Source organism: Lampetra fluviatilis, chromosome 25 (assembly GCF_964198595.1).
Source record: "Lampetra fluviatilis chromosome 25, kcLamFluv1.1, whole genome shotgun sequence".
NCBI lineage: Eukaryota > Metazoa > Chordata > Hyperoartia > Petromyzontiformes > Petromyzontidae > Lampetra > Lampetra fluviatilis.
The window spans coordinates 1-288,358 of record NC_136299.1 but is presented as its reverse complement, the minus strand read 5'-3'; the positions used below and the strand labels follow the sequence as shown (position 1 = coordinate 288,358).

Below are 288,358 nucleotides of genomic sequence, written 5' to 3'. Positions count from 1 at the left end.
GTAACCAACACCCACTTAGCTACTCGGCGACTAACGCCCACTGAGCTACTCGGGTGACCAACACCCACTTAGCTACTCGGCGACTAATGCCCCTGAGCTACTCGGGTGACCAACACCCACTTAGCTACCCTGGCGACTAACGCCCACTGAGCTACTCGGGACACTCCCTGCCCGGGGTGTCCGTCTTGACTGTGGGTCCCCAGCCCGACCCACGGGGGCATCGGACCCCGGGTCCCACAGTCTCGCCTCCGAGCCACACAGGGCCCCGGTCCCTACAAGGACGGCGGGACTAGGGGTCTCGGGGCACTAGGTCTTCAGCTCCGTCTTCTGGTCTTCAACTGGGTAACTCTCTCCGAGTGCTCTCGCGCGTCCCCCTTTATACCCCACCTGCGGACGTCGCTGCGAGCACCCATCCTATTCGACCAATCACTGGGCGCTGGCTACGATCCTGTTTTCCCACATCTCAGCGTGCCTCACCACCCACGCCGCGCTGCCCCGTCATCTGTCACTCCCGGCGCGCGCGTCCACACCACGCCCACAACGCGTGCCCAACCCCGCACCCCGCGCCGCCCCGTGATCCATCACTGTCACAGTCGGCGCACGTCAACACCACCACTACATCACCCCCTACCACATAGCTCGCAGCCGACCCGGCTGCTATAAAAATATACAAACCCCCCTGTGTGCCCCGTAACACAACACAACAACAAGAACAACAACTAATGTAACAACACAACACGACGCGAACACTACCATCCGCAACCATCAACCAATGCCACCGCGACAATAGAACAATATATACAATCCGGCGAGTGACAATAGCAATGTGTATGCAGAAAGAAAAATAAATGGAAATTTTTTTTTTTTTTTTTTTTTTTTTCTCTCGACTCGTGCAGCGTCCCATTCTTTCCGAGCGTCCCTACAACGGGACATTACCCCGGCAGAGGGGAACACCGGGCGAGCTCGGTGTCGAAAAAAAAATGTCTTCATGAAAATTGTTGTGCCCTAGCCCGAGTCCGCCTTGCCGGTCCGTCGTACGGCACCAGACGCGGTTGAACGTCCGGTGGTGCCGGCAGTTCAGGAAGACATTGGCCAGGCATCGAGGACCCGTGCGTGCCGCGGGGTTCAGGTTCCCGACGGTCAGCAGCCGTCAAGCCCGAGGCACCTGGGGGTGGGTCAGGTGGAGACACGTGAGGATCAGCCTGCGACACCTCCCTCCCCGAGTCGACGGTCACATCACACGCCCGGTCGTTACGGCACAGAACGGGGTCACACGGTGCCGCATAGGGCTTCAGTCGGGAGGGGTGCACGTACCAACGGCGTTTTTCCCATTTAATCTGTATACTCTGGGGTCGTGCAACCCGCACAATTTCCACCGGTCCCCTCCAAGGTCTCAACAACTTGGGGGACGTAGCCAACGGTGCATGTGGACAATGCAGCCAGGCCTTATCGCCTGGTTTCCAATCATGCGTATGCACCCTCCGCCCATGCAATCTCTCGTTCGCGATTTGCCGAGACCGCGAATTCAACCTCGCCACCTCCCGCGCTTCAGTCAATTTGGCGATATTAAATTTGATGTGGTCTGCCAATTTTGATTTTGCACGTGGCTGGGAAATCCCCAGTTGGACGTCCATGGCCGGATCGGCCTCCCGCCCATACATAAGAAAAAATGGGGAAAACCCCGTCGCCGCATGAGGGGCCATTCGATAGGCCGCGAGTACCCCCGGCACCTGTAAGTCCCAATCAACCTGATCGTCGCAGACCTGTTGGCACAACATAGACGTAATCGTCCTGTTCAGACGCTCAACCATCCCGTCAGTCTGCGGGTGGTAGGGGGAAGTACGCACTTTCTTTGTACCCAACAGGTCGCACACCTCGCGCAACAAAACGCTCGAAAAATTCTTTCCTTGATCCGTCAGCAAGCGTTCGGGGGCGCCCTTGTCCAAAACATAACCCTGGACGAAGGCGTCCGCCACCGCTGCAGCCGACTGGTTGGCGAGTGGCCATGCCATGGGCCATCGGGTGAAGTATTCTACGCCAACCAGCAGGAACCTATTTCCCCTTGGTGTAGCAGGAAAGGGCCCCAAGATGTCCAACGCAACCAATTCGTTTATGCGCGAAACTTGAATGGATTGCAGCGGTGGATTAGCTGCCAATGGTGGCGGTTTTCTTTTGGCGCACCCTACGCATCCCTTAAGAATATTCGCCACGTCATTACCCATCCCCGGCCAATAATAGTCTCGCTGGATTAGGGCGAGCGTTTTGTGAAAACCCAGATGCATGAGCCGTTCATGAGCTGCCAGAACGACCCTACCCCGCATAGCAACAGGCACAACGAGCACGTGACGCCGGGACATGTTGTCCCACTTCATCAAAAGGCCCTGTCTGCACACCCAGGAACCGACCCGCGCATCCCCTACCTCGGGAGCGCCAACTTTTCGACGTAGCGTAAGTAGGAAGCTGTCGGACATTTGGAGACGGCCCCACTCAATGAGGGGCAACGACAACAGCGAATCCCTCCCCGTGGGGGCGTCGACTCCCGGGGTGTCAGTGGCGGCGAGCGCAACTCCCGGGGTGTCGGCGACCGGGGGTTTGCACCGCGCCGATCCCAACAAACATGTGCAGTCCGTGCACGGTGGCAACCGCGACAAGGCGTCCGCATTTGAGTGTCGCAATCCCTTGCGGTAAATCGTCGTGAATTGGTAGTCCTGAAGGACCTCCAACCATCGGGACAATTGGCCTGATGGCTGTGCCACGCGCATAGCGTATTGTAGAGCCGCATGGTCCGTACGGACCGTAAAATGACGGCCGTAAAGATACGGCCTGAATTGCTGTGTAAAAAACACAATCGCTAACAATTCACGACGAGTCACGCAATAGCGTTGTTCGGCGGGGGAAAGAACTCTACTACCGTAGGCGACCACCCGTTCAACCCCCCCGACCACCTGTGAGAGCACCCCCCCGATACCCGTGTTGCTGGCATCTGTGTCAAGCAAAAACGGTTGTGTGAAATCGGGGTAACACAAGGGGGGAGCCTGCACCAAGGCGTCACGAAGGGAGCAGAATGCAGCCTCCTCTTCCGCCCCCCAGTGAAACCGCACACCCTTAGCCGTCAAAGCGTGCAGGGGCCTGGCTATGGTGGCAAACTGCTTGACAAAACGACGGTAATAGGAGGCGAAACCAATAAAACTGCGAACCTCCGTGACCGAGGTTGGCGTTGGCCATGAGCTGACGCAGTGCGTCTTAGCAGGGTCCGTCGAGATCCCTGAACGACTCACGATATGGCCCAAATACCTGACCGATTCCCGAAGCAGAAAACATTTAGCCGGTTTAAATTTAAGCTTAGCGGAACGCATCCTGAGGAACACCGCTCTCAGTCGCTGGAGGTGCTCCTCAAAAGTCCGACTGAAGACGATGATATCGTCGAGATAAATCAAACAGGTATCCCATTGGAGGCCCGACAAAACCAATTCCATGAGTCTCTGGAACGTGGCGGGAGCGGAATGTAAGCCCATGGGCAAACGGTTGAATTCAAATAGGCCACCAGGTGTCCGGAAAGCGGTTTTAGGTTTAGACTCGTTATCGAGTGGCAATTGCCAAAATCCGGAAAGCAGATCGAGTGTGGAAAAAAACTGTGCTCCCGCCAAGGCATCCAGCGACTCATCCATCCTGGGGAGCGGATACGCATCCGCCATCGAGATTTTGTTTAAGCGGCGGAAATCGACACAAAACCGCAAGGACCCATCCTGTTTTTTAACTAGGACAATAGGAGCACCCCACGGACTAGAAGAGGGCGAAATGATATCGGCCGCCAACATATCATTAACCGCCGATTGCACATGCTCCTTCTCGGCTGGGCTGAGCCGGAAGGGATTCTGACGAATAGGGGCCGCGTCCCCTGTAGCTATGTGGTGGCGCAACAGGTCAGTGCAGCTGATATCGTACTTATGTTTGCTGAACACGTCAGCAAACTCGAGTAGCAAACCCCTCAATGCTCCCAATTGCACCTTGGACAAGTTAGCAGAACCGGCACACAACGAGTCCAACCACTCTGTCCCCTCATCACTTGGAGGATGCGACTCGACAGTGAAATCTGCTTGAGCCACGAGCCGTTCCTCAACGGGTAGCGGCGCGGCGTGAGCCAGCACCGTTCCCTGCGCAATTACGGCCGGCCGCGACCCCGTATTCAGGACCATTACGAACGGCTCACTGTCCCCTCTCACCATGGTTTGAGCAACCGCTAAGTCGAGGCCCCTTCTGGCCCTGTTAGACGGCCCCAACAGCACCCCCTGTGCCTCCGCACCCACCTCGAGTGGTTTCCTCAACCGAAGGGGTACCAACATTTGCGATCCCGGGGGCACCCGTACAGTCTGAGTTGCCAGCGCCTGCACCGTCGCATAAACCGTGCGTATTTTGGTAGGGCTCGTCAAGAACGCAACCCGCCGACCTGACGGAAGCTCAATGCAGGCCTGATCTATGAGAATTTTGATGGGCATTTTGGACAAAAAGTCCGTACCTAGCAAACAGGGAACGGCCAGCGATGATGATACAAAAATAGGGCCCGCCAATTTGATGTCACCAATGCAAATAGTCGCCCGAATCTGGCCGATGATCCCCAGGGATCCCCCATTCGCCGCATAAAATGGCACGTCCACTGGCAGAAGGGGTCTACTTTGGACGGGAAGAATGTTATAAATAAGGTCCGAGATGATAGTGGCCGACGCACCCGTGTCCACAAGCACCCGGACCTCAACCCCGTCAATAAACCCCGTTACCACGGACGACCCGGCCGACGCAGCCACTATCCTGTGGGCCAATTCGGACCACTCGACTGCTTGCGGGCCGTGTACGGACCCCCCTCGCCGAAGTGAACCCCCGGCACCCAGCCGCGAACCCCCCACCGCCAAGCGGCGACCCGAATGTGCCGTGTTTGTGGACCGAGCGTGTGAGGTGCCGCGACTTGCCGGGTTTTGTTGGGATGACTTGTGGGCCTGGTCGTCGTCCCGACGTGGTCCTGTGGCGCGCTGACGCGGGGCCCGGCACCCGGCTGCGACGTGACCCCGAAGGCCGCAGTTGTAGCAGACGACGAGGGACGTCGTAGGTTTCGGTTGCTCCAGCTTGCGGGATGAACGTGTGGGCGAACGACCTCCCGTTCTCCACTCCCCCGGACGCGATGCAGCGAAGGCCTGCTCCTGATCCGCAGCTGGCTGAGGTTCGGCGATCGTGGCGGCCAGTGCCGCGTTCCCCGCCCATTTGCAGACGACCCCCGGCTTGCGTTTGAGGACCTCGTACGCGTGAATGCTCGTGGCGATCGCCAGGGAGCAGATATCCATTTCGTCCGCCACATTGATGGGCCAACGCCAGCAGCTGCTCCGTCACCATGGCGTCCTTCCCCTCCTTGTCCATGCGGGGAAAAGCTGCGTCCGCCAAGGCGAGCAGTGCCGTGCGATAGGCGAGCGTCGTTTCTCCAGCCACCTTCCGCCGATCGTAGAACTGGTGGCGACAGGTGGAGGGCGGTCCGAACACCTTCGCCATCAGGTGTAGTGCGGCCTGGAGCGTAGAGCGGGACGACCTTGCAGCAGATGTGAAGGCTGCAAGCGCGTCGTCGTCGAGCATCGCTGGCAACGCACGCAGGGCAGTGGTGTCGGACCACCCCGACATTTCCTGATGAGCGAGGAACCTTCGTTGGAAGGCTCCCCAGTCGCCCCCATCCGCCTTGAACGCCGACAGCGCGGGCAATCTTTGCTGGAGGACCCGATCGTCGTCGACGTCGGAGAGATTTTCCCGCGCTCCGCTGTAGTTGTGTAAAATGTCGGCTCGGTTGTCAGGCGCAAAATGGAGAGCTCCGGCGCGCGCTGATGACGTGGGCTGCGCTGAGCGGAGGTCTCCGGCCACGTGGTGTCCGTGCTTCCCGCCAATCGATGGCGGCCCCTCAAAAACGGCGGCAACTTCCAGACTTTTGGCGCGAAGCGCCTTTTGGCGGGATCCCTCCAACGTCGCTTTCTCCACCAACCCCGCAGCCGTTTTTCCGCTCGCCGGAACGGAGATGTCCGCCAAGACAGCGGCGGCGGCGAGTAGCAACTCCGCCAACCGGGAGTGTGCGTCTTGGAGGCTGGTGTCGGAGGCGAGCGGAGCGTCGGCCATCACCGCGAAGTGCTGCATCGGCGGCAACTCCTCGTCCTCTCCTCCCGAGGTTGGTGTCCCCGGTACGCCGTCGTCGTCCCGACCTCGCTCGTGGGTACGGGTAGTCTTCCTCGTGTCCATTCTTCTTGAAGACAGGTTTACTTCTGACGCCAGTTGTAATGTAGTAACTCGGCGGGAGACGACTTCACGGGTAACACACTCTTTATTTTACCAAACTCGTTCACAGGTGACTAACACCCACTTAGTATCTCGGGTGACAAACACCCACTTAGTATCTCGGGTGACAAACACCCACTTAGTATCTCGGGTGACAAACACCCACTTAGTATCTCGGGTGACAAACACCCACTTAGCTACCCTGGCGACTAACGCCCACTGAGCTACTCGGGTGACCAACACCCACTTAGCTACCCTGGCGACTAACGCCCACTGAGCTACTCGGGTGACCAACACCCACTTAGCTACTCGGCGACTAACGCCCACTGAGCTACTCGGGTGACCAACACCCACTTAGCTACTCGGCGACTAACGCCCCTGAGCTACTCGGGTGACCAACACCCACTTAGCTACCCTGGCGACTAACGCCCACTGAGCTACTCGGGACACTCCCTGCCCGGGGTGTCCGTCTTGACTGTGGGTCCCCAGCCCGACCCACGGGGGCGTCGGACCCCGGGTCCCACAGTCTCGCCTCCGAGCCACACAGGGCCCCGGTCCCTACAAGGACGGCGGGACTAGGGGTCTCGGGGCACTAGGTCTTCAGCTCCGTCTTCTGGTCTTCAACTGGGTAACTCTCTCCGAGTGCTCTCGCGCGTCCCCCTTTATACCCCACCTGCGGACGTCGCTGCGAGCACCCATCCTATTCGACCAATCACTGGGCGCTGGCTACGATCCTGTTTTCCCACATCTCAGCGTGCCTCACCACCCACGCCGCGCCGCCCCGTCATCTGTCACTCCCGGCGCACGCGTCCACACCACGCCCACAACGCGTGCCCAACCCCGCACCCCGCGCCGCCCCGTGATCCATCACTGTCACAGTCGGCGCACGTCAACACCACCACTACATATGCATTGCCTTTGAAACTGATTGGCCTATACCATAGAAGGCTGTCTCTGGTATATTACACTGTGTAACAACATTTCTGTTTGGTTCCTGGGTAGTAAGTGTTATTTCCTAATTACATATGCCTCAAAAGTACAGAAAATGTATATTATTCCCCACAAACTTTGCTTTTGTGACCAGGACATTGATATTTTGAAATTTACCTATTTTCCAGAACATTCCAGATAGATTCTAGATTTGAAGTTTTCGTAACTGCTTTGCTCTCCCTCTCGCCCCCCCCCCCCCGCGCACCTCCACCGCATCCTCTTACTTCTAGCCCCGCCCACTTTCCCCCCCCTGCCCAGTCTCACGTCCCAGTCCCTAGCGTTCCCCCTCCCCTTATTCCCCCCCCCCCCCCCCCCCACCGCCTTCTCTGACTGATGTAGGGGTGTTACGGAGGGGCTGTATACATAGGATCACACGGGAAACAAACACAGTGGGCGGGGCTTCGTGAGTGCACGGGGAGGTGCTCTCAACGACGTCCGCACAGGGCAGCCTGGGGGGGGCTGGCCCCACCCCTCAGCGGGGGGTTTTGGTATAAAAGGGGATGAGCCGGAGAGTTCGGGGTACAATGTTAAAGCTAAACCAGTGAAGACCGAAGATCGTCTAGCTAGAGCCCTGGACTCCCCTGGGTCGCCGCCCTTGTCAGGGCCGCGCAGGACCGAGCCAGCGGCGTGGTCCCGAGAACCAGAGCTAGTGCTCTGGGACTCCGGGTACCGTAGCCCGACTTACCAGTGTCGGGCCAGACAGCCTCCCCTAGCCCGTTAGTGGAGGACTAGGAGGTAGGTCAGCGATAGCTAGCGGTGTATTCCCAGCTAGCCGGGTGAGGGGGCCGATACCCCCTCCAGTGTTGTATGTCCGCGGTTGTGACAACTGTTGCGGAATAAATACGTGTGCCTCAACCCCGGCGTCCAAGATTCCTCAACGATATTACATTTATATAAACCCCTTAACTCCGCATCTCTCCCACTTCAGTAAAAAAATATTGCTGTGGTTGTCACACCTGATGATGATTGCTTGTGTTGCAATCGAAACGTCGTGATTTAATTTTATTTATTTGTGTTTTTTATTTTTTATTTTATTATTTTTTCACCTACGTGCCTTTTTCTGAAAGAACCAAAGAGTATGATTCCAGATAGATTCAGTGCTGAGTAAACTTGGAGTAACTTCGAGAACATTCTATAACTTTCCAGTAATATAAATAGTAGTATAAATACAGGGGCCTCAAGCCCACCAGTTCCGTTTAGTTCCAGCTGCCTAAGTGGATACATATCTGCATTTTTCTGAGATGGATTCAAGAGGCTGCAAGCATCTGGCAGACTGATTTTGTTATGTCTGCAGCCAATTTATCAAGACAAGAGCGAAAAAGTACTCTGTGGAAGCATCTGCTAAGATGTGTGAGGCCTACAAGGCATATTCGGCATGCCTGTCATGAGCTCTCTGTACTCACTCCTGCTGGACAACATAGTGACGGACCAGCGGATGCGAGCCCATGTCCTTGACACCAGGACCTACCGTGGAGCTGATCTGCCCTCTGACCATCGACTAGTCATCTGTAAGATGCACCTGCCATTCTTCCACTCCGGTGGTGGGTGTACACCCAGGACCCCATTCAAACCAAAAATAGCCTGGTCTCAGTTAGCTTATGAAAGTTGCAAGCGAGAATTTCATCATCGCTTGCAGCTGGGGTTGGCATCGTCCCCCACTCCTCCTGATGTCGAGGGTAAATGGGCGAGGTTTAGGACTGTGACTCATGCAGCTGCAATGGCTGCTTTGGGTACGCGGTCCAGACCTCCCCAGAAACCCTGGCTGACAGAGGAGGTGTTCAGATTAGTTGAGAAAAGCGACAGGGCCACTCTCATCGGCTACAGCATCCCACGTCAGAGAATGAGGAGGTTTACCGCAGCCTTCGCTCGGAGGTTCGGAGAGCCGTAAGGCGCTGCAAGGATGGGTGGTGGTCGCGGGTTGCTGAGGAGATGGAGTTTGCCTCAGTGGCCCGCGATCACAAATCACTATTTAACTCCATCAAAAAAGTAACCTGCAGCGCCACACCTATTACCATCATTAGGGGAAAAAACGGCGATCCAATCTCCAACCCCCAGGAACAGGTTTGCAGATTTGCTGAGCATTTCTGTGAGGTCCTGGGGGAGGGGATATCCCTCAGCCAGGAAAACATCATAGCACAAAGTGGGGATAACCCTGCTGCGGCTGCGGTGCCTCAAATATTGGAAGAGGTCACCCCCTGTGAGTGGCTGGCTGAGGTGCCATCTGTTAAGGAAGTACTGAAGGCGATCCGGAGTCTGAGACCAGGAAAGGCACCGGGCAGAGATGATCTCCCAAGCGAAATGCTGAGGGAGGGTGGCGTTTGTGCACAGATTGCCCTATATGACATCATAACAACAGTCTGGACCACTGGATGGATTCCGCAGGATTGGAAGGATGCCCTGGTGGTCCCCCTCTTTAAGAAGGGGGACCGCACAGACTGTAACAACTACAGGGGCATCTCACTCCTCAGTGTGCTGGGAAAGGTCCTGGCAAGGATTATTCAACATCGCCTTGCTAGGCATGCTGAGGAGGGGCTTGCGGAACCCCAATGCGGTTTCAGGAAAAAGCGGTCCTGCACAGATGCCATATTTTCTGTCCGTCTGCTACAGCAGAGGTGTAGGGAATTCCAACAAGACCTACATCTCTGCTTTATTGACCTGCTCAAGGCCTATGATACCATCAGTAGGCCTGGGCTCTGGGTTGTTCTTGGTGCTTTCGGAGTCCCTGACCCTCTGCTCACGATCATTAAGGACCTTTATGATAGTGAGCGGGCCCAGGTAAAACTACGTGGCCGGGAGTCAGAGCCTTTCCCTGTACACCTTGGGGTGCGGCAGGGATGTCCTCTGGCTCCCACATTATTTAACATCTATTTTGACCACATAGTTCGTGAAGCCTTCAATAGCTGTACCGGGGGAATTTCCGTTTGGTACAGATATAATTGGAGGCTGATCGATGCCCGGGTGAGATCAAGGGATGGCTCCCTATTGGTCAACCACGTTATGTATGACGATGATTTGGTAATAGCTGCTCATTCAAAGGAGGAGTTGGAGACGCTGCTGCTGAGACTGGAGCGTGCCACTAAAAGGTGGGGCCTTACCATCAGCCCCACCAAAACTAAGCACCTGCCTGGGTATTTTGTACCATCGGACACTCCACCCCCACAACTCCCAATCGGTGATGGGGCAGTAGTGGAGAGAGTGGAGAGTTTCCCATACCTGGGCAGTGTGCTTATGACCGGCTCCAGTTTAACAGCAGAGGTCTCACTCCGAATCAGTCGAGCGGCAATATCTTTTCATCGGTTGCGTAACGCTGTGTGGAAGCTACCTGGTCTGTCGCTCCCCACGAAGCTTCAGGTCTTCTCGGCCACAGTCATTCCCTCCCTTCTCTACGCTTGCGAAACGTGGACCCCCCTAATGGAGCATCTTCGCCGGTTGAAAACATTTAGGCTGGCCTGCCGATGATCCATCCTGGGTTTAACCAGGCTGGATTGTGTGAGGAGCTCACAAATCCTTGAAAGATCTGGGCAAAGTCCTATCGGTGAGCTCCTCCGGCAGGCAAGGCTGCGTTGGCTGGGTCATGTAGCCGCATGCCCAGCCACCGCATGCCTAAACAGCTTTTGTTCGGCAGGATCGAGGGGGCTAAACGGACGCTGCACAGGCTAGAGAAGAGATGGAGTGATGTGGTACAGGAGGACGTGGAGCTGAGTGGACTTGCCGATGACTGGTACCAGCGGTGTCAAGATCGGCCTCTGTGGAGGAGGCTCGTGAAGGACGCTACTGGGCAGTTGGAGGCAGTCGCCCTCCAAGAACAACGGAGGGCAGAGGAGCGACGCTCACAACAACGAGCGGAGTGCCAGGTGGCTAAAGCACAGCAAGTTGGTACAGTAGGAGGCACAGGTGGTGCATCAGCCAGTCATCTCGGTCATCTCGGTCAGTCGACCCGTGGCACCTGGGTCTGCCCCGTGACCTCCTGCCAGCGGGCGTTCGACACTTCACGTGGCCTCAAGGTGCACTTGGCCTGGCACAAGCGTCGTGGTGACGTCACCGCCACTTAGTGGCGAATGGCGGTTGTTGTTGTTGTTGTTCCCACTCCTCTGGAGAGAGAGCAGCCGTCTTTAGAAGAGAGCAGCAAGTCAGAGAGCAAGGAAGACGTAGATCCAGATAACAATGTCAGAGGTGGAGCTGAGGAGAGAAACCTATACTACCCCAACCAAAAATACCTCAACGACTTGACCAGAGATCTTCATCTCACCAAGTCCAATGTCGAGTTTTTGATGTCTAGGCTCAAGCAGTGGAACTTGTTGGATGAAAGTGTGCAAGTCGCAGATCAGAGGAAGCGTCACCAACCTTTTTGCAGCTTCTTAACCCGTCAAGATGGGCTCTGCTTCTGCCACAATGTGACCAGTCTGTTCGAGGAAATCGGAATCACCTGTAACCAGAATGAATGGCACCTCTCCATTGACAGCTCATCCAGGAGCTTCAAAGCCGTGCTGCTCCATAACGGTAACAAGTACCCATCTCTTCCCCTGGCTCACTCGGTGCACCTCAAAGAGGATTACAACAGCATCAAGACATTGATGGACGCCTTGAAGTATGATGAGTATGGCTGGGAGGTCATCGGAGACTTCAAAATGGTGGCATTCCTGATGGGTCTACAAGGCGGTTTTACCAAGTTTACCTGCTATCTAGATTTGAAGTTTCTCATGATATTGTTTTTTTCCGAGACCAAGGTGCTCTGCCTGCAAACCTTCGGGCTATTATCAAAGGTTTGTTCATAAAGGCATCCAGATATATAAACATAGATATAACTTCTACCGAGAAGATGGTTACACACTGAGCAATCATTGGAAGGATGTTATTAACCAGGTGAAACCTTAAATTCTTTATGGTTGTTCCATCATATTTGCCGGGCACTCGTCTATTTAGCCGAGTTAATTGTATCCCCAACGTTGGCATTGCTGCTGCAGTGGCATTGTTGGCTTCATTGGCATTGTTGCTGCAGTGGCGTTGTTGTTGCATCCTCCCCCCCGCGCATCTCTCAGCCTCCCACTTCCAGCCCCGCCCACTTCTCCCCGTCCAGCTTCACGTCCCTTTCCCTCTCCTAGCGTCCACGCAACGCTCCCCTCCCCTTCCTTACCTATATAACCTCTTACCTCGGCATCTCTCTCCCACTTCAGCAAAACATTTTCTTGCTGTGGTTTTCCCAGTTGATGATGATTGCTTGTGTTGCAATCGAAACGTCGTGATTTAATTTATGTTATTTTATACCTACGTGACTTTACCGAAAGAACCAAAGAGTATTTTCCCTGCTATCTTTGCCTTTGGGACAGCAGGGACACCAAGGCACACTGCCACAGGCGGGACTGGCCACAGCGGACCGAGTTCTCTGTGGGGAGGAACAACATCAAGTGGGAGCCACTGGTGGATCCCTGGAAAGTGCTGATGCCACCACTGCACATCAAATTGGGCCTTATGAAACAATTTGTCAGAGCTGTAGATAAGGAGTTGGCAGCCTTCAAGTACCTTCAAGACTTCTTCCCTAAGCTGTCTGAGGCAAAGGTCAAAGCCAGTGTCTTCGCCGGACCACAGATAAATAAGACCCTGGAGTGCAATGACTTCCCCAAGAAGCTCACTAGTGTAGAGGTGTAATTGTGTATGGGAGCGGATGGCAAACAAACACAAGGGGCGTGGTTAGGGCCGTACACATAGGAGGTGGCCACACCGACGTCCGCACCTGCATCCCCCACGGGCCCCTCCCGGGGGGGCCGCGGACTATAAGAGGGGGTGAGCCGGAGGGCTCGAGGTCGAGGTATCAGCTTTAACCAGCGAAGACGGAAGACCAGCTAGAATAGGCCCCGGAGCTCCCCTGGCTCGCTGTCCTTATCAGGGCCGACCAGGGCAAGCCGGTGGCGTGGCCCCGAGAGCCCAGACTGACGAGCAGGTCTGGGAACTCAGGGGGTCGGATCCCAGCTTGACCAGGGCTGGGACAGGTAGCCTCCCCTAGCTCCCTAGTGGAGGACTTGGGCTTAGGTTAGCGGGGCTTAGATGTTGTGTCTCCCTGTTAGCCGAGTAAGGGGACGTTACCCCTTAGGTCCTGTGTATACTCGCTAACTGTATACAAGTTGTGTTAATAAATAAGTGTGCCTCCGATCCCGTCGTCAAGCCTCCTGAGTAATTACTACATCTGGTGTCAGAAGTAAAACGTCCAAAGATGGACACACGAGGGACGACACGTACCAGGGAGTCGGAGAGGGAGGACACCGCGGCCGAATCACCACCAGAGATGGCCGAGGTCGGATCGGAGCAGCCGGGGCCGAGTACACCCGCGCCGCTACGACAGGAGGGGGGGGATGCGTCGGCCGAGGGACTTCGGCTGGCTCACTCCCGCCTGGCGGAGCTGCTCTACACCGCGGCCGCCGTGTTGGAGGAGATCACGCGGCTGGGAGCTGGAGGGGCTGCGCGGGAAGACGGCGGCAGCCGACGCACGCCGGCATTTCCCGCCACCCCGACGCGGCTCGCGGTTAAATTTCCCGCCATCACTACAGTGCGAGCAGAGGGCGGGGCCGGCCTGCGTCAGGTGACTGCTGAGGGCCAAGCACGAGCCGTGACATCATCAACGCCGGCCAGCGCGTCAACAACGGAGCGACCGGCGATGCCATGCTCACAGCCCGCCCACACTGTAACGTCGGCTGGGAACGAGGGAGCGAGATCCGCAGCCACGGACGTCGCCTTACAACAGCGACTGCCGCCTCTCAAGGAGTTCGTGGGAGCGGATGGAGATTGGGGCGGCTTCAAAAGGCGGTTCATCGCTCATCAAGAGATGGCGAACTGGACGGACGCCGAGGCACTATGCGCGCTGCCGGCGATGCTGGACGACGACGCCCTGGCTACCCTCACCTCGGCGCCTAAGGAAAAGCGCGCCACGCTGCACCTGGCGCTGCAGCTGCTGTCAGCCGTCTATGGGCCGCCTTTGGACTGCAGGCAGCTGTTCCACGATCGGCATCGGGGCGCCAACGAATCGCCCCTGGCCTTCCGAACGGCTCTCCTGGCCCTGGCAAAGGCAGCTTTCCCGCGGATGGACGAGGAGGGAGTGGACGCCATGGTGGCTGAAAAGCTGCTGCTACTCGCCGATGAGCTGGACATCGCCGTCTTGGCTCAAGACGACGGAGAGATGTCGTCCCTGCTGGTCGCGCGCCACATCCACGGGGGCTTGCGGTCCCTGCGTCGCAAGGCTGCCAAGGGGGTGGCCGGCCATGCCATGGCGGCCACCGCCCTCCCATCAGAGGAGGTCTGCGGGGTGGAGCGGCGGGGGGAATGGAGATCGGCGGCACCGCAGGCTCGGAATGGACCGAGCCGCCAGGAGCAGCCCAGGCCATCTGGGGCGCTCACACGCTGCTACAACTGTGGCCTGCAAGGCCACGTTGCGTCAGGATGCCGGGCTCTCCGTCAGCGCGGAGCGACACCTCGTCAGGACGCCATGCCATCTCCACCCAAGCTCCAGCAGAGAAATACGGCGAGTCGTGGCACCTCACACGTTTGGCCCATGCACACATCCGACACACACTCACGCGCTCAACTGAACAGGGTTCGAAAATCGCCGCCCATCGCGCGCGATTGTTCTGAAATGCGGCGAGCGCTCCAACCGGGTCAGTGGTCGGAGCTCGCCCATCGTGTCGTTGCTGCGTCGGCGGGATCATCGGTTGTGGTCGGTCATATTGATGGGGTAGAGGTGCAGATTTTAATTGACACAGGGGCATCGGCGACCATTATATCTGATTTGATTTATAACATCCTTCCCGTTCAAAGTCGTCCCTTGCTCCCTGTTGACGTGCCATGCTATGCTGCTAACGGGGGCTCGCTGGGCATTATTGGGCAAATCCGCGCCAAAATTTGCATTGGAGACATTAAATTATCCGGGCCTGTTTTGGTTTCCTCCTCACTCGCGGTTCCGTGCCTGTTGGGGACGGATTTCTTGGCCAAAATGCCCATCCGTATCTTGATTGACCAGGGGTGCATCGAGCTCCCATCGGGCCGACGTGTTACATTTTTGTCTTCCCCCACCACGGAGCGTCGGGCGTTTGCCACCGTGCAGGCGCTCGTGACAAAAACTGTGCGCGTACCCCCGGGGGCTCAGATGGTCGTCCCTCTTAGGTTGCGTCGGCCGTTTGCTGAAGGGGTTGCGGATCGGGGGGTCTTGTTGGGACCATCTCGAGCCGGGGTCAATGGACCCGATTTGCTAGCGGCTCAGACCATGGTGAAAGGGGATGGGGACCCCTTCATTGCAGTCCTTAATGTAGGATCGCGAACGGCCGTGGTTCCTCAAGGGACCGTGCTTGCACACGCAACGCCGGCGCCCTATGAGGAACCACTCGTGGGTCAGGTAACCACCGATCCTCCGTCGCGACCGCATTCGGACTGTGATGACGGATGGCTGGATGCACTTTGCGCGGGATCTGTGGATCTGTCCGACACGCAGCGTGCGCAGCTGCGAGTTCTCCTGAAAGAATTTGCTGACGTTTTTAGTAAACACAAATTTGATATTGGTTGTACTAAATTGCTGCGACACCATATTGACACGGGTGACAGCGCGCCAATCCGCCAAAATCCCTTTCGGCTCAGTCCCGCCGAAAAGGATCATGTCAAATCGGCTGTTGATGACATGCTAGCCGCCGATATCATTTCCCCTTCCAACAGCCCGTGGGGCGCACCGATCGTTTTGGTGAAAAAACACGACGGCTCACTGCGGTTTTGTGTCGACTTTCGGCGATTGAACAAAATTTCTGTGGCAGATGCGTACCCGCTTCCTCGAATGGATGAGTCGCTCGATGCCTTGGCGGGGGCGCGATTCTTTTCCACCCTCGATTTACTATCTGGATTCTGGCAGCTTCCTCTGGATGACGAATCAAAACCTAAAACTGCTTTTCGGACACCGCAAGGTCTCTTCCAATTTAACCGCTTGCCGATGGGCTTACATTCTGCGCCGGCAACTTTTCAGCGGTTAATGGAACTGGTCTTGGCAGGCTTGCAATGGGATTCGTGTTTAATTTACTTGGACGATGTCATCGTCTTTAGCAAATCCTTCGAGGAACACCTCCAGAGGCTGCGTGCTGTTTTTCTCAAAATGCGGGCTGCCAATTTAAAATTTAAACCGCAGAAGTACCATTTGCTCCGCGAATCGGTGCGGTATTTGGGTCACATTGTTGGGCGCTCGGGGATATCCACTGATCCCGCCAAAACGGAATGCGTCAGCTCCTGGCCGACTCCCACCTCGGTGGGAGAGGTCAGGAGTTTCATTGGGTTCGCGTCGTACTATCGACGGTTTGTGGCTGACTTCGCTACGATCGCGAAACCATTGCATGCCTTGACGTCCAAGGGAGTCAGGTTTCATTGGGGGCTGGAGGAGGAGGCTGCTTTTCACGCCCTCCGGAATGCCCTGGTGGGGGCTCCGCCGTTGAATTACCCCGACTTCTCACAACCCTTCTTGCTCGATACAGATGCAAGTAACACGGGCATCGGGGGCGTGCTGTCTCAACTCATTGGGGGCGTAGAGCATGTGGTGGCTTACGGTAGTCGGGTACTGTCTCCAGCGGAACAACGGTACTGCGTTACCCGTCGGGAATTATTGGCAATTGTTTATTTCATTCAGCAGTACCGCCCATATCTGTACGGTCGGCGTTTCACCGTCCGTACAGATCATGCGGCCCTACAGTACGCTCTGCGGGTTCAACAACCATCGGGCCAGTTGTCTCGATGGTTGGAGATTCTCCAGGACTACGACTTTGTCACCACATATTGTAAGGGCGTCCGCCACACGAACGCTGACGCCCTGTCACGGTTGCCACCCACTTCGGAGTGCGCTTGCCTCCTGGGTTCGGGGCGTTGTAGGCCCCCGAACGTCACCACCGATTCGGTCCTCGTGGCCGCCGCCGATGCGCCTTCGGCTTCGGGTCCTATCGAGCAAGAAGGGAGGGATTCGTTGCTGGGGTTGTCGGTCGCGGAATGGGGACGCCTCCAAATGGAGGACACCTCCCTCCTCGCTCTGCGCCGTCGCGCAGGGGGGGGTGGGCAGGGGGTGGCGAACATTGACTCGTGGGGGTTGTTCCAGGGTCTTTTAATGCACTGGGACGGAAAAACCCGCCGCCAGCAGCTCGTGGTGCCTGCAGCATTGAGGGGTAAGGTGGTATGGGCTGTTCATGAGCGGCTTCTGCACTTGGGGGTTCACAAGACCTTTGCCACGCTCCAGCTCGATTTCTTCTGGCCGGGCATGGCAAAGGACGTGGGGGATCTCCTGAGGTCGTACAGGTCTTACGGCCGCAATGTGTTCGCGTCAAATGGGGGAGGCGTCGGTGGTACGTGCACCCCTCAAGGTTGAAACCGTTCATTGCGCCGGCCCGTGGTTCACACACACACACGCATGGCCAAACGTGTGAGGGGTCCGCCGACTCACCGACGTCGCTGCTCTCGCCTAACATGACATCAACTGTTCCATCTCCAGGTGCAACAGGAGTGACGGGTCCACGCCCGCCAACCCCTCCCGGAGGGGTCGGGGGTCACTCGGCAGCGACGCCAGACTCTCTTGCACCCGGACCGTCACCAACCACCACTGAGCGTGCCGGGTCGAGCCCTTGTGACGGGCCCGCCGCGAGAACGCGCGCCAAAACGCGCAGACTATTGTGAGGTCGGCCGTTGGGGGGCCCTTGCGGACAGTGGGGGGAGGGGCATCCGGAGCGCGTGTATATATGTTGGGTTTGCGGAATGGGGTATTTATTCGGGAGGGTGCGCCGGGTTATTTTTTTTTCTCTTTCTTCTTCTACCTGTTTCCTGTTGTTGTTGTTGTTATGACTGTTATTGTTCTTGTTAAATTTACGCGAGGCACACACGGTTTTGGGGAGGCATGCACCTTTATTCTGATTTTGTTGCAGCCGGGGACGGCTGCGAGCTGTACAGGGGGGGGTGATGTAGAGGTGTAATTGTGTATGGGAGCGGATGGCAAACAAACACAAGGGGCGTGGTTAGGGCCGTACACATAGGAGGTGGCCACACCGACGTCCGCACCTGCATCCCCCACGGGCCCCTCCCGGGGGGGCCGCGGACTATAAGAGGGGGTGAGCCGGAGGGCTCGAGGTCGAGGTATCAGCTTTAACCAGCGAAGACGGAAGACCAGCTAGAATAGGCCCCGGAGCTCCCCTGGCTCGCTGTCCTTATCAGGGCCGACCAGGGCAAGCCGGTGGCGTGGCCCCAAGAGCCCAGACTGACGAGCAGGTCTGGGAACTCAGGGAGTCGGATCCCAGCTTGACCAGGGCTGGGACAGGTAGCCTCCCCTAGCTCCCTAGTGGAGGACTTGGGCTTAGGTTAGCGGGGCTTAGATGTTGTGTCTCCCTGTTAGCCGAGTAAGGGGACGTTACCCCTTAGGTCCTGTGTATACTCGCTAACTGTATACAAGTTGTGTTAATAAATAAGTGTGCCTCCGATCCCGTCGTCAAGCCTCCTGAGTAATTACTACACTAGTAAGGAGAAAGCGGCTTGGAACAGCTTTGTCGCAGTGGTTCCTGGCTTTTTGGGCAATCACAAGGTCGAAAACTACGTGGAGCTGGTTGAGACTCTGGTGTAGAACTGCGGCACAATGGGCTGTAGGATGTCCCTGAAAGTCTATATTCTTGATGCTCATCTTGATAAATTCAAGGAGAACATGGGAGCATACTGGGAGGACCAAGGCAAGCGCTTCCACCAGGATATACTGGACTTTGAACGCCGCTACCAAGGACAGTATAACGAGAACATGATGGGAGACTACATTTGGGGGCTGATTCGTGAAAGTGATTTACAGTATCATCGTAAATCTCGAAAAACTACTCGCTTCTAAATTTTTTCAAGTAATTTTTGTATAACTTTATTATAAATACATGTTTATTTTGATTCATGTTGGTTTTTTTACTTTGTGTGAACGAAAAGACACAAATTCGCCCATTTTCTCATTGAAAATAGGTACATTTCAAAATATCACTGTCCTGGTCACAAAAGCAAAATTTGTGGGGAATAATAGCCGTTTTCCATACGTGTTAGGCATAAGCAATTACAAAATAACACTTACTACCCATGAACAAAAATTGTGTTACATAGTGTTATCGGAGTTTGTTTGCATGTTCACCACAAGTTGTGTGAGGTGAATGCAGTATTTTATTCCTTGCAAAAGGTATAATCTATTTGGTGTTTGAACACCTTGACACCTCCTGTACTATTGCCAGAAACAGTAAAACCTATTCTTATTTTTCAGACTTTGATACTCGCAACAAAAGTCCCATGATATAGCTGCTGCTCACCCCGAGCAATAGTGAGCGATTTCTGAGACACAACGTGTAGAGGGCTTCTTATTTATTTCTCACACTTCAAGCAACATCACTGGGCGACATATATGTACACGGCTACGCATAGCTGACCCATCTACACAGCCCCATCGCCGGCGTCTAACTCTGTAGCTGGCTGACGAATATAGCGACGACAACGATGGGAGCCGTGTAGAGGATTGGCCATGCAGCCGGACGATGAAGAGAGGTGATGGCGAAGACAGCGACGACAGCCAAGACCCGGGACCCCACGATAGCCCCGAACCTCCGGTCACGTCCCCCTTATAAACTCCCCGGCGTGGCCAAGCCCCGCCTCCGGCCACGCCTCCTTCTAGAACCTTCGAGCAGGTTCCCGGAGCTTCCCGACTGACCCTGCCTTTTACTTTTAGCCCAATTACACCCCCCTTCTAGTTGGTTCTTATATAACGCACCCATATTCATGATCATCCCTCCTGGTCAACAGATGGCACCCTATCATTACACTTGCATTATCTTTGTACTGTTCGCCTTTTTGACGTTCTCTGGTCTGACACTGGTGAGACAAGGTCATAAAGAAGTCTGCTGTCTCTGGTGTAGGCCAATCAGTTTAAAATACATGGCATATATTATCAGAGCATGTTTGCATGTTCACCATAAATGCTGTGGTTAATGCAGTATTTAATTCCTTGAAATATGTATAATCTATTTGGTGTTCGCACATCTTAACACAGCTCCTGTTGTATTGCCAGAAAGGATAAACCCCATTCTTAGTTTTCACGAAGTAAATTACGTTTTTTGTTTTCAAATACACGGCTGCCTGCAAAGGGGGGCAGCCAAAGAGCCGCAAGGGGGGCAGCCAAAGACCCACCGCATGTGGCTCCGGAGCCGCAGATTCCCACCCCTCGGTCTGGACCCGAAGGACATCTCGGGCAATCCGGAGAGACGGGATCCATGAATGTTATCTCTCTCCTCTCACTGGCCATATACTTTGTAGGTGCCGTGCATGAATATAAATTGGATGATGAGCTACAGATCTTGGGCCGGATTGAGGGGGCTCGCCATATTTGGGGACCATTTATGCTGGGGGGTGGGGGGGGATATCTTGGCTCAGGAGCCCAGTACTTGGTTTGTCTTTTTTCAAGTCTAATTTTGAAAATCTAAAAAACTAGTTAATAAATCAAAACTGGACGAAAAAATGAGGTAGGTTGATCTTTTGATACCACATTGAAAGTGGTCCGCACCCACACAGCCAACGGATAGCAAAGTCAGTACCACGGTGCGCGTGGACAGCAGAAGCATGCGTGTCCACGAAGATGGGGACCACGTGTCCTCAAGCAGCATCACAACAACAGCGCAACATCAACAACAGCAAACACAACAGCACATCAACAACAGAAAACACAACAACAGCACAACATCAACAACACATCAACAACAGCAAACACGACGACAGCACATCAACAGTACATCAACAACAGCAAACAATGACAGCACATCAACAACAGCACATCAACAACAAACACAACGATAGCACATCAACAACAGCAAACAAAACAATAGCACAACAGCAAACTCAACAGCAGCACAACATCAACAACTCGAACCGACTTGACGCTCTCTGCCCCAGTCACCGATGACAGCGCATGTGCAACTATCTTGTTACGTGCGGTTTGCCACTTCATCGGGCACGTGGCAGCTCCAAATTAAAATAAATACATAAACATTCGCCATGTAGTGAAAAAGAACCAAATATCCCGGTTCGAACACTGGCTAGTTCCTGTCTATGTAGCGTTTGTCGTCTCCCTTACCACCGCCGTTCTTGCATGCATTTTCCTCATGGTTTCTCCAGTTCCCTGCCATAGCTAAAAGCACGTCAGTGCGTTGCGGGGGTGATGCATCCCACCTAGTGTGGGGAAAATACCATTTTCAGGGGGCCCTCAGCAGTCGTGCGATATAATCTTCCAAAGAACTGTCCACCAATATGGAGTGATGTCTTGATTTGAAGCTTTCGTGACTGCATGAATCCATACTCTTTGGTTCTTTCGGTAAAGTCACGTAGGTAGAAAAATATAATTATTTTTTGTTTTATTTAAATTTTCTACCTACGTGACTTTACCTAAAGAACCAAAGAGTATGGAGTGATGTTACAGCTGCGTTATGTAAGCCGCGTTCCAAATGTGCGGGCTGTCCGTAACACTCGATAGCGCCCATGTATGTTAGGATCAATCTTGCTGCTATCTTCATTGGAACACTTTACAATCCACTGTTTTGTTATTGTTGTCGTCACCGTATCATCTCCCCGACAGATGGCCTAAACGCTCAACTGAAAAATTCACCCACTCCACCGTCCGCTTAACCCACCTCTTCGAAACCAAAGTCTACTTTCTTGGAGAAAGGACTTTTTGTGGATGTTTGTCAATTCATGACATTACCGGCACATTTAGAATACAAAATTAATCAAAATTCACTGTTGTCATCCCATGAGGAAACATAGCAGTGAGCGCCACTGCAATCCACCAGTTCACCTTGAGAGAACACTTCACGACATTAATCTTAAAGTAAAAAGTTTATTGAGAAAATAACACTACATTTGATAAGACAAACACTGGGATGCCGAGCTCGAAGCTACAACCTCAATGCAGTCAAGCGCAGATTGTAAAAACGTACAATGTACACTCGGCTACCACTCCATACGCAAGTCTCGAGTTTGCTGGGACCCCAACCCTCCTCTCAATCTGTCACTTTCGGGGTGTAAAAGTCAATGGCCAAGACTCTCATTCCAATCTGCTCATATGTATAGGTCGCTCCACTTCTAAGCATCTTTACGGTGACTCAACGTGTCGACCGCAATATAAAAAACACAACTGCACTTTGAAACCACCGGTAAAAATCGAGGGATTGCCTCTCAACCCGCAGTGCTTCGGTTTAACGGCAAATAAATGAGCCTTGCACATAACAAACTTGACTTTTGAGCAGCTGGCAGCCGAATGGACAGATAGGCCTTAAAAAAACTCTGCATAATCCACGTCTATCAGCAGTGAACATAAAAAATAACAACGCAATGCGTAACACTTAATGGCTGTCTTGAACACCATATCACAGCGTGCCTAGTTTCATTGGTTTTAACATCTAACTTTTTCGTTTGCTTGATTGCAGGCTTGGTGTCTCTTCAGGAGGCCAAGACGTGGCCTTTCGGCCAGTGTCATCAGGGCAGCCTCCAGCTCATGATCACCACCAACAACCCAGCCACATCCCCACTAGTGACGCTCACCTCACGACACGTTGTTCACACTCCTCCATCGACCGTGTTCTCATCACGACGCCGTTTCCGGGAATATCCCAAACTCTCAAAAGCCAAAAACCACGGCTTGCCTACTTAATGAGGGGGAAAAAAAAAAATCTAAATTGTTATCCTCATGTCAACTCATCTATACACCTCAGTGTCCTTGAGTTAACCAGGATATCAAAACACATTGAGACTCGTGAAACACCATTGCCTCTTCTACAAGGGTGACCTCCTGCACGCGAGTGTCAAACTCTTTAATGCAAAAGTGGCAATAGTTATGAAATATTCACGCCGTTCGTAACCCTGAGCTCTCGTCATTCTACCCCAAGGCTCAGTTCAAACCGATCGCCCCTTTGGCAACGCCTCTGGATTTCCCGACAAAAAAACCTCGACAAATCCATGGCCAGAAACGTATTCATGCGCCGCAATAACTTCCACGTTCAACCATTCAAACCCTCGCGTTCGCAGACTCCAAATCAAATGTCGCACGGTAAGGGCCGCAGCTGTTGCTGCAACGCACAAATAGGTCTTTGCTCGACACCTGCTCACCACAGTGCTCGTCACTGCGTGCTCATTCACCTGCATCTGTGAGTGCCCCCTGCGGCCTCAATCCCTCAATTTGTTCTCCAGATCCCACTTGAGAATACAAAATAATTCCTGTTTTTCACAACCTCCTTCACTCTCCATTGCTGCAGCTGATTATGATAACCGTTCGGCTTTCTCAACCTGAAATCCCCACTTCCACAGATTGTTCCCTTCACTCTGCACATAATAAAACACATATTTCGAGAAACCTTCTCCCCCCCCTGGCTGCTTATTCCTGTCACATATATACCGCACGAATCCTCGCGCACCATGTTCCCACGTTTAACCACGTCGCACATCTACAGCATATCGATACCATTGACTTTGGCCGCTTTATATATATAAAAAATGAAGTGGAGTTAATGCATTTGTTGTCATTGTACGCGCGCGGTTATTATAACGCACAAAATTAATTCTTGCAGTTATTGCTAAGGGCCTCAAACTCGAGAGAAGTGGGCAATTTCCTCGTGTTTCAATGGAGTTCGAGGGTGAGTCGGGGATTTGGCTTTGTCCCCCATGGCGTGCTGCGACGGGCGGCGCTCTGGTTTGCGACGCTTGCCGATGATGATGACTCAACGCAGCGGACATCTGGCGGAGGTCTGGCCTGGCGGGACATCGCTCTCAGTCTAGGCAGAGTTGAGGGTAACCCTGCGGAGCGTTCCGCCTGGACAACCGCGCTGGGAAGCGCTCCCAGCGAGGTCATACGTTTCCCTCGCAGCACTGCTCCTTTATTCAATTAAGTGTCACGCTACATGCTGCACCTCCTACGCCTGCTACTTTTTTTTCCCTGTGAGCAACGCGAGGAAACACCGGCAATCACCGGGCTTAAACGAGGTCTCCCAACACAACAACAGCAACAGGCGTAAATCCGTCGCCTTTTCGCACCTCTCTCGTTGACTGGCATCTGACGGGCTAAAAAAACAAAACACAGCCCCACCACGTTAAAACTTTCACCATCGCACAGAAAACAACTGCACGAACGCCTATCATTACATAATTGGGAGAGCGGCAATGTCCACGCTTCGTGATATTCCTGATAAGTCGCCCACTCTCCCATACACCAACTGTAAGAGTGCAAGTCGCCGCAAATACTACTTGGAGCGGACGCCGTTTTACCCTGAGCGGATGCGACGGCGCGGGTGGGCCCGGCATACATCCGCACGGGGAACATTTCACCTCACTGGCTCCCCAATTTCACTTGAAGACAATGGACCATGTCGCGCTGTACATGGGACACTGTGGCACTGAATGATGTACAGCCCAAATTTATAGCAATGCATCCTATATTCTTAGGTTTTTTCGGTAAAGTCACGTAGGTAAAAAATTAAAATTAATAAAAGTAAAATAAAATAAATACATTGGAGAAACGAAACGTCATGTTTCTGATCGTGTCCGTGAGCACAAGTCAGATCTGAAACACGGCAGAACTGATTCTTCGGCCGTTGCCGATCATTGCTACAACTCTGTGGGCTCTCATGAAATTGTCTTTTCCGAGACCAAGGTGCTCTGCAAACCTCCTGGCTACCATCAAGGTTTGTACACGAAGCCATACAAATATACAAACACAGACATAATTTCAACCGTGATAATGGTTACAAACTGAGTAATCATTGGAAAGATGTGATTAACCATGCAAAAAAGATTTAACTACACTTATTTGGACCATCTTATTTGACAGAAAACTATTACAGGTTACTGATAGACAGCCAGTTTTGTTTAACCATGTTTAGCTTTCTACCAGGTTAAGCTTTCTTTTTTCACACTTTTGTTATGTAGGCCAGGCGTAGTCACAAACCGAACCTCTCCATAATAAAGGCTCAGTCTTTTGTTATGCAGTCTATTCATAGTCTCAAGCCGCACCTTTAATCATTGGAAAGATGTGATTAACCATGCAAAAAAAGATTTAACTACACTTATTTGGACCATCTTATTTGACAGAAAACTATTGCAGGTTACTGATGGACAGCCAGTTTTGTTTTACCAGGTATAGCTTTCTACCAGGTTTAGCTTTCTTTTTTCACACTTTTGTTATGTAGGCTAGGCGTAGTCACAAACCGAACCTCTCCATAATAAAGGCTCAGTCTTTTGTTATGCAGTCTATTCATAGTCTCAAACCGCACCTTACCATAATAATAAAAAGTGGGCCATTCCTGGCCCCCCCCCCTCAACCATTATATATACGGAGTGGTATCTCCTGTAATCTCTCATTTATTTGATACAGCTGTCAGGCTGTGACGGTTCCACCTGAAGACGGAAGCTTGTGTTGCCTCCTAAACGTCGTGATTTTTATTTTATTTTACTTTTATAAATTTTTATTTTTTACCTACGTGACTTTACCGAAAAAATCTAAGAATATGAATCCTTGCAGTCACGAAAGCTTCAAATCTAGAATTAATGCATCCTATAGTTACAATTATATCGGAGTTCTCCTACTCTCTATCAAAAAAAAGTCCACGGCAGCATAACGGTGCATTTCCGATTGACGCAAGTTGATTTGCCGCCTGTGTTGGTGGAGGAGTTATGAAGATACTGGGGGACAGAGAAAAACACACACACACACACAGAGGTAGGAGAAGAATGTGAATCATTGAACCAGGAGGAGGAATACAATCTGGATTGGACAGGTGGTGAGAGGGAATGAGCCGAAGGAGATGGTTGGGCAGGTGGTGGTGGTGAGAAAAAATGACCTGAAGGAGGTGATTGGGCAGGTGGCAATGACAGGAAATGACCTAAAGGAGTTGATGGGGCAGGTGGTAGCGAGAGGGAATGAGCTGAGGTAATGAAGGGAAAATTGTTTGATAAAATACGGAGAGGTAGGACAGAGCGATGTCAACAAGATGAAGAAAGTAGCAGCAGCAGCATACCAAACATGGAGGAGAGAATTTTGACTCAGATTCTTCCATGGACAGAACACCGAATCAACAAATGACAATGGTGGAAGCAACGTCTCAGCCGCATGCGCCAGCCTCACGCTGCGGTCGAGGTATCCCTCGATTTACGGAAAGTATGCGTTATTCAAAAAACGCACGTAAAAAGCAAGATTTCCTAAATCTGAATGGCAATTCCCATTAATTAATCCTAATAATTAGCGATGTGTTTTGGACGACTCTACTCCTAGCCTTAAACAATACACATCTATATCACTTTTCACAATACAAATAATAATAAAGAGGAAGTTTAACACGTGGAAGGCTTTCGCGACCAATATTATCTACAAGAGGGGTTTTATTTTGGGTTAGATCGCGTAAATATAAATTTCGTTAAAACCCGCCACCACACGACACAGCCAATTAGTGCCGATTAGTTACTTGTTCAGCACTAACCGGTGTGTTGGAGAGTGAACCCAGTACAACATTTACAATTGCCGTAAATGTTGTGGCTTTACATTTTGTTTATATGACAAATATAACTAATTCGCTGTGTTGGGTGGTGGCGGGTTTAATGACACATTTATATTTACGCAATCTAACCCAATAAAAAAAACCTTCATTATGAATAATAAAGAACATAAATATTAAAACGATTGAATGATTAATTGAAAACAAAAATAATTCACCTTTTTCAGGGAACTCACCAAAGGAACTGCTCAAAATTGGAATGACTGGCGAGGCGATGTGGAGGGGTTACGGTTGCGCCATCATGATGACGCAGACTCCCTGGGTGACTTCTCGTTTGATGACCTCACGGCGCGTGGCCATAGTGAAATTTCGTTAAAGCAGAAACATCCGCTTGAGTGAATTGAAAGTGTCCATGATTTGTCAATTGCGTTCACGCGAAATTTCGAAAGAGCCAAATGTTCGTAGATCGAGGGATACCTCTGACGTGGCTATGAGCCGCTTCTCATGCTGGCGACTGTCAATTTCCATTGGGTTTGGCGACTTGTGCTTAGTGTCTCCATTACCAGCGACGCGGCACAAAGACACGCAAGCGTACGCTCTTCGGCTACTTATCAACGCCCAAATCTGCTCGCATTGTGGATAGGCTCCGCCATCTGCCCGGGTTTAACCCACAGAATACGGGAATCTGAACCTGTGTTCGGGAGGCAGGAATTGATTTGGAACCGAGATATGGTAATGGTATCGTGCTGACCTTTATTGCAATAAACTGCACAGTTTTCATAATACGCGGAAGTGTTCGTTCATTCGTTTCTCAATCTGCTTGTCCTAGTGAGGGTCGCGACGGCAGCATGTCGAGTAGGGCGGTCCAGACCTCCCTTTCCCTGGCGACAGACCCTAGCTCCTTCTGGGGAATTCCCAGGCGAGCCGAGCGACATAGTCCCGCCAGCGTGTCCTGGGCCGGCCCAGGGTCTTCACCCAGTGGGATGTGCCCGGTAGAGTTCCAAGGGGGAATCTCTCGGGGAACATCCTTACCAGGTGTCCGTACCACCTCAACTGACCGAAGTGCTGACCGATCTATCCTGGTTTAGTGTACAGTGGAAAAGGTAGAAACTCATGGTTAGGAAATGGCCCACATTGCATTCCTTTCTCTGTCTCTCAAAAACTGCGAGGGAATGAAAAGTTAATGTGGCTTACATTATGGGTGCATCCGAGCTGCCTTAGAATGACCTGCGGGCCCTGACAAAGAGCATACGTGCCTGAGAGCGAGATTTGTTTTCAACACGAGAGAAGGGCGTCTTCAAATCCACGGCAGTAAAACAAGCAATGTTTTTTTTGCACAGGCCCACGCCTCACTGGACGATATGAGCACGAGTGCAGAGACGCCTGTGCGTGGGGGGTTGGAGATCCCTGCTGCTACATTTGAGACACTGAGATAATACAGTCTATACGCAAAAACAGTATCATAACAAACCAGTAATATCTGGTTTTGTACCTTGGTAAAAACATATTTTTCCAGTCAATGCCGCTACCCAGCGATATTATTATATGCATATTGGCAAGTCCCGCAGGGCCACAGAATGTGTGCAGACAAGGCCGCCCCCTGCCACCTGACTGCACGCACCCTCTACCCAGAACTCCTCACTCACTGTTTAACAGAGGACAAGGCCTAGAGTATAGGTATGGATGTTGCAATTATTTCGCACCGTACGTAGCCAACCGTGCTAATCGGAGGCGTGGTGTGTCGAGAAATCGCGAGACAAAGGCAGTCGGGTGTGGTGCTGGCCACCCACTGTACACAACAAACAGAAATCATCCACACCAGAATGTAATGTACGGAGAGCTTGGGAGTGGAGTCATGGGAGGGGAGATGACGGTGTTGATCTACTCTCGCGCGGAAGGCTGGTATTGCAGTGTAGGGCCACATTTATGGATGTGCTCAACTGCTTTCAAATTTATTTAAGAGAATTTCGTGAGGGAGTTACATTGTTTTATGGTGCAAAATTTTGAAAACCTCTCATCATACTTGAGAGAGTATGTGAATTGGGAAATGGACTCCAGGCAGAAAATTGTGCATGCTCATCCTTGCTACATGCCATCAGTGACACAAGGGAATGGTTCTTAATGCCTAAATCTTACGCCTTATCATTGGTAACTCTAATTTATTAAACGACACGACGCAAAATTAATGACTCCAGTTGACAGTGGTGGGAGCGCTCCTGGCGGTACAGCTGCTGTGGCGAGATGTTAACTACCTTGCCTGGTATACAGGTCGTGGGTTCCATCCCAACCCTGACACCTGTATATTTGGAGTTTGCATGTTCTTCCCGTTGTCGCGTGGATTATTCTCCGGGTCCTCCTCCACCGCGTACCTCTGGTTTACTTCTGGACACTTTGTGTGTCGCGCGCGCAACGTGGCTATGCGCCCGTCATGCGCGCGGTAAGCTCGAGCGATAGCCTCGTGCGGGCGGCAGACGTCTGCCCGCACCGCACGCCACCGCGTGATGCCTCACCTCGTGCCGGCGCGCGGTGGAGCGGCCCCGGAAAGGCGAGCGCTGCCGCCCTCGGAGAGGTCCGAAAGGAGCTTCTCCCAGCTAAGCGCTCACGACCCACTGCTGTGCTCTGCGCTTGCCGCCTGTCCCGACATCACTGGTGGCGGCCTCGTGCTCACCTGTGGGCCCCGGCGACGCAGCCACGGCAGAATCTGGCGATCCGCCAGCGAGTGTGGGATCCGACCGTGCCTCGCAGCTGTGCCAGGCCGCAGGCCTGCACCGACGCAGGCAAAATACCTGACATGGGGGTCAAGGTGTTTAAGCTCCAGGCCTCATTGGCAGCATCTGAGGGCTCAATTCGGTGCCATAATGCGACCCGGAGCGTAAGAGAGACGGAGGCAAGAGAGAAACTGAAACTTGTGCTCCCTCACACTTTTAACTTTCCCACCGATTGGTGGCAACTCTCCAACCCTGCACCTGCCCCCAAAGAGCCTTCTCTGCACACATTCCATGCCCCTGTGGGATTTGCCAATATATAATAAGACCGGTGGACGGCGACAGTGTATTGAAAAATTGCATTATAAAAAAAATTAAAACGTATTTAATATTAAACCGCGATGTACAAGTGAGAAATGAAGCCATTTGTGAGGTCACAGGTTCCGGAGGTGCCATGGTCCATCACGTCTCCTCCCCGGGTTTCCCCGTGGCGTGTACATTAACAGCACTTTGTGAGTTTGCCAGTTCCATTGTGTTTTCTTTCGCAGCCCTTCCGTTGCGTAAAAGCCATCAGAGAACATGCTTTTTTCCGCGCTCGCACAACAATCCGTACCGGACGCTTGGAACGCGCGACGCGGAATCCATCTCTCTCTCCCCGCGCTTCTCCGATGAACTCCGCCGCCCTGCACCCCCCCCCGCCTCCCCCCCTAGCACACGTACGGGCAATGGCCGACGTGCGCCTGCTGATGCTTGTTCAGATTGTGCCTACGTGAGAAACCCTTGCCGCACTCCTTGCAGAGGTAGGGCTTTTCTCCCGTGTGAGTCCTCTGGTGCCTCTTGAGATGCGAGATCTGTGAGAAACCCTTGCCGCAGTCGTCACACACGTGCGGCCTCTCGCCCGTGTGCGTCATCTGATGCCGCTTCAGGTAGGAGATGCACACGAACCCCTTGCCGCACACTTCGCATGTGTGCGGCCTCTCCGAGGCCTCCGCTGCAACAGAACATGGGGGGAATGTCTGTCCATGAGGATTCTCGTTGTGTGCGTGCGAGCGACATGCGTGCGTGGTGGAGCGGTTAGTGTGCTGTGCTACAAACCCGGCAACCTGAGTTTGACTCCCGGTCACGGCCAAACATCGGTTATGATTATCTAAACCGGTCCTGGGCCTCGCAAATTTTTATTTTGTATTCTTATTGTTATTTATTATATCTTTTTTACCAGGTAAGGCCCCACTGAGCTATTTTCACTTTTTCAGAAGTGACCTGGCCACAAATAACAGCTCAAAGAAGTCGCTCATCACGTGGAAATGTATAGCAGCCAGATACTCTAAACGCATGTTTCTAAATGTGGAGGCCACCCCGGTTATTGCAAATCTGGCAAGCCACCCCGGTTATTGTTGGGTGTACAGCACAAGTAAAATACTACACGCCATCCTCTTGACCCATGGTGGATGCTAAAGATCTCCGTGATATTATTAAAAGTGAGTCGGCCATCGTGCGCCGCCAGCGTCATGGTCGAAATTCCCGACACCTCCGTTGAGCACGGTTGGCTATGTACGGTGCGAAAAAGTATAACGTGCATACATACAAATGACAAAAATTACAGCGGATATTAATTGGGATTACACGCGGCAAAATCGCCCCCCCCACGGTCAAACTACAGCAGAACTATGTGAGACACAGAGGCGCCTTCCTTCGTCACGACTGTCCTGCGCTAATGAGAACGATAGCGTCCATAGCGAGCACACATGATCGTCAGCGTGTGACAGACGCAACATCCCCTGCGGCTGGGCCAATGCCAACGGTTCGATCCCACTCAGCCTCAGCTTTCCTCGCTCGGCGATCCGACACGGCAGCCATTTCCCCTGGCGACTCGGCCACTATCCTCTAAAATAAAAAAAACGTCGGCCATTTCTCCCCTTCTTCCACTGCTTTTCACCCTATTGCCCTCCCTCATCCCTGGATTTTCCTTAGTATGCCACTTACTCTTCTCCTCCTGCCTTTCCCTATCGAAAGCTTCATCTTTCCCCTCGTGCGAGGGTCCCCACTTGCTTTGGGCAGCGATGGCGGGGCCCTAACCCCGCTTTGTTCCTCCCCCTTCACGTGATTCCACCGTGCCGGAACAGATGTCCACCGGCTCTCTCTGTACCCTGTTGTTAGAACTTTTCAGTGTGGTTTGCCGGGGGATCGCATGTTGCTGTAAAACAATTAAAACAAAAAATATAAAAAGCAAATAAATGATCTCACCTGCGCAATCCTTGCCGTGATTCTCTCCAACGTCTTGCCACATGTCCCTCGCAGCCTCGTTGCCCTCCTGCTTGACGAAGGTGTCTTCGCGCGCGGCAGGGACGGACGGCGGTGCGTTTCCACGCACACGTCACCACAAGACAAAGTTAGCGTCGAGGAGGTCATTATCGGTTCACCGCGTATTACAATTTAACCCTTTCCGATGACGTACGCATACGTACGTGTACGTCATCGGAACAGAATCGGAAGAAAACTGAAATTAAATAACCTTATCGGTACCAAGGCTCCCACAAGGCCATGTGGAGGGCGTGTGGCACAGTTTGACAGCAGCTATCGTAGAGCGCAGTGTCGTGTCGCTACGGTTCTATGTGGTTATTATAATGTCTTTAAAAACAACGGCGATACGCCTCTCTAAATAAAATGAACGCTGAGCCGCCTGCACGTTCCAAGATTCAGCCGTGAACGGGACTCCCACGCTGCAATTTGCAGATGTCTCAAACCCGTTCAAATGAAGTTCGCTCTGCGGTATTTTCTCTTCCGAAATGGACGACTGTCAACAAGCCCAGAATCACGAAAATCAAATCCCACGAAGAACCATGGCAAAGACACTTGGCGATCACTCCATGCCAATCATGGGAAAAAACAGGAAAATAAGCGCAAAAGTGTCAATGGCCTAAGGTCAGGGGACGAAATAAAGTAATAATAATACTAGAGTTTAGTTTCATATATTGCAGTGTCGTCGTTCATGCAAATTTGCATCTCTCACAATTGCCGGGGAACCACAGAACGCGAGCAGTAAGGCAGCAGCAGCCAGGCGGTGAGTCGGTTCCTACCAATAGATGCCCAAGCTCTGCAGATGTGTTTAGCCAATTAACAAGTGTGTAGACATGTGCCGCCGGATGCGGGGACGCCACGTTGGTACTCCTGAGAATGCCAGACACGCCTACTAACGGCACTATTCACAATCCTACTCCTACGCTTTGCTGTCTCCGCAAAGAGGAAGTAGCAGTGGCCATGGGCAACTGTGTGACGGACAGGTATCATAAGCAGCACTTCCACCGCTGCTGAAAACCACATGCAACCTATGACCAATGAAAAGTAGAATGTTTAAACATATAAGCCATAATACTTCACGTTGTATGCCATGCTTACCTCATTGGACATCGTCAATATGGTACGAACATCTCATCTTTAGAGCGATCGCAATTCATTTTGAGTACGTCAGAACACCTTGCGTAACATCTCATCTCAACACATTAGAAACGGGGGCCACCCCCAATGACAGCTGTCTCTGTGGGGACAGGGTGACTCCGCAACTGGCCTACGATCTGGTATTAGGTCTCCCAATAGAGGAGCAATGATTACTGCTGTGTATAAATCCCAATCGAGTAAATTGCAGGTTAATTTTTGAACGTGGCAAATCTGGACCTTCACACCAGCACATGACATCACGGGAATGACATCACGGGATCTGTAAAGTCGACAGTGAAGCAGATGGTGCTCGGTATATTTACAGTGCATGCAGCCGCATTATCAATCAGGGTGGCCGCTGGGTTTGAAGGGTGGACCTCTGCACCAAGCGACAAGCACACTGCCGCTGGGCCGTGTCACATGCAGGAGTGTTATGAAGACTGAGGATTGGAGGAAAACGTGAATCGCCAAGAGGATGTCAGCCTGCGCATACGCCGTGGCCCAGACTGACCGAGCAAGAGATGCAGGTTTCACGAGGAGAGGCCTTCACAGTTACGGTGAAGTGCCCGATAACGGCCTTCAGTGATGTCAACGCGACATTGTTCCATGCGTGTAGTGATGTCACGACAGCGGTATAATATCAGTCATTATTTATTTATGCACAATTGAACAGCACGAGGTGCACGGCCTAGGAACGTATCAACTCCCTCCCATCCATTTAACACGTAGTAAGTTTTCGCGACCAATATTATCCATAAAAGGTTGTTTTTTTTGGTTAGATTGCGTAAATATAAATGTGTCGTTAAACCCGCCAACACCCGACATAGACAAAACATTTACAATTCAAGAACCATGACGTTCCGCCAATAATTACAACCAGCCTCATCAGGCAACAGCCAGAGTTGTGGAGAAATCCTCCTGTTTCGATCTCACCATCCCCATTGCCCTACTCCACTTAGGTATGCCCCCGTGCTCTACTTCGTGCGCTCGTGCTGCATCGACGGCTGCAATGCTCCTGCTGTTGCACACAGGGAGCTCCTCACTGCTAGTCGCCCTCCCAGCAGCAGCTCCATGGGTGCCGCCCGCCCCAACCCCCCCCCCCCTCCTAGTCTGCTCAACAGCAGCAGAGAGATTCGGGCCACCATTCTTAGTCACGGCTCAGCTCAGGCTCGGCTCTGGCTCAAGTGAGCCGGCTCAAAGCCATCATGCGCTTAAGTTGAGCCAGCTCCATGAGCACGGTATCAGAGCTACGGTCAGGATTTACATGAGCCTGAGACAGGCCATAGCTGAGCCGCTCGTGGAAGCAACCGAGTGGCGGCTCAAGCCTTAGCTGAGCCATGTTGGAGGCTGTGTCAGAGCTGCGCCGTGACTGAGACCGCAGCCTTGAGTGCGTGAATTGCAGCGTCGCCTGGCGCTTAGTCCTCACAAAACCCTCTCACAGCACCAGGACTGCCCAACGCTGAGTGGCCATGGCCGTTATTTCTCTTGTTGATCAACCTCCCTCATTCACCGCTGCCTTCACAACCTCCTTCACCATCTACTCGTTCACCACCGCCTCCTTAACAATCTCATTCACCACCTCCTTCACCACCTATTTCAACACCTCCTTCACCACCTCCTCGTTCACCACTTTGGTCACCACCGTGTTGTGCTCCATGTACCTTGTTCCTCGGCGCAGAACGCTGGAGCGCCCATCTCTTCCCAGCCCGGCCGGTCGCTCCCTGTGCCTTCGTTTGCCGAGCCCGAGTCTTCTACTGTGGTCAAGAAGGAGCGAGTGTTACCTCCACACACGGTCCCTTCAGCCGAGCGGCAGAGAAGAACATCTCAGTCGTCTTCTTGGTTCTTTCGGTAAAGTCACGAAGAAGGGAAATAATACAATAATAAAAATCAAACATAATAAAATAATTCTCACGACATTTCGGCCACAACGCAAGCAGCCGTCCTCAGGTGAAGAACAGGTCTGTCGGAAAGACAGCGTCTGAATGAAACACCACCAGGCTTGGAGCGTATATTTAAGCTGGGTTGGAGGGGGAAGAGTGCCTTGACAAAATAATTTGCATATCAAGAGGAATTTAGCATATTTATGGGTAATGCAGATATGGGATTAGTCATTACTTGTGGAATGCGTAAGAGGTGGGCGGGGGGTTTCAAAGTCATAATATGCCCGTGCATCTTGCAGGATTAGCAGCATCAAAGGGAGGGAGTAGGGCTAGCATTAATAAAGGGAAGGAATGTTAATAGTATGGAGCTGCAGCAACTAATATGCTTATAGACTATACATTGTAATATTACACTATGTATTATTCTACCCACCCTACTGTACAATTCCTCTTGATATGCAAATTATTTTGTCAAGGCGCTCTTCCCCCTCCAACCCAGCTTAAATATATGCTCCAAGCTTGGTGGTGTTTCATTCAGACGCTGTCTTTCCGACAGACCTGTTCTTCACCTGAGGACGGCTGCTTGCGTTGTGGCCGAAACGTCGTGAGAATTATTTTATTATGTTTTATTTTTATTATTTTATTATTTCCCTTCTACGTGACTTTACCGAAAGAACCAAGAAGATGAATCCCTGCAGTCACGAAAGCTTTAAATCGAAATTTAACATCTCAGTCGGTTACACGGTGGCTCGCTCTCTTGTGCCAGTGGCACTTACACGAAAACTCCTCTTATTTGCGGTAATATATGGGAGATTTATCACGTATATATGTGTGTCTGTGTCTCCATGTGTGGCTCTGTGTCTCGATATCTCTGTGAATGTATTCGTGTCTGTGTGTTCGTGTCTGTGATGTCCCGTGATCATAGCAAGTGCCGCCTATTTACTTGCTATGGTCACGACCATTGTTTGGAAATTGCGGACAACGTATTCGTATAATATGATGAATCCGCCATGAAACTCTATGAAAAATCATATTAGGCAACCACTTTGCTGAGTATTATGGGTAAAACTATGGATAACTCCGGATAATACTCAACTCAACTTTTATTTGACTGGGTAAGGCCCACTGAGCTACAAAGCTATTTTTAGAAGTGCCCTGGCCACAAATGATAGCTCAACGAAGTGGCTTATCATGTGGAAATGTATAGCATCCAAATACTTTAAACGCGTGCTCAGAAACTGGAGGACCCGGAAAAACATCCACGCGTACACAGGAAGAACATGCAAACTCCAAATATAAAACAGGTATCATCAGGGTCGATTGAACCCACGACCTCCTGTATACCAGGCGAGGTAGTTAACTTCTCTCCATCGAGGTGCCCTAACAGCAATAGGGCTGCAGATAAAGTAAATTATCCTGTGCATGACACTCTATCAACGGTGTAGGCACTGCCCTGCAATTGCTCGCTCACGCCGCTGCTGCCAGAAGAACCTCGACACGAGGGAGCTCTACAGAGCCCCCGTCCAAGGGATTTTGGCCTCCCCTGTCGTGTTTACTGGACATCTCGGAAGCAGTGGACGTACCCCCCTCTTTACCCTACCACATGCAGCCTACGAATCGGCTGTGGCGGGTAACCAATTTACAATGCTGGATGGATAGGGACAGGGGGAGATGTTTCAACTGCCACACCGTGAGATGGATTGAACCGGCGACCTCTGGATGCAAGGTCCGGTGTGGTGCTAACCGTTACACCTCTGTGGCAGCTCCCTTTCATCATGTAAATGTTGGCCAGTGCCAAAACACAGCGTCATGACAGAAATTTCTACTCGTGCCGGCGAGCAGTTGAGCTGCGGGCGAGGTGGGGCAAGGTTGTGGCGAGGAGCCAGGTTGTGGCGAGGAGCCAGGGTGTGATGGGCCAGGCCTGTGATGTTGGGGTGAAGAGGGCAGGGCCACACGAGGGCAAAGTAGCTTAGGCAAGGCAGCAGCAGGTGTGTCGGGGGCACAGAGAAGCAGTTTAGTCGGCCGGGGGGAGGTGCAATGAGCGGTTAAGCAGACGGAGGCTGCACTAAGACGGCAGCCTTGCAGGAACGTCGCAAGTAGCAACAGGAGCTTCAGCAGAAAGTTTCGTTCGTGGCAGCCGGCAGCGGAGGCGCGCAACAGAAGCAACGGCCGCAGCTGGTGCGTGACGCCAAGCACTGAACATTGTCGGCAGCAGCTACTCGGCAAGAAAGAGTGCACGACACACACACAGAGCACATAACATGGGGGCACAAGAGACAAACGCCCCACGTAACATGTGATACGCACACAATACATAACGAAGAACACAAGACATGGTACACCACTGCACATGACAACACAGGGCAAGCATCCAGCATGGAGCACCCAGCATGAAGCACCCAGCATGGAGCAGAGACACACAGAGAAAATACGAGGATATGGAAAGACAGCGGCACACACAATAGAGACACGTGTGGGGGAATGAAAACAAAGATCCCCCGTATAGCCTTAAAAAAACTCTTGGGACAAATGCTGTTACAAACACCTACGAAGGCCAGCACGGCACCATACCTAACTGCCTTTGTCTCTCAAGTGGCGATATTTACAAATTGCACCAGGTACTCAGTTGAGGCTGAGTCGACCAAGGAGAGGCCCAGGACCGACTCAGATAATCATCACCGGTGTTGGCCGCGAGCGGGAATCGAACTCGGGTGGCAGGGTTCGTAGCACAGCGCAGGTAACAACTGCACTACACCGCTCCCCACGGACAGCAGCACACACACCCGTGCACATGCACACGCACAGGAAAGTGGCTGAGGAGGAATGTGGGGGAGGGAGCGAGATAGCGGGAACAGGAAACACTCCCCGAGCGAGGCACAGGAGAGACGCGTGGAGAAGAACAGTGGCAGGGGCAGAGACGCGACAGGAGGCCGCAGGGCAGTGCGGCACTCGAGACTCATGGGGGCACTCCCGTGGGTAGGGTTGTCATGGGCATGGGTCGTGGACCACCACCCGAGCTGCCGATGGTCAGCCGAGCGCCGTCAACCCGCTCACAAACTTATAACGCATTCAGCATACGAAGGAGCGCTGGGAGTTGAAAACAACCCTGATGTACATATGTTGAACTTCTTCCGCACAACCATTTCTATCCAAACGCGCAAATAGGAGATGTGGGGGGAAGGACAATAAACTAAACACAAAAAGCAGTTCGAAAGAAATGAGTTTTCAATATAGATATAAAAGTGAATAGCTCCAGTGGCTTCCTAATATTGGAAGGAAGAGCGTTCCAGACGGCCGCAGAAACGCATCTGCAAGTGCACGATGTAGTGGCCGTCTTTGTTCAATGGCCAGCTAAAAGCCGCCGTGAGGATAACCGGAGTTCGCATTATGGGTAATTATGTTAAAGTCTATTTCTCACAAGTGAAGCTTCAACCTCATTATCAGGATGCTGAAGATGCATAACCTGGGCTGTGTGTCCTGAACTGCCCGAGCAATTATTGCTATTATCTACAAGGCCAGCCTTAATTGATCTGCATGTTGAACTTCTTTCGCAGCACCGTACGTAGCTATCCACGCTGAGGTGCGGGGGGGACAACAAACTAAACAGAGCAATTCTAAAAGAAATGAGTTTCCATAAACACCACCACACTATGCAAGTTATGGGTTAAAAGGTCAACAACGGTAAAGGTGCATTCCTGCCATTGGGGGGTGGGTGGGGGGTGGTGTTTGCAACCCATTACATCACCGTGGCAGCTCCGCCACTGGATAATGACAGGGACGGAGAATGTCAGATTCAGCACATTTTCCCCCAAAAGCTGACCGCTAAACATTATCACAGGTGCAAAAATATTCTCCGTTGCATTTCGGTTACACGGATCGGTTTGACGAGCATCATCGTCATCATCATCACTGTGATATCATTTGCGAATACACATCGGTGGCCCATTCATCGTTGACCACTGGCAAAATAATTCGCCCTGCAGTCAAGTGTTTCATTCAGATTTGGCTGCCGAGGAAGCACCGTTCCACTCGACGGTGAAATACAATTCAGACTCCTATCAACTGCCAATCTATCATCCACAATCCAGATCCTCCGCAGACCGAGACTGATCTATGGATAATGACATTACCCACAGCCAAACACCAATCCACGAGTCAATGCGGTGAACAGCCCCATCAATTACGAGAGTGGCGACGCAGCCCAGCGGCAGCGCATTTGGCGCACGTCGCGGAGGTTTACAGTTTGAAACCAGCGGCCTCCCCGATATATACCGCGGTGTGTATTAACCGTGAACATACTAAGACAACTACGCACCGTGGACCTTAAAGATCGCATTCACGGGGTTAGGCCATCGAGTTCTGGCAGCAGCAGAGTCTAAATTTGCGAGAAAGAAAATTAATTACGACGGCAAATGACTCAATTGAGATTACGCAGGCCAATCACTGACCCCCCCTCCTGGTGGGAGACCAACGCCCACTTGCAGGCTCGGCGCTGCGCTACCCTGTGCCGCACGGGAACAGCTGCTAGCGGGACGGGGGGGTGCCCTTTAGAATGGGTCAGGATGAGATTTAAGAAGCGGCTCATCTGCTGTAAAACGCTGAGAGGCTGCGGCGTAAAGGAGGCCGCCTCTATCAAACACAACTAGTTACCATCACCATCATCATTATTATCATTACTATCATGAGAAGCATCATTAAAACCATGTCACGTAGCGTTAATGGGCTCTCCAGTGACCTAAACATCTGAAAGAGCATGCAACGTGCAGTGACTGCGTACTCGGTAACCCAATAAAACGCATTTAGCCAGGTGACACTGAGGTTACAGGGCCTCAACTCTCAAAGTTCAGCCCAAATACCAGTCACAGGAAAATTCAGCCCTTCACCTACCCCAACTGAATAACATCTGTACCACGTTGTGGACGCTGACGGTGCTTGTATCATGGAAAAACTGGACCCTGCCATATAAATATGTAATTTCCATCACTTGTTCAGGACCACCGAAGGAATAAAGCGTTGAGATCAGCTGATATGCCGAAGCAAATTAGGGGGTGGCATCGTGGGATCATGCAAGATGGCGAAGGTGTTGGAGGGCCTTCATCCAGGAGTGATGACGACAATGATGAAAGAACCACACATTTGGTTCGCACTGCAATCTTCAAATTAAAACCATGAAACTGCTTCGTTTGAGAATAAAATAAATAACACCCGAACAAAAATAACACTCACCTCCGATTAGCACGGTTGGCTACTTACGGCTCCAAAGAAGTTCAACATATGTACGTACGTACATAACGCGGAACCGTTTGACACGATTCGCTAGGCCTCACCATGGCTTGAATATTCGTTCATATTTGTGGAGAGGCGGTCGTACTCCGCAGTCTTGTCCTCCACACTGACGGTCCTGGTCGTGCTGGGCACCGCGTCAGCAAATCCCTCGACGTCCATCTCCCCCAGCTTCTGCACGGAGAGCAGCAGCTCGCGGCTGAGGCCGCTGAACAGCACCACCAGTACGTCCAGTAGGCCACCCAGCGCCGCGTCCCGGAGGGCGGCCGTGTCCGATCGTGGCCTCTCGGCCTCCGCCAGGTGCAGCGAGCGCACGACCTGGCGCAGCACGGCGTAGAAGCCGAAGGGCAGGCGGTCGCGCGCCGCGGCTAGGAGCTCGGCACGGACGTGGCCGTCGCCCACGCAGGCGCGCAGGACTCCATAGTCGCGGATACCGAGCTCCGAGTCCATGGCCCGGGCCACCTCGGCGTTCACGCCCTGTGCCTTCAGCCACGCCGAGAAGTCCACGCTCGAGTCCACGGCCAGCGCAGAGGCCATCGGTTCAGCTGCGGATAGAGGCGAGCGTTGGCGAGCGTTGGCGTGCGTGGCGTGCTATTATGGTTCACAGTTGATCTGGTTCGAACGTGCACCGTTGGTACTTCGCAAAATGTGTGCTCACTTCGTTCTGGGTGAACTGCTTTTCGTATTTAGTTTGTTGCCCTTGCCCCACACCTACGGTTAGCGCGTTTGGTTACATATGGTGCGAAAGAAGCTCAACATACATGTGAATATCGGTAACAATAAATATGCAGACCTTTCGCCTCGTTCACGTGCATCTTTCCCTCCACACAAACAATACAAGTGTGTTTTTACACATTCCATCAGCCACCACACGACCTTTAAGAAATTCACTTGGATTTGCTGCTTTGTGCTATTTATCTCCGATGAGCAGGGTTGGCTACATACGTTCAACATACATACCTGATTGTTGCATGTGCGCACATAAAGCTTGTATTCTAGACCACTTATAAACCACTTTAGTCTGAGCTCCATCAAAACTGCACAAACTCTCTCCTAAAGCCCTCTCTTCATGGCTAGCAGTCCGCGGGACATTGGGCATTTAGCTCCCGAACACATTGCTGCCATCATACGCAAGAGTGGAAGCAGTGTGCGCCAAGTCTCAATTATGACGGTCAATGAAAGCCGTGACGTATTAAGTCAACTGCTCAAGCAACTGAAGTCATCCTCTGCTTTGGGCTTGAGAATGTGTCAATACAAGAGACTGGCCAGGGCAAAACGGCTTGACGTGTAGTAAAAAACTAAACTTTCTATTTATTTTATAAGGTAAAGCCCACAGAGCAAGTTTAACAAGTATGCTTTCGCGACCAATATCATCCATGATACAGGTTTTTTTTTTGTTAGATTGTGTAAATATAAATGTGTTGTTAAACCCGCTGCCACCCGACAGACCCAATAAGTAAGGTTTGTCATGTAAACAGAACATGCCAATTCATTAATAGTACAGCACACCGGTGTGTTGGAGAGTAAATCCACAACATTTAAAATTGTAAATGTTGTGGATTTACAGATATACAGGCGTCAGGGATGGGATTTAACCCACGACCTCCTGCATACCAGGCGAGGTAGTGAACATGTCGCCACCATGGCACCCATAAACCATGGGCCCTGTGACAGCGTGAGGACATTGCTGCTTGCTGTCGTTACTGTGCTCTCAGCAGGAACTTCCAGCGACAGTCCGGTAATGAAACCAGCATATTGCACATTACACAACTGTAAAAGTTGCCTTTGGGGGTTCAGTATCAACTTTGCAGCACCTCTAGAATTAACCAGGTATGGTGGAATCAGTGGCAAAGGTTTTTTGACCTGTGACCCTGACCTTAAAGACAAAACAGATGTTTTTATAAATGACAAAATTTTTTCCAACATGTGTCAAAGCTGTATTGTATCACTATCCTAAATCTTACAAAATACTAATTTACAAGAATTACTCTCCCTCACATTAATCAGAATATGTATTTACAATGGAGGAATCCGATGAGCTATCAAGTTATTTTTCACAGATGTCCAGTAGTGTCTCTGCCAAATATATTTGCGTCACTGCCAAAACCACTGGACTACATTGGCTTCGGTCATTACAGCACATGTCAATAAAGCAGTATCACGTGTTGTATTATAATTTAGCGGCATGCCCTTATTGCAATGACTTAAAACTACACACAAGTAACTTCCGAACAGATTTAGTTTGTGAACCCGACCCCACTGGGAAGTTGTTGCTGCAAACTTCCCGATGCATGGAAAGTGGCGAGGAGACTTCGTTGAGCGCTCGACATAACGAGCGGAGCCATCGGTGTGACTCGAGATGCCCTGGCTCGCTCTGCCATGCCGAGGTCATAGGTTCACATGAGCAGCGACCCCAATGTAAATGAGAATTAAACTGTTCACGTTACCCCAGTGTATATGAGTGGGATTGTTCACGTGGCCGCAGCTTAAATGAGTGGGATTGATCACGTGACCCGTGTAAATTAGTGGGATTGTTCAGGTGACCCCAGTGTAAATGAGTGGGATTAATCACGTGACCCCAGTGTAAATGAAAGTGGGTGTATTAACCTTCAACCATACATACTCCACAGGCCACTGAGAAAGTGACTTTAAAATAATATTCTGGAGGAATACCGCTCACCAGGCCTACACACTACAGATACCATGACCACCAGCTTACGCCCTACAGGAACATCCCAACGTCACTCTACCAGGCTTCGCACCAACAGGAACACAATCCTAGTCACCCCGTCGTACAACACACCCACCAAACCACACCCCACCATAGTACACCCCACCAATCCACCCCCCACCAATCCACCCCCCACCAGTCCACCCCCCACCAGTCCACCCCCCACCAATCCACCCTCCACCAGTCCACACCCCACCAATTCACCCCCCACCAATCCACCCCCACCAGTCCACACCCCGACCAGCTCACACCCCGACCAGCACACACACACACCCCAAACCAGTCGACAACTATAAACAAGTCCACCCTCCCAACTAAAGCACCCCATCACTCAGCACCGCACCCCACCACTCAGCACCGCACACCACTACCCCACTCAGCACCACACACCACTAGTCCACGCACCCCCCATGGGTTCACCCCGCCAGCACGGCGACCCCTCCACGAGTCCCCCGCCCCCACCGAGGCGGCTACACCACTCCACCTTATCAGCCCCGCCACACAACCACTGCCGCACCCCCACCAGCCCTCGTCCCACCGTAGCGTCACCCGCACGAGTCCCACCCCGACCCCCCCCCCGTACTTCCCGACACCCCCCAAACCGCAGGCCGAGCGGCCCCCGTCCGCAGGCCGCGTCCCGCACGCACTCAGCTCGGCCCGGCGAGAGAGGAGATGGGGAGAGGCTCCGGGTCGTGGTCCCCGCGTGTCTCTTCCTCCTCTTCCTCCCCCGTACGAGACGCGCACGCAGAGATTCACAGACGCACACAGAGACACAACGACACCGCCACCACCACTACCCACAACACAACGACACCACGACCAGCTGCAGCCACCACCACAAAACCGCGCGCAACGCACAACGCCGCCGCCACGCCGCCCGGGATGCTGCGCTCACAGAACACGGGGCGCCCCCTGCAGATAGGAAGCCATCACAGCCTCTTCATAGACACCATGGGGCAACCTCCTCAACCTCACACACACCATGTGACAACCTCCTCACCCTCACACACACCATGTGACAACATCCTCACCCTCACACACACCATGTGACAACCTCCTCACCCTCACACACATCATGTGACAACCTCCTCACCCTCACACACACCATGTGACAACCTCCCCACCCTCACACACACCATGTGACAACCTCCCCACCCTCACACACATCATGTGACAACCTCCCCACCCTCACACACATCATGTGACAACCTCCTCACCCTCACACACATCATGTGACAACCTCCTCACCCTCACACACATCATGTGACAACCTCCCCACCCTCACACACACCATGTGGCAACCTCCCCACCCTCACACACACCATGTGACAACATCCTCACCCTCACACACACCATGTGACAACTTCCCCACCCTCACACACACCATGTGACAACATCCTCACCCTCACACACATCATGTGACAACCTCCCCACCCTCACACACACCATGTGACAACATCCTCACCCTCACACACACCATGTGACAACCTCCCCACCCTCACACACACCATGTGACAACATCCTCACCCTCACACACACCATGTGACAACCTCCCCACCCTCACACACACCATGTGACGACCTCCCCACCCTCACACACACCATGTGACAACCTCCCCACCCTCACACACACCATGTCACAACATCCTCACCCTCACACACATCATGTGACAACATCCTCACCCTCACACACACCATGTGACAACCTCCCCACCCTCACACACACCATGTGACAACCTCCCCACCCTCACACACACCATGTGACAACCTCCCCACCCTCACACACACCATGTGACAACATCCTCACCCTCACACACATCATGTGACAACATCCTCACCCTCACACACACCATGTGACAACCTCCCCACCCTCACACACACCATGTGACAACATCCTCACCCTCACACACATCATGTGACAACATCCTCACCCTCACACACACCATGTGACAACCTCCTCACCCTCACACACACCATGTGACAACATCCTCACCCTCACACACACCATGTGACAACCTCCTCACCCTCACACACACCATGTGACAACATCCTCACCCTCACACACACCATGTGACAACCTCCCCACCCTCACACACACCATGTGACAACCTCCTCACCCTCACACACACCATGTGACAACATCATCACCCTCACACACACCATGTGACAACCTCCCCACCCTCACACACACCATGTGACAACATCCTCACCCTCACACACATCATGTGACAACATCCTCACCCTCACACACACCATGTGACAACCTCCCCACCCTCACACACACCATGTGACAACCTCCTCACCCTCACACACACCATGTGACAACATCCTCACCCTCACACACATCATGTGACAGCATCCTCACCCTCACACACACCATGTGACAACCTCCCCACCCTCACACACACCATGTGACAACCTCCCCACCCTCACACACACCATGTGACAACCTCCTCACCCTCACACACACCATGTGACAACATCCTCACCCTCACACACACCATGTGACAACATCCTCACCCTCACACACACCATGTGACAACCTCCTCACCCTCACACACACCATGTGACAACATCATCACCCTCACACACACCATGTGGCAACCTCCCCACCCTCACACACATCATGTGACAACATCCTCACCCTCACACACACCATGTGACAACCTCCTCACCCTCACACACACCATGTGACAACCTCCTCACCCTCACACACACCATGTGACAACATCCTCACCCTCACACACACCATGTGACAACATCCTCACCCTCACACACACCATGTGACAACATCCTCACCCTCACACACATCATGTGACAACCTCCTCACCCTCACACACACCATGCGACAACTTCCAAAGACAATGATCCCCCGTGTAGCCTGAATAGACTGTAGGGGCAAGTACTGTTGGCGAGCACCTATGAAGGCCAGAACGGTACACGAGGGGGTGGGTGGTTAGCACCACGCCCGACCGCCTTTGTCTCCCCAGTGGCGATGTTTACACACCACACCAGGTACTCATTTGAGTCTGAGTCGACCTAGGGAATGGGACACCTCATCCCCCTACACACGATGGGACGCCTCACCCCCTACACACGATGGGACGCTTCATCCTCGATATAGCATGAGACCGTGTACCCCACGGTGTCCCACCTTGTACCCTGGTATTCCACCACTTACCATGACATTCCCTCTTTGTACATTGGTGTCCCTCCACCTTGTTACCACGGTATTCACCACAGAGCATAACGTCAAGCCACAAAGTATAATTGTCTCCATCGCACAGTGAGACGTTCACAACCATCATGAAAATCACAACCATCAAAGACGAAGATCCCCCATATATCCTATACAGACTGTTGGGGCAAGTGCTACTAGCCAGTAGCACCTATGAAGGCCAGCAGAGCACACGAGGGGTGTGTGGCCAGCACCACCCCGGACGTCTTTGTCTCCCCAGTGTTGATTATTAAACACCGCAGCAGGTACTCATTTGAGGCTGGGTAGATGTTTGAGGCTGCTTGATAGCCACCCTGCAGTGCCAGTCCTAGCTGCTCCCCATTCATTAGCTGTCTCACCTTTGGGTTGGGAATATGATCAAACATGTGGTTGCGACATCACACTTGTTGTGGTGTTGCATTATCTGCAGTCATTGCATGTGGCACATTCCTCGAAGATACTGGCGTAAGTTACCATCAACGGCATCAGAACATCAACAGCAGGCCAATAGGCGTCTCCTCCATAATTCATAATAAAGGCTTTGTGGGTTCGATCGCGTAAGTATGAATGTGTCGTGAACAAGCGAAAGCCGACGTGTCTTCTCCATGAATGGGAAAATTAAAGAAACTGCCAGTTGTGCGATACTGGCCCTGCAACCCAAACTATGGACAATAAAGTAAACCCATAAAGACACGTAAAGACCGATAGGGATGAATACAGACTCAAATAGAGCATAAAAGACTCATAGAGACGAATAAAGACTCATATTTTAAAACTTTTTTTTTTACTAGGTAAGGTCCACTGAGCTATATAGCTCTTTTTCAGAAGCGATCTGGCTACAAATGATAGCTCAACGAAGTGGCTTATCCATGGGGTAATTATAGCAGCCAAATACTCTAAACGCGTGTTTCTAAATGTGGAGGGAAACCCCGGAGGACCCGGAAAACAATCCACGCTACCACGGGGAGAACGTGCACACTCCAAATATACAGACGTCATGGGCCGGGATCGAACCCACACATTCCTGTATAGTAAGCGAGGAAGGACACATCTTGCCACCGTGGCGAGATGTTAAAGACCCAGAGAGACGTATACAAACTCATAAAGAGCATAAAGATCTATACAGACAAATACAGACTAAATTGGCCATAAACACCCATAGAGACGAATAGAGACTCATATAGAGCAGCGGTTCCCAACCTTTTCGAGTGTGCAGACCCCTTTTAAACCTCCAAATGTTTTGCGGACCACTACGTGCTGCGAGTTGCTATTATTTACGCTCCGTTATATGTGTGAATCTAACCTAATAACAAAGAAATAATATGCAGTCAGGATATGCTTTTATTTGTAAAGTACACATCTTAAATTGCGTAATGCATATTCATTACCTCAGCAAATACATTTGAGGAGCATAGCAGTACACGAGCGAAAACGCGTTTACATTGAGTAACTTACTTGATGAGATAGCTGGTGCTGTTTGGACGACTTCAAAGACTGTTTGCCAGGTTCGAGCGATGACAGTTTTAGCCATAAATCTGATTATAGATCCAGCATACTTTGGGACTTTTTTTTACGCCACAAGCGCGGAAAAGCCACTATCGCAAACATACGTTGTGGCAAAAGGCATCGGGTACAATCGCCGTCTTGTCGGACAGTTTTGGGTACTCGGTACCGACGCGCAGCCAGAAGCCAGTCCGCGTCCTTGAGTGTGGAGACCAGCTTCACAGAGTTGTCGCGTGAAAATTCTGTTAGGCTGTCGTCTTGCTCTTTCGATGTCAGATTTGTGAGCACGTTATTATCAGCGTTCACCAAGCGGTTTCTAATCCAGTCGTTTTATTTCTGTTTTGTTAACTCGCGGACATGAAATTACTTTGAGGCTTTGCAGGCGTTCTCCCTTAATGTCACATTTGACTTTGTCTGGAAGCTGCATTTCTGATGTGACCCAAAAAATCTGAGAGATTTAGAAATTAATCCGAGTTCGATTTATTAAGTCGACGGAACCACGGATCTCATTTCTTGAGCTGAGCTTCTATTTTGTCCTAAACTTGGAACGGAGTCACGGCTTTCCCCTTGTAGGCTTAAGTTAAGCCCATTTTGGCTGACATCTGCCAGGTACGCCAACTTAGCTAACCAAGGAAAATCACTGAAGCAATGTGAAAACTCAAAATTAAAGTCAAGTAGGAAAAATCGTCACTTTGTCGCACAACTTCCTCGAGAAAGCTAGCGGACTTGAGTCAGTGTCGTATTACCTAATATATCACAGTACGCACTTTGCCTAGGGTCTACGAAAACTTAAAGGACCTCCGAAAAAATTGTACCATGTTATTTTGTATGTATGTATGGTAAAAATGTTAACCAAGATATCTTCTTACTCAAAGAGTATGAATTCCTGCAGTCACGAAAGCTTCAAGTCAAGAAGATATATTCTTGAATAAATATATTTATATAGCAAGGATATGCACAGTCCTGTCAATGTCAATTGTTTTTTTTCCCATAAGGTGAGAGAGAAATTAACACCTGAGATGAACTTTTTCAGATTTTTTCATTGCAAAATTATCAATAACATAATCAAATGGTGTATTTCGCACAATCGCATTCTCACTAGAGAGTCGTGCAAAGGAGAGCATGTTTTAGCGAGTGACAGCAGTGGCAGTAGTAACACGGGCAGCAGCAGTACCAACTGTAGAGAGCGATCACTGAAGGCTTACGAAACTGAAGTGCCTATTGGGCCGACAAAAACCTTCATCCGGCCCTGACTTGAGTATGCAGAAGTGGTCGACAGTGATCATTACCCATCTCGTCACACAAGTGCCGCAAATATTCTTGAATTCAAAGGACGAGCCTTGCTGAAATGTACCGATTTAACACGGATTCCTCCAATTATGTCAAGCAGGCATTTCTTTGTAGCTAGCGCCTCCCTGTGGCTGCTACGGTGGATGGAGTTTTCAAATGTTGCCACGCGGCTATACTCCTGACCTGTCAAAGCACGAGCCCCGTCTGTGCTAATTCCAACACATTTTGACCAATCAATATTATTCTCTTCTGTGAAATGATTCAAAACTTTTAAAAGCCCCTGCAGTTGCACGTGTTGGCAACGATTTGCCAAAGAGGAAATCTCCATTCACCTTTCTATTGAAGATTTATTTTCTTTTCTGCAGACCCCAAGTTGGGAACCCTTCATAGAGACTGAGCATTAAGACCAATAGAGACAAAGATACATTGAGAGCCACAGAGATTGACACAAAGAGATGCATAAAACACAACGCACAGTACGACTGTTGCCATGCAACCCAAACTAAGGACAATATCGTAAACCCATGAACACAGAGATACAAAGTAACTCGGAGAAATATATTTCAGTTTTCAGTTTCATTTATTAGGTATAACCCTGTGAGCCATGCGGCACTTGACTCGGGTGCAACCGCAACAAAACAAAAACATGAACAAGAAACATCTTAAAGTTCAAGTTCATTTATTAGGTATAGCCCTGTGAGCCATTCGGCTCTTGAATCGGGTGCAACCGCAACAAACAAAAAACTAAAACATGAACAAAAAACATCTTAAAGTGAATATGTGACTGAGTGCAAACAAAAAATCCAAGAAAAGACAGTAAAATATTGCAGAAAAAGCACCGTACACAAATATGTGCAAATATCCCAGTGGGATGCAAGTCAAACAACAACAACCACAAGACAACTTAGATTAAGGCCATCAGTCTAACTCTGTACTACAACAAACAAACATGGCCAAACCAAAAAACTTATCGAAAATCACCAAAATAAAGCCATAAAAGCAATGAAACAGTGGTCATAGGAACTGTGACCGAATTTTCATAATAAACGACGTAAACAACATGTACTACCAAACTCTGCAGCCATAGCTGGCTGCATGAGTCACTCCACAACAGTAGAAGCATCAGTCGGAGTATCAACATTTTTCAATGCACCTTTAAGATCAGCACACTAAATCAAAACACAGATCATACTTTGCAGCGATCACCCGGAGCAAAACATTGTATTTTAGGCCACTAAATTGCAGTGGCAGCTAGGGGTGTACAACTCCTCTAGAGCAGTTTTGAGTGAAGATCTCATAGGTAGTGATTCAAGTTGCAGTTTATTGGCAATAGCATTCCAGACCCTGGAGGCATCAATAGCAAAGGCCCTTCCTCCAGTATTTGTACGGCAATAGGGAATGTGAAGCTGGTAAATGAGCGAAGACCTTAGGTTAAATTTGTTCTTTGAAACAGAGAAGAGATCCAGCAGGTAATCTGCGGATTTTTTTGTGAGTACATCATGAATAAATAGAATACAACAACAAAATTAAAAAACTACTCAACGATGGCAGCTATACAAAAATAAAAAGAGACCCCACCAACAGCCTCGTCTCCAAAACCAACAAAATCATTTCTGCTTCAACCGCATTAATTGATCAGACCAAACAGTTCTCGTTGAAACCTTCTGCAGCCAGACCACCAAGATTATATGGCTTGCCAAAGATACATAAAGAAGATACACCTCTTCGTCCCATTGTCTCTACTATCAACTCCCCCACCTACAAACTGGCTCATTTTTTGTCTGAAATCCTACGGCCTTTCACTGGAAAAACCACCTCTGCGGTACTAAACTCTACTGACCTGGTATCGACAATCAAGGGGATTTCCCTGTCCCCAGACGACCTGCTTGTCAGTTTTGATGTGGTTTCCTTATTCACCAAAGTTCCTGTACCTGACACCATCGCAATCATTGAAGACTTGGTTCATCAAGGACTGAATACTGGGGTACCCCCCCCCCTGGTGAGACACTGCTTAACCAATACATACTTCACCTGGAATGGAACTTTCTACAAGCAAATCGAGGGCACCCCAATGGGCTCCCCCCTATCTCCGGTTGTAGCCAACATTTTCATGGAGAAATTTGAGACTGACGCCATCAAGACTGCCACTCTACACCCGACCTTATGGAAGAGGTACGTAGATGACACTTTTGTCATCTGGCCACATGGCCGGCCTGCTCTAGACCAATTTCTCGACCACATCAATTCCATACACCCAGCCATCAGATTCACCATGGAAGTCGAAAAAGATGGCAAGCTACCCTTTTTGGATGTCTTAATTAAAAGGAGACCTGATGGTTCAATGAGCCATTCTGTCTACAGGAAAGCCACCCATTCGGATGCCTACCTAAAACCGGATTCCCACCACCATCCATCCCAGAAGAACTCCCTCATCAAGACTCTATACCATCGAGCCCAATGCATCTCCGACCAGGAACACATTGCCAGTGAACTAAAACACGTATGCCAAGCTCTTAAGGCTAATGGTTACTCCGACTACACAATCCGTAAAGCCATCACTCCAACCATCAAGAAGGATCCTGTTGAGGAGCCTTTCAAAACCATCACCTTACCCTACATTGCTGGGGTCACAAAAAAGATCTCCAAAATCCTGATTAAACACAAGATTCAGGTCCGATTTAACACAGTACATAAAATCCGTGATCTGGTCCCGTCTGTAAAAGACGTGGTTCCAGACATACAGTACCCTGGCGTCTACAAACTAAGTTGCCTCTGTGGTAGCAGTTACATTGGAGAAACCAAACGACATGTCTCGGACCGCATCCGTGAACATAAAGCAGACCTGAAACACGGTAGGACAAAAACCTCAGCCGTGGCAGATCACTGTTACAATTCAGTGGGCTCACATGACATTGACTTCTCCAAGACAGAGGTTCTCTGCAAGCCATCTGGCTACCATGAGAGATTCGTTCATGAGGCGATCCACATATACAAACACAGAGACAATCTCAACCGAGAAGATGGATTCTGGCTCAGCAATCATTGGGAGGACGTAATAAACCATTTCGGATCTTAACTGATTGTTGTTCACGTTTACGGTGACTTTCAGACCGCAGTCCACTCACTGGCATTAACTGTGTATCTTGTGTTCTCCACAGGGAATGCATTATTTGCTCCGCTGCGGGTCTCCTGGCACCACTCTCCCATTGACATGTTTCATTGCTTGTACATACTATTAACATTCCCTCCCTTTGTTAATGCTACCCCCTGCCCCCTCCCTTTGGTGCTGCTGATCCTGCATAATGCATGGGCATAATATGACTTTGAACCCCCCCCCGCCCACCTCCTACGCATTTCCCATGAATATGCTAAATTCCTCTTGATATGCACATTCTTTTGTTAAGGCGCTCTTCTTCCACATCCAACCCAGCTTATATATAAGCTCCAAGCTTGGCAGTGTCTCATTCTTCACCTGAAGACGGCTGCTTGCGTTGTAGCCGAAACGTCGTGAGAATTATTTTATTATGTTTTATTTTTATTATTTTATTACTTCCCTTCTACGTGACTTTACCGAAAGAACCAAGAAGATCTGATGCACAAGCCGTCGAACATTGAGAGATATTAAGTTTGACCCAATGTAGAGATCACAGTGGTGAGTCATATATGGGCAGTTAAATGCAAAAAAAGTGACAAAAAAGTGACTACACACAACAGAAAAACCCTGGAAAAAAACAGCAAAGTCTTCCAGAAATAAACACCGTATTTCAACGCTGTGTGCAAAAAATCCCAGTGGGATGCAAGTCAAACAATAACCATAAGACAATGTAGATTAAAGTTATTAGGCTAACTCTGTACTACAAAAAACAAACATGGCTAAATCAAAACGTTTTCAAAGTCACCAAAATAAAGCTATTAAAACAATGTAACAGTGATCATAGGAATTGTGATTCAAATTTAACAATAAACGATATACATAACATGTACGACCAAACTTTGCAGCCATAGTTGGCTGCATGAGTCACTCCATAACAGCTGGAGTATCAGTTACAGAATCTATTTTTTTAATACACCTTTAATGATCAGCACACTATAAAAAAAAACTCAAGACTAATGATCAGCTCACTATAATCAAAACTCAAGACCATACTTTGCAGCGGTCATCCGGAATGATACATTTGATTTCAGGCCATTCTGAATAGCAGTTGCAGTTAGGGTTGTACAACTCATCTTGTGCAGTTTTGAGTGAAGATCTCACAGGTAGTGATCCAAGTTGTAGTTTATTGGTGATAGCATTCCAGACTTTGGGGGCATCAATAGAAAAGGCCTTTCCTCCAGTATTTGTACAGCAATAAGGAATGTGAAGCTGGTAAATGAGCGAAGACCTTAGGTCACATTTGTTCTTCGAAACAGTGAGGAGATCCAGCAGGTAGTCTGCTGATTTTTTTGTAAGTACATCGTGAATAAATAAGATCTGATGCACAAGCCGTCGATCATTAAGATAAGTTAAGTTTGACCCAATGTAGAGATCGCAGTGGTGGGTCCTATATGGGCAGTTCAATGCAAATCTTAAGGCCGAGTGATAAATTGCGTCAAACTTCTTCAGTAAAGTACTGGGGGCTGATTTATATACGATGTCACAGTAATCAAGTAGAGGCAGTACGGTAGCTTTTATCAATTCCAAGCGGAACATAGGGGGGAAGCAGTGCTTGTGTCGATACAGAAAACCAATTTTTACTTTTGCGATTGTGGCCATGGAACCCAAACTATGAACCCCACACATAATAAACCACTGTGATCTGTGCTCCTTCAACAAAGGAGGTGGAAGCGCCAAACTACACGAACTCTCTCCTGAAGCCCTCTCGTCGTGCCTGGCAGACCTCGACATTGGCATCTTGCTGCTGCTGCCATCATGGGCAGGCATTGAAGAGACTTTTCACGCGGCCTTTTATAGAATTCTGTGATTTAATTAAAAACCGTTATATGAAAAAAAAATCTGTGGCATCATTCGCAAAGGCGCCACGGTGGCGAGATGTTAACTACCTCGCCTGTTATACAAGAGGTCGTGGGTTCGATCCCGATCTCGACCCTGACGCCTGCTGTATATTTGGAGTTTGCGTGTCTGTCTCCCTGTGGTCGTGTGGATTTTTTCCGGGTCCTCCAGGTTTTCCACGTGATAAGCCACTACTTCGTTGAGCTATCATTTGTGATAGCCAGGCACTTCTGAAAAAGAGCTACACAGCTCAGTGGGCCTTACTTGGCATAAATTAAACGTTATTTAGTAAACAACAAATCGTGTGGACCAGAGGCGATAGTTCTGGAGTTGCTTCAACTCCAGAACTCGGTTCTTTGAGAGATTAGTGGAAGAAACTTGTAATTATTTTTTAATTGTTAACTTGCATTGAGACGAGACGTAAGTTTGCCTGTCCTCTCGCGAAGCGGCATCTGCAGCTGCCTCTTGCTCCGCAGCAACCACAGTCAGATCAACACTCGTCTCTCGTTCGTTCCCACATAGATATAAATTGAGGAGCATCTCCGTGTCCATCCAAGGAGTCGACAACCTGCGGCACCGGAGCCGCGTGCAGTGGCTCTGAGGCTCTCCCCCCCCCCCCCCCCTTGCGGCTCTTTGGCTGCCCCTGTTTTAATTTTTTTTTAACATCATTTAACGTAAAGATCGTTGATTAAATATGGCAGGGAATGGGTAACTATGGAATGTCTTGGTGACAACAAAATGTAAAAGTAAAACTAGTTTAACACGTAGGTTTTCACCACCAATATCCATAATACAGGTTTTTTTGGGTTAGATCGCAAAAATCTAAATGCGTCGTTAAACCCGCCACCACCCGTCACAGCCAATTCGTAAGGTTCGCCACGTAAGCAGAACATGCCAGTTAGTTACTAGTGGAGTGACAAAGAATCGGTCACGCAGCAGCATAGCGCTGGCTGCTGGCAGGGAAGGGGATCTGCAGCTTACAGCAGCCCTGACTGACAGCAGGCAACGTGATAGACCAGAGAAGGATCGAGGCTTCTAGGGCAAGGGTCATGGAAGGGGGCGTGGCCGGGGGCGGAGCCAGGCCACGCTGACTTTATAAAAGGGGCCCCTAAAGGGGATCTCGGGGATGTCGTTTGGAGTGGGATCCCCGTCGTGCTGCTGGAGTCTTCACCGTCGTCTCCGTCTTCACCATCTCGGCATCGCCAGTCAAGCAGTCTACCAGCTGTCCTGACTGGGAACTGTAGTTACCAAGTGTTAATTGTCAGGCCGTGTTAATAAACAGAGTGCCTCCTACTCTTAATGTCTCCGAGTCAGTCACTACACTAGTACAGCAAACCGGTGTGTTGGAGAGTAAATCCACAACAATCTTAATTTTTAGAACTTTCGTGACTGCAGGAATTATTATTTGTTTCTTTCGGTTAAGTCACGTCTAAAGATAAAATAATACATTAAATTAAATAATAGAATACGACGTTTCGATTGCAACACAAGCAATCATCATCAGGTATAATGAAATAGCGACATAAAATCTAACCAGAAAACTATAGACAGACATATTAGCAGACAGATATCACCAAGATACATAGAGAGAGCAACACAGGTAACAGAGAGAGGTGGTCGTCTCTGTGGGGTGGCCTTAAATAGACAGAGGAGGGCAGACGCAGAGAGAGGGAGGGGGGTTAGAGAAAAAATTAGCATATCAATGAGTGGACAACAAAACGTGGTGCTGCAAGTGCGATGACACGGCAAGCAAGCCTGAAAATCAGGAGAAGGACACACTAAAATTAAATAACCTAGTAAAATATCGAAATGTAATGTAATACAACACAGAGGGTCGGTCAACACACAATTAACGCATAGCCTGGTTCATTACGTATTTCAAAGATTGCTAAGTTAGAATTTAAGTGTGCACATTCCAAAGAGAGGACACAGGCAGAGAGAGCAAGTAGTCAGAGAGAGAGAAAAAAGAAGATAAGTTTAAAACTTCCCCGTAGAAGTGGTTCAATCTTAATTTTTAGAACTTTCGTGACTGCAGGAATTATTATTTGTTTCTTTCGGTTAAGTCACGTCTAAAGATAAAATAATAAATTAAATTAAATAATAGAATACGACGTTTCGATTGCAACACAAGCAATCATCATCAGGTATAATGAAATAGCGACATAAAATCTAACCAGAAAACTATAAACAGACATTAGCAGACAGATATCACCAAGATACATAGAGAGAGCAACACAGGTAACAGAGAGAGGTGGTCGTCTCTGTGGGGTGGCCTTAAATAGACAGAGGAGGGCGGACGCAGAGAGAGGGAGGGGGGCTAGAGAAAAAATTAGCATATCAATGAGTGGACAACAAAACGTGGTGCTGCAAGTGCGATGACACGGCAAGCAAGCCTGAAAATCAGGAGAAGGACACACTAAAATTAAATAACCTAGTAAAATATCGAAATGTAATGTAATACAACACAGAGGGTCGGTCAACACACAATTAACGCATAGCCTGGTTCATTACGTATTTCAAAGATTGCTAAGTTAGAATTTAAGTGTGCACATTCCAAAGAGAGGACACAGGCAGAGAGAGCAAGTAGTCAGAAAGAGAGAAAAAAGAAGATAAGTTTAAAACTTCCCCGTAGAAGTGGTTCAATCTTAATTTTTAGAACTTTCGTGACTGCAGGAATTATTATTTGTTTCTTTCGGTTAAGTCACGTCTAAAGATAAAATAATAAATTAAATTAAATAATAGAATACGACGTTTCGATTGCAACACAAGCAATCATCATCAGGTATAATGAAATAGCGACATAAAATCTAACCAGAAAACTATAGACAGACATATTAACAGACAGATATCACCAAGATACATAGAGAGAGCAACACAGGTAACAGAGAGAGGTGGTCGTCTCTGTGGGGTGGCCTTAAATAGACAGAGGAGGGCGGACGCAGAGAGAGGGAGGGGGGTTAGAGAAAAAATTAGCAAATGTAATGTAATACAACACAGAGGGTCGGTCAACACACAATTAACTAGGTTATTTAATTTTAGTGTGTCCTTCTCCTGATTTTCAGGATTGCTTGCCGTGTCATCGCACTTGCAGCACCACGTTTTGTTGTCCACTCATTGATATGCTAATTTTTTCTCTAACCCCCCTCCCTCTCTCTGCGTCCGCCCTCCTCTGTCTATTTAAGGCCACCCCACAGAGACGACCACCTCTCTCTGTTACCTGTGTTGCTCTCTCTATGTATCTTGGTGATATCTGTCTGCTAATATGTCTGTCTATAGTTTTCTGGTTAGATTTTATGTCGCTATTTCATTATACCTGATGATGATTGCTTGTGTTGCAATCGAAACGTCGTATTCTATTATTTAATTTTATTTATTATTTTATCTTTAGTCGTGACTTAACCGAAAGAAACAAATAATAATTCCTGCAGTCACGAAAGTTCTAAAAATTAAGATTGAACCACTTCTACGGGGAAGTTTTAAACTTATCTTCTTTTTGCTCTCTCTCTGACTACTTGCTCTCTCTGCCTGTGTCCTCTCTTTGGAATGTTCACACTTAAATTCTAACTTAGCAATCTTTGAAATACGTAATCAACCAGGCTATGCGTTAATTGTGTGTTGACCGACCCTCTGTGTTGTATTACATTACATTTCGATATTTTACTAGGTTATTTAATTTTAGTGTGTCCTTCTCCTGATTTTCAGGCTTGCTTGCCGTGTCATCGCACTTGCAGCACCACGTTTTGTTGTCCACTCATTGATATGCTCTTTTTTTCTCTAACCCCCCTCCCTCTCTCTGCGTCCGCCCTCCTCTGTCTATTTAAGGCCACCCCACAGAGACGACCACCTCTCTCTGTTACCTGTGTTGCTCTCTCTATGTATCTTGGTGATATCTGTCTGCTAATATGTCTGTCTATAGTTTTCTGGTTAGATTTTATGTCGCTATTTCATTATACCTGATGACGATTGCTTGTGTTGCAATCGAAACGTCGTATTCTATTATTTAATTTAATTTATTATTTTATCTTTAGACGTGACTTAACCGAAAGAAACAAATAATAATTCCTGCAGTCACGAAAGTTCTAAAAATTAAGATTGAACCACTTCTACGGGGAAGTTTTAAACTTATCTTCTTTTATCTCTCTCTCTGACTACTTGCTCTCTCTGCCTGTGTCCTCTCTTTGGAATGTTCACACTTAAATTCTAACTTAGCAATCTTTGAAATACGTAATCAACCAGGCTATGCGTTAATTGTGTGTTGACCGACCCTCTGTGTTGTATTACATTACATTTCGATATTTTACTAGGTTATTTAATTTTAGTGTGTCCTTCTCCTGATTTTCAGGCTTGCTTGCCGTGTCATCGCACTTGCAGCACCACGTTTTGTTGTCCACTCATTGATATGCTATTTTTTCTCTAACCCCCCTCCCTCTCTCTGCGTCCGCCCTCCTCTGTCTATTTAAGGCCACCCCACAGAGACGACCACCTCTCTCTGTTACCTGTGTTGCTCTCTCTATGTATCTTGGTGATATCTGTCTGCTAATATGTCTGTCTATAGTTTTCTGGTTAGATTTTATGTCGCTATTTCATTATACCTGATGACGATTGCTTGTGTTGCAATCGAAACGTCGTATTCTATTATTTAATTTAATTTATTATTTTATCTTTAGACGTGACTTAACCGAAAGAAACAAATAATAATTCCTGCAGTCACGAAAGTTCTAAAAATTAAGATTGAACCACTTCTACGGGGAAGTTTTAAACTTATCTTCTTTTATCTCTCTCTCTGACTACTTGCTCTCTCTGCCTGTGTCCTCTCTTTGGAATGTTCACACTTAAATTCTAACTTAGCAATCTTTGAAATACGTAATCAACCAGGCTATGCGTTAATTGTGTGTTGACCGACCCTCTGTGTTGTATTACATTACATTTCGATATTTTACTAGGTTATTTAATTTTAGTGTGTCCTTCTCCTGATTTTCAGGCTTGCTTGCCGTGTCATCGCACTTGCAGCACCACGTTTTGTTGTCCACTCATTGATATGCTAATTTTTTCTCTAACCCCCCTCCCTCTCTCTGCGTCCGCCCTCTGTCTATTTAAGGCCACCCCACAGAGACGACCACCTCTCTCTGTTACCTGTGTTGCTCTCTCTATGTATCTTGGTGATATCTGTCTGCTAATATGTCTGTCTATAGTTTTCTGGTTAGATTTTATGTCGCTATTTCATTATACCTGATGATGATTGCTTGTGTTGCAATCGAAACGTCGTATTCTATTATTTAATTTAATTTATTATTTTATCTTTAGACGCGACTTAACCGAAAGAAACACATAATAAATCCACAACATTTACAATCTGAGTACGTTTCCCAAGTAATTGCAACTAGCATTTCTTTAACACTAGTGTTAAAGAATAACTAAGGGGGCACAAGGGAGCATTAAAATAGGCGCAGTTTATTCCATAATCTATTTTGTTGATTGTCAGAATGTGTGTTGTTGTTGTTGCCATCTGCTGTATACCCACTACTGTGTCTGTGTACAAGTTGCTCTGCGCGTGATGCGGCTCTCCAACTATTTTGGTCACAGACAAAAAAACAAAACAATTATCTGCTGCTTCTTCTTTGAAAGGTCGCCGGCCCCCGATCTGCCCCAGTATCTGACACACGACCCCTGTGCATGTATCACACCACGCACACGCGGATATCCGAGGTGGTATCGAGTGAGCGACCGTGGCGGTGCTTTGCCAACAGGGGGCCAGCTTCATCTCTCCTCTCTCGTCAGCAGCCGGCATCGCACAGCCGCGGCAGGGTGACGAATCTCGAGAAACTGGCTTCGGTTCACCCCGCCACATAGGCCTCGGCAAGGTAAGGTAAATTACCTTTTTAACCGGGTAAAAGGGTAAAGGGTAAAGGTTTCGACATGCCAAGGGGTAAGGTAAAGGGTAGGGTAAAGGTATCTCAGAAGAATTACCCGGTAGGGTAAAGGTAGCTCATAAGAATTACCCGGTAGGGTAAAGGTAGCGAGAATAATTACCCGGTAAATACAGTAACTTGTTTACCGCTAAAAGCTCCGTGGCGCAGTCTGTGGCCTCCATTTTAAATTGCGATAATTGATGTCGGATCAGATGGAGACGGTCCACGTTCTTGAGGTAGAGGTACTAGACGACGAGGTCGAGGATGCCAGCAACGGCATTTTTGGGGTTGCTGCAAACAGCAATCGCAAGAGGCAGTGGCATGCGTTCCCGTGGGAGCACACGCACGATTGGATGGAGGGTGATTCCACCCACACGAATGCGTCGGGGTGGAAAGCCCACCTCAAGAAGCACAACGTGCTCGCCCCAGGCAGCGAGATTGGGACGTGGGCGTCGGCTGCCTGAAGGTTCCGTCTAACTGGGCCGGAGTGGCACAGGATCTTATTGCCTGTCGTTCATCCGAGGACGATGTCAATGACGAACTTGATCAGGTTGTTGATGAGATCGCCATCGACCAAGATGACTGGGACCAGGAGGTTATGGAGGATGGTGTCGTCGACAGCCTCAACGCCCGATTCGAGAGTATTCTATATGTATAAAGAGCTTTACCTCGCATTTATCGTTATAAACCTTTTTCATGTGCTGTACCCCAGTAATTTCCCTGTAATCGGGTAATTTGCATGGGATAAGGGTAAAAGGTAGGGTAAAGGTAGGCTCGTTGCTTTTTATCTTTTACCTTACCTGCTAAAGGGTAAAAGGTAGGGTAGAGCGATTGTATTGTGGTAAGGTAAAAGGTAGGGTAAAGGTAGTCTTGTTTTTTTTACCGTTTAACTTTTACCTTACCTTGCCGAGGGCTACCGCCACACCACGCCTGCCACACCCGAACGTGAACCTTTACTCCACACCCCGCGACACGCGAGAGAGATTCGCGAGGTGCCTCGCTATTCACCCACCGCACAACGGATCGCAAACAATTCGCTCTGGGGCCGTCCATAAATGACGTCCACGATATTTTGCCCGATTTTTGCCCCCCCCTCCCCCCCCTCGTCACACGGCGTCACAAAAAGTCAGACCCCCCTTAAATATGACGTCAAAAAGCTCTGCCCCCCCCCAAAACCATATTTCCATTTTGAAAATAAAACATGCTTCAAATCACTTAAAACTATTGTCATTGTAGTGCGTATTTAATGTGGCGCTGCACTTTGATGTTGTAGGAGAAAACACGTATTAAAAAGGCGTTGGAAAGCTGAAATTTAGCATAAAATTCACTTGAAAATATTCAACGTCTAACTAAAACTGCTGATCTTAAATTTGGAGCTTTCGTGACTTTTTTCTGTCTCCACTCGTTTTTTGTCGTTCTTATGTTCTGCTCTGTCTGTGTGTCTCCGTTCCTCTTGTTTTATGTTTTGTCTCTCTTTGGAATTTTCACAATTAAATTCTAACTTAGCAATCTTTGAAATACGTAATCGACCAGGCTATGCGTTAATTGTGTGTTGACCGACTCTCTGTGTTGTATTACATAACATTTCGATATTTTGCTAGGTTATTTAATTGAGTGTGTTCTTTCTCCCTCTTTCCTAATGTTCAAGCTTGCGTAATTGACCACGCGTCTCCGTACTCATTGACATGTTAATTTTTTCTCTAACCCCTCCCTCTCTCCGCCCCCGCCTGTCTATTTAAGGCCTCGCCACAGAGACGATCTCCCTCTCTGTGCCTGTGTTACTCGTTCTCTATGTATCTTGGTGATATCTGTCTGCTTATATGTCTGTCTATAGTTTTCTGGTTAGATTTTTGTTGCTATTTCATTTATACCTGATGATGATTGCTTGTGTTGCAATCGAAACGTCGTATGCTATTATTTAATTTATTATTTTATCTTTATACGTGACTTTACCGAAAGAACCAAAGAGAAAAACTGCAGAGGTTCAGAATATTATTGAAATTCTCTAATAATTACAACTATTAAAAAACTAATTTAAACTTTGTGATAGAACATATTCATTTCACAGAATAAAAGCCCTGGTAGAATCAAAATGTTTAATAACAATCATTCAAAAAATTTACAAAATTTATGCTTCTCCATTCTCCCATGGAGAAGCAAAATGCTCCTTCATGAAATAAATAAAAGATGACCTTAGTAAATTTAAATAATCAAATAGATAATCATGAAAATGTATCAAATTTAGTGTTGTTATAACAATTCGATTTAGGGTAATTAATATTTATTTAAAGTTGCGCATTTTGATGTGACGTCACATTTAGCAACCCCCCCCTCCCCCCCCACATCGTCACACATCGTCACAAATGTCTGACCTCCCCCTTGTTGCGTGACGTCATTTATGGACGGCCCCTCTCCACTTGTCACCGCGACGTTTATAACGGTCGGTGCGCTTTAAAAGTGGACTTGTTTTTTAAACGCGCATAAAAAATAACAAAGGTAAGCCTCTCAGAACAGAAGGTGGTGTTGCGGCCATTTAACCCGCCGTCGTGTACAGGACGGCGCACGTATTCGTGATGATGGCGGCACTTCAAGGACACTGTGTGACGACTGCATTGTGTCACTGGGAGCACGTGTGTTAATGTGTCAGTGTGCGTGTCAGCGTGTGTGTGAGTGGTGAGTGGGGAGCGGTAGTGTAGTGGTTAGCGCTACGCTGCGCTATGAATGCCGGCGACCCGAGTTCGATTTCCGCTCGCTCACGGCCACCATCAGTGACGATTATCTCAACCGGTCCTGGGCCATCCCCAATGTTAACTCGGCCTCAAAAGAGTACCTGGCTGCAGTGTGTAAACATCGCCACTAGGGAGACAAAGGCGGATGGGCGTGGTGTTGGCCATCGATCCCCTCGTTTGCTGTGCCGGCCTTCATAGGTGTTCGCTAACAGCACTTGCCCCGACAGTCTGTTAAAGGCTATACGGTGGTTCTTTGTTTTTTTTGGAATGAGTGCCTGGTGCGGTGTGTAAACACCTGCACTGGGGGGACAAAGGCTGCCCGGCGTGGTCGTGGAACGCACACCACTTATGTGCCGTGTACCGTTCAGGCCTTCATAGGTACTCGCTAAAAGTACTTGCGTCAACAGTCTGTTTAAAAGCTTTACACGTGGGATCTTTGTCCCAGCCCACGAGCTCGCAACACGCCAGCAGCTCCTGTTGTCAAGATGAGGACAATCCTGATGCACGTGGCGGAGGCCCAGAAATTCGCAAACGAGCGGGCACCGACGAGCGAACGGGCACCGACGAAGCCGGGACCGCACGCATTCTGCGACAGCTGTCTGAGCGGTGACGTCCTGGGGGTGCGGATGTGCCTCACGTGCGAGATTCTTTTCTGCGAGCAGCACGTCCGGCCTCACCTGGTCAACCCCAAGCTGAGCGGCCACCCCCTGGTGGAGCCAGGCGTGAACGTGGAGGAGCGCAGTTGCCCCACACACAAGAGGCAGCTGGGCTTCTACTGCCACTCTGTGCAATCGCGAACGACCACAAGTCACACGCGATCAGCACCGGGCAGGACGAGCATGTGGAAAAGAAGGTAGTTTTATTGTGAATGTTTTAAGTGATTGGATTTTAAATCTAACTTTGTAAACTGAACCGTGGAACTATTTTGTTCAGAGGAGCGATCCCCCGCAAGGTGTAATGAGTCGGCCTCACGCTACTTTGAGAAGTTTAGCCAGCACTAATTCCATTGTTTTATTTTCTTATCGATGAGAGGAATGAAACCCATGCAAGAACAGAGGGAGAACATCAAACTCCACACAGTTGGGCACTCGGAGTCGGGAATCAAACCCAGACCCTCATGTCTGCGAGGCCACCAGTGTTACCACTGTGCCGCCCACCATATTCTACATATCCATAATTCATTTTGCACCAATACTTGTGTTATTGGAAAACTCGGCATAAAATTACTTACGTTTCAAATATAAGCAGTGACATATATGCAATTTAAGTATTTTAATGTTTGCATTTTACCTCGTGAGAAATGTGGGACAAGGAGCTGTGTCCACAGGTCACAGCCACTGAATTTGTAAGAATGTATTTTGGTAAATGTTTGCATTGTTCAATCAATAAATAATTAGGCCTTCACACGCCTTGTTAGTCATAGGGGTTGATTAACCATACTTCACCATGCTGGTCAGGTGGCCAGACTCTAACTCGGGCCGCCAGGGTTATGACAGCACACTCAACATTGCGTAAAGGCGCTGGGAGGGTGTTTGAATTGCATAGTTGAACAGACAGGTAATTGTATCATATTTTTTTAATGTGCACTGGACACTCAGCTTCACTGCAAAACGGAACTTAAATATGTCCTGTTGCTGAATTGGAAATACCCATGGCACCACGTCGTTTGGAGAATTTCATGTCACATGTGTAGTGACGTGGAAAGAGTCACTGCAGCACGTGCCGCTGGGAGATTGGTAGACAATAGAATTAGGGGTACTAGCCCTTTCTACCAGCTGCACCTGTGGGCAAGGCACGGAGCCATCTGGGGAATCCAGAGGGGTGCGGGGCCGAGGGCGGAGCCTGGCCACGCTGTTCAGGATATAAGGCGAGCTCCGACTCACAGCGGGGGTGGCTGCGATCTGGAATGGAACTCGTCGTGCCGTGGTCGTGATCTTCACCCTCTTCAAGCTGTGGGTCTGGCAGCATGTTGGCTGTCTCGAACTGGTGTGCAGTTATCCCCTAAGGCTGTGAAGGCCGGAATGAAAGAGAGAGTACCTCCTATTAAGTGTCTGTGAATTGGCACAGTACACCTGTGTAACGTCAGTATTCCAACTCAACGACTTTCTCCTGGATGGGCTCCCCACATCTCTTTTCCTATAAACCTCCATACGATCCCGATGCATCTGACAGACGTCTCACCTGCACCTGTTGGATCCATGCGTCTGGAATTTAATTTAACCCATTGAGACACGAAACGGCATTGCATCTTTTGCAAGGGTGACCTGGATTACAACAAGACGTTTTAGGTGCACAATAATACTGGTAGGAACGAAGTGGACCAGCCTACAATAGATTATATCGTCCGTCCGTCCGTGTAGCAACATCGCCCCCTACTGCAAACACTTGGCATGACCCTACAAAAACCTTTAGACTCAGTGACGCTTTCCTGGCTAAACAAGTGTAACATTCCCTCATAATTCCCTCGGATAGCTTTTAATTAAAACATTTAAATTAACGAGGCTTTCCTGGCTAAACAAGTGTAACATTCCCTTATTAATTCCCTGAGATAGCTTTTAATTAAACAATAACTCACAGCGGCCTAAAGCCTACAGCTAGGCCTAAAGCCTAGAACTAGGCCTATCCCTCTCCCTTCGTATCGTACCCCCGCGTGTGTGCAAGGGAGTTAATGTTTAACAATGTTACATTCCCTGATGCTTTTAAATAGAAACATTTAAATTTAAAGCTTTTACATGAATAATAAAAACATTTAATTTTAAAATTAACTCACGGCAGCCTAAAGCCTACAGCTAGGCCTAAAGCCTAGAACTAGGCCTCAACCTCTCCCTTCGTATCCTACCCCCGCGTGTGTGAAAGGGAGTTGATGTTTTGCAATGTTACATTCCCTGATGTTTTTAAATATAAACATTTACATTTAAAGCTTTTACATAAATAAGTAAAACATTAAAATTACAAATTAACTCACAGTGGCCTAACGCCTACAGCTAGGCCTAAGGCCTAAAACTAGGCCTCACACGCTCCCTTCGTATCGTCCGATTCGGGGTAGCAACATCGCCCCCTACTGCAAACACTTGGCAGGACCCTACAAAAACCTTTAGACTCCAGTGGGGCTTTCCTGGCTAAACAAGTGTAATAATACATTATGTTTATATTCTTTGGGTATTCGTTCCTACCAGCCCACCCCGCAGGGTCCTGTTTTTAAGAACATTTGAAATTTAACTCATCTCGACTAACAACAATTTAATATGAATGTGAATAAGGCTAAGGAAGCGGGTGTATTACACACATGACTGATAATGGGTATTGCAAATATTTGAAGACCCAACACAAACAAGTCCATTATCCCACCCCCAAATTCCCTATTGCAAAAGAAGTTCGACATCTCTCCACTGGCTTCAGTACAATCCTGAAACGGCTCCAAAACCACATTCATCATCTTCATGACTCCCTACAGACTCTCCCCTGCCCTACTTTCGCTGCTTCCCTTCACATGCTCCCTGCTCCAGCAGGCAAGCCCTCCTGTCAAAGCCCCCAGTTCAACCTCCCCTCAATGGGAGGTCACTGCTCTACTGCTATTGCTGCCCCTGTGGTCTGGAATCCCTTCCTCTGGCTTCTGTAATTCCAATTATGCCTCCCCCCCCCTATAATTTAGGTTAAAGACTCTTCTGTCTATGAATGAAGTGTGCCATTTGCACTTCTACCATTATCTCATTTCCAACGCATGTAAATATTTTACTGGCCACTCCATCCCCTCAACAAAAATATCCTACAACAATCCTCTTCAAATTATGTCCACTCTTGGTCCCCTATTTTTACAGCAACTTGAGATGTGGTCACATTTAGATTATACTTTCCAACACACCGGTGTGCTGAACTAGTAGCGAATTGGTATGTTTTGTTTACGTGTCGGGTGGTGGTTGGTTTAACGATACATATTTACACAATCTAACCCAAAACACCTCTTGTGGACACATTTAGATGTTGCATAAATCATTATTGCATTGTGTCCAGTATGAACCTAACATTGTACTTCATTGTTTTTACCCGTTTTCATCAGGAACTGATTTCAAAATCAACCAGTACAAACCAAGAAAAGTCAGAGGAGGCTGTGTATTACATCCGCGATCTGGAAGCCATACGAGTGAATGTGGAGGTAAACCTTGGTCGTGACTATGGGAAGTAGGACTTACGGTCAGTGGGTGACCCATCGCATGAGAATAATATGGTTCGGTTGTGTTTACCGATTCCAGCTACAATGGACCATGGTGGAGAACCAACACCAACAATGTAGTAACACAAATACAGTATATCACATGTCAAAAAAGGTCATCAAATGTCCAGCTTATTCCTTTTCAAAATATATAAATTCTGGTTGGAAAATTCCCCATCATGTCACGGGGGATCTTTTTCCAGTCATTGGCTGCACGATGCATTAAGGGTTATTTCCCTGAACCATAATCGACAATGTTACGTAATGCACACACATAGTTTCCAGCTTCGGAGTGTGCACATGTGTGAATATAACTTACAGCCCTGATCCAAAACATTAATCACACTGGCACAGGCAGATCTAAAATCTTCCCAAGTTGGGGGCAGAGCGATCCTAACATCTTTAGGACCCCCCAATATCACCCCCCAATCTGGATACACCCCTCCACAGTGGTGTCCTGTGGTGGTGAGGGCGGAGGTGGAGTCGGCGGTAGGTGTGGTAGGACGGTTGGTGTTTGGTGCGGTCGCACTTCGCCCCTGGAGCCTGAAGCTGCAAGTTGCGTTGGGGAATCTGTGAGTGGCAGCCAGCCAATGCAAGCGGCTCCAGAGCTAAAGAGGCAGCGGTACTCTGGCTGGTGTCCAGTCGGTCCGTGTGGTGCACACAGCTGTAATTTTAAACCGGAGCAAAGAGCTGGGCTTCATTTTGGACATTCGCAGTATCCGACGATTAAATTGATAATGTATTCACTTGTGACATTCAGAGGCCACAGAAGTGTTCGTACTGTTATACTAATGTTAAATTACGGTTTTTCTTCCATACCAAGGAGACAAAAATTGTAATGTGGCATACGTAACTTAAAATATGTAGTACCTGCAAGCGAATTACAAAGAACACTGAATGCCAATTATTGAAGCTGTTCCGAGCAAGCTTTCTATCTCTAATATCACACATTGTTATTGCCATTGAGGTTATTTCACGTTGAATTTTGGTGCTGTCCACAGATAATTTATTGACTAAATGATGCATGATCTGAATTGTAATTACTATAATTATCACCTACATTGCAGCAGAGCACAGGTGTGGTACAAGCTCTGCTGTGTGAGCGATATTCATTAGACGCCTAACAAATCAGAATTTACATTCCGGTTAACAGACGGTGTTGCTGTATTGGTCGGCGAATGGCCTTTTTCCCCTCCCCCACTCGACTGTGTAACGTAAACGCTGTAATCCCAGCACTCGCGTAGGAAACGGTTCCAATTCCCCCTGGGGCGCAAATGCTGGTGCCCTTGCACCTCAGGAGGCAACTCGATGTCGATGCTATCAAGGGGGGTGTTCTCCTAACACCATCCAACAAAGTGAGCCGTGGCCTTGCGTTGGTGGGAGCCCAACATATCGTCAGTAATGACCAGCAGCCCTTCATTCAAATTTTAAACGCTGGTCTGGGGCCCACTGTCATTCAAGCGGGCACGGTCCTGGCTCACGCGTCAACAGCAGATGGCGATGTGGTAGCGGCGGACCCCATCAAGATGGTAGCAGCTACAGAGCGGGGAGAGAGTTGCGACGATGCGTGGGTGGATGCGCTCTGTGCCGAAAGCCCTGACTTGTCGGAGGTGCAGAGGTCCGCATTGCGTGCACTCATTGTGGAATTTGCCGATGTGTTCAGTAAATCCAAATACGACATTGGCCGCACGTCGTTGGTACACCATCATATCGACACAGGCAATGCGGCCCCCATTCGTCAGAATCTCTACAGGCTGAGCCCAACTGAGAAGGAGCATGTTCGCTAGGCGGTTGGGGAGATGCTATCCGTGGATATTATCGTTCCGTCCAACAGTCCGTGGAGGGCTCCAATTGTCCTTGTCAAAAAGCATGATGGCACGTTGAGATTTTGTGTAGATTTGCGCAGGTTAAACAAGGTATCGGTTGTCGACGCGTATCCACTCCCACGGATGGATGATTCCCTGTATGCCCTATCTGGGGCGTAGTTCTTTTCTACCCTTGACTTGCTTTGCGACTCTTGGCAGTTACCCTTAGACAATAGTTACAAGCCTAAAACAGCATTTCATACTCCCCAGGGCTTCTTTGAGTTGAATCGCCTTCCCATGGGACTCCATTCTAGTCCAGCCACATTCCAACGGCTTATGGAATTGGTTTTGGCAGGGCTCCAGTGGGATTCCTGCCTCATCTATCTCGATGATGTTATTGTCTTCACACATACGTTGGAAGAGCACTTACAAAGATTACAAGCCATCTTTCTCAAAATGTGGGCTACCAACTTAAAGTTCAAGCCACAGAAATACCATTTTCTGCAGAAATCAGTACGATATCTGGGCCACATTGTGCGTGAGTCCGGCATAGCAATGGACCGCGACAAAATGGCATTATGTGTGCGTAAGTGGCCAAACCTCAAGACGGTAGGTGAAGTACGAAGTTTTGTCGGATTTGCCTCCTATTACCGGCGATTTGTGCCCAGCTGTGCGACTATCGCTAAACCACTGCATGTTCTTACTGCCAAGGGCCAGAAATTTCATTGGGGGCGGGAGGAGGAGGCGGCATTTGTCATGCTGCGGGACGGGTTGGTCAAAGCTCCTCCTCTACGCTATCCCGATTTCTCCAGACCCTTTCTCCTCGACACAGACGCCAGCGACACGGGGATTGGTGCTGTGCTGTCCCAAGTGGTTGATGGAGTGGAAAGGGTCGTGGCTTATGGGAGTCGGGTCTTATCCCCTGCGGAACAGCGGTATTGCGTGACGCGATGAGAATTGTTGGCCATCGTCCATTTCGTCCAAGTATATCGCCCGTACCTCTATGGAAGGGCATTTGAGGTGCGGTCGGATCACGCGGCCCTTCAATACGCGTTGCGGGTTGACCAACCGTCCAGGCAGTTCTCGAGGTGGCTAGAGGTCCTCCAGGACTATACCTTTACGGTGTCATACAGGAAGGGAATTTGCCATAATAACGCGGACGCTCTTTCGAGGCTGCCACCTCGGGAGTCATGCGCGCCTCATGGGTGCGGGACGCTGCAAAACCCCTGCTGGGGTGGGGCTTTAGGCCGTGGCGGCGTCTGTGGACGTTCCACCCACGGACACAGTCCAAATGCGTGATAGGAAGTTCGGCCTCACGCATGACGATTGGGAGCGACTCCAGATGGAGGACGCCTCCCTGCTCAAACTACGGCGCCGTGTCCGTGGGGTAGCGAGTCGGGGTAACGGTCAAGGTGTATCATTGGTGAGATGGGACGGATAATCCCATCGATACGCCATGGTGGTGCCATTCGTTCTGCGGGGAAAAGTTATTACCGAAAAAACCTAAGAAGATTATTTGGGCAGAGCACGATCGATTAATGCACCTGGGTGTACACAAGACATTGGCCACTCTGAAAATTAACTTTTTCTGGCCGGGCATAGCTGACGACGTTTATAACGTTCTATAGGGTTGTACAGAATGTGCTCGCCCCAAACCTCCAACGAGAGCGGATCGCCCACCGTTGAAATCCATCTGTGTCTCCCGCGTTAATGAACTCATCGCTCTTGACATTCTCGGTCCGTTCCCTGCCACCCCGCGGGGGAATAAATATTTATTGGTGGGGGTAGAGTATTTATCACGTTGGCCATTGGCATGGCCAATGCCAAACCAGTCGGCTGAAACCATCACCGACGCGTTTCTTCATGGCTACATATTGGATAAATGCACCCCTGAACGTCTATTGACGGACCAGGCCAAAAAATGTTCGTTAAAACTATTGAAAGAGATCTGCAACCACTTGGGTACCAAGAAGGTGTGTACGTCCCCTTATCACGCCCAGACGGACGGTATGGTGGAGAGGTTACACAGAACCCTGACTTCGATGTTGTGCCAATGTGTCAATGAATCCCAGTCGGACTGGGACTTACATGTTCAGCGCGTGCTCGCCGCATATAGTTCCGCTCCGCACGCTTCTACCGGGTTTTCCCCGTTCTTTTTAAGGGGGGGAGTGATGTAGAGACATTAATAGCATTTTTACAGCAGACAAGCTGACTACAACCACAGCTGGTGAATAAGGGCGTACGTACCTTTCGACAGGGCCGACAGTGACATGGTGGGGTAGCAGGCCCGGCAGAGGAGGGTACGATCCCAGAGGGAGAGAGGGGGTGTGCCGATACGGAGCTTTAAAAGGGGGCCCAGAAATGGGGGCCCGGAAGGACATGTGACGCGGGCTCCGGTTCCGTCGCGAGAGACCGAGGAGGGGCGGTGGCCGGGGCAGAGCGAGGCGACGCTCGAGGATAAGGGGATCGGAGGCAGAGGGATCGGTGGTTGTCGGGGGTAAGAGCAGATGGTGCGATGTGGCTTCACGTCGGGGGACCGAGTTAAGTGGAGACCCCTTAGGATAGTGTAATTCCGAGTATGTTTAACTTGTAGTCCTGTTAAGTTGTTAATAAATCGTGGTGCCTCCAACCTGCTGTGTGTATGCCCCGTGAGATACACACTACATAACAAAAAACCTCTTGTGGAGTGTAGTCTTTGCCGGTGCTCACCCCAGCAGAAGGCGCTGTAACACTTTGTGGTAAGTCAACAGATATCATGCTAGAAAGATACTGGCCCTTGCTATGGGAATGTGGAATTTCCACAACTTGTTTACTGCACAATCCTATATTGTATTTGCAAGTTGTTGATGGACATCTGCATGCTGTTTGCAGGCTGTTGGCTAGTTTTCTGTGTTCCTGTGCATCTGTGACTGGGTGTATTTAACACTGCACTGCCTAACAGGGAAACATTCCAGATGCAAATGCTGCGTAATGTTCTACGGCCCCCATGCTCCCATTGGTAGCCGCATTAATCATTTTAGTGGATCAGTAAAGCTATTTATTTTAACTTGGTATGAATGAAATGTGAGAATGCCATTCATTTAAGTTACATTATTGGTAAACACTTCATTCAGAGAAAACTTTGTTTTTTTCTCTCTCCAAAATACGTACTCAGATGACATTTAAGAACTACAGTGAGGGAAAAAAGCATTTGATCCCCTGCTGATGTTGTACGTTTGCCCACTGACAAAGAAATGATCAGTCTATAATTTTAATGGTAGGTTTATTTGAACAGTTAGAGACAGAATAACAACAACAAAATCCAGAAAAATGCATGTCAAAAATGTTATAAATTGATTTGCATTTTAATGAGGGAAATAAGTATTTGACCCCGTCCCAATCAGAAAGATTTCTGGCTCCCAGGTGTCTTTTATATAGGTAACGAGCTGCGATTAGGAGCACACTCTTAAAGGGAGTGCTCCTAATCTCAGCTTGTTACCTGTATAAAAGACACCTGTTCCCAGAAGCAATCCATCAATCAGATTCCAAACTCTCCACCATGACCAAGACCAAAGAGCTCTCCAAGGATGTCAGTGACAAGATTGTAGACCTGCACAAGGCTGGAATGGGCTACAAGACCATCGCCAAGCAGCTTGGTGAGAAGGTGACAACAGTTGGTGCGATTATTCGCAAATGTAAGAAATACAAAATAACTGTCAATCTCCCTCGGCCTGGGGCTCCATGCAAGATCTCACCTCATGGAGTTGCAATGATTATGAGAACGGTGAGGAATCAGCCCAGAACTACACGGGAGGATCTTGTCAATGATCTCAAGGCAGCTGGGATCATAGTCACCAAGAAAACAGTTGGTAACACATTACGCCGTGAAGGACTGAAATCCTGCAGCACCCGCAAGGTCCCCCTGTTCAAGAAAGCACATATACATGCCCATCTGAAGTTTGCCAGTGAACATCTGAATGATTCAGAGGACAACTGGGTGAAAGTGTTGTGGTCAGATGAGACCAAAATGGAGCTCTTTGGCATCAACTCAACTCGCCGTGTTTGGAGGAGGAATACTGCCTATGACCCCAAGAACACCATCCCCACCGTCAAATATGGAGGTGGAAATATTATGCTTTGGGGGTGTTTTTCTGCTAAGGGGACAGGACAACTTCACCGCATCAAAGGGACGATGGACGGGGCCATGTACCGTCAAATATTGGGTGAGAACCTCCTTCCCTCAGCCAGGGCATTGAAAATGGGTCGTGGATGGGTATTCCAGCATAATGACCCAAAACACACGGCCAAGGCAACAAAGGAGTGGCTCAAGAAGAAGCACATTAAGGTCCTGGAGTGGCCTAGCCAGTCTCCAGACCTTAATCCCATAGAAAATCTGTGGAGGGAGCTGAAGGTTTGAGTTGCCATACGTCAGCCTCGAAACCTTAATGACTTGGAGAAGATCTGCAAAGAGGAGTGGGACAAAATCCCTCCTGAGATGTGTGCAAACCTGGTGGCCAACTACAAGAAACGTCTGACCTCTGTGATTGCCAACAAGGGTTTTGTCACCAAGTACTAAGTCATGTTTTGCAGAGGGGTCAAATACTTATTTTCCTCATTAAAATGCAAATCAATTTATAACATTTTTGACATGCGTTTTTCTGGATTTTGTTGTTATTCTGTCTCTCACTGTTCAAATAAACCTACCATTAAAATTATAGACTGATCATTTCTTTGTCAGTGGGCAAACGTACAAAATTAGCAGTGGATCAAATACTTTTTTCCCTCACTGTATACAGTTCAGCACTTCTTCTGTCTTAGTGGCCAACGAAGGAATGTCCTTGCATTGGCCGGGTAGTGGTGTTGAACAGGCTGCATACAGTGGGCACTCATCCAATACAGCGCAGCGCAGCACCCAGGGCGCAGCGCAGCACCCAGGGCGCAGCGCAGCACCCAGGGCGCAGCGCAGCACCCAGGGCGCAGCGCAGCACCCAGGGCGCAGCGCAGCACCCAGGGCGCAGCGCAGCACCCAGGGCGCAGCGCAGCACCCAGGGCGCAGCGCAGCACCCAGGGCGCAGCGCAGCACCCAGGGCGCAGCGCAGCACCCAGGGCGCAGCGCAGCACCCAGGGCGCAGCGCAGCACCCAGGGCGCAGCGCAGCACCCAGGGCGCAGCGCAGCACCCAGGGCGCAGCGCAGCACCCAGGGCGCAGCGCAGCACCCAGGGCGCAGCGCAGCACCCAGGGCGCAGCGCAGCACCCAGGGCGCAGCGCAGCACCCAGGGCGCAGCGCAGCACCCAGGGCGCAGCGCAGCACCCAGGGCGCAGCGCAGCACCCAGGGCGCAGCGCAGCACCCAGGGCGCAGCGCAGCACCCAGGGCGCAGCGCAGCACCCAGGGCGCAGCGCAGCACCCAGGGCGCAGCGCAGCACCCAGGGCGCAGCGCAGCACCCAGGGCGCAGCGCAGCACCCAGGGCGCAGCGCAGCACCCAGGGCGCAGCGCAGCACCCAGGGCGCAGCGCAGCACCCAGGGCGCAGCGCAGCACCCAGGGCGCAGCGCAGCACCCAGGGCGCAGCGCAGCACCCAGGGCGCAGCGCAGCACCCAGGGCGCAGCGCAGCACCCAGGGCGCAGCGCAGCACCCAGGGCGCAGCGCAGCACCCAGGGCGCAGCGCAGCACCCAGGGCGCAGCGCAGCACCCAGGGCGCAGCGCAGCACCCAGGGCGCAGCGCAGCACCCAGGGCGCAGCGCAGCACCCAGGGCGCAGCGCAGCACCCAGGGCGCAGCGCAGCACCCAGGGCGCAGCGCAGCACCCAGGGCGCAGCGCAGCACCCAGGGCGCAGCGCAGCACCCAGGGCGCAGCGCAGCACCCAGGGCGCAGCGCAGCACCCAGGGCGCAGCGCAGCACCCAGGGCGCAGCGCAGCACCCAGGGCGCAGCGCAGCACCCAGGGCGCAGCGCAGCACCCAGGGCGCAGCGCAGCACCCAGGGCGCAGCGCAGCACCCAGGGCGCAGCGCAGCACCCAGGGCGCAGCGCAGCACCCAGGGCGCAGCGCAGCACCCAGGGCGCAGCGCAGCACCCAGGGCGCAGCGCAGCACCCAGGGCGCAGCGCAGCACCCAGGGCGCAGCGCAGCACCCAGGGCGCAGCGCAGCACCCAGGGCGCAGCGCAGCACCCAGGGCGCAGCGCAGCACCCAGGGCGCAGCGCAGTACAAAACCCAGAGTGCGGCGCAACACCCAGGGCGCAGTACAAAACAACGTACAATAAACACCTGGAATACAGTACCAAAAAGTACTGTAGTACAATACCCATAGTACAGGACAAAACACAGTACAACACCACTCAGAGTTACAGAACAGAATGGAGTACAGTACAAACGCTAAGTACAATACAAAGTTGGGCATTAACCATGTTTAGCTTTAAACGGTAGTGTAAAATGCAGTTTAGTACAAGCCCAAAGTATAGCACAGAACAAATCACAGTACAAAGAGCACAGTATAAAAGAACATACAGTGCAGTTACACCCCAGACTGCAATATAAGTAGTACAGAACCCAGACTACACTACAAAAAGCACAGTACTACGCCCAGAGCTCAGTACAAAACACAAAGAACAATACAGCACCCATAGTACGAGATAAACCAGGTACAGTATAAAGTACAGTGTAACCCGCATTCCGTATACGATTACAGTATGACAGTGCAGCACAACACCCAGAGTACAGTCTAAAAAAATTAACCCGTAAAAACAAAGTTTTTCACTATAAATCCTTTATATGCGTGGCATCGGTTTTATTTTATTATTCATTTCTGTTTTTCTTGAGTAAGAGTTTCATTTTTATCACATTGGTATTTTAAATTAAATATGAAAAAAAAAATTCCTAAAAAGTGGAAAATTTTGGAAAAAAAATTTCACGAAAATAAATTGTCACGCACAACGAGTCTGTGTGCAAAATGTCAGCTCGATTGGATCACGGGAAGTGGGTTAAAAAAACGACCGAAAGATTTGCACGGTCGTAAGCGCGCAAGCAAGCAAGTGAACTTAATATAAAGGATTTAAAAAATTAACCCGTAAAAACAAAGTTTTTCACTCTAAATCCTTTATATGCGTGGCGGCTAGAGTCCTCTCGTCCTCTGGCTTGAAATGGCTGCTACCTATGGGTCAGATGATTGTCTGCCAGCATTAAGCAATTGGTAATTAAATATTAAAAAAAAAATTCCCTAAACAGTGTAACATTTTTGAAAAAAATTTTCACGAAAATTCATTGTCACGCACAACGAGTCTGTGTGGAAAATGTCAGCTCGATTGGATCACGGGAAGTGTGTTAAAAAACGACCGAAAGATTTGCACGGTCGTAAGCAAGCAAGCAAGCACGCAAGCAAGCAAGCAAACAAACTTAATATAAAGGATTTAAAAATAGTCTAAACCCACAGTGTATTTCAACACCCAGTCGGGTACAAAATAAGGTACAACACCCAGAGTACAACACCTAGAGTACATTACAAAAATAGTACAGAGCATATTCTTAGGTTTTTTTCGGTAAAGTCACGTAGGTAAAACATTAAAATTAATAAAAGTAAAATAAAATAAAAATCACGACGTTTCGGAGGCAACACAAGCTTCCGTCTTCAGGTGGAACCGTCACAGCCACGACAGCTGTATCAAGTAAATGAGAGATTGCAGGAGCTACCACTCCGTTTATATAATGGTTGGAGAGGGGGGAGGGCCAAGTACAGCACACTTTTTATTCATATGGTAAGGTGAGGCTTAAGAGGGTGAGCCTTTGTTATGGAGAGGTACGGTTTGTGACTCAACCTGGCCTACCTAACAATAGTGTGAAAAGGAAAAAACAACTAAACATGGTAAACCTGTAATAGTTGTCTGTCAAATAAGATTGGCCAAATAAGTGTAGTTAAATCTTTTTTGCATGGTTAATCACATATTTCCAATGATTACTCAGTTTGTAACCATCATCACGGTTGAAATTATGTCTGTGTTTGTATATTTGTATGGCTTCGTGTACAAACCTTTGATGGTAGCCAGGAGGTTTGCAGAGAACCTTGGTCTCGGAAAAGGCAATTTCATGAGAGCCCACCGAGTTGTAGCAATGATCGGCAACGGCCGAAGAATCAGTTCTGCCGTGTTTCAGATCTGACTTGTGCTCGCGGACACGATCAGAAACATGACGTTTCGTTTCTCCAATGTAGCAATCACCACAAATGCAACTTAATTTGTAGACTCCAGGATACTGTAAGTCAGGAACGACATCCTTCACAGATGGAATCAGATCACGGATTTTATGCACTGTACTGAATCGGACTTGGATCTTATGTTTGTTTAGAATTTTGGAGATCTTTTTGGTCACGCCTGCTATGTATGGTAACGTGATAGTTTTGGTCGGAGTTTCATGTGGCTGTTTCTGTGTGGTGGGAGAAACAGCTTGGCGGATAGTGCGGTCAGAGTATCCGTTCATCCTGAGGGCCCGATGTACATGTCTTAATTCACCGGCCAGGTGGTGTTGGTCAGAAATGCCATGGGCTCTGTGGTATAGCGTTTTGATGACAGAATTATTTTGAGATGGGTGGTGGTGGGAATCCGGTTTCAAGTAGGAATCTGTGTGGGTGGCTTTCCTGTAGACAGAATGTCCCAAGGATCCGTCAGGCCTCCTCTCAAACAGAATATCCAAGAATGGTAGTTTACCGTCTTTCTCCACTTCCATGGTGAATCTGATGGATGGGTGTCTAGAATTGATGTGGTCCAAGAAGTGGTTCAATGCTGGGAGGCCATGTGGCCAGATGACGAAAGTGTCATCCACATACCTCTTCCACAGGGAAGGACGCAGGGTGGATGTCTGGATGGCGTCTGACGGATCCTTGGGACATTCTATCTACAGGAAAGCCACCCACACAGATTCCTACTTGAAACCGGATTCCCACCACCACCCATCTCAAAAGAATTCTCTCATCAAAACGCTATACCACAGAGCCCATGGCATTTCTGACCAACACCACCTGGCCGGTGAATTAAGACATGTACATCGGGCCCTCAGGATGAACGGATACTCTGACCGCACTATCCGCCAAGCTGTTTCTCCCACCACACAGAAACAGCCACATGAAACTCCGACCAAAACTATCACGTTACCATACATAGCAGGCGTGGCCAAAAAGATCTCCAAAATTCTAAACAAACATAAGATCCAAGTCCGATTCAGTACAGTGCATAAAATCCGTGATCTGATTCCATCTGTGAAGGATGTCGTTCCTGACTTACAGTATCCTGGAGTCTACAAATTGAGTTGCATTTGTGGTGATTGCTACATTGGAGAAACGAAACGTCATGTTTCTGATCGTATCCGCGAGCACAAGTCAGATCTGAAACACGGCAGAACTGATTCTTCGGCCGTTGCCGATCATTGCTACAACTCGGTGGGCTCTCATGAAATTGCCTTTTCCGAGACCAAGGTTCTCTGTAAACCTCCTGGCTACCATCAAATATACAAACACAGACATAATTTCAACCGTGATGATGGTTACAAACTGAGTAATCATTGGAAAGATGTGATTAACCATGCAAAAAAGATTTAACTACACTTATTTGGCCAATCTTATTTGACAGACAACTATTACAGGTTTACCATGTTTAGTTGTTTTTTCCTTTTCACACTATTGTTAGGTAGGCCAGGTTGAGTCACAAACCGTACCTCTCCATAACAAAGGCTCACCCTCTTAAGCCTCACCTTACCATATGAATAAAAAGTGTGCTGTACTTGGCCCTTCCCCCCTCTCCAACCATTATATAAACGGAGTGGTAGCTCCTGCAATCTCTCATTTACTTGATACAGCTGTCGTGGCAGTGACGGTTCCACCTGAAGACGGAAGCTTGTGTTGCCTCCGAAACGTCGTGATTTTTATTTTATTTTTATTAATTTTAATGTTTTACCTACGTGACTTTACCGAAAAAACCTAAGAATATGAATCCTTGCAGTCACGAAAGCTTCAAATCTAGTACAGAGCAACCAACCCTAAAGTACAGTACAACATTGACAGGACCAACAGTACAATACAACACAAAGTACAGTACAACATCCAGAGTACAGTGCTACACGGGTACAGTATTGTGTAGACATAACCCAGAATGCGGCTAGGGGATCCCTTAGCTCGGGTGAGGTTGCAGAAGCGCCCCCCTTCCTGGGGTGTCCTGCCAAGAATCCCCCCTCGCCTCCCCGGAGTGACCTGCAGCCCACGCTTGCCTCCGGGGGCCACCCTACCCTGAGCCTGTCTGGAGCTGTGCACCACTCACGTCTCCTTCCTCTTCGTTTGGCCGATGTTCATGTAGAGCAGCAAATTATTTCACATTGAGGTGGTTGAGCCAGGTAATTGCAGCAGGGTGGGTGCATCACTGCGATGATGCCTCCACATTTTTAAATCGGGCATTGAGTCGTTGGTATTAAGTTCCGTGGTCTGTTCTGGGTGACCAGCTGCACACTACTGGAGAGTTTTTTGAATGTTTTATTTGTGCATCGAGTGCTAACCGGGTGGTGGTATTGTAATGCGTGTGGCCTGTAATCCAGCACTGTGGAAGCGAGGGTTGGTGGATCACACACGTGAAACTCCCTTCTCCGGTGCGTCGAGGAGGAGCCATAATTTTCCTCGCCAAGAGGTGGTACAGAAAAAAATGGAGATTCCAACTGTCCCATTTGTTTGGGATAGAGTGTTTCCTCCTCGCACGCATGGGTTTTCTCCAGGTGCTCCGGGTTCCTCCTGCATATAAACACTCATTTTATTAGCCAATAACACGTAAATATACAGAGGACTGCAGAGCTTGGGCAATTGTTGGCACCGGCTGCAGTTCCTCACACCTCTGAGTCATTCTTTCTCCTCGAGAGTGATTGGTGAATACTGTGCGCGTTACAATTTACTTTTATTTTAGTTCTTGCCATGTGTTGCACACTCGAAATGAAGGACGTGGGCAGGTGCTCCAAATCGAGGGCAAGCACATTTATTTATTGTGGTTAATATTAATATTGTGAAGAACAGCACCATCACTCTGTAAAATGCAACAGCACGTGTTACATGTGTAATACCGTTGAGGACTCTTGGACACCCGGGGTTGAGGCACACATATTTATTCCGCAACAGTTGTCACAACCGCGGACATACAATACTGGAGGGGGTATCGGCCCCCTCACCCGGCTAGCTGGGAATACACTGCTAGCTATCTCTGACCTACCTCCTAGTCCTCCACTAACGGGCTAGGGGAGGCTGTCTGGCCCGACACTGGTAAGTCGGGCTACGGTACCCGAAGTCCCAGAGCACTAGCTCTGGTTCTCGGGACCACGCCGCTGGCTCGGTCCTGCGCGGCCCTGACAAGGGCGGCGTCCCAGGGGAGTCCAGGGCTCTAGCTAGACGATCTTCGGTCTTCACTGGTTTAGCTTTAACATTCTGCCCCGAGCCCTCTGACACATCCCCCTTTATACTCAACCCCCGCTGAGGGGTGGGGCCCCGGGCTGCCTGGTGCGGACGTCGTTGAGAGCACCCCCCCCCCCGTGCACTCACGTAGCCCCGCCCACTGTGTTTGTTTCCCATAAGTTGCCATGCATAACGGCTCTCTCTCTAACACCCCTACATCAACCCCCCCGCATAGCTTGCAGCCGTCCCGGCTGCCAACATACAAAAAAAACGACAATAAAAGCGCATTTACCCCCTGACCGCGCGTGTGCCTCACTATTTTTCAACAATAACAAGAACAACACAACAAGAACGCAACAGCAAGAAGAGAAAACAACCCGACGCACCCCCCCCGATTAAATACGAATTCCGTAAAAACAGTCTATACACAATTTGCAGGGAACCCACCACACACACAACACGCAATGAACACAACCTATGTACACATCTTCCGGCCTCACAACAGTCTGCGCATTTTAGCGCGTGTCCGTGCAGCGGGCCCCTCACACGGGGTAACCCCGGGTGGTGGACCGTCAGATGGCAACTGTCCGTCTCGGAGTGAGTCCTCATCCGACGCCGCGTGACCCTTGGCATCCCCAGGAGGGGTGATCGGGCGTGAGCCCGTCATTCCTGATGCACCTGGAGGTGGCACAGCCGGCAAGGCATTAGGTGAGCGCGACGGAGACGGACCCAGCGAGTCGGTCGACCCCCCACATGTTTGGCCACGCGTGTGTGAAGTGGGGATGTGTACCGCAACGAAGGGTTTTAATCTAGAGGGGTGGACGAACCACCGCCGCTTCCCCCATTTGATGCGCACGCACTGCGGTCGCAAAACCTCGACCACCTCCACAGGGCCCCGCCACGGCCGCACCAGCTTAGAGGAGGTTGCGAATGGCACCTGGGGACAGTGCAGCCATGCCTTGTCCCCCGGCTTCCACTGCAGCATGTGCGCCCGACCCAGTCTGAGCCGCTCATTCGCTTTCTGACGGAGGTCAGAGTTTTGCATGGCAGCATCCCGTGCCTCTGTCAATTTGGCCAAATTAAATTTTACATGGTCAGCCAATTTAGTTTTTCCCTGAGGCGCGGGGATCTGCAGCTGGGCACGAACAGGCGGGTCAGGTTCGCGGCCGTACATGAGGTAGAAGGGTGAAAATCCCGTAGCTGCGTGGGGGGCCATCCGGTACGCCGCCAATACCCCTTGAATTTGCAAGTCCCAATCGGTCTGTGAGTCCGACACCTGCTGTGATAACATTGACGCGATGGTCCGATGCAGACGCTCGACCATCCCGTCAGTCTGCGGGTGATACGGGGAGGTACGAATTTTCTTCGTGCCCAGGAGCTCACAGACTTCTTTGAGCAATTTACCGGAAAAATGTTTGCCTTGGTCGGTCAGCAGCCGCTCCGGAGCACCTTTGTCCAGGACATAACCCTGAACAAAGGCCTCCACGATGGCTGCTGCCGACTGGTTGGCAAGGGGCCAGGCCATAGGCCAGCGTGTAAAATACTCCACACCAGTTAACAAATATCTATTGCCCCTGGGTGTGGCGGGGAATGGGCCCAAAATATCCAGCGCGACGAGTTCGTTAACTCTGGACACTTTGATTGACTGCAAGGGTGGGTTAGACACACGTGCTGGCGGTTTTCGTTGCGCGCACCGAGGGCATGACCCCAGTAAATCTACGACATCCTTCGTCATGCCTGGCCAAAAATAATCGAGTTGGAGTAAGGCGAGGGTCTTTTGGGTCCCCAGGTGTAGGAGGCGCTCATGTGCGGCCCACACCGCCTTGCCCCACAACCCCGAAGGGACCACCAGCCGATGTCGATGGGATTTTCCGTCCCAGTGCATCAGCAGACCATGCACCAATTCCCATGCGTCGGCATCACCCCTGCCCTGCCCAGCACAGCCGACGCGACGACGCAACCCGAGGAGAGAGGTATCCTCCATCTGGAGGCGCCCCCATTCATTGACGGGCATCCCCAACAGGGAATCTTTTCCCTGTTGTGCGATTGAATTTGGAACCAATGTTTCGTCATGGCCGGCGGCCGCCAGGACCGGAACCGGTATGTCCCCTGCTGGCCTGCAACGTCCCGACCCCAGGAGGCATGCACATTCGGAGGTGGTTGGCATGCGCGACAGAGCGTCAGCATTTGTGTGGCGAACGCCCTTACGGTAGGTGGTTTCAAAATCAAAATCCTGGAGGATCTCCAACCATCGGGACAATTGTCCCAATGGCTGTTGAACTCGCAGGGCATACTGCAGTGCCGCATGATCTGTGCGGACGGTGAAATGCCGACCGTACAGATATGGGCGATACTGTTGGATGAAATAGACAATTGCCAACAGTTCCCGACGGGTGACACAATATCTTTGCTCCGCCGGAGACAACACCCGACTGCCGTACGCAACCACCCGTTCCACGCCGTCAACCACCTGGGAAAGCACGCCCCCAATACCTGTGTTGCTCGCATCGGTGTCGAGCAAAAAAGGCTTAGAAAAATCGGGGTAACTCAAGGGAGGAGCTTTTACCAGGGCGTCCCGAAGGGAGCAGAAAGCAGCCTCCTCCTCCTGACCCCAGTGGAACCGAACCCCTTTTGATGTTAAAGCGTGTAGGGGTTTCGCAATCGTCGCAAAATCTGCGACGAAACGTCGGTAATACGACGCGAAGCCAATAAAACTCCTGACCTCTCCCACCGAGGTGGGAGTCGGCCAGGAGCTGACGCACTGCGTTTTGGCGGGATCGGTAGCAATACCTGAGCGCCCCACGATGTGTCCCAAATAACGCACCGAATCGCGTAACAGATGACATTTTTGGGGTTTGAATTTCAAATTAGCAGCCCGCATCTTTAGGAAAACCGCCCGCAACCTCTGGAGATGTTCGTCAAAAGTTTTACTAAAGACGATAACGTCATCCAAATAAATCAGGCACGAATCCCATTGCAATCCAGCCAAAACCAATTCCATCAAACGCTGGAAAGTTGCCGGCGCTGAGTGGAGTCCCATCGGCAACCGGTTGAATTGGAACAGGCCGTGCGGTGTACGGAAAGCAGTTTTAGGCTTTGAATCATCGTCCAGAGGAAGCTGCCAGAATCCCGAAAGTAAATCCAATGTGGAGAAGAATCGCGCTCCCGCCAAGGCGTCCAGCGATTCGTCCATCCGTGGGAGCGGGTATGCGTCGGCAACCGAAATTTGAAGGCGCCGAAAATCAACGCAAAACCGCAACGAGCCGTTCTGCTTTTTAACCAGGACGATCGGCGCTCCCCAAGGGCTGGTGGAAGGAGAAATGATGTCGGCGGCTAACATGTCATCAATAGCCGATTTGACATGGTCCTTTTCGGCGGGACTTAACCGAAACGGATTGTGGCGTATTGGCGCGCTGTCACCCGTATCAATATGGTGACGCAGCAGATGAGTGCAACCCAAATCGTATTTGTCTCGACTGAAAACGTCGGAAAATTCCCGCAGTAGCGTTTTAAGCTGTTGACGCTCTGAATTTGACAGGTCCGTCGATCCCGCACAAAGCGCCTCGAGCCACCCTTCATCGCTGTCCGAATGTGGTCGCGGCGCAGGGACAGCACTCACGTGATTCGCGACGGGTTGCTCACAGGGCACCGGCGTCGCGTGAGCAAGCACGGTCCCCTGCGGGACCACCACCGTCTGCGAGCCCACATTGAGGACCGCGATGAAGGGGTCTCCGTCCCCTCTTACTATGGTCTGGGCCGGAAGTAAATGAGGTCCACTAACCCCGGCCCTAGATGGCCCCAGCAGAACCCCTTGGGCCCCAATGCCCTTAGCGAAGGGCCGCCGAAGTTTCAAAGGAACCAACATTTGTGCCCCCGGAGGAACGCGCACCGTTCTATCTACAAACGCCGGCACCGTTGCGAACACCGTACGACTCGTACCGGGGGATGGCAGAAACACCATGCGTCGGCCCGACGGGAGCTCAATGCATCCCTGGTCGATTAATATCCTAATCGGCATTTTGGCCAGGAAGTCCGTCCCCAGCAGGCACGGAACCGCCAGCGAAGAGGAAACAAAAATCGGCCCAGACAATTTAATATCCCCGATACAAATTAGGGCTCGAATCTGTCCGATGATGCCAAGTGAGCCCCCGTTAGCAGCAAAGAATGGCACGTTAACAGGCATCAAAGAACGGCTCTGGGCAGGGAGAATATTGTAAATTAACTCCGAAATAATGGTCGCCAATCGGTGCGGTGTATGAGTGTGTGGCGGGTGTGTGCGTGGGCCAAACATATGAGGTGCCGCGACTCGCCGGGTTATGATGATGGAGCTTGGGAAGAGGGCCGGCGTCCCGTCGAGGTGTCGTCCCGCGCTGCCGAGGAGAGCGGCACCCCGAGGCGACATGGCCCCGGATGCCGCAGTTGTAGCAGCGCGGGAGCGCTGGTGACGACGACGGATGATCGGGATGGCTCGAGCCGCCCCGGTCCGCCCGTACTCCCGCTCCCTGCCGCCGTTGATGGTTGATGGCGCAGATCTCCTCCGCCGGGAGGGTGGCTGCGGCCACGGTACGCCCGCTCGCCGCCTTGCTGGCCTTGCGTCGTTGCGCGAGCAGGTTTGCATGGAGGAGTCGTGCTGCTTGGAGGGAGCACATCTCCGCGTCGTCCTGTGCGACGATGACGATCTCCAAGTCGTCCGCCAGCAGGAGTATCTTCTCTGTAACCATGGCGTCGACACCTTCGTTGTCCATCCGTGGAAAGGCCGCCTTTGCCAGTGCCAGGAGGCTTGTGCGGTATGCCAGAGGCGACTCCTTTGCCCCCCGCTGGCGATCGTAGAAGAGTTGGCGACAGTCTGACGGCGGACCGTAAACTGCAGCCAGCACCTGCATCGCCGTCTGCAGCGTAGAGCGCCTCTCCTTCGGTGCCGATGTTAAAGTGGCGAGGGCGTCGCTGTCGAGGAGTGCTGGCAGCGCGCGGAGAGCCTCGGCGTCCGTCCACTTCGCCATCTCCTGGTGAGCGAGGAAGCGCCGCTGGAAGCCGCCCCAGTCGCCTTCCTCGCCCACAAATTCTTTGAGTGGAGGCAGTCGCTGATGTAGCGCAGTGGCTGCCGCAGAAGGTCGCCCTTCCTCGTCCCCCTCACCCGGTTCTGCTTCGGCGCGCACGACCGATGGCATCGCCGGTCGCACCCGTGGTGACGTCCCGTCCGTTGGCGATGACGCGGCAGGTACTGTATGCCCGCCGTTGGACGCGATGCTCAGGCCGGCCACGCCCTCAACTGCAGCTGCGGTGATGGCGGGATTTTCAAATTGGTGTTCCGCCGAAATGGCGGGAAGGCGCTGTGGTCATCGGCTTTCGTCGCCCCGTGGCGGTCCAGCAACCCCCAGCTGAGTGATGTGGTCCAGCATGCTGGCAGCGGCGTGCAGCAGCTCCATCAGCTTGGCGTGCGCCTGCCTCAGCCCCTCTGCCGACACCTCTCCACCCTCCTGTTGCTGCGGCGTAGCCGTATCTGGCCCCGACTGCTCCGTGCTCTCTTCACCCGTCCCGGGCTCTCCGACTGCAGCGGTGTCCTCCGCCCCCGGTATCCTGACCCGAGCTGACCGGCGCGTGTCCATGTTCATAGATTTTTACTTCTGACACCAGATGTAATACCGTTGAGGACTCTTGGACACCCGGGGTTGAGGCACACGTATTTATTCCGCAACAGTTGTCACAACCGCGGACATACAATACTGGAGGGGGTATCGGCCCCCTCACCCGGCTAGCTGGGAATACACTGCTAGCTATCTCTGACCTACCTCCTAGTCCTCCACTAACGGGCTAGGGGAGGCTGTCTGGCCCGACACTGGTAAGTCGGGCTACGGTACCCGGAGTCCCAGAGCACTAGCTCTGGTTCTCGGGACCACGCCGCTAGCTCGGTCCTGCGCGGCCCTGACAAGGGCGGCGTCCCAGGGGAGTCCAGGGCTCTAGCTAGACGATCTTCGGTCTTCACTGGTTTAGCTTTAACATTCTGCCCCGAGCCCTCTGACACATCCCCCTTTATACTCAACCCCCGCTGAGGGGTGGGGCCCCGGGCTGCCTGGTGCGGACGTCGTTGAGAGCACCCCCCCACCGTGCACTCACGTAGCCCCGCCCACTGTGTTTGTTTCCCATAAGCTGCCATGCATAACGGCTCTCTCTCTAACACCCCTACACATGCAGCAATTCTTCCGAGTCATCATTAACCATGTGGCTGGTTTACACGTGCGGTTATTCATTAACCCTTTCTCTTAAACCCAATTCTACTACTGATAAACCATCTTTGTCTTTAACAATCACATTTGCACATCACTATTCGAATATTACTTTAATCCTAAGCTGTATGTCTATCTATACCATCCACTTATATCGGTATCTTACACCCATTAAATGTACTGTATGTGTACAGTATACGTACTATAGATCACCATTGTACAGCTTACTACTTTACATGTGTTCTATTCTCAATAGCATTGCAAGTAGTCATACTCTGGGTACATGGGCATGGTTATAGACTAAACTGCATTAGAGTTAGAGATTTACAATGACAGTAATTAATTACAGTGCGTAATCCCTTTACAATGCACAGTGCTAAAACGCCTCTAATTGCATATATCACAAACGAACGATTCAAAGCCAAGCTTAAAGTCTAGAACAAGTCTATAACAAGTCTAGAACGATCAAAAACAACCTTTGGGTCCTTTACCTGTAAAATGCAACAGCACGTGTTACACGCAGCAATTCTTCCGAGTCGCCATTAACCATGTGGCTGGTTTACACGTGCGGTTATTCATTAACCCTGCCAGACACCTACAGGCCCAACTCAGTCATCACATGCTGCTGTACACACATGCATTGATGCACTGCACAGCACATCAGGACCTTCACAGAACCACACTTTACTCCCTTGCTGCACAAGGACATAATTAAAAGAGTGATCCATTCCTAATGTGCCACACATGGCTTGTGTGGACCACTCACTAAAAAATGTAAAACTCCTCTAAATCGTGGTATCTATAGCACTTTCCACGGGCCAATTCCCACGCGGCCTTGTGGACAACCATTGGATCAGAGAGCCAAGTTTCAATTGACTTTTGTTTAATCGCATCATGAGACCCAGGATGACTCTCATTTTCAAGAGTTACCTGGGTCACCAACATGATAAAAGCAAAACAAATGAAGTACAGTGTTAGGAACCACTGTATCGTAGCACTGTTTCTGCTTTAGTCCTGTTTTACTAATGAATCACCTTGCTCGTGTCTCATTGCCTACTTGTCTCGGCCTCGCTGTGCGCTGCGTTGCACCACTATCTGAGTGGTTTACCTCGCATTCAATAAACTTTCAGAGCCAGGGTGAACATCCGACTCCGACGTATTTAATGAATCGAACGAGGTAAAACTGATGGAAAAACACAGCACAAAATACAGCATCTGTTAATACTTGGAATAGCAATACAATGAACACTGCAGCATCATAACATTGTCTTATCTAGTTTGAACATTGTCTTAGATAACATGAAACTCAACAATAGGTACTGAATGGACCAGGCACCTACATTAGCACTGAATAGCTACACAAGAAAATAAGCTACTGTGTTAAATAAGGTCACATCATGTAATCACCATACTGCAGCCTAAATGTACAGCGCTGCACATAACACTGAACTGTGGATGAGATACTTCATCCTTGCTCTCAAGATCGCATTAAAGTTATATGGGTACAAGTCTGACTCGACTTATTCAATTACAAGTAACATTCACGATAATGCAAGTGGCAGGCTTCGTTGTTAACTAGGCCTCATATTTATCATAACAATTTTACAGCATTATAAAGGCATTTACAGCATTATAACGGCAATCCTAACATTATAACAGCATTCCCAGTATTATAAGAACATAAACGACAATGAACAGATGCACCTGTCTTTACTGAGACGCTATTTGTGCCTCCATTTTGTACTCTGTAATGGCTCACACCCCTGTCTCATGGCTTAGAGAATGTTTAATCATAACTTCCTGGTTACGTGACCAAACTCAACACCATATCAGGAAGTTCCTGTGTCATTAACACCCCCATACCTGCCATGGGGCAGAACACTTACCTGAACTGGAGCCCCCAGCAAGGCACATCTATCCCCGAGTGCAACACAAACCCAGTCCACAGCACTAAACGCAACGTCCAAAACGGCTCCTCCAATGCCATGGCTGGGGATGAGCCCCAACCCCCCCCTACCCCTGACAATGTCTTGCGACTCACTAGGCCACCAGTCGCCTCACCCCCCTCTGCTTGGCCCTTGTTTGTTTGGCCCCAGGCCGTACCGTGGTGCTGCCCTGTTTCTCCTCTCGCGTTTCTCTGCCCTCACACCCCTTCTATATATGGACGTATTGGCAGAACACTGGTGCATAACAAACACACCAGTCCTCGTAAAACATTCCTAAGGTTGCCCCTTGAGTGAGCTGCAGGACTCTCCATCAGAAGTTGCACTTAGATTCAGCAGCCTCTTTCCCATTTGAACATGTGACACCACGAGTCATCATTTTTTGATGCAACCATCCACCAAAAAATATTATGGAAATTAATCCAGAAACCGTGCGACCAAGTCTAAGGCACGAGTCAAGATTACCTTTGGAACAGGAGCAGCCAATCGTCATCAAGCTGGGTGCTGCTATACAGCAGCAGACTGTGAAGCTTCTTCGTGTTAAGCTGCTCACATAAACAATCGTCTTTCCGACCGCTGCGAAATCACGAGAACTGATATTGTCGCACCACTAACCCGCAAGATTCGCAGAAAAATAAATAATACATTTTTTTGTGATAAATTTGCTTTTTTATATATATACGGCGCACCACTGGTGTACCGCCAATACGTTTATATCGTCAACATCCCTCACGTGTGTGGAGCGTCCTGTGGTGCGGTTGTATTTCCGTGCCGTATTAAATTGAAATGGATATTTTTGTTGTTTAGGAGAATGCCGTGCAGGTGAAGGGAGACATCACGACTACAATTGTCGAGATGAAGGCGACACTGGATGAGGACGAACGAGAAGCTGTGAGCCACGTAGATACGGTGGTGAACTCCATGTTGGCCTAAATCCAGGAACATATTGCCTATTACAACAAGAAAATAACAAATGCAGCAGAGACTATTAAGAGACTTCAAGCTTTAATGGAAGAAAAGGATTTGCTGAAATTTTTGAAGGTAAGCGTCATGGACAAAATGAACATAATGCTGCTTATGTAAAAAAAAACCTGCCCAGGAGGCAGTTGCATTTTGTCTGGACCAATGTAGACAAAATCAGGAGGAGTTGTAACAGGTGGCGACAGGAAGGGAAGCCCTGAATGAAGCCAGGTGGAGGGACCCTGTCAGAGCGGACCGTGCACGGCAGATGTTAATGGCAGGAGCCGTGCGACTTGTAGAAGGAAGTTGTGGTGGCGTGTGGTGGCATCTGCAACATTGGTTGTACATGTCTACGTACGGTAAAGCCTCTCTATCCGCGACAGTTACATTATTGAAAACGCTCGCAAATGCCGAGTTCGCGAATACAGAAACCTTGTTCGGTGGGAAACGTGGGGTTATGATTCTGCTACAAGTGAACATGAGGGGGGGGGGGGGGAAATGTTTAATATGATGGCTACAAAAATATTTTATTTAAAAAAATGCGCTTTATTTGTTATTCCTTTTGATAACCATGATTTGACGACGGTTGAAGTGGTTGGTTGGTGATGGTGAGGAAATCAGGAGGATGTGAGAGGTGTTGTATCTATACCTCTTTTTCAAAAATTAATATTAAGAATAATTCTGCCAACATATATAATTTTTTTAATAGACACGGGGGAAACTTGGTAGCAAACAAAGACGAGCGAAAAACCCGTTTCCCCACTTCCACAACAGATGCGTGCACACCTCGCTTCAAAAGGCCAGAACGCATGAAAGAGACAGCCATCAAATGTCATAAAACCTCCCCGAATTTCACACAAGAGGAAAAAGGGGGGGGGGGGTCGCAAGAGGGTGTTCGAACAACACCCACACTTCCAAAAGCCCCCCTCACAATACAAGAAACAGGCGCCACGAGAAATATATAATTATATTCTTGACGGCTAAAAAAAAAATAGAATTGTCAACAAGAAAGCAAACAAGACGGGTTTTGAACCATATTAGTTAAACTAAGTTACCAACTTAACCATGAAGATTAAGCAACCATTATCTATCCTCGCTCCAATTGGAAACCAGACTACAGTCTGCACCAGGGGGCCGTGAATCCTCATTTGTTAATTCAATACTGACATTATTTCCCTTTAATAATTTTCTACGCGGCCGGGCCGAAGCATCAAATAATAATTATGGCAGTCAGGGTCGCTCCTAAGCCAAAAAAAAAAATTCCCTAGCCCCGGGATATCAGATAAAATAATAACAGGCTAAGTCAAATAATAAGTACTAAATTAGAGTGGATCTCCTAGGAGAGTTAAGGGCGGAGAAGTCTATCATAATTAACCAACATGCAACACTCCAGGGGAAGGGGGCTCACAGCCGTCTTGGTCTTCCCGAGAGAAACGGCCACAGAGCACACACACACAAAGCCGGGAAATGGCCCTCATAAAAGTTCATGGCGAGCGGGCAATGGCTCGAGAAAGGAAATCAACTGATGCCTCTGTAGGGGTCTTACGGAGGAGATATGTGTAGAGGTGATATGTATGGGATCGTATGAGAAACTAGCACAGTGGGCGGGGCTTCGTGAGCACACGGGAGGGTGCTCGCAACGACGTCCGCACAGGGCCCACCCCAGCGGGGAGGGGTTCAAGATATAAGGGGATGAGCCGGAGGGCTCAGGGCAGAATGTGTTGGTAACTCTTGAAGATTGAAGACTGCCTAGTGAGAGCCCTGGTCTCCCCTGAGACGCCGCCCTTGTAAGGGCCGCGCAGGACCGAGCCAGTGGCGGGGCCCCGTGAATCAGAGCTAGGACTCTGGGACTCCGGGTGCCGTAGCCCGACTCACCAGTGTCGGGCCAGACAGCCTCCCCTAGCCCAGAGATTGGAGGATTAAGAGGCAGGTCAGGGTAGATAGCCGTGTGTTCCCAGCTATCCGGGTGAGGGGGCCGTTACCCCCTCCAGTATTAAGTATCCCCTGTGCTTATTGTAAATAAACGTCAGTGTGCCTCAACCCCGGGTGTCGATCTGTATTCGACGGTACTACACCTTTATAAAAAATAAAACACACGCGCAGTGTGCTCCAACGATGGAGCACAGCCGTCTTTGTCTCCCCACAGCACGGACAGCAAGATTTGTGCACACGAGCAAATAACATTTCCCCATAAAGAAATCAAACCACGATGGAAATACTGTGAACACGGTTACAACATACCTTGAATCACTTACAATCAAATCACAATAATACTAAACAGCAAAGTGAGTCTCATTTTAACTTCCAAGCCAAACGAACAACTTAAAGAGACAAAGGATAAACGCCCAGAGCGAGGGAAGGGATTATAGAACTCGCTGAACGCGTAGGCTTTCGCGACCAATAGTATTCATAATCTAAACCCAAAAACCCAGTATGATGATGCAATCTCAGTGCGAATGCGAATCGTCAGTCTGGTTTAGTTTGATGACTCATATGTAACGCCGTTTCGCGAGGAAACCCCCACCCCTCCTTCCAGAATTATTACGGACAGCTGTGTCTTTGAAGAACCTTTCCTCCAATAAATCGCACACACGGACGGTCACACACACGACACACCCGGACGCAGATGTGTCCACACACACAAACAAACAAAAAAGTTATATGGTTCCGGCCTTTGAACAACTCGGGAAAAACCGAGTGGATTTTCCCGATATAAGCCGAGGCAAAATCTATTCAACGTACGCCACCGGGGCTCAGGCCCCCATCTCATCTCGACGCCACCGGGGCTCAGGCCCCCCATCTCATCTCGTCGCCGCCAATGAAGAAGCTCTTCCGTCATCCAGGATGACGATGTTCGCGGGGTAGCGACGTGTATCAACAAGCTGAGGTCTGCACCACCTAAGAAGAATCGCTACATTGAGCCGCCGAGCTGCGAGTGAAACTGATGGAGATTCCAGCTATCATTCTCGTGAGAGAACCTAAAACAACGAAGTCCCTGAAGTGAGGGCGGGAGAGGCATCAGCGAGTGCCCGTATGAAGCTGTCAGCTGTATGCCAAAGTTGAAAGCAAGGAGAGAGAACGGAGCAGTGGAAAGAGTCTGACCGGCCGCCACGAGGAAGAGGACAGTGCCATCGAATGCGCCGTGTGTTTAATACGCACACACAGATCGACCAGCACCAACGATAACCGACTCGTCATCCAGCAGTGGAGAAAGAGAGTGTCAGAGCCTGCCGAACGAGTCACCGTACCGTCAGCACTACAGAGAACGGCACCGCACCGTCAGCTACAGAGAACGCGCCACAGCTCCGTCAGCTACAGAGAACGGCACTGTGCCGTCAGTCACAGTACGGGTGTCAGCTCCGAGGGCCGCCAAGTGCCGCCAAACCCATCAAGAGCCAAGCAATCGAGTCACTCACAAGACCACATCGTGCCGACGCCGATCAGCGCAGCCGAGGGAGGAGTCGGAAAGCGAGCAGCCTCCCCTAGCCCAGAGATTGGATGATTAAGAGGCAGGTCAGGGTAGATAGCCGTGTGTTCCCAGCTATCCGGGTGAGGGGGCCGTTACCCCCTCCAGTATTAAGTATCCCCTGTGCTTATTGTAAATAAACGTCAGTGTGCCTCAACCCCGGGTGTCGATCTGTATTCGACGGTACTACATCTGGCGTCAGAAGTAAAAACAACAACGAACATGGACACGCGCCGAACAGCTCGGGCCGGGGTGCAGGAGGCGGAGGACACCGCGGGAAGTGCGGTACCAGAGACGGCTGATGGGGGCAACGAGCAGCCGGAACCGAATGCACCATTACCGGGGCATCGGGAGGAAGGGGAGTCGCTGTCCGACGGACTTCGGCTGGCGCACGCGAGATTGGCGGAGCTGCTGTACGCTGCTGCCGCCACACTCGAGACCATCACTCGGCTGGGGGCTGCTGGACCACCGCGGGGCGAGGATGGCCGACGGCCGTTGCACCTTCCCGCCATTTCTACCGACGGCACTTTTGAAAGTCCCGCCATCGCCGCTGCAGCTGCCGAGGGCGTGGCCAACCTCAGCCTGGGGTCCGACATCGGCTCCGCTGGGGCTGCCACGTCACCACCTTTGGACGGAGCGTCACTACCTGCGCGACAGGCGATTACATCTGTCGTTCGGGCTGACGCTCAGCCGAGTTGCGGCGACAGCAAAGTGCGGGCCTCCACGGCGGTCGCTGCGCTACACCAAAGGCTGCCCCCGCTGAAGGAGTTTGTGGCTGAGGACGGCGACTGGGGGGGATTCCAGCGGCGCTTCCTCGCGCATCAAGAGATGGCGGGGTGGTCAGACGCCGAAGCCCTCTGCGCGCTACCGGCGCTCCTTGACGGCGATGCCCTCGCCGCTCTTACGTCCGCACCGAGGGACAAGCGCTCTACTCTTCAGATGGCGCTGCAATTGCTGGCTGGGGTCTACGGACCTTCGGCGGAGTGTAGGCAGCGATTCTACGATCGCCAGCGGGGTGCGAAGGAGTCGCCCCTCGCCTACCGTACGAGCCTTCTGGCGCTCGCAAAGACGGCCTTCCCTCGTATGGATGACCAAGGCGTCGACGCCATGGTCACCGAGAAGATCCTTCTGCTGGCGGACGACCTGGACGTCGCTATCGTCGTGCAGGAGGACGCAGAGATGGGTTCCCTCCAAGCGGCGCGGCTCCTCCACGCCAACCTCCTGTCGCAGCGAAGGAAGGCCAGCAGGGCAGCGGCCGGGCGTACGGTGGCTGCCATCACCCCACCGACGGAGGAGGTCTACGCCGCTGACTTCCGACAGCAGCAGCGGATGGGAGTACGGGCGGACCGGGATGGGTCGGCCCGCTCCGACCGCACGTCTTCACCACCTGCGCTCCCGCGCTGCTATAACTGCGGCATCCGGGGCCACGTCGCCTCGGGGTGCCGCTCCCCTCGACAGCATGGGACGACGCCTCGCCGGGACGCCGGCCCTCCTCCTCCTCCCAAGCTCCACCGACATGACCCGGCGAGTCGCGGCACCCCACATGTTTGGCCGAAGCACACACCCGTTACACATGTACACACCGCAACGAACGGGGGGCCAACATTGCACACCGTGGGGCCAACACGAACCACTATGGGGACCCAAATCGAACCCGCCCAGTGGTCCGTGTTGGCCCATCGCGTTCTGGCTGCGCCGTCGGGGTCGTCGGCCGTAGTAGGGTATATTGACGGGGTCGAAGTGCGTATCCTTGTCGATACAGGAGCATCGGCGACCATCATTTCGGAACTAATATACAACATTCTTCCTGTCCAAAGTCGTCCCTTGCTACCGGTTCATGTCCCATTCTACGCTGCTAACGGGGGCTCATTGGGTATCATGGGTCAGATTCGCGCGCAAATTTCCATCGGTGATATTAAATTGTCCGGCCCTATTTTCGTTTCCTCCTCGCTGGCGGTTCCGTGCCTGCTGGGGACGGATTTCTTGGGCAAAATGCCGATTCGGATTATGATTGATCAGGGTTGCATTGAGCTCCCGTCGGGACGACGGATGGCGTTTTTGCCCTCCCCTACTACGGATCGGTCGGCGTTCGCGACGGTACCCGCGTTTGTAGTTCAAACGGTTCGCGTGCCGCCGGGGGCACAAATGTTGGTGCCCCTAAAGCTTCGTAGACCATTCACTAAGGGTGTTGGGGACCAGGGTATCCTGCTGGGGCCGTCTAGGGCTGGGGTTAGTGGGCCGCATTTTATTCCCGCTCAGACCATCGTAAGGGGGGACGGGGACCCCTTCATCGCGGTCCTCAATGTGGGGTCGCAGGCCGTGGTAATTCCCCAAGGGACCGTGCTTGCTCACGCAACGCCGGTGCCCTGTGAGGAGTCTGTCGCAAATCACGTGCGCGCTGCCACTCTGCCGACTCCACATTCGGACACCGATGAAGGGTGGCTTGAGGCACTTTGTGCGGGTTCGACGGACCTGTCGGATGCAGAGCGTCAAAAACTTCGGACACTATTGCGCGAATTTGCCGATGTGTTTAGTCAAAACAAATTCGATCTGGGCTGCACCCATTTGCTGCGTCACCATATTGATACTGGTGACAGCGCGCCCATACGCCAAAATCCCTTCCGGCTGAGTCCCGCCGAGAAGGACCATGTCAAATCGGCTGTTGATGACATGTTAGCCGCCGATATCATTTCCCCCTCTACCAGCCCGTGGGGAGCACCGATCGTTCTGGTAAAGAAACAGGATGGATCGTTGCGGTTTTGCGTCGATTTTCGCCGCCTCAACAAAATTTCCGTTGCTGACGCATACCCGCTTCCCCGTATTGATGAATCGCTCGACGCCTTGGCGGGGGCGCGATTCTTCTCCACATTGGATTTGCTTTCGGGATTCTGGCAGCTTCCTCTGGACGATGAATCTAAGCCAAAAACTGCATTCCGTACACCACATGGTCTCTTCCAATTTAACCGGTTGCCGATGGGATTACACTCGGCGCCGGCGACTTTCCAGCGATTGATGGAATTGGTTTTGGCTGGATTGCAGTGGGATTCGTGTTTAATCTATTTGGACGACGTTATCGTCTTTAGCAGAACATTTGACGAGCATCTCCAGAGGTTGCGGGCCGTTTTCCTCAAAATGCGGGCTGCTAATTTGAAATTTAAACCTCAAAAGTGTCATTTGTTGCGCGAATCGGTACGTTATTTGGGGCACATCGTAGGACGCTCGGGTATTGCTACCGATCCCGCCAAAACGCAGTGCGTCAGCTCCTGGCCGACTCCCACCTCGGTGGGAGAGGTCAGGAGCTTTGTTGGTTTCGCGTCATACTACCGACGCTTTGTCGCGGACTTTGCCGCCATTTTCTTGGTTCTTTCGGTAAAGTCACGTAGAAGGGAAGTAATAAAATAATAAAAATAAAACATAATAAAACAATTCTCACGACGTTTCGGCCACAACGCAAGCAGCCATCCTCAGGCGAAGAATGAAACACCCCAAGCTTGGAGCGTATATTTAAGCTGGGTTAGAGGGGGGGGAGGTGGGAAGAAGAGCGCCTAAACAAAATAATTTGCATATCAAGAGGAATTCAGCATATGGAAAATGCGTAGGAGGTGGGCGGGGGGGGTTCCAAATCAATACTATGCCCGTGCATTATGCAGGATTAGCAGCAACAAAGGGGGGGGGGGAAGGGGGGGAGCATTAACAAAGGAAAGGAATGTTAATAGTATGTAGCTGTAGTTACTAAACAACCACGTAAAAAACTACAGTATAAACTGCATGACAAACTAAAGTATAAACTACATAGCATCATCAGTAAACTTACTATACTCTACAATAAGCTGAGTTACTAACAGTAAGTAATACATGAAAAATTCTACGTTGTAAAAAATTATATAATATGCTTCCATCTAAACTTTTTTTGTTTAGGCGCTCTTCTTCCCACCTCCCCCCCCTCTATCCCAGCTTAAATATACGCTCCAAGCTTGGGGTGTTTCATTCTTCGCCTGAGGATGGCTGCTTGCGTTGTGGCCGAAACGTCGTGAGAATTGTTTTATTATGTTTTATTTTTATTATTTTATTACTTCCCTTCTACGTGACTTTACCGAAAGAACCAAGAAGATGAATCCCTGCAGTCACGAAAGCTTTAAATCGAAATTTAACCGCCTCTACGGGGAGGGTTTCCACATAACTTTGAGATCCTTCAACAAGCTCCGGGACAAGAAGGCTCAGCTAATCGAGTCTCTCACCTTTCTGAAGAGATGCCGCGACTCTAAGGTAATACCGAACGCATTTACACTAACATCTGCTGCTGTAACTTCTTCTAATGCGAAACGAATTCTGTCTAGAACTAGCTTAGCTCTTATCTCAGAGAAAATCAGACTTACGCGCACCGAACTAGATCAGTTAGACAAGACACTCTACAAATCACACTTATCCTTGAGTGCAACAATGTCCACATCGGATTGGGAACATGTGGAAAAAATGACTGCCTCTTCAGCTGCCGCTATGTCGACTAAATGTAAGGACAACTTGATTTCCAAATTCAACCGCCTCTCAAACAAGAAACCGGACCCACACATTGAAAAGCTAGATGTTAACAAAGTCGTAATTAATCGCAGTAACAGTCCTATTTCTGAAGGTTTGAAATCCGTTTTAGCTAAAGGACTAAACTTTGCAGTCACACCTAGACACATACCAGTTAATGATATAATTGCTCGAGTAGATGTAGCTCTCAAGGGCTTGAGTCACATCGCTGCAGACGTAGCAAGATCGGAAATCTCTGTAACCCTCAAAAACGCTAAGATGCCAGCTAGCAACATCAGCAAAGATGAGCGTTTTGAATTAGCTCAATTAAAAAAGAGGGATGACATTGTCATCCTCTCAGCCGACAAAGGCAATGCCACTGTCATCATGGACAAAATAGAATACAACAACAAAATTCAAGAACTACTCACCGATGGCAGCTATACAAAAATAAAAAGAGACCCCACCAACAGCCTCGTCTCCAAAACCAACAACATCATTTCTGCTTCAACCGCATTAATTGATCAGACCAAACAGTTCTCGTTGAAACCTTCTGCAGCCAGGCCACCAAGATTGTACGGCTTGCCAAAGATACATAAAGAAGATACACCTCTTCGTCCCATTGTCTCTACTATCAACTCCCCGACTTACAAACTGGCTCGTTTTTTGTCCGAAATCCTACGGCCTTTCACTGGAAAAACCACCTCTGCAGTACTAAACTCTACTGACCTGGTATCAACAATCAAGGGGATTGCCCTGTCCCCAGACGACCTGCTTGTCAGTTTTGATGTGGTTTCCTTGTTCACCAAGGTGCCTGTGCCTGACACCATCGCAATCATTGAAGACTTGGTTCATCAAGGACTGAATGCTGGGGTACCCCCCTGGTGAGACACTGCTTAACCAATACATACTTCACCTGGAATGGAACCTTCTACAAGCAAATTGAGGGCACCCCAATGGGCTCCCCCTTATCTCCGGTTGTAGCCAACATCTTCATGGAGAAATTTGAGACGGACGCCATCCAGACTGCCACTCTACGCCCGACCTTATGGAAGAGGTACGTAGACGACACTTTTGTCATCTGGCCACATGGCCGGCCTGCTCTAGACCAATTTCTCGACCATATCAATTCCATACACCCAGCCATCAGATTCACCATGGAAGTCGAAAATGATGGCAAGCTACCCTTTTTGGATGTCCTAATCAAAAGGAGACCTGATGGTTCAATGAGCCACTCTGTCTACAGGAAAGCCACCCACACGGATGCTTATCTAAAACCGGATTCCCACCACCATCCATCCCAGAAGAATTCCCTCATCAAGACTCTATATCATAGAGCCCAATGCATCTCCGACCATGAACACATTTCCAGTGAACTCAAACACGTACGCCAAGCTCTTAAGGCTAATGGTTACTCCGACTACACAATCCGCAAAGCCATCACTCCAACCACCAAGAAGGATCCTGTTGAGGAGCCTTTCAAGACCATCACCTTACCCTACATTGCTGGGGTCACAAAAAAGATCTCCAAAATCCTGATTAAACACAAGATCCAGGTCCGATTCAACACAGTACATAAAATCCGTGATCTGGTACCGTCTGTAAAAGATGTGGTTCCAGACATACAGTACCCTGGTGTCTACAAACTAAGTTGCCTCTGTGGTAGCAGTTACATTGGGGAAACCAAACGACATGTCTCGGACCGCATCCGTGAACATAAAGCTGACCTGAAACACTGTAGGACAAACACCTCAGCCGTGGCAGATCACTGTTACAACTCAGTGGGCTCACATGACATTGACTTCTCCAAGACAGAGGTTCTCTGCAAGCCATCTGGCTATCATGAGAGATTCGTACATGAGGCGATCCACATTTACAAACACAGAGACAATTTTAACCGAGAAGATGGATTCTGGCTTAGCAATCACTGGAAGGACGTAATAAACCATTTTGATACACATTAGGGTGGGTAGAATAATACATAGTGTTATATTAAAAATGTATAAGGTATAGGGTGGTTTATAGCAATACAGTATGTAATTTAATGTTGGTTTTGCCTATGGAAGTATATAGTACGGTATAGACGCGTGTGATGTAAGAGAATAAAGTTTAGATGGAAGCATATTATATAATTTTTTACAACGTAGAATTTTTCATGTATTACTTACTGTTAGTAACTCAGCTTATTGTAGAGTATAGTAAGTTTACTGATGATGCTATGTAGTTTATACTTTAGTTTGTCATGCAGTTTATACTGTAGTTTTTTACGTGGTTGTTTAGTAACTACAGCTACATACTATTAACATTCCTTTCCTTTGTTAATGCTCCCCCCCTTCCCCCCCCCCCTTTGTTGCTGCTAATCCTGCATAATGCACGGGCATAGTATTGATTTGGAACCCCCCCCGCCCACCTCCTACGCATTTTCCATATGCTGAATTCCTCTTGATATGCAAATTATTTTGTTTAGGCGCTCTTCTTCCCACCTCCCCCCCCCTCTAACCCAGCTTAAATATACGCTCCAAGCTTGGGGTGTTTCATTCTTCGCCTGAGGATGGCTGCTTGCGTTGTGGCCGAAACGTCGTGAGAATTGTTTTATTATGTTTTATTTTTATTATTTTATTACTTCCCTTCTACGTGACTTTACCGAAAGAACCAAGAAGATGAATCCCTGCAGTCACGAAAGCTTTAAATCGAAATTTTGCCGCCATTGCTAAGCCCTTGCACGCTTTGACGTCAAAGGGGGTCCGCTTCCATTGGGGACAGGAGGAGGAGGCTGCGTTCCGCTCACTTCGGGACGCTCTGGTTAATGCCCCTCCCCTGGTTTATCCCGATTTTTCGAAACCCTTTGTGCTCGATACCGACGCGAGCAACACAGGTATTGGGGGCGTGCTGTCCCAGGTGGTCGAGGGCGTGGAACGGATGGTCGCGTACGGTAGCCGAGTGTTGTCTCCAGCGGAGCAACGATATTGTGTCACGCGTCGGGAACTGCTGGCAATTGTCTACTTCATCCAGCAGTACCGGCCATATCTGTACGGACAGTGTTTCACCGTCCGTACAGACCATGCGGCGCTACAGTACGCCCTGCGAGTCCAACAACCATCGGGACAATTGTCTCGATGGCTGGAGGTTCTCCAGGATTTTGATTTTGAGACCACGTACCGTAAGGGCGTTCGCCACACCAACGCGGACGCCCTGTCACGCATGCCGACCACCCCCGAATGCGCATGCCTCCTGGGGTCTGGTCGGTGCAGGCATCCTGCTGAATTGCCTGTTCCGGTCTTGGCGGCTGCTGACGATGCAGCATCAGTGACAAATTCTATCGCACACCAGGGTTCTGATTCCCTGTTGGGGTTGCCTGCTACGAAATGGGGTCGGTTGCAAATGGAAGATACTTCCCTCCTTGCGTTGCGCCGCCGCGTCAGGGACCGGGGGCGGGGGAGGGGTGATGCCGACGCATGGGAAATGCTCGGTGGCTTGTTAATGCATTGGGACGGCAAATCCCATCGACACCGGCTGGTGGTCCCTTCGGGGTTACGGGGTAGGGTGGTGTGGGCCGCTCACGAGCGCCTCCTCCACCTGGGCACCCAAAAGACCCTGGCCTTGCTCCAACTTGATTTCTTTTGGCCGGGCATGACAAGGGATGTTGGGGATCTATTAGGATCGTGCCCTAGGTGTGCGCAGCGCAAACCACCAGCGAAGGAGTCGAACCCGCCCCTGCAATCTATCAGGGTTTCCCGGGTGAACGAACTCGTCGCGCTGGACATTCTAGGACCGTTCCCCGCCACCCCCAGGGGAAATAGGTACTTGCTAACCAGTGTTGAATATTTCACGCGCTGGCCTATGGCCTGGCCCCTGGCCAACCAGTCGGCAGCAGCCATCGTGGAGGCCTTTGTCCAGGGATATGTCCTTGACAAAGGTGCTCCCGAGCGGCTGCTGACCGACCAGGGTAGACATTTTTCAGGCAAATTGCTCAAACAGGTCTGTGAGATCCTTGGCACTAAAAAGATTCGCACCTCTCCAATATCACCCACAAACCGACGGGATGGTCGAGCGGTTGCATCGTACCATCACTTCGATGTTGTCGCAGCACGTTTCTGACTCACAGACAGATTGGGATTTGAAAATTCAGGGGGTCCTGTCAGCATACCGGTTGGCCCCCCATGCTGCGACGGGATTTTCCCCCTTTTTCCTTATGTATGGCCGCGAACCGGAGCCACCTGTTCAGGCCCAACTGCAGATCCCGGCGCCGCAGGGAAAAACTCAATTGGCCGAACATGTTAAATTCAACCTGGAAAAATTAACGGAGGCACGGGATGCTGCCATGCAGAATTCTGCCAGGCGGCAGAGGGCTAATGAGCGCCTCAGAATGGGTCGCGCGCATGTGATACAGTGGAAGCCGGGGGACAGGGCATGGTTGCACTGTCCCCAGGTACCGCTCGCGTCCTCCTCTAAACTGCTGCGACCGTGGCGGGGTCCCGTCGAGGTGGTTGAGGTCCTGAGACCTCAGTGCGTGCGCATTCAATGGGGGAGGCGCCGGTGGTTTGTACACCCCTCCAGGCTAAAACCCTTCGTTGCGGTGCGAGATCCCACTACACACGCGCGTGGCCAAACATGTGGGGGGGCGTCCGACTCAGAGGGGTCTTCTCCGTTGCTCTCGCCTAACGTGCTGCCGGCTGTCCCACCCCCAGGTGCACCGGGAGTGACGGGCTCACGCCCGACGACCCCCGCAGGGGATGCTGAGGGTCTTGCGACGTCAGCAACAGACTCGCTGGGTGATGAACACCTGCCGGCCGACGACTTGCCGGCCGACGACCTGCCGGCCGGGCCTGTCCCGTGTGATGGGCCTGCGGCGAGGACGCGCGCAAAAATGCGCAAACTCTTGTGAAAAAAAAAAGAAGAAGAAAAAAAATATTTTGTTTTTTTTGCATCTTTTGTGGGTTCTCTTTCCGGTGTACATTCGCATGTTGTGCTCACGGTGTGGGGCGTCCGTGCTGTGTTCCCGGCACGTGCCACGTTGCGTTGTACGATTGTTGGGCGTGCTGTGTGTGTGTGTTGTGTGTGTTCTGTGTGTTCTGTGTGTTCTGTGGGTGCTGGGGGGGTTCCAGGAAGAGGAACACGTGTATATACGCTCGTCCTACGGATTTCGTATTTATTCGGGGGGGGTTCGTCGGGTTACTTATCCTTCCTGTTGTTCTTCTCGTTGCGTTATTGTTAAAGAGAAAAAAAAATAATGAGGCACACGCTGGGGCGGATGGAGATGGTTTAAACTTTTATTGTCAATGTTGCAGCCGGGACGGCTGTGAGCTGTACAGGGGGGGGTGATGTAGGGGTCTTACGGAGGAGATATGTGTAGAGGTGATATGTATGGGATCGTATGAGAAACTAGCACAGTGGGCGGGGCTTCGTGAGCACACGGGAGGGTGCTCGCAACGACGTCCGCACAGGGCCCACCCCAGCGGGGAGGGGTTCAAGATATAAGGGGATGAGCCGGAGGGCTCAGGGCAGAATGTGTTGGTAACTCTTGAAGATTGAAGACTGCCTAGTGAGAGCCCTGGTCTCCCCTGAGACGCCGCCCTTGTAAGGGCCGCGCAGGACCGAGCCAGTGGCGGGGCCCCGTGAATCAGAGCTAGGACTCTGGGACTCCGGGTGCCGTAGCCCGACTCACCAGTGTCGGGCCAGACAGCCTCCCCTAGCCCAGAGATTGGAGGATTAAGAGGCAGGTCAGGGTAGATAGCCGTGTGTTCCCAGCTATCCGGGTGAGGGGGCCGTTACCCCCTCCAGTATTAAGTATCCCCTGTGCTTATTGTAAATAAACGTCAGTGTGCCTCAACCCCGGGTGTCGATCTGTATTCGACGGTACTACACCTTTATAAAAAATAAAACACACGCGCAGTGTGCTCCAACGATGGAGCACAGCCGTCTTTGTCTCCCCACAGCACGGACAGCAAGATTTGTGCACACGAGCAAATAACATTTCCCCATAAAGAAATCAAACCACGATGGAAATACTGTGAACACGGTTACAACATACCTTGAATCACTTACAATCAAATCACAATAATACTAAACAGCAAAGTGAGTCTCATTTTAACTTCCAAGCCAAACGAACAACTTAAAGAGACAAAGGATAAACGCCCAGAGCGAGGGAAGGGATTATAGAACTCGCTGAACGCGTAGGCTTTCGCGACCAATAGTATTCATAATCTAAACCCAAAAACCCAGTATGATGATGCAATCTCAGTGCGAATGCGAATCGTCAGTCTGGTTTAGTTTGATGACTCATATGTAACGCCGTTTCGCGAGGAAACCCCCACCCCTCCTTCCAGAATTATTACGGACAGCTGTGTCTTTGAAGAACCTTTCCTCCAATAAATCGCACACACGGACGGTCACACACACGACACACCCGGACGCAGATGTGTCCACACACACAAACAAACAAAAAAGTTATATGGTTCCGGCCTTTGAACAACTCGGGAAAAACCGAGTGGATTTTCCCGATATAAGCCGAGGCAAAATCTATTCAACGTACGCCACCGGGGCTCAGGCCCCCATCTCATCTCGACGCCACCGGGGCTCAGGCCCCCCATCTCATCTCGTCGCCGCCAATGAAGAAGCTCTTCCGTCATCCAGGATGACGATGTTCGCGGGGTAGCGACGTGTATCAACAAGCTGAGGTCTGCACCACCTAAGAAGAATCGCTACATTGAGCCGCCGAGCTGCGAGTGAAACTGATGGAGATTCCAGCTATCATTCTCGTGAGAGAACCTAAAACAACGAAGTCCCTGAAGTGAGGGCGGGAGAGGCATCAGCGAGTGCCCGTATGAAGCTGTCAGCTGTATGCCAAAGTTGAAAGCAAGGAGAGAGAACGGAGCAGTGGAAAGAGTCTGACCGGCCGCCACGAGGAAGAGGACAGTGCCATCGAATGCGCCGTGTGTTTAATACGCACACACAGATCGACCAGCACCAACGATAACCGACTCGTCATCCAGCAGTGGAGAAAGAGAGTGTCAGAGCCTGCCGAACGAGTCACCGTACCGTCAGCACTACAGAGAACGGCACCGCACCGTCAGCTACAGAGAACGCGCCACAGCTCCGTCAGCTACAGAGAACGGCACTGTGCCGTCAGTCACAGTACGGGTGTCAGCTCCGAGGGCCGCCAAGTGCCGCCAAACCCATCAAGAGCCAAGCAATCGAGTCACTCACAAGACCACATCGTGCCGACGCCGATCAGCGCAGCCGAGGGAGGAGTCGGAAAGCGAGCAGCTCACTGCGGCCACGCTCGAGCGAGGGACCTTCTCCGAATCGGTCGTATCACCTCCCCCACTCACAACCTCAAGGAAGCACATACACACACACATCTACTTCCCGCGGGGCATGCAATAATTTATCCAAGAGACAATCCACCTCTCTCACAATGGGACCAACCCTAGACAATCATCAGAAGACTAATTATACAGTCGCCCAACCCTCGGGCCAATTGTCACGGTGGTTGGAAGTCCTCCAAGACTATCAGTTCACGACCACATACCGTAAGGGGTTGCGACACACAAATGCCGATGCCCTGTCGCGATTGTTGCCGTGTCAGAAATGTGCGTGTCTATCGGGATCGGCACGCTGTAAACCGCCGGTTGTGGAAGATAAGGAGACATTGGCTGCGACTGCGGGCGCGCCAATCGGGGAGGTCCCCGCTACTTGTCAGGATCGGGACTCGCTGCTCTCATTGTCGCTGGGCGAGTGGGGCCGCCTCCAAATGGCGGACAGCTCCCTGCTAGCATTGCGCCGCAGGGTGGGTGGTCCTAAAGAGGACCAGGAGCGAACTGGCTCCTATGTACTTAAACAGGGCATGTTGATGAGATGGGACAGTTTGTCCCGGCGGCACGCGCTGGTGGTGCCTTCTGCTGTAAGGGGGAAAGTTGTTTTGGCCGCACACGAACGCCTCTTGCATTTTGGAGTAAACAAAACTCTTGCCCTGCTTCAGCGTGACTATTATTGGCCGGGAATGGGGAGTGACGTGGTAAATATTCTGAAGGGGTGCGTTGAGTGCGCCAGACGGAAACCACCGCCCGTGCTAGCTAATCCACCGCTGCAATCGATTCAGGTCTCGCGCACTAACGAGCTCGTTGCACTCGATATTTTGGGGCCTTTTCCAGTCACGCCTAGAGGGAATAAATACCTGTTGGTGGGGGTCGAATATTTCACCCGGTGGCCTATGGCGTGGCCTCTCGCCAACCAGTCGGCAGCGGCTGTGATGGACGCCTTTGTCCAGGGCTATGTCCTGGACAAGGGGGCTCCCGAACGCTTGCTGACTGACCAAGGTAAAAATTTTTCGAGTAAATTGTTGCAAGAGGTGTGCGATTTATTGGGTACTAAAAAGGTGCGTACCTCCCCGTACCACCCGCAGACAGACGGGATGGTGGAAAGACTTCACAAGACTTTGACTTCTATGCTGTGCCAGCAGGTGTGTGAGGCACATGTAGATTGGGACCTGCAGGTCCCGGGGGTCCTTGCCGCGTACAGAATGGCCCCCCATGCAGCGACAGGGTTTTCCCCATTCTATTTGATGTACGGTCGGGAAGCCGACCCGCCCATGGAAACGCAGCTTGGCCTGTCCGCTCCACGAACCAATTCTAAATTGGCGGAACATATTAAATTCAATATTCACAAGCTAACAGAGGCAAGGGAGGCCACACGGCTTAATTCGCGGGCTCGCCAAATTGCTAACGAACGACTGCGGGCACGGAAGGTGTCCGTGCATGAATGGAAACCGGGTGACAGGGCCTGGCTGCATTGCCCTCAGGCGCCCTTGGCTACGTCGCCTAAATTGTTGAGGCCATGGCGGGGGCCCGTGGAGATCGTGCGCGTTGCACGGCCCCAGTGCGTTCAGATAAAATGGGGAAAACGACGGTGGTACGTCCACCCCTCCCGACTGAAACCGTTCTCGCCTCCATATGGCCTCCCATTGTGTCGTGAGGGCCGAGCATGTGACGTGACCGACGACCCAAAGGGGGAAATGTCTCTGCCTGATCCTCACATGTCTCCGCCTGATCTGCTCCCAGGTGTCTCGGAACTGACAGCTGCCGACCACCGGCGGCCGGATCTTCGCGGCGGGGCCGGGCCTTTCAGGCCCGTTCCACGCCGTCTAGAGCAGCCGGAGCCGCCTGACGGTCGTCAGTGTCCCGTCCCGTATAACGGACCGGCCAGACGGACTCGCGCCAGGTCGCGCTACTTTGGTTGACCTGCCACGTGAGGAGTCGGGGCAGTAGGAGCGCCTCGTCACTTCGTTATTTGCAGACACGCGGGGCGCGTTCGTTTTCTAGAAATCGCTTTTATTATGTTGTTCGTCGGGCTGTATATAGTTTTTTATATATAAGGTGTTGTGTGTGGTATTGTTAACTTTTCTTGCGGTTAGTGTCAAATTGTACATAGGTTGCTGTTGTGTTGTTGTTGTGTTACGGGGCACACTGGGGGGGGGGGGGGGGTTTGTTGTGTTAACGATGTGGGAGGTTGTTGGTTAGCAGCCGGGACGGCTGCAAGCTATGTGGGGGGGGGGGGGGGTGATGTAGTGGTGATACGCGCTGGGGTAGCGATCAGGTGCCAGCGCGTTGTGATTGGATGTGTGGGTGGTGACGCGCGCTGACGGTGAGGGATCAGGGGTCAGCGCGGGATCGTGGGTTGTGTGGTGTTGATTGGCTGGGTGCCGGTGACGTGCTGGTGTGGGAGTGATCGAGTGGCAGCGCGGCGTGATTGGTTGGTGAGTGGAAACACGCGTTGGGGAAAAAGGATCGTACAGATAACGCGTTGTGATTGGTTCACTAACAAGCGATGCTCGCATCGAGGTCCGCATCCGCTCCGTCTCCCGGGAGGAACGACTATATAAGGGGATGCGCACAGGCGCACGGAGAGAGTGTAACCAGCGAAGACAGAAGACGGGAAGAAGAGCCAGGGCCCTGCGGTACCTAGTCCCGCTGTCCTGAGAGGACCGGGACTCTGTGTAACCCAGAGGCGGGGGTAGTGTGAGCATGCAGTGTCAGCATGCCGAGTGTGTAGCCGGGGCCTAGAGTCTACACGAGACGAGTGGTATAGGTGTAGCCAGAGGCGTAGGGTCTACACGAGAAGAGTCTACACGAGAAGAGTCTACCCGAGAAGAGTGATGTGTGTGTAGCCAGAGGCATAGGGTCTACACGAGGCGAGTCTACACGAGACGAGTGAGGCGTGGGTAGCTAGAGGCTTGGAGTCTACACGAGGCGAGTCTACACGAGACGAGTGAGGCGTGGGTAGCTAGAGGCTTGGAGTCTACACGAGTTCAGTACGGTGTGTTATAAGAAGTGTTGTATATGTTGGGTATCAAAATTTGTTATGTTGTATGCGTGCGTGGGTGAAATTATTATGTTGTATATGTGGGTTATGAATATTCAGTGAAAATAATAATAATCAAATGAAATTTGGCCAAATGTGTAATTATCCGGAAATATGTTAATTGATGTAATTATGCACATTTAATTATGCCAATTCGAGAGGTAATCGTAGTAATTATGCGAGTGGGTGTAATTATGATAATGCAAGTCGTTATGATAACCAGACCCCGCCTCGGTGACGAGGGTGGGTTATCGATCGGAATAAGGCAATTAATCGTATGCAGTTATGCAGGTGTGGTGTAAGTATGCAAGATTAACTTAGATTAACTCGGCATCGTTGTCTAGGTTCGTCTCATTCTCGCTTATATTTTAGGTCCCCGGTTCACCCCGTTATCCCTTTAACATTTACTGAGTATGTATTAGTGTGTTTATTAAGGTCACCAAGTTCAGATCTCAACGCAGAAGCAGATCTTATGCATAGATTTCAGGAAGGAATCACACAACCACTTCTGTATTAATCAATTTATTACTAATTCAACCTCAACTATGATATAGTATGCGAACTCTCAATCCCGGAACGTCAACACGGCATCAATACAGTATCATCAACGATTGTCTGATTTCACTTTGACACGGCACATAGATCCCGCATAACGCGATGGTTGTTAGTGAGAGAGAGAGTCGTTAAAACATGCAAATACTATGCTAAGAAAAACCTTAACGTTAATGAATGATTACTCAATATTATTCACGCAGTACCGTACTCCTTATTGATAGGATGCGAGTACGTGCGGCGATTATGACTGAAAGATACTTGAAAGATTATACGGCGATAAAAAAACACAATCAAAAACAGTTATTATTCTTAAAGGCACCAATCTCAACAGATACATCGGCAGGTTATCTGACAACAGAATGGCTCGGAGTAAGGGCCTGCGACGGTGCTCCTTTTCCGAAGATCGTTATCTTATGTCAAATTTACTAATTGGGGACCAGATCACCTGATAAGGATCTGGTGGGCCACCACTCCCCACGTGAGCGTGGCTCGGCGGAAGGAGGTGCCAAGAATCAATTCGTATTGATGGATCTGTTGGGAATTTATGCGATTAAGAGTACAGCCCACTAAATATTAAAGATAAAATTACGAATACTCTTATAAACGACGGATGGCCATCACTCGGTCTCGAGTGTTTCTTCACAGCCACGGATGGCTTATGGGTTCGAGTGTGTTTGAGTGGTAAGAGTGGTCTTGAATAGCCAATGCTCGGAGTCGGTTCTTTATGTCAAACAGACGCCTGGTGGTCGTGTGGTGAGGGGGCGGTGCGCGTCATACGTATCGGTCGCTCTCCTGTCGCCGTGTTGAATTGGTTTGGATGCCTGTTGATACCCTGTCGTAGTTCGGAACCCGGTCGGTAGGTGGCGCCCACAGCTCGCTCGCAGCGTGCAGTGTTGGGTCGTCGCCTCATCGCCAAACCGCGACCTTCAGCTGCAGAGACCTCCGACTCGGCAGAGGTTGACCCACGCAGGCCGAGTTGAGCTGTCAAGCGGGTCTTGCCCGCCTGCAGAGGAGATGGGGAGCCGCTTGAGTCGAGCCCCGAGAGCCGGCTCCGGTGAGCCGATCGAACTCGGCTGAGTCCCAGACGAGCTGAAGAGTCGAGCCGACCCGCTGGTCGCAGCTCGCTCCTGAGTCGACCCTCCCGGTCGAGCTGAAGATGAGTCGAGCCGACCCACTGGTCGCAGCTCGCTCCTGAGTCGACCCGCTGGTCGAACTCCTGAGCCGACCCTGTTGGTCGAACTCCTGAGCCGACCCACTGGTCGAACTCGGCTGATGAGTTGACCCTCCTGGTCGAACTGGTTTCCAATGCTCAGGGTCCTTTCTTTTATGCCGAAAAATCCCTTTGGGTCCTGCCCACAAGGCGGGGTTTCTTTCGATTTTTGCTGTGTCAGGATCTGTCCGTAGGTAGGTGTGTCCATGTGTGTGTCCGTACGTCCGTGTCCTTGTGTGCATCACCCACGGTATATTCCGTTGTCATACTCCCTCCATAAAATCCATGAGCAAACAATCAGATGTTACAAATTGCCTCGAAATCGTCTCTCTGTCTGGGTGCAATATTATCTCTTGTCTGGCCTTCTTCATGAACCAAAACACAGACGTTACAAATCGTCTCACAGGCGCCTCTGTCCGTGTTGCACGACTTGGAGGGAGGGGCACACTCCCTCCGACCCTCACAGACGCACACAGACATGGTTAAAAAGTTTTAAATTAACATTTGTCCCTTACCATCTCCCAGTTATGATTCTGTATGTAACCTAAGGTGTGTCGTTTCCCATCGTGGTGCTTGACCCAAGTGGAGGTGCCTCCCCGAGCACATACACACTCCCATCCCGCGCTGCGGCGATACAAAGACGGCCGGGATCTCCCTTTCTCTCCGACCCTGGGTTTAACATCGCTCTTTTATTATGTATTTTATTTCGACCTGGTGGTGATTTATCCCGCTATCCTGGCTTTTCATAAGTTTTACTTTTGTCTTTTCATGCATAGGCTTATTATTATTAATTTATTTCCGATATCTTAGGTTAAGGGGTAAGTTTCTTGATCCTAGGAATTCGTATTCCTTGGTGTCTGCATGGTTATATAAGCGGAATATAGTTGACGGTGAATAGCGTTAACATTGATGTTATGTACGATATTATGTATTGTGATGTCTTTAACTTAACTTGTTGGTCAGGGCTTTACTGACATGAAGTTGCATTTCATAGCCTCGCAGTCTTTGCCTCACTCTGTCTCTGCTCGCCGTTGTTGTTGCTGTCCAGCTGACGCCGTTAACTCAAGGCCTCATTAATTTCCGTCACTCCTTGTAGGTGAGGGCGGTTGAACCTTGGAGTCAGTTCTGGTTTTTGTCTGCTTGCTTCTTCTGATGTCCCCTGACCCCGGGAGTTATTATTTCTACTTTTATGGCCTGTCGAAGCCCGACTCGCTGTTGCTGGGCTGGTGGGTCGCTGGGTTGGTGTGTTCCCGGCTTTTTTTGCTTACGTTTGCAGTTCGCCGTGCTCTTAATTTCCTTCCCTCTTCAACCTTATATCGACTATTCGCTCCTGTCTGGGTGCGATTCAATTTTGACTTAGGAAGGTTCTGATTGTCATATGCTTTGGGTCGAGTTGTATATTAAAGTATGGAAATAACATTTCATATTGACTTAATGATGGTGATGGTTCAGTAGGCGTAACTTGTGGCCTGGTTTAATTGGAGTGGGTGTGAATATCAATAACTTTAGCCTACCCTGTTGTTAAATTCTGACTTTAACGTTACTTTAATAGCAATACAGAATAATTGAGCTTTTCGTCTTAACTAGGCGAACGCGAACTTCTGGTGACCCCCGCAGCCTTGTTATTCAGCTGAGTCTGCATCCTTGAGATATACAACGCTCTTATTCGTCTCACTGTGGCCATCCAACCTTCTGCTCTGGGAGTGTTATTCTTAATTTCAGGTCAAAGGCCCCCTCACGTTCAGCCGTGCAGGGTTGTTAATCAGCTCCCTCCCCTGTGTACACAACCTTGAGCTGACCCACTTCGTTTGACCACTCACCCTGGATTTATCTTTCCTTGAGGCAAGGTTGCAAATTCTGTCATCCCAGCCCTCCTCCAGTTCATCACTTAACAACACCTGGTGTTTTGCAGTTTGCTGCGCTTTGGGGTGTTTTCATTCATTATATATCAAGTAAAAAGATAATATATAAAAAATATCAAGTTTGGAAGAAGGGTTTAGTATACAACATTCCGCCCTTTTAAAAATGACCAGTGGTCAAATGGCCACGGGTTATTTTAAAAAAAATGTATACCCTTCTTCCATCATGAACCATCGATTGTCCTCAAGTTTTGCTGCTATTTCCTTACAACGCGCGCATACGTGTCACAACTTAACATGGTTATATGTGACAAGAGAGAGGAAAGGAAAAAAAAACAAAAAAAATATATATATATATTCTAAAGGAAGGTAAAACGATAAGGGAGGGAGAAATTATTCTATTGACTACGTGTTATAGGAGATATCGTTAAAAGATAGTTTCTACGGTTATTCTTGGGTGGCATCATCAGGCCTTGGCTCCCTTCTAGCTTGGCAAGGTACGTTAGCAGGAGCGTGAGCAGGAGGGCTGCCATTTCCTGGAAAACATGTTACACATTATCGTAGTGTGATATGCCCATTAGTTTAGTTCCCCAGAGATTGGTGTTTATTCTGAGTTAATTTTTTAATGTCCTAAGGTTAAGCGTTATTATGTTTCCACTTAAGCTTTCTGGAATTCGTACTCTTTAGTTTTTATTTTTATTTATTTTTTTGGAAGGTCGTGTAGGTAGGAAACATATAATAATAAAAATTATTGTTTGTTGGTTAATTATCTTTGTTAAGTTTCTACTTTTCGGTAAGGAAAACGTTAAGAAAACGCGAAGTTTCAACCGTTATTTATTCTGCCCTTATCTGTATCTCCAGATGTCTTGGGAGGCTAGTCCATACATCTTTTGTCCATTTGGATGTCCATGACCTCTTTGTGACCGAACTCTCAACATTTTAACCGCCCTCCATGTTTCATGGATTCCTGGTGTTCTTGTGAGAAGTGAGTTGTTTTCATTAATTAATTAAAAAAAGGTATATATATAAATTAAAAAAAAATATTATTTTTTTTTTATTGTTCTTAATTAAAAAAAATAGACAACAATCCGTCCGTTTGAATAATTATCAGGGGTCGATTTGGCCACTGGCGAATTTTCAAACCACGTAAATGCCCCTTTTTTTTGTGTTATGAATCTATAAGCCGCCCTCACTCTCGGCGGTTATTTCTTACGACGCGCGCATATGTATCACAATCGTAACATGGTTACATTTGAAATAAGCAAAAGAAATAAAACACAACGTTAAACATCGGTATCACCAGTTACATGGTTCTCATCCCTCATAACTCCGACGGATATTAATTTTTTTTTGTTTTTGCTAAATCCTGGGAAACGCTAGGTAGCGGTTTCGAACGCATTTTTGCGTTAATTCCCTCCTGTTACATCCTTGCAATCTTTTTACCAAGTTCTGAGTGTCTGGTTTACCACTTATCACTTTGATCATTCGATCACGGTTTTCCGGTTCGTTTTTGTAATTTCCCCTCTCACTCTCTCGCGTCGTGGGAGTGTGTGGTGTAAAATTGTGCTGCACATAATCAGAATTCGCGCACACAACCAACTTCTGTACTCCGTCATCACTGGCATTCGCTCTCTCTGCGATTACATGCACATTTGCCGAGTCAGTGTGTCGATTTAATTCTGTCCCTCGTAATGTTGCCCTCTTTGTTTTTACGAGTGTGTTGGATTCCAACACCATTCCCGATACGTCATGGACATTCGTCTTGCCAACCTCTCTCTGGGTTATTTTGCCATGTGTGCGTGTTTGTTTGCTCCGTCCTGCATTGTGGGACTGCTCGGTGATTTTTATTCCTCTCTGAGAGGCTGGGTTCCTTATCCCTCTCCCTGTGTTCTGGATCCGAATTATGATTCTTAGCTCTGTATAACCATGCCATGTACGCCTTGCTCTCTATGCGGCGTAAGGATGCGGTTTCTGGATTCACAACCATTCTCACCCTTTCGGTAATCTCTGGGCTCAAGGATTCAAAAAACATAATTTTGAACATTTTATCTCCTTCGTGGTATTGATTCATATCGCCAGCGTAATACGCTCTTTTAAATTGCACGAGGTAGTCACGTGGATCTTGGTCCATGCCCTGGGTGATCGATTTTACAGCATAAAACCCCTCAGTGAGTGTCGAATATTCTCCAAACTTCCGAATCACTGCCAGGCTCAGTTGTTTAAAATCATTTCTAACCTTGTGTGGTAGTGACTTTACCCATGGGATAGAATCTTTATTTAAGCTTCGTTTCAACAAACTCGCTTTTTCATCCCGTCTCATCAACCCTCTAATCATTGCCTCCTCTTCCACTGTCGCGATATGTGTGTGGATATCCATAGTCTTATTGTGGGGGTCAAAATCGGGAATTCTGACTAGAGCCTTGTCCATCAATTTAAGGGTTTTACTGTTGAATAAGTATTCCGAAAGTTGATCGCCGTCAGCGTCATCATCAAACAAGTTATCATCAGGCAATCTGTCACTTTTATCTGTTCTGTGTGGGGCGTGATTAAGCGGTGTGCATTTTCTGTGTGCGCGCCCAATGCCGTGTCGCTCGTGTTGCCATTTCCCTTCAGTTTTTGCCTCTGCCCTTAGCGGAGCACGTCCTGTCGACTTTACTTTAACATTTTGCTTCCCTCTATCTGTGAAGTTGTCAATCTCACATGTTTTTGTTTGCATATGTATCTCTCCATCCCTTCTCTCGAATGAGTGTGATTTAATGTTACTTCCATATTTATTCTGTGGATCCACGTCTGTGAGTTCCGCTGGTGTCGCGAGCCCTGATTTCTCCTCCCTTACGATGGTGTGAGGACATTTTTCCTCGTTAATTAGAGACGATTTCTCTCCTGTTTCCTTTCCGAATTTTCCTTCATTCCACAATCCCTGTCTGTATGCCTGTGTGAGGAGGAATGAGTCCTGTCCTGCCTTCTCTGCAGCTTTTGCATCGTGTTCGCCTTCGTTACATTTTATCCAGTCAATTAGTTTCCCCCGAGGTGTGTTCGTGTTATCGATACAGCTCCCTTCCCATATGTCTCTATGACTGTACTGCTTTGTAACAGATTGGTCGGTACGTTTTAATACGAGTTCCCCGTACCCCGTCACCCATTCAAAAATTATTCTTAATCCTATCATCTCAAGTGGCAGGAGTTACTTTGACATTCCTTTTCAGAGTACTTATAAACAATTGTATCACAGGATGCGTCAGTTCAACTCGAGCAAATAATCTCAGCCCAGCTGTCTTTGTTACTCTGCTACTCTGGTATTTCCCTTCAGAGGGCGTTTTGTTTTACGCCCGTTTACAATCACAAGGCAACGTTAGTTCACAACACTTTGATTAACACAACAGCGATTCGTTCCTGAATTCATGCATAAACCGTCTGCGAGAAATCCCGGGCGACGCCCCCATTATGTTGTATATGTTGGGTATCAAAATTTGTTATGTTGTATGCGTGCGTGGGTGAAATTATTATGTTGTATATGTGGGTTATGAATATTCAGTGAAAATAATAATAATCAAATGAAATTTGGCCAAATGTGTAATTATCCGGAAATATGTTAATTGATGTAATTATGCACATTTAATTATGCCAATTCGAGAGGTAATCGTAGTAATTATGCGAGTGGGTGTAATTATGATAATGCAAGTCGTTATGATAACCAGACCCCGCCTCGGTGACGAGGGTGGGTTATCGATCGGAATAAGGCAATTAATCGTATGCAGTTATGCAGGTGTGGTGTAAGTATGCAAGATTAACTTAGATTAACTCGGCATCGTTGTCTAGGTTCGTCTCATTCTCGCTTATATTTTAGGTCCCCGGTTCACCCCGTTATCCCTTTAACATTTACTGAGTATGTATTAGTGTGTTTATTAAGGTCACCAAGTTCAGATCTCAACGCAGAAGCAGATCTTATGCATAGATTTCAGGAAGGAATCACACAACCACTTCTGTATTAATCAATTTATTACTAATTCAACCTCAACTATGATATAGTATGCGAACTCTCAATCCCGGAACGTCAACACGGCATCAATACAGTATCATCAACGATTGTCTGATTTCACTTTGACACGGCACATAGATCCCGCATAACGCGATGGTTGTTAGTGAGAGAGAGAGTCGTTAAAACATGCAAATACTATGCTAAGAAAAACCTTAACGTTAATGAATGATTACTCAATATTATTCACGCAGTACCGTACTCCTTATTGATAGGATGCGAGTACGTGCGGCGATTATGACTGAAAGATACTTGAAAGATTATACGGCGATAAAAAAACACAATCAAAAACAGTTATTATTCTTAAAGGCACCAATCTCAACAGATACATCGGCAGGTTATCTGACAACAGAATGGCTCGGAGTAAGGGCCTGCGACGGTGCTCCTTTTCCGAAGATCGTTATCTTATGTCAAATTTACTAATTGGGGACCAGATCACCTGATAAGGATCTGGTGGGCCACCACTCCCCACGTGAGCGTGGCTCGGCGGAAGGAGGTGCCAAGAATCAATTCGTATTGATGGATCTGTTGGGAATTTATGCGATTAAGAGTACAGCCCACTAAATATTAAAGATAAAATTACGAATACTCTTATAAACGACGGATGGCCATCACTCGGTCTCGAGTGTTTCTTCACAGCCACGGATGGCTTATGGGTTCGAGTGTGTTTGAGTGGTAAGAGTGGTCTTGAATAGTCAATGTTCGGAGTCGGTTCTTTATGTCAAACAGACGCCTGGTGGTCGTGTGGTGAGGGGGCGGTGCGCGTCATACGTATCAGTCGCTCTCCTGTCGCCGTGTTGAATTGGTTTGGATGCCTGTTGATACGCTGTCGTAGTTCGGAACCCGGTCGGTAGGTGGCGCCCACAGCTCGCTCGCAGCGTGCAGTGTTGGGTCGTCGCCTCGTCGCCAAACCGCGACCTTCAGCTGCAGAGACCTCCGACTCGGCAGAGGTTGACCCACGCAGGCCGAGTTGAGCTGTCAAGCGGGTCTTGCCCGCCTGCAGAGGAGATGGGGAGCCGCTTGAGTCGAGCCCCGAGAGCCGGCTCCGGTGAGCCGATCGAACTCGGCTGAGTCCCAGACGAGCTGAAGAGTCGATCCGACCCGCTGGTCGCAGCTCGCTCCTGAGTCGACCCTCCCGGTCGAGCTGAAGATGAGTCGAGCCGACCCACTGGTCGCAGCTCGCTCCTGAGTCGACCCGCTGGTCGAACTCCTGAGCCGACCCTGTTGGTCGAACTCCTGAGCCGACCCATTGGTCGAACTCGGCTGATGAGTTGACCCTCCTGGTCGAACTGGTTTACAATGCTCAGGGTCCTTTCTTTTATGCCGAAAAATCCCTTTGGGTCCTGCCCACAAGGCGGGGTTTCTTTCGATTTTTGCTGTGTCAGGATCTGTCCGTAGGTAGGTGTGTCCATGTGTGTGTCCGTACGTCCGTGTCCTTGTGTGCATCACCCACGGTATATTCCGTTGTCATACTCCCTCCATAAAATCCATGAGCAAACAATCAGATGTTACAAATTGCCTCGAAATCGTCTCTCTGTCTGGGTGCAATATTATCTCTTGTCTGGCCTTCTTCATGAACCAAAACACAGACGTTACAAATCGTCTCACAGGCGCCTCTGTCCGTGTTGCACGACTTGGAGGGAGGGGCATACTCCCTCCGACCCTCACAGACGCACACAGACATGGTTAAAAAGTTTTAAATTAACATTTGTCCCTTACCATTTCCCAGTTATGATTCTGTATGTAACCTAAGGTGTGTCGTTTACCATCGTGGTGCTTGACCCAAGTGGAGGTGCCTCCCCGAGCACATACACACTCCCATCCCGCGCTGCGGGGATACAAAGACGGCCGGGATCTCCCTTTCTCTCCGACCCTGGGTTTAACATCGCTCTTTTATTATGTATTTTATTTCGACCTGGTGGTGATTTATCCCGCTATCCTGGCTTTTCATAAGTTTTACTTTTGTCTTTTCATGCATAGGCTTATTATTATTAATTTATTTCCGATATCTTAGGTTAAGGGGTAAGTTTCTTGATCCTAGGAATTCGTATTCCTTGGTGTCTGCATGGTTATATAAGCGGAATATAGTTGACGGTGAATAGCGTTAACATTGATGTTATGTACGATATTATGTATCGTGATGTCTTTAACTTAACTTGTTGGTCAGGGCTTTACTGACATGAAGTTGCATTTCATAGCCTCGCAGTCTTTGCCTCACTCTGTCTCTGCTCGCCGTTGTTGTTGCTGTCCAGCTGACGCCGTTAACTCAAGGCCTCATTAATTTCCGTCACTCCTTGTAGGTGAGGGCGGTTGAACCTTGGAGTCAGTTCTGGTTTTTGTCTGCTTGCTTCTTCTGATGTCCCCTGACCCCGGGAGTTATTATTTCTACTTTTATGGCCTGTCGAAGCCCGACTCGCTGTTGCTGGGCTGGTGGGTCGCTGGGTTGGTGTGTTCCCGGCTTTTTTTGCTTACGTTTGCAGTTCGCCGTGCTCTTAATTTCCTTCCCTCTTCAACCTTATATCGACTATTCGCTCCTGTCTGGGTGCGATTCAATTTTGACTTAGGAAGGTTCTGATTGTCATATGCTTTGGGTCGAGTTGTATATTAAAGTATGGAAATAACATTTCATATTGACTTAATGATGGTGATGGTTCAGTAGGCGTAACTTGTGGCCTGGTTTAATTGGAGTGGGTGTGAATATCAATAACTTTAGCCTACCCTGTTGTTAAATTCTGACTTTAACGTTACTTTAATAGCAATACAGAATAATTGAGCTTTTCGTCTTAACTAGGCGAACGCGAACTTCTGGTGACCCCCGCAGCCTTGTTATTCAGCTGAGTCTGCATCCTTGAGATATACAACGCTCTTATTCGTCTCACTGTGGCCATCCAACCTTCTGCTCTGGGAGTGTTATTCTTAATTTCAGGTCAAAGGCCCCCTCACGTTCAGCCGTGCAGGGTTGTTAATCAGCTCCCTCCCCTGTGTACACAACCTTGAGCTGACCCACTTCGTTTGACCACTCACCCTGGATTTATCTTTCCTTGAGGCAAGGTTGCAAATTCTGTCATCCCAGCCCTCCTCCAGTTCATCACTTAACAACACCTGGTGTTTTGCAGTTTGCTGCGCTTTGGGGTGTTTTCATTCATTATATATCAAGTAAAAAGATAATATATAAAAATATCAAGTTTGGAAGAAGGGTTTAGTATACAACAGAAGAGAAGAGGTTACGAGTTGTACCGGTGTCTGGTGACCGTACGCGGAAGAATAGAGACTACACGTTGTATCGAGATAAGTGAAGATTTAATAAAAGAAGTGTGTTACCCGTCAAGGAGTTTCCTGCCGTCATTTCCAATACTTCAACTGGCGTCAGAAGTGAAACTGTCTTCCAAGCATGGATACGAGGAAGACCGTTCGGACCCACGGGAGTGACCGCGAGGACAACCTTGACGACCCGGGCCAGCTGCCGTCGGGGGGTGAGGACGAAGAATGGCCCACGCTGCAGGATCCGCCGGCGGCGCCGGAGGAGCGGCGGGGGACCGAGGCCGTGCTCCGGGAGGCGCACTCTCGTCTGGCGGAGCTGCTGCTCGCCGCCGCGTCCATCCTGGCGGAGATCAGCTCGTCGGCAGGAGCGGAGACGGCAGCGGACATTCTACAGGGTCGCCCTGCAGATTCCCGCCAAAATGACTTGGCGATTCCCGCCATTTCATCGGCGGCGACTTTTGGCAGGAACGGCGACCGCCACGTGGGTGCGAGTCTCCAAGCGCGCCATCTTACGTCATCGACGCGCGCTGCGGACCGCCATCAGGCGTTCGCCATTGGAGCTGCCATCTTACACACCGACGGCGCGGCGGGAAGGAACCACGACGCGGAGGACGACTTCATTTTTCAACAGCGCCTCCCCGCATTGTCAGCCTTCAAGGCGGAAGGCGGGGACTGGGGCCAGTTTCAGCGCAGATTTTTGGCGCATCAGGAGATGTCGGCCTGGTCCGATGCTACGGCGCTGCGGGCATTGCCTGCCATGTTGGACGACAACGCGCTCGCGGCCTTCATGTCAGCTCGGAGGTCGGACCGATCCACGCTTAAGGCAGCGCTGCGTCTCATGGCCAGGGTCTACGGACCTCCCTCGGCGTGCCGCCATCATTTTTATGCGAGGCGGAAGGCGGACACGGAGACCGCGCTCGCCTATCGTACGGCGTTGCTGGCTCTCGCCGATGCTGCATTCCCTCGGATGGACGAGGAGGGCCAGGATGCGATGGTTTTGGAGCAGCTGCTTAAGTTGGCGCAGGACCTGGGGGTCCCCATCAACACGGCCGACGAGATCGACATTTCTTCCTTACGGGTCGCTACGAGTATACAAGCGCACGAGGCCCTTCAACGCAAACAGGGGGTCGTCTGCAACGCTGCTGTGGCCTCAACTCCGGGTCCGGTGATCACCGAACTACAAGTCGTCAGTCCGCGAGAGGAGGCGTTCACCGCGGGACGACCGGGGGACTGGAGGTCGGGGGGTCGGTCGCCTCTGCGATCGACCCGCAAGCTGGAGCAACCGAGATCACCGACGACCCTCATCACGTGCTACAACTGCGGCCTCCGGGGCCACGTGGCGTCCGGTTGCCGCGCGCCCCGTCAGCGCGACATGGGATCTCGGCTGGACGACGACCAAGGCCCCAAGGCATCCCTACAAACCCCGGCAAGTCGCGGCACCTCACATGCTCGGCCCACACACTCGACACGCATGGGCCGTCGCGGAGCGACGGAAGAGGGCCGGTTAGGGTTCGGGGATTCGGTACGGCGAGGGGGTTTCGGCCGGGACCGGAGAGACATTGAGTGGTCGGAGTTGGGACATAGAATTGTGGCTGCTTCAGCGGGTTCATCCGTCGTTGCGGGTTCTATTGATGGGGTAGAGGTCAGGGTATTGGTGGACACGGGGGCGTCGGCGATGATTATATCTGACCTCATTTATAACATTCTCCCCATCCAGTGCCGTCCACTGCTCCCAGTGGATGTGCCGTTTTTCGCCGCAAATGGGGGATCGTTGGGCAATATCAGTCAGATTAGGGCGTCCATTTGCATTGGAGATATCAAATTGTCGGGACCCGTTTTTGTTTCGTCTTCTTTGGCGGTTCCTTGTCTATTGGGCACTGATTTTTTGGCTAAGATGCCCATTACAATTCTAATCGATCAGCGGTGCATTGAACTACCTTCGGGTCGCCGCATTACATTTTTGACGAGCCCTACTGAGATTCGGACGGCGTGCGCCACGATACAAGCATTGGCGACGCAGACCGTGCACGTGCCCCCGGGTTCACAGATGTTAATTCCCCTCCGGTTAAGGAAACCATGGGTAGAGGGGACTTCGGAACAAGGCATGCTTTTGGGTCCTTCTAACAGGGCTGTAGGAGGGGTCGATTTGTCGGTGGCTCACACTTTGGTTCGGGCGGACAAGGATCCGTTTGTGATGGTTTTAAACGCTGGATCGCGGCCAGCTGTCATTCAGCAGGGTACCGTGCTGGCTCACGCGGCGCGGGTTCCTGCGGAGGAACGGCTGGTTGCGCATGTTGATCCGAGCCCCACGCAGAATATTGAACCGAGGGAGGACCTTGAATGGGTCCATTCGCTGTGCGCGGGCTCTGACGATTTGTCAGGGGTGCAGTTGGGTGCGCTGCGCGAGTTACTAATGGAATTTTCTGATGTGTTCAGCAAGCATAAATATGACATTGGGTGTACGGATTTGTTACGCCACCACATTGACACGGGCGATGCGGCACCGGTCAGGTTAAATCCCTTCCGGCTGAGTCTTGCCGAAAAGAACATGTTCAGTCGGCCGTTAACGATATGCTTGAAGCCGACATTATTTCGCCTTCCTCCAGTCCGTGGGGAGCACCTATTGTGCTGGTTAAGAAGCAAGACGGCTCCTTGCGATTTTGCGTAGATTTCCGTCGCCTGAATAAGATCTCTGTGGCTGACGCGTATCCGCTCCCCAGGATGGACGAGTCCCTCGATGCATTGTCTGGTGCGCGATATTTTTCGACTCTTGATTTGTTATCGGGATTCTGGCAGTTGCCGCTCGACGAAGAGTCTAAACCTAAGACAGCATTTCGGACTCCAGGGGGCCTGTTCCAGTTTAACCGGTTGCCCATGGGACTTCACTCCTCTCCAGCGACGTTTCAGCGCCTTATGGAGTTGGTTTTGTCAGGCTTGCAATGGGAGACGTGCTTGATTTACCTTGACGATGTCATTGTTTTCAGTAAAACATTTGAGGAACACCTCCAGCGATTGAGAGGGGTGTTCTTGCGAATGCGATCGGCTAAATTGAAATTTAAACCGGCCAAATGCCACCTTTTTCGTAAGTCCGTTAGATACTTGGGTCACATTGTCGACTCTTCGGGGATCTCTACCGATCCCGCAAAGACGGACTGTGTCAGTTCATGGCCGACACCCACGTCGGTTGCAGACGTGCGCAGTTTCATTGGGTTTGCTTCGTATTATCGCCGATTCGTTGAGCACTTCGCCACTATTGCAAAACCCTTGCACGCTCTCACGGCGAAGGGTGTGAAGTTCAAATGGGGACCGGAAGAGGAGGCCGCGTTCTGCGCCCTCCGGGACGCCTTGGTGGGCGCCCCACCCTTGCGTTATCCGGATTTTGCGAGTCCCTTCCTGCTAGACACGGATGCTAGCAACACGGGCATTGGGGCGGTACTGTCCCAGGTCGTTGGGGGAGTCGAAAGGGTGGTCGCTTATGGTAGCAGGGTGTTGTCTCCGGCTGAGCAGCGCTACTGCGTCACCCGTCGTGAACTGCTCGCCATTGTTTTTTTTGTACAACAGTTCAGACCGTATCTCTATGGGCGTCACTTTACGGTCCGGACGGACCACGCGGCGCTACAGTATTCATTGAGGGTCGCCCAACCCTCGGGCCAATTGTCACGGTGGTTGGAAGTCCTCCAAGACTATCAGTTCACGACCACATACCGTAAGGGGTTGCGACACACAAATGCCGATGCCCTGTCGCGATTGTTGCCGTGTCAGAAATGTGCGTGTCTATCGGGATCGGCGCGCTGTAAACCGCCGGTTGTGGAAGATAAGGGGACATTGGCTGCGACTGCGGGCGCGCCAATCGGGGAGGTCCCCGCTACTTGTCAGGATCGGGACTCGCTGCTCTCATTGTCGCTGGGCGAGTGGGGCCGCCTCCAAATGGCGGACAGCTCCCTGCTAGCATTGCGCCGCAGGGTGGGTGGTCCTAAAGAGGACCAGGAGCGAACTGGCTCCTATGTACTTAAACAGGGCATGTTGATGAGATGGGACAGTTTGTCCCGGCGGCACGCGCTGGTGGTGCCTTCTGCTGTAAGGGGGAAAGTTGTTTTGGCCGCACACGAACGCCTCTTGCATTTGGGAGTAAACAAAACTCTTGCCCTGCTTCAGCGTGACTATTATTGGCCGGGAATGGGGAGTGACGTGGTAAATATTCTGAAGGGGTGCGTTGAGTGCGCCAGACGGAAATCACCGCCCGTGCTAGCTAATCCACCGCTGCAATCGATTCAGGTCTCGCACACTAACGAGCTCGTTGCACTCGATATTTTGGGGCCTTTTCCAGTCACGCCTAGAAGGAATAAATACTTGTTGGTGGGGGTCGAATATTTCACCCGGTGGCCTATGGCGTGGCCTCTCGCCAACCAGTCGGCAGCGGCTGTGACGGACGCCTTTGTCCAGGGCTATGTCCTGGACAAGGGGGCTCCCGAACGCTTGCTGACCGACCAAGGTAAACATTTTTCGAGTAAATTGTTGCAAGAGGTGTGCGATTTATTGGGTACTAAAAAGGTGCGTACCTCCCCGTACCACCCGCAGACAGACGGGATGGTGGAAAGACTTCACAAGACTTTGACTTCTATGCTGTGCCAGCAGGTGTGTGAGGCACATGTAGATTGGGACCTGCAGGTCCCGGGGGTCCTTGCCGCGTACAGAATGGCCCCCCATGCAGCGACAGGGTTTTCCCCATTCTATTTGATGTACGGTCGGGAAGCCGACCCGCCCATGGAAACGCAGCTTGGCCTGTCCGCTCCACGGACCAATTCTAAATTGGCGGAACATATTAAATTCAATATTCACAAGCTAACAGAGGCAAGGGAGGCCGCACGGCTTAATTCGCGGGCTCGCCAAATTGCTAACGAACGACTGCGGGCACGGAAGGTGTCCGTGCACGAATGGAAACCGGGTGACAGGGCCTGGCTGCATTGCCCTCAGGCGCCCTTGGCTACGTCGCCTAAATTGTTGAGGACATGGCGGGGGCCCGTGGAGATCGTGCGCGTTGCACGGCCCCAGTGCGTTCAGATAAAATGGGGAAAACGACGGTGGTACGTCCACCCCTCCCGACTGAAACCGTTCTCGCCTCCATATGGCCTCCCATTGTGTCGTGAGGGCCGAGCATGTGACGTGACCGACGACCCAAAGGGGGAAATGTCTCTGCCTGATCCTCACATGTCTCCGCCTGATCTGCTCCCAGGTGTCTCGGAACTGACAGCTGCCGACCACCGGCGGCCGGATCTTCGCGGCGGGGCCGGGCCTTTCAGGCCCGTTCCACGCCGTCTAGAGCAGCCGGAACCGCCTGACGGTCGTCAGTGTCCCGTCCCGTATGACGGACCAGCCAGACGGACTCGCGCCAGGTCGCGCTACTTTGTTTGACCTGCCACGTGAGGAGTCGAGGCAGTGGGAGCGCCTCGTCACTTCGTTAGTTGCAGAGACGCGGAGCGCGTTCGTTTTCTAGAAATCGCTTTTATTATGTTGTTCGTCGGGCTGTATATAGTTTTTTTATATATAAGGTGTTGTGTGTGGTATTGTTAACTTTTCTTGCGGTTATTGTCAAATTGTGCATAGGTTGCTGTTGTGTTGTTGTTGGGTTACGGGGCACACTGGGGGGGGTTTTTGTTGTGTTAACGATGTGGGAGGTTGTTGGTTAGCAGCCGGGACGGCTGCAAGCTATGTGGGGGGGGGGGTGATGTAGTGGTGATACGCGCTGGGGTAGCGATCAGGTGCCAGCGCGTTGTGATTGGATGTGGGGGTAGTGTGAGCATGCAGTGTCAGCATACCGAGTGTGTAGCCGGGGCCTAGAGTCTACACGAGACGAGTGATATGGGTGTAGCCAGAGGCGTAGGGTCTACACGAGACGAGTCTACACAAGAAGAGTCTACCCGAGACGAGTGATGTGTGTGTAGCCAGAGGCATAGAGTCTACACGAGAAGAGTCTACACGAGACGAGTGATGTGTGTGTAGCCAGAGGCATAGGGTCTACACGAGAAGAGTCTACACGAGACGAGTGATGTGTGTGTAGCCAGAGGCATAGGGTCTACACGAGGCGAGTCTACACGAGACGAGTGAGGCGTGGGTAGATAGAGGCTTGGAGTCTACACGAGTTCAGTACGGTGTGTTATAAGAAGAGAAGAGGTTACGAGTTGTACCGGTGTCTGGTGACCGTACGCGGAAGAATAGAGACTACACGTTGTATCGAGATAAGTGAAGATTTAATAAAAGAAGTGTGTTACCCGTCAAGGAGTTTCCTGCCGTCATTTCCAATACTTCACATGTGTAAAGACTGTGTCAGTAAGTCTCGAGGTGAAAACAAGGTGTCAGCGAGGCTGGATGCAAAGAGGTGCCAGAAAGTCTGGAGGGTCTTGGTTGGGAAATTCCCCAGAGGTCCTTGGTTGGGAAATTCCCCATAGTGTCCAAAAGAGACAGCTGGGGAAATTCCCCCGGAGAATCCACAAGGTTATAAGCAGGGCACGAAGGGATGTTCGGGGTCTGTGGAGAGGGATTTGGGCCATCGTCGCTGTCTTCACGCCAAAGCTGTCTTCACGTTATGGCAACCTCATTTGCCAGTAAAAATATGATAATTGGTTTTTGACCCTTCTATCTGGCAACAAAACTGACACCTTTTTTTACAAGGAGTCATGTTTGCATAGACCGCAATACCTGCAGTCATAATACAAACAAAAGAACATAACTCTGATAATGTGCACTGTCCTTGAAGTTAACCCATGTGAGACAAGGCTCTGAGGAAAGCTGTCTCGGGTGTGATTGTTTTGTAGGGCTATTATTTTACGATTTCCAGTGCCCTCACCGGTTTAAAATTACAGCACCTAAGAAAAAAGCAAGTGATAATGAGCCTCTTTATGAAAGGAAATGAAAAGTTACGTGTCTCGTTGATACAACTAATGTAGTAGATAGCTTAGCAAAAGGTGAAATTGCTGCTTCTGTCAGTTGTCGCTACGGTATCAATGAGCCAAACGTGAGATAAATTTAAAAAAGGAGACGAAAAAAGATCAGGCCGAGTGTTTCTGCTCATGCTCCTGGAAGTGCCACAGTGTCTTGTGTAACTTGTGATCGTACCATTGAAGAGATTGAGATTAAAGACCAATCGCAAAGTGGCACTCAGTGGGACCGGTTATTTGTGAAAAAGCACTGCAAATTTACGATCATTTATCCAGGTCTGAAGGCTTACCTGCTAGATACTTCTCTGCAAGCAATGGATGGTTTTTATGAATGTTAAAAAGACCGGCTCTGGTTTGACAGCAGAGGTCTCACTCCGAATTACTCGAGCAGCATTATCTCTTCATCCCCTGTGTAACGCTGTGTGTAGCTACCTGGTCAGTCGCTCCACACGAAGCTTTGGGTCTTCTCGGTCAGTCATGCCCTCCCTTCTCTATGCTTGCGGAACATCGACCCCCCCCCCCCTAATGGCACATCTGTGCCGGTTGAAAACGTGCAGGCTGGCTTACCTAGATCAATCCTGGGTTTAAACAGGATGGTTTGTAAGCTTATAAATCCTTGAAAGATCTGGACACATTCCCATCAGTGAGCTCCTCTAGCAGGCAAGGATGCATTGGCTTGGTTATGGAGCCCGCATGCCTAGCCACCACATGCCTAGCAACAGTATGCCCAAACAGCTTTTTTGGCTGGATAGAGGGGGGCTAAACGGGTGCGACTCGGGCTGGAAAATAGATGGACTGATGCGGTACAGGAGGATGTGGAGCTGAGTGGACTTGCCGAAGATTGGTACCAGCAGTGTCAAGATTGGCCTCTATGGAGGAGGCTCGGGAAGGACCCTACTGGTGGAGTTGGAGGCAGCCACCCTCCAAAAACAACGGAGGGGAGAGATGCAACGCTCACAACAACGAGCGGAGCACTGGGTGGATAAAGTGCAGCAAGTTGGCACATTAGGTGCATCTGCCAGTCATCTCAGTCAACCCATGGCATCTGGTTCTGTCCTGTGACCTGTCAGTGAATCTTCAACACTTCACCTGGCCTCAGAGTGCACTTGGCTTGACACAAGCACTGTGGTGACATCACCACCACTTCGTGGCGAATGGTGGCTCTTGTTGTTGATCGTCTCTGGACTTAGTTAAAGCAGGATTTGTGTTATGGGTTGTGTCGGTGCACTGTCATTCTGGTTCGTGGTGATTCCTCGGTTTGAGCTCTGTATGAAACTGGACTCCAGACCTCTTAGCGCGACACAAAACATCGCACCGTGTCTCTGACCATCACACTTCACCCATGGTACTTGTCTTGAATGCCCCGATTTAAATAATTGATACGTGATATGGCGGGAGAGGGTCTTTGGGGGACCCTACACAAGCCCCCAGGGTCTTGTGCCCGAGCCGGCTGTTTCATAGAGCACTGATCGAGCACCGATCGATCTATGGTTGAGCACCGACTGAGCTATGTTTCGAATACGTGTACCTATATGATTGAGCACGTTCGTAGAGCAGCTCATAATTTATCATTCATTCTGTCGCGGATTCATTCCGTCCTGTTACAGCTCACGTACACAACCATACACACGTGCACTAGACACGAGCAACGATCATGAACACTTTTTATCTGACGATACTCCACTCATCAAATATACAGCGCCTAAATCACTGACGTTCTAAAAGCATGTATCTGCAAAATAAGTTTTAATAAACCAAAAGTGGTGCCCATGGGTTGCTATGTGAGTATGGCACCAATGGTTGTGGGTTTGAAAGGGCCACCACCAAATGAGTATGTCAGCACTGATCGAGATGTTCCAGTATACGCCAGTGTACTACGCAGGCACTTCTCACAACGATGCTTATTCCTGCACCACAATGTCTCCCGCAGACGGGAAGCAGATGTGAGCACGAGCTCTCAGCGACGCTCCTACATCGATGTTTCCACCGCCGTTACGATAGAACTGCATGGCTGTACACGCGGTACACTGCTGGTTGATCAATAGGGTGCCGCAGTGGCGAGTTGTTAACTCCCTCGCCTGGTGTGCATGAGGTCGTGGGTTCGATCCCGACCCTGACATCTGTATATTTTGAGTTTGTATGTTCTCCCTGTGGTCACGTGGATTTTACTCCGGGTCCTCCACATTTATAAATGTGTTTAAGAGTATTTGGCTGACAAATGTCCACGTGATAGGCCACTTCGTTGAGCTATCATTTGTCGCCAGGTTGCTTCTGAAAACGAGCTCTATAGTTCAGCGGGGACCTTACCTGGTCAAATATATATTTTTTTATTTTAAAAGTTTACTTCATTTGTGACAGCAGCGTTCACGTGATTCACGAATGGAGCCATTCGGCTTGCCAGTGCCAAGTCACGTAGCAGCTGAAGAGAGGCATGTGTGCTCTGTGACCAATCTTTAGTACCGGTTAAGTCCAAAAAATGTAATTCTATTGGTTTAGGAATTTCCTCGTATGATTGGACGGACTGTGTATGACTGGGAATGTGACCCGGTCAAGTTAGATTAGGATTGGGTCACATACTGATCAGCTGACTTGTGTCCAATCAGCTGATTAGTTAAGAAATAATTTCCTTCAATTTTTTTATTGCAAAAAGTAAATGTGAAGTATATGGTTCTATATACTTTCAGTAAAAAATATATAAAGTACACTAAAATAGTGTGTGATAGAATGTTTTATCTCCACAACATAAATTCAACGCATGTATGATTCAACCGCTGTGTGTGGAGTGATCACATCATATCAGACCTGAACTCTGAACCAACTACATTTCCGTAGTGTATGAAGACTCCAAAACTGTCCTCTCTCCAGCATACTGTGCCTACAGTCTCAGGCGGCCACAAGGTGGTATTACAGCAAATAGGTTTCCAAGCTGCCGAGATGTTTCAGTTATCGCCTCGTATGCGTGTATCCAGCCTGGTGGCACAGCGGTAGAGCGGGCGGCTCGAAATCAGGTTGCAGAGTTCAAATCCTGGTTGGGGGGGGCGGTGGGGGGGCGCTGACTCAGCCCATCATCCCTCTGGGGTCGATAAAATGAGCACCACTTTCATGAGTGTCAATAGTGGTCATCCTATGGCTACTTTTTTCCCTACCCGCCATAGGAACGTGGCATTTCCACCAGTGGCTCTGGGCTATAAACAGGAAATTATCACCAATGCCTCTGCTCACTTGAGCAGATAATTAACAAACTATTTCATAACATTCTCTCCAGGAATTCCGGCTTTCCCTCTCATGCATTGTTGCGTAGCAGTGCTCAATGCCGTCGCAACTACACAGCGTCCAGAGGCACTTTTGTATGATGGAGGTTAAACTCTGTATGGCTGAGGGGCCTCTAGACACAATAATCAGTGCCAGCCTAGTAGAGAGTTGGCACTCAGCTTCTGGTGAGAAGAAATGAAAATCGATCAGTTACCCTTCACCAGGGGTCAATGCTCACAGCCCACATAAGTCGAGAAGACTTTGTGTAGTTACTCTATTACCCCACGAAGTACCCCTAGAACCCCGTTCGACTCAAAGCAATGGATTTGTGGAATGAATAGAGTCCATCGTCCCACGTCTAATAAATACAACCACGTACTTCACAACTCATCGCGCGTTCCAGGCAGTGGCAGAGAGGATCCTGTGATGACATCACCTCCCAGGGATTGAGCTCCAGGAATGTCACCGTCATTCTCACTTCCGCCGCTACCACCCCCTTTGGCTGCGACACTGTCCTGGTCGGCTTCCTGCGCCGCTTCGTCCTCAGCCGGGCTGCTCGTCCGAGCGGCCACCTCTGGCTCGTCCGCTTTCCGCCGATCGCTGACGCCACCGCCGCCGGCGTCGCCCTCGTCGCAATCGCCGCGTCCGTGCCCCTTGCGGAGGTCGTCGGCGTCTCCGCGACCCCGCTCCGGACCGCTGCCGCCATTGGCAGCGGCGTCGCGGCTCTGAGGCCTCCCCCTGCCGCCGCCACCCCTCTCGGCGTCGCTCGGCCCCTCCGTCTTACGGGAGCCACCCCGCGCGCGACCCTGGGGCTGGGCGTCCGTTGTGGCATCGCCGCTCCAAATGGTGGAGGTCTCCGTGTCGCTGAAGTAGCCGGGCTCGCCCGAGTAGTGTGTGGGGTAGGCGAGCAGCGGCGATGCCGAGAACGTGCGCAGGTCTCGCGTGGAGAACTGCACATTGTACGCCTCCCTGCACGCGGAGGCACGGAGTGGACGCACGGAGTGGACGCACGTATGTGTACGCATGTAAGCGTATACACAAGCTCAGCCCTGAGCTAAGCACGATCTGCCCAAAAGTACGAATGAATGGGATGTGATCAAAGCGGATACTGTACGACATTGAGGAAATAAAGGGGGGGGAAATCACTTCAGATTTATCTGCCACTCATAATGAGGCCCTTTGCAACTGTAATTGACGTAGATGTCCTTGTCCGTCTACATCCGAGTAAATGAGTCATTTATAGGTAAAATTATAATTTGGACCATGGCAGACTACTCTCTTCGAATAACCTCACGGGATATTTAAACGTTCGCCGTGAAGCAGAGGGACCGTCGTATTTTAAGGTCGATCCACCTGCAGTATTAATTGGGATGGGCCACTGGATCCAAACCGCGAACCTCTGCAACGAGCGGAGAATGCGGCACCGCTGGGCCACCGCGTCGCCACCCGTGTGCGTCGGGCGGCGCTCGTCGAATCTGAAACGCGGCCGAGACGTGCGCGAGCGAGCGATGTATCCTACGCCCCCCTCAGCACTCCCCCACGTGACGGTGCCCGCGATGCGCGCCCACGGGTGTTCTCGTACACAGGGTGAGTGCCCGACATCAGTGGCAGGTACTCGTCCACAGGCATCATGCGGTCCAGCGGCCGCCCCTCAACGAGCTTCTTCGCCCCCGATCCGGAGAGCACGTAGGCCAGGCTCCAGTAGGAGTAGCCGGGACGCACCAGGCCCCGCACCGGCGTCTGCACCGGCGCGTTGCCTTCGGCATTCCGCATCGCTTTTCGAGCCAGGTAGCTGCGCACAGGGCGACAACGCGGGCGCGGTTTTGCATCGCATCACAAAAGGGCGCAGTGTTGCGTCCATGAGCATCGTACGGAGCGAGGAGAGGATGATGTCACGGGACGGGGGAGGATGGAGGAGCCGGTCGTCGCCAGCGACGGCTTCCCGAGTCGTCGTTGCCGTCGATCACGATGTCGCATTCGACCACGCTGCTGCGCGTCAGCTCCGTCAAACTGCGACCGTAATCGAGTTCTCAGCTGGTAAACGAACATTCGTACCTGCTCTATTTTCCTGGTAGTCATCCTCTCAGGTAAGTTCCCTTCTTTCGCTGCCAGTTATGCAAAGTCAACCGGTTTGACGTTACTTTAGCGCTGCATCACTGCAGCCTTTTGCCCGAACTTCACACGAGATATAACGAAATCTTTCAGAGGTGAGCGACGGTGCGCAGTGTTGATCTCCACAGGCAATCCCTGAGCCAGTGGTAGAAATTCCACATATCCACGACAGGGCCATTCTACTCAAACAACCATTGTTGACACCCTCCCCGCAAAGAGGTCACAGATGGATCTAGAAGCCCACTAAGGCAGGGGGACGTTCTAAAATTTCAAGCTTTGGGGACCCACTCCATAAATTTAAAAGATCATTCAACGTGTTGTCTCTGGTAAATAGTAAATACCAATTGTTGTGGTGAAGCAGACAGCGCGGTGGTGGAGGATGAGGATGGGGAGGAGGGGGAGGAAGAGGGGGACGAGGAGGCGGCAGGTGTGGTAAGACGGTGTGTGATGTGGTCGCACTTCGCCCCTGGAGCCTGAAGCTGCAAGTTGCGTTGGGGAATCTGAGTGGCAGCCAGCCAATGCAAGTGGCCCCACAGCTCAAGGGGCAGCGGTGCTCTGGCTGGTGTCCAGTCACGGTCTGTGTGGCGCACACAGCTGGAGCGCGCGGTCCTAATATTACAAGCTTTTTAAACGAGGCCCCGAGATTATGAATAAATAAATGTTGTTGGTAAACGTCCTTCTCCAAGGTGGTAAGAGGAGGGGGGGGTGATCGCCCCCATTGTGTCCCCCCCACCCCACTCAGATTCGCCACTGAAAGAGGTACTAACTTTTTTGGCCCTTAAGGGGTGATAGGTAGTGATGACCCCGGAGTGGCATTTGAACTGTGACGACCCCAGCTGCGAGCCGAATGCTGTCGCTCCACCTCGCAAAGCAATTCCCTCCGCTTATTTTTAAGATTCAAAACTTTTGTTTGCCAAAAGTATAATATAGAAACACGGCCAACGGTCCGCTTGCCTCGCTCTTCGTGCTCGTTAAGATGACGTGCAGAGCAACGAACGTGCATGTGCGATGTGTGAAGTGCGCAGGGCTTCTGCGTGAGCGCACATGAGGTCCCACTCGAGCCCAGCTGCCGCTACTTCTGTCATAAGCCTCAGCAGGCGCTTCTTGAAGAAGAGCTCAAAGCGAACGTCATCCTCGAACACCACCACCTTCTCCATGCGCCGCTCCACGACCTGCACACGCGGACACACACATACGCGGCGGCCCGGCCTCGACACGTGGGCGCCCAGCGTACGCCCGGCGGCTCGCAACCGGAAAGTTGCTGGGCCTGAATCGGCGCTCTCTAACACTTGAACGACGGGTCGTCTACGAAGCTATAATACGTGGGAACTAATTGTATCTGCGTGTAAAGGCATTAATTTAAGAGTGCAAGCAACTCAAACAAAGTCTCAAGGTTACGCCTCGGTCACACACCATGCAAGCACAGGTGTCAGCTCTTGCACACCCAGTACAACACGGGGACCACATTCTGTCGTCATCTGGTTGGTGTGATGGCGGCGGTGAATCATTTGTCCAAAATATGGCCGGATGGCTCAGGGGTAGAGCGAGTGGCTCGCAATTGGAAGGTTGAGAGTTCACATCCTGGTTTGGGGGAGGTTGACTCATCATCACCCTCTGGGGTCGATAAAGTCAAAACCACTTTGTAGAACAGATCAACAAGTTGTTGTCGTGTGGGTAGACTTTCTCCCCACCATATTAATGTGAAACTTCCACCACTGGCTCTGGAGGGCTATACACCGGAAATGAGCATCAATGGTTTGGTGCACATTTCAGCAAAAAAGTCATGTACATGGCCGCACACGAGCGTCTCATGAGGGGACCCTGCTACCTTTCTTCAACAAGTAAAAACATCAGCTCCAGTACAAAAACAAAAACGCCCACTCTAGATTGTACCGGACTTAACTGTCATTAATCAAAACATCAAGGGACTGCATTGGCGTTGGGTTCCAAAAATGGGCAGCGCGATGCGGGATGGTGGCGCGTTACTGCTGGCCGTAGAGGACGCGAGCCGTTATCTGCCGTGCAGATGGCCGTGGGACGTCATTATTGCTTGCATGGCGCCGAGTGTCGTATCAATTTGTGATTTGCTTACCTTTCCTATACTTTGCACTCCTATCGTTTTTTTAATAGTTTGTTTTGTAACTTTCCGACCCCGTGCACCTACGAGACATCTGTGTGAGTAAAAGAGCTTCATACCTCATCGGATTTCTCCAAGATAAATAAAGATCCTGATTCTGAAGACCAGTGTTGATTTTCCAAGCCCAGCCTGCTGATGAGACTCAGAAAGTGAAAACCAGTCCAGGGTTTGCCAACTCAAACAAATGGCTGCTGTAAAACATTCCTCTGGAACATTTGATGGGGCGAGGGGCAATAGACATTCTACGTCACACGGGAGAGGCAGGCAATTCGTTTAAATGGTACCTACACTTGTCAATGAGGGCTTAAAACACAGAGCAAGACTCACCTTTATCCACCCCGGAGGCATGATGGGCTTAGCCATTCCCACATCGGAATATGAATTCGCAACCTTCAGGTTATGAGTTGAACACTCTGTTGCCACAGCAGCACATGCATTAAAAAAATTAAGCGCACGTGGCATCGGCTCCATCATTCCTATCGCGGCGGGAAATCGCCGCTGTGTTTCACAGTCTGCGGTAATTTCACAGAAGGAATGCTATGTGGTTGTGTGGAGTCCAAACTGAGTAAATGTGTGGTGACATTTTTCAAATGAGACAAATTTGGGCCAGCACACAATGCCCTATTGTCGTATGTACGATCACCGTACGTAGCCAACTGCTCATTCTACGGTCTTACAGGATTTTTAACGTCTACTGCGAAGCTGACAGCACATGGAATGTCATGGTTAACGAACGCCGCGGTAATAACCAGGGCTGCCTGGTAGAATTCGAACCGAGAACCTCTGCAACAAGGAACGAACGCGCGAGCCGCTGGGTCGCGGTCACCGCCCAAAATGCCAAGGCTCTGGCCTGGAAAGCTTTGAAAAGGCCTATCCTTAATGCAGACACCTATTGGCATTGGCACAGACATGCACATATGCGTGGGATTTTTTAAAACACAAATGATGCCCCTTACAGCCCCTAACAGATTGTTAGGTCAAGTGCTGTTAGCAAGCACCTCTTAAGGCTGGCATGGTGCATAAGGGAGTGGGGTTGGTCAGCACCATGTCCGGTCACCTTTGTCTCCCCAGTGCTGATATTTACACACTGCATCATGTACTCATTTAAGCTTGAGTCGATCTAGGACAGGGGTCAGCTAACCAAAATAACAAGAGCCACAATGCACCGTGGTGAATACGAGGCGGTGGTCCATAATAAATAACATCACGAAGCGGTCCTTGAAGAGCCGCGTGCGACTCCGGAGACGAAGTTTGCTGACCCCTGCTCTAGGGGAACCCCAAGGACAGGTTCGTATATTTGCCACCGATGTTGGCCGTGAGAAGGAATCGAACTCGGGTCGCCAGGTTCGTAACGCAGTGTGCGAAGCACTGTGACCACCACTCCCCCTTTGTCTTTGGCATTCGCATGCACGCACCTCTGTCCACACGTTGTAGTGACTGAGGAAGCAACCGATCTCTCCGCGCGTGATGTCGCGCCCCGTGTAGGGGTCCTGGTAGCCGGGCAGCATGTCAACGCCCATGGCGCGCAGCTGGGACGTGTTGAGGGACCTGCATGCTTGCACGTGCGCGCCACACAGACATGGGACACGTGAGCAAACTGATGCAAGATTTTCTTTCTACATTTAATAAAATGTCAAAAATTTGTTCTCAGAACGGTTTGTGACAGCCACTTGAGGCGACCGCACGGGGTTAGAGTTGGTGCACGGGGAGTCGCTGCTGTGTTGCACAGGCACGGTTACCGCGGTTACGCCTGTGACAAATTTATGTTCCCAGTGCAACCTCTACGGAATCGTCGGCACTGTTGGTCGACAATGCTCGAGACGTTTGGTTGAAACATTGTCACGTTAAATCACACGAGTTAACCTTGAATGTTCCTTCATTCGGGATCGTGAAGTGTGCTGATGCTGTCAACTAAAAAGACACGGGGCTTTTCCTGGGTAATAACGACAATGGACTCAGACCCAACCCACTGACCCCTGACCTCCCGTCCACAGCATCGATGACCTTTGCTTTCAGTTCCTGCTCGTGCAAGGCGCGCAATATGCGCACGCGCCGATCCGCGCGGCGCACCAGGCTGATCACAAACACCTGCACACACGCGCGTGAGTTCACAAAAGATAAGAGACAAAGATCCCCCGTGTAGCCTTGACAGACTGTGAGTGCTGTTAGCGACCACCTATTAAGGCTAGCGCGGTACACAAAGAAATGGGTGGCCAGCACCACACCCGGCCACCTTTGCCTCCCTAGTAGTGCAGTTTAAACATCGCACCAGGTACTAATTTGAGGCTGAGACGACCTAGGGGAGGCCCAGGACCGGTTCAAATAATTGTCACCGGTGTTTGGCCGTGCACAGGAACCAAAAGCGGGTCGCTGGATTCGTAGCGCAGCGCGCTAGCTGCTGCACTACGGCACCGTCAGGAAGTGTACTTTAGTCATGGGTGCTTTTGACAGCCGAGACTGTTGTCATTGTTGACAGTGTTTTGCGCGTTGCTGCCGAGGTTGTTTAAAAAACATGTATCGTTACAAGACCATCCCGCATGCGACCACCGGCACCTACATAATTCGTAAATTGCCGAAGAAGAAAAATACACGCAGGTATTGGAGGCGAGACAGTTTTGTCACCTGTCCGGGTTTTATGGGATTCATCCGGACAGTCTGGGAATCGGCGTCGGTGTTCGGGCGGCAGGAATTATTTCTACCGAGATCCGGTACTGGGGGCCTCATGTTGAACTTCATTGCGGTACTGAATAGTGCACTGGGTTGATTATAGGCGTAGGCCGACCGAGATGAGTTTGATCTGCAGTGGAAAAGGTGGCGGCGCAAAGGCGAGATGCCATCACGGCTAAATCTACTTTTGCTTCCAACGAGCAAAGCAAGTTGAGTTATGCCTCGCCGTGATAAGTCGCCCCAACAGTGCAGGCGGAATCTTTCCCCGATCGGCGTTGAGCTGTTGCAATCGATTGTACAGGGAGAAGTTCAGTGGCGGTGGTCACCTCGTCGAAGCCCATCTTGTCGGGGACACGCGGCGGAACGTACACGTGGGGGCTGGTCTCCAGCGGACCCCTCTCCACTGCACGCACCATCATCACCACCACCAAAACACAAATGTCCCCCATATAGCCTTTACTGCTGTTGAGGCAAGTGCTGTTCGCGAGCACCTATAAAGGCCAACACGGCATACGAGGGGGTGGGTGGCCAGCCCCACCCCTGGCCGCCTTTGTCTCCTCAGTTGCGATGTTTACATGCCGCACCAGGTACTCATTTGAGGCTAAGCAACCGCAACTCAGAACACGCAGTTGCGAATATCGGGGCCACTGCCAAGAAGCTCGCCATGACCAGCATCGCCAGGCTGCTCAAGAGGCATTTGCCATTTGGCATCTCACTGCAATGGGCAGCAAGTCAGGACAGCAATGCCCATCGCAGGCATGGGCCACCGCAGCACCGAGCTACACTAACTACGACATTCGGAACACACCCTGCACCCAGATATACAGGTTGCTTCAAAAAAATGTTAACACTTCTGAGAATTGTTTAACACGTAGGCTTTCATACTCTTTAGCTGTCGCCTGATTTGTCTGGCTGTCGCCTGATGAAGCTAGTTGTAATTACTGGCGAAACATTGTACTCAGATTGTAAATGTTGTGGCTGGCTCTCCAACACACTGATGTGCTGTACTTGTGACGAATTTGTATGTTCTGTTCATGTGACAACCCTTACTAGTTGGCTGTGTCGGGTGGTGGCGGGTTTTAACCCAAAAAAACCTCTTACTCCTGAGAATTTGCAACATTACCACAAGAAATGCTCTGGAGACCACCTGGAGAATATTCCAGGCAATGACAATGATGGTGAACAAGTGAAAACTGACTTTTTAAAGCTATTAATATACATTTGTTATCTTACAGTGTATTATCCATTCTTTTCACATTAAAAACGATAGTCCCATATAAGTGTTAACATTTTTTTAAACAACCTGTATTTACAACAAAGACCTACACTCGACACTGCTTCTGTGTGGTGGAAAGTCCACATTACTATGGCAATCACCGGGGGCTCCGATTAACCTGAACCCAACTCGGGGAGACGAGGGGTAGAATTGAAACTGAGCAGGATTTGAACTCGTAACCTTGAGCTCATGGGCAAGGCACTCCACCCGCGAAGCTACCACAGCTGATCTGCGTGTAAATGTTTTAACAAATATTTGTGAACATTATAGCGAGACGGTCCTGTCAAAATATATTACATCAATAAATGTAAATGTTTAGACGTGATATTTTGTAAACTGGCGATATTGAAGTGTGGCATAGTACAAACAGACAAATATCCCCTGTATAGCCTTAACAGGCGTTTGGGGCAAGTGCTGTTATCGAGCACCTATAAAGGCCGGCACAGCATACGAAGGGCGTCGGTGGCCAGCACCATAACTTAGTCTCCCAAGTACCGATGTTCACACAAACTATTAACAATATTTTTATTTTACCAGGTAAGACCCACTGAGCTATGTAGCTCTTTTTTAGAAATCGACCTGGCCTGAAATGATAGCTCAACGAAGTGGCTTTTCACATCGCACCAGGTACTAATTTGAGGCTGAGCCGACCTAGGGGAGGCTTGGCATTGGCCTTGAGCGAGAATTTAAATCAAATCACCGGGTTCGAAGAGCAGCACGTTGACCGCTACAAGACAAAGATCCCCCGGATAGCATCAATACTGTTGGGGCAAGTGCTGATAGCGAGGGGGTGGTTGGCCAGCACAACGCCCGGCCGCCTTTGTCTCCCCAGTGGTGATGTTTACACACCACACCAGGTGCTCATTTGAAGCCGAGTCGACCGAGACGAGGCCCATAAACGGTTCAAATAATCGTCACTGGTGTTGGCCATGAGTGGGAATGGAACTTGGGTCGTCAGATTCATAGCGCAGCGTGCTAACTGCTGCACTACCGCACGCACACACGTCCGGGTTGCATGCGCTGTGCTTGCGCAGTGGCGACACGGCCGTCGGGGATGTGTGTGGTTTTGCGCGTGTCGTGCTCAACGTACACATGATCTCCAGGTGGGCGTGCACAAAGTTGTCCACCGCATCCTCATGGGATAGGTGGGGCCGCGTGGGAACCTCCAGGTACCCAAACACCCTCTGGTTGCACACGTACATAGGAACCTCTGCAGGAGCGGGGGGCAAAGAGGGGTTACAGAGAGCTGAGATCCATCACGCCGCTACTAACACGCCTGCTGGGGCGGCTCGCGGATGTCGCCGCATGTCAACTGCAGTGGAGGGATCTGGCGGAGGGTAAAGAGCGGTGGCGAGGTGCGGTGGTGGCGTCGACGACTTTGGCCACAGGTCTCGGGTTATGAAAGGTCCTTTGTTGGGTCTTCTTGGCCGGGCGGCGTCAAATCCGCGGTACTTATCTTATCAACCTTATCAACCTTGTCAACCTTGGGGGGAGGATGGGTCGAGTCAAAAATAGGACCAGGATTTGAACTCAGGACCTTCCGATTGCCAGCCGCTCGCTCTCCCACCAAGCCCCCTCGCACGCGGTTAGGATCGAAAGCAGGCCTCTAAGTTATTAACGTCACCGTTGATTTGTTGTCAACTCCGCGTGCCCCAACGGCCTTGCACGTCCCGCGGCCCGTGCCGGCGACCCCCCCTGCATGCGCTCACCAGCCTTGCGCGCGGAGAACGCGAACGCCATTATGTCGTCGAGCGCCCACGTGTAGTGCGGATGCGGCGGGTAGAAGGTGAGATGGCGCGCACGCGCCCGCCGCAGGTCCAGCAGCATGGTCGAGTGCACCATGGGCACTGGGAAGCAGCCGCGCTTGCGCCGCTCCCGGATACGAGGGTACTCCGGGGTCCGCTTGTAGTAGCCCTGCGGGCACAGCATGGGGTGAGCCGCCAGTTCGGCGCTATGACGACGTCTGCCCGGTTTAAACATTGCCGTTGGAATTTGCGGATTTCTCTTTTCTCACACCGGCTGCCCCACTGTCAGCCTACGGAGTGGGTTCAGCACTGGCCTCCTTTGTCATTGCCGCTCTCTCATCCAGGGCCTACCACACTGTCTGGCAGCCCTCCTCAAAACACAGGACTCAGCCAACCACTGGAACCTACACCTCGACTCACTCACTGTCTCTTTCTGAACCAAGCCCGTGCTTCTGGCACAGTGCCGTTTCTCCGTGTGGCTGCTCCAATCGTTGTGGAATCGCATCCTAGCTACAACATACGCAGCAGCAGCGGTGTCATGAAATTCGCCACCACTTCTAAGAGGCGGTTGTGAAAGCTGCTGTCGTCCGTTTAGTCGGTACATGACGAACCCCCAAGTCGCCACTAGAAATAGTTTGAGCCTTTCGTGAAAAAACATTTGCACGTTATTAATAGTTGTTATCATGGTGTGTATTTAGTTTAACTAGGTAAGGAACCAGGTAAGGAACTGTAAGAGACAAGAATAGTCTCAAGGGTAGCCTTCTGAAATGCAGGCGTTGTCCTCGTGTTCGGACGCGTTCACATGAAGCCACGTGTCTGGCTTCGGCCCTTCCCCTGGTTTGCTGACCGTCAGGGCCTCTCCCAGCTGGCAGGCAACCCGCGGGTAACATCCTGTATCACCTCCTGCTCGTCGCAACGGCTCTACAGCATGCCTGCCCTTGCCCTGCTCGATAGCCATTAGCCAAGGAAGTTGTCCTCAGTCACTTTGGTAATAACTAATGCATATGTAGTGTTATGTTGCGCTGTTTTATCTTCTGATTCAGTTGTTTTGAGTCTGCATTAAATGGAAATGAAAACGCTGTAAGATGTGCGTGACTTTAAAAAAAAGTGTCAACCGTGCATTCCAGTTTGACTATCACGAGCAATTTAACTTTTAAACGTTTACCATTGTTGTTAAAGAGTCAAGAGTATACGTGCAATTCCATTCATCGGTCCGTCGAGCACGAGGTTTTTACAGCTCACGTCAACTAGACGGAGCACGAGGACTTTGTGGATGGCTTGCCACACAGCCGCGGACAGGGGCTCCCCACAATGTGATCGGCTCTGTGGCATAGCCACTCGTCTGCTCGACAAAGTGCATGGGCACCTCTCGTTTGTTGGAATGAATAACAGGCTAACTCAGGTACCCACGCGCGCGTGTGTGCATGTACACACAAGTAGTGTAGTGGCTTGCACACTGCGCTACGAACCCTGTCGACCCGAGTTTGATTCCCACTCAGGAACAATAACAGTGGTGAATATTTGAACTGGTCCTGGACCTCCCCCCTAGGTCAACTCGGCTTTAAACAAGTACCTGGCACGGTGTGTAAAACATCAGCACTGGGGAGACAAAGGCGGCCAGACGTTGTGTTGGCTACCCACCCCTTTGTGTGCCGTGCCGGCCTTCATAGGTGCTCGCGAACAGCACTTGCCCCCAACAGTCTATTATAGGCTATATAGGGGGATCTTTGTCTTAATGTCAAAATAATTTAGTCCATTTGGCATTCCAAGACATTCTCAAAGCGCGAAGCTATCACAAAGGAAGGAGCTGTTTCACAGACAATCTGCAGTGGTTCCACAGTAGGGGCGACATTTCTCTGTGCAATCCCAATTGAGTGATTTCCTGGTAGAAAAAATAATAATTTGGCACATGTGGACCAAGACACCGGCACATAATAGGCTACTCATTTCGAATGACCTCACCAGACCTTCCAAGTCCACGGTGAAGCAGAGGGCGCATGGTATATCATAATTCAATGCACTCGCGGTATTAACCAGAGCAGCCTGCCGGATTCTAACTGCGAACCTCTGCAACAAAGCGGCGAACGCGCCACCAATGGGGCCACGTCACTGTGCCCGCCCCCAGGGGTGTGTGTGCGTGTGCGCATGTACGCAAGCCCGCGGATGTGTGTGTGTGCTACCTGGGTAGTGATGCCACACCAGAAGTTGGAGTAGGCAGACCGAGACTCCATCATGGGGGCAACGATCGTGCGGTTCTGGCTGATCAGGAAGGAGATGATTTGCGAGTCCACGATCACGTTGTCTGCATCCACAAACTACGCGCACATGTACGGGACGCACGGGCAACAGCAACGCGACTCGTACAGCCTCGCAACAATATAAATACAAATATCCCCCAAATAGCCTTAATACCCTTTTGGGGAAAGTGCTGTTAGCGAGCACCTATGAAGGCTGGCACGGCACACGAGGGGGTGGGTGGCCAGCACTACACACGGCCACCTTTAACAGCCTCACAATGTCACTGTTGCCCTTAAGTGAGCTGCAGGACTCTCCATCAGAAGTTGCCTTAGATTCAGTAGCGGCTTTGCCTTTCGAACATGCGGTGACACGACGAGTCATCATCTTTTGATGCCACCGTCCGCCAATAAATTATTCTGGAAATGAATTGAGGAACCGTCTGGCCAAGTCTAGGGCACGATGGGTCAAATCTGCCTTTGGAACACGGAGCAGCCAATTGTCTCATTGTTTTTTCGTTAAAGTCACATATGTAGAAATAAAATAACATTTAAATAAATTAAATTAAAATAAATCACGACGTTTTGAAGGCAACACAAGCGCTCATCATCAGGTGGAAATGGGGTGAAACATATAGCGAGGGAACACACAGGGGGACACCACGTACATAGTACATAGAGAACGGTAAACTGCACAGAAGCAAATGCAACAAGAAGATGGGAGACGAGAAACTCAACAGACCTTAGAAACATAATGTGATGCAAACCAGTCGGCCAACAACACAGTTAGACACTAATCTGGTTGACCACGTATTTCAAAAGACTGCTAAATCTCTCGTGTTCATCATCTGGGCTGAACATGCCAACGTAAAACAGAGGACAATGACTCGTGAACAGACACGAGGTACATATACAGAGAAGACACAGGGAAAGATATTTTTGGGCAGCTCAGAGGGACAACCAGAGCAACACCACACTAAGAGACATACATACATGCAGAGGCACACACAGAAAGACGCCTGGATGAATAACGTACAGGGACTTATATTGGGTGTAGTGGTGGGGGGAGGGGCGAAGCGAAAGCAACAAAACATAAGGGAGAACATGGTAAAACAGAAACGACGACAAAAACGACATGGTAAACAAAAACTAAGCAAAATCGCAACACGTAGAGATACATACCGAAAAAAACAATGAGTATAATTTCTGCAGTCACGAAAGCTTCAATCCTCGATTATCAGCCAATCATCATCAGGCTGGGTGCTGCTATACGCCAATAGAATGTGACGCTTCGTGTTCAGCCGCTCATGTAAACATTAATCTTCCGACTGCTTCGACATCACAACAACTGATTTTGACGCACCACCACCCGCAAGATTTTCAGACCGGGGTTGTTAATTATGGGAAAATAAATAATTATTGCGATTAATGTGCTTTTTTTTATTCTGTGCACCACCACCGACGTCCCACCAATACGTTCACATGTTACTTCACGCAGTGAGTTACTGAGGAGCAAATATTCTGAGGTTTGTAGACAGCCGTGCGTGTATGACTGCTGAACAGTGCGTATACACAGTCGAATTGCACAGCTGTACACTTTGCAAACAAATACAGGCAAAGTTTACGACCTTTCTAAACTCTGCGCAGAAAGCCACCAACGTAAACACGAACAATGGCTTGCGCTCACATGTAGAAGCAATGCACGCACGTGCTGAATGGTCGTAAAACGCAAGTCCACCAGGGCAAATAAAAAAAAATCTGAATCAATTAATTCACGCAGAAATCAGTGTGGCACGTGACAGCACAGGTTGCGTGGCACAGTGATCAGTGCGCTGCGCTGCACTGCGAGTTCAATCCCCACTCACGATCAATCACAGTGGCAGCAAATACTTGAACTTGTTCTGGGCCTCCCTTAGGTCAACTCAACCTTCCTTAAACAAGTGCCTGGTGCAGTGTGTAAAAACATTAGCATCGAGGAGACGAAGGTGGCCGGGCGTGGTGCTGGCCCTCACCCCCTCATATGCCGTACCAGCTTTGTATGTACGTATGTTAAACTTATTTTGCATCGTACGTAGCCAACCGTGCTAACCGGAGGTGCAGAACTATCATAGATGCTCGCTAACAGCACTTTCCCAGACAGTCTGTTGAAGGCCATACTGCATGGGAGACCTTTTGTCTTTGCTGTACACAGCCCTACGGAAAGCCACACACGACAAGGCTTCATCAAGCGTGGACTACGCACCGCTCACTGTCCTAGTCCTGTACTTATCAAGGTCCAGTTGAGCGTGGGCGACCGCGTCTACACATGGTAGAAGCCGCCCGTGATACGGGGGAGGGGGGGGCACTCACAAAGATGAAGTCGGACCAGCGATTGCGGGCGTGCATCAGTGCTGTTTGCCGTAGCCGCATGACGTGGTCGTAGCGCGAGGATGGCCAGTGCCGTGGGCCGATCTCGTCTGCGTAAAACCTGGGGGCACGTGCCAACATCAACACACCAGACGCTAACCACCGCCGCCAACATCATTAGAATTCTCAACCAGTCAGCCAAAATGGGTTTTTATTAGAATTGGCAATCGGGGCACTATTCGAGTCGTGAGAACGATCAATCGGCAACCAATGGAATGATCGGAATTGTGAATCATTCTGTGATGGAATTATTTATTATTTTACGGGCAATAATTACGTCAACTTGCAATGTACACTCAAAGAATGAGACAGAACGACTCAGGAGCGAGGAGGAACCACAGACGAGCAGGAAAGCAGCAGCAACGCTGTGAGCCGGCGCCAACAATTGTCTTCATCGGTGCAAGTAACAAGTACTTACATGCGAGACAAAACCAGAGCGCCCAGAGAAAACCCACGCGTGCAAGGGAGAAACACTAAATTTCATACAGATGGAACAGATGGGACCGAGTCAGAGTATGGTATCCCTTCAATGCACACAGGAAGGGAGTGTTTCAGCATCTGTGCAGCGATGCAGCAACCCTCTGCTGCCTACACTGCACTTGGCCGACAGGCCACGTGCAGTGGAATCACCGCTGCCCAGCTAGGGGTCAAGTCCGGGTGAGCAGAGACCTCAATCACCCGTCTCTCCCGCACGCACGCACGCATGCACGCATGCACCTGGGCTGGTCCTTGTGCGTCCACGCCACGTGGTGGTATGTGTGGCCCACGGCCGACAGCCACTCCTCCAGCATGGCCGTCGTGTTGTCCACGTTGTGGTCAGTGGCGATCCTGCAGGGGTGGAGACCACGCACCCTGGCTCAACAGGCGAGCGAGAATCCCTTGCGGGCCTTCGCAGAGTGTTAACGAGCAGACAGTACGCCTCCTGCGGATACACATCTGTCCCCTATACAAGCGTTGTTTAGACATCCCATCAGCCACACAGCCTCCTTCTGGGAGTGCACAGTACCAGCAGCATTGGTTCAAGATAAGAAAACTCTGGACAGGTTTCGACCTTCAGTGTTTCATCAGCTGGGTCAGGCCAGCTCGAAGCAAGTCTGGTGAACTACTCTAGTTATTTTTTTTTCATTTACGTTTGTTTCCCCAAGCAGGCCTCACCGAGTCTTCAGACCCCTTCTGGGGGTCCACCCGTGGCTACCACTTCACGGTGTTCCTCCCCACAGAGAACTCCGTCTGCTGTCGCCAGTCCCGCCTGTGGTAGTGCGCCTTAGTGTCTAAATCTTATGTAGTCTTTTTTGTATTACTTTAGTATAAATACATGTTAATTTTGATTCATATGTTATTTTTTTCTAACTTTATGTGAACGAAAAGACACATTCGCCCGTTTTCTCATTGAAAATAGGTACATTTCAAAATATCACTGTCCTGGTCACAAAAGCAAAGTTTATGGGGAATAATAGCCATTTTCTGTACTATTGAGGCATAAGCCATTAGGAAATAGCTTACTACCCAGGAACAAAAAATTGTGTTACATCGTGTTATTAATATTACAAAATAATGGCCACCATACTGCAGAGCCAGCATGTGCAGGACAGGCACGGTGGACACCAGATCTTACAGCGCTGCCTCTGGAAGACTTCCAAGCGGAAACATTGCCACGTGTGTGCTTGTGCACACCACACATGGCTCTACGATGACTGGGAGCGGTCTGATCGCTGGAAGGAGGGAAACTGCTTTCACAAATAACGGTAAACACGACCCTCGCTATCTTATCGGTAACTCCTGTTATCCATGGGAACCAATCAATCGGCAATCCATCCTGTTATCTGCCGATTCCACTGTCCATCAATGCATGGAAAAGAAGAGTGAAACACCACAGGAACGCGATTATCTTCCAGTGATTATTATAAGAGACAGGAGGAGTTGTGCTCAACGTTGAACATGCTGTAAACATTTCCTGGGGATGAGACAGGTTAAGGGATAGAACTGTGTAGGACAGTGTTCTTCATTGCAAGGCCCGCGGGCCACTGGCGGCCCCTGGTGGCCTTTCATGCCGCTCCTGATGTGCAGCCCCCGACAATACACAAATGGTGAAAACACCCCCCATCATCATCGTGCTGTCAAATCCCCAATGGTTTCAAATGGGTGGCGATCCTCACACTGATGTCTTATCGGCGAAAGTGGCCTCCACTCTGAAAATTAGTGAAGAACACTGGGTTAAGGTATTGGAAGAGATGGGAGTTCATGTAATTTGTGGCCAGGTCTGTATAGCTCAGTGGGCCTTACCTGAACAAATAAAAGCGCTTTATAGTTTGAGTTTCATAGATAGTTTAAGTCCCTTCCCAGGCCATCGCCTTCTCTCGCGATGCAGCAATCCATCACGCTCCTACACACGAGCCCATTTCATGGTTCTGTGCTCATGGCAGATGCATTCCCTCCCTTACGTTGGCGTAGACCAAAGTACGTTCCGCAGACCTACATTCAGCGTGTCACTGTTGAAGCTTTGTGCGTGATGGCCCCTCGTAGGCGCTGCTCAAGGGCACGTTTCGTGTTGTCCGCCCACGTGGCAAGTACAGCGCTCTGCTAGATCACCACAGACGTTCCGACGTGCAACAAGAATCTCTCACCGCTGCTATTCCTTGTTAAGGCTTACCGAACTCAGGTTGAAGGCATGAATGCATTAGCTCCTGCCCGTCCGTCTACCCGTGTCACAGTAACCATCGTAGAGATGATCCAGTATTTGAAAACGCTTCAGTAGAAGTGCATGTGTTAACTATTAAGGATTTACAGGAAACAGCAAGTTGATTAAAGTGGTACTTCAAGACGTGGTAATGAAAACTATCCTGATGACACCTTTACACGACAGACGACACCGCACCAGTCATTCGGTCACCTTCTGGAAGACATCTCTCTCAATGTAAAGCAGCGCGTTCAAAACCATTTTGTGGAAGACAGACGGACGGTCCCCATTGCACCGTATTGTTCTCGTTATAAGACACACGTGCCTTCCCCCAGCATCCACTCACGAACAAAATTAACCCAACATTTATGGGTGCATCTTACAATATGGTTTTGATTACTAAGGGCATGGGGTTCATCAGTGAGGGGAATATTGCAGTAGTTCATTTCCAGGCCACACCGCGGGCCACTAGCGGGCCCTGGTAGCCTTCTCGTGTGGCCGCTGATGTGCCGCCCCCGACAATACACAAATAGTTAAAACAATACACAAATAGTGAAAACATCCCCCATAATCATCATCATTATGCTGCTTTCAAACACAACAATGGTTTCACGTGTGTGACGGCCCTCACACACTGACGATGTATTTTCAGCAAAAGTGCCCACCCTGAAAAGGAGAGAAGAACACTGGGCTTCAGGTATTGGCAGAGATGGAAGTTGATGTCAAAGTGGCACGAAGAGGCGGGTGGCACAGCGGGTGATTGTTCAGCACTAGCGCACAGATGAGGTCGCCTCTCCCCTTGATCTAAGCGTGCACCCTCCTCTCTCGTCCATGGCTCGGCAGCAGTGAGCGAGCTGCGTTCTGTTTCGTGTAGGCCACGCAATAAGAGAGGGAGGGTTTCTTAATTACAAGTGTGACGGAGCTCTTGGATGGGCTGCTCTTGGAGACGCCTACGTTGTGGCCCGGCGGTAGTGCGAGCGACTCGCAAGTTCGAGTCCTCACTGGAATGGAGGAGGGTGTTGACTCAGCCCATTATGCCTCCGGGGGGTCGATACAATGGGTACCGCTCTGTTGGGGAAGTCACCAGTGGTTGTCCTGCAGCGAGACTCGCCCCCACTCGTCTAGGAATGTGGAATTTACATCGCGGACTCAGTACTGAGGACTGAAAACTGGAGATGGGCAGCAATGCCCGAATGCTCATTACAGAAGGAGGAAATCCCTTTTGCTCTGACCGCACTCTATTGATTTATACGCGGGTTGGTTCATTGATAATTCCAGTATTTTGTTTTACCAAGGTAATTTTGTTTTAATTACCTTGCGTTATAAGGGACTCACCTTTCAAAGCTCAACAAAGTGCATTAGCTCGTCACTGTGAGTGATGTCAGCTGTCCTCGTTGCTCACGGGGTTACAGAGTCGAGAGAGGTCGAGAGAGTGGCAGGTCGAGGCTTCGCGGGGAGTGTTCAGCAGATAATGGCAGCAGATGGTGTGGTGGTGCTGGTGATGATGGTGATGAGGGTGGTGGTGGTGATGAGTGTGGTGGTTGATGGTGGTGGTGATGAGGGTGGTGATGAGGGTGGTGGTTGAGGGTGGTGGTTGAGGGTGGTGGTTGATGGTGGTGGTTATGAGGGTGGTGGTGATATGGGTCATGGTTAATGGTGGTAATGATGAGGGTGGTGCTGGTAATGATGAGGGTGGTGGTAGTGATGAGGGTGGTGGTTAACGGTGGTGATGATTGTGGTGACGTGAGCCAAGTGATGAAACAGGTTGTGAGCCTTGCGTGGGAAGAATGTCACCAGAAATTAGTGAGGATGTGAGAGGTCACTGAGAGTGAGGGTGAATGGAGAGTGTGAGTGTGGATGAGAGTGAATGAGAGTGGGTGAGAGTAAATTAGAGTGGGTGAGTGCATGAGATTGAATTCGAGTGGGTGAGTACATGAGAGTGAATGAGAGTGGGTGAGAGAGAATGATAGTAGGTGAGAGTGAATGAGAGTGGGTGATGGTGAAAGTGAATGAGAGTGGGTGAGAGTGAATGAGAGTGAATGAGAGTGGGCATGTAAGAGTGAATGGGTGAGGGTGAGTGAATGAGAGTGGGTGAAAAATAAAATTAAAAATTACTAAAAGTAATCATAGAAATAAAATAATAAATCACGACGTTTCGGAGGCAACACAAGTCTCCGTCATCAGGTGGGACCGTCACAGCTGAATTTACTGTATTAATATTAATACATGACTTTACCGAAAAAACCTAAGAGTATGAATCCTTGCAGTCACGAAAGCTTCAAATCGAGAGTGGGTGAGTGCATGAGAGTGAATGAGAGTGGGTGATTGCATGAGAGTGAATGAGAGTGGGTGAGTGCATGAGAGTGAATGGGAGTGGGTGAGTGCATGAGAGTGAATGAGAGTGGGTGAGGGTGAATGAGAGTGGGTGAGTGCATGAGAGTGAATGGGAGTGGGTGAGGGGGGCTCCCACCAGAGCGCCGTGCGGTCCCGCGGGTGCGCCATCCTCTCGATGCCAAGCAGCGCGTACGGCAGCGAGTGGGCCGCGTTGCGCGCCAGCAGCGCCACGGTGACCGTGGGGCTCCGCGAGGGGCTCTCGCCCGCGAGCCGCTCCTCCATGAAGTAGCAGCTGGCGGGCCGCGACACCCACGGGCTCAGCAGCAGCAGCAAGGGCAGCAGCAGCAGCAGGGGGCGCGGGCCCCACGCGGGCAGGGACCGCGAGGCAGGCATCGGGGAGAGCGAGGGGATGGCGAGGGGAGAGCGAGGAGATGGCGGGAGGAGAGCGAGGAGATGGCGGGTGGATGGTGAGGGGAGAGCGAGAGGAGAGCGAGGGGAGAGCGGGAGAAGAGCGAGGGGATGGTGAGGGGAGATCGAGGGGATGGTGAGGGGAGAGCGAGGGGATGGTGAGGGGAGAGCGAGGGGATGGTGAGGGGAGAGCGAGGGGATGGTGAGGGGAGAGCGAGGGGATGGTGAGGGGAGAGCGAGAGGAGAGCGAGGGGATGGTGAGGGGAGAGCGGGGGGATGGTGAGGGGAGAGCGAGGGGATGGTGAGGGGAGAGCGAGGGGATGGTGAGGGGAGAGCGAGGGGATGGTGAGGGGAGAGCGAGGGGATGGTGAGGGGAGAACGAGGGGATGGTGAGGGGAGAGCGAGGGGATGGTGAGGGGAGAGCGAGGGGATGGTGAGGGGAGAGCGAGGGGATGGTGAGGGGAGAGCGGGAGAAGAGCGAGGGGATGGTGAGGGGAGAGCGAGAGGAGAGCGAGGGGAGAGCGGGAGGAGAGCGAGGGGATGGTGAGGGGAGAGTGGGAGAAGAGCGAGGGGATGGTGAGGGGATGGTGAGGGGAGAGCGAGGGGATGGTGAGGGGAGAGCGAGGGGATGGTGAGGGGAGAGCGAGGGGAGAGCGGGAGGAGAGCGAGGGGATGGTGAGGGGAGAGCGGGAGATGAGCGAGGGGATGGTGAGGGGAGAGCGAGGGGATGGTGAGGGGAGAGCGAGAGGAGAGCGAGGGGAGAGCGGGAGGAGAGCGAGGGGATGGTGAGGGGAGAGCGGGAGAAGAGCGAGGGGATGGTGAGGGGAGAGCGAGGGGATGGTGAGGGGAGAGCGAGAGGATGGCAGGAGGAGAGCGAGGGGATGGTGAGGGGAGAGCGAGGGGATGGTGAGGGGAGAGCGAGGGGAGGACCCGGGGGATCCGTGGGGAGAGGACTCGGGGCGAGCGAGGAGACGGAGCGCACCGGGGAGAGCGAGTCGGCTCACACGGCGGCGGCCTCGGCAAACAGGAGGAGGAGATGGAGGAGGGGGGGCGTGGACTGGCCACACATGGGCAAAGGGAGGCGGGATTCGTGGAGAGAATGACGATGCTCGCACGCTTCAAGCGTCGAACAGCTATATCGATCGTTTAAATACCCGCGCATCCACAAGTTCAAAGTTAATGTACTGTACAAGTGTAAACGTTTATTGAGGGACTGTGGTGCTGCATTGGTGTGGTCTGAGATAGGGCTGAACGATTAATCGATTTCAAATCGAAATTTGAAACAATGCGATTAGCAATTCGCAAAGGCTGCGATTTTTTTCGGTTTTAAAAGTCCGATTGCTTTCGTATTGTAATTGTTTTATTTGTATTACTATAACTTAGTTTATTTAACTTAACAATTGTTATATGTTTGATAGTTCCATTTCAATTAAAACATTTTAATAAATACACGTTGGAAGCAATTAAGATATTTTAAGTTCTCATCCTTGCATTATAATGTATATATCAGTTCATATTTTTATGGTATCATGCGGTAATACTCCATCACATGTTTTAAATCTATTACACAGTGAATATTGAACTAAAGCTTGACTTAAAAAAAAATTTAATCACAAATCAAGTAGCAATATTTTTCAGAAAAATCACAATTCGATATTTTCCCCAAATCGTTTAGCCCTCGTCTGACTGTTTTCTGTTGTTGTCTGTCTTAGCCCAGCTTGGGAATAGACCTACTTATGCAATTTGAACTTATAAACTTTATTTTTAGCTATTTGCTGACCTTTCCAATAATTTGCACTCCCGTCGTTTTTCTTTCTGACCCCGTGCCCCTTACTGGACATCTCATCTGATTTCCCCAGGATAAATAGAGATTCTGAAAGATTATTATTTTGTCTGTCTCGTCACGTAAAAAAACTATATATAAGTGTTTTACACATCCCATCAGCCACACACGCGGCTTCCTTCTGGGCTGTGTGGCAGATCGTTACTGAGCATTGACTCGGTAACGCGGAAATTAAAACTATGGACCGGTTTCCATATTCACCATCTCATCAACAACAACATCCATCTGGTCGTTCACCAGCATTGGTTCAAGTCAGTCTGACGCTGCTGATGGGGACACTGTTGAAACTAGTCCAGAGTTTTTCTTGCGCTGAACCGAAATTCTGCAGTCCCAGAAGGCCGTGTGGCTGATGGGATGTCAAACATTTTTTTTACGTCGAGAAACGGACATGGAGGCGTATTGTCGCCTAATTTGGGCCGTGTCGCTGATGGAATGTGTAAACGTACTTTTACTTTTTGTGTGTGGACAGATTACGAGCAAAAACGCCACCTTAATCATGTGTTCCTTATAGTCCCTGCAATAACTCTCTTGATTTCCATGAGACGACTGTTCTTTGGAGAGAGGAGTGCAAGGGTCACAGGATCCGGCTGGTGATCCTAAACAGAGGGGGGATGAGTCAGGGCCGGATGAATGTGTCTTGGAGGCCCTAGGCCAGGGGTCTGCAACCTTTAAGACATAAAGAGCCACTTGGACCCGTTTCCGAAGGAAAAAACAAACTGGGAGCCGCAAAACCATTGCAACTATTAAAACAAATATAACACTGCATATATTGTTTCTTACGTTATTGCTATATACAGGATCGTGCAGTCAGCTGTCAATCTGAATAAAAAAAGGACTTTTTCACTTAACAATGTAAAATATATTTTTGCAAATTAATAGCTAAATTACCTGGTTAATGGGATTTTTGCTCCTGAACCTCAGTGCACAGTGTCTGCACATCAGGGCTGTAAGACGTCACCTTCATTTTCACACAGGCTTGCAAGCTGTCATCTGTGAGGCGTGATCGATGTTTGTTTTTAATATAGTTCATGTTGGAGAAGACCTGCTCACATACATATGTGGAGCCGAAGATCGACAGGACTCCAAATGCATACTTTTTCATGTTTATATAAGTGTTGGGGATGGCATTCCATGTTTCGAATACAAGTTTGTCCTGTTTGGGAAGGTTTTCAATATCACTCCATTTATGATTCTGAGCCAGAATGGCCTTCTGACGGGCAACATCCTCAAGAGTAGCGGTCAAGCATTTGAACTTGGACACCCATATATCTTTGTCGGCTATATCAGCCAGTTCCATCTCAAGATCAGGTTGACTTACACCTGCAAATGCAGTCATATTCAATAGGGATGGATCGATCGCCAGGGGAGTGACAGGGAAGGATAATGTCGTTTTTTCCTCTCTGAACTCACAGAATCGTTTCCCAAACGAACTTTGCATTGTGGTGATTGCAGACTTGAAATATTCCAAATTTATCGTATCATGACTTTGTTTGAACTCTCTCAAAGAGGGAAAGTGAGACAGTGTACCTCTCTGTAAATCTTTGACAAACACTGTCAACTTGCGCTCGAATGCCAAAACCTCCTCCAGCATGTGCAGGGCTGTGCCTCCTTTCCCCTGAAGGGTTGTATTTAGCGTGTTTAGATGTGCTGTCATGTCTACCATAAAATGTAATTTTTCCAGCCACTCTGGCTGTTCCAGCTCAGCAAAGGTGAGCTCTTTGCTGCCCAGGAAGGTTTTTACTTCTTCCAAACATGTGACAAAGCAACGGCAACGTTATTGCCTGTCACCGGGCGGGCAGTGTGGAGCTGAGCGGCGACCTGTCAGCAGCGGCAACGCCAGAGCAGGTGTCACAGTGCGCCTCCTCCCCTCGCTAGCATCCGCCCCGGAGCCGCGGTCAAGGTTCAAAAGAGCCGCATGCGGCTCCGGAGCCGCAGGTTGCCGACCCCTGCCCTAGGCACTTCTGTTTCGTAGGCCTTCAGTGATAACTCTAGATGGTACTGCTGCTGCCCGTGTTACTACTACCACCACTGTCACTCCGCTTGATCCACGCGTACTTCGTCCATAGCACACCAACGCCGCCTTGTCTTCCCTTGCTACTATCTATTGAGAATGAGATTGTGCAAACAACACAATTTGAATATGTTGTTGCGAATTTTGCAATTAAAAAAATCTCAAAAACGTTAATCTCCGGTGTTAATTTCTCTCATCTTATGAAAAAACATGGACATGACGGCCTCTGCATCTACACTGTGCCTATCTTTGCTATATCAATATATTCAAGAAGATATCTTAATGTATTTTTTGATCATACAAACAAAATAACATGGTCAACGCATTTTTTCGTAGGCCCTAGGCACAGTCTACTGTGGCCTATTGAATAACACGACCCTGGGATGAGGTTGGTGGTGGATGCCACTTGCCAGCTCGGGCCATGTGCTGAGCACGTGTGTTGAACTGAGGGGCTCACACATTGAGGCCCTGCCCTCTAGCCATGCAGGGCTTGCTGGCATGGGTTTAATTTCACAGAAACCGAAACCCGATTGCTCTATATATTTTTTCAGAGCTAAAAATATCATGGGTGTACAGTAGAGGGGTAGAGCAAAATACACTTGCAGGCATATACCACAGGTTGTTCTTTTATTAATGCACTTGCACTTAGCCGCAAAGGTGTGTGAACAATTTTTTATAAAGATATTCGTCCTTGCCATATGAATGTGTAATTTCCACGACTGATCCACGCCCAGCTGGTAATATACCTGGACACTACTGTAGATATTTTTTTCTCGATACACATTCACATGTTGCTTTTCGTTACGTTACATATTCAAAAGGCACCACAAACCTCATAGCATCAATGTTTAGCCACAACGTCATTAAATTGCCCCAATATTTTCTCAGAATTCCCATCGGTTGTGGATGGCACACGGGTTCCCACTGGTAGTTGTCACTTTGGAGAATATAATTAGGGTCGCCATCGGTCTGAGAATTGGCACGATCTGTGTTCGGGTGGCAGGAATTATTTGTTCCAAGATCTGGTACCGATATTGTGTTGAAATGTATTATGGTAAGCTACACAATTTAGAAAAGCAGACCTAGTGCTGACTCCGAGGTATGTCTGGGTTTGGTCTACAGTGGAGAAGGTGGCGACCTGAAATTAGACTCCAAGTGAGAACAAAAATCCGACATAATTCTACCGCTTAAGACAGACAACCGTAAAACCCCGATTTAAAATACCACTTAAAACAGCCCATGCTTATTACACGTCAATTGAATAATAATTATGATGCACGTACATTTTGAATTTGTTAAATGTTTTAAATTCTTAAACGTGTTAAATGTTAAATAACACAAGGCCAATTCCATAACTGTACAAATGACACATGAGAGTAATAATATATTGCCTTGAGTACAGTACAGTGCATATCATTTATGGCAAAAAAATTGTGCTTGTAAGGCGTAACTATGGCACATGTCCATGACATCAAACAACATGCAGAACAAGCCGAAAAACTGAGCATACCACTTTATATTAAAATATAAATCTCAAAGTAATTCACGCATTAGTTAAAACTATATAAACTATTTAAAACTATTTTTTATTTTACCAGGTAAGGCTCACTGAGCTATGTGGCTCTTTTTCAGAAGCGACCAGGCCACAAATGATAGCTCAACGAAGTGGCTTATCACGTGGAAATATAGCAGCTAAACGCTCTACAGTTGATGAAGCAACCCATACAATATAAGCATCTGCTATTTAATTGATACACACCTACATCGTGTCCCGGGATGTTTTAAAGACACAATGCATGTTATGATTATCTGTGGATGTGATGTTTCAAGAGTGAGTTAAGGCTCCTGTAAGGAAAGTGTGTGGTCGAGATCTTGCACCAGAGGATCTCTTCCCCTCAATCTCGCTGAAGCCTGCAAAAGACAAAGACCTCCTGTATAACCTTTGACTGTTGTGGCAAGTGTTGTTAGCGAGCACCTATGAAAGCCAACACGGCACACGAGAGGGTGGGTGGCCAGAACCACGCCCGGCCACCTGGTTGATAAAAAAAAATCTGTAGCAGTCTCACTCGCATCGTAGACGGCATCTACGATGCGTGGCAGGCGGTGATCTGCTAGACCTGCGAACATACCTCGCATGCTATGACCCCAGCGCAGATTGGGGGTCTCCGGCCCCTGGAACTAGCTCCCGGTGGCTGATGTTCGGGGTCTATTCCCGAGTCTGAGTTTCGCAACATACTTAAAACAGTGCCGTTATTACAAAGAGCCTACTTCGTGTGATCAGCTTGGCGTATTCATAATGGGCTGGACTCATACGAGTGCACGTTAACAAACGTTCAGACTTACTATCTACGACGGGGGGGATATCATCCAGTCGAGAAACAGCATCACACTGTATTTTCTAAAAGCTGAACAAATTCGGTAGTCAGAATGTTTGCTACAGAATGGTTCCTACAGCCACAGATTAATTTCTAAAGATAACCAGCAAGACAACGAGCCTTCTGCTTCAGGGGCGGTTTCTTCATTAGGGCGATTGGGCGACGCACCACCAATGTCATTCAACCACCGAGTCACGCTAGCCGTCACTGTGCCTCTGGATATAGTCCAATCATCGTCATGTCACGTTCTGTGGAGTACCGCCTCTTTTTGGGCGATTTCACTCCGGCTGAGAATCGCCCAGAGTGTTCCCATAGACTTACATTCAAAGATGTTTTTTTTCGAACGGGGGGCGCTGCAATGCATTCTCTATGGCTTCCGGGAGGGCTCGCACTAACGTGCTTACGTCATCATACGTAAGCACGTTTCATCCAAAAATATTATTTATCGCCACCTAGTGGAATCTTTAATAAAAGAAACTTGAGTGGATTGTATTAATAGTGAGTATAGAAACAAACAAGATGTATTGTAAGAGTCACTTTATTTTTCATTAATATTAAAGAAGTGAAGTTGCCTTTACATGCTTAAGCTGTTAATTTATCCTTTGCATGGGTGGACCTTATCCTTATAAATCATCCAGACATTTGCCCCCCCCTGAGAGATTTTGCAGGAGCCGCCACTGTTCTGCTTCTTGACAGCGGACCTACGGTCCTCTTGAAGTGGCTGCGCCCGCCGACTGCGGCTGCCGCTGCCGGCCCTACTGCTGCAGGCGACTCACGGTTTTCGGCCGGCGCAGGGCGGCGCACGGAGGCGGCGGACTCGGCGAGGACGGGCCCGGCGTGAGCGCGTGCTGGGCCAAGCGGACCGACATGGGCGCCGAGGGCAGTTGCACGACCTTACCTGGTGATCAAAGGCAGAGAACCCCACGCGTAGCCTTAGCAGAGACCGTGGGGGCAAGTGCTGTTAGTGAGTGGCACCACGTGGGGGTGGGTGGCCAGCAACATGCCCGGCCGCCTTTCGTCTCCGCCAGTGGCGATGTTATTAATACACCACACGGGGTGCTCATTTGAGGCTGACTTGACTTAGGGGAGGCCCAGGACCGGTTCAGATAATCGTCACTGACATTGGCCGTGAACGGGATTCAAACTCGGTGGGTCGCCAGGTTTAAAGTACAGTGCGCTAACCGCGACACTGCCTGGCGATCGTGCACACACATGCACGCGAGTTGCAGATGCACAACAAAGAGATGCACAACAGAGAGATGCGCAGCTTCACGATGTGCATGGCCAGCGGCCAGTGGCTGTGCTGCAAATGACGACCTGCAACCCAGAACTGTGGAGGTAGTGAGGGTTGGTGGTCACACACACATCAGTGAAACCCCCTCACTAACACGTGGTATTGAGGTCGCCATCTCCAGGGTATGATGGCAGCACAGCAAGATTGAGCAGGCCATTGGGTAAAAAAAGATATACTGAGGCCCACTGGCAGTCCGGTGCAAAGTCACCGAGTGCTGCACAGGGACAGCTGCCACTGATGGTGCCCTACGGATGAGATGAGATGTAAGACACTTTGAGTTCCTTAGGCATTTAAGCAATCATCGTATACATGTGTAGTGGTGATACGCGCTGGGGTAGGGATCGTGTGCCAGCGCGTAGTGATTGGCTGTGTGTGTTGGTGACGCGCGCTGACGGTGAAGGATCAGGGGTCAGCGCGGGGTCGGGGGTTATGAGGCAGTGATTGGTTGGGTATCAGTGACGCGCGCTGACAGCGATGGGATCCTGGGGCAAGCGCGCGGGGATTGGTCAACTAAGGGGGATGCTCACGTCGAGGTCCGCATACGCTCCGTCTCCCGTGAGCGGGGGCTATATAAGGTGGTGCGCACAGGCGCACGGGGAGCGAGTGACCAGCGAAGACTGAAGACGGAGGAGGAAGAGATAGGGCCCTGCGGTACCTAGTCCCGCTGTCCTGTAGGGGCCGGGGCTCTGTGTGACCCAGAGGCGGAACCCTGGGACCCGGGGCCGAGCGTCCGTGAGAGGGCCGGCCCTTGGGACTCAGAGGTTGTGGCCCACGCCCAAGCTGGGGTGGGCCTGTAGGCTCCACGGACGTTACGGGGCGGAGTGCAGTGTGAGCATGCAGTGTGAGCCATAGTAACTACACGTGTCAAGTGAAGTGTGTGTAGTCAGAGGCATAGTAACTACACGTGTCAAGTGAAGTGTGTGTAGTCAGAGGCATAGTAACTACACGTGTCAAGTGAAGTGTGTGTAGTCAGAGGAATAGTGACCACACGTGTCAAGTGAAGTGTGTGTAGTCAGAGGAATAGTGACCACACGTTGTATCGTGACAAGTCAAGGTTTAATAAAAAGTGTGCTACCCGTCAAGTGGTTTCCTGCCGTCATTCCAATACTTCACATGCAATAGTTTATTCTTAATTTCCATTTGTATTCCATATTTACGGGGATTGAGTGCTACCCCCCCCCCCCCCTTTGCAAGCAGGGGTTTTTGTCCGGTGACTCCGGATAACATTCGTCAATGGGGTTGGCCAAACATCGCAATGTAGGACCGCAGAGCTTGCAACAATTACTGGCGCCAGTTCCAGCCGTCTTCCCACTTGTCTGTGGTTTCCCGCTCCTCCGAATCTATCTCCCTCCCTCTCTCTCCTAGAGCGTGCGAACAGAGAGTGCTGTGTCGGGGACCCGTTTGCCAACATAAAAATTCTGAGAAGAAAAAAAACGTGCTTTACCCTAATCCAGCATTAATACGGGAGGGTGTTACGATGTTTGAACACCAAATAGACACCTACTGCAAAGCGTCGATTCTGCATTAACCCACACATGCTTGTGATAAAACAAAGACAATAGCTACATTATAACACTGTGTAATAAAATAAAATCCATTTTGTTCCTGGGTAGTAAGTGTTATTTTCTCATTGCTTATGCCTCAAAAGTACAGAAAATGGCTGTTATTCCCCACAAACTTTGCTTTTGTGACCATGACAGTGATATTTTGAAATTTACCTATTTTCAATGATAAAACGTGTACATTTGTGTCATTCCTTCACGTAAAGTCCTGGCCACAAAAGCAAAGTTTGGGGCCGTCTATAAATTACGTTACGTGATTTTGGCCGATTTTTGACTCCCCCTCCCCCCCCTCGTCACAAAAAGTCAGACCCCCCTCAAATATGACGTCACAAATCTCTGCCTCCCCCCAAAACCATATTTATATTTTGAAAATAAAACATGCTTCAAATCACTTTAAACTATTGTCATTGTCGTGCGTATTGAACGTGGCGCTCCACTCGGATGTTGTAGGAGGCGTTGAAAAGCTGAAATTTAGCATAAAACTCACTTGAAAATATTCAACGTCTAACTAAAACTGCAGATGTTCAGAATATTATATTGAAATTCTCTTATAATTATAAAATATGAAAAGTAATTATAACTATAAAAAATACTTGAAACTTTGTAGTAGAACGAAGCTAAATGGAGAGTACAATCTAGATTTGAAGTTTAAGTTTTGGAGAGTACAATTATAACAATCATACTAATTCCACAGAATGAAAAGCCCTGGTAGAATCATTAAAATCAAAATGTTTACTAACAACCATTCAAAAAATGTACAAAATGTATGCTTCTCCATTCTCCCATGGAGAAGAAAAATACTCCTTCATGGAATAAATAAAGGTGACCTTAGTAAATTTAAATAATCAAATAGTCAATAATGAAAATTTATCAAAATTAATGTTATAACAATTTTATTGTTAAAATGTATTTAAAGTTGCGCATTTTGATGTGACGTCACATTTCTCAAACTCCCCCTCCCCCCCTTGTCACACATCGTCACAAATGTCTGACCCCCCCCCCCCCCCCCCGAGGTGTGTGACGTAATTTATTGACGGCCCCTTTGTCGGGAATAATAGCCATTTTCTATACTTTGAGGCATAAGCAATTAGAAAATAACACTTACTACCCAACAACAAAAATCGTGTTACATAATGAATTATCAGAACATGTTTGTTTGCATGTTTTACCACAAGCATGTGTGGTTAATGCAGACTTGATGCCTTGGAATAGGTGTCTAATTGATGTCCGAACAGCTTAACACCTCCTGTGTAATTGCTGGAAAGGGTAAAAGCTTATTCTTATTTCCATCACATTGAGGTGTTGTCAAGCCGTGGCTTGCTCTGTGCAATGCTTAGGCCTGCCTGCAGTCACGGCAGGACGAGTGAGCTCACAACATGAGCTCCCAGCACCTATTCATCTTATTATTATTCTTCTATGATAAAAATGGAAGTATATTATCATCTTTCGATTTAAAGCTTTCGTGACTGCAGGGATTCATCTTCTTGGTTCTTTCGGTAAAGTCACGTAAAGACAGCTGTCTTTCCGACAGACCTGTTCTTCACCTGAGGACAGCTGCTTGCGTTGTGGCCGAAACTTCGTGAGAATTGTATTTTATGTTTTATTATTTTATTATTTCCCTTCTACGTGACTTTACCGAAAGAACCAATACGATATATTATCCTTCCATGTGATTCTTCTTCGCGAGTACGAGAGTGAGTGATTACTATGCGACAGAGGCGCGTTACAAGTTGAACATTATTATTATTATTCAGTGTTCCTTCCATGATAACAAAACAAACAAAAAACACTCGATGCGCAATCCTGAACTTGACGAATGGAGTAAGACTTCCCTCCCCCTCAGTGTTGCCACTGCCTCATCCCTTCCGCTGCAATTCATCTCCCCCTCACACATGTTCAGATTGTGGTGCGCGCTCTCCTGCAATGGCCACCATCATCTTGATCACATTTCCTCCCTTGGCTGCCATGTCCATGACTGATTTTTAACCCCATTTGTCGGCGCCCTTCTAAATCCGTCACTCGCAAGAGAGCAGATTGAAGTTGTCAATCGAAGTTCCACAATTAGTTATGTATATGTCTGTGGTTGGAGGAAAGTTACATCACACCATGGGTTGAGGATCCACCAGCGGAAGAAGGGGTGTTTGGGTAAAGAGAGACAGAGGCCTCGCATTGATTACTTTCTGCGAAAGCGATCAAATCAGTCGAATGAAGCACAGCAACTGGACGCAAACCATAGTTTGCAGTGCATCAGTACCACTGTCATGGAGGACGTAAACTCAAGCACCGAAGTAACAACTCAGGTGGAACCAACAACAGGAGTGGAACTCACCCAGCCTCCCAGACCTGCAGTCGAGAGGAGACTACCAGGGCACAGACCTTATGTGAAGTGGCCTGGCACCAGTGACAAGAAGTTGTGGGAAATAGTGAATACTGACCTTACCTTGACCCTCGAGAAACTTCGAGGCACAGTGGAGAAGAAGTTGGAGAGGATGGGGGACATCATCTATGAGTACGGGGTAGAAAGCTTTGGAGTGCAAAAGGCAAAAGATGGGAGAAAGGTTCCAACCCCACCAGTTTCCTGGAGGCAACAAGAAATCAAGCGCCTCGTTCAAGAAAGGAGACAGCTTAAGAAACAGTGGAAAAAGGCCTCGGAAGTGGAAAAGGAGGGCATAGAGGCACTTCAGGCTGACATCAAAACCCGGTTGGCATCCCTCCGTAGAGCAGAGAACCTACGGAAACGCAGAAGGAAGAAAGAACAAACTAGAACTCGATTCTATAAAGATCCCTTCAAGTTCCTTAAAAGTCTCTTCACGAAGGAAAAAAGTGGAGCTCTAAAAACAACAAAGAAAGACCTAGAGGAGCACCTGAGAACAACAAACTTTGACTCAAAGCGACATGAACATCTGGCCATCCCATCAGATATCCCACCCATTGAACCCCCGGAACATCATATTGAGACCAGCCCTCCGACATGGAAAGAGGTGGAAAACACAGTTCGACGGGCAAGAACAGCATCAGCCCCGGGGCCAAATGGAGTCCCGTACAAAGTGTATAAGAACGCACCGGACGTCCTGAGGTTCCTCTGGAGGCTTATGAGAACAGCTTGGCAAAAGAAGATAATACCCAAAGTGTGGCGTAGGGCAGGCGGGGTCCTGATCCCTAAGGAGAAGGATGCAGTGAACATCAGCCAATTCCGCCCAATCTCCTTACTGAATGTCGAGGGTAAAATCTTCTTTCGGGTCATTGCCCAGAGGATGGCCGAGTACCTGCAAAGGAATGCATACGTCGATACATCTGTACAGACGGCAGGAATATCAGGGTTCTCTGGCTGCTTGGAACATTCCAGCATGATATGGCACCAGATCCAAATGGCCAAGGTGGAGAAAAGGGACCTCCATGTAGTCTTCCTCGACCTCGCCAACGCATTTGGCTCTGTGCCCCATGAACTCCTGTGGTCTGCCTTCAGGTTTTTCCACATACCGGACATCATCACAACCCTGGTGAAGTCGTACTTCCAGGATCTGAAATTCTGCTTCACCACCTCAGAGTTCACCACCTCATGGCAGTGCCTGAATGTAGGTATAATGGCGGGATGTACCATTTCTCCATTGGCATTCATAATGGCAATGGAGGTTATCATCAGATCCTCAAAATGGGTTGCTGGTGGACAGCGAGTCGACTCTGGTTTTCGCCTCCCTCCACTCAGAGCCTACATGGACGACATTACAACATTGACCACCACTGTCCCATGCACCAGGAGACTGCTCAGAAACCTCGAGGAGAACATCAGCTGGGCCCGTATGAAGATTAAACCATCCAAGTCACGCAGCATCTCGATTGTGAAGGGAGTACTCACTGACCTGAAATTCTTCATCGGAGATGACCCAATCCCAACAGTGTCTGAGCAGCCGCTAAAAAGCCTTGGAAGGTGGTATGATGCAAGCCTGAAGGACAAAAAACAGGTGCAACAGCTGCGCAAAGACATCAGTTGTAGCCTACAGTCCATCGACAACACCCAGCTACCTGGAAAGTTAAAGGCCTGGTGTCTGCAGTTTGGTTTCCTACCCCGGGTGTTGTGGCCCCTAGCAGTGTATGAGGTTCCAATCTCAACAGTGGAGAAGATGGAAAGAGGAGTCACAGGGTACTTAAAGAAGTGGCTCGGAGTTCCACGATGCCTTACCACCATAGGCCTCTATGGAGATGGTGTCCTCAAGCTGCCCCTCACCAGTCTAACAGAGGAATTCAAGTGTGCAAAAACCAGGCTCCAGATGACACTGAATGAATCTCGAGACCCAGTGGTGAGCAACAACGCGCCGACCTTGGCAACTGGGCGCAAATGGAGGCCAGGAACAGCAGTCCAGGAGGCAACAACAGCCCTCAGACATGCTGACATTGTGGGTCATGTTCAGCAAGGGAGAGGAGGCCTTGGGCTAACTAGCCGTGCTGCTTGGAGTAAGGCCACTGCACCAGAGCGGCGGAAGATGGTAGTGCAGGAAGTACGCCATCAGGAGGAGGCTGCAAGGTGGGCCAAGGCAGTCTCTCTTGCCAAACAGGGACAGTGGACTCGATGGGACAGTGTGGAGAAGCGGAAGATCAGCTGGAAGGATCTGTGGGCCATGTAAGCGAGGCGGTTGAGCTTTTCCATCAGAGCAACATATGACGTCCTTCCAACACCAGTTAATCTTCACCAATGGTATGGTGAAGATCCGGACTGTGCCCTCTGTTCCATGCCAGCCAACCTCAGGCACATTCTCACAGGGTGTAAAACAAGCCTCACCCAAGGACGCTACACTTGGCGTCACAACCAAGTCCTTAAAAACCTTGCGTCCGCCCTGGAGGACAAGCGAGCTGCCACCAACTCCCTATCACCCCCAGAAGCATCACACCCATTACGGACGACCTTTGTCCGCGAAGGGGCTAGACCACTACACCATCAGAGCGAGACCAGCTGCGCTTGGCCCGCGACTGGAAAATGCTAGCTGACATTGTCCGGCAACTTGTGTTTCCTCCGGAGATCGCAACCACAACCCTAAGACCTGACATGGTGCTCTGGTCCCGTTCGCTCAAGAAGGTCTTCATCATTGAGCTCACAGTACCCTGGGAGGACTCAGTAGATGAGGCTTATGTGCAAAAACATCTGCACTATGCCAATCTAGCTGCCGAAGCACGGCATCATGGCTGGAACACAGAAGTCCGACCAGTGGAGGTGGGCTGCAGAGGTTTTGTGGCAACATCTACAACCAGACTGCTTAGAGACCTGGGAATTAAGGGCCAGAGCCAGCATTCGGCAATCAGAGCTGTATCGGAGGCGGCAGAAGGCAGCAGTCAGTGGCTCTGGATGAAGAGGAAAGACCCCAGCTGGGCCCCGAAGTGAGAGGGCCAGGAGGTATGCGGTCAACAATGCTTGACTCAGGGAGGAGGATGCCCCTGCCATGCATAGTCCCATGGGATGTTGGCTATCAACAACAAGGCAACTCCTATGACTAATTGGGAATGGGACGCAAGCGTAGGATTGATCACCCTGTCGCTGGCCGCCTTTGGGGAGGGTGTATAGTGTGAAAAGCCGAAACACCCTATGAACCAAAGGTACACTACTGACGATGCGCTCCCCAAATTTCACCAGGCTCACTGTTCATGAACTCTTGGAAGTGCTTGCACAAAGGATAGTAACGTCTCATCCTGTGTTCTTGGAATCTTTCAAGTCAAAGTATTGGTGAAAGTGATGCATGTGTAATATGAGGATATATCCGGCTCACTGACGTATCACAACTCGTCATGGTGATTGGCTCTGCCGGTCCTGGTTTACAGCCAATGGGGGGAAGCCTGGGGGCATGGCCCTGACGTGATGGAAATGTGACAGCTATAAGGATTGGTTCTGCTGGCTTTGGCCTCAGCCAATGGGGAGATGAGTCAGGGGCGTGGTCCCGGGAGCTGACAAGGAAGCCTGGAAGATTCGATGCAGGCTAACGAGGATTGGCGGAAACGTACCACGTGACCCGGGTATTAAATAGGGGTGGAGACGAACGACACGTGGTCAGAACGGGAACGAACAGAGGAAGGGGGCCACGCGGGAGCGGGGCTCCGAGTTGCCACGTGGAAGTGCGTCTCTCTCTGTCTATCTGTCCCTCTCACGCTGCCTATCAGCAGCGTGAAGTAACTGTAACATAAGTTGAATAAAAGACGGATTCCAGAAGTCGTCTCAACGAGCTTTATTACACATGTGAAGTGAAGCACGTGCTTTTTATTTAGCGTGTTAAAATTCACACCCGGCACGTGCCAACGCTTCTTAGTGCTCGCATGCTTCTCTTTGTGTCATTGATCACACAGCGGCCCAATGTCCTCCGCGTGTGACTCGTGTGTCACATTTTAGCTAGGCAGACATGGCTACGCATGTGGCAGCCTGTAATCCAGCAGTCATGGCTACGCATGTGGCAGCCTGTATTTCAGCAGTCGTGGCTATGCATGTGGCAGCCTGTAATCCAGCAGTCGTGGCTACGCACGTGGCAGCCTGTAATCCAGCAGTCGTGGCTACGCACGTGGCAGCCTGTAATCCAGCAGTCGTGGTTAGGCACGTGGCAGCCTGTAATCCAGCAGTCGTGACTAGGCACGTGGCAGGCTGTAATCCAGCAGTCGTGACTAGTCACGTGGCAGCCTCTAATCAAGCAGTCGTGACTAGGCACGTGGCAGCCTGTAATCCAGCAGTCGTGGCTAGGCACGTGGCAGCCTGTAATCCAGCAGTCGTGGCTACGAATGTGGCAGGCTGTAATCCAGCAGTCGTGGCTAGGCACGTGGCAGGCTGTAATCCAGCAGTCGTGACTAGTTACGTGGCAGCCTGTAATCCAGCAGTCGTGGCTAGGCACGTGGCAGGCTGTAATCCAGCAGTCGTGACTAGGCAAGTGGCAGGCTGTAATCCAGCATTCGTGACTAGACACGTGGCAGGCTGTAATCCAGCAGTCGTGACTAGGCACGTGGCAGCCTGTAATCAAGCAGTCGTGGCTAGGCACGTGGCAGGCTGTAATCCAGCAGTCGTGGCTACGCACGTGGCAGGCTGTAATCCAGCAGTCGTGGCTAGGCACGTGGCAGCCTGTAATCCAGCAGTCGTGGCTACGCACGTGGCAGCCTGTAATCCAGCAGTCGTGGCTACGCATGTGGCAGGCTGTAATCCAGCAGACGTGACTAGGCACATGGCAGCCTGTAATCAAGCAGTCGTGGCTAGGCACGTGGCAGCCTGTAATCCAGCAGTCGTGGCTACGCACCTGGCAGGCTGTAATCCAGCAGTCGTGGCTAGGCACGTGGCAGCCTGTAATCCAGCAGTCGTGGCTACGCATGTGGCAGGCTGTAATCCAGCAGTCGTGGCTAGGCACGTGGCAGGCTGTAATCCAGCAGTCGTGACTAGTTACGTGGCAGCCTGTAATCCAGCAGTCGTGGCTAGGCACGTGGCAGGCTGTAATCCAGCAGTCGTGACTAGGCAAGTGGCAGGCTGTAATCCAGCATTCGTGACTAGGCACGTGGCAGGCTGTAATCCAGCAGTTGTGACTAGGCACGTGGCAGCCTGTAATCAAGCAGTCGTGGCTAGGCACGTGGCAGGCTGTAATCCAGCAGTCGTGGCTACGCACGTGGCAGGCTGTAATCCAGCAGTCGTGGCTAGGCACGTGGCAGGCTGTAATCCAGCAGTCGTGGCTACGCACGTGGCAGCCTGTAATCCAGCAGTCGTGGCTACGCATGTGGCAGGCTGTAATCCAGCAGACGTGACTAGGCACATGGCAGCCTGTAATCAAGCAGTCATGGCTAGGCACGTGGCAGCCTGTAATCCAGCAGTCGTGGCTACGCACGTGGCAGGCTGTAATCCAGCAGTCGTGGCTAGGCACGTGGCAGCCTGTAATCCAGCGGTCGTGGCTACGCACGTGGCAGCCTGTAATCCAGCAGTCGTGGCTACGCACGTGGCAGCCTGTAATCCAGCAGTCGTGGCTAGGCACGTGACAGGCTGTAATCCAGCAGTCGTGGCTAGGCACGTGGCAGCCTGTAATCCAGCAGTCATGACTAGGCACGTGGCAGCCTGTAATCCAGCAGTCGTGGCTAGGCACGTGACAGGCTGTAATCCAGCAGTCGTGGCTGGGCACGTGGCAGCCTGTAATCCCATGGGTGTCAATGAGGTGTCAAGCGGGCTCGCCAGGAGAAGGCAGTACAGAAAGATCTGGACTCCACCTGTTCCGTCAGCAGGGAATAGAGTGTTTCCACCTCGCACACGCGTGGGTTTTGTCCACGTACTCCGGCTTCCTCGCAAATGTAAACACTCATTTGTTGACCGAAAACACCTTCATAAATAGAGGACCGCAGAGCTTGGGCAATTGTTGGCACCGGCTTACCGCATTGCTACTGCCTTCCTGGTTGTCTGTGATTCCTCTTCGCAAGTACGAAAGTGAGCGATTACTCTGCGACAGAGGCGCGTTACAAGTTGAACATTATTATTCAGTGTTCCTGAGCTGCAGATTCTCGGTGGGTGGGGAATGCGTGGTTGTAAAAGAACTTCACTGCTCGAGAGTTTGCTTGTGTAATAAAAGACTCCATCAGGCACTGCTGGTCTCCGTTGGTCTTTTATTTAGGTTCTTTCTCCGCACCCCGCTGGTCTCCTCCGCAGACCAGTGTCGTCTTGCGTGCGCCCCGCACGCGCTCCCTCGTCAGCTCCTCCACTCTTCCTCACACCCCGCTGGTCCTGATAAGGGACCAGTGTCTCCTCTCGCGTGCCGCACACGCTCCTCCATTAGCTCCTCCACTCCCGTACTCCGCTGGCCGACGGCGTGCTGAGGTCCTTCGGCCACGTGGCCGATGGCGCGGATCTCCTCTCACCACCCAACGTGGCTCAGCCTCTTAACTTCTCCAACTGTGCCGATCTCTTCTGGGCTCCAACTTATATCCTCTCCCCCCACGTGACCCTGACTCCTCCCCTTCCGGATCGTCAGATCCGGCCTTCCCATACTGCCCTGCTGGCTCCGCCCCCATTCACTTCGCCTCCCATTGGAGCCGAGGTGAACGGTGGCCCCTTCCACACGCCCCGCAGACCAGGCTCCGCCCCCCAATACCCCGGGCCGTGTGATTGGGCCAGAGCCCAGCAACAACCCCATTTACGCTCGCATTACACTTGTTAAAATAAATGCTGATGGCTAATATTGGTCTGGAGACCCTGTAAGTTGATGGGCTAAAAAGACAGAGGGCCCTCGCCCTTAACGGCTGCCATCCAAGCAGCAACTGGGGCACTGGTATACAGGTCATGGGTTCGATCCCAACCCTGACACCTGTATATTTGGAGTTTGCGTGTCTCTCTCCCTGTGGTCGCGTGGATTTTTCTCCGGGTCCTCTGGTTTTACCCTCCGCAGTTAAAATGAATAAGCGTTTAGAGTATTTGGCTGCTATAAATTCCAACATGATAAGTCACTTCGTTGAGCTGTCATTTATGGCCAGGTAGCTTCTAAAAAGAGCGATATAGCTCAGTGGGCCTTACCTGGTAAACTGTTTACCTGGCTTGACTCTGCTGACGAGGCCCTGAAAGTTGAAATCGGTCGAGAGATTGCATGTTTAACCCCGAGCATATTTTGTCAGTCAGCCCGAGGTCTGCTATGAGAAACGTGGTTTACTGCAATAAAGGTCATCACAACAATACCGCGACCAGGTTTCAGTAAAAATCGATTCCTGTTGGACGTATGTATATACGTTGAACGTCTTTCGCATCCTACATAGCCAACCGTGCTAATCGGAGGTGCGGGGGAACGACAACAAACTAAACAGTTCTAAAGAAATGTTGCCCCACCAACACAGATGCCAGTTCCAGGACTGTCCGGGTCACACCCGGACAGGTGGCAGCAACCCTGTTTGTTACCCGCGGTGTGCGCGCATTCTGTGCCACTGTGACGCTTGGAATCGTTTCTCGTGAGGGACCATCACTTACGCCTGCTGCTGCTGCTGCTCCTGCTGTGGCCCTGTAGCTGTGACAATGCAGATCGACTGCGTGAGGCTGCAAAACAAGGCATGGAACCCGCGAAATCTTAGTAGCTAACACAGAGGAGGTGTTATTGTTAAATAAACTGTTTTGGCGTTGAATTTGTTAGCCCGACGGCTCTGAATGACAGCTGGCATGGCATGGTATTTGGCGGCAGTTGTTTCCGCACAAACATCGAAAACGCACAACACAATACCTCCACCACCGTACCGGCACAGCTGGCGTGTGGGATTAGTGCCATAGAAAAGAGTTCACCACAAGGCGTGGGATCATGTTATTGTACAGGTTTGGAAAATGGGATGAAACTATGATCACAATTGCACCTATATAATGCACCTCGTGTGTGCATTACTATTATTATCATTATTATTACGAGTATTTGTTTCCAACCTGCATTAACTTTTTTGTCTGATGAGTTTCTCATCATTGACAGAAAGTGTTCCAAGTGATTCACTGTGGTTCGTGCTTTAAAGTGACCGAGCTTGGTATTGTCCATCAACACTCCAAGCAACTGCAGAGTGGATCACCACGATGACACTCCGGTGTGTGTGCATGTGGAGTGCGTGCATGTAACTGTTGGACGCTCCCTGCTCGGTGTGTGCGATGTGTGCACGTGGCGTGTACACGGTGTGCGTGGCATGTGGCATGTACACGGTGCGTAGCGTGTACATGGTGCGTGTACACGGTGCGTGGCGAGTACACGGTACGTGGCATGAACACGGTGCGTGGCGTGTATACGGTGCGTGTACACGGTGCATGGCGAGTACACGGTACGTGGCATGTACACGGTGCGTGGCGTGTACACGGTGCGTGGCGTGTACACGGTGCGTGGCGTGTACACGGTGCGTGGCGTGTACACGGTGCGTGGCGTGTACACGGTGCGTGGCGTGTACACGGTGTGCTCCATGTCCCCCCGCGGTGCGCGCTGTGGACCGGCACCTGCGGAGAGTGAGAGGGGCTGGGAGCCGTTGAGCTGCCCCTGCAGCTCATCCACGAGCTGGAACGCATCCAGCTTGAGTCCGCGCTCTTGCTCCAGCTGGCTGCGCATCTGCAGGTGCCACCGAGAGCTCAGCACCGCGACACACTCATCGTACACGTGCAGCACTTTTGGCAACCCACTGCTGGCTAATAACCGTGCCTCCAATTAGAACGGTTGGCTATGTATAGCGCGAAAGAAGTTCAACGTACGCACGTACATGGACATTAGCGATTGGTTTTTGATATAGCGCCCCTCCTATTCGCCGGGGCGTCTCGCAACGCTTTGCATTTCTCACCTCATCTCAACACGTTGGAAAGGGCACCCCCGGTGGCAGCTGTCCCTGTGTGGCCACAAGGCGACTCGGCAACCCCGCTTGAAAAACGGGCATTCCTTCTGACAGCAGGCGGGCAATGATTGCCGCCTCTGCTGTGTAATCCCAACCAAGTACTTTGCGGGTCATTTTCAAATTTGGTAAATTTGGGACCCTGGAATGAGGGCCATTGCTGCACCTCGAGGGTCGTGTGGGACCCTGCTTCCCCACCGTGGTCAGCGCAGGCTGTTGGAGGTGGTGAGGGGGGGGAGTTTACACGACACCTAAACTGTGCATTCCATTCAAACGTCACTCAAGACTGCTAAACCTCATTTACAATTTTGTCCTGGCTTTGACCGTTAATTGCACAGAACGTGTGCCCTGGTGACCCTTAACCTTGTGTTATACAATTGGCATTGTTAATCCAATCCATTTAAACCCATTATCGATGGGTTTTGATGTAGAATTCATGGAAGTTACCCCAGGGCTTGTATTTGGGCATTGGGTAATGGAGGTGAGTGATGTAGGTAATGTGGGTGAGCACCTGTCTGCCCTGTTAGTGATGTAGGTGAGTGACGTCGGTGAGTTATGTAGGTGAGTGACTTAGGTGAGCGACGTAGGTGAGCGACGTAGGTGAGCGACGTAGGTGAGCGACGTAGGTGAGCGACGCAGGTGAGCGACGTAGGTGAGCGACGTAGGTGAGCGACGCAGGTGAGCGACGCAGGTGAGCGACGCAGGTGAGCAACGCGATCTAAACCCAAAAACGTTGATTATGAAGGTGAGCACCTGTCTGTTCTCCACACCCAGCCGCTTGTGCTGGAGCTGGGCCACACGCTCGCTCTTCTCCAGCTCCACCGACAGGGTGCCCAGCTGTCGCTCGTTCTGCGACAGCTGCAAGGAGAACCGCGCCGCCGAGCTTGCATGGGCCTCCTCACGCGCGCGCCACACCTGCCGCTCCTGCTGCTCGCGATGCGACTTTTCCAGCTGCTGCTCGCGCTGCGGATGCGCGGCACGGACACGGCGAGCGGCACGGATGACACGGACACGAACGACCCAGACACGGATGACATGGATGACACAGACGACACGGACACGCAACGTGGGATTTTACTCAACGCTGTCGTCTTACGGAAGGGGCAGCGACTTTGACGCGAGCGCAGCCAAGTAGGCTGCCAGCTGCGGTAGGGCACAGAAAATAGTTAAATAATTGTACACTGGCCCAGCATCGGAGTCACACCGATTCAATAAACAAAGCTACATAGGGGTGGGTGGAGCAATGGCCCAGTGGTAAGCACTAGGCACTCCTATGAACCCAGTCACCTGAGTTTGATTCTTGGCCAATGTATAACATTAAAGCACGTGAGCAACTTCTGGAGCTGCTGCAGCTGGTGGTGGATGTATGTCCCAAGGATTTAAGGTGGCGGGAGCATGTTGGAGGTGAACATTAGGATGAGACTGCTGCGAAGGATGGGGAATGCGTGTGTGGGTCGGTGGGTGGGAAATGGGTGTGTGGGTGGGTGGGGAATGAGTGTGTGGGTCGGTGGGTGGGGAATGGGTGTGTGGGTCAGTGGGTGGGGAATGGGTGTGTGGGTCAGTGGATGGGGTATGCGTGTGTGGGTCAGTGACCATGGGGAGAAGCCCAAGCCAAGAGGAGGGTGATGAGACTGTAAGAGGAGACCTCGAAGGTTGGATGCCAGCTCGGGAACAGGCGTGGGATATGGCAGATGGAAGGAAGCGATGGTGAGATTTGTAGCGGTTGCGACCACTTGATGTGACTGGGGCTGCACCTCGTGCTGGAGCTGTGCACGAGCTTCCTGCCCTTCGGCCTGGGCCCAGGTCAAAGCCTGCTGGAGGGCCTGAGTGCGGGCGCGCAGTGACGTCGTCTCGGCGCCGGCCTCGGCCCGCACGCATGCTTGCTCCGAGCGTAGACGCGCCAGAGCCTGCACGTAACACGGCCACACGCGTAACACCGACCACACAACCACCGCACAGCTCACACAACACCGCACAACAAAAACAACAACCGCCATTCGCTATTAAGTGATAGTGATGTCACCATGGCACTTGTGCCAGGCTATGTGCACGTTAAGGCTACGTGAAGTGTCGAACGCCCACTGGCAGGTCACGGCACAGATCCAGGTGCCATGGGTCGACTAACTGAGATGACTGGCCTAAGCACCACCTGTGCCCCCTACTGTGCCAACTTGCTGTGTTTTAGCCACTCGGTGTTCTGCTCGTTGTTGTGAGCGTCGCTTCTCTGCCCTCCTTGCTGGAGGGCGACTGCCTCCAACTGCCCAGAAGCGTCCTTCACGAGCCTCCTCCACAGAGACCGATCTTGACACCGCTGGTACCAGTTATCCCCAAGTCCACTGAGCTCTACGTCCTCCTGTACCACATAACTCCATCTCTAGCCTGTGCCGCGCCCATTTAGCCCCTTCTATCCGGCCGAACAACAGCTGGTTAGCCATGCGGTGGCTGGCCATTCCGGCTACTTGACCCAGCCAACACAACCTTGCCTGCCGAAGGAGCTCACCGATAGGACTTTGTCCAGATCTTTCAAGGATGTGTGCTCCTCACACAATCCACACTGGTTAAACCCAGGATGGAATATAGGCAGGCCAGCCTAAATGTTTCTCACTGGTGAAGATGTTCCATTAGGGGGGTCCACGTTTCGCAAGCATAGAGAAGGGAGGGCATGACCGTGGCCAAGAAGACCTGAAGCTTCGTGTGCAGCAAGAGACCAGGTAGCTTCAAAACAGTGTTACGCAGCCGATGAAAAGATAATGCCGCTCGACTGATTCAGAGTGAGACCTCTGCTGTCAAACCAGAGCTGGTAATACTCGCCACTGTCTCCACAACTGCCCCATTACCAATTGGGAGTTGTGGGGGTGGAGTATCTGATGGTATAAAATACCCAGGCAGGTGCTTAGTTTTGGTGGGTATGATGGTAAGCTCTACCTCTTAGTGGCACGCTTTCGGTTCAGCAGCAGCACCTCCAACTACTCCTCTGAATGAGCGGCAATCACCAGATCACCGGTATACATAACATGGTTGACCAATAGGAAGACATCCCTTGAGTGCACCCGGGCATCGATTAGCCTCCCATTGCATCTGGACTAGATAGAAATTCCTCCGGTACAGCCATCAAAGGCTTCACGAACTACGTGGTCAAAACAGATGTTAAATAATGTGGGAGCCAGAAGACATCCCTTTTGCACCCCAAGGTGAACAGCCAGCATTGGTATAAACATGGGCATTTTCGTTCTATCATGTGTATCAGACCTCCCCTCCCCCTCTCTGTCCATTGTGTTGGCGTGTGCTGTAGTTGGCCGCTTGCGCACAATCGCTCCATTGTGTTGGCGTGTGCAGTAATTGGCAGTAATTGGCCGCTTGCGCACAATCGCTTCCACGCCGTCGCTCACCCTTTTGGCCTCGCCCCCCCTCCCTCCCGATACGTTTCCATTCATTGGCTACCATAGTCTGATGAGCTCCCCCCTCCCTCTCCTCCCCCCTCAACTCGCTTTTAAGGGATTACATCTTGAATCATTGCCTCACTTGATGCAGCTAATCTGGCTGTGACGGTCCCACCTGATGACGGAGACTTGTGTTGCCTCCGAAACGTCGTGATTTTTGTTTTTTATTTTATTTTATTTTCATTAATTTTGATGTTTTACCTACGTGACTTTACCGAAAAAACCTAAGAAGAAGACTCCGACTCCCGCCATGTAGTTTTACCCGGGCCTGCTCACCATCATGAAGGTCCTTAATGATTGTGAGCAGAGAGTCAGGGACTCCGAAAGCACGGAGAACAACCCAGAGCCCAGGCCTACGGATGGTATCATAGGCCTTGACCAGGTCAATAAAGCAGAGATATGTAGGTTCTGTGGGAATTCCCTACACCTCTGCTGTAACAGATGGACAGAAAATATGGCATCTGTGCAGGACCGCCCTTTCCTGAAACCACATTGGCGCTCCGCAAGCCACCCCTCAGCCTGCCTGCCAGGATCTTTCCCGGCACACTGAGGAGGGAGATGCCCCTGTAGTTGTTACAGTCTGTGCGGTCCCCCTTCTTAAAGAGGAGGACCACCAGGGCATCCTTCCAATCCTACGGAACCCACACACCACCAGCCACACAACCACCGCACAGCTCACACAGCACAGCACACCACCCCTGCCACATAACCACCACACAGCTCACACAACACAGCACACCACCAGCCACACAACCACCACACAGCTCACACAGCACCGCACACCACCAGCCACACAACCACCACACAACCACCACACAGTTCACACAGCACCGCACACCACCAGCCACACAACCACCACACAACCACCACACAGCTCACACACCACCAGCCACACAACCACCACACAGTTCACACAGCTCACACAGCACCGATCACACAACCACCACACAGCACTGCACACCACCAGCCACACAACCACCACACAACCACCACACAGCACCGCACACCACCAGCCACACAACCACCACACAACCACCACACAGCACCGCACACCACCAGCCACACAACCACCACACAGCTCACACAGCACCAGTCACACAACCACCACACAACCACCACACAACCACCAGTCACACAACCACAACACAGCACCGCACACCACCAGCCACACAACCACCACACAACCACCACACAGCTCACACAGCGCCGCACACCACCAGCCACACAACCACCACACAACCACCACACAGTTCACACAGCTCACACAGCACCGATCACACAACCACCACACAACCACCAGTCACACAACCACCACACAACCACCAGTCACACAACCACCACACAACCACCACACAGCTCACACAGCGCCGCACACCACCCGCCACACAACCACCACACAGCGCCGCACACCACCAGCCACACAACCACCACACAGCTCACACATCACCAGTCACACAACCACCACAAAACCACTACACAACCACCACACAGCTCACACAGCTCACACAGCTCACACAGCACCGGTCACACAACCACCACACAACCACCACACAGTTCACACAGCACAGCACACCACCAGCCACACAACCACCACACAACCACCACACAGCTCACACAGCTTACACGTCACGAGCCACACAAGCACAGCACTGTGCCTAGAGCACCGACCACACAACACAAGCACAGCACTGTTCACACAGCACCAGCCACAGAGAAATGAAACCAGCTTTAGACAGTCACACAAGCCAAGTGTAGACGATAGCAGGCGTCTGGCAGCATAGGAGGCACAGCATTGACCATTCAATGGGGTACTTCCCCCCGCCCCACAGATGTGTGAATGTGAAGTGAAGCGAAATTGGCTCCAAGCCAGGACTGGCGAGAGGCTTCTTCTTAATGTCCCCCAGCGTGAGCCGAGAGCCCGGAAGCATTCCCTCCCTCGGCCATAATTCCATCCCTGTTTGCGGAGTCCATCTGTTGGCCTCTCTTGCAACAACGATCCGTGCTGCAAGAGTATTCTTGTTTTCTCCTTGGTTTTCTACTCGAAGTGACTCGTGAGTGATGTCAATATTATCTGATGTAGGCCAAACAGTTTCAAGGGCATGCGCATTCATCATCAAAGCATATTTTGTTGGCATGTTTTGCCACAAGTATGCGTGGTTAATGCATACATGATGCCTTGTGACAGACGTAATTTGTAACACCTGTAGTTATGCCAGGAAGGGTAAAACACTTTATATGTTATCCCTTTAATATTGATCGAATGCTGGCAAAAAAGGGTCCAAACCGTGCGTTGACTGACTAGTTTAAAGAAATGCTTCCAAACACGGCGCACGCTCTCGTAATGTTCGACCCGAGCACAGTTTGATGTGACGAGCAGTCAAAGGCTGCGGAGGATGCCGTGAGGAGGGCCCGTTCAGACTTCGAGCGCGGCCGCTCGGAACGAATGGGCTCGGAGGGAACGACCTCGAAGGGAACGAGCTCAGAGGGAACGAGCTCGGAGGGAACGCACTCGACGTGCTGCTCGGTTACCCCACTGCTGGGGAGGTGGAGTTGGGGAGGTGGGGTTTGGGGGGAGACAAAAAAAATAAACAGAAAAAACCATGCAGTGTTTATCGTAGAGCGATACAACAATGGGGCGAATTGGAGGAGAGTTCACCCCAAGCAAGTGTGAGCCACCCCCATGGATGGCGTCGCGAACTCCCCTCCAGCGACCCCCCCCCCCACCAAAGACAAAGATCCCCTATGTCGCCTTAAAAGACCATCGGGGCAAATGCTGCTCATGAGTAGCACCGATGTTGACCAACACGGCACACGAGGGGGGTGGTGCTGGCCACGGCCAGCACCAGGTACTCATTTACACCGCGCACTGCACAAGGTACGCATTTCAGGCCGAGTCGACCTAGGGGTGTCCAAGAACTGTTTGAATATTCGCTGTCACTGTTATTTGTCGTGGTTGGGCATCGAACTCGAGTTGCTGGGTTTGATGGGCAGTGCGCTAACCACTGCACCGCCTCTCCTCCCACACCACCGGCGTCAAACCGGAGTTCGCAACTGCATCGATTAAACAATTTATGGCCCCGAATTCAGTGTTGGCAGAAAGGCAAAATCTCCCCAAATATGGGGCGAATGCAGTCCAAATGTGTGCAAAGTCTGCCGCATCGGCACAATTTTAACCGAAACTGTCTGTGGGGAGCGATTTTCTGCGACTCGCGAGTGAGACCGTGTGGCTCGTGAGTGAGACCGTGTGGCTCGCGAGTCAGACCACGTGGCTCGCGAGTCAGACCGTGTGGCTCGCGAGTGAGACCGTGTGGCTCGCGAGTGACACCGTATGGCTCGCGAGTGAGACCGTGTGGCTCGCGAGTGACACCGTGTGGCTCGCGAGTGACACCGTGTGGCTCGCGAGTGACACCGTGTGGCTCGCGAGTGACACCGTGTGGCTCGCGAGTGAGACCACGTGGCTCGCGAGTGAGACCGTGTGGCTCGCGAGCCAGACCGTGTGGCTCGCGAGTGACACCGTGTGGCTCGCGAGTGAGACCGTGTGGCTCGCGAGTGACACCGTGTGGCTCGCGAGTCAGACCGTGTGGCTCGCGAGTGACACCGTGTGGCTCGCGAGTGAGACCGTGTGGCTCGCGAGTGACACCGTGTGGCTCGCAAGTGAGACCGTGTGGCTCGCGAGTGAGACCGTGTGGCTCGCGAGTGAGACCACGTGGCTCACGAGTGAGACCGTGTGGCTCGCGAGTGAGACCACGTGGCTCGCGAGGGAGACCGTGTGGCTCGCGAGTGAGACCACGTGGCTCACGAGTGAGACCACGTGGCTCACGAGTGAGACCGTGTGGCTCGCGAGTGAGACCACGTGGCTCGCGAGTCAGACCGCGTGGCTTGCTGGTCGTGCGATGTGCTCTGAAACATTCACAGCTCTTTGGTTTTCGTTTTTATTAACAAGACAGTTGCTGAGCACAAGAGGTCGTCAAAGGACCAGAACGCCGAGTGGGATGATGAGTAATGTTTAGCGAGCACACGGAGCCGCTGTGGTGAGAGAAGTGCGAGCGTGTGGCGAAATTCACCAGTGAGTGTGTGTGACTGCGGTGGAGGTAAGAGCTGTGTGTGGATGAGTGAGGGAGTGTGGCTGGAGGCGGAGGAGAGTAGGAGGGTAGCGGTTAGCACGCTGCGTTACACACCCGGCGACTCGAGTTTGATTCCAGCTCACGGCCAACATCGGTGACAATTTTCTGAACCGGTCCTGGGCCTCCCCTAGGTAGACTCGGCGTCAAATGAGTATCTAGTGTAGTGTGTAAACATCGCCACTAGGGAGACAAAGGCGGCCGGGCGTGGCATTGGCCACCCACCCCCTCGCGTGCTGTGCCAGCCTTCATAGGCGGTCGCGAACAGCACTTGCCCCAGCAATCTGTTCATGCTATTATGGGTGATCTTTGTCTTTGACTTTGGTAAGAGCTGTGTGTGGATGAGTGAGGGAGTATGGCTGGGTAGGAGCAGGGGGGGGGGATAAGAAAGGACGTTCACCTGCTTTGGGAAAGAAAGGGCGAGAGCAGTGCTGTGTGCAGGACAGACCGTGGCTGCTGGCCCCAGAACCAAAAGTTCGGTAGTGCTTGGGGCATTCAGTGAGAGCAGTGTCCCATACATGGCGGATGCAAGTGGGCTGTGTGATCGCGCGCCTATGAGACAATGTTACTATGTTGCCATCTCAGGTGGTACCGACAAGTTACATATTTGGTCTTAGTCCATGGACTTTGGCCCGTACTCCTGGTCACATGGCTCACGATGAGCCAGCGCCAGTAATTGCCCAAGCTTTGCGGTCCTCTGTATATGAAGGTGTTATCAGCCAATTAATAAGTGGTTTACATGCGAGAAGAAAAAGGAGCACCTGGAGAAAACCCAAGCATGCAAGGGGACAACGCTCTATTCCATACAGACAGAACAGGTGGAGTCCAAATTTTTCCTCTACCGCCTTCTCCTGGCGAGCCAGGGTACGGACACCTCGCCAACGCCCATGGGGCAATGTATCTACGTTGAACTTCTTTCACACCGTATGTAGCCAACCGCGCTCATCGCAGTGCATGGGGAAGGGAGTTTCGCAACATCTGCGTGTGATCTAGGAACCCTCGCCGCTGCTGTCTCCATCGTGCCGGATCACAGGCAGTTACATTTCAGCAGCGTAGACACCGTGGACCCGCAGCCGCGCTCACGACTCCCACGCGCCGAGCTGCACTCAGAGACGGCTGCGCTGCTCGTGGGAGGCACTGTGCGGCTCAAGCCTGAGCTGCAAAACCGGTGACCCGAGTTCGATTCCCGCTCACGGCCAACACCAGTGACGATTATCTGGGCCTCCCCTAGGTCGAATTAGCCTAAAATAAGTGCCAGTGTGTAAACATCACCACAAAGGAAACAAAGGCGGCCAGGCGTAATGCTGGCCGCCCACCCCCTCGTGTGCCGTTGCCGGGCCTTCATAGGTGCTCGCTCAGAGCACTTGCCCCATCAGTCTGTTATAGGCTATACTGGGCGTCTTTGTGTGCGAGTGAGCGAGGGGTGTGCAGCGAGGCGACTGCTCACTTGCTGTAGCTCTGCAGTTGATTTGGAGTGGCTCCTCCTCAGGCTGCTCTGTCTCCAGTAGCTCAGCACCCTCATCTTGCTCACCAGCGTCTCCAGGTGGCTCTTGTCCTCTCGCAGCCTCTGCACCTCCTCGTGCTGAACACGCCGCTCAGTCACAGGCAGGGGTGGTTTTGGGTGGGCGCAGACCCCGTGAGTCACAAAACGTCAAGCGGCCATCAACAAACAGCACTGTCAAAGTTGTGTGTTAGATGAGAGTTGTAACACGCTTCTTGAGACATTAGTGGAAGGCACCTTACAAATAAATGTAAATTATTCTTATTATTATACACGTACGTACGTTGAACTAACTTTCGCACCACAGGTAGCCAAACCACGCTAATGGGGGAGAGAGACGATTTTGGGAGGGAATTCCAAAGTGGAGCAGTGCGAGGAGAAGAAGCAGAGAGAGAGAGAGAGAGAAGTGTCTCAAGAAAGAGGAGAGTCCTGCAAAGTTTTCACAGCAGTGAGGCGATGCTGCTGCTGTGTGATCCCAATTAAGGTCATTTGCAGGTAATTTCTTTCAGCATTTTAATGTTTTATTCCAATACCAATGACGCATTACATCAGGGCCGGGCCCCTGGCTCGACTCCCCATTGGTTGTGGCTGAGGCAGGCAGAGTCAATCATTATCATCCAGGTGTAACCAATTAATCATCCAGGTGTAACCCATTTATCATCCAGGTGTAACCTCACATTACACATGTGTAGTGACATGGAATGGGTCACTGTGGCACAAAGCGCTGGTTGCCGTCACAGAAGGGGATCGGAGGTGTAGTAGCCCTGTCTTCCAGCAGGATGTCATGAGCCATAGAGAGGGACGTGAGGCAACGGGGGCAGAGGGGGTACATGTGGTAAAGCCTACTGGGTGTATAAAGGAAAGACCCCGAGCGAGGGTTCGGGGCTGTTGTTTGGAGTGGAACCGTCGTGCTGCTGGAGTCCTCGTCACCGTCTTCACCTCGTCGGCGTTGTTGGTCAGGCAGCCTGTTAGCTGTCCTTACCCTAGCATAGTTACCGCTTGTACCTGTGAAGGCTATAATAAATATAGTGCCTTCTACTTGTAATGCGGGCGTAAACGACCTTCCGGAAGTGATGTCATGGGGGGAGGAGTTACGTCACGTGGGGGAGAGGGTAAGGGTCTATAAGGGGGGTAACCGGAAGCAGTCGGGAGTGATCGGGGACTGGGAAAAGTGAGAGGCCACGCAGGGCGAAGGGTGAGAGAGAGTGGCGAGGTCGCCACACACCCGAGCCACGAGGATCGGCACCGTCGGCCAACGGTGACCGACTCCGGGGCAGGAGGAGCAGCGAGGAGGCTGCAGAGAGCAGCGGGTCTGCAAGGGAGGAGTCGGCAGCAGGGGTCTGCACGACGTGACAGCGGCGGGGCTGCTAGGAGGAAGTTTGGGCTACGTGAGCGACAGCAGCCTGGGGCTGCAGAGTGGGGGCTACGTGAGCGACAGCAGCCTGGGGCTGCAGAGTGGAGAGGTTATAGGGGAGTACCGTGAGGAAAAGAGATCGAACCCAAATAAAGGACACAGGACAGAGAGAAGTGTCCGAGTCTTTTATTACATACTGATAGTGTCTCCGAGTGATTCACTAAACATGGAAGATTTTGAAATAAATGCAAAAGCTTCAAGCACACTAAAACCTTCTGCTTGGTTTAGATATGTGGATGACATATTGGTGCTCTGGCCACACGGCAAAGATACACTTAACGGATTTTTAAATCATCTCATTCAGTTCACCATGGAAGTGGAAGCTGACAAAACTCTACCATTTCTGGATATTCTGCTCGGACGGGGTCGAAATAGTAAAATAACATACAGCGTTTACCGAAAGAAAACGCATACTGACGCCTTTTTGAATGCAGTCACACCATCACCCGCGCAGAAATCTGCTCTTATCAAGATGCTCACTCATCGAGCTAAGAAAGTGTCAGATGGTGACAGTCTGAGAAGTGAAATTCAACATGTAAAAGAAGCGCTGCAAAATAACGGTAATAATGATGCACAAATCAACAGGACATTGAATGCCAAAACCAAATCAAATAAGACAAGCATTGAAACTGCCCAAGTAATTAAAACGATCAAAATACCGTACATTGCAGGAGTAACTGATAAACTAGCCAGATGTTTGGAAAAAACAAAGCATCCGAGTCAGATTTGGCATGGTACATAAAATACAGAAATTAATATCTGGTACAAAAGATGTATTACCGAAGCAATCAACAGAAGGCGTGTAAGGATTAACTGCACTTGTGGAATATGTTATGTTTGGCAAACACGATGAATGATCAGCACGAGACTAAAAGAACATCACAAAAATATCAAATACTCCCAAATACAACTGTCAGCAGTAGCAGAACACGCGTGCCAACAAGGACACTCAATTGATTTTGTTAATTATGAAATTCTGTGCAAGACTAGCTACTACTGGCCAAGACTAATTAGATAATCTATCGAAATTAAAAGAAAAAAATATAATTGTAACCGTTCGGATAGCTACCGACTTAGTGCTGCGTGGAAGCGAACCAAATAATACATTGTTTAAATGATTTTTTTGCTTTTATTATTGTCAATAGATATTTTTTTATTTTATACTTATATTTATTTATTTTTCCTATCTACGTGACTTTACCGAAAGAACCAAGAATATGTTTAAATATATGCCTATACAGGGCACGATACTTCAATAGGGATTACCGTTGGTATGGAAATTTTTATACACACAATGGACAGGAATGACAAAATCAAAGGACTCGAATAATGCACATGCATAATGTACGTTGGCTCATGAAACCCCCCCCCCCCCACAAGAGCGCAGAAGTGTGGTCACCACATCTACGCCTCTATATAAAGAACGAAACAGATGGACTTCTCCACAAATCTGGCTGCCGCCTGATGAAGCTAGTTGTAATTACTGGCGAAACGTTGTACTCGGATTGTAAATGTTGTGGCTTGGCTCTCCAACACACCGGTGTGCTGTACTCGTGATGAATTGGCATGTTCTGTTTACATGCAACCCTTTCTCGTTGGCTGTGTCGAGTGTATTGTTTGTTTGCATTTTGACCACAAGTATTATGGTTAATGCACACATGTTTCCTCGTAAAAAGGTTTCAGTTTTTTTGCCAGAAAAATGGGGAAAACCCCTATTATTATATTTTGGTACTGGCAAAGGAGGTCTAATGATGTAGATGCTTACCACGAGCCCTCATTACTTTGATAGTGCATTGTCTTTGAGCTGTATGCCTTTTGGCGTCCTCTGGTCTAGCACCAATTGAGACGAGGCTCAAAGGAAAGCTGTCTCTGGTGTGGACCGATCAGTTTCAAGGACAATGCATATATTATCAGAGTGTGTTTTTTATTTTCATTTTGACCACAAGTATTGTGGTTAATGCGCACGTGATTCCTTGTAAAAAGGTTTCAGTTTTGTTGCCAGAAAAAAGGGGAAAACCCTATTATTAAATTTAGTATTTTACCAGGTGAGGCCCACTGAGCTAAAAATATCTCTTTTTCATAAGCGACCTGGCTCAACGTAGTGGCTTATCATGCGGAAATTTACAGCAGCCAAATACTCTAAATGCATGTTTCTAAATGTGGAGGGAGAACCCGGGAGAAAAAGCCACGCAACTACGTGGAGAGAGACACTCAAACTCCAAATATACAGGCGCCAGGGTCGGGATCGAACCCACGACCTCCTGTATACCAGGTGAGGTAGTTAACATATCACCAATGTGGCGACCTAGAGGAGTCCCACGACTGGTTCAGATATTCGTCACTGGTGTTGGCCACGAGTGGAAATCGAACTCAGGTCACCAGGTTCTTAGCGCAGCGCGCTACCCACTGCGCCACCGGTTTTCATTTCAACTACACACAGTCACATAAAGAAACGCAGATTATACATCAATATACATATTATCTACTTGCGAAATCGATACGCTTAGCTTTAAAATTTCAATGTATTTTTTTTGTATCCCACTAAAATGCTTACGGCACTCGTACAGTTACCTCCAGTGTTCACAAGGACGTGACATTAATCAGATCAATTGTCTAGAGCTACGTTCATCTCCCCCACACGCTTCGGCATAACACAGTGGCCCTTCACCTCGAGTCTTGGACAGATGCAAACAACTATACGCATTGACGTCTGTTTTTTTATTTTTTTAAACTGGAGGGGGGGGGGGTAAGTGAGAAGTGGAGGAGGGTTGCGCATAGTATCAGCTGTTGCGCCTGCTACGGGGGATCTCGGAGTGTGAACGCGCTCGGGGCAATCGCGCTTGGGGCGAACGCGCTCGGAACGAACGCGCTCAGAGTGATCACTCACGACGCGCTGCTCAGTTACCCCACTGCTGGGGAGGCGGGGGGGGGGGATGAAAAACTAAATACATTAAAAAAACCCTGCAGTGTTTATCACAGAGCGACAACTTCTGTTGTCTGCACGGTGTCAGTAGCGGCTGCGCAAGGGAGCCCCCGGCTGGACACACACCATGAGCACTGCTACCTCTCAGCGGTATCTGCGGGAGAGTTTCAAGGTTCAAAGTTCGCTTTCTGCCACCAAAGTGGGAATTCAAGAGAGCGAAAATAGTCGTCACATTTGCAAGAGTGACTGGAGTCACTGAAATAGCCAAAAGAAAACAAAGTACTCTGATGAACAATAAAAATATAAATGGGAAACAAAAACAAATAAAAAGTTTCGCAGTCACAAAGATCGTGGGATTGGATCGAAATATGAAACGCCGAACAAAGAACACCATACGAACATTCGTTTAACAGCTCCAACGCAATTCTCAATTTTAGCTTTGTAAGAAATCAAGACAAAATTTACGTCAAACGATCCTCATACTTTGTCGGCCACTAGCGACTCAAGAGAAACAACCGTGACAACGGAAAAGCGAGCCACCCCTGGGCCACGCGCCAGCTGGAAGGAGCCTCCTCACCTTGATCAGGTTCCTCTGCAGGGAATAGTCCTCCCTGTTCACTCCGCTCTTCCTGCGGAGGAGCCGGACACTCTCGACCCCCTCCCTGCGCACGAGCGCGACCGAGTTGAGTGCCTCCCGGTGCAGCTCCGTCCTGAACTCGTCCAGCGTGCCCTGCGGCACAAACACGCACCCTCGTCCCATCCCAACACCCTGCGACACAGACACACTCCCTGGTCTTATCCCAATGCCATGCTGCCCAAGCACGCACCCCATCCCAACGCCCTGCTGCATCGACACGCCCCCCCCATCCCAACGCCCTGCTGCACAGACACGCACCCCATCCCAACGCCCTGCTGCAGACACGCTCCCCCCATCCCAATGCCCTGCTGCGGACACGCTCCCTCGTCCCATACCGCTACGCTCACTCTCTCACTCAATGCCCTTCCCGGCAGTCTCCACCGACACACACACAACGGTCAGCATCAGCAGTCAAAACGTGTCTGGTGCAGTGAGAAGCGCCGGCGTGGCAGACCGACGTTTACCGGCCACATCTCCACCACGAGTGAACGTTGTGCGGTTCGGCAAGGGTGTGGGGTGGGGGGGTGGTGGGCTGGCTTATGTTGATGGATTGAGTTGAAGGAACGAGTTTAAGGAACGAGTTGAAGGAACGAATGGAAGGAATGAGTTAAAGGAATGCGTTGAAGGAACGAGTTGAATGAACGCATTGAAGGAAGGAGTTGAAGGAACGCCGGTGTTTACGGGAACCAGGAAGCGACCTTCACATCCACAGGAACGCCGCCAGACAACGCGGAGCCCTGCGACTAAGACGACTATTACGACGTCATCTCACCATGACGGCGAAGAGGTCAGAGCAGAGGCTGCGTATGAGCGGGTCGTACTCGGCGCGCTCCTCGTCGCGTGCCCACTGCCGCGCTCTCTCCTCAGCGCCGCGCGCCTCCGCGAGCTGCGAGCGCAGAGATGTCACCTCGACGAGCAGCCGCAGCGTCCCCTCGCCGAGCTCGTGCTGCCGCGAAAAGCACACGCAGGGAGCACACGTGGGGATCAAACACGGGCATCACACGCGGGCAGCACACACGGGCAACACACGTGTGCAGTACACACGGGCAGTACACACGGGCAGCACACGTGGGCAGCACACGTGGGCAGTACACGCAGAGAGCACACGCAGAGAGCACACGCGGGCATCACATGTGCAGGTCAACACCTCGAGGAGAAAAGTTTACACTTGTAACTAGATCTCTTGGATGGTAAATTCACCGCGTGTTACCCCACCGTATTAACAGCCCCACCTTCTGGGAAAACGAGTCCCCACTCCCTCACCCCCCTCCTTTGCCCTCTCCCCCATCTCTGTTGCACAGACTCGTCATGTCAGGTGAGTTCTGTGCGACGGGAGACACTCCGAACAGATTATGTGACTGGCTGTAACGGGCTCGTGAATTATCAAACAAAAGCTTCAATGGAAGTAAAAAATCACCACGTGTGTGTGAGAATGCAACTTGGGCTGCCACCTTTACCGCTGTGCAGCCAAACTGGACACATTTCTCGGTCAGCATTAGGTCTATGAGCAGAACTGTGGCGTTCACTGGAATAAAGCTCAACACAATACTGCTACCAGACCCCAATGCAAATCAATTCGTACAACGTGAGCACGGATAATAATAATAATTATAATCAAAGTTTACATCACGTCGTTCATGCAAAACTGCATCTGACAATGCTGTACAAGACAACAGCAAAAAAAATACAAAAACATAGCACACCTAAACCAAGGTCCACACAACCATGGGGGGAAAGAGACACGCAAACTCGAAATATATAGCAGGCGTCAGGGTCGGGATCGAACCCACGACCTCCTGAATACCAGACCAGGTGGTTTAACATCTCCTATCCACTGCGGCAAGTCCCCAGTCCCGGCCGTGTGGGTGCAAGCGCCGAGAGACAGCGGCTGCGGTTTCTGTCCCACCTGCACGTCGAGCTGCTCCATGGGTCGGGCCGCCTCCTGCAAAGCGGCGACTTCCTGCAGAAGACGGAGATCGCCGCACCAGTGAACCGGAGTATGACCCATTGTGGCGAGGTGTTAACTACCTCGCCTGGTATACAGGTCATGGGTTCGATCCCGATCCTGACGCCTGCTGTATATTTGGAGTTCATGCGTCTCTCTCCCCGTGGTCGCGCGTATTTTCTCCGGGTCCTCTGATTTTTCCCTCCACATTTAGAAACATGCGATTATAGTATTTGGCTGATATGAATTTCCACGTGATAAGCCACTTCTTCGATCTATAATTTGTGATAGCTAGGTTGCTTCTGAAGCTCAGTGGGCCTTGAACTGGTAAAATAAAAGTTGCTTTTAATCGCAATCTGCAGGGTGCACTGCCAGCTTTGCTCTTGATTCTCAACGCCGCAGAGGTGACCAGCGCACGGACTGCTATAGGAGCTACCGGGAACGAGCGGCAAAATCCCACGGCTGTACTCTGCCACGCTCGAAAGTCTACGCAGCCCGTCTCCACCAAACCCAGCATCGACCGGCGCTATGAAGTACGGTCAGTAATCCCCAAGATCCGCACGGTGTGGGCACAGCCTCACCCAGCGCACACGTGCGAGGGGGGAGAACTCAAGAGAACAAGGATGGAGTCTCGGTCGCGCGAGTGACCTTGGCGCCACCAACACTGCACAAGGCAAAGCAAGGTGGTTGTGGGGGAGGCGGGGGGCACGTGCCTGCTCGCGCTGCTGCAGCAAGCGCTGCTGGTGGCGCAGCAGGTGCTCGTAGAACATTGAGAAGGCCTGGAAGTTGCTCCGCTCCCTCTGCATGACGTGCGAGGCGAGCGTCGCCAGGCCACGGGAGAGGTGCGCTTTGTCCAGCCGCACCTGTGGCCACACGGAGGGTATGCCTTCAGCAACCACACCAACGCAATGCACCGATGCACCAACACACCACATGAACACACCGCACCGCACGCAGATGGAAGGGCGCTTGTTTACTCAAATTCCAGTAAAACTCGGTCATACATAGGTTGGGAGGGATTCCCTAGAAACACCTCAAACGCCCTCTTCCCGACTTGTTTTTCAAACCATCCTTATCACCACCCCCACTCTTTACCACTCGCCCCCCCCCAACGCCCTTGTCTCCAGCGGTCCAAGCTGTCCACGAGCTTTCCTCAGCTCAGACTTCCCTGTCGATCGGTGACTCGCCTTGGGTTTTTCATCGAATCATGCGCGGTCGGCGGTCAGCCAACGGCGCGAGTGGAACGCTTCGCTCCACCCCAGTTGACAGTTGACCACCCAGCGATGGGTAACCCGATTTTGAACCGCTTTCCATGACACGCGGGGTACGCCGTTGGCGACCCATACACAGAGACAAATATGCCATTGGTTGTCAATTGAGATGGTGCGACTGGGATTATGCACAGCAGCAATCATCACCCCCCTAGTGGCAGACGAATGCCTGCCGGCAGGCCCAGGTGCTGATTCACTTTGTGCCCCAGCGTATAGGGTGCCATATCAAACACAAATTATTATTATTATTACTCACAGTACACACACAGATAAATAATACAATTACATGCATCACTTACACTAACGAGCAAAGACAAAGATCCCCTGTATAGCCTTTAACAGAGCTTTTTGGCAAGTGCTGTGAGTGAGCACCTATTTAGGCCAGAACGGGACACGAGGAGGTGGGAAGCCAGCACCACGCCCGGCCACCTTTGTCTCCCTAGTGCCGATGTTTACACACCGCACCAGGTGCTCATTTGAGGCCGAGTTAACTTCGGGGAGGCCCAGGATTGGTTCAGAAATTCATCATAGATGTCAGCCATGAGCAGGAACCGAACTCGGGTCGCCGCGTTCATAGCGCACTGCACTAACCGCTGCACTACCGCTCCACATGAGCAGCACACACACGACATAGACACACAGACGACACAGATACACACACACTAACAGACACACACACACACGACATGGACACACACACGACACGGACACACACACTACACTAACGTGTGCTCGGAGTTAGGGGCTGTGGAGCTCTCACTTCAGTCTCCGAGAGCTGTGCGTGCTCCAGGAGATGATGGACAAAGTCCTCCACGATGGCAGGCCGCTCATTGGTGAGGTTTTCACTCATCAGGGGGTGCCTCCACAGGTCTCCTCGAGCGCAGAGCAGACGGGAAGCATGACACGGGCACCGTGAGTACGGGCTCTGAGTGTTGGAGAGTTGTGGTTAATGTACCAGTGAGGCGGGAGTGTACCTGTAGGGAGTGCAGCCTCCTCCCGTGCCCTCTCGGACACAGCCAGCGCCAGCTCTGCGCTGACCTTCCTGTGTGTCTCTTGAATCATCCTGCACTCCAAACTGTCAATCAGCTTCTCCAGCTGAGAGAGAAAATGTCAATTCAAGGCCTTGTGTATAACCGAGTGTTGTAAGCATGGGGTGCGGTGAGAGTGGAGGTGCGGTGAGCATGGGGTGTGGTGAGCATGGGGTGCGGTGAGCGGGGGGTGCGGTGAGCGTGGGGTGTGGTGAGCGTGGGGTGCGGTGAGTGTGGGGTGCGGTGAGCGTGGGGTGCGGTGAGCGTGGGGTGTGGTGAGCGTGGGGTACGGTGAGCAGGGGGTGCGGTGAGCGTGGGGTGCGGTGAGCGTGGGGTGCGGTGTGCGTGGGGTGCGGTGAGCGGGGGGTGCGGTGAGCGTGGGGTGCGGTGAGCGTGGGGTGCGGTGAGCGTGGGGTGCGGTGAGCGTGGGGTGCGGTGAGAGTGGGGTGCGGTGAGCGTGGGGTGAGCGTGGGGTGCGGTGAGCGTGGGGTGTGCGTGGGGTGCGGTGAGCGGGGGATGCGGTGTGCGTGGGGTGCGGTGAGCGTGGGGTGCGGTGAGCGTGGGGTGCGATGAGAGTGGGATGCGGTGAGAGTGGGATGCAGTGAGAGTGGGGTGCGGTGAGCTTAGGGTGCGGTGAGCTTGGGGTGCGGTGAGCTTGGGGTGCGGTGAGCGTGGGGTGCGGTGAGCGTGGGGTGCGATGAGCGTGGGGTGCGGTGAGAGTGGGGTGCGGTGAGAGTGGGATGCGGTGAGAGTGGGGTGCGGTGAGAGTGGGGTGCGGTGAGCGTGGGGTGCGGTGAGCTTGGGGTGCGGTGAGCGTGGGGTGCGGTGTGCGGGGGGTGCGGTGAGCGGGGGGTGCGGTGAGCTTGGGGTGCGGTGAGCGGGGGGTGCGGTGAGCTTGGGGTGCGGTGAGCTTGGGGTGCGGTGCGCTTGGGGTGCGGTGAGCTTGGGGTGCGGTGAGCATGGGGTGCGGTGAGCTTGGGGTGCGGTGACCTTGGGGTGCGGTGAGCGGGGGTGCGGTGAGCTTGGGGTGCGGTGAGCGTGGGGTGCGGTGAGCTTTGGGTGCGGTGAGCTTGGGGTGCGGTGAGCGTGGGGTGCGGTGAACTTGGGGTGCGGTGAGCTTGGGGTGCGGTGAGCGTGGGGTGCGGTGAGCGTGGGGTGCGGTGAGCTTGGGGTGCGGTGAGCGGGGGGTGCGGTGAGCTTGGGGTGCGGTGAGCTTGGGGTGCGGTGAGCTTGAAGTGCGGTGAGCTTGGGGTGCGGTGAGCTTGGGGTGCGGTGAGCTTGGGGTGCGGTGAGCTTGGGGTGCGGTGAGCGGGTGGTGCGGTGAGCTTGGGGTGCGGTGAGCTTGGGGTGCGGTGAGCGGGGGGTGCGGTGAGCTTGGGATGCGGTGAGCTTGGGGTGCGGTGAGCTTGGGGTGCGGTGAGCTTGGGGTGCGGTGAGCTTGGGGTGCGGTGAGCTTGGGGTGCGGTGAGCGTGGGGTGCGGTGAGCGTGGGGTGCGGTGAGAGTGGGGTGCGGTGAGCGTGGGGTGCGGTGAGCTTGGGGTGCGGTGAGGGTGGGGTGCGGTGAGCGGGGGGTGCGGTGAGCAGGGGGTGCGGTGAGCTTGGGGTGCGGTGAGCTTGGGGTGCGGTGAGCTTTGGGTGCGGTGATCTTGGGGTGCGGTGAGCATGGGGTGCAGTGAGCTTGGGGTGCGGTGAGCTTGGGGTGCGGTGAGCGGGGGTGCGGTGAGCTTGGGATGCGGTGAACGTGGGGTGCGGTGAGCTTGGGGTGCGGTGAGCGTGGGGTGCGGTGAGCTTGGGGTGCGGTGAGCTTGGGGTGCGGTGAGTTTGGGGTGCGGTGAGCGGGGGTGCGGTGAGCTTGGGGTGCGGTGAGCTTGGGGTGCGGTGAGCTTGGGGTGCGGTGAGCGGGGGGTGCGGTGAGCTTTGGGTGCGGTGAGCTTGGGGTGCGGTGAGCGTGGGGTGCGGTGAGCTTGGGGTGCGGTGAGCGGGGGGTGCGGTGAGCTTGGGGTGCGGTGAGCTTGGGGTGCGGTGAGCGGGGGGTGCGGTGAGCTTGGGGTGCGGTGAGCTTGGGGTGCGGTGAGCTTGGGGTGCGGTGAGCTTGGGGTGCGGTGAGCTTGGGGTGCGGTGAGCTTGGGGTGCGGTGAGCGTGGGGTGCGGTGAGCGTGGGGTGCGGTGAGAGTGGGGTGCGGTGAGAGTGGGGTGCGGTGAGCGTGGGGTGCGGTGAGCTTGGGGTGCGGTGAGGGTGGGGTGCAATGAGCGGGGGGTGCGGTGAGCGGGGGGTGCGGTGAGCTTGGGGTGCGGTGAGCTTGGGGTGCGGTGAGCTTGGGGTGCGGTGATCTTGGGGTGCGGTGAGCATGGGGTGCGGTGAGCTTGGGGTGCGGTGAGCTTGGGGTGCGGTGAGCGGGGGTGCGGTGAGCTTGGGGTGCGGTGAACGTGGGGTGCGGTGAGCTTGGGGTGCGGTGAGCGTGGGGTGCGGTGAGCGTGGGGTGCGGTGAGCTTGGGGTGCGGTGAGCGGGGGGTGCGGTGAGCTTGGGGTGCGGTGAGCTTGGGGTGCGGTGAGCTTGGGGTGTGGTAAGCTTGGGGTGCGGTGAGCTTGGGGTGCGGTGAGCGGGGGTGCGGTGAGCTTGGGGTGCGGTGAGCTTGGGATGCGGTGAGCGGGGGGTGCGGTGAGCTTTGGGTGCGGTGAGCTTGGGGTGCGGTGAGCGTGGGGTGCGGTGAGCTTGGGGTGCGGTGAGCGTGGGGTGCGATGTGCGTGGGGTGTGGTGAGAGTGGGATGCGGTGAGCATGGGGTGCGGTGAGCGTTTGGTGCGGTGAGCGTTTGGTGCGTTGAGCTTGGGGTGCGGTGAGCATGGGGGTGCGGTGAGCGTGGGGTGCGGTGAGCGTTTGGTGCGTTGAGCTTGGGGTGCGGTGAGTGTGGGGTGCGGTGAGCGTTTGGTGCGGTGAGCGTTTGGTGCGTTGAGCTTGGGGTGCGGTGAGCTTGGGGTGCGGTGAGCTTGGGGTGCGGTGAGCGTGGGGTGCGGTGAGCGTGGGGTGCGGTGTGCGTGGGGTGCGGTGAGCGTTTGGTGCGGTGAGCGTTTGGTGCGTTGAGCTTGGGGTGCGGTGAGTGTGGGGTGCAATGAGCGTGGGGTGCGGTGAGCGTGGGGTGCGGTGAGCGTGGGGTGCGTTGAGAGTAGAGTGCGGTGAGTATGGGGTGCGGTGAGCGTGGGGTGCGGTGAGCGTTTGGTGCGGTGAGCGGCGGGGTGCGGTGAGTGTGGGGTGCGGTGAGCATGGAGTGTGGTGAGCATGGGGTCCGGTGAGCCTGGGGTGCGGTGAGCGGGGGTGCGGTGAGCATGGGGTGCGGTGAGCGTTTGGTGCGGTGAGCGTGGGGTGCGGGGAGCATGGAGTGCGGTGAGCATGGGGTCCGGTGAGCGTGGGGTGCGGTGAGCGTGGGGTGCGGTGAGTGTGGGGGTGCGGTGAGCATGGAGTGCGGTGAGCGTTTGGTGCGGTGAGCGTTTGGTGCGTTGAGCTTGGGGTGCGATGAGCGTGGGGTGCGGTGAGCGTGGGGAGCGATGAGAGTGGGGTGCGGTGAGCGTGGGGTGCGGTGAGTGTGGGGTGCGGTGAGAGTGGGGTGCGGTGAAAGTGAGGTGCGGTGAGTGTAGAGTGCGGTGAGAGTGGGTGCGGTGAGTGTAGAGTGTGGTAAGCGTGGAGTGCAGTGAGTGTGGGGTGCGGTGAGAGTGGGGTGCGGTGAAAGTGAGGTGCGGTGAGTGTAGAGTGCGGTGAGAGTGGGTGCGGTGAGTGTAGAGTGTGGTAAGCGTGGAGTGCAGTGAGTGTGGGGTGCGGTGAGAGTGGGGTGCAGTGAGCGTGGAGTACGGTGAGCGTGGAGTGCGGTGAGAGTGGAGTGCGGTGAGTGTATGGTGCGGTGAGTGTGCAGTGCGGTGAGAGTGGAGTGCGGTGAGCGTGGAGGCCCTCACCTGCGCCATGCGGACGTCCACCTCGGAGGCCCCCGCTGGGGCCACCGTGGTCTCCTCCAGCTGAGCCTCCCCCGGCACATCTAGTCCCATGCGGCACGCGACGGCCTTCAGCGCCGGGGCCAGGATCTCCACCCTGGCGGCAGCGACCGCACGCTACTCGTCAGCGCTTCAGCGCTCAGACCGCAGCCAACAGCGCCATATTTGTTTGCTTGTGTAAGGAATGCCGAGAGACGAACCCTATCAGGAAATAAATAAATAAATAAATAAAGTTATGTGACCTCGCTGGGTATAACGGCACCTCGTGAGTTCTAATAACGAGCCCAACTCTCATTGGCGAAATGCTGTCCCAGCTGACGATGTAGGGCACACGCCCAATCGGACTTGAAGGTGGAGATCATTCAAATTCAAAACGAGGGGTCGGTTGGGAGACCGTTAGGAGAAATACATGGGATTGGTGGAGAGTCACGGGAAACTCCAGAAAGGATGAGTAAAGGCAGGGATAGAAGGAGGTTCAGAGTGTCTGAACGGGGTGATTCCCTGATATGAGACAAACGCGTACTGTGCGCAAGACGTGATCAAGACGAAGTTCAAGACTCACTCGGCTACTCCTTGATGCTTGTAATTTGTGCAAGGTGTAAACGACATGTATTGCACGGAATTACACGACGCATGGGCTGTGAATTCCACTCTGTGTGTGATTATTTATTTTGGTATTGTTCTTCTTCATATGGCTGATGTTGATTAAGAGCAAAAAAACCTCAAATTGTACATGCGGATACTTTATGATAATGCACAAAAGGGATATTAGAAACCCTCAGGCAGTGTGCGGAGACTGTGGTCACTTCCCAGAACAGAACCATGGGACGTGCAACGCCGACGCCAAATTCACAAACATGAAGGAGGAGGCATCACCACAGCGATGATTCACCACTGCACCATGCCCGACGCAACCGCCTGGCTCAGGAACCACCTGGACGTGACGCTGCTCGCCTGTCACCGAGCGCGTAGCGGATATCCAGCAGCGAGCGGCATGCTCGATGGCACGATTCCCCCCGCGAGAACCACCGTAACCAGTGAACCGCGGCACGTCGGCACCGGCCGGCGCGTCTCACCTGTACGTCTTGCCAAGCCCGGCAGCGTCACTCACTCCTGGCCGCTGGCGCCCCCACTCCGCCTTGAGGAGCTCCAGCCGCTTGCACAGCAGCAGGAACGCTTCGAGCAGCGCAAGGGTCGACAGAGGGTCGGCCCGCGGCGTGCCGGGGAGGGGTGGGGCCAGCAGCGTCCCTCCCCCATCGTTGTCGTCGTCGTCATCACCGCTGCCCTGAGGAGCACGTTCTGCCGGCGGAGCCACGACAGACGCGGCCCCACCGGCGGCCGCTGTCTGCAGGACGTCCTCCAAGAGCAGTGAGACGCCGAGCATCTCACCGTTGAGGGCCCGACGCCCGCTGTCCGTCAGTCCGCACAGACGCAGCTGGACGTGAAGACAAACGGATAAAGGGGCACGTGAAACGGACTCTGGAGGAAAAAGAGATTTGACGGCGGTGGTTTCCTCTGGCCCGTGCCCGTCAAGCGTCACTGACCTGCAGGCCATGTTGCGTCTGCCACAGCTGGCCGATCATCCCCGGGTAGGGCCCCTCTGTGTTCAGGAATGACCTCCAGGGGAAGAGCTCCGCGGCCTGTGTGGGGAGGACAGAAATAGGAGAGGCCACGCGCCGCCAGGCTTCTTGTGGTGGCGCTCGCATGGAGACTGCTACTGGGATGTATTATTGGCCTAAGCCCAATTATTTTCAAGGACACCTTGAGTGACTGCTACTATAATATTGTTTTTTTTTGGGTTAGATCACGTAAATATAAATGTGTCGTTAAACCTGCCACCACCCGACACACCCAATTAGTAAGGTTTGTCACGTAAACAGAACATGCCAATTCGTAACTCGTACAGCACACCGGTGTGTTGGAGAGCAAATCCATAACATTTACAATCCGAGTATGCCATTTCGCCAGTAATTACAACTAATGATGCTAGTTGCAATTACTGGCAAAATGTTGTGGATGTGTTGGAGAGCAAATCCACAACAGTTACAATCTGAGTGAGTGAGTGAGTAGGGTGGAAACGCCGGTGCGATCGTGTAAGTGAGTGAGTGAGGTAGAGACACCGGTGGGATCGTGTGAGTGAGTGAGGTGGAGACGTTGGTGGGATCGTGTGAGTGTGTGAGTGGGGTGGAGACGCCGGTGGGATCGTGTGAGTGAGTGAGTGAGGTGGAGACGTTGGTGGGATCGTGTAAGTGAGTGAGTGAGGTGGAGACGCCGGTGGGATCGTGTAGTGAGCGAATTATTGAGGTGGAGATGCCGGTGCGGCTTTGAATGTTGCCGCTGGTGAAAGCTGCATGGAAGCCGGTGCTGGAGGGAGACGGAGGGGGCAGATGGAGCGAGCGCAAGGGGCGGCACCTGTGGGCTGCCCGGCTGCACGGGCTGCGGCAGGCGCAGCGCCGCTCCATACAGGCTGGCGGCAGGGACATCCGCGAGTGCACGGGCCGTGGTGCTCGCCTCCTCGCTCACTCGCACGGCGCCGCTGTCCCTGCGCGCAGCATGCATGCAACGAGCAGGAGACGTCGCGGCATCATCGCCACGAAGCCGCGGCAAGTCGGTGCCGGGCTGGCGGCACACTGAGCCTACGTGGCCTCACAAGTCCCGATATGGGTAGGCCATGCACGTACGCGCAGATAACAATGTCAACTTGTGATGTACCTCCACCGCCCAGGGTTTGCTTGCTCTCGTAGAGGGAGAGAACGACTCAGAGGGGCGAGGCCGAACCACAACAATTGCCCAATTGTGGTCTTCTATATATTAAAGTATTATTCAGGTATTATCGGCCAATTAACGTTGCAAAGTGATTTCCTGCTCAAATTAGTTTGAGGTGGTCTGGCTCTCTTGTTTACAGTCCGAAGCATTCCTACGGCAAGGACGAGTTTATCCATAGGAGAGCCACTAGGAGATACACAATTACAAATGTGTGTGCACACGTACACTCAAAAGGGGCCTACGTCTCCTCGACCATGCATCACTCTGGGTGTTTCACAACAGCCCATGGCCAGGTACAGCCAATGAGCCCTTATGAAGGCGGAAACAGGCATCCTTTTCTGCCATAGCCTCGCTGAGGCCGTATCAAATCCACACAGCGCTACAATCACGCACACGTATGTTCGCATGAGGACTCGTCCCGTTAAGACGCACTTCTCAAGGTGGTTATTTTTGTCATATCTGCCAACAGTCAGTGGGCGCAGCAGGTGAGCAGTGAGGTCCGCTCCAGAGGCGCTCTCTTCCCAACGTAACACATCGGCTACTCACTTCAGGCTGAGTCAACTTAGATGGGGACACTACCAACTGAGCACAGGGATATGCCTGGCCAGGATTCAAACCTGTTCACAGGATTGGGGTTACTATGTATATATAATTTCTCCTAGCTAGACACAAAGATAAAGATCCCTCATATAGCCTTATAACAGGCAATTGCGATTAGCGAACGATACACGAGGGGCTTGGTGGCCAACGCCACGCCCGGTTGCCTTTTGTCCCTGCAGTGCCGATGTTCATGCACCGTACCTGGTACTCATTTCGAGAATAATTCACCTAGGGGAGGCCCAGGAGCAGTTCAAATAATCGCCACTGTCATTGGTCGTCAGTGGGAATCGAACTCGGGTCGCCGGGTTCGGAGCGCAATGTGCTAACCACTGCGCCACCGCTCGTTCCGGTGTGCGCGCTCGCTCGGCTACTCGGTTTGATTCGACGGTCACCATTATGGCGCTAACAGCGGCAGCCTGCGCAACTAAGCTGTATCTTCTTGGTTCTTTCGGTAAAGTCACGTAGAAGGGAAGTAATAAAATAATACAAATAAAACATAATAAAATAATTCTCACGACGTTTCGGCTACAACGCAAGCAGCCGTCTTCAGGTGAAGAATGAGACACTGCCAAGCTTGGAGCTTATATATAAGCTGGGTTGGAGGTGGAAGAAGAGCGCCTTAACAAAATAATGTGCATATCAAGAGGAATTTAGCATATTCATGGGAAATGCGTAGGAGGTGGGCGGGGGGGTTTCAAAGTCATATTATGCCCATGCATTATGCAGGATTAGCAGCATCAAAGGGAGGGGGTAGGGGGTAGCATTAACAAAGGGAGGGAATGTTAATAGTATGTAGAAGCAATGAAACATGTCAATGGGAGAGCGATGAAAGGAGACCCGCAGCGGAGCAAATAATGCATTCCCTGTGGAGAACACAAGATACACAGTCAATGCCAGTGAGTGGACTGCGGTCTGAAAGTCACCGTAAACGTGAACAACAATCAGTTAAGATCCGAAATGGTTTATTACATCCTTCCAATGATTGCGGAGCCAGAATCCATCTTCTCGGTTGAAATTGTCTCTGTGTTTGTATATGTGGATCGCCTCATGAACGAATCTCTCATGGTAGCCAGATGGCTTGCAGAGAACCTCTGTCTTGGAGAAGTCAATGTCATGTGAGCCCACTGAATTGTAACAGTGATCTGCCATGGCTGAGGTGTTCGTCCTACCGTGTTTCAGGTCTGCTTTATGTTCACGGATGCGGTCCGAGACATGTCGTTTGGTTTCTCCAATGTAACTGCTACCACAGAGGCAACTTAGTTTGTAGACGCCAGGGTACTGTATGTCTGGAATCACGTCTTTTACAGACGGGACCAGATCACGTATTTTATGTACTGTGTTGAATCGGACCTGAATCTTGTGTTTAATCAGGATTTTGGAGATCTTTTTTGTGACCCCAGCAATGTAGGGTAAGGTGATGATTTTGAAAGGCTCCTCAACAGGATCCTTCTTGATGGTTGGAGTGATGGCTTTACGGATTGTGTAGTCGGAGTAACCATTAGCCTTAAGAGCTTGGCGTACGTGTTTGAGTTCACTGGCAATGTGTTCCTGGTCGGAGATGCATTTGGCTCTATGGTATAAAGTCTTGATGAGGGAGTTCTTCTGGGATGGATGGTGGTGGGAATCCGGTTTTAGGTAGGCATCCATATGGGTGGCTTTCCTGTAGACAGAATGGCTCATTGAACCATCAGGTCTCCTTTTAATTAGGACATCCAAAAAGGGTAGCTTGCCATCTTTTTCGACTTCCATGGTGAATCTGATGGCTGGGTGTATGGAATTGATGTGGTCGAGAAATTGGTCTAGAGCAGGCCGGCCATGTGGCCAGATGACAAAAGTGTCATCTACGTACCTCTTCCATAAGAACCAAGAAGATGCATCCCTGCAGTCACGAAAGCTTTAAATCGAAATTTAACTAAGCTGTACTTTTTATTTTATTGATACCAGGTAAGGCCCACTGAGCTATAGTCTCACTTTTTTTAGAAGCGACCCGGCCACAAATTATATCTCAACGAAGGGGCTTATCATCACGTGATCATTTATAGCAGCAGCTTGACGTTGATTCTAATGCCACCGACGTCCCGAAGATGCCCAAAGCCCAGCAACTCACCTGAGGCTGTTGCTGCTGGCCGCCTCAAACTTGAGCAGTGTCACCTGGCGGTACCGACACAGGAGCTCGGCCGCCTGCTCGGGGCTCCTGGGGTCCTTGAGCTCATCCAGTTGCCTCTGGATCTCATGCAGCTCGCTCTCTACAGGGGGCATAGTCACACAGCAGCACGGCACAGTCACACAGCAGCACGGCACGGTCACACAGCAGCACGGCACGGTCACACAGCAGCATGGCACGGTCACACAGCAGCACGGCATGGTCACACAGCAGCACGGCATGGTTACACAGCAGCACGGCATGGTCACAGCACGGCATGGTCACAGCACGGCATGGTCGCAGCACGGCACGGTCACACAACAGCACGGCACGGTCACACAGCAGCACGGCATGGTCACACAGCAGCACGGCATCGTCACACAGCAGCACGGCATCGTCACACAGCAGCACGGCACGGTCACACAGCAGCACGGCATCGTCACACAGCAGCACGGCATCGTCACACAGCAGCACGGCACGGTCACACAGCAGCACGGCACGGTCACACAGCAGCACGGCACGGTCACACAGCAGCACGGCATGGTCACACAGCAGCACGGCACCGTCACACAGCAGCACGGCACCGTCACACAGCAGCACGGCATCGTCACACAGCAGCACGGCATCGTCACACAGCAGCACGGCACGGTCACACAGCAGCACGGCATCGTCACACAGCAGCACGGCACGGTCACACAGCAGCACGGCATCGTCACACAGCAGCACGGCACGGTCACACAGCAGCACGGCATCGTCACACAGCAGCACGGCATCGTCACACAGCAGCACGGCATCGTCACACAGCAGCACGGCATCGTCACACAGCAGCACGGCATCGTCACACAGCAGCACGGCATCGTCACACAGCAGCACGGCATGGTCACACAGCAGCACGGCATCGTCACACAGCAGCACGGCATCGTCACACAGCAGCACGGCATCGTCACACAGCAGCACGGCATCGTCACACAGCAGCACGGCATCGTCACACAGCAGCACGGCATCGTCACACAGCAGCACGGCATCGTCACACAGCAGCAGCGTGGCTTCACCCCCAGCGAGGGCTGCACTGGGGCACCAGCTGCTTCTCTCAGTCGCTGGCTTGGAAGTTCACAACACAGCTCCCGCCAGCATCCTCCCTCAAGTGAGCTTGTGGCAGCACTTATCTCCAGTGGCAGTCCACAGTCTGTGGTGGAAAATCCACGTTTCCATGGCAGGGACCAGTTTATCCCAAAAAGATAACCCCTGCTGACATCCCGCAATGCGGTACTCGTTTTGTCGACACTCGAGGGATGATTGGCTTATTTACCGACTTGGGATTTTAACAGTGTCTCATGTTCCGTGAGTCGAGTGTTCAGCCACAGCATCACCTGACTGCAGGTACGAAACTAATCTTTTTTATATTTTACCAGGTAAGGCCCACTGAGTTATGAATCTCTTTTACAGAAGCGACCTGGCAACAAATCATAGTTCAACGAAGTGGCTTATCATGTGGAAATTTATAGCAGCCAAATACTCGAAACGCATGTTTCTAAATGTGGAGGAAAAAACCACAGGACCTGGAGAAAAATGGAAGCGATCACGGGGAGAGAGACATGGAAACTCCAAATATTCAGGCGTCAGGGTCGGGATCGAACCCACAACCTCCTGAATACCAGGTGAGGTAGTTAAGATCTTGCCACCGTGGCAACCTGTAGTGTCACAGAAAGGTGTACAGGGGTGTGAGTCACACTCAGGGGTCGCTACCTGGATTTGATCCAGACATCCTGGCAATCGGAACCTGCGTGTGGATGGCAGGAATTGATTTGTGCCGAGATCTGGTACTGATACTGCGATGAACTTGATAATAGTAAACTGCACAGGTTTAATAATAGACCTAGTGCCGCCTGACAGAAATGTCTGGGGTTTGGTCTACATTGGAATATATCGGGATAACTACTCACAACCAGACAGCGGCCATATTTATGGCTGTCGCGCAAACTTAACGTGAATCTGAGATATATGATAATAATTGACTTTTTTTTAAGGCGCCTTGCACTAATGTCTCAAGGCGCCTTATGCACTAATGTCTCAAGGCGCCTTATGCACTGTGTGTGTGTTGAATTTCTTTCCCACCGTACTTAGCCAACCGTGCTAATTGGAGGTGTGGGGGGGGGGGAGAGACAACAAACTAAACACACACAAAATATAACTTAACAATATATATCTTACTGCACAGTGACCCTGAATGTTGAGCAAGGCTGTGCCGCATATGTTGTGCTGGCTGAGCGACTGTGATGGGGGTTGACAGCCACCCAGATCCACCAATTCAGTTTTTTTCAAACAAACAGATATCTCTATCGTGACAAACACCAACATCGCAGCTGTACAATCGCACTTGATGTGTTATTTATTATTAGCCATGATCCTCCACAACGGCACATTTCAATCGGCACTCTGGACAAACCTCGCACATTTCCGTGGGCATCCTCTCATGTGCAGCGAGGTAGGAACTGGGTCCTCCACCCCAGATATGACAGGAGCAGGATTACAGCTTCGGCCGAAACTGTGCTGTGTTAGTTAGTTAAGTTACTCCTCTTCATCCTCTATGGGACATGAGGCCACAATGAGTTCCCTCCACTTCTCCCTGTCCTTGGCAACATGTTGAAACTCGCCCCAAGAGAGGTCGATCGCTGCTGCCAGCTCCTGCTTTACACGGTCTTGCACCAGGTGGTCTCGGCTCTCCTGGGTTTCCTTTTGCCCGGTGGTGTCCATCTTAGAGCAATTTTTGGTGTACGGTCCTCTGGTCCATTCTGAGTACATGTCCAAGCCATCTGAGTCGCCATCTCTCGACGTCTCGTGTGTGATACTAGGACAACCGGGTCTTCTTGTACCGTTCGGTGTTGTCGGTTTTGTTTGGCCAGAAGATGCAGCCGATTCTCCTGAGGCAGCTGTTACGGAAGGACTCCACCCTTTTTGTGTCAGTCCTGACGACACGCCAACTCTCCGAGCCATACAACAGTACCGCTTTAACGTTGCTGTAAATCTGTGCTTTTGTACAGCAGTAATAATAAATTTTAAAAATTTTACTTCGACCGCACGACTCCGTATTCGCTGTCCCTTTTAGAGAAAGAGAAAAGATGACTCGGGGGCGTGAGGGACCACAGACAAGCAGGAAGGCAGCCAAGCTCTGTGGTCCTGCACATATGAAGGTGTTATCAGCCAATTAATGAGTGTTTACTTATGGTAGGAGATCGGAGCACCAGAAGTAAACCCACTCGTGCGAGGAGGAAACTCTATCCCACACAGATGGAACAGGTAGAGTCCACAATTTTTCTGTACCACCTTCTCCTGGCGAGCCAGGGCATGGCTCCTCCTCGACACCCGCCCACGAGGAAGGGAGCAACCCGAGCTTCTTGTGAGATGGCCTCCTTTGCCTCCTTCACACCTTCAATTAGCACGGCTGGCTACATATGTTGCTGAAGAATCTCAACGAGCACACACACATGCATAGCGACGGCAGCTGCGGTGGTCCGCACTCACCGATGGCGTGGGTCTCCCTGCACGATGAGAGCTGCGTTGCGACGGGCAGCTGGGAGGTGCCGAGCGGTGCGCTCACGCTCAGCGCGCTCACGCTCAGCGTGCGCACAATGTCGTGCAGCGCGCACGCGATGTGCAGCACCAGGCGCAGGGCGCGGTAGCAGTGCTGGGGAACAGAGAGCGGGGCCGCACACTGTCAAGTGCACGCTCGCGTGTAATAACGGTGACGATGGTGGTGATTTCCCAAGGTGTTATTGTGGTGATGTTGTTGGACAATTGATGAGTGTTTTACATGTGGGACAAAACCGGAGCACCCGGAGGAAATCACTGCGTGCGAGGGGGAAACACTCTATCCCACACAGATAGATCATGATGGTAATGATCATATCCGAACTGTTCCTAGACCTCCCCTAGGTCGACTCAGCCTCAAATGAGTACCTGGTGCAATGTGTATAACATCTATGAATGCCGGCATTCATAGGTGCTTGCTAACAGCACTTGCCCGAACAGTCCGTTGAGGCTATGTGGGGGCTCTTTTTTTGGTGATGATGATGGTGGTGCAGACGATGCTGACGATGCTGATGATGCTGATGATGGAGGTGATGGTGACATGCTGCAGTGCCATGTTTCATATCACGGTCGGCGATCACTTCTTCATGTTACAGACAAGTGACTGTCGTTCGCAGGCAACAGAGAGACGGTTCCATGGCGCTCCGAACGATGCGGAGCGCGGCACGTGCAGTTGGGCGTTGTTACCACGTCCTCCAGGGTGCTGAACATCTGCAGCACCTCGCGGGGGTGCGGGATGAACCAGGCGTTGAGGAAGACACTGCCGTCGGCGGAGAGGACGCGGCGTGGCCGGGCCTGCAGCCGCCTACCGCGAGGCGCGGCGAGCGAGCACGGTGAGGACACGGGAAGAGGATCGTGAGCACGGTTAGCGCACGCAGTAAGGACACGGTGAAAGCACGGTGAGCACAGTGAGCACACGGTGAGCATGGTGAGCACGCGGTGAGAATACCGTGAGATAACGATGAGCACGCGCGTTGAGTGCATGAGACCAACCTGAGTGAATAAGTGTCTGTTGTAAATGTGTGTGTGTGGTGAATAGGTAGGGAGCGGCAGTGTAGCAGTTAGCGCGCTGCGTTCCTAACCCGGCGACCCAGGTTCGATTCCCGCTCAAGGTCAACGCCAGTGGCGATTATTTCAAAGGTCCTAGGCCTCCCCTAAGTAGACTCAGCCTCAAATGAGTTTTCCGATGCGGTGTGTAAACATTGCCACTCGTGCGCCATACCAGCCTTCATAGGTGCTCGCTAACAGCACTTGCCCCTACAGTCTGTTAAGGCTACAAGGGGGATCGTTGTCTTTGTGTGGCCCACACCTGGGATCGGCCGTGAGTCCAGCCTCCGAGTCGCGCTCCCCCTTCCTCTCCCTGCCGTCCCCCAGCATGAAGTGCGAGTCACGCAGTGCAGGCACGGCGGCCAGCGCAGTGCGCAGCCCCGCGTAGCTTGCCAGGATCTGCCCACGCGCCGAGAACTGGGCCATCCTCAACGCCACACTGCATGGCCCACACCGCACCAAACCACACCGAACCATACCGAACCAAACCACACCGCGCCGCACCAAGCGTGTGAGTCGAGCCCAGCTGTGCAGCAGCAGTCACAGGCATGGAGGCAATGACATCGCGGCCGCTCCCTGTGAGCGTGATGGATCCCACCCACATGGACACCCCACATCCACGAGCTCGTGGGATTGGAACACGAAACACTGGCACATTCATGATGCCGGCCAACAGTTGCAATTGGCAACATTATTTATTGCAATCAACCGATCAATGCTGTATAAGTCTAATCTAGATTTGAAGTTTTCGTGACTGCAGGAATCCATACTCTTTGGTTCTTTCGGTAAAGTCACGGAGGTATAAAATTATGTATTTAATTAATTTTTATACCTACGTGACTGTATAACTCTCTCAATCTACATTAGAATGGCTGTTTGAATTAAATATGCCGCTGTTGGTGTCCTTTAAAATGGTTGTGCAGCGGTTGACGCGCTGCGCTGTGGGCCCGGTGATCCAGGTTCAATTCCTGCTCATGGTGACAGAAAACTAATTGAACCGGTCCTGGGCTTCCTCTAGGTCGACTCAGCCTTATAATCAGTACTTGGTTCAAGATGTAAACATCAGTCCTTGGGTGACAAAGGCGATCAGTTGTGATGTTGACCTCCCATCCCTCTTGTCCCGTGCCAGGGTTCATAGGTGCTCGCTAACAGCACTTGCCACACTGGGTATGAACAGCATACCTTCTGGAGTTAACCATTGCTACGTACAATTTGTCGACTCCAAACCAAGCTGAACTGGAGAGGGAAATGGGATTAATTTGAAATGAGGGGATAACTACTATAAAATCCCTTCTGATGAAGAATTAAAAAAAATAAAAATGTTACCTTTGGCAAAATTCCACAATGAGGGTTCTTTTAATTTTATCCACCTCCTCCTGAAAAGAGAGCAAACCAAGACACGGAGTTTAAATCTGAACGGATACTTCGCTCGCATGTACAGGACAAGTGAAACGCCATTAGCCGATTTGTCAAGTTCATCCTCATTCTACGGGGCCAACAATCACCTCGCTCCACCTGCGGACGATCTTATCGCATGTTGCATAGTTGGGTCTCGCCTTGACTATTGTAACTCCGTCCTTGTCCGGACCTCCGCTGGCAACCTAAAGAAACTTCAAAGACTACAAAATAACCTAGCACGCGTCGTCATTGCCCACACTCATCCCCGCCTCGACTCACTAGCTCGTCTCCGCGCTCTCAACTGACTCCCCATCGCCAGCAGGGTCACATACAAGACCGCCTGCCTCTTCCACAATGCCTTCATATCCGCCTGCCCGCCGTATCTTTCTTCATTATTGACAACTTGCAGCTCAGCACACGGCAGATGCCTGCGCAGCGCGACTCACGACCTCCTCTCGATACCAAGATCCAGGATGGTCATGTCTACGCGCCGCTTCTCGGTGGCAGCCCCAACAGTCTGAAACGATATCCCTCTGCACATTCGCAGCATCACCTCAATCGCCTCCTTCAAGAGACACTTAAAAACTCACCTCTACAATCATGCTTTTGAGCGACTCTGAGCTTGGCTCCGCGCCTCTGAGTTGCGGCCACTACGTCTGCAAATTTGCGCGCGTTACAAATTGTACTATTATTATTATTATTCGCTCCATCTTTGGCTGCCATTCCACTCGCAGGCTCGACCGTCGAGTTCCATCGCTTCTGGCCACGTTCTGATCTCTCCAAGGCCAGCTGCTTTTCCCGAATGTCAATAACTTCTTGAAGTTACTCGTCTAGCCTGGGCCTCGCGCCTCACGCCGAAGCAGCTCATGGCGCTTGTGTCGTTAACGTCTCTCCGAGTGTGCAGCGAACGGGAGGAGGTCGTGCTGCCCGCATGCGCCTGGCAGTCTGCCTGGTGGAGAGATCCTGGCACAAGCTATTCCGGACCAGGGCAGCATCAAACGATCCGTGCTGCAAACCTGCATGGAGTACAGGGGCCACGGTGGCTAGGAGATGTTAACTTCCTCGCCCGGTATGAAGGAGGTGGTGGGTTTGATCCCGACCCTGATGCCTGCTGTATATTTGGAGTTTACATGTCTCTCTCCTTCTCTGTTGTCACATGGATTTTCCTCCGGGTCCTCGGTTTTTCCCTCCGCATTTAAAATCATTGTGCGTTTAGAGTATTTCGACATGATGAGCCACTTCGTTGAGCTACCATTTGTGGCCAGGTCGCTTCTGAAAAGGAGCTATATAGCTCAGTGGGCCTTACCTGGAAAAAAAAAAGTTTAATTGTTTGTTTATAGGTCACGGGGTTACGCGGTGGACAACAGAAGGCAGTGCAGGAAGTCCATTGTACTGTACTATGCTGACACATCTGCGCTGCCCATGTTCACTAACCCGCACTGACCAGTGTGGTGAAGTATAGTCAAATATGGCACACTGTTTGCGGAGGGCCTCATCCAGCAGCAGATTACAAAAGGGTTGTGCGCACAGCAGTGTGAGGCTGCTACTGCTGCATAGTAGCGCACTACACTAAACACAATGTGTATTTAGTTTCGTGTGCTGTGTGTTTATTGAGTGTCGTATTTGGAGTGTCTCTGGTGGTGTCGTGTGCTGTGTATTTCGTGTTTCGGATGTGCGTGGTGGGGCCGAGTCAGTGAGTTAGCGTGCGAGTCTGCACCACGTGCGTGGCGAGCGCGGTATATTTGGGGTGTGCGGTGAGTGCAGCGGGGCGAGGTGAGCGAGTGAGCGTGCGAGTCCACACCGCGTGCGTGGCGAGCGCTCCATGCGCTCCCTTCCAGCGGAGGAATCCGCGCAGCGCGGCATCGCGTGCCCCTCGTCGCTCCAGCTGCAGCGACACGAACGCCTGCGCCGCGAGCCTGCGTCGCGGGGACACCACGAGAGCTCCGTCGGTGCTCACCCTCCGATCACAGCCCTGCTGAGCTAGTGCTCGAAATTCCACATGACTCTGGCGGATGCTAGTCTATCTATAGGATAACCACCATTGACTTCCCCATAGAGCAGTACCTATTTATCGACCCCGGAAGGATGGGCTGAGTCAACCCCCCCAACCTCAATCAAATTGAAAATAATTTCTTTAGAACAGCTTTTTGTGTTTAGTTTGTTGTCTTTTCCCCACACCTCCGATGATCACAGTTGGCTAGGTACGGTGCGAAATAAGTTCAACATACATGTGTAGTGACATGGAATGGGTCACTGTGGTGCATAGCGCTGGTTGCTGATACAGAAGGGGATCGGAGGTGTAGTAGCCCTGTCTGCCAGCAGGATGTGATGAGCCAGAGAGAGGGACGTGAGGCAAGGGGGACAGAGGGGGTACGTGTGGTAAAGCCCGGAAACCTTCTTGTGGGTTCCAAAAGGGGGGCATGGCCGAAGGCAGAGCGAGGTCACGCTGGGTGTATAAAGGAAAGACCCCGAGCGAGGGTTCGGGGCTGTTGTTTTGAGTGGAACCGTCGTGCTACTGGAGTCCTCGTCACAGTCTTCACGTCGTCGGCGTTGTTGGTCAGGCAGCCTGTTAGCTGTCCTGACCCTAGCATAGTTACCTCTTGTACCGGTGAAGGCTATAATAAATATAGTGCCTCCTACTGTTAATGTCTCCGAGTGATTCACTACACCTGTATGTACAATCAGGATTTGAACTCGTGACGTTGCGATTGCGAGCCACTCGCTCTTCCATTGGGGCCACCCGGCCAATTCTGTGGGGGATACCGATTGACAGCCGGGGCTCTCAGGCGTGAGACTTAGTGAGGCCTTCCTTGCATAAATAAGCATAGTAATAATAATGACGATTATGATTAGAATAATAATAAATGACTTGAAAGGTCGATAGAACAATCTCACGCGAATAATTGAAGTGTGCGGTGAGGATAATTGCGCATCGGCTGGTAGACGGTCGAAGGAGAGAGTGGTGAGCCCCAGTGCATCCTCACCATGTGGAGCTCTGGGTGTCTGCGAACGTCACGCTGCAGTAGACACAGCCATCGGGGAAACACAACGTGAAGTGAATTGGCACCCACAGCAATACAAAGACAAAGGTCCCCCGTATAGCCTGTGACATATTTTTGGGGCAAGTGCTGTTAGCAAGCACCTACGAAGGCCTGCACGGCGCATGGGGAGGGGGATGGGTGGCTAGCAACATGCCCGGCCACCTCCGTCTCCCCAGTGGCGATGTTTTTACACACCGCACCAGGTACTCATTTGAGGCTGAGTGCACCTAGGGCAGACCTAGAATCGGTACAGATAATCGTCACTGGTGTTAGTCGTGAGCGGTAATTGAACTTAGGTAGCCGGGTTCGTAGTGCAGTGTGCTAACCTCTGCACTGCCGCTCCCCAAAAATCCGCAGCAATAACAATGCCCGACATTCGCCACCAACTCGGATTAAGTTCGCCATGTCTCTCTCTCTCTCTGACCTATTTACCTCATACATTCCTCGATTCATGAGTTCAACCCCATTGGTCTTTCATCAAAACTTCCCATTAACATCTGCTTAGCGAGAGGCTGTCCCCTCTTGTAGCTAGTGGCCATTGGCCATGATGACCTTATTAATATGCATTAAACATTTAGTTTAAACTCTTCCCTTGTCTTATATCCTTATCGTACCCTTATGTCACTGCTGTACGCAATTCTCTCTCCCCATCAGAGCATCACAAACTCGATGTTCTCTCATTCCTCCCTCACCACCCCCGTACCTTCTCTGTGACCAAGAGACTACACGGATTACCAGAAACATATTACCGCACACATGTAATAATAATCAATTGCACTTATCAGGTTCCTTTCACAATAAAGTCTCAAGCGCCGTGCGTGAAAATAACAACATAATATGTAAGGAGATAGAAATATGTTTTATGAAGATGTGTCTGTAGTCAGCACTTAAGAAATTTCAAAACTGTCCTAGAAGAGCCTCATCTCCAATGGGAGGGAGTCCCACAATTGTGGGGGGTCACCAGCAGGGAGTCCCACACCTGGGGGAAGGGTCACCAGTAGGGAGTCCCACAACCGTGGAGAGGGAGGGGTACCAGAAGGGAGATCCACAATTACCACAGTAAACGCCAAAACACCCCAAGACCCTGACCGAGATCGAGGTGCGCAGGAGAGGGCACCGTGTCGATTCAGAGGGGGGTTACAATTGTGCTGAGCTCGTGACTTGGCGTGAGAGAGTGAGCGAGGGAGATGTGCGGGGGGAGACCTTTTCTTGCCAAGGAACGGGTGCTTGGCGGAGAGGCCGGGGGCACCGGCGGGGCCCCCCCACTCGGACTCGGAGCGCCCCGACGCGCTCGGCGTGCCCACGGACGCCGAGCTCAGGCGGCTCGAGCCCTCCGAGTCCTCGGCCGACTGCCAACATGGGCGCAGGCACACACGCGGTGGGCGGGCGCGGTTAGTAATCACTGATTGCAGCCGGCATGGCGCACGACCGCCTAGTTGCCAGGCACGGACCCAGAGGTCCAAAACGTCAAGCCGTCAGCAACAAACAGCACCGCCAATGTTGTTGGGGCGCCGTGGTGGCGAGATGTTAACTTCCTCTCCTGGTATACAGGAGGTCGTGCTTTCGATTCCGACCCTAGACGCCTGCTGTATATTTGGAGTTTGCATGTCCCGTAGTTGCATGGATTTTCTCCAGGTTTTCTGGTTTTTCCTTCCACATTTATAATCATTGTGCATTCAGTGTATTTGGCTGCTGTAAATTTCCACGTGATAAGCTAGCTGAGTGGGCTTTACCTGGTAAAATAAAATAGTTTCGTTTGTAGTTTACTTTAGTTGTAAGAGATCAAATTCGAAAATGTGTTTACTCTAACCAACGTTGTCATAAACCAAGAGTTGACACGTTTATTGAATTGTTGCAAGGTTACTATCGTAAGAGATTGAGAAATGAGATGATGATGGGAGGGATTGCTAAGGTGCAGCAGTGCAAGGGAAGAAGCAAAAAGAGAAGTGTTGTGACCGGCAGTGTGGTGAGTGAGTCAGTGAATAAGTGAGTGGGTGAATCAGTGAGTGAATGAGTGGGTAAGTGTGTGAGTGAGCGGGTGGGTGAGTGTGTTGTTGTGACCAGCAGTGTGGTGGTTGAACACAGCGTTGATGAGATGAAACAATCAATCTGGTAGACTGGCAAACAGTCAGTCTGGGTGGAGCAATCAATGAGTGAATTTCACGGGAATAGTAACTGACCACCGGTGAGCAAGTGACTGGAGTGTATCCGTGAGTGCTGCATCATTAATCAAGTATTGTATTTTGGTACACTGTGGAGCACACAGAATCATAACAGTGCAGTGGTAACAAGGCAGGATGTGCTTGTACAGCCGGACAGAGGTGGCTACGCACGTGGCTGCCTGTAATCCAGCACTGTGGAGGCAGCAGCGAGGGTTGGTGGATCGCACAAATGTTGCGAAACTTCCTTCCCAAGGGTGGGCATTGAGGAGGAGCCATACCCTGGCTTGCCAGGAGAATGCAGTAAAGCAAAAATGTGGACTCCACCTGTTCCATCTTTATGGGATACAGTGTTTCCACCTCGCACGTGTGGGTTTTCTCTGGGTGCTCCGGTTTCCTCCCACATGGAAACATTCAATAATTGTTATTCTTGGTTCTTTCGGTAAAGTCACGTAGATAGAAAACAAAAAACAAAATTAAAAGCAAAAAACCCACGACGTTTCGATCGCAACACAAGCGGTCTTCTTCAGGTGGAGAGACGAAACGTCGTGGGTTTTTTGCTTTTAATTTATATTTTTGTTTTCTATCTACGTGACTTTACCGAAATAACCAATATATGAATCCCTGCAGTCACGAAAGTTAAGTCTAAAAATTTAATAATTGGCCAATAACATTGAAATATACAGAGGACAGCAGAGTTTTGGTACTTGGAGCAGGATTAGCATGTCATGAATATTTGGCCTCCCCTAGGTTGACTCAGCCTTAAATGAGTACCTGGTGCAGTGTGTAAACATCAGCGCTGGGGAGCATTAATTCTAGATTTGAAGCTTTCGTGACTGCAAGGAATCATCTTCTTAGGTTTTTTCGGTAAAGTCACGTAGAAAGTAAAATAAAATAAATAAAAAAATCACGACGTTTCGGAGGCAACACAAGTCTCCGTCATCAGGTGGGACCGTCACAGCCAGATTAGCTGTATCAAGTGAGGCAATGATTCAAGATGTAATCCCTTAAAAGCGAGTTGAGGGGGGAGGGAGAGGGAGGGGGGAGCTCATCAGACTATGGTAGCCAATGAAAGGAACGTATCGGGAGGGAGGGGGGGCGAGGCCAAAAGGGTGGGCGATGGACGTGGAAGCGCTTGTGCGCAAGCGGCCAATTACTGCACACGCCAACACAATGGAGTGATTGTGCGCAAGCGGCCAGCCACTGCACCCGCCAACACAATGGGCAGAGAGGAGGAGGGGAGGTCTAATACACATGATAGACAAAAGAACGAAAATGATGATGGGTACAAACTTAGGGGGAGCTCATCAGACTATGGTAGCCAATGAATGGAACGTATCGGGAGGGAGGGGGGGGCGGGGGGGGGGCGAGGCCAAAAGGGTGGGCGACGGACGTGGAAGCGCTTGTGCGCAAGCGGCCAATTACTGCACACGCCAACACAATGGAGAGAGAGGGGGAGGGGGGGTCTGATACACATGATAGACAAAAGAACGAAAATGCCCATGTTTATACCAACGCTGGCTGAACAATGAAGAGAGTACTGTTAAAATAACTGGGGATGTTAACACTCGGTAAAGTACAGTAAAATAGTGCCTGTCAGATAAGATGGTCCAACAAATTTGTGATTAAGTCTTTTTTGCGTGGTTGATAACATCTTTCCAATGATTACTAAGTTTGTACCCATCATCACGGTTGAAATTATGTCTGTGTTTGTATATTTGTATGGCTTCGTGTACAAACCGTTGATGGTAGCCGGGAGGTTTGCAGAGAACCTTCGTCTCGGAAAAGACAATTTCATGAGAGCCCACCGAGTTGTAGCAATGATCGGCCACGGCAGAAGAATCAGTTCTGCCGTGTTTCAGATCTGACTTGTGCTCGCGGACACGATCAGAAACATGACGTTTCGTTTCTCCAATGTAGCAATCACCACAAATGCAACTCAATTTGTAGACTCCAGGATACTGTAAGTCAGGAACGACATCCTTCACAGATGGAATCAGATCACGGATTTTATGCACTGTACTGAATCGGACTTGGATCTTATGTTTGTTTAGAATTTTGGAGATCTTTTTGGTCACGCCAGCTATGTATGGTAACGTGATGGTTTTGGTCGGAGTTTCATGTGGCTGTTTCTGTGTGGTGGGAGAGACAGCTTGGCGGATAGTACGGTCAGAGTATCCGTTCATCCTGAGGGCCCGATGTACATGTCTTAATTCACCGGTCAGGTGGTGTTTGTCAGAAATGCCATGTGCTCTGTGGTATAGCGTTTTGATGAGAGAGTTCTTTTGAGATGGGTGGTGGTGGGAATCCGGTTTCAAGTAGGAGTCTGTGTGGGTGGCTTTTCTGTAGACAGAATGTCCCAAGGAACCGTCAGGACTCCTCTCAAACAGAATATCCAAGAATGGTAGTTTACCGTCTTTCTCCACTTCCATGGTGAATCTGATGGATGGGTGTCTAGAATTGATGTGGTCCAAGAAGTGGTTCAATGCTGGGAGGCCATGTGGCCAGATGACGAAAGTGTCATCCACATATCTCTTCCACAGGGAAGGACGCAGGGTGGATGTCTGGATGGCGTCTGATTCAAACTTTTCCATGAATATGTTGGCTATAACTGGTGACAAAGGGGAGCCCATAGGGGTACCCTCATTCTGTTTGTAGAAGGTGCCATTCGAGGTAAAATAGGTGTTGGTGAGGCAATGCCTAACCAGCGCAGGTGCATCAGAATTCAATCCATGTTGGACTAAGTCCTCAATTATTGTTAGGGTGTCCGGTACTGGGACTTTGGTAAACAAAGATACTACATCAAAGCTGACGAGGATGTCATCAGGAGATAGTACCATGTCCTTAACCATAGAGACTAATTGGGTTGAGTTGAGTACTGCTGAAGAGGTCTTGCCTGTGAAAGGGAACAGAGTATCTGATAGAAAACGGGCTAGTTTGTACGTAGGAGAGTTTATCGTCGACACAATGGGTCGTAGCGGGGTGCCTTCCTTATGGATTTTGGGAAAACCATAGAGTCTGGGAGGTCTTGCCGCCGATGGTTTTAGAGAGGGACGTTTGCTTGGTTCGATTAGGGAAGTCGAACTCGTGATGATACTGTTGGTTTTCGTCGTTAGGCTTTTAGTGGGATCGTTTTTAATTTTGGAGTAACTCCCATCATTAAGAAGGTCCAGGATTTTGTTGTTGTATGAATCTTTATCCATGATGACCGTGGCATTGCCCTTGTCTGCCGAGAGGATGACTATATCATCTCTCTTTTTTAGGTCCGCGAGTTCAGAGCGTTCGTTTTTGCTGATGTTACTAGTGGGTTTCTTAGCATTCTTAAGAATAGTAGCTATTTCAGCTCTTGCTACATCCGCATGGATGTGTCCTATGCCTCTGAGGGCTACATCAATCTGGGAAATCATTATTTTACTTTCTACGTGACTTTACCGAAAAAACCTAAGAAGAAAGCGCTGGGGAGACAAAGGCAGCCAGGCATTGTGCTGGCCACCCACCACCTCGTGTGCCGTACCAGCCTTCATAGGTGCTCACTAAAAGCACTTGGTCCAGAATTCTGTTAAAAGTTACGCAGGGGATTTCGATTGTCTTTGGGACATGAAACATTCAAGTGTGCTCCATTTTTCACCTTTGACTTGTGAGGCAAGGGTGACAGCTGGCAGAAGCTGGCCTGCTGCAGGGCTGCAACCAGCCCGTTCTTGTGGGTCACCTGGCAAAGCAGTATCAGTTGCAGGCACTCCACTCCTGCTCGGCTCATGAGCTGCAAGACAGGATCATACGAATCTACAATGCAAAAGGCACACGCGTACATCGCGTATGACACAGTCCCGGGAACTAGCCAACGGCTAACGACCACCACGTGCCGCATGCCATATAAATCCATTCACCTTACCCACGTCGCCCCCTTTGTCTTCAACACCCAGCACGTAGCTCTCAAGTGTCCGACTCAATTCACGTAAAATTCGGTTTCATGCTTCTGTAGTGACTGACTCAGAGACACTAAGAGTAGGAGGCACTCTGTTTATTAATACGGCTAACAGTTACACTTAGTAACTACGGTTCCCAGTCAGGACAGCTGGTAGACTGCCTGACCAGCGATGACGAGATGGTGAAGACGGAGACGATGGTGAAGACTCCAGCAGCACGACGGGATCCCACTCCAAATGACAGCCACGAGGTTCCCTCCCGGGGCCCCTCTTATACTGTCAGCGTGGCCTGGCTCTGCCCCTGGCCACGCCTCCTTCTAGAACCTACTAGCAGGTTCTCGATGTGCCCCTTCCATAATCTTTCGCCTAGATCCCTCTCTGGTCTATCACGTGGCCTGCTGTCAGTCAGGGCTGCTGTAAGCTGCAGATCCCCTTCCCTGCCAGCAGCCAGCGCTATGCTGTTACGTGACCGATTCTATGTCACTACATCACTCCCCCCCCCCCCCCTTGGGGGCAATGTAACCATGCCTTATTCCCAGGGGTCCATGGGTTTCCGGATTCACGGAATCCTACAAGCTTCTCATTGGCGGCTTGCCATTTGGCCGAATTTCCCCGAGACACCTCCTGCGCTTCCGTCAGCCGCCTGATCGTAAGCTGCATGGGCATGGGCACAGCGACTTGTTTTTCGCCCAGGTCCATGCCTAACTGAGCCTTAATGGGGGGTCACATTCCCTCCCATACATGATGAAAAAGGGGGAGACCCCTGTTGAGGCGTGAGGGGCCATTCTATACGCGGCGAGAACACCCGGAACGTGCAAATCCCAGTCAGACTGTGTCTCGTTAACCTGTTGGCACAGCATGGACATAAGAGTCCTGTGCAAGCGCTCTACCATCCCATCAGTCTGGGGGTGGTAGGGCAACATCTAGATCTTTTTAGTGCCCAGGGAGTCGCACACCTTCATTAACAATTTTTACGAAAAATTTCGACCCTGGTCTGTAAGGAGGTGTTCCGGGGCCCCTTTGTCCAAAACTTACCCATGTAGGAACGCATCCGTGATGGACGCAGCCGACTGATCCGGCAGAGGCCATGCCACCGGCCTACGGGACAGGTATTCCACCCTGACAAGAAGGAATTTGTTTCCCCTCTGAGTGGCGGGAAACAGGCGAAGGATGTCGAGGGTAATGAGCTCGTTAATATGAGACACCACGATGGATTGCAACGGTGGCCGAGCCTGCCTCGGCGAGTCTTTCGGCGAGCGCACTCAACGCAACATTTGACCATGTGGTACACATCCTCCGACATTCCAGGCCAAAAGAAGTCACGCTTCAAGGTCAACAAAGTTTCCTGCACCCCAAGGTGCATTAACTTTCCGTGGACAGCTAGTGTAACTCTACCCCGCAGAGCAGTTGGCACGACGATGCAGTAATGCTGCAATTCCTCATCCTACCTCATCAACAGCACATAACAAAGGGCTATTAGAGACATTCCTGCTGGTACCTTTTAACTACCTCTCGTTCCAACGCAACGCTGTAATTTTAACAAGGAGGTATCCACTACTTGGAGGCGGCACCATTCGGCATGCGTGAGACCAATCATGTTGTCACAGGGAGCGGTTGTCGTGGGTGGTGGAACATCAACCAATGCTACAACAGTGCACGGAAATCCTGCAGCCGCAGGTTTACATCGGCCGGCACCCTTCAAACACGCACAGCGGTCCTTCGGCGGGAACCGCGATAATGTGTCCGCGTTGCAGTGGCGTGCACCCTTCCTGTAGGTGACCGTGAGGGAGTAGTCCTGAAAAAATTCTAACCAGCGGGAAAGTTGGACGGACGGCTGGTCAACCCGCAAAGCATATTGAAGGGCCGCGTGGTCTGTGCACACGACAAATTTGCCTTCCATAAAGATATGGCCTGTACTGCTGTACAAAATGCACAATGGCCAACAATTCACGGTGCATCACACAATAACGCTGCTCTGTGGGGGACAGCACATGGCTCCCGTAAGCCATAACCCTCTCCACACCGTTCACTACCTGGGACAGTACAGCGCCGATTCCAGTGTCGCTGGTGTCTGTATCCAACACAAAGAGCAGAGAGAAATCGGGGTACCCAAGGTGAGGCACGTTGGCGAGGCCGTTGCTCAGCACAACAAACGCGGCCTCCTCCTCCTACCCCCATTGAAATCTCTGACCCTTTCCGGTGAGAGCGTGGAATGGTTTAGCGATTGTCGCAAACTTGGGTACGAACTGGCGGTAGTATGACGCGAACCCGGCAAAACTCAAGACCTCACCCACCGATGTAGGGGTCGGCCATGTGCGCACGCACGCAGTTTTGTCGGGATCCGTAGCTATCCCGAATTCGCTGACAATGTGGCCCAAATATCGAAACGGTGCCTGCAAAAGATGACACTTTTGTGGTTTGAATTTAAGATTGACCGCCCGCACCCTGAGAAACACCGACCGCAACCGCTACAGGTGCTCCTGCAACGTGCATCCGAACACAATTACGTCATCCAAATAAATGAGGCACGAGTCCCACTAAAGACCTGCTAAGACCAGCTACATAAGTCGCTGAAATGTGGCCGGAGAGGTGTGAAGACCCATCGAAAGACAGTTAAATTGAACAACCCCTGGGGTGTTCGGAACGTGGTTTTAGGTTTGGAACCTTCATCCAAAGGCAACTGCCAAAACCCTGACAGCAAGTCAAGGGTGGAGAAAAACCACACATCCGACAGGGCGTCCAAGGAGTCGTCCATCCGTGGGAGCGGATATGCCTCCGCCATGGGGACTTTATTTAATTTACAAAAATCCGCAAAAACGCAAACTCCCATCCCGCTTTTTAACAAGGACAATAGGAGCTCGCCACGGACTGGTGGAAGGGGAGATAATATCGGCGGCCAACATTTCGTCGACCGCCTGCCAAACATGGTCCTTTTCCCTGGGACTGAGCCTATACGAATTTTCCATATAAGAGCGGCGTTACCCGTATCGTGATAGGTTTTTACCCTTTCAACGTGTACAAAAACTGACACCTTTATACAAGGCATCATGTTTGCAATAACCACAACACAAGCAGTCAAAATGCAAACAAAAATAAACAACTCTGATAATGATATGCACTGTCCTTGAAGTTGATTGGTTCACACCCGATACAGCTTTTCTTAGAGCCTAGTCTCCATTGGTGTTGGACCAGATGACGCCATTGCAAACATGATGCCTTGTATAAAGGTGTCAGTTTTTGTACCAGTTGAAAGGGTAAAAACCTATCACTATATTTTTCCACTGGTAAAAAAGGTCTCATAGTGTTACCCGTATCATTTCAGTACTGCAATAGTGACGTGCGGCCAATATCATATTTCCCATGACTAAAAATGTCAGCAAATTCCCGGAGCAATGCACACAAGTCGCCCCCCTGCTCACTGATAACTTAGAATTTTCTTTACACAGCACATCCATCCAAGTCTCATCTGACTTGCCGCCCTGCTCCACCGCAGCAACGCCTCTGTGGCCATATCGCTGGCCTCCTCACAACACGCGGCCGTCGCGTGGGCCAACACCGTACCCGCCTGGACCACCACGGCACCCAGCCCGACGTTCAACACTTGCAGAAGGGATCCTTGTCCCCCCTTACTATCGTTGGGGCCCCCACCAATGCGAGAACCCGAATCGCTCTGTTCGAATTGGTTAAAAGGATCCCTCCAATGGTGTCTGCGTGATCAAGCTGCTTCCGCAACCGCAAGGGCACCAACATCTGAGCACCTGGAGGAACTGTGACGGTCTCCTTCACTAGGGCCTGAACCGTGGCCAACCCCCGCCCCAACGGCAGTTCAATACACCCTTGATCCACGAGGATCTTAAAGGGCATCCTTCTGAGGAAATCGGTGCCCAACAGACAGGATACAGCCAATGTCTTAGAAACTAACACTGGCCCTGCCAATTAATTGTCTCCAATGCGTACTTTTGCCGATATCTGGCCTATAATATCCAAACTCCCGCCATTAGCAGCAACACACGCACTATTCATTAGATTAATACAACATGATCGAGTAATAAATAAGTTCTGAAATTATACTAGCCGACACTCCACACCCTACATGAACCTGACAACCGCGAACAATTCCGCCGCCGCCAAGACAGATTGCGCTAACGTGGTGCATTGTCCCGCGCCCCACGGCCACCCATTATATGCCGAAGTCCGGCGTTTGGAAGCCGTGACATGATGAGGGATGGCGGTGTGCGAACTTGATGCGCTCGAAGAGGGAGATGCCTGACATGACTGTGGTGGCCAGGTGTCTGATGCATCGCGACTTGGCTGTGGGCCCGGGGAAGCAGAGGTCATCAGGGCAGAGGAAGACGAAGGCGAGGAGAACGATCCAGTGCTGGCACAGCATCCCTTGGTGATGTGGCCCAGCTGGCCACACTTAAAACAAGTGACCGGGGAACTCCAGGTGGGAAGGAGGGTCCCGCTTCACCGTTCTTGCTCCCGTCATTGTCCCGCGCCATTCCTCCTACGCACGCTCCTGATGAACGAAGGGCAGGCTCGCTCTGGCTCCTGACGTTCCAGCTCGTCCTCGTCCTCCGGGAAACCTGTGCAGGCGGCCACCACAGGCCACTGCTGTAAGTTGACATGGCCCTGGATGCAGCGGGCAACCTTCAAGGATGATAAATCGTCCTCTTCCATGGCAGGCAGAAAGATGCCGAGCTCCTGGGCCAGTGACAGCAATCTCTCCAGCGCCAGAGAGTCCAGCGCCGTCTTCTCCATCTGCAAATGTGCAGCGTGGCCCAGTGACACCAACGCGCTCCGAAAGGCAAGGGAAGGGGCGTCTCAGTCTTCCCCCGCCTTCGCAGCATGAATTTTCGAGGCACATTGAACGGCGGATCGAAAATAGCGGGCATCTGGGCGCAAGCTTGAAGGGATGGCCTCAAATGCCGCCAAGGAGTCGTCATCCAATGTGGCGGGCAAGGTTCACAGCGCCTCCTCGTCGGACCATCCCGTGAGGGTGCAAGAAGCGGCAAAACGACGCTAGAAAGCCATCCAGTCGCCCCCCGCAGCCACAAATTATTTTACAAAAGGCAGCCGCTTCTGAAGAGAAGATACCTCCGGACAAAGCACCGATGGCAACTCGAATTTGGCAGGAAGCGGTACCCGCCAGATCGACAAAATGGTGGACAATTTTGGCGCCCCACTCATGGTGGGAAAAAGGGCAGCTGCCCGGGCAGGCTGGAGCTCTGCCATCTCCTGCGTTTCCACAGTGGCGACGGTCGAGCTGCCCGCCCACTGCCCCCGTGCTGCAGAAATCCTCGGTAGGCATGCAGACCCAAGCTGTACAACCAGCTCCGCTGCTACAGAAAGCAAGCCCGCCAGACATGCGGTGAGTTCGCGCCACCCCTCTCCGGCTGCAGGCAGCGAGGTGACGACGTTCCTGCATTGCTGCTCCTCGGGGATCGCCGCTTCAGGACTTATCTCTGGAGTCCTCAATTCCGGGGCGGTTGGGGGGGATCACGTCCCCGTCATCCTCATCTCCCGAGGGAAAAATAGGCGGAATCTTCCTCTTGGTCAACTTGGACATGACTACATTTCTTTAACACTTCTGACGCCAAATGTAGTGACTGACTCAGAGACACTAAGAGTAGGAGGCACTCTGTTTATTAGCATGGCCTAACAGTTAACACTTAGTAACTACGGTTCCCAGTCAGGACAGCTGGTAGACTGCCTGACTGGCAACGCCGAGATGGTGAAGACGGAGACGACGGAGTCGAAGGTGAAGACTCCAGCAGCATGACGGGATCCCAATCCAAACGACAGCCACGAGGTCCCCTCCAGGGGCCCTTCTTATACTGTCAGCGTTGCCTGGCTCTGCTCCTGGCCATGCCCCCTTCTGGAACCTACTCGCGGGATCTCGATGTGCCCCCTCCATAACCTTTCCCCTAGATTGCTCTTTAGTCTATCACGTGGCCTGCTGTCAGTCAGGGCTGCTGTAAGCTGAAAATCCCCTTCCCTGCCAGCAGCCAGTGCTATGCTGCTACATGACCGATTCTATGTCACTACACTTCTTAGGGATTCCGGTGACAGGGGGGTGCATTGCAAAAGATCAATTGCAATAAATGTTAACTACCTCATCTGGTATTCAGGAGGTCGTGGGTTTGATTCCAACCCTGATGCCTGCTGTATATTTGGAGTTTGCATGTCTTCCTCCCCCCGTGGTCACGTGGATTTTTCTCTGGGTCCTCCGGTTTTTCCCTCCAGATTTAGCATGAACTAGTGCTGAGTATTTTGCTGCTATAAATTTTCACGTGATTTGCCACTTCATTGATCTATCATTTGTGATAGCCAGGTTGTACTATACTCATTGGTTCTTTCGGTAAATTAGCATATGTAGAAATAAAATGAAAATTTAATTAAATTAAAATAAATCACGACGTTTCGAACGCAACACAACCGCTCGTCCTCAGTTGAAAATGGCGTAAACCACACAGTGAGAGAACACACAGAGCACACCGAGAACGGCAAACTGCACGGAGGCAAATACAGCAAGAAGATGGGAGACGCGAACTCGTGATGCAACCCAGTCGGCCAACAACACAGTTAGACACGAAACCTGGTTGACCACGTATTTCAAAAGACTGCTACATCTGGTGTATATCTTCTAGGTTGAACACACCAATGTAAACAGAGGATAAGGACTCATGAACAGGCATGAGGTACAAGGTAGCAGATATACATACACAGAGAAGACACAGGGAAAGGTGTTTTGGGCAGTACAAAGGCACACAACGAGCAACACCACACCCATGTGCTTTCTCCGTTTTTGTCCTCCCACGTGCTTCCCCCGATCTGTTGCCCGCATCGGCACCTGCACGTCCATGCACGGTCACCCCTCCACACAAGTCCCTGCACGTTATCCCTCTGGGCGTCCCCCCGTGCGTGCCTCTCCATGTGTGCATGCCTCCCGGTGTGGTGCCGCTCGCCGCGTCCCTCCGCACTGCCCAAAACACCCCTCCCCGCATGTCCTCCCCGTGCATGCATCTCCGCCACCCTGCACCCCGCGTCCGCCCACGAGTCCCCATCCTTCGTCTACGTTGGTGTGCCCAACCCAGAAGATGAACACAAGATTCAGCAGTCCCCCGAAACACGTGGTCAACCAGGCCCAGTGTCCAACTATGTTGCTGGCCAATTCCCTCGCTGTTTGGTTTTATGCCATTTTCACCTGAGGACAAGCGCTTGTGTTGAATTCGAAACGTCGTGATTTATTTTTATTTTATTTTATTTCTACATACGTGACTTTACCGAAAGAACCAACGCGTATAGTAATTCCTGCAGTCACGAAAGCTTCAATCCTAGATAGCCAGGTTGCTTTTGAAAAAGAGCTATATAGCTCAGTGGGCCTTACCTGAAGTATAAACCATCACGCGAACTCTGGTCATCCTCGCAGTGGCTTTTGGCTAGTCATGCATCGCGCGCTTTCAGATGCGCTTCTGCAAGCATCTGGAACGCTCTTCATTCCCACATTAGGAAGCCACTGGAGCTATGCACTTTTAAATCATCATCTAGATTGACAAATCCATTTAATAAGAACTGCTTTTTGTGTTTAATTTGTTGTCCTTCAACGCACCTCCGATTAGCACGATTGGCTAAGTATGAAAGAGGTTCATCATACTGGTAAAATAAAATAAATTGTTAAGTTTAGTTTGATATACTCATGGTGGCGAGTTGCCGCGTAGAATCAGTGGGGCTCTGTTCCACACGCGGCCAATCGGCAGCCGAGGAAGTGTGGGGGGGAATTGGGGATCTGCGTGCTGAAATCAGCATCCTCGCCCTGCCGCCAGACTAGACCAACCAATCAGGCTTCATCTGTGGAACCGATTTGGGCCTCCTTGGCAAATTTCAATTTGTAGAAAGGGGCCGATCTTCTGAGAAAAAGAAAACGGCCATCGTTCCTCCAGAAAGGGGTGGCAGAATAGGCAAAAACTCTTCTATGAATCGGGACTTGCGTCTTTCGTTAAAATCTCCCCTTTGCACGCTGCTCAGAACACATGTGAAGTGCACTGACTTCAGAGACAATATTTGTAGACGCACCTTCTTTTATTTACACACACGATCTTGCCTGCAAACACTCCGTACTCGCTACCCTTTGACACAACACTAGCCGTCAAGCATTGGCGGCGCCGATTAAGACAGTTGACAGGTTATCTAGCAGTACAATGCCGAGTGAAGACGGCAGCGACGATGACGAGATGAGAGCAACGGCGATCCAATTCCCATAACGAGATGAGAGCAACGGCGATCCAATTCCCATAACGGCAGCCTCGAGCTACCGCTCTCGGCCCCTTTTACCCTAGCAGCGTGGCCTGGCTTCGCCCTGGCCGCGCCTTCCTTCTCGAACCCACTAGGAGGTTCCAGGGACTTCCAGATGGGCCCCTCCATGACCCTTGCTCCAGTTCTTCCGCCCTACCGATACACCCGTGTATATGTTCACTGGCGTATGTACAGTTTAGACACCGCAGTTGCCGCTGCTGGTCACCAGCTGGCGCTATTACACTAAACATGTGTAGTGACATCGGCGATGTCACTGTATGGTGCCGGCCCGAGAGGGCTGTGGCGTGCGATGCACTGTCATCGCGTACACCCTGTAGGCGGGTGTAGTACCAGCCCTAGCGGGGCTTGGTGTGCACTGGGATAGCGCGGGCACCACGCATAGCATGTAATGCAGGCTCCCACAAGGGCTCAGGGTTGCCCCGGGCCATGGCACTCTGGTTGACTCCGTAGACACGTGATCCAGAGTGTCCACAGAGAGGCCCCCAGGTGGGGGGGCTAGGGGGCGATCACGTGTCCGGGGAGAGCTCTCGAGAGGGATCGAGAGAGGGATGGAATGCTCCAGAAGGCGGGTGGGGCCAAGGGCGGAGCAGCCCCGACCCAGGGGGACATTAAGGTGGATCCCTGAGAGGGACTGGGGTCGCTGCATTCTACAAGCTGAAGCTCTACGTACTACAAGCTGGAAGCTCTACAGGCATCAACACGTGGTCAGGACCCGAGTGAGGGTCAGACCCTTCGTAGCTGTAACTCCTCCATTTAGGGCAGTTAGCTGGGTGGCCACCACCCTAGGCTGTATCTGGTCAAGGGGCAGTTACCCCTTTGTGTTACGTGTTGATGTTACAAATACAGTGATACCTCGGTTCACGAACTTAATTCGTGAACTGACTCTGGTCGCGAACCGAATTGGTCGTGAACCGAGGCACATTTTCCCATAGGGTCCAATGTAAATCCGGTTAATCCGTTTTGACCTTTTTTTTTGGTTTTTGAAGCACAAAAATATGAAACAAATTACAATACACATTAGTACTGTACAGTATAGTAATGTATAAAGAGAGAACACTAACCTTGCTTGAGATGACTTCAGTAAGCACTCAAACGGGTGAACTGTACAATACAGTAAGTACAGTATTGTACAGTACAGTAGTACAGTACAGTACTGCATGTGCTAAAAAGCACACCAAAAAGCAAAAAGTCACTGAAATTGTCTTCACAGTACTCACAGTACTTCTTTCTGTGTCTCTTCTTCTCTCCACGATCTTCCTACAGGAAGTCACGACCATGTGACAGCCTGGAAATAGCATTAAAATGGCCGCGGCTCCTGTTTGTGAACCGAAGCGGAGTTCATGAACCGGAGCATATTTTTATGAACTTTTCTGTTCGTGAACCGAGTTGTTCGTGAACAGAAGCGTTCGTGAACCGAGGTATCACTGTAAATGTGTTGCCTCTAAAGAACAATGTCTGCGACTCAGTTGGACTCACTACACATGCACAGTGCCCACTGTGCCAAGTCGCAGCCTGTGCATCCCTGTGTTCACGTGATGTGTGCTGTGCTGCCCAGTGTCTGTGGCCCTGCTCAGACTGTACCACCGCATCTCCCCACGTCGCTGTGTGCTCAATACCTGCATGAGAGAATCGCGCGAGTGGAAGCTGATCCTCTTCACTGGTGCTTCGTCAAGCTCACTGATGGCCAACGGAAGCTGCGAAGGGATGAACCTGACAAGGGGGGGAATCTGCATTACCTCACAGAAATCCTGCGTGGACCCACGCACTGATGCAATGATGCACATGCACGTGTGCGCTCACGGCTGTAGTGCCGTGCAGCTATGTGAAAAGCCAGAGAGCTCTAATTTTGATAGTCAATTATATCGGCACTGTGAATGTATTTCATTCAAAGTGATTTCCTGTTCAAATGAGCATTGAGGCGGTGCTAATCTGATTGACTTGTTAAAGAACTGTGCATTCGTCATTTAATCCATAAACACTTCCAATATATAATTTTCCAGCCTAGTCAAGCAGCAGCAGCAGGATGGCTTTCTAGATATCGTGATGCGGTGTAACAATGATAGTCCTGTAACTTAGAGCGGATTGCAGTTCCGCACCTCCAATTGTTGCTGTGCAAGTCGGCACCGGTCCTGGTTTGACTCGGGCAGTCCAGGAGTCGGTGACGTGTCTGGGTTTTAAGGGCGAAGCAACTCGAAGCGAATGTCTGTATGTTTTATCTCTGGCCTGGAACCCCACACTACCCACACAATACCTCACTGCGCTGCACTCTACACGACCTCCAACTGACCTCACCCCCATGCCTGCCACACCAGGCCCAGCACCCTGCATCCTGCTCTCTCCATGATCTCTATGTCAGGCCCACGCTAGGGTCTGACATAATGAACAGGAGGCCATACTCGTTGCTGTGTGCTATCCTGTGGAGATAGTTAAAGGCAGTGGGAGGTGGGTCCCTGTCACTCATCACAAGGGACCCTCTACGGCAGAGGTCGGCAACCAAAATAACAAGAAGAGCCATTTTTTTGGTTCAAATTCGGTAAAAAAAACCCTCAATGTTTCAAGAGTCGCACAATGCACATGAACATGTGAGGAGATGGTGGTCCTTAATAAACGTAACGAAGCGGTTCCTTAAAGAACCGCGTGCGGCTCCCGAGCCACAGGTTGCCGACCCCTGCTCTAGGGGACACATGTCCCTCTGGGAGACTCAGATGGGGGGCAGCGCTGTTCACGAATCTCCTGTGCCACCCCAAACATCGTGAAGATTCAGGGTGTTGTATGTGGGGAGTTATGAAATTTTGATGAAAATAATAAAAATTAATAATTTTCCGAAAAATGCGCAAATCGCATTAATTATGTTAATGTGTGTAATTATACATGCATAAATTATGATGGTGTGAGTAATCGTATGCATAAATTATGATAATCGCGGAGATAATCGTAGTAATTTATGCGGATGCTTGCGATGATGTTAATGTGAGCAGTTGTGGTAATTAGGCTCAGCTTCGTTTATCCAGAGTTATGTCAATCAGGATAACACGATGATCAATGATTAAACGTTTACCGATTATCCTAGTGTGTGTTATGATATTTAGGTCTCCATTTTCATATCTCATCACAGGATACAGTTATCAAAAATATGATGGTTTTGCATGGACTTGGAAAGAAGCACTCGAACAGTTGGTGTTAAGCAATTTTATTCTAACAAGCAGGTGACATTCTATCATGCAGGTCAAACATGCGTCAATAATTCATGAATAACCAAACACTTATGCATTTGCGATATCAAGCATTCGATTAATATGGATAACTAAAATTCTTATGCAATTACGAGATTAAGCATTGACTAAAATGAATGAATAAACACTTATGCATTTACTAAATTGAATAACTCCAAACTCTTATGCATTTTCGATATTGTGCATTCGACTAATATGGATAACTACAATTCTTATGCAATTACGAGATTAAGCATTGACTAAAATGAATGAATAAACACTTATGCATTTACTAAATTGAATAACTCAAACTCTTATGCATTTTCGATATTGTGCATTTAACGAACTGAATGACCAAAAATTATTATGCAATCGTAACCTCTACCTCTCCACCAGGCATCTCATTAGTTCGTTTTTGTATCGATCACCATCGGCGACTGGCCGAGTTTGAAAACAAGCATGACACATTTCGTTTTGCGTTAATAAAAGCACTTATTGTATCCCCGAGGCGAAAGTATATGTCAATAGATTCATCGGTAAGTATAATATTCTTTTAACGGAATGTTGGAGTCAATGGTGGGTAAGGGCGTGTTGCGGGAGAGCTAATCTGGCTCTGTTTTAATTAATTCTTCGGCGAGGCTCTATGACAAAGGAAACTGGTTTGACAAGATTTTCTCTGTGTTTCCTCGAGTCTGTATGTGGGGAGTGATACAACCTCTCTGCCGTCTGTGCGAGTTGCAGCTGACACTTTCTCCGCGATGAGGTGAGCGGCGGCGCTTGGCGGCGCTTGGCGGCCCTCGGTAGCTGACGGCGCGGTGGCGCGCTCTCGGTAGCTGACGGCGCGGTGGCGCGCTCTCGTAGCTGACGGCGCGGTGGCGCGCTCTCGTAGCTGACGGCGCGGTGGCGCGCTCTCGTAGCTGACGGCGCGGTGGCGCGCTCTCGTAGCTGACGGCGCGGTGGCGCGCTCTCGTAGCTGACGGCGCGGTGGCGCGCTCTCGTAGCTGACGGCGCGGTGGCGCGCTCTCGTAGCTGACGTAGCTGACGGCGCGGTGGCGCGCTCTCGTAGCTGACGGCGCGGTGGCGCGCTCTCGTAGCTGACGGCGCGGTGGCGCGCTCTCGTAGCTGACGGCGCGGTGGCGCGCTCTCGTAGCTGACGGCGCGGTGGCTCGCTCTTTCTCTCCACTGCTGGATGACGAGTCGGTTCTCGTTGGTTGTCTCTCTGGCGATGAACGATGCTTTCGCTCGTTGCTGATATTGACGTTGGGTTGAAGTTGTTGGCTCGAGAGTGATAGCTGGAATCTCCGTCCGTTTCACTCGCAGCTCGGCGGCTCAGTGTAGTAATTCTTCTTAGGTGGTGCAGACCTCGGCTTGTAGCAGCACGTCGCTACCTCGCGATTCTCGTCATGCTGGATGACGAAAGCTTCTTGACGATCTGTGGTGGAGTCGAAGCCCTGGCGATGTGTGGTGGGGGGCCAGGCCCCTGACGAAGTGAGTTGAATGGATTTTTCCCCGGCTTATGTTGAGAAAATGCCCTCCGTTTCCCGAGTTGTTCAAAGTCTGTCATAAAACCTTCCTGTGTGTGTGTGTTCGTCCGTGTGTTTCGCTTGCGTGTTTGTCCGTGTTTATTAGCTCTGAAGACACAGCTGTTGTCGTTCTGGAAGGGGGGGGGGGGCTCGTGACGGCGCCAACGAAGTTATACATTAGCCAGACCGATGATTCGCGTCGAGTTATATATATAAAAGAGATATTCGAATCCATGTTTTTGTTACTGAATAATATTTGTCGCGACAACCTACTTGTTAAGCGAGCTTAATTATTTCCGCCCTCGCTCGGGGATCATATCTTTTGTCTCACACAGCTTAAGTTGTTTTGGTTTGGAAGTTGAAATGCGACTTATTCCATTATGCCCCAGTTAAGCCGAAACCGTGTTCCCGATCTCTCATGGAGATGTTATTCCTTGCGTGTGCAATTTTTGCTGTCCGTGTTGTGGGAAGACAAAGACGGTTGTTTCCACGGTGGAAGCGCCCGGCGCATGCGCTTATTTATTTATTTCTGAGAGCGTGTTAATTTCCTTTGAGCCATTGCCCGGGAGTTTTATTGGTGTCATTTCCCGGCTTGGTGCCTGCGTGTGGAGATCCTCTCGGAAAGACAAAGACGGTCGTGTTGCTGCTGTTGTTTTCAGGGGGTTGTTGTGTTTGGTTAATTTTGAGAGCCTTATTCACCGTTAGCTCCTAGGATATTCACTTTAATTCCGTACTTATTATTTGACTTCTTGTGATTATTTAATCTGCTATCCCGGCTAAGAATTTTGTTTTGGAGCGAAATATATGCAATAATTGTTCTTCGATGCTTCGGCCCGGCCGTGTAGAAATTCTATAAAGGTAAATAATGTCAGTATTTAATTAACAATGATGGGTCGCGATTCTGGTGCAGACTGTAGTCTGATTTTCAATTGTAGTGAGGATGGATACTGTTTGCTTACTTCATGGCTAAGTTGTACTAGTTTGTCTAACATGGTTCAAAACCCGTTTGTGTTTTTTGTTAATGTTGTTCCTTTGTTAAGAATATAATTATATATTTCGTGGCCTGGTTTTGTACTTATAAAAGGGTTTTTTTCCCTTTACGAACGGATGTTTCTTCCAGAACCCCCCCGGCTACCATTCCCCCCTCCCTTGTTCCTCTTGTGTGAAATTCGGGGAGTTTTTTTTATGATCTTGATTACCCTTCTTTCATGCCCTCTTTCCTTTGAAATGAGGTGTGCGCACATCTGTGTTAGTGTGTGGGGGCCTCCGTGGGAGTGTGAGGGCGTGTCCGTTCTCACGTTGCCCCGTGTATATTAAAAAAACGATATTATCTATGTTGGCAGAATAATTCTTAAAAAAAATTAATTTTTAAAATTAAAAAGGGGGGCATATATCCAACAGTCCGCCCTTTTGAAAATTATCAGGGGTCGATTTGGCCACTGGCGAATTTTCAAACAAAGTAATGCCCCCTTTTTATGTCATGCATCCCATCAGCCGCCCTTACTCTCGGCGGTTATTTCTTACAACGCGCGTGCACGTATTACAATCTTAATCTGGTTACATCTGAATTAGCAAAGGAAATAACAACCGTTAACATCGATATTGCGTTACATTGGTTCTCGTACATCATAATTCCGACGAATATTCATTTTTGTTTTTGCTTAACATGGTTACATTTGAATTAAGCAAGGAAAATAACAACACGTTAAAACATCGATATCATCAGTTACATGGTTCTCATACATCGTAATTCCGACGAATTTCATCTTTGTTTTTGTTAAATCCTGGGAAACGCTAGGTAGCGGTTTCGAACGCATTCATGCGTTACCTTCCTCATGTTGCCTGGTTTACCACTTATCACTTTGATAATTTGATCACGGTTTTCGGGTTCGTTTTTGTAATTTTCTCTCTCACTCTCTCGCGTCGTGGGAGTGTGTGGTGAAAAATTGTGCTGTACATAATCAGAATTCGCGCACACAACCCACTTTGACACTTGGTTCGTGGCATTCGCTCTCTCTGCGATTACATGCACATTTGCCGAGTTTGTGTGTCGATTTAATTCTGTCCCTCGTAATGTTGCCCTCTTTGTTTTTACGAGTGTGTTAGATTTTAACACCATTCCCGATATGTCATGAACATTCGTCTCCATTTTAGCACTCCGATCCACATACATTTTGGTTTCCCTTGGATATTTTCCATTCAAAGGCTCACGCCTGCGCTCCTCAGGGCGTGTCTCTGTGTGCTCTCTTTGTCTCTGCTGTCTGTTATCTACTGTCCGATCACGCCTCAATGCAACCCCGCACCCGATCCGCGTGCCTTTCACGAGAGCACCGTCCGTGTTTTTGCCCGCCCTGTCACCTGCAGCCTGCTTGTATTTCCCATTGAGCTCGGGGTTTAACAAAACCTCGGCGGGTGGTTCATCATGTATTTGGACCGCATTCTGTGTTATTCCTCTATTCCCTCCTGGTATAGCCGGTGGAGGAATTGGTCGGAATTGGATCGATTGTGTTTGACCTCCCATCCTGCGATTCCTCTGAATGTTCGCATCCATACCTCCGCGGTCTGTGTAACACCTTCCCGCTAGGTGGTTATCTCGCCATCTTAGTGTGCAACTTTGGCCTCGTGTGTGTCGTGGCATGGGGTGTTGGTATGGTTCTGTTCTGAACCTCCCCCTCCTGCGATTCCTCTCAATGTTCGGCTTTGTGCCGCTCTCATTCTCGTGCCAACCTCTCTCTGGTTTATTTTGCCACAGGTGCGTGTGTGTTTGCTCTTCTAGGCATTGTGGGACTGTTCGGTGATTTTTATTCCTCTCTGAGAGGCTGGGTTCCTTATCCCTCTCCCTGTGTTCTGGATCCGAATTCTGATTCTTAGCTCTGTATAACCATGCCATGTACGCCTTGCTCTCTATGCGGCGTAAGGATGCGGTTTCTGGATTCAAAACCATTCTCACCCTTTCTGTAATCTCTGGGCTCAAGGATTCAAAAAACATAATTTTGAACATTTTATCTCCTTCGTGGTATTGATTCACATCGCCTGCGTAATACGCTCTTTTAAATTGTACGAGGTAGTCACGTGGATCTTGGTCCATGCCCTGGGTCATCGATTTTACAGCATAAAACCCTTCAGTGAGTGTCGAATATTCTCCAAACTTCCGAATCACTGCCAGGCTCAGTTGTTTAAAATCATTTCTAACCTTGTGTGGTAGTGACTTTACCCATGGAATAGAATCTTTATGTAAGCTTCGTTTCAACAAACTCGCTTTTTCATCCCGTCTCATCAGCCCTCTAATCATTGCCTCCTCTTCTATTGTTGCGATATGTGTGTGGATATCCATAGTCTTATTGTGGGGGTCAAAATCGGGAATTCTGATTAGAGCCTTGTCCATCAATTTAAGGGTTTTACTGGTGAATAGGTATTCCGAAAGTTGATTGCCGACAGCGTCATCATCAAACAAGTTATCATCAGGCAATCTGTCACTTTGATCTGTACTGTGTCGGGCGTGGTTAAGCGGTGTGCATTTTCTGTGTGCGCGCCCAGTGCCGTGTCGCTCGTGTTGCCATTTCCCTTCAGTTTTTGCCTCTGCCCTTAGTGGAGCATGTCCAGTCGACTTTACTTTAACATTTTGCCTCCCTCTATCTGTGAAGTTGTCAGTCTCACATGTTTTTGTTTGCATATGTATCTTTCCATCCCTTCTCTCGAATTGTGAAGGTTTCTGTTTGTCAAGGATTTTTTGTTCGATATCCATAATTTTTTTGCGATTAGTCCCTGGACTCTGTCCACGTACCCAAGAGTGTGATTTAATGTTACGTCCATATTTATTCTGTGGATCCACGTCTGTGAGTTTCGCTGGTGTCGCGAGCCCTGATTTCTCCTCCCTTACGATGGTGTGAGGACATTTTTCCTCGTTTATTAGAGACGATTTCTCTCCTGTTTCCATTCCGATTTTTCCTTCATTCCACCATCCCTGTCTGTATGCCTGTGTGAAAAGGCATGAGTCCTGTCCTGCCTTCTCTGCAGCTTTTGCATCGTGTTCGCCTTCCTTACATTTTATCCAGTCAATTAGTTTCCCCCGAGGTGTGTTCGTGTTATCGATACAGCTCCCTTCCCATATGTCTCTCTGACTGTACTGCTTTGTAACAGATTGGTCGGTACGTTTTAATACGAGTTCCCCGTACCCCGTAACCCATTCAAAAATTATTCTTAATCCTAGCATCTTAGGTATGGCAAGAGTTACTTTGACCTTTCCTTTCAGAGTGCCTATCAAACAATTATCTCACAGAGTGTAGTCAGTTTGACTCGAGCTATTGTTATTTTCCGATTCAGAGTGCGTACCTCTAACACCATTTATCACAGGGTGCAATCGGTTTGATACGATATTATCTTAATTCCACTGTCTCTGTTTCAACCTGCTATTCTGGGTTTTAACCTTAGAGGGCGTTTTTTTTTGTTTTACGCCCGTTTACAATCACAATGCAATGTTTGGTCACGATATTCTGGTTAACACGAAGTGATTCATTCCATCATCCATGCAAAACACTGTCTGTGAGAGATCCCGGACGAGCCCCCATTATGTTGTATGTGGGGAGTTATGAAATTTTGATGAAAATAATAAAAATTAATAATTTTCCGAAAAATGCGCAAATCGCATTAATTATGTTAATGTGTGTAATTATACATGCATAAATTATGATGGTGTGAGTAATCGTATGCATAAATTATGATAATCGCGGAGATAATCGTAGTAATTTATGCGGATGCTTGCGATGATGTTAATGTGAGCAGTTGTGGTAATTAGGCTCAGCTTCGTTTATCCAGAGTTATGTCAATCAGGATAACACGATGATCAATGATTAAACGTTTACCGATTATCCTAGTGTGTGTTATGATATTTAGGTCTCCATTTTCATATCTCATCACAGGATACAGTTATCAAAAATATGATGGTTTTGCATGGACTTGGAAAGAAGCACTCGAACAGTTGGTGTTAAGCAATTTTATTCTAACAAGCAGGTGACATTCTATCATGCAGGTCAAACATGCGTCAATAATTCATGAATAACCAAACACTTATGCATTTGCGATATCAAGCATTCGATTAATATGGATAACTAAAATTCTTATGCAATTACGAGATTAAGCATTGACTAAAATGAATGAATAAACACTTATGCATTTACTAAATTGAATAACTCCAAACTCTTATGCATTTTCGATATTGTGCATTCGACTAATATGGATAACTACAATTCTTATGCAATTACGAGATTAAGCATTGACTAAAATGAATGAATAAACACTTATGCATTTACTAAATTGAATAACTCAAACTCTTATGCATTTTCGATATTGTGCATTTAACGAACTGAATGACCAAAAATTATTATGCAATCGTAACCTCTACCTCTCCACCAGGCATCTCATTAGTTCGTTTTTGTATCGATCACCATCGGCGACTGGCCGAGTTTGAAAACAAGCATGACACATTTCGTTTTGCGTTAATAAAAGCACTTATTGTATCCCCGAGGCGAAAGTATATGTCAATAGATTCATCGGTAAGTATAATATTCTTTTAACGGAATGTTGGAGTCAATGGTGGGTAAGGGCGTGTTGCGGGAGAGCTAATCTGGCTCTGTTTTAATTAATTCTTCGGCGAGGCTCTATGACAAAGGAAACTGGTTTGACAAGATTTTCTCTGTGTTTCCTCGAGTCTGTATGTGGGGAGTGATACAACCTCTCTGCCGTCTGTGCGAGTTGCAGCTGACACTTTCTCCGCGATGAGGTGAGCGGCGGCGCTTGGCGGCGCTTGGCGGCCCTCGGTAGCTGACGGCGCGGTGGCGCGCTCTCGGTAGCTGACGGCGCGGTGGCGCGCTCTCGTAGCTGACGGCGCGGTGGCGCGCTCTCGTAGCTGACGGCGCGGTGGCGCGCTCTCGTAGCTGACGGCGCGGTGGCGCGCTCTCGTAGCTGACGGCGCGGTGGCGCGCTCTCGTAGCTGACGGCGCGGTGGCGCGCTCTCGTAGCTGACGGCGCGGTGGCGCGCTCTCGTAGCTGACGTAGCTGACGGCGCGGTGGCGCGCTCTCGTAGCTGACGGCGCGGTGGCGCGCTCTCGTAGCTGACGGCGCGGTGGCGCGCTCTCGTAGCTGACGGCGCGGTGGCGCGCTCTCGTAGCTGACGGCGCGGTGGCGCGCTCTTTCTCTCCACTGCTGGATGACGAGTCGGTTCTCGTTGGTTGTCACTCTGGCGATGAACGATGCTTTCGCTCGTTGCTGATATTGACGTTGGGTTGAAGTTGTTGGCTCGAGAGTGATAGCTGGAATCTCCGTCCGTTTCACTCGCAGCTCGGCGGCTCAGTGTAGTAATTCTTCTTAGGTGGTGCAGACCTCGGCTTGTAGCAGCACGTCGCTACCTCGCGATTCTCGTCATGCTGGATGACGAAAGCTTCTTGACGATCTGTGGTGGAGTCGAAGCCCTGGCGATGTGTGGTGGGGGGCCAGGCCCCTGACGAAGTGAGTTGAATGGATTTTTCCCCGGCTTATGTTGAGAAAATGCCCTCCGTTTCCCGAGTTGTTCAAAGTCTGTCATAAAACCTTCCTGTGTGTGTGTGTTCGTCCGTGTGTTTCGCTTGCGTGTTTGTCCGTGTTTATTAGCTCTGAAGACACAGCTGTTGTCGTTCTGGAAGGGGGGGGGGGGCTCGTGACGGCGCCAACGAAGTTATACATTAGCCAGACCGATGATTCGCGTCGAGTTATATATATAAAAGAGATATTCGAATCCATGTTTTTGTTACTGAATAATATTTGTCGCGACAACCTACTTGTTAAGCGAGCTTAATTATTTCCGCCCTCGCTCGGGGATCATATCTTTTGTCTCACACAGCTTAAGTTGTTTTGGTTTGGAAGTTGAAATGCGACTTATTCCATTATGCCCCAGTTAAGCCGAAACCGTGTTCCCGATCTCTCATGGAGATGTTATTCCTTGCGTGTGCAATTTTTGCTGTCCGTGTTGTGGGAAGACAAAGACGGTTGTTTCCACGGTGGAAGCGCCCGGCGCATGCGCTTATTTATTTATTTCTGAGAGCGTGTTAATTTCCTTTGAGCCATTGCCCGGGAGTTTTATTGGTGTCATTTCCCGGCTTGGTGCCTGCGTGTGGAGATCCTCTCGGAAAGACAAAGACGGTCGTGTTGCTGCTGTTGTTTTCAGGGGGTTGTTGTGTTTGGTTAATTTTGAGAGCCTTATTCACCGTTAGCTCCTAGGATATTCACTTTAATTCCGTACTTATTATTTGACTTCTTGTGATTATTTAATCTGCTATCCCGGCTAAGAATTTTGTTTTGGAGCGAAATATATGCAATAATTGTTCTTCGATGCTTCGGCCCGGCCGTGTAGAAATTCTATAAAGGTAAATAATGTCAGTATTTAATTAACAATGATGGGTCGCGATTCTGGTGCAGACTGTAGTCTGATTTTCAATTGTAGTGAGGATGGATACTGTTTGCTTACTTCATGGCTAAGTTGTACTAGTTTGTCTAACATGGTTCAAAACCCGTTTGTGTTTTTTGTTAATGTTGTTCCTTTGTTAAGAATATAATTATATATTTCGTGGCCTGGTTTTGTACTTATAAAAGGGTTTTTTTCCCTTTACGAACGGATGTTTCTTCCAGAACCCCCCCGGCTACCATTCCCCCCTCCCTTGTTCCTCTTGTGTGAAATTCGGGGAGTTTTTTTTATGATCTTGATTACCCTTCTTTCATGCCCTCTTTCCTTTGAAATGAGGTGTGCGCACATCTGTGTTAGTGTGTGGGGGCCTCCGTGGGAGTGTGAGGGCGTGTCCGTTCTCACGTTGCCCCGTGTATATTAAAAAAACGATATTATCTATGTTGGCAGAATAATTCTTAAAAAAAATTAATTTTTAAAATTAAAAAGGGGGGCATATATCCAACAAGGGTAACGCGCAAACAAATTCGCGAGCCCTGACATCAACTCCATTTGCTGAACTCGCCGTGTCATCTACGAGATGGGTGACTGATGAGTGATGCAGTCTCAAGAATATGCCTAAAATTATGGCACTGCTGGAACAAGCGGACCCTGTAACTGGCACAGGTCTGTTCATAGACAGCAGGGCACATTCCAAAGATGGTGGTCACTGCATTGTGCGCTTTCAGATGCACTTCTGCGGCCGTCTACAACGCTCTTACTTCTCATATTAGGAAGCCACTGGAGCTATGCACTTTAAAATCATCTAGATTGAGAACTCATTTCTTTAGAACTGCTTTTCATATTCTGATGACGATCGCTTGTGTTTTGATCTAAACGCTTGTGTTGTGATCGAAACGTCGTAGTTTGTTATTTTCTTTGAACCATCTACATGCCTTTACCGAAAGACCAAAAGAACCAAAGAATATGAATTCATGCAGTCACGAAAGCTTTAAGTCAAGATTTATCTGCTTTTCATGTTTAGTTTGTTGCCCTTCCCCCGCACCTTTGATTAATGCAGTTGGCTACGTATGGTGCGAAATAAGTTCAACATACATACATCATGAACCGGCTGTTCCGATTTCTAAAATGATTTACATACACGTGTAAGATAACAGGAATTAAATGCAGTATTTAAAAAATACAAAATTCCAATGCACTTTAAACGGAATCACCGCCACATTATAAGTTGACTAAACTCTGTGTGTAAACACAATTGCTGCATCAGCCAGCTAATAATAATGTCAACTTGTAACGCACCCCCACCACACATTGTTTGCTCGCTCTTGAAAAGAGATAATAAGGCGCGAGGAGGAACCACAGACAAAAGGAGAAGGCAGCCAGGCAGTGAAGAGTCACCAAATTATCTTCAAAGCTCTATGGGCCTCTATACATGAAGGTGTTATTGGCCAATTATTGAATATTTACATTTGTCAGAAAATTGGAACAACAGGAGAAAACCCACACGTGCGAGGGAGAAACACTATCCCATAGAGATTGAACAAGTGAGGTCCTCATTTGCTATGCAGCGTTCTCCTGATACGCCTGAGTGCCACAGTGGCAAAACGTTAACCACCTCGCCTGGTATACAGGAGGTCGTGGGTTCGATCTCGACCCTGATGCTTGCTATATATTTGGAGTTTGCGTGTTCTCTGGGTCCTCCAGTTTTTCCCTCCCATTAAGAAACATGCGGTTAGAGTATTTGGCTGCTTCGTTGAGCTACCATTTGTGGTCAGGTCGCCTCTGAAAAAGAGCTATATAGCTCAGTGAGCTTAACCTGGAAAAAAAAAAAATTTGTTTTAGTTTTTAGTTTAAGCTAGGGTAAAGCACCTCATAGACACCTCATAGGAAGGGAATTTCACAACATTTCGGCCTTATAGTTTAACCCTTACTGCCTCTACAGTGCTGGATTAGAAGCCACGTGCAAAGCCACTACCACCACCGGAGAAGAGCTTACCGGTCCAGACTGGCATCAGCATCCAGTGTGGCCGTGAGGAAGACTGGGCCTTCCTCGGCTCCATCTCCATGAGAAGCAAACTCGAAGGGAACAGGCCTCAGGTACAGGTGACACTCCTCGAAGCCCATGCGCCCCGCCAGGCCCTTGTACAGCCTGCACAGCGCCACACAGCACCACATGAAGCATCGCCCTGCGACAGAAACTTGCAGGCACGACCTGCGTTGCACTCAGCTGATGTTCTGCTAACTGCCGCCCTGTCACTAATTTCCTCAGTGGCAGACTACTGTGTTGCAGCCTCGTTCAGGATCTCGTACACAAAACTATGAGGTGCGTAATTAAACAACGCAATGCGTATGATAACTGGAACTCTAAAACTGACTCCAATCCGCTGGCTCCCTGCTCAGGCGAAAATTCTGCCACCAAATATCTCCGAAGGCATGCAAAATGCAAAGGAATTTACCTGTGACATCCACGTCCTCATTTGAGGCTGAGTCGACCTAAAGAAGGTCCACGACCGTTGCAGATAATTGTCATTAGTGTTGACCGTGAGCGGAAATCGATGTCATGTTGCCGGGTTCGTTGCGCAGCATGCTAACTCCGACACTACTGTACTCCACGAGCAGTAGTTTTATCACACACACACAAGTCAAATATCCCCCGTGTCGCCTTTAACAGACTCCTTGGGCAAGTACTGTAAGAACCAATGAAGGCCGGCACGACACACGAGGGGGTGGGTGGCCAACACCACGCCCGGCCGCATTTGTCTCCCTAGTGGCGATATTGACACTCCGCACCAGGTTCTCATTTGAGGCTGAGCCGACCTAAGGCAGGCCCAGGACTGGTTCAGATAATCGTCAGTGGTGTTGTCCGTGAGCGGGAATCGAACTTGGGTCGCTGGGTTCGTAGTGCAGCTCCCTAACCGCTACACTACCGCTCCCTACACTACCACACCACACGCACACACGCAGTGCTGTCCAGGCTGGGCAGCAGACACAGAAACTCTGGCACAGTAGTCCATGCACCACTGAGCTCACCGGGCGAGCAGAGCCGTCTCGTGCGCCGACTCGGCAATCCGGTGTCGAAGCGAGAGGACGTCCAGCAGGAGCGCCCAGGAGGAGAGGGCCCGCTCGGCCCGCTGACCCGGCGTCTCCTCCCCACCGTGCTGCGTCTCCCCGGCGCCCACCAGTGCCGAGCCCAGCTCACAGACACACCACGGGTCGCCCAGGAGCCCCTCCCCGAACAACTGTGGTGCACGCGGAGAAACGCCGGCATTGTTCCCCGAGTAAAACCGCCAAGTGCGGGCATGAACCCGTCGCTATTTCACATGGTGTCTTCTGTGCTGTGGAACAGAAGTCAGTGAAGATGGCCAGGGACGGTAGCTGGGGACGCTCGGATGCATCGGTTACCAAGCTGCGGTCCGTGGGCCACAAAGGCCGTGGGAAACGGTGCCGCAGAAACTGTTGCAGATGCGAGGATTATTTCTACAAACCACTGTGCAGCTTCAGCCATATGATGAATGCGAGTCAATAACAAGCAAATCAATAATTTTATGCTTTTTTTTGTTAAATATTTTACACCGTTTTAAGAGTTGTAAATTTTGAATAATGTTGTTGGTGAACAATGGCCTGTAAATGAGTGAAGGTGGACAGCGAGCAGTGCGTGGGTCCAGAAACGTTGGGACCGCTGCTCCTAGGTGACAGGCGAGCTTTCAGGTCTGAGTGTTGCAGTTCAATGCTGAATGATGATTTTTTGCGAACCAGTTTAGGCTCTATACACTTTTAGACCGAGTAAAATGTCACGGCGGAGTCTCTATAAAACACACGGAATCACTTAAACGCGCCGCACGGACAATCGCGGGTCAATAAAACACACGGTGAAATCACGTCCTGTCATGCAACCGCCACCAAACGCGATTCCACCAGACGTGGCCGAGGTGCGTAATGCCGAGCGGCCACTCACCTCTCTGTGGACAGCGGCACCGTAGTCCAGCTCGGGCGTCTCGGCGGCCGCCCAGGCGGCGAGCGCCGCGCGCAACACGCGCTGCTCCATGCAGAGGCGCTCGGTGCCGGAGGGGAGCCGCTGCGGCGATGGCGGCGGAGAGAGCTCGGAACAGGCTAGGCGCAGCGCATGGGTGACGCGCCACACGAGCCCCAGCGAGGGGTGCACCTCAAGCAGCGAGAGCGGCCTCGTCGCAGCGCTGCACGTGGCAGAGGAACGTCGGTCGTGGCACGGCGAGCGCCGAGAGAGCGTCTCTACTCCCCGCCGGTGTCATCAATGCCCCCTCCCCCCACCTCGCCCATGATCCGACGACGAGCAGCGAACATCCGACCCACTCAGCATCGATATCTGCACTGCGTGGCTCCTCGCTGAAGCCCATGCTCATAAATGACTTCTCACACACTTTTAAACCGTGGACTTCGGTTTTCATGACGTATAACTCTGTCGTTGATTTGTAAAAGGCATTACCCAGCCGAAGTATCGCTTCTAAAATACCAGACTGCTGCTACAAGAATGTGACTGCCGGGGGTTTTCATAGGCAAGCAACCATGCATGACTTGAGAATCCAGTGTGGGTACCCGCTGGTGGGTGTGAGTGCCCGCTGGTGCTAGTGGTGGGTGTGAGTGTAGGTACCCGCTGGTGCTGGTGGGTGTGAGTGTGGGTACCCGCTGGTGCTGGTGGTGGGTGTGAGTGTGGGTACCCGCTGGTGCTGGTGGGTGTGAGTGTGGGTACCCACTGGTGCTAGTGGTGGGTGTGAGTGTGGGTACCCACTGGTGCTAGTGGTGGGTGTGAGTGTGGGTACCCACTGGTGCTAGTGGTGGGTGTGAGTGTGGGTACCCACTGGTGCTAGTGGTGGGTGTGAGTGTGGGTACCCACTGGTGCTAGTGGTGGGTGTGAGTGTGGGTACCCACTGGTGCTAGTGGTGGGTGTGAGTGTGGGTACCCACTGGTGCTAGTGGTGGGTGTGAGTGTGGGTACCCACTGGTGCTAGTGGTGGGTGTGAGTGTGGGTACCCGCTGGTGCTGGTGGGTGTGAGTGTGGGTAGCCACTGGTGCTGGTGGTGGGTGTGAGTGTGGGTGCCCGCTGGTGCTAGTGGTGGGTGTGAGTGTGGGTACCTGCTGGTGGGTGTGAGTGTGGGTGCCCGCTGGTGCTGGTGGTGGGTGTGAGTGTGGGTACCCGCTGGTGCTGGTGGGTGTGAGTGTGGGTACCCACTGGTGCTAGTGGTGGGTGTGAGTGTGGGTACCCGCTGGTGCTGGTGGGTGTGAGTGTGGGTACCCACTGGTGCTAGTGGTGGGTGTGAGTGTGGGTACCCACTGGTGCTGGTGGTGGGTGTGAGTGTGGGTACCCACTGGTGCTAGTGGTGGGTGTGAGTGTGGGTACCCGCTGGTGCTGGTGGTGGGTGTGAGTGTGGGTGCCCGCTGGTGCTGGTGGTGGGTGTGAGTGTGGGTACCCGCTGGTGCTGGTGGGTGTGAGTGTGGGTACCCACTGGTGCTAGTGGTGGGTGTGAGTGTGGGTACCCGCTGGTGCTGGTGGGTGTGAGTGTGGGTACCCACTGGTGCTCGTGGTGGGTGTGAGTGTGGGTACCCACTGGTGCTGGTGGTGGGTGTGAGTGTGGGTACCCACTGGTGCTAGTGGTGGGTGTGAGTGTGGGTACCCGCTGGTGCTGGTGGTGGGTGTGAGTGTGGGTACCCGCTGGTGCTGGTGGTGGGTGTGAGTGTGGGTACCCGCTGGTGCTGGTGGTGGGTGTGAGTGTGGGTTCCCGCTGGTGCTGGTGGTGGGTGTGAGTGTGAGTGCCCACTGGTGCTGGTGGTGGGTGTGAGTGTGGGTACCCGCTGGTGCTGGTGGTGGGTGTGAGTGTGGGTACCCACTGGTGCTAGTGGTGGGTGTGAGTGTGGGTACCCGCTGGTGCTGGTGGTGGGTGTGAGTGTGGGTACCCACTGGTGCTGGTGGTGGGTGTGAGTGTGGGTGCCCGCTGGTGCTGGTGGTGGGTGTGAGTGTGGGTACCCGCTGGTGCTGGTGGTGGGTGTGAGTGTGGGTACCCGCTGGTGCTGGTGGTGGGTGTGAGTGTGGGTACCCGCTGGTGCTGGTGGTGGGTGTGAGTGTGGGTGCCCGCTGGTGCTGGTGGTGGGTGTGAGTGTGGGTACCCGCTGGTGCTGGTGGTGGGTGTGAGTGTGGGTACCCGCTGGTGCTGGTGGTGGGTGTGAGTGTGGGTAGCCGCTGGTGCTGGTGGTGGGTGTGAGTGTGGGTACCCACTGGTGCTGGTGGTGGGTGTGAGTGTGGGTGCCCGCTGGTGCTGGTGGTGGGTGTGAGTGTGGGTACCCACTGGTGCTGGTGGTGGGTGTGAGTGTGGGTGCCCACTGGTGCTGGTGGTGGGTGTGAGTGTGGGTACCCGCTGGTGCTAGTGGTGGGTGTGAGTGTGGGTGCCCGCTGGTGCTGGTGGTGGGTGTGAGTGTGGGTACCCGCTGGTGCTGGTGGTGGGTGTGAGTGTGGGTACCCGCTGGTGCTGGTGGTGGGTGTGAGTGTGGGTAGCCACTGGTGCTGGTGGTGGGTGTGAGTGTGGGTACCCACTGGTGCTGGTGGTGGGTGTGAGTGTGGGTGCCCGCTGGTGCTAGTGGTGGGTGTGAGTGTGGGTACCCGCTGGTGCTGGTGGTGGGTGTGAGTGTGGGTAGCCACTGGTGCTGGTGGTGGGTGTGAGTGTGGGTGCCCGCTGGTGCTAGTGGTGGGTGTGAGTGTGGCTACCTGCTGGTGGGTGTGAGTGTGGGTGCCCGCTGGTGCTGGTGGTGGGTGTGAGTGTGGGTGCCCGCTGGTGCTGGTGGTGGATGTGAGTGTGGATACCCGCTGGTGCTGGGTGTGAGTATGGGTACCCGCTGGTGCTGGTGGTGGGTGTGAGTGTGGGTACCCGCTGGTGCTGGTGGTGGGTGTGAGTGTGGGTGCCCGCTGGAGCTAGTGGTGGGTGTGAGTGTGGGTGCCCGCTGGTGCTGCTGGTGGGTGTGAGTGTGGGTGCCCGCTGGAGCTAGTGGTGGGTGTGAGTGTGGGTACCCACTGGTGCTAGTGGTGGGTGTGAGTGTGGGTACCTGCTGGTGGGTGTGAGTGTGGGTGCCCGCTGGTGCTAGTGGTGGGTGTGAGTGTGGGTGCCTGCTGGTGGGTGTGAGTGTGGGTACCCACTGGTGCTAGTGGTGGGTGTGAGTGTGGGTGCCTGCTGGTGGGTGTGAGTGTGGGTACCCACTGGTGCTATTGGTGGGTGTGAGTGTGGGTGCCTGCTGGTGGGTGTGAGTGTGGGTACCCACTGGTGCTAGTGGTGGGTGTGAGTGTGGGTGCCTGCTGGTGGGTGTGAGTGTGGGTACCCGCTGGTCCTGGCGAGCGCTATGGGCTCGGTGGGCACGATGCGAGGAGGTAGGCCGTAGTCGAGCGTGTTGCCCCTCTCCCCGTCGCGCCACACGCTCCGAGCATAGTCGCGCATGGCGGCCACCTGCACGCAGCCCGCGCGGCCAGGGCACGGTCCCAGTCAATCACGCGCACGCACAACGCACGTCACCACACGCAGGCCGACACGCGTGGGACACAACGACAAAGAGCCCCCATGAAGCCTACACATAATTAAGGTTTTTGGGTTAGATCGCGTAAGTATAAATGTGTCATAACCCTCCACCACCCGACACAGCAAATGAATAAGGAATTTGTCACGTAAACATAAAACGCCAATTAGTTACTACTTCAACCCACCGGTGAGTTGGAGAGTAAATCCACAACATTTACAATTTGAGTACGACGTTTCGCTGATAATTACATCCAGCATCATCGGGCGATTTTCCAGAATAGTGAAGCAATCCACCTGCTTCCAATCTTAAATAGAGCAGGACGTCATCACTGAACCCAATCAGGTGCAGAGATCAGAGGCGGAGGAGGGGGGGGTATTGTAATTATATGATAGACTAGCTTTACTACCCGGCTTCGCCCGGGACTTGGATTCACTACACCCGGCCGCCTTTGTCTCCCAAGTGGCAATGTTCACACACCACACGAGTTACTCGTTTGAGGCTAAGTCGATCTAGGGGAGGCCCAGGACCGGTTCAAATAATCGTCACCGGTGGTGGCCGTGAGCAGGAATCGAACTCGGGTCGCCGAGTTCGTAGCGTAGCGCGCTAACCACGACACTACCGCTCCCCCCACACACACACACACACGCGTGTCCATAGGTACACATACACGCGCTTGCTGCATACGGCAGTAAAAGACTCAAATAATAAACCAATGCTGCGCGAAGAACGCCTTAGACCTGCAACACATTTGTATTTCACTTTACCCGTGGAGGATTGACATCAGCAGGCACACTCCGTTAAGCTTCCGCATACGGGTCACATGACAGATGTGACGTCACAGCTCACTTGCCGTGCAAAATATATGGATCATTGCGCCCCCCCCCAAAAAATACAAAAGTCTATTTTTATAATTTTTGCATGGTGTACAGTCTGGAAAGTACCCACATGGCAAATGTCAAGTTTGTTGCATGTCGGGAAGTATGCTAAACATATTGAACAGACACACATATTCACAAATTTCCATTGTTTTATATATAGCTTAGTAATCAGTTAATTAGTATGTGTTTCCTCTATAAGGAATTGTAATTGTAAGATGTATTAATTATTAATATGCTTCCAGGCCGCACTAAGCATGTAGCTGTAAGAGCAGTTAAAATTATTTGTATTTCTCTAAATTTCAATGGATTCTCGAATTAGTCTTGGCCAGTAATAATTAGTTTTACACAACACTTCGACGTTATCAAACAAATTGAGTGTCCTTGTTGGCAAGCATGTTCTGCAACTGGCAACAGTTGTGTTTGAGAGTATTTAATATTTTTTTGGTGTTATTTTAGTCTTACGCTAATGTTACGTCCTGTCTGTCCAATATAGCATCTGCCACATAAGCAATTAATCCAATACACACCTTCTGTTGATAACTTAGGCAATCCATCTTTAGCACAATATACTAGTATTAGAATTTTGTGTACCGTGCCAAATCTTACTTAGATTTTTAGCTTTTCTAAAACTCGAGCTAATTTGTCAGTTACTCCCGCGATATATAGAATTTTTTATTTTTATTTAAAGCTTTCATGAATGCAGGAATTCACTGTTTGGGTCTTTCGGTAAAGTCACATAGATAGAAAAATAATAGATCACGACGTTTCAATCGCAACGCAAGCAATCGTCTTCGCCTGAAGACGATTGCTCTTCGGTAAACGCAGTGTGTTATTTTACCATGTAGGCCGCGTCCAAGCAAAATATCTAGGAAAGGGAGTGTGTTATTCACCTCCATTTCCATGGTGAACTGGATGGCCGGGTTTTGTGAATTGAGATTTATTACTGCTTCAACAGCACTGAAAGAAATCCACAGCCATTAGGCTCGACATCTCGCCGGCAGTTACAACAATTGTTATCAGGCAATTGCCACAATTGTTTGACAAATAAAATTGACAAAAGCTTTTCCCTTGGCGCCCCTTGTCAATGCAGCCAATCGTCAAACCTGTCTGTCCATGACTCCCACGAGCAGCTGGTGCAGGGTCTGCAAGCAGGCCCTCTCCATGCGGTACGTCTCAGCAAAGTCGACACTTCTCTGCTCGAAACGTGGCCGCTGGTGGACCGTGTCGGCGATGATCTGAGCCAGCGCCACCCTCTCCTCTCCGTCCAGGGAGTGCTCGTACGCTTGGAAGTAGCAGTCCACCAGCTGACACACACACACAACACCGAGAGTATCTTTACATCCAAGCGCACATAGGTGTGCGGACCACTTGAGATGACCGCACACAATACTATGGCTGCAAGTTTGGTCGTACATGTTATGTATATCGTTTATTGTTAAAATTGAATCACAGTTCCTATGATTACTGTTGTTACATTGTTTTTATAGCTTTATTTTGGTGATTTCGAAAACATATGGTTAAGCCATGTTTCTTGCGGAAGTGCGGAGTTGGCCTGATAACTTTAATCTAAATTGTCTTCTTCTTGGTTCTTTCGGTAAAGTCACGTAGAAGGGAAGTAATAAAATACTGAAAGAACCAAGAAGATGAATCCCTGCAGTCACGAAAGCTTTAAATCGAAATCGAAATTGTCTTATGGTTGCTATTGTTTGACTTGCATCACACTGGGATTTTTGCACACAGCGTTGTAATACGGTTTTGTTTTGTTTAGGAAAATTAGCTGGTTTATCCAGGATGTTTCTGTTGCGCGTCGTCGCTTTAAGATGTTCTCTGTTCATATTTTGTTTGTTGCGGTTGCATCCGACTCAAGAGCTGCATGGCTCACAGGGCTATACGTAATAAATGAAACTTGAAATTGAAACTTGAATACTAGAAAACCCTTTGACCGGACAATAAAACTTGATCAGCCCTCACATACCGGCGCAAAAGCAGCACAGATCAGAAAACCCCAACTAGGCCAGTTCACACAGACCCTGCCATAACCATCAGCAGTGGACCACATTCACAGCTGAATACAAACCTAGGAACCTGTAAACAATTTCAACAAGAGTCACTGTTGGAATATTTCAATGAAATGACAAATGTGATTCAATTTTCACGATTCAACTCAGTGTCACCACTCAATTCAATTGTTGATTTTTTTTCATTGTGCTGAATGGTCGTGCCTCTAGTGACTACAGCAGTGGTGAATTGAACCCAATTCAGACAGGATATAACCATAATAGAGTTTTTTTGGTTAGATCACGATCTAACCCAAAAAAACTCTATTATGGATGATATTGGTCGCGAAAGCCTATGTGTTAAAAAGGATATAAATATTGAAAAACTTTGTTATACAGCAAATTTGATACATTGCTTATGTTGAGCTTAAGAACCGATATTATCAGCCGAGCGGTGGTGGCTATGTACGTGGCCTGTAATGCTGCACTGTGGAGGCAGCGAGGGTTGGTGGATCATACAGAAGTCGTGAAAACTCCCTTCCTGTGGGCGTCAAGGAGCCATGCTCTGGCTTGCCAAGAAAAGGCAGTACAGCTAAACTGTGGGCTCCACCTGTTGCGTCTGTCTGGAATTGAGTGTTTCCTCCTCGCCGGCGTGGGTCTTCGCCCGGTTCTCCGGTTTCCTCCCATGTATAAACACTCATTAATTGGCCAATAACAACTTCATATAACAGACGACCGCAGAGCTTGAGCATTTGTTGGCACTGGCTCATCACGTGACTGCCTTCCCGCTTGTCTGCGGTTGCTCTCCACGCTTCTAGAGTCGTTCTCTCTCTACGAGAGCGAGCGTATGCTGTGTAATGGCGACACGTTACACGTTGAACATATATTATATTTATTATAATGAACGAATCAACGCTATGCCCCCAGCGCTCCGCGCGAGGGCCCTTGAATGATCCCTGGTCACGGTGTGACAGGGGGGCGGGCTCGCGCCCTGCGACGAACACGGCCGCTACCTGTCGCTTGTCCTGCAGGAAGTCGGCCTCACAGCCCCACAGCTCCATGAGCAGAGAGAATCTGTCAGCCCCCTCTCTGTGTGGTGCCCGCTTCCCTGAAAGTCACTCGCGCGCACGCACGCGCACACACAGTGACGTACGCTCTCCCGTATGAACACAGCATGCAGTGCAGCCTCACGCGCCTGCCCTCACCCCAGAGGCAGACCTCAAAACTACTCAAGGAGTTGGCAGTCCTGAAGTAAAAAAAAAAACTCGACAATAATAATTTTAAAAGACACATTCAAAGTATTTTACCAATAGACCCCATCTCCGCCCCCCACCCCGTTTCTTGGATCGGCCACTGTCTCGCCCAGACAATAACGATGTCCTCTATTCACCCAGGTGGAGCCTCGAGACTCTTTCGCAGGTTCAGAAACAGAACATTGAGAATTTAAATGGAACAAAAGACTTGACGGGTGTGTGCCATACGCGTGGATATGTCGTATTGTGGCAAGACGCCGCTAGCGCGACAGTGGGGATGTAACTGAGATCTCTACTGGATAACATCCACATCGCCGCAGAGCAATCCACGCAATTATCAACTTATCAATTATCAACTTGGTAGATACAAGCATCATTAGGCAGTTTCCAAAATTGGCTCTCCAACAACCCGGTGGTGTTGAAGTAGTAATAAATTCGCACGTTTGTTGACGTGACAACTTCGTGTCGGATAAAGGAGGGTTGACAACACATATTTCAGCTCCGCAATCTTACGCAAAAATCTATTATGGAGACATAAGATTGTGTAGAAGTGAGATCCACTGTGGCATCGCAGTACGATGAGCAATGGGTACAGCAAAGGGTGTCCTTAATCCAAAAGCGGAAAGACCATGGTCGATGATGACAATATCCCACTGATGATGGATGATCACATTAGGCGGCTGCAGCTGAGTGGATGAGACGCACATTGGCAGAACGGGTGAGATGGGCACCGGCGGCCGGTGTCGAGCTGAGCTGCGGTACCCGTGGTGCCGGTGCCCGTCCTGGCGAGGGCGCTGCAGCTCTGAGCCACTAGCAGCAGCTCGGCCTCCAGCTGGCGCAGGTCACTCAGCGCCACGTCGTACATGACCAGCACGCCCTGCGGGTCGCGCACCTGCACCAGCCCCGTGCCCTCCTCGCCGCAGAAGTCTTGATGATTCTCCAGCTCCGTGAGTTCCATGAACTCCACCTCATGCACCTGCAGCGCCGCACGAAGCCGTTACCATGGTACCATTGCGGAGCTGTAACTGCGGTGGCAGCACGGAGTCGTTGCCGCGGCACCACACGGAGCCGTTGCCGCGGTTTCAGCCCGAAGCCGTTGCCGCGGCGCCAGCACGGAGCCGTTACATGGCTTTGGGTAAAAGCTACCCAGACTTGTAAAAGCCTTCAACGTAGCCAGAGCACGTCATCATCATCATTAACAGGCATATTCTATTCAGTGCTGAATGGAGGTCTTTCCACGTTGTTGCCATCCCTCATTGTCCCGCGATGCCACAATTCATCTTGCGTCTGCGCGTTTACAGCCCTTCCGTCAATCCACTACTGGATTAGGGCCTCCTCATGCTGTGCAGCTCACAGGGGTTATGTGACCAAACTTCACTATGCCGGACAATGTGGGTTGGTGAAGGTAGGGAACATAGACTTAGGAGAGTGAAAGTACAGTACAACACTTTTCTGCACTACCATTTTCTGCTCACCACACATGCATTACGAGTGCAATGTAAATTACCAGCCTGCATGTAAACTATGCAGCAATTATGTATTTATTGTGACTCACAATAACAACTGACTTGTTACATTCATAAAAACTGCGGCAAGCTTTTTTTAGCTATTCGACGTCACAGATTTGTGGCACTCGAATCAGACGTTGCTTTGGCAGGAAAAGACGAGCCAAAAGAGAGAGAGGCACTGCCACATAGGGCACTCATCAGTCATGATTTTGCTCTGCAGCGAGCACTCTGGCTGTGTGAATCTGAGCAGGCCATGCATTGTAGGCAGCAGCAGCAGGAGGCAGCAGCAGGTGCTATGCTAAATTTATTTATCCGGGTAAGACCCCAGTGAGCTATGTAGCTCTTTTTCAGAAGCGACCTGGCTATCACAAATAATAGCTCACCGAAGTGGCTTGTCATGTGGAAATGTATAGCAGACAAATACCCGAAATGCATGATGTTGATTATAAATGTGGAAGGAAAAACCGTACGGCCCGGAAAAAAATCCACACGGGGAGACAAGTAAACTCCAAATATACAGCAGGCATCACGGTTGGGATCGAACCCACGACCTCCTGCGTACCAGGTGAGGGAGTTAACATCTCGCCACCGTGGCGCCCCGTACCATGTAGTCGGCCGGAGAGTTGTAGAGGTGCTGCTGGGAGCCGACCCTCCCTGGGAGGGGCGCGCCCCGCCCCCGTGCCGCTCCCACCCAGCCTCCCGAGGTGCTCCCCATGGAGCCACGCTGCCAGCTCAGCCCGGCCTGGTCAATGGTGACGGAGCGCTCCACTGAGCGGAAGTAGTTGAGCAGGCCCAGGCACTCGTGCTGCACCACGCCACAACGAGTGACAACGCGACACTTAGTAGGGACAGCCGGGTGGCCCTAGGGAGTTGTTGCTACGGAAAGGGGGCACTGAGACACACCAACGGCTTCGGCCCGGTTCATCAACGACTGAACGGAAAAAAAAACCCGCCATCGTGAATTTGCTTTGTAAATTAATTGGGGTTATTCCAGCTCTGAAAGAGTCGATAAAATTCAGTTTAAGGTGATGACGCGAAGACAAAAACATGGAAGGGGTGTTATATCTTCTTGGTTCTTTCGGTAAAGTCACGTAGAAGGGAAGTAATAAAATAATAAAAATAAAACATAATAAAATTATTCTCACGACGTTTCGGCCACAACGCAAGCAGCCGTCCTCAGGTGAAAACCAGGTCCGTCGAGGCGACAGAGTCTGAATGAAACAGCACACGAGCTTGGAGCATATATATAAGCTGGGCGCCTTGACAAAGGAATTTGCATATCAAGAGGAATTTAGTATATTTATGGGAAATGCAGGAATGTGATTAGTACTACATATGCATGTGCATTATGCAGGATTAACAGCATCAAAGGGAGCTGCAGTTGCTGCTGCTGCAGTTGCTGCTGCTGCAGTTGCTGCTGCTGCAGTTGCTGCTGCTGCAGTTGCTGCTGCTGCAGTTGCTGCTGCTGCAGTTGCTGCTGCTGCAGTTGCTGCTGCTGCAGTTGCTGCTGCTGCAGTTGCTGCTACTGCAGTTGCTGCTGCTGCAGTTGCTGCTGCAGTTTCTGCTGCTGCTGCAGTTGCTGCTGCTGCTGCAGTTGCTGCTGCTGCTGCAGTTGCTGCTGCTGCTGCAGTTGCTGCTGCTGCTGCAGTTGCTGCTGCTGCTGCAGTTGCTGCTGCTGCTGCAGTTGCTGCTGCTGCTGCAGTTGCTGCTGCTGCTGCAGTTGCTGCTGCTGCTGCTGCAGTTGCTGCTGCTGCTGCTGCTGCAGTTGCTGCTGCTGCTGCTGCTGCAGTTGCTGCTGCTGCAGTTGCTGCTGCTGCTGCAGTTGCTGCTGCTGCTGCTGCAGTTGCTGCTGCTGCTGCTGCAGTTGCTGCTGCTGCTGCTGCAGTTGCTGCTGCTGCTGCTGCTGCAGTTGCTGCTGCAGTTTATGTTGCTGCTGCTGCAGTTTCTGCTGCTGCTGCTGCTGCAGTTTCTGCTGCTGCTGCAGTTGCTGCTGCAGTTGCTGCTGCTGCAGTTGCTGCCTTATCCATTTTAATATAACACTATGTATTATTCTACCCACTCTAATGTATATCACACTGCTATATATTTACTATACAATTACGACACCATACATTACTCTGCACACTGCACCATGCCAGTGAGTGGAACGCGGTCTGAAAGTCACCGTAAACGTGAACACAATCAGTTAAGATCCGAAATGGTTTATTACGTCCTTCCAATGATTGCTAAGCCAGAATCCATCTTCTCGGTTGAAATTGTCTCTACAAACGGATGCGGTCCGAGACATGTCGTTTGGTTTCTCCAATGTAACTGCTACCACAGAGGCAACTTAGTTTGTAGAGACAATTTCAACCGAGAAGATGGATTCTGGCTTAGCAATCATTGGAAGGACGTAATAAACCATTTCGGATCTTAACTGATTGTGTTCACGTTTACGGTGACTTTCAGACCGCGTTCCACTCACTGGCATGGTGTAGTGTGCAGAGTAATGTATGGTGTCGTAATTGTATAGTAAATATATAGCAGTGTGATATACATTAGGGTGGGTAGAATAATACATAGTGTTATATTAAAATGGATAAGGCAGCAACTGCAGCAGCAGCAACTGCAGCAGCAGCAACTGCAGCAGCAGCAGAAACTGCAGCAGCAGCAGCAACTGCAGCAGCAGCAGCAACTGCAGCAGCAGCAGCAACTGCAGCAGCAGCAGCAACTGCAGCAGCAGCAGCAACTGCAGCAGCAGCAACTGCAGCAGCAGCAACTGCAGCAGCAGCAACTGCAGCAGCAGCAACTGCAGCAGCAGCAACTGCAGCAGCAGCAACTGCAGCAGCAGCAACTGCAGCAGCAGCAACTGCAGCTCCCTTTGATGCTGTTAATCCTGCATAATGCACATGCATATGTATTACTAATCACATTCCTGCATTTACCATAAATATACTAAATTCCTCTTGATATGCAAATTCCTTTGTCAAGGCGCCCAGCTTATATATGTAATGTAGTAACTTGACGGGAGACGACCTCACGGGTAGAACACTCTTTATTAACACCAACTTATATTACACGGGTGGCTAACTGCAGCCTAACCCACGGGGTTCCCCTGGCTACACCCACACGGGCTCTTACGCCCCGTAGCTTCTCGGAACCCACCCGGCTGGGGTGTCCGTCTCGACTCTGGGTCCCACAGCCTCGTCCCACATGGACGTCAGACCACGGGTCCCACAGTCTCGCCTCCGAGCCACACAGGGTCCCGGCCCTTACAAGGACAGCGGAACTAGGGGTCTCAGGGCCCTACCTCTTCAACTCCGTCTTCGATCTTCAACTGGTTAACAACTCCCCGAGTGCTCCCGCGCGTCCCCCCCCATAGTCCCTCATGCGGACGTCGCTGAGAGCACCCACCCCAGTTGACCAATCACTGCGCGCTGCCCACGATCCCATTTCCCATCCCGTGTCAGCGCGCACAACCACGCACCCCGCGCCGCCCCGTGATCTCTCACTGTCGGCGCGCGTCAACACCACCACTACATCACCCCCTACCACATAGCTCGCAGCCGACCCGGCTGCTATAAAAAATATTTATTACCCCCCCCCCCCCGTGTGTGCCCCGTAACACAAGCAACAATCACAACAACACAACACAACAATAACTCCGCCATCCGCAAGAATCAGAACATAGCACCGCAACAACAAGAACAATATGTACAATATGTACAACCCGGCGAGCGACAACAATAAATGTGTATGCAAAAAAAAATTACTCGTGCAGCGTCCCTTCATTTCCGAGCGCCCCTTGAACGGGACATTATACCGGGCAGAAGAGGAACGTGGCGGCGAGCTGCAATCTCGGTCCCTCCCCTCTTTTTTTTTTTTTTCATGAAAAGTGTCGTGTCTTAGCACGAGTCCGCCTGGCCGGTCCGTCGTACGGCACCAGACGCGGTTGACCGTCCGGTGGTGCCGGCAGTCCAGGAAGGCACGGGGTAGGCATCGGAGATCCGCGCGTGCCTCGGGGTTCCGGTTCACGACGGTCAACAGCCGTCAAGTCCGAGACACCTGGGAGTGGGTCAGGTGGAGACACATGAGGATCAGACTGCGACACATCCCTCCCCGAGTCGACGGCCACATCACACGCTCGGTCGTTACAGCACAAAGGGAGGTCATGCGGTGCCGCGAAGGGTTTCAGCCTGGTGGGGTGTACGTACCAACGGCGTTTTTCCCATTTAATCTGGATACTCTGGGGTCGTGCAATACGCACGATTTCCACGGGTCCCCTCCATGGTCTCAACAATTTAGGGGACGTAGCCAACGGTGCATGTGGGCAGTGCAGCCAGGCCTGATCGCCTGGTTTCCAATCGTGCGTATACACCTTTCGTGCATGCAATCTTTCGTTAGCGATCTGGCGAGACCTTGAATTCAACCTCGCAGCCTCTCGCGCTTCAGCCAGTTTGGCGATATTAAATTTGATGTGGTCGGCCAATTTAGATTTCGCACGTGGCTGGGAAATCCCCAGTTGGACATCCATGGCCGGATCGGCCTCCCGCCCATACATGAGAAAAAATGGGGAAAACCCCGTCGCCGCATGGGGGGCCATTCGATAGGCCGCGAGTACCCCAGGTACCTGTAAGTCCCAGACCTGTTGGCACAGCATAGAAGTAATCGTCCTGTTTAGACGTTCAACCATTCCATCAGTCTGCGGGTGGTACGGGGAGGTACGCACTTTCTTCGTACCCAACAGGTCGCACACCTCGCGCAACAAAACGCTCGAAAAATTCTTTCCTTGGTCCGTCAGCAAGCGTTCGGGGGCGCCTTTGTCCAAAACATAGCCCTGGACAAAGGCGTCCGCCACTGCCGCAGCCGACTGGTTGGCGAGTGGCCACGCCATGGGCCATCGGGTGAAGTATTCGACGCCAACCAGCAGGTACTTGTTACCCCTAGGTGTAGCGGGAAAGGGCCCCAAGATATCGAGCGCAACCAGTTCGTTCGTGCGCGAAACCTGAATGGATTGTAGCGGTGGATTAGCCGCTATTTGTGGCGGTTTTCTTTGAGCGCACCCCACACATCCCTTGAGGATGTTTGCCACGTCGCTCCCCATACCCGGCCAATAGTAGTCCTGTTGGAGTAGGGCGAGCGTTTTGTGAAATCCCAAATGCATGAGTCGTTCGTGAGCAGCCAGAACGACCCTACCCCACATAGCAGATGGAACAACGAGCGTATGACGCCGGGACATATTGTCCCACTTCATCAGGAGGCCCTGTCTGACCACCCAGGAACCGACCCGCGTCCCCCCCCCCCGGGAGCCTCTGCCTTCCGACGCAACGTGAGTAGGGAACTGTCGGCCATTTGGAGACGGCCCCACTCGATAAGAGGCAACGCGAGTAACGAGTCCCCGCCCGTGGGAGCGGCGGGCGCGTCGACCCCCGGAGCGTCAGTGGCGGCGAGCAAAACTTCCGCGGGGACGGTGACAGGGGGTTTACACTGCGCCGATCCCAGAAGACATGCGCATTCCGAGCGAGGCGACAACCGCGACAAGGCATCCGCATTCGAGTGCCGCAATCCCTTACGGTAAATCGTCGTGAATTGGTAGTCTTGGAGGACCTCCAGCCATCGGGACAATTGGTCGGAGGGTTGCGCCACCCGCATTGCGTATTGGAGAGCCGCGTGGTCCGTACGAACAGTAAAATGACGGCCGTAGAGATACGACCTGAATTGCTGTATAAAAAAAACGATCGCTAGCAATTCACGACGTGTTACACAGTAGCGTTGTTCCGCAGGTGACAAAACTCTGCTACCGTAGGCGACCACCCGTTCGACCCCCCCGACCACCTGTGAGAGCACTCCCCCGATTCCCGTGTTACTGGCATCCGTGTCAAGCAGGAACGGTTGCGTGAAATCGGGTAACACAAGGGAGGAGCCCGCACCAAGGCGTCCCGAAGGGAGCAGAACGCAGCCTCCTCTTCCGGCCCCCAGTGAAACCTTACCCCTTTAGCCGTCAAAGCGTGTAGGGGCCTGGCTATGGTGGCAAAATGTTCAACAAAACGGCGGTAGTAGGAGGCGAATCCTATGAAGCTGCGGACTTCAGTGACTGAGGTTGGCGTTGGCCACGAGCTGACGCAGTGCGTCTTAGCAGGGTCTGTAGAGATCCCTGAACGGCCAACGATATGCCCCAAGTACCTGACCGATTCCCGAAGCAGGTGACATTTAGCCAGTTTAAATTTTAATTTAGCGGAACGCATCCTGAGGAACACCCCTCTCAATCGCTGGAGGTGCTCCTCGAAAGTCCGGCTGAAAACGATGATATCATCGAGGTAAATCAAACAGGTGTCCCATTGGAGTCCTGACAAAACCAATTCCATGAGCCTCTGGAACGTGGCGGGAGCGGAATGTAAGCCCATGGGCAATCGATTGAATTCAAATAGGCCTCCTGGTGTCCGGAAAGCGGTCTTTGGTTTCGATTCCTCATCGAGGGGCAATTGCCAAAATCCCGAAAGCAGGTCAAGCGTCGAAAAAAACTGTGCTCCCGCCAAGGCATCCAGCGACTCATCCATCCTGGGGAGTGGATACGCGTCGGCCATCGAAATTTTATTTAGGCGGCGGAAATCCACACAAAACCGCAAGGACCCGTCCTGTTTTTTAACAAGGACGATGGGAGCACCCCACGGACTGGAAGAGGGCGAAATGATGTCGGCAGCCAACATGTCATTAACAGCCGACTGCACATGCTCCTTCTCGGCTGGGCTGAGCCGGAAGGGATTCTGCCGAATAGGGGCCGCGTCACCCGTCGCTATGTGATGGCGCAACAGGTCCGTGCAGCCAATATCGTACTTGTGTCTGCTAAACACGTCAGCGAATTCGAGTAGCAGGCCCCTCAATGCTCCCAACTGCACACTAGACAAGTTACTAGACCCAGCACACAACGAGTCCAACCATTCTGTCCCCTCCTCCAATGGAGGATGCGTATCGAGGCTAGAATCCGCATGTGCAACGAGCTGTTCATCGACGGGTAGCGGCGCCGCGTGAGCCAGCACCGTGCCCTGTGTAATTACAGCTGGCCGCGATCCCGTATTCAGAACCATAACGAACGGATCCCTGTCCGCCCGCACCATGGTCTGAGCTACCGCTAAGTCGAGGCCCCCAACAGCTCTGTTTGACGGCCCCAACAGAACACCTTGTTCCGCCGCATCCACGCCGAGGGGTTTTCGCAATCGAAGGGGTACCAACATTTGCGATCCCGGGGGCACCCGCACAGTCTGAGTTGCCAGCGCCTGAACTGTAGCACAAACCGTGCGTATTTTGGTAGGACTCGTTAAAAATGCAACCCGCCGACCCGATGGAAGCTCAATGCAGGCCTGATCGACGAGAATTTTAATGGGCATTTTAGCCAGAAAGTCCGTACCCAGTAAACAAGGAACTGCCAGAGATGATGACACAAAAATAGGACCCGCCAATTTGATATCGCCAATACAAATAGTCGCCCGAATCTGTCCGATGATTCCCAAAGAACCCCCGTTCGCCGTGTAAAACGGTACAGCCAACGGAAGAAGGGGTCGACTTTGGACGGGGAGGATGTTATAAATAAGGTCCGAAATGATAGTGGCCGACGCACCCGTCTCCACCAGCACCCGGACCTCAACCCCGTCAATAAAACCCGTTACTACGGACGACCCGGCCGACGCAGCCACTATCCTGTGGGCCAACTCGGACCATTTGACTGCTCCCAGGCCGTGTACGAACCCCCCTCGCCGAACCGAATCCCCGGTACCCATACGCGGTCCCCCCACCGCGAAGCGGCGACCCGAGTGTGCCGTGTATGTGGACCGAGCGTGTGGGGTGCCGCGACTTGCCGGGGTTAGCTGGGACGACTTGGGGCCTTGGTCGTCGTCCGGACGTGGTCCCGTGGCGCACTGACGCGGAGCCCGGCACCCGGACGCGACGTGACCCCGAAGGCCGCAGTTGTAACACATGACGAGGGACGTCGTAGGTTTCGGTTGCTCCAGCTTGCGGGACGATCGTATGGGCGAACGACCTCCCGATCTCCACTCCCCCGGTCTCGACACGGTGAAGGCCTCCTCCCGAGCCGTAGCAGTCTGAGGCTCGGCGACCGTCGCGGCAGGTGTCGCGATCCCCGCCGATGCACAGACGACCGCCCGCTTGCGTTTGAGGACCTCGTGTGCGTGGATACCTGTAGCAACCCCCAAGGAGCAGATGTCCATTTCGTCCGCCGTATTGATGGGGACTCCCAGGTCGTGAGCCAACGCCAGCAGCTGCTCTGTCACCATGGCGTCCTTCCCCTCCTTGTCCATGCGGGGAAAAGCGGCGTCCGCCAGGGCGAGCAGCGCCGTGCGATAGGCGAGCGTAGTTTCTCCAACCATCTTACGCCGTTCGTAAAACTGGTGGCGACAGGTCGAGGGCGGTCCGAACACCTTAGCCATGAGATGTAGCGCGGCCGGGAGCGTTGAGCGGGACGACCTCGGGGCGGATGTGAAGGCCGCAAGTGCGTCGTCGTCGAGCATCGCCGGCAGCGCGCGTAGGGCAGTGGTGTCGGACCACCCCGACATCTCTTGATGTGCGAGGAACCTTCATTGGAAGGCCCCCCAGTCGCCCCCGTCTGCCTTGAACGCCGTCAGCGCGGGCAGTCTTTGTTGGAAGACCTGGTCGTCGTCCTCCGATGAATGCTTTTCCCGCGCGCCGCTGTGGTTGACGAAAATGTCGGCTCCGTCGGCAGGCGCATGGTGGAGAGTTTTGGCGCGCGCCGATGACGCGGGCTGTGTAGAGTGGAGGTCCCCGACCACGTGGTGTCCACGCTTCCCGCCAATCGATGGTGGACCCTCAAAAATGGCGCCAATTTCAAAACTTTCGGCGCGGAGCGCGTTTTGGCGGGATTCCTCCGGCCGCGCTCCCTCCTCCACCCTCGTAGTTGTCCTCCCGCCTGCTGAAACGGTGATTTCTGCCAAAATTGAAGCGGCGGCGAGCAGCAACTCCGCCAGGCGGGAGTGTGCATCCTGTAGGCCGGTGTCGGAGGCGAGCGGAGCGTCGGCCATCGCCGCGAAGTGCTGCATCGGCGGCAACTCTTCGTCCTCGCCTTCCGAGGCTTGTGGCTCCGGTACGTCGTCGTCTTCCCGATCTCGCTCGTGGGTACGGGTAGTCTTCCTAGGATCCATCCTTTTGAAGACAGGTTTACTTCTGACGCCAGTTGTAATGTAGTAACTTGACGGGAGACGACCTCACGGGTAGCACACTCTTTATTAACACCAACTTATATTACATGGGTGGCTAACTGCAGCCTAACCCACGGGGTTCCCCTGGCTACACCCACAAGGGCTCTTACGCCCCGTAGCTTCTCGGAACCCACCCGGCTGGGGTGTCCGTCTCGACTCTGGGTCCCACAGCCTCGTCCCACATGGACGTCAGACCACGGGTCCCACAGTCTCGCCTCCGAGCCACACAGGGTCCCGGCCCTTACAAGGACAGCGGAACTAGGGGTCTCAGGGCACTACCTCTTCAACTCCGTCTTCGATCTTCAACTGGTTAACAACTCCCCGAGTGCTCCCGCGCGTCCCCCCCCATAGTCCCTCATGCGGACGTCGCTGAGAGCACCCACCCCAGTTGACCAATCACTGCGCGCTGCCCACGATCCCATTTCCCACCCCGTGTCAGCGCGCACAACCACGCACCCCGCGCCGCCCCGTGATCTCTCACTGTCGGCGCGCGTCAACACCACCACTCCATATATATGCTCCAAGCTCGTGTGCTGTTTCATTCAGACTCTGTCGCCTCGACGGACCTGGTTTTCACCTGATGACGGCTGCTTGCGTTGTGGCCGAAACGTCGTGAGAATAATTTTATTATGTTTTATTTTTATTATTTTATTACTTCCCTTCTACGTGACTTTACCGAAAGAACCAAGAAGATGAATCCCTGCAGTCACGAAAGGGGTGTTATAATAATGCAATCATTCAAGCAATACTTAATCATAATTCAGTAGATTTTTCTGTCATATAATGGTTAGTCCTATTGCCTGTATTATGGAGATAATCAAAAAGATAAAATAAGAGCAGACGAACAAGGAGAACTATGATCATTCAATTACTTGCTGTGATGTAAATGTAAAAAAACCTATTCCACCAAACCAGTGCTGTGAACATGTTTTATCACGCTCAAATACAGAACTTGTCTCTCATAATAAACTGAGTTAGCAGTGAAAACTCTACATCACTCTATTTTTTAGGAGACTTCTATCTATAGGACAAGCACTGTGGACTTGCTGTACCCAGTTTATCATTCCCAAGAGGCTTATGGGCTAAATTAATGCTTGACTTAGATTTCATCTCACAACCTTTCAACTGTGGGACGACCCCCAAGACAAAGCGTTACATCGGCAGATTAAATCATCAAGAAGGAACAAACATCTTGAGAAAATTAATGCTTTATTGATTTATAAGTGCTTTTTGTGTCAGATCGGACAAGTAAATTGTGTTTTAAACCCTCCTCCAACCGACATGGCCAATTAATATAACAGTCCCGTGAATAAGCGTGACAATTTATTACCGCTTCAGCACCACCGGTGTATCAGGCAGCGATCCACACCCATTTAACAATTGAGTATGACGTTTCGTTGGTAGTTCACAACCAGCATCATCATGATGATGCACGTTTGTTCACGTGACAACAACTTAATTAAGTGGCTGCATTGGGTGGAAGAGGGTGTACGACACACGTTTTACATAACGCTATCGGACCCAAAAATCTATTACGAATTGTAATATTGGTCATTCAAGCCGACGTGAGATTACACAATCAATATTATCCATAATAAATGTTTATTGAGTTAGATCACCTAAATATAAATGTGTCATTAAACCTGTGTCATTAAACCTGTCACCACAGCCAATTAGTAAGGTTTGCCACGTAAACAGAACATGCCAATTACTTACTACTTCAGCACACCGGTGATTAACTGCTTTAGTGTCAGATGGTGGCGGGTTTAGTGACACATTTCCGCGATCTAACAAAAAAAAAAACCTTTATTATGGTGTGAGATAAATTGCTTGATTGTTTGTTGTGGGAGAGAACAAAAAGACGCTATAAATAAATGCAGAACGAGGGCCCAGGTGAATGTTTGCTCTCACCTGCAACTCGCGTATGCGCAAGTGGCGGAGGAACATGAAGGCAAGGTAATCTCCCTGGACGTGGCCTCCTACCCCGGCCTCCCGGTCCTCATCGTCCCGCTCCTCGTCCATGCCCAGCTGCTGCAGGGCGCTGCGTAGGCTATACCTGTCACAGGATAAGCGAGCAAGCGAGCGAGCACCGATGTTCCCATGACCCCTGCACTGAACGGAAGCTCCCCACAGAACACTGTTACAGTATACACACTGTTTGAACGCCTCTGCTGTGAAAACGCGGCAATCATCCAGGGCGGACAGGCAGAATCGAGTGTAGGACATCAAAAATTGCTTTCACAGATTTGTTGCTTTTTGAACAGGGAACGTGTTGTGAAATTATAAAACTGCCTCTCTCACCAAATATGTAAAAAAATAACTAATTATGATTACTACCTCTGAGATACAAAAACAGTGACATATCATAGTAAAAATTCAAATATCTCTCAAAACTGAAAGAGGGGAAAACTGAATGTAAATGCAACTGCCACAAATTGCAAAGATTTACAGATTTTCCAGGGCAGCTGCCTCAAAAGGAGGATGACAATCAGAACAGGTGGCAGCCCTTTTGTGGCTGTGGTCTCATGTGCGCATGAGAGCGAGGCCTAGGAGCCTGGTGAGGCTTGTAGCTTAGTTAAGCCTATGAGCCTGGTGAGCCCTAGAAGCTTGGTGAGGCATTGGAGCCTCGTGAGGCCTAGGAGCTTGGTGAGGTATAGGAGCCTGGTGAGGTCTAGGAGCTTGGTGAGGCATAGGAGTCTGGTGGGACCTAGGCGCCTGGTGAGACCTAGGCGCTGTACCCGCTGCTGGCACTTGCTGCGGTGTGGCTGGTCCGTGGAACGTGAGTGGGCCTCGGCTCCTCGCCGGGATGGGACGGACTCCCGTCGCCACTCTCCTGTGTGCGGCAGCAGCAGCACATGGGTGTCACAGAGCAGAACAACACCATTCAAATTCGGTAGCATGTAATGAATGCTCACATTTGCTTGGCTGACAAGTATAGAGGAGTAAAATACGCGGTACATACTGTTAACCGAGGGCAAACAGATGCGGGTGTGCAACATGGGATTGCACGAACAAACTGCCACCTAATTAAGGGGCGAAGCGGGTGCAAACCGGGTCGACCGGTTGTGCACGCTGACACCGGAGGTGTTGCCAGGGAGACGGGAGATAAGGGTTGATTAATGGGCTGACAGGCACCAGCCTGGCTAGCCTCAAAGATACACACGAGAGCTCTCGAATAATTGGCAGGAGGATATAAGGACGTGTGCGTGAGCGGAGCGGGATTAGTTGTTGCTGCCGCTCAAGCCGTCAATGGACCTCAACCCTCACGAGTCGCCGGGCGGGTGATGGTTGATCCCCCTACCCGGGACAGACGAGTGAGTGGGTCTGAGGGAGTGTAGGCGAGGGCAGTGGTGGAGTGTGAGAAGCTGCTGGGTGCTGAGGCGCTGGGTACAAACCTGTGTGAGAAGCTGCTGTGTGCTGAGGCACTGGATGCGAAGCCTCTGTGTGTGAAGACGCTGAGTGCGACTAAGCTGTGGGTGAAGATGCTGGGAGCAGAGCTGCCGAAGGCAGCATAGGTGAGGTGAAACGTAGAGATGAATGGAAGGAGTTAGATCTAAGTGACCGTGTAGATAGTTCTCGAGGAGTGCCTGCAACTGGTGCAAGAATAGATTAATAAAGTAAGCAGGTGACTTGTTACAACTTGTCTGTCTGAGTGATTTTTCAAGACACTACACACGTTTCTATGGACTTAAACAGAGTATGAAATAGAATATCCAACAATAAGATTCAAGTTAATTTCGATGAACCAGGTGAGAACTCAATCAACCACGATAGTCTCATTTGCATGAGTGACCTGGGGTATTAGTCTGCCAGTAGAAGGTGATGTTTGCTGCGATGAATAATCTCAATTGAGTCGTTAGAGGGCAAGTTGCGAATTTCACTATGTAACACAATTTTTGTGCCTAAAAAGTAGAGAAAATGGCTATTATTCCCCACAAACTTTGCTTTTGTCATCAGGACAGTGATATTTTGAAATGTACCTATTTTCAATGAGAAAACGGGCGAATTTGTGTTGTTTCGTTCACATAAAGTCATAAAAAACAACATATGACTCAAAATTAACATGTATTTATACTAAAGTAATACAAAAATTACAACAAAAGATTTAAAAGTGAGTAGTTTATCGAGATTTACAATTATACTGTAAATCACTTTCTCGTTATACTGTCCTTGGTAGCAGCGTTCAAAGTCCAGTACAGCGGTACCTCGGTATACGTCGTTAATTCGTTCCAGAAGGTAGGACTTATACCGAAAATGACGTATACCAAATGGATTTTTCCCATAAGAAATAAAGGGAAAGGAAATAATCCGTTCCAGAGCATAAGAAATTATATTTTATATGGCATATTATACATTAATGGGGTTGTATAAAATAATTTAGACACTAATTACTAAAATGCATACAGAAGCCACGTGACCGCGCTGCTGCCAGCTGCGCTGGTCACGTGGCGTGCCTCAACCCTGCACGTCGCGCGGGCCTCGACCTGGGGCTCCACCCTCCATGGGGGCAGCCCCCCAGACCCCCGCTCCTCTCCCCCACGTCCCCCGCCCCTCTCCCCCACGCCACCCCGCCCCTCTCGCTTTGTTTCAGTCGTGAATAGGGCATACTCGGGTACGCGGTGACTCATCCCGACCCATACAAGTTCTAGCAAACGCGTCGTATCCCAAGACATTTTTCTCTCGTAAAAACACGACGTATACAAAATTCGACGTATTCCAAAGCGGTCGTATACCAAGGTACCACTGTATATCCTGATGGAAGTGCTCGCCTTTCTCCTACGAGTACGCTCCCATGTTTTCTTTGAATTTACAAAGATAAGGATCAAGGATATGGACTTTGAGGGACATCCGACAGCCCATTGTGCTGTCGTTCTTCACCAGTCTCAACCAGCTCCACATAGTTTTCGACCTTGTGATTGCCCAGGAAGCCACAAACCACTGTGACAAAGCTGTTCCAAGCCACTTTCTCCTTACTAGTGAACTGCTTGGGGAATTAATTGCACTCCAGGATCTTCTTTATCTGTGGTCTGACGAAGACACCGGCTTTGACCTTTGCCTCAGACAACTTAGGGAAGAAGTCTTGAAGGTACTTGAAGGCAGCCAAATCCTTATCTACAGCTCTGACAAATTATTTCATAAGGCCCAATTTGATGTGCAGTGGTGGCATCAGCACCTTCCGGGGGTCCACCAGTGGCTCCCACTTGACGTTGTTCCTCCCCACAAAGAACTCGGTCCGCTGTGGCCAGTCCCGCCTGTGGTAGTGCGCCTTGGTGTCCCTGCTGTCCCAAAGGCAAAGATAGCAGGGAAACTTGGTAAAACCGTCTTGGAGACCCATCAGGAATGCCACCATTTTTAAGTCTCAGATGACCTCCTAACCGTACTCATCATACTTCAAGGCATCCAGCAAGGTCTTGATGCTGTTGTAATCCTCTTTGAGGTGCATCGAGTGAGCCAGGGGAAGAGACTGGTACTTGTTACCATTATGGAGAAGCACGGCTTTTAGGCTCCTGGATGAGCTGTCAATGAAGAGGCGCCACTCATTCTGGTTACAGGCGATTCCGATTGCCTCGAACAGACTGGTCACATTGTGGCAGAAGCAGAGCCCATCTTGACGGGTGAAGAAGTTGCAAAAAGGTTTGTGACACTTTCTCTGATCTGCAACTTGCACACTTTCATCCAACAAGTTCCACTGCTTGAGCCTAGACGTCAAAAGCTCGGCATTGGACTTGGTGAGACCAAGATCTCTGATCAAGTCGTTGAGGTATTTTTGGTTGGGGTAGTATGGGTTTCTCTCCTCAGCTCCACCTCTGAAATTGTCATCTGGATCTACAACGTCTTCATCGTTCTGACTTGCTGCTCTCTTCTAAAGACAGCTGCTCTCTCACCGGAGGAGAGGGTATGGGGACCTCTAGGCAGTGTGGCACCAGGGCGATGGATGAAGGAATGTCCGGATACGTGATAGCAGGTGCATTATTGCCAGTCCGACATTTGTAAGGGTCCACCATGCAGAAGTAGCAGTTCCTTGAGTGGTCAGTGGGTTCCCGCCAAATTCTTGGGATAGCGAACTTCGTGGCTCTCTTTTCCCCTCTGTACCGTCCTACAAAAATGCATTTATTTCACCCATGACTAATGTGTAAGAGATTCTCGCAACATTTTTCATATATGTAATAAAAGACTCCGTCAGGCACTGCTGGTCTCCGTTTGTCTTTTATTCAAGTTCTTTCTCCGCACCCCGCTGGTCTCCTCCGCGGACCAGCGTCGTCTCGCGCGCGCCCTGCACGCGCTTCCTCCTCAGCTCCTCCACTCGTCCTCACACCCCGCTGGTCCTGACAAGGAACCAGCGTCTCCTCTCGCGTGCCGCGCACGCTCCTCTCGCGTGCCGCGCACGCTCCTCCGTTAGCTCCTCCTCGCGCGCGCCCCGCACGCGCTCTCCCGTCAGCTCCTCCCCGCTCCGCACACCGCTGGCCGACGGTGTGCCGAAGCCCCATCAGCCACGTGGCTGATGGCACGGCGGCCACCCAACGTGGTCCCGCTTCTTCACTCCAACAACTGCCCCGATCTCTTCTGGGCTCCCACTTATATCTTCTCCCCCACGTGACTCTGATACCTCCCCTTCCGGATCGTCAAATCCGGCCTTCCCATACTGCCCTGCTGGCTCCACCCCCATTCACCTCGCTTCCCATTGGAGCCGAGGTGAACGGCGGCCCCTCCCACACGCCCACCATACCGGGCTCCGCCCCCCAATACCCCGGGCCGTGTGATTGGGCCAGAGCCCAGCAGCAACCCCATTTACGCTCGCATTACATATATGATCTATTTTTCCAATAGCATTAAAAATTGTAAAACATTTTTTAAAATTACAATTAAAATGTTTTATTACAAATTTGATAACATAAAATTCCAAGTAACAATTGTCCATCTTACATTCCAGAGTTTTTTTACATTGCTCACAGGTGAAATGAGGTGCCCAGGGTTTGTCTTGATCCCCGACAGGCATGCCAAAATATGCCTTGTAGGCCTCACACATCTTAGCAGATGCTTCCACAGAGTACTTTTTCGCTCTTGTCTTGATAAATTGGAAGCAGACATAGCAAAATGTGTCTGCCGGATGCTTGCAGCTTCTTGATGCCATCTCAGAAAAATCCAGATATGTATCCAATTAGGCAGCTGGAACTAAACTGAACTGGTGGGCTTAAGGCTCCAGTATTGACTACTATGTATATTACTGGAAAGTTCTAGAATGTTTTAGAAGTTACTTCAAGTTTACTCAGCACTCAATCTATGTAGAATGTTCTTTAAATTAAATAATAGAATACGACGTTTCGATTGCAACACAAGCAATCATCATCAGGTATAATGAAATAGCGACATAATATCTAACCAGAAAACTATAGACAGACATATTAGCAGACAGATATCACAAGATACATACATAGCGAGAGCAACACAGGTGACAGAGAGGGGTGATCGTCTCTGTGGGGTGGCCTTAAATAGACAGAGGGGGGGCGGAGGCAGAGAGAGGGAGGGGGGTTAGAAAAAATTAGCATATCAATGAGTGGTCCAAAAGAAAACGTGGTGCTGCGAGTACGATGGCACAGCAAGCAAGCCTGAAAATCAGGAGAAAGACACACTAAAATTAAATAACCTAGTAAAATATCGAAATGTAATGTAATACAACACAGAGGGTCGGTCAACACACAATTAACGCATAGCCTGGTTGATTACGTATTTCAAAGATTGCTAAGTTAGAATTTAAGTGTGAACATTCTAAAGAGGACACAGGCAGATAAAACAAGTCGCCAGAGAGAGAGAAAAAAGATAAGCTTAAAACTTCCCCGTAGAAGTGGTTCAATCTTAATTTTAGAACTTTCGTGACTGCAGGAATTATTATTTGGTTCTTTCGGTTAAGTCACGTCTAAAGATAAAATAATAAATTAAATTAAATAATAGAATACGACGTTTCGATTGCAACACAAGCAATCATCATCAGGTATAATGAAATAGCGACATAATATCTAACCAGAAAACTATAGACAGACATATTAGCAGACAGATATCACAAGATACATACATAGCGAGAGCAACACAGGTGACAGAGAGGGGTGATCGTCTCTGTGGGGTGGCCTTAAATAGACAGAGGGGGGGCGGAGGCAGAGAGAGAGAGGGGGGTTAGAAAAAATTAGCATATCAATGAGTGGTCCAAAAGAAAACGTGGTGCTGCGAGTACGATGGCACAGCAAGCAAGCCTGAAAATCAGGAGAAAGACACACTAAAATTAAATAACCTAGTAAAATATCGAAATGTAATGTAATACAACACAGAGGGTCGGTCAACACACAATTAACGCATAGCCTGGTTGATTACGTATTTCAAAGATTGCTAAGTTAGAATTTAAGTGTGAACATTCTAAAGAGGACACAGGCAGATAAAACAAGTCGCCAGAGAGAGAGAAAAAAGATAAGCTTAAAACTTCCCCGTAGAAGTGGTTCAATCTTAATTTTAGAACTTTCGTGACTGCAGGAATTATTATTTGGTTCTTTCGGTTAAGTCACGTCTAAAGATAAAATAATAAATTAAATTAAATAATAGAATACGACGTTTCGATTGCAACACAAGCAATCATCATCAGGTATAATGAAATAGCGACATAATATCTAACCAGAAAACTATAGACAGACATATTAGCAGACAGATATCACAAGATACATACATAGCGAGAGCAACACAGGTGACAGAGAGGGGTGATCGTCTCTGTGGGGTGGCCTTAAATAGACAGAGGGGGGGCGGAGGCAGAGAGAGGGAGGGGGGTTAGAAAAAATTAGCATATCAATGAGTGGTCCAAAAGAAAACGTGGTGCTGCGAGTACGATGGCACAGCAAGCAAGCCTGAAAATCAGGAGAAAGACACACTAAAATTAAATAACCTAGTAAAATATCGAAATGTAATGTAATACAACACAGAGGGTCGGTCAACACACAATTAACGCGTGTGTAATCAACCAGGCTATGCGTTAATTGTGTGTTGACCGACCCTCTGTGTTGTATTACATCACATTTCGATATTTTACTAGGTTATTTAATTTTAGTGTGTCTTTCTCCTGATTTTCAGGCTTGCTTGCTGTGCCATCGTACTCGCAGCACCACGTTTTCTTTTGGACCACTCATTGATATGCTAATTTTTTCTAACCCCCCTCCCTCTCTCTGCCTCCGCCCCCCCTCTGTCTATTTAAGGCCACCCCACAGAGACGATCACCCCTCTCTGTCACCTGTGTTGCTCTCGCTATGTATGTATCTTGTGATATCTGTCTGCTAATATGTCTGTCTATAGTTTTCTGGTTAGATATTATGTCGCTATTTCATTATACCTGATGATGATTGCTTGTGTTGCAATCGAAACGTCGTATTCTATTATTTAATTTAATTTATTATTTTATCTTTAGACGTGACTTAACCGAAAGAACCAAATAATAATTCCTGCAGTCACGAAAGTTCTAAAATTAAGATTGAACCGCTTCTACGGGGAAGTTTTAAGCTTATCTTTTTTCTCTCTCTCTGGCGACTTGTTTTATCTGCCTGTGTCCTCTTTAGAATGTTCACACTTAAATTCTAACTTAGCAATCTTTGAAATACGTAATCAACCAGGCTATGCGTTAATTGTGTGTTGACCGACCCTCTGTGTTGTATTACATTACATTTCGATATTTTACTAGGTTATTTAATTTTAGTGTGTCTTTCTCCTGATTTTCAGGCTTGCTTGCTGTGCCATCGTACTCGCAGCACCACGTTTTCTTTTGGACCACTCATTGATATGCTAATTTTTTCTAACCCCCCTCCCTCTCTCTGCCTCCGCCCCCCCTCTGTCTATTTAAGGCCACCCCACAGAGACGATCACCCCTCTCTGTCACCTGTGTTGCTCTCGCTATGTATGTATCTTGTGATATCTGTCTGCTAATATGTCTGTCTATAGTTTTCTGGTTAGATATTATGTCGCTATTTCATTATACCTGATGATGATTGCTTGTGTTGCAATCGAAACGTCGTATTCTATTATTTAATTTAATTTATTATTTTATCTTTAGACGTGACTTAACCGAAAGAACCAAATAATAATTCCTGCAGTCACGAAAGTTCTAAAATTAAGATTGAACCACTTCTACGGGGAAGTTTTAAGCTTATCTTTTTTCTCTCTCTCTGGCGACTTGTTTTATCTGCCTGTGTCCTCTTTAGAATGTTCACACTTAAATTCTAACTTAGCAATCTTTGAAATACGTAATCAACCAGGCTATGCGTTAATTGTGTGTTGACCGACCCTCTGTGTTGTATTACATTACATTTCGATATTTTACTAGGTTATTTAATTTTAGTGTGTCTTTCTCCTGATTTTCAGGCTTGCTTGCTGTGCCATCGTACTCGCAGCACCACGTTTTCTTTTGGACCACTCATTGATATGCTAATTTTTTCTAACCCCCCTCCCTCTCTCTGCCTCCGCCCCCCCTCTGTCTATTTAAGGCCACCCCACAGAGACGATCACCCCTCTCTGTCACCTGTGTTGCTCTCGCTATGTATGTATCTTGTGATATCTGTCTGCTAATATGTCTGTCTATAGTTTTCTGGTTAGATATTATGTCGCTATTTCATTATACCTGATGATGATTGCTTGTGTTGCAATCGAAACGTCGTATTCTATTATTTAATTTAATTTATTATTTTATCTTTAGACGTGACTTAACCGAAAGAACCAAATAATAATAGGAAATAACACTTACTACCCAGGAACAAAAAACTAATTTTTTACACAGTGTTTTGGCAAATTTGCACACCGACGCTGACAAACAACAGCCTATTCTTGTGAATGATGTCGCAGGATCTGTTAACGTCCACTGTGAAGTAGACGGCACGTAGTGTTATTACGGTTACTACACCCGCAGTCTTAATCAGGGTGACCGCTGGATTCGAACCGTGACCCTCTGTAACAAGCAGCAAATATGCTTACTGCTACGCCATGTCCCCACCAAATGAGTTTAAATTTGTTTATTCTTTGTGAATGAACCTTCTCAGAAAGTCAAGTATTCATGATCATGAAGCATAGTTGCATCACAGCATGAAAAGCTTTGGTCTGCAGGTATTATCACCATCGGGAATTCCAAACTATCGATAATGATGATGATTCCTGGACTTAATCTCTGTTCCTTCTTCATAAATGGAAACTTAAAGACAAGCCACATTTCTGTAATTTTAGCAATGGCGATTGTAGCCATTTTTAAATCCTTTATATTAAGTTCGCTTGCTTGCTTGCTTGCGTGCTTGCTTGCGTGCTTACGACCGTGCAAATCTTTCGGTCGTTTTTTAACCCACTTCCCGTGATCCAATCGAGCTGACATTTTCCACACAGACTCGTTGTGTGTGACAATTAATTTTCGTGAAAAAAAATATTCCAAAATTTTACACTGTTTAGGGAAAACAAATTAAATATTTAATTACCAATTGCTTGATGGTGGCAGACAATCATCTGACCCATAGGTGGCAGCCATCTCAAGCCAGAGGACGAGAGGACTCTAGCCGCCACGCATATAAAGGATTTATAGTGAAAAACTTGGTTTTTACGGGTTTACTTGTTTGCATTTAGTTTGTTACCTTCGCCCGCACCTCCAATTAGCATGGTTGGCTACGCACGGTGTGAAAGAAGTTCAACATACATACGTACATGGTACCCAAACTATGGAACATATAGTCAACCACTGTAGTCTGCACTCCTTTAACGAAGTAGTAGCAAAATTACACAAACTCTCTCCTGCAACCCTCTTGTTGTGTATGTACCGTGCTAATTGGAGGTATGGTTGTGGCTAACTGATTTCGACATTGGGATTTAGTTCCTGGAGATATCTCTTGCAGGAATATCATAAGGGCTGTGTCTGGATTCACCTGATAGAGAGCCGGGCTGCCATAAATCTCGCTCCAGAAGTGGGAGCTGTCAGTCGCTTGCAAAAGCCCCGTCACCTCCAGCCTGTGCATGGTGGCTGCATGCTTCTTTAGCACCTGCATCACCCTCTCTGCATTTGAAATCTGAAAAACAAAGCCACACGCGTACCTTGCATGTGCTCTAAGCCAGACTCCAGGCTAACAATATAGCTTATCAGCAACTTGCACTCCACAGTCTACACATGCATACCACACTTAATAATAATAATAATTATTATTATTATTTCAACTTGTAATGTGCACAGTATTCGCTCACTCTCAAAGACAGAGAATGAGTCAGAGGCGCCAGGAACCACAGACAAGTGGGAAGGTAGCCACGCAATTAGCTGGCACCAACAACTGCTCAAGGTCTGCGATTAGTTATTTAGGTTTCATCAGCCAATTATTGAGTGTAAAATGTGGGAGAAAACTGGAGCACCCGGAAAAAACACGTGCGTGCAAGGAGGAAACACTCTATCCCATACAGACCCATTATAGGCTGGGTGCACAAAGACCTAAAGTTGCCATTTTCTTGAAAATGTTTGTTAACACTGCCTCAAAGCAGATTTCTAAGTATTGCACCTTGCCTCAGATGATTACATACAGATACCCCCCCCCTCCACCTCTTTCGCTCTCGTACTGACCGCTCCCTAGAAGTGGCATTGAGTGTGTGGGGGCGCCGCTCACGACGCTAAGCTACCTGCAGGAACTGCGAAAGCACGTGGAGCAGCTCGTCCCGTCGCCTGCACTCCCTCAGCTCTTGCATGGCGCTCTCCTGCCACGGGTCCCGGCACGGCCTCACCTGCGGCACACACGTCCCACTCGATGTATGTGCACCCGCAATGATCTGCGAAAACACCCCTCCCACTTGGTGTCTGATCATGGTACCCAAACTATGAATCACATAGTACATCATTATAGCCTGGGCTCATTCGACTAAGGAGGAATCACAAAACTGCACAAACTCTCTCCTGAAGCCCTCTCGTCGTGGCTGGCAGACCTCGACATTGGCGTCTCGCTCCTGAACAGATCGCTGCTGTTGCCATCACGCACAAAAATAGCATAAAACCATCCCAGAAGCTCGCAAGTGTCCCATATGTCATAACATCAGTGTAGTTCGGCCAAGTCTGCCTCTGTGGCACCACAGCCGCCCGCTATGGTGATTCGGTGAGCCTGGCATCACAGTCGTGCACCGCCATGCCCGGTGAAAAACAGGCATTCGATAATGCCACCGCGCATTGCAATCAGAGGGATGGGCATGGCCATAACACGCATGCAGTGGCAGTATTTTGCATATCCGACGAGTTGAGGACCGAGCAATAGGCGGATGTGTAAAAATTCAGGATCTGTGAACATCAATATAAAACGAGTTACCACTGCTCAAACACTAGCACTAGGTGTGGGCAGTTGTTCATTGGTCCCGGCGGATATGCGATGGTTGGATATGCGACATTGTACTAGAAATGTGTGTACCTTGATGTAGGGGAGCCAGGTTGCCTCCTTTCTTCTGGCCACACCAGCTGTGCCAAGGGCTCCCACCCCACCTGGCTGCATCTGGCTGTACACGGGGAAGCACTTCATCTCTTCCTGCCGCTTGAAGATGCTGCCAAACTTCTGAGACACCTGGGGAACAACCCGGAGAGGATGATGAGGATGCGAATCATCTCAAGGTGGGTGGGTGCAATTTCTCACGTTGGAGAAACGCAGCTCTGTCGGAGCAAACATGGTGTCTGCACCACAAATTCAGGTAGGTTTGCGATGATGTCGGTGCCGTGAACCTCACTCTCTTGTCATCTGCACTTGAATGCAGTGCTCTGCAACCGCTGTGCCGCCGCCACGGTTAAAGTCCCAGGCAGTAGTTTCAAAACTATACGAAAGGAAAGAAGCTCTCTGTTCACAATCTGGAATGGACAACCTCTCCTCCATGCCGTTCAGTGGCCGATCGAGCCCCCATCCCCCACCCCTCGCCCTCTCCTCTCCACTGGTCACAGCGCAGTACAACAGCAGAGAGCTGTCAGCCCCCATCCCAGCCCTCTCAACTCCCTTGGTTGCGAACGCGCAGGAGGGCCGTTACAAGTGCCGTATACAGTGAGCAAAGGATTGTGAATTCTCTCTCAGCTTAACGCATTTCCACCTACCAATCCGCCCACCCACCTACCCAAAATCACCAACCACCCACCATGGCCCACAATGAGTTTTTGGTTCAGTGTGCAGTGAAGATCAAGCAGCTCGAAATTGAGCCATGGAATTAAAAAGGTTGAGAAGCCCTGCTCTGAGTGATTATTAGCTGCCAAGCCATTCCTTCAAGAGAGCCTCTATTTTCAATCAAGAAAGCCTCCAGTTTGATGTATTCAATGTGCAGATGCTCTGCATGGCCACGTGTAAAGCAAAAAAGTGAACGTGTGTTTGCCGCGTGGTACTACGACTATAGCTGAACAACGGTGACCACTCAACTTGGCCGATTTGAGGACCGCCCTTCATCGCACATGAGTGTTTGGCATCGGCTAAGGCTATCGGCAAGGTGAGGCCTAGTATCAAAGCGGACCTGAGGCTTCATCAAAGTTTGCCTGCTGGGTGGACTACCACCGACCTGGCTAAAGGTACAGTACATGGGACGCACAAAGACAAACATCCCCCTTATATGCTTTTAACAGACTGCTTTGACATAGGGGAAGCCCAGGACCGTTACAAATGTTCGCCACTGTCTCTGGGATCGGAGTGCAGTGTGTGTGTACCATGTACCATAAGGTACATGGTACACACATATGTACCATAAGGTACATGGTACACACATACACTGACACACGCACAAACACACGCACACACACAGTGACCGGCGTCCTTCACGGTTGTTCTACACGTGCTCCCTGGACGCCGGTATCGACGTCGCGTGGTCACCAATGTCGCCCCCCAGCACTGACCGTGGCAAGGAGCTCTCCATTGGCCGGCACGCCAGGTGGGGTGGGTGGGCTCCAGTCCACGGCAAAGTGAGACAGCAGCGCCAGCAGCTGAGGCATGAAGGCCTCTGTGTGTCGCCCGTGGCTCACGTCCCATGAGGGCTCCTCGGCGTTCCCGGTTGTGACGCCTGCAGGAGTACAGAGTGCACGTACTGGCCGCTCTTAAGAGGCCGACGTGCGGCATCTCGCTGACTCGCCTGCCCGTGGCTCGGGGAGCTCAGCTTCTTCGAGACGATGCACGTTCCTCTCGGTGACCTCACCCACTCAAGAGTGAACCGTGAAAAAAACACATACGTACGTGTAATAAATCAGGTCGACGACAAGCGACTGTGTCCCCGTGTTTATTTCTTCGGTTGCTGGACAGCTCGTGTTCCGCTCAGTTCCTCCGTTCCGCGGCGCGTCACGTGAGCTGGCGTCCCGCTCTTGCGCCACTCTCCCTCTTGCTCCTCCGCTCCCGCGCACCATTGGTAGACGGCACGCTGAGAGCCGTCTCCGCGTCGCCACGTGGCCGATGGCTCGCGGAGACCCGAGATGTGGCCCCGCTTCCAGCCCTTACCCACTGACCCCGAGCCCCTTCCGGCTTTCCCTTATATCCCCTTCCCGCATCACCCAGACTCCGCCCCTCGAGACACCACTTAAAAACTTTCCAGATAGTACCACCCCCTAGCGCCCGCGGGCTCCGCCCTTGAACTTTACCCCCAATGGTTCGTGTCACCTGGTTGGCTTAGAGGATGAGGCGGCGAGTCCACCCCACCAACCGGCGACCCCCCAGCATACGCTCGCATTACATCACCCCCCCCCCCCCCCAGTGTAAAAGACTAGCCGTCCCGGATAATTTAAGGCAAGTCCACAATGCGAGAGACATAGTAACACAGTAACAGACAAGTGGAACAAGAGCAACGCATAACAAGGAACGGTAACAATCAACGGAAGGGGAGGGATCTGGATCTGGTACGCGACACCGGACCATCCCCTGCATGAGCAGGGGACTTCGCCGACTGCAATCCAGGCGGGGTTGGAAGAGCGGCGGAATCGACATCCCTCGCCGCAGGTGAAGGCCCGGCCGGTGCAGGATCACATGTGTCTGGTTGCCTCAGGGCTGCCGAGTCTGTGGAAGGCAAAACAGGCCCCTTCGGAGGTTCAACAGGCAAGGGGGGTGGCTCGTCGGACGCATCAGACACCGGCAAGGAAATATTTGGGGATGACGGATCGACGCGAGGAGCAAAGAAGGGTTTCAACCGAGAAGTGTGGACATACCAACGGCGCGACCCTGCCCGGATACGTGCGCACTGAGGACTAGATATCTCGATCAATTCCACAGGCCCTTGCCAGGGCCTGTGCAGCTTGGGAGAGGTACCCACCGGCACCTGTGGACAATGGACCCAGGCCCGGTCCCCTACAGCCCACGGCATAGCCCGTTGCGAGCGCCGAGCGCACCGCTCGTTACGGGCCTGGGTTTTAAACGTGGCAATCCGTGCCGCCTCCCGCGCCTCCATGACGCGGCGAACCGTGTCGCGAACGTATTCGGGGAGAGTCTGCGCGGGCTCCTTAGCGCGTGCCCCCAACTGCACATCAACGCATCAACGGGCGGCACATTCTCACGCCCATACATGAGGAAAAAGTGCGAGTAACCAGTAGACACGTGCGGTGCCATCCGGTTGGCGGAGAACACCCCAGGGATGTGCAAATTTCAATCGGCCTGCTTCTCGCTAACCATATGGCAGAGCATAGCCGACAAGGTACGGTTCAACCGCTCAACCATCCCATCCGTTTGTGGGTGGTAGGGTGAAGTAGGTACTTTCCTGGTACCCAATGCATCACACACATTATGCAACAACTTAGATGAGAAGTTGCGGCCCTGATCCGTAAGCAGTCGTTCGGGCGCACCCTTGTCAATTACGTACCCGTACAAAAATGCCTCCGTGATAGACAACGCCGACTGATCGGGCAAGAGCCAAGCCAACCGCCACCGCGAGAAATATTCCATACCCACCAACAAAAATGTATTACCCCGGGCGGTTGGGGGAAAGGGTCCGAGGATGTCCAGAGCCACCAAGCTCGTTAATGCGCGTCACCTGGATCGATTTAAAGGGGGGGATATAACCCCATTTCGGTGGCTTCCGACGAGCACACTTGGAACAGGCCTGAATGTCCTTGGCGACATCAGCCATCATGCCATGCCAAAAATAGTCCCGCTGCAACGTGAGCAAGGTTTTCTGCACGCCGAGGTATACCAACTTCTCGGCGTGCAGTACCCGAATCAATTCGTACCGAAGCGCGACAGGAACCACCAGACACCAAACGCCCAACAAATCATCCCTCCACATCAACAACCCGTCCCGGAAGGCCACCTGCGGGAAATCGTCCGCAGACGAGGACACCCGCGGCCTGCCCGCCTGACCTCGCAACGAACTCAATGAATTGTCCAACAGTTGCTCGCGGACCCATACCGAGCGCGGCAAGTTCAACACCCCGTCAGCCGGCTCAGGGCAGGCCAGCGGAATCCGCTATCGCGGACATGACCGGCCGAAGGGGCTGAGGGGGGCGCGTGCACCGATTAGTGCCCGAGGCGCACGCGCAAGAGGATCCCTGCGGTAACCTGGAGAGCGCATCTGCGTTACCATGCCGAGAACCTTTACGGTACTGTATATCAAACGAGAATTCCTGCAATGTCTCCAACCAGCACGACAACTGGCCAGAGGGCTGTTCGATCTTCAAGGAATATTGCAGGGCAGCATGGTCCGTGCGCACCAGGAATTTCCTGCCGTACAGGTACGGGCGATATTGGCGAATGAAATGAACAATCGCCAATAATTCCCTACGGGTTACACAATGGCAGGTTTCCGCCGACGAGAGAACGCGGCTCCCATACGCCACCACGCGCTCGACGCCATTTTTGCACTGGGACAGAATGGCGCCAATGCCCGTATCACTGGCATCCATGTCCAGGATAAAGGGCAAGGAGAAATCGGGGTAATCAAGCATCGGCGCGGTTGACAACCGATCCCGAAGGTCCCGGAACGATTGCTCCTCCTCCGGTCCCCATTTGAACCTTTGATTCTTTGCCATAAGGAGGTGCAGTGGCCTAGCGATAGTAGCGAAATTCGGAACGAATCGACAGTAGTAGGACGTGAACCCGACAAACCAACGTACCTCCCCAACCGAGGTGGGGGTCGGCCAGTCAGTTTCAGTTTCATTTATTAGGATTTACCCTGTGAGCCATTCGGCTCTTGATTTGGGTTCAACCGCAACAAACGATAAAATTACAAGATACACCTAAAATCCATTGTACATAAATCTGAACATCACATACATAAACAATAAAATCCTACAGAAAAAGCACAACCCGTCCATGCTGTGTACAGAAAGTGTAAAAAATTACATTTCGGTGTTTGATCCCAATAAACAATCATAATACAATACAGATACAAAATTTAAGTATAAATCTATACTAAATAAAAAAAATCGGGCCAAACCAAGCCCCTCTAAAACTTACTAAAACAATGCTATGTAAACAACGTAACAGTTTTCCCAACAAATGTGATTAAAAGTTGACAATAGCGACACACACATCACTAAACCTAGCATCCTTCGCGAGCTGCATAAGTCAATCCATAACAGCCGGATTAACAATAGCAGTAGCAGCGCACTATAATCAAAATACATAATAAGTTCATACGTCGGTCATCTATAGCTATATTTTTAATTTCAGGCCACAGGATAGCAGTGGCAGCTATGGTTGTACGACTCCTCTAGAGCATTTTTGAGTGATCGTCTTGTTGGTAACGATCCAAGCTGGAGTCTATTTGTGATAGCATTCCAGACCCTGGGGGCATCTATAGCAAAAGCCCTTTCTCCAATATTTGTACAGCAATTAGGAATGCGAAGCTGGTAAATGAGCGAAGATCTTAGCTCATATTTGTTTTCCGAAACAATAAGGAGATCCATGAGCTAATCTGCGGATTTTTTTTGTTAATACAGTGTAAATAAATAATATCTGATGCATAAGGCATCTATCATTAAGAGATGTTAAGTTTCACCCAATGTAGAGATCGCAGTGGTGGGTCCTATATGGGAAGTTCAATGCAAATCTTAAGGCCGAATGATATATTGTTTCAAGCTTCTTCAGAACAGTACTGGTTGCTTATTTATAAACGATGTCACAGTAATCAAGTAGAGGCATTATGGTAGCTTTAATCAATTCCAAACTGAACATAGGTGGAAAACAGTGTATGTGTCGATATAGAAAACCAATTTAAATTTTGTCTTTTTAGCAATATAATAAATGTGTTCTTAAAAATTCAGTTTTGAATCAAGGATGGCCCCAAGATACTTATAGTCTCGGACGCACGACGTCTTGTCCGGGTCCATGGCAACACCGTCCGAGCTGACAATATGTCCCAAATAACGCACGGAGCGTTGCAAGAGGTGGCACTTTTAGGTTTGAATTTGAGATTAGTGGAACGCATCCTGTCGAAAACAGCCTTCAATCTTTGAAGGTGTTCCTCGAACGTACGACTGAACACAATGACGTCGTCTAAGTACATCAGACACGTGTCCCATTGTAACCCGGTCAACACTAGTTCCATCAACCGCTGGAACGTGGCGGGAGCGGCGTTCAGTCCCATGGGAAGGCAGTTAAACTGGAATAACCCCTGAGGCGTACGGAACGCCGTCTTTTCCTTTGACGAATCGTCGAGGGGCAGTTGCCAAAATCCAGAAGAGAGATCGAGGGTGGAAAAGTATTGTGCCCCCGACAGGGCATCGATGGAGTCATCCATCCGTGGCAGAGGGTACGCGTCCGCCACCAAAACCTTATTAAGCTTCCGGAAATCAATGCAGAATCGAAGGCTACCATCCTTTTTCTTTACGAGTACAACAGGAGCGCCCCACGGGTTATTAGACGGAGAAATAACCGCGGCCAGCATGTCATCCACCGCGCTGCATACATGGTCCCTCCCTGAGGGACTTAGCTGGTGCGGATTCATTCATATAGGGCTTGCCTCCCCAGTATCAATGTGATGGGACAACAGGTCGAAATTGTTCTTGCTGAAAACGTCGGAATAATCAGACAATAGCACTTCGTTGGTGCGTGGTCAAAGACGAATTTTCCTGACACAACTCGGCGATCCAACGATCGTCCGATGTTCCACGAGACTCAATCGCCGCCGCCAACCCCTGCCGTTGATTCCCATTGTGGACCGTAAACGCGGTAGTGGCATGAGCCAGGACTGGACCGGCAGCGACCAAAACGCCTTCCGACACCCCGTTCAAAACTTGCAAAAACGAGGGTTGACCGGGCCGGACGATCGTCTGGGCCCACACCAGAGCAAGACCCTTGATAGCGGTGTTAGATGGGGACAGCAGCACGCCCGCCACCGCGTCCATCCTGCGGAATTGCTTCCGGTACCGCAACGGGACGAGCATTTGGGAGCCCGGAGACATCAACAAGCGCCTGCACCGCAACGCACAGCAAAGGATGACTCAATGGGGATGGCAAAAAAAATATCTTATGTCGCGCAGGCAGCTCAATGCAGCCCTGATCAACGAGGATCTTAACCGGCATTTTACAGAGAAAATCGGTACCCAATAAACAACGCACTGCCAATGAACTGGAAATTAAGACCGTTCCCGATGCCGCAACGTTCCAAATGGAAACATGCGCTTCGACCTGACCCACAATGCCCATACTACCCACGTGAGCAGCAATACATGCATGAAAAGTCGGTCGCACGCGCGAAGCGGGGATAGAAAGGTGGAAAATGACATCGAAGATGATAGTGGCCGACGCTCCGGTGTCCACCAATATCCGCACGTCCACCCCTTGAATACAGCCCGGCACCATAGAGGACCCCGTCGCGGCCGCCACCACATGACATGCCAATTTTCTCCACTGAGTAATCGTACGAGGCGAATCGCAGGCGGCCCCCCGTGAGTCACGAACAGACGGATCATACGCGGCCGAGGATACATGAGGTGACAAAACTTGCCGGGTGTCTGACGCATACCGACTTGCCTGGCTTGGGTCACAGCCCGTCGACGGTAGTGTCGCCAGAGGTGGGGATCCGGGAGGAGGCGGATGGCGGGGACGACTCCGACAGTCCCGTGCGAAGTGGCCCAGCCGGCCACACCTGAAGCACGCCATGCCGGCTCGCCAATCGGTACCACCGACGTCCCGGAGCGGCGTCGACGAAGCACTCAAACGTGACTCGGCCCTCCTCCTCGGAACCCAGTGGACCGCAGCGGCAGCCAGGTCCTCGGTCCCCGCGTCGTCCGGGGTGCAGACGAACCGTGACGGTGCCCATCAAGTCGGCTGACCGTCCACAGCAGGGTCGCCTGTCCAGGCGGCCACTTGCGCCCAGCGGCGCAAGTTGAACTGGGCGTCGAGGCATTTGGTGGCCAACCGGGAAGTAAGCGGCTCGTGACCACACACTGGCAATGGAATGCCGAGTTCCTTGGACAGCTCCAACATCTTGCCCAAGATGAGGGGGTTGAGTATGTCGGGCTTAGCGTCAGGGTAGGCAGCCATCGCAAGCGCCACTAAGGCGCCACGGTAGGCGATGGGAGACTCATCTGCACCCCGCTGACGCTGTACAAATTTCCTACGAGTATCCGACGGCGGCTCATAAACTTCCGCCATTTCGGCAAACGCCTCTTGCAATGTCGCCTTCTTATCAACAGGGATGGAGCGGAATACTGCGAGTGATATGTCATAGAGGAGAGTAGGCAAGGCATCCAATGCCTCCTCCTCCGTCCACTGGACGGAACGAAAAGCAGAATTGAAACGCCAAGTGAAAGCGCTCCAGTCCCCTCCCGCTCTGAATTCTTTGATGTGCGGGAGACGATGGCTGCGCCCCGTGCCGCTGTCCACACCGGGCCCAGGCTCTCGCGCCCGCGCTCCACACGGCGCCGCCAAAATGGCGGACTCCAGCTGCGCACCCGCGGACCCACCCAAGATGGCGTCTTCGTGCCGCGTGGCAGCCGCCGTGGCCGTAGTGGCGGACAGCCTTCCCGAGGCCGCAATGGCGGCCGATCCTTGCCCGAGGGGACCCCCTGAGACCCCCAGAGGGGGGCCCTGCTCGTCACCACTCGGCAGCGTTCCATGCGGACGTCCCGGCACTGCGGACGGCGCGACCAGCGTCACCAGGTTGAGTAGGACGGCACGCAGCGAATCGATCTGCTCCGCCACATGCCGCCAGCCGTCGCCAGCGCCCGGGGACAAAGACGGCTCGGCCCCGACAACCTTCTCCGGCGCCTTAGAAGAGCCAACTGTAGCCGCCGCGTCCGGGCCCACCGCTCCCGGGATCGCCAGGTCCTGGGTGAGTGAGTCGTCATCATCAGAAGATAGCGCAGGTGGGATTTTCTTCTTGAGATGTTTGGACATGTCGTCCAACGTCAAGAGTCACTTCTGACCCCAATTGTAATAAATCAGGTCGACGACAAACGACTGTGTCTCCGTGTTTATTTCTTCGGTTGCTGGACAGCTCGCGTTCCGCTCAGTTCCTCCGTTCCACGGCGCGGCGCGTGAGCTGGCGTCCCGCTCTTGAACCGCTCTCCCTCTTGCTCCTCCGCTCCCGCGCACCGTTGCTAGACGGTGCGCTGAGAGCCGTCTCCGCGTCGCCACGTGGCCGATGGCTCGCGGAAACCCGAGATGTGGCCCCGCTTCCAGCCCTTACCCACTGACCCCGAGCCCCTTCCGGCTTTCCCTTATATCCCCTTTCCGCGTCACCCAGACTCCGCCCCTCACCACACCCCTTAAGAACTTTCCAGATAGTACCACCCCCGAGCGCCCGCGGGCTCCGCTGTTGAACTTTACTCCCGATGGTTCATGTCGCCTGGTTGGCTTAGAGGCTGAGGCGGCGAGCCCACCCCACCAACCGGCGATCCCCCAGCATACGCTCGCATTACATACGTGTGAGCAGTGCATACGCAGCCAGTGAAGGACAAGCCACTACTGTACTCCACATTTAAAAAATGAACTTAAACATCAAAAAGCATACAAAAACAAAGTCATGACATTTGTTTGTAAACCTGCGCACGCACATAGCGCACTGCTGTGCTGGATGGCGCTGCCAGGCCGAGGAGGAGACTCCTCTGCTTGGCTCCCTCCATCGGGCTCCTCTTGCTTCGAGCCCCCGGGCTCCGCGAGGACCCCGTGAGACACGGGGAGCCACTGCAGGAACTGCACATGCGGAGAGCGCACGGCACAACGCACCAGCTGTGACACAGGGGAGAAGAGTACTGCACGCTCCACACGCGTCGACTGCGATGGCCATGCCTTGCACACAACGCAACGGTCCGTGGGCCGATCGTAGCTATCAATTACAAACGACTCTGACACTTTTCCCCCACATTTTTATTCGAAAGTGCAGTTCTACCATCCTCGTACTTTTGACCATTGGTCAGTTGGTTTTTATTTTAAACCCTTATGAAATTAAAATAATTACATGGTTTACAGAGCTAATCTAGTGTCATTGTGAAGCGGAATTTTTTGTTTATATTCGTGATTTTTATATATATTATTTTATAATATATATTATTTTATATATATAAATAGTCAGCCCAAGCTCAAGTCATTATTAATGGAAACGTGCAGGCTCTTTTTTCAAGCCGCTGCTAAATAATAGCCCCTCCCAACGCCATGGGGGGACTGACTATACTTCACCACACTGGTCACTGTGAATTGGTAAAGGCAGGGGACATATACATTGCTGCATAGTACAGGACAACAATTACATTTGTTGCACTACCCTCTGAGGACAAAGTAACTCTGTAGCAGCTAAAATAATTTAAACTCATAATGCGGCACCACCGCACAGTATTTACTCACTGTCGTAGACAGAGAACAACTCAGAGGCATAAGGAGCAACCATAGGCAAGATGGAAGGAGGCCATGCAATGAGCTGGCACCAACAATTGCCCAAGCTCTGCGGTCCTCTAATATATTAAGGTGTTATCGACCAATGAACAAGTGTTTACATGCGGGAGGAAACAGGAGCACCCGTCAAAGCCCATATGTGTGAGGGGAAAATGCTCTATTCCTCACAAATGGAACAGGTGGGGTCTACATTTGTTCCACCTTCTGGCGAGCCAGGGTCTGGCACCTTCTTGACACCCAGAGTAAGGGAATTTCGCAACATCTGTACGATCCGCCAACCCTCGCTGCCTACACAGTGATGGATTACAGGCAGCCACGTGCATATCCAACACCGCCCGGGTAACACCTGGTCACTCATCCCAGCGCCATCCAGGCTCAATCCTGTTTAGTTTCTGACATGACGAGGGTCGGGCGCACTCCGGGTGAGTTGGTCGCGTGCATCCTGGGAACCATAAACCACCGGCTCAGCGCGTCCACTGCTAGCCGTGCAGTGTGCGGGAGATGGGAGACGCACGCGCACGAAGGAGTGGACGAGCCGCACAGAACGCAGGTGCCCCACGAGCCAGCGAGCGTAGATCGCGCAGTCATCCGGGGCGACGCGGCCTGCGGTGCTGCCGGCTCCGGCTCCCACCCCTGCCCCAGCGAGGAGGGCGTCGCGCGCAGCAGCCAGGCGGCGCGCCCGCTCGCGAGCATCGCTGTACTCACGCAGCGCCAGTGCCACGTGTTGCTGTGGGATGGGACGCACATGGGCGTGACGCACGACGCGGTCCCCGGTTTAGACAAATGGTTTGGCGATGCTGCTTCTGCTGTTGCTGCTGCTGCGTGCGCAGTGGTGCACAACAACCAGAGCTAACAAAACAATTCAGCGCACTCATCAATAACACGACGTGTGTGTGATTTTAAACAAAAAAATTACCATTGCCAACATTTCTGGCAATGGCCCTTCTTCATAGTACACGAAGAAGGGCAATTGTCCGGAACGTTGCCAGTTATATATATATGTTTTCCTTTCAGGCAGTCGCCGAGTGTGTTGGATTCATACAGCGTCTGCATAACAAATTCAAGACGCCGCATGTTACGAACGCTAATGGCAATAACATTCAAAATGAATTATGAATAACATCGCGGCCATTATACACACGACAAATATCACAGGAGACAAAGACAAAGTATGTGAATACTCAAAAATAAAACTAAATATTCATCAATAATGATCTCATTCAGTAATCTCGGGGCAATGATGGCAATTCCATATTCTGTGACGATGATGATGGATGGTAATGAATATGGTCACCGTGTAACTTGGATAATCGGATCAATTTACCTGCTTCCTGTGTCGTCACTCCATTCTGTTATCTGCAAAACCATGATGGTCGAGAGGAGTTCAAGAGGAGTTCAAGCGTTGTCGAGGGATGGAGAGAGAGAACAGCTGCGCGTGCACACTGAGGCATGCGCAGCCGCTGGGACGCGCCTCCCCTGTCGCGGGGAGGGGGGCCGGAGCCAATCGTAGTGCTCACCTGGTACACGGCGTAGTGGTGCTGCATCTGCGGCACATGACAACAGAAGCGCTCCCAACGCAGTATAAGCACGTGCTTCAGCCGCGCCAACTGACGCATCCGGTCCACGAAGAACTGCAGTGGATCGCACGGCACAACGACGCAGAAGTTACACTTCACCGGCGCAAAAGAAAGAGTCTAACAATAATTGTCTCTGGTGCTTTGCATTTGTGGCGTGGATTTTTCTCTGGATCCTCCGTTCTTTTCCCTCCACATTTAGAAACATGCATTTATAGTATTTAGCTGATATAAATTTCCCCGTAATAAGCCACTTTGTTGAGCTATTATTTGTGGCCAGGTCACTTGTGAAAAAAAATCAATATAGCTCAGTGCCTTACCAAGGCAAAATAAGAAAATGTTTACAGTTTCTCCATCATTCTGTTCTCTGCCGTCTTCATTTCACAAAGAACTTCTTCCTTCAGCTCCTCCAGCATCCCGATCCTTGTCCTTCCCCTCGTTCTTATCCCCTTCCGTCCTTCCTTCTATAACGTCCTTAATCCTCAAACCATGCCCAGCGTAGAATTCATCCAACCTGCTTCTTCCATCTCCTTCTGACGACTTCCATTCTCGTTTTTTCTTCCGTCGATGCGTTCAAGATTGCTCAAACATCGGAAACCGTCTTTGTGTATGCGCGATCCCGAGTACGTGCATGCGTGCGTGTCCATATGCTTATGTGTGCAGGTGATTGATGCACGTCCCATAAGTAATAACAATTCACAAACCAACTTACGTATGCCAGTGTTCGGTTACAGAGCAATTAACAGAAGCACTCGTATGTGATTATTTAATCGTGTCCTTGCTGTTTCAGCAGACTGCTACCCAAGATGTTTATAAACACGACCTAGTTGATATATGATTATAGAAATTAAAAACATCGAGATTTCAATTCCGAAAAGACAGTGCACTGTATTTTTTCAAAGTGAATTTTAGCGTTGAGAAGCGTCGCCAGAATGGGGAAGAGTCATACGCTGCGACAAGATCATTGGTGGCGCCGGCTTATCAGTCCACCAACCCTCGCTGCCTCCACAGCACTGGATTACAGAACACAAGCATTGCCACCGTAAGTGCTCAAGAGCCATAATTTATACCAAGCACCGAGGGCTGCCCTGTAATTGGCCCTGTGGGATACACAAATTCCCGGGTGGCTCTAACCCCCTCCCACGCACCTGGTGCAGCAGTAGCGGCAGGCTGCTGGGCGTGTGCTCGCGTGCCAGGCACGTGTTCAACTCAGCGAGGATCGCGTCGGCATGTACCTGCACGGGGAGCGCGCCACTCACCTACACGCGCACACACATGTGAGCGCGCGCACACAGGTGTGAACTCACATAGCTGCACAGGTGTGAACATGCGCACACAGGTGTGAACTCACATAGCCACAGAGGTGTGAACACGCGCACACAGGTGTGAACTCACATAGCCACAGAGGTGTGAACACATGCACACAGGTGTGAACTCACATAGCCACAGAGGTGTGAACACACGCACACAGGTGTGAACTCATAGCCACATAGGTATGAACACACGCACACAGGTGTGAACTCACATAGCCACAAAGGTGTGAACACACGCACCCAGGTGTTAACTCAGTGGCACAGGTGTGAACACACGCACACAGGTGTGAATTCACATAGCCACAGAGGTTTGTACACACGCACACAGGTGTGAACTCATAGCCACATAGGTGTGAACACATGCACACAGGTGTTAACTCATAGTGGCACAGGTGTGAACACGCGCACACAGGTATCAACTCATATAGTTGTACAGGTGTGAACAAACGTCTGACCACCAATAAGCACACATTTGTGAATGTGTATAAGCAAAAAAAAAGACGAAGACAAAGGTCCCCCGTATTACCTTAACAGATTGTTCTGTTGGGAAAAGTGCTGTGAGCAAACATGGCACACGAGGGGGTGAGTAGACAACACCGTGTACGGGAGGCACAGGACGAGAGTGAATGAATGGCTGGCAATGAGTGCACGTGTTGCTGCGTATAAACATTGTGAATGGACCCAGACGCACTCACTTGCAAGGCCTGTGCTAGCCGCAGCTCACGTTCACGACGGAAGTACGACGCGTCTTTGGGCACGCTCACAGAGCTGCACGACGGCACAAGGCACGTTTCACCACAATGCCGTGTCTTGACAACGTTGATAAAGTACAGTGAAATCATTTGTAGACTAAAGACTCATACACAATATAAACAATAACATCTGGAAGCCATCTAAAAATTGGTTATTTGTTGTTTACATATTCTCAGTGGATTTGCATTTAACTTCCATGACCTCGATGTTTTTGGGGGGAAGTGCCGCTAAGCATTCTTGGTATCAGTTTCTAAAATGGAACGGGGCTTCTCAATGAGGTAAATATGGAAGTGTCTCCACTCATTATACACACTACATTGCCTATCCCTACCTTATTCAACAAATATCCATCAAGATGTTTGTGAGAATGTTAGCAATTTACAAATGTGCATCTGCAAGAGTGGACTTGGTTCCCTCCTACGAACTTGTTTCACCCAACTTTCGTTTGTCTCATATTTATGTTTTGGCCACCTTTCCAGCCTTCATTGCTGAGGTGTTCAATTACTTCCTGTAATTTTGTTGTTGTTGGTTGTTCGAGTGACTGTGCCATAAGCAAATTTGACATGGTTCATAATTCCTCCATTTATGTTAATGTGAATCTTGTGAAAGACCAAAAACACTGTATTGAAACCACATCTGGATTTAAATTTGTTGCATTACCTAGTTTATATAAATATTGTTATATATTTTTACAAAGGTCACTATTTCCATGCTTAAATTATCATGGAGCAGTGCCCTCAATAGGAAATGTGGATACTTGATGCACAAATATAAAATGTCAAAACTCACCTGTATCTGGCTGTGGTCACCATCCAGAACGGACCATGGAAAATATAATGACTCAATGCCCAATTCACGCATATGAAACTAAAATAATCTATTTTGTATTTAACCAGGTAAGGCCCACTGAGCTATATAGCTCATTTTCGGAAACGACCTGGCCACAAATGATAGCTCAACGAAGTGGCTTATCATGTGGAAATGTATATCAGCAAAATACTCTAATCACATGTTTATAAATGTGGAGTGAAAACCCATAGGACTTGGAGACAAATCCACACGACCATGGGAGAACATGCAAACTCCAAAAATACAGGCGTCAGGGTCGGGATCAAACCCACAACCTCCTGTATACCAGGCGAGGTAGTTAACATCTCTCCACCATGGCACCGACCATGAAGCAAGGAGCATCAACACAGCGATGATTCGGCACTCTGCTATTCCTGACGCAATCATCTGGCTCAAGCACCTCAATATAACATTACAGCTGTTTCTCTACAGCAACATCAGCAATACGAACAACTTCTCTCCTCTCTTGATGGCTCACCATTACACCACGGCAGCTCTTATCTTGGTTTCTCTCAAACCCAATGTTTTTCTGTCAATTTGAGACAATGATCGATCAGGAGGGCGGCTGCGAGGCGGTCCCCCTGCCCTGCCTGTATGAGTACCGGACTCTGCGCCAGCTTGAGCTTCGTTCCACGGAGTGCCGCACCTGACGGAGCGAGAGGCAGCGCCGGACAGGAAGCCCGACTCCTGGAGCTGGGCTTGCAGCTCGCTCAGCTCGCCCGCCAGACCCTGCTCCAGGCGCTGGGCTCCCTCGCTGATCCGGGGCAGCCCAGGCACCGTTGCCAACACTGCCCGCAGCCCCTCGTCCAGCACCCTGTCTCCCTGCATCGCGGTCTGCAGGTGGGGGGCAGGTGGGGGATTTAGCAGCAGATTGGAGATACAGCATTGTGATAAAGCTTGGACATAGGGGCATACAACATTGCTTGGTCTACAACTGTGGTTCCCAATCTCCGTGGGCTTGCGTACCACTGTCAACCCTCAATTTGTTTTTTGCGGACCTCCATGCGCCAATATAATGCTTTTCAACAATAAAGCCACCAGAAAAGCACTGTTAAATGTTGTTTAAGAGCCATGAAAACGATGAACATGCTTTTTATTGGCTCAAATGAAATCTAAATAGTTGCGTAGTGGGCAGTAAATCATATTGTGCTATGTGGGCAAAATTAAATATGGTATACAATTCATAATTGATTTTTGTAAAATGGATGGAGGGTGGACAACACACATTTTACTTATGCGATCTGACTCCAAAAATCGATTGTGAATAGTAATATTGATCAGGAAATCCTGCGTGTTACATATGGCGAATCCACAACAGTTCTGCGACCACTTTCCACGGCCTTGCAGGGCACAGGTTGGGAGCCACAGGTCCAACACAACATGAACCACACACGAGGGAGCCCTCCTCAAGGCGACTCCTCTTCCAAGGCTCCTAGTAAACACCGCCTGACATGCAACAACAATGGTAGCTGAGTGTCCGGAATGGAGCACCTTGTGTCAAAACGATCCCGGTCCTGGGAGACAGCAAAGAGCCTGCATCAAACAGTGGAGTCCCAAACAACAACCTGACTGAACCCCCCACGAAATAACAACCCTCATTTCTCTCAGCTGCCCCTGATTACAGCGGGGATCACTCTCAGCCGTGTACCAACAACCCATGGAAGAAGGTGTATGGGATAACAAGGACTTGCCAACGGAAAATGCGGTGAGGGGGAAAACAAGAGGCGTATATCACCGATGACTGCCCAAGACGACACGCATACTCTGGTGGAACAAGCGGACTCCACTTGGCTATCACCCCGGATTGCCGTGGAATGGCTCACAACATTAAAAGTGCGAGTGTAATAGCTCTATGGCCTTGTTCAAACGCCACGTGCGCAACAATAGATTAGTACCCATTCATTATTGTTACAAGGGCTATTATCATAACAAATAATTTACGGCCCTTTGCCAACCCAGTGCTGGTACTGTATGAAGGTCGCCCAACGCTGTGTCAGACTAAGCGGGGTTTTTGTTTCTACTTCACCAGGCTGCTCACTGTGAAGGTGACACAATGACACGTGTGTAGTTATTGTGGCAGCACGACGCCTGTTGAGGGAGAGATGTCGCAGCTCGGCGGACTCCCCCAGGGCTCTCCCTGCCACAGGAACTCACTCGCGCCGCCTCGCAGCACTCACCTGTGCGCATGGGAGAATTAACAGCAAAGGTGAAGTATGGAGATGATGCGAATGATGAGTGGATTATGGATATGAATGGATGGATATGATTAGTGGATGTGAACAATGGATAACGAATATATAGATGGGTGGACATGATTGGAGTTTTTATTTATGAATAATGTATTGTTATGAATAACGAATGGATATTGAGAAACGAATGGTGTGCCAAACAACGTTGGGTGGAGATGACCATGGCAATTGGTAAATGAGCGTCCCGCACCATGTACACTACGCACTGCAGCGACAGGAGCAGCAAGCAAGAGCGGGAAGTCAAAGCTGGAGCAGCAGGACCGACAAGGGACAGCAGGCAGCAGCAGCAAACACTGTCATAGCAGTAGCAACTTGAGCAGCAGCGAGAAGGGAAACACGGGCAGGGGGTCGCTACCTTTTGGCCCTCGCTGCCCCGGGCCGCGTCCCGCCTGTGCCAGTGCCCAGCGAGCAGCAGCGGCAGCAGCAGCAGGATGGGGAAGAGTGCAGGATCGGGAAGAAGGACGCGGCGCCTCACCATGGAGACCGCGCGGCCCTCAGACGCCGGGCCCGCCCTGGGCCCTCCCCTGCCCGTCCTCACAGCTCCTCCCGCCACAGCCCCTCTCTTCCTCCACAGTCCCTCCCTCCCTCCACAGTCTCTCCCTCCCTCCACAGTCTCTCCCACCACAGCCCCTCTCTCCCCCCCCACAGTCTTCCATCCACAGTCCTTCCCCCCCACCACAGCCCCTCCCCCACCGCCCCTCTCTTCCCTCCCCCCCACAGTTCCTCCCTCCCACCACAGCCTCTCCCATCCCTCCTACAGCTCCTCCCCTCACAACCCCTCCCCCCACAGCCCCTCCTCCCCGAGTGTCACCCACAGCTCAAGTGCTACTACACGAACGCTACAACTACATCCATTAACAACACATACTACGCGTAGAGTGTTACAGCCACAACAACAGCACTACAACTAGAGATCCTAAGACAACTACTACGGAAAGTATAGAATCTGTATCAACAACATTCGCCACCATTCGCCGCGATGTGGAGGTGACATCACCACGGCGTCCGTGCCAGGCCAGGTGCACTTTGAGGCCACGTGAAGGTCAACGGGACAGACCCAGCAGATGCCATGGGTTGACTGACTGAGATGACTGGTAGATGCACCAGCTGTGTCCCCTACTGTGCCAACTTGCAGCATTTTTGCCGCCCGGCGCTCCGCTCGTTGTGAGCGTCGCTCCTCTGCCCTCCCGTTGTTGTTGTTGGAGGGCGACTGCCGCCAACTGACCAGTAGCAGCGTCCTTCACGAGCCTCCTCCATAGAGGCCAATCTTGATACTGTTGGTACCAAGTCTTCGGCAAGTCCACTCAGTTCCACATTCAATACAGAATCTGTATCAAATCCATAATGACGGGTAATCGGAAGGTAGCCTCAACTGGAACTCCCATTCATTTGCATTCCTTGTGTAATTGTGTATTCACAGAGACACTTTTAGCTTTTCTCCTGTGTCACTTTATTACTTCGCATCCGTATGGATGCTCCTCACACTAACACAACGCACCCTTCAGTTTCATTTTAATTTATTTGGTATCGCCCTGTGAGCCATTCGGCTCTTGAATCGGGTGCAAACCGCAACAACAAAAAACATGAACAAGAAAACATCTTAATGTGACTATGTGCAAACAGAAAATACAAGAAAAGACAGCAAAATATTGCAGAAAAAGCACCGTACACCAACGCTGTGTTCAAAATCCCCAGTGGGATGCAAGTCAAACAACAACCACAAGACAATTTAGATTAAGGCCATCAGTCTAACTCTGTACTACAACAAACATGGCCAAACCGAAAAACTTTCGAAATCACCAAATTAAAGCCATAAAAGCAATGTAACAGTGATCATAGGAACTGTGACCGAATTTTCACAATAAACGACATAAACAACATGTACCACCAAACCCTGCAGCCATAGCTGGCTGCATGAGTCACTCATAATTAAAACATTTCAATTAAAAATTAACTCACGGCGGCCTAAAACCTACAGCTAGGCCTAAAGCCTAGAACTAGGCCTGAACTCTCCCTTCGTATCGTACCCCCGCGTGTGTGAAAGGGAGTAAATGTTTAACAATGTTACATTCCCTCATGTTTTTAAATAGAAACATTAAAATTTAAATCTTTTACATAAATAATTAAAACATTTAAATTAAAAAATAACTCACAGCGCCCTAAAGCCTACAGCTAGGCCTAAAGCCTAGAACTAGGCCTCAATCTCTCCCTTCGTATGGTCCGATTAGGTGTAGCAGCATCGCCCCCTACTGCAAACACTTGGCAGGACCCTACAAAAACCTTTTGACTCAGTGGGGCTTTCCTGGCTAAACAAGTGTAATAATACATTATGTTTATATTCTTTGGTTATTCGTTCCTACTAGCCCACCCTGCAGGTCCTGTTTACATACCATTATTCCTGGTGGGGGGGTAGCGGCCCAGCCCCTAGCATGGCAACGTGCCAACTCTGCCGCCTCGCCAATGTAGGCGAGGACGGGGGCAACGCATGGCACAAGGCCTCAACATGCCTATGGTAAGTGCAAAGTTCGTTGCTTCTTACGCTAACAACTCAAGTCCATTGTTTACTATTGTTAAACACATTAGTTGACAAACATTACAATAATAATGTTTGTGTGCAGATCAAAACTCACCTTCATTGCTTACCATTATGAAACAAATACGTCGCCAGATATTACAATAATTATCTTTGTGTGCACATAACTACTCTGGTTCATTCTTTACGATTATTAAACTAATCAGTTGCCAAATCTTACTATAATAATGTTTTTGTGCATATAACAACTCAGCTTTATTGTTACCATTATGAAACAAGTTGACATGTTACAATAATTATGTTTGTGTGCACAAAACTCTTTTTGCATTTTTCGGTTGCTCAATTTTCCCCTTTTTTGCTGCGCTTTTATGACGCTGCCACGGTCTACTGCCAGTCTGTGATTTCTGCTTATTTCTTCAATGCATTTCTATTGTTTCCATCGCTCACGTCACGCTATTTACTCATACGCAGTACTACGATACTGATAGCTGTGCCATCATCGGGGATTACTGTGCCCGTCGGTGTGTGTGTGTGAGTCCATGTGTGTGTCTTTGAGTCCATATGTGTGTGCGTGTAGAGCCATGCGTGTCTTTAACTCCATGTGGGTGTCTGTCATTTTCGAACGGACAACACCCCATGTGTGTGTGTGTA

General features: G+C 50.8%; 4 protein-coding genes across 7 annotated transcripts; all 4 read right to left on the bottom strand.

Annotated features, from left to right (window-relative positions):
* Window positions 1-27,043: 27,043 nt before the first annotated feature.
* LOC144941849 (uncharacterized) lies at window positions 27,044-43,713 on the bottom strand. Its single transcript, XM_078868341.1, has 5 exons — window positions 43,501-43,713; window positions 40,167-40,667; window positions 34,621-34,713; window positions 31,769-31,852; window positions 27,044-30,515 (listed from the first exon to the last, which is right to left on the bottom strand). Exons 2-5 carry the CDS (start codon window positions 40,657-40,659, stop codon window positions 30,232-30,234), a joined length of 954 nt encoding a protein of 317 aa, XP_078724467.1. The 5' UTR covers window positions 40,660-40,667; window positions 43,501-43,713; the 3' UTR covers window positions 27,044-30,231.
* Window positions 43,714-124,601: 80,888 nt separating this feature from the next.
* Window positions 124,602-148,669, bottom strand: LOC144941629 (procollagen galactosyltransferase 1-like). 3 transcript variants are annotated; one of them, XM_078867949.1, is made up of 12 exons: window positions 148,187-148,669; window positions 143,757-143,867; window positions 142,983-143,100; window positions 140,580-140,714; window positions 138,364-138,568; window positions 137,745-137,864; window positions 135,705-135,781; window positions 134,693-134,799; window positions 134,127-134,259; window positions 131,619-131,746; window positions 130,045-130,254; window positions 124,602-129,431 (listed from the first exon to the last, which is right to left on the bottom strand). In XM_078867949.1, the coding sequence occupies exons 1-12, from the start codon at window positions 148,441-148,443 to the stop codon at window positions 128,843-128,845; spliced, it is 2,190 nt and encodes a 729-aa protein (XP_078724075.1). In that variant the 5' UTR covers window positions 148,444-148,669; the 3' UTR covers window positions 124,602-128,842. The 3 variants fall into 3 exon arrangements, with proteins under 3 accessions (XP_078724075.1, XP_078724076.1, XP_078724077.1); XM_078867950.1 differs by lacking the exon at window positions 143,757-143,867 and having other exon boundaries at window positions 148,187-148,668; XM_078867951.1 differs by lacking the exons at window positions 143,757-143,867; window positions 148,187-148,669 and adding an exon at window positions 143,458-143,508 and having other exon boundaries at window positions 124,603-129,431.
* A 4,240-nt stretch (window positions 148,670-152,909) lies between these two features.
* Window positions 152,910-192,528, bottom strand: LOC144941628 (coiled-coil domain-containing protein 162-like). Of its 2 annotated transcripts, XM_078867947.1 has the most exons (11): window positions 192,519-192,528; window positions 184,802-184,960; window positions 183,668-183,841; window positions 182,836-182,988; window positions 177,868-178,002; window positions 170,614-170,766; window positions 169,613-169,822; window positions 168,477-168,585; window positions 167,487-167,552; window positions 155,464-155,585; window positions 152,910-154,223 (listed from the first exon to the last, which is right to left on the bottom strand). In XM_078867947.1, the coding sequence occupies exons 2-11, from the start codon at window positions 184,901-184,903 to the stop codon at window positions 154,149-154,151; spliced, it is 1,299 nt and encodes a 432-aa protein (XP_078724073.1). In that variant the 5' UTR covers window positions 184,904-184,960; window positions 192,519-192,528; the 3' UTR covers window positions 152,910-154,148. The 2 variants fall into 2 exon arrangements, with proteins under 2 accessions (XP_078724073.1, XP_078724074.1); XM_078867948.1 differs by lacking the exon at window positions 167,487-167,552.
* Window positions 185,418-285,735, bottom strand: LOC144941603 (uncharacterized). The gene is made up of 39 exons (XM_078867923.1): window positions 285,530-285,735; window positions 283,572-283,759; window positions 282,019-282,091; window positions 281,159-281,269; window positions 279,954-280,067; window positions 278,951-279,163; window positions 277,602-277,740; window positions 269,523-269,686; window positions 268,075-268,224; window positions 267,302-267,403; window positions 266,566-266,706; window positions 257,383-257,477; window positions 256,556-256,700; window positions 246,043-246,243; window positions 244,693-244,906; window positions 243,691-243,785; window positions 241,784-241,984; window positions 239,608-239,732; window positions 236,226-236,463; window positions 235,301-235,509; window positions 234,267-234,419; window positions 221,720-221,813; window positions 211,490-211,621; window positions 206,906-207,051; window positions 205,646-205,678; window positions 204,463-204,577; window positions 202,590-202,639; window positions 201,526-201,702; window positions 200,904-201,021; window positions 200,151-200,313; window positions 196,593-196,731; window positions 193,532-193,661; window positions 192,664-192,759; window positions 192,196-192,554; window positions 191,084-191,216; window positions 187,086-187,206; window positions 186,872-186,981; window positions 185,554-185,703; window positions 185,418-185,504 (listed from the first exon to the last, which is right to left on the bottom strand). The coding sequence occupies exons 1-39, from the start codon at window positions 285,650-285,652 to the stop codon at window positions 185,418-185,420; spliced, it is 5,547 nt and encodes a 1,848-aa protein (XP_078724049.1). The 5' UTR covers window positions 285,653-285,735.
* Between the last annotated feature and the right edge of the window lie 2,623 nt (window positions 285,736-288,358).

Excerpts from the sequence above, each read along its gene's own strand:
- LOC144941849 (XM_078868341.1), bottom strand. The coding sequence starts at position 40,659 with ATGGCCTCTGCGCTGGCCGTGGACTCGAGCGTGGACTTCTCGGCGTGG. Across the intron at positions 34,714-40,166 it reads GAACGAATATTCAAGCCATG|TAGAAGACTCGGGCTCGGCA; the intron begins GTGAGGCCTAGC and ends TCTTGACCACAG. Across the intron at positions 31,853-34,620 it reads GTTCTGCGCCGAGGAACAAG|ACACCTTCGTCAAGCAGGAG; the intron begins GTACATGGAGCA and ends CCGCGCGCGAAG.
- LOC144941629 (XM_078867949.1), bottom strand. The coding sequence starts at position 148,443 with ATGCCTGCCTCGCGGTCCCTGCCCGCGTGGGGCCCGCGCCCCCTGCTG. Across the intron at positions 138,569-140,579 it reads GGTGTGGCATCACTACCCAG|GGCTACTACAAGCGGACCCC; the intron begins GTAGCACACACA and ends CTGTGCCCGCAG. Across the intron at positions 131,747-134,126 it reads ACTACAACGTGTGGACAGAG|GTCGTGGAGCGGCGCATGGA; the intron begins GTGCGTGCATGC and ends CCGCGTGTGCAG.
- LOC144941628 (XM_078867947.1), bottom strand. The coding sequence starts at position 184,903 with ATGGGTCATACTCCGGTTCACTGGTGCGGCGATCTCCGTCTTCTGCAG. Across the intron at positions 169,823-170,613 it reads GTGCACAGCTCCAGCACGAG|CGCGAGCAGCAGCTGGAAAA; the intron begins GTGCAGCCCCAG and ends GCGCATCCGCAG. Across the intron at positions 168,586-169,612 it reads TGGGTGTGGAGAACAGACAG|ATGCGCAGCCAGCTGGAGCA; the intron begins GTGCTCACCTTC and ends TGGCACCTGCAG.
- LOC144941603 (XM_078867923.1), bottom strand. The coding sequence starts at position 285,652 with ATGGTGAGGCGCCGCGTCCTTCTTCCCGATCCTGCACTCTTCCCCATC. Across the intron at positions 204,578-205,645 it reads GACACCCAGAGCTCCACATG|GCTCGCGGCGCAGGCGTTCG; the intron begins GTGAGGATGCAC and ends CCCGCGACGCAG. Across the intron at positions 201,022-201,525 it reads GGACTCACGGCCGATCCCAG|GCGGCTGCAGGCCCGGCCAC; the intron begins GTGTGGGCCACA and ends GCCTCGCGGTAG.